This window comes from Gadus chalcogrammus, chromosome 16 (assembly GCF_026213295.1).
Source record: "Gadus chalcogrammus isolate NIFS_2021 chromosome 16, NIFS_Gcha_1.0, whole genome shotgun sequence".
In the NCBI taxonomy this organism is placed as follows: domain Eukaryota; kingdom Metazoa; phylum Chordata; class Actinopteri; order Gadiformes; family Gadidae; genus Gadus; species Gadus chalcogrammus.
This window is the reverse complement of record NC_079427.1, coordinates 4,796,420-5,084,777: the sequence shown is the minus strand read 5'-3', so window position 1 is coordinate 5,084,777 and position 288,358 is coordinate 4,796,420. Positions and strand designations below refer to the sequence as shown.

At 44.9% G+C, this 288,358-nt stretch overlaps 14 protein-coding genes, 1 long non-coding RNA gene and 2 other non-coding genes across 25 annotated transcripts in view; 5 read left to right on the top strand and 12 right to left on the bottom strand.

Moving 5' to 3' along the window:
• The window catches only part of tenm4 (teneurin transmembrane protein 4), a 174,785-nt gene extending 173,907 nt beyond the window's left edge, over positions 1-878 (bottom strand). The window contains exon 1 of the mRNA XM_056610354.1: positions 521-878. The gene's annotated coding sequence lies outside the window, so the exon portion shown is untranslated. The remainder of the gene's footprint in view (positions 1-520) is intronic.
• Positions 879-64,152: 63,274 nt separating this feature from the next.
• Positions 64,153-69,449, bottom strand: LOC130406495 (uncharacterized). Its single transcript, XR_008904450.1, has 3 exons — positions 69,231-69,449; positions 66,061-66,117; positions 64,153-65,549 (listed from the first exon to the last, which is right to left on the bottom strand). It is a non-coding gene; the product is annotated as an uncharacterized LOC130406495 (long non-coding RNA).
• Positions 69,450-83,394: 13,945 nt separating this feature from the next.
• LOC130405290 (protein FAM181B) lies at positions 83,395-88,231 on the bottom strand. Its single transcript, XM_056610334.1, has one exon. It carries the CDS (start codon positions 86,575-86,577, stop codon positions 85,318-85,320), a length of 1,260 nt encoding a protein of 419 aa, XP_056466309.1. The 5' UTR covers positions 86,578-88,231; the 3' UTR covers positions 83,395-85,317.
• Positions 88,232-91,811: 3,580 nt separating this feature from the next.
• Positions 91,812-104,583, bottom strand: prcp (prolylcarboxypeptidase (angiotensinase C)). The gene is made up of 9 exons (XM_056611460.1): positions 104,082-104,583; positions 100,165-100,305; positions 99,780-99,881; positions 99,116-99,297; positions 98,495-98,652; positions 97,896-98,068; positions 94,427-94,594; positions 93,598-93,785; positions 91,812-92,041 (listed from the first exon to the last, which is right to left on the bottom strand). The coding sequence occupies exons 1-9, from the start codon at positions 104,268-104,270 to the stop codon at positions 91,837-91,839; spliced, it is 1,506 nt and encodes a 501-aa protein (XP_056467435.1). The 5' UTR covers positions 104,271-104,583; the 3' UTR covers positions 91,812-91,836.
• Positions 104,584-107,656: 3,073 nt separating this feature from the next.
• rab30 (RAB30, member RAS oncogene family) lies at positions 107,657-114,632 on the bottom strand. The gene is made up of 5 exons (XM_056611924.1): positions 114,472-114,632; positions 112,147-112,273; positions 111,511-111,594; positions 110,024-110,207; positions 107,657-108,758 (listed from the first exon to the last, which is right to left on the bottom strand). The coding sequence occupies exons 2-5, from the start codon at positions 112,237-112,239 to the stop codon at positions 108,508-108,510; spliced, it is 612 nt and encodes a 203-aa protein (XP_056467899.1). The 5' UTR covers positions 112,240-112,273; positions 114,472-114,632; the 3' UTR covers positions 107,657-108,507.
• A 355-nt stretch (positions 114,633-114,987) lies between these two features.
• ndufc2 (NADH:ubiquinone oxidoreductase subunit C2) lies at positions 114,988-116,794 on the top strand. Its single transcript, XM_056610739.1, has 3 exons — positions 114,988-115,240; positions 115,509-115,652; positions 116,611-116,794. Exons 1-3 carry the CDS (start codon positions 115,102-115,104, stop codon positions 116,658-116,660), a joined length of 333 nt encoding a protein of 110 aa, XP_056466714.1. The 5' UTR covers positions 114,988-115,101; the 3' UTR covers positions 116,661-116,794.
• Positions 116,795-117,006: 212 nt separating this feature from the next.
• Positions 117,007-117,719, bottom strand: thrsp (thyroid hormone responsive). Its single transcript, XM_056610738.1, has one exon. The coding sequence runs from the start codon at positions 117,633-117,635 to the stop codon at positions 117,201-117,203; it is 435 nt and encodes a 144-aa protein (XP_056466713.1). The 5' UTR covers positions 117,636-117,719; the 3' UTR covers positions 117,007-117,200.
• A 97-nt stretch (positions 117,720-117,816) lies between these two features.
• Positions 117,817-125,719, bottom strand: guca1c (guanylate cyclase activator 1C). Its single transcript, XM_056610737.1, has 5 exons — positions 125,574-125,719; positions 121,470-121,764; positions 120,925-121,074; positions 119,685-119,772; positions 117,817-119,305 (listed from the first exon to the last, which is right to left on the bottom strand). The coding sequence occupies exons 1-5, from the start codon at positions 125,591-125,593 to the stop codon at positions 119,175-119,177; spliced, it is 684 nt and encodes a 227-aa protein (XP_056466712.1). The 5' UTR covers positions 125,594-125,719; the 3' UTR covers positions 117,817-119,174.
• A 371-nt stretch (positions 125,720-126,090) lies between these two features.
• On the bottom strand, positions 126,091-132,130 carry LOC130405567 (TPA-induced transmembrane protein). The gene is made up of 7 exons (XM_056610736.1): positions 131,575-132,130; positions 130,707-130,754; positions 130,019-130,093; positions 129,597-129,729; positions 128,544-128,701; positions 128,230-128,300; positions 126,091-127,979 (listed from the first exon to the last, which is right to left on the bottom strand). The coding sequence occupies exons 1-7, from the start codon at positions 131,650-131,652 to the stop codon at positions 127,793-127,795; spliced, it is 750 nt and encodes a 249-aa protein (XP_056466711.1). The 5' UTR covers positions 131,653-132,130; the 3' UTR covers positions 126,091-127,792.
• Positions 132,131-132,202: 72 nt separating this feature from the next.
• Positions 132,203-147,557, bottom strand: zgc:153184 (uncharacterized protein LOC751652 homolog). 4 transcript variants are annotated; one of them, XM_056610734.1, is made up of 7 exons: positions 147,297-147,557; positions 137,661-137,744; positions 136,624-136,698; positions 136,457-136,528; positions 134,607-134,843; positions 134,039-134,096; positions 133,222-133,310 (listed from the first exon to the last, which is right to left on the bottom strand). In XM_056610734.1, the coding sequence occupies exons 1-6, from the start codon at positions 147,300-147,302 to the stop codon at positions 134,088-134,090; spliced, it is 483 nt and encodes a 160-aa protein (XP_056466709.1). In that variant the 5' UTR covers positions 147,303-147,557; the 3' UTR covers positions 133,222-133,310; positions 134,039-134,087. The 4 variants fall into 4 exon arrangements, with proteins under 4 accessions (XP_056466707.1, XP_056466706.1, XP_056466708.1 ...); XM_056610731.1 differs by lacking the exon at positions 134,039-134,096 and having other exon boundaries at positions 132,205-133,310; positions 147,297-147,505; XM_056610733.1 differs by having other exon boundaries at positions 133,217-134,096; positions 147,297-147,556.
• A 3,878-nt stretch (positions 147,558-151,435) lies between these two features.
• On the bottom strand, positions 151,436-156,036 carry mlnr (motilin receptor). Its single transcript, XM_056611638.1, has 2 exons — positions 155,265-156,036; positions 151,436-151,787 (listed from the first exon to the last, which is right to left on the bottom strand). Exons 1-2 carry the CDS (start codon positions 156,034-156,036, stop codon positions 151,477-151,479), a joined length of 1,083 nt encoding a protein of 360 aa, XP_056467613.1. The 3' UTR covers positions 151,436-151,476.
• Positions 156,037-160,267: 4,231 nt separating this feature from the next.
• fndc3a (fibronectin type III domain containing 3A) lies at positions 160,268-229,076 on the bottom strand. 3 transcript variants are annotated; one of them, XM_056611355.1, is made up of 26 exons: positions 228,617-229,076; positions 223,589-223,732; positions 203,427-203,502; positions 188,741-188,817; positions 187,727-187,973; positions 186,907-187,221; positions 184,933-184,991; positions 181,141-181,310; positions 180,712-180,771; positions 180,220-180,358; positions 178,205-178,258; positions 177,705-177,829; positions 176,981-177,155; positions 175,802-175,888; positions 170,831-170,969; positions 170,532-170,600; positions 169,462-169,580; positions 167,653-167,758; positions 166,297-166,472; positions 165,580-165,693; positions 164,761-164,910; positions 163,619-164,040; positions 162,849-163,061; positions 162,556-162,722; positions 161,695-161,819; positions 160,268-161,236 (listed from the first exon to the last, which is right to left on the bottom strand). In XM_056611355.1, the coding sequence occupies exons 2-26, from the start codon at positions 223,697-223,699 to the stop codon at positions 160,892-160,894; spliced, it is 3,840 nt and encodes a 1,279-aa protein (XP_056467330.1). In that variant the 5' UTR covers positions 223,700-223,732; positions 228,617-229,076; the 3' UTR covers positions 160,268-160,891. The 3 variants fall into 3 exon arrangements, with proteins under 3 accessions (XP_056467330.1, XP_056467329.1, XP_056467331.1); XM_056611354.1 differs by lacking the exon at positions 228,617-229,076 and adding an exon at positions 227,331-228,610; XM_056611356.1 differs by lacking the exons at positions 223,589-223,732; positions 228,617-229,076 and adding an exon at positions 205,214-205,374.
• On the top strand, positions 228,651-246,030 carry rcbtb2 (regulator of chromosome condensation (RCC1) and BTB (POZ) domain containing protein 2). Of its 4 annotated transcripts, none has more exons than XM_056611357.1 (12): positions 228,659-229,114; positions 234,287-234,421; positions 235,605-235,755; positions 236,344-236,510; positions 237,486-237,644; positions 238,147-238,254; positions 238,511-238,653; positions 239,871-240,061; positions 240,411-240,537; positions 243,002-243,141; positions 243,770-243,900; positions 244,330-246,030. In XM_056611357.1, exons 1-12 carry the CDS (start codon positions 229,064-229,066, stop codon positions 244,468-244,470), a joined length of 1,644 nt encoding a protein of 547 aa, XP_056467332.1. In that variant the 5' UTR covers positions 228,659-229,063; the 3' UTR covers positions 244,471-246,030. The 4 variants fall into 4 exon arrangements, with proteins under 4 accessions (XP_056467336.1, XP_056467332.1, XP_056467334.1 ...); XM_056611359.1 differs by lacking the exon at positions 228,659-229,114 and adding an exon at positions 231,274-232,386 and having other exon boundaries at positions 234,295-234,421; XM_056611358.1 differs by lacking the exon at positions 228,659-229,114 and adding an exon at positions 231,277-232,386.
• A 6,683-nt stretch (positions 246,031-252,713) lies between these two features.
• Positions 252,714-255,970, top strand: lpar6a (lysophosphatidic acid receptor 6a). The gene has a single exon (XM_056612111.1). The coding sequence runs from the start codon at positions 253,044-253,046 to the stop codon at positions 254,169-254,171; it is 1,128 nt and encodes a 375-aa protein (XP_056468086.1). The 5' UTR covers positions 252,714-253,043; the 3' UTR covers positions 254,172-255,970.
• A 22,408-nt stretch (positions 255,971-278,378) lies between these two features.
• trnak-uuu (transfer RNA lysine (anticodon UUU)) lies at positions 278,379-278,451 on the top strand. The gene has a single exon. It is a non-coding gene; the product is annotated as a tRNA-Lys (tRNA).
• A 1,305-nt stretch (positions 278,452-279,756) lies between these two features.
• On the top strand, positions 279,757-279,829 carry trnak-uuu (transfer RNA lysine (anticodon UUU)). Its single transcript has one exon. It is a non-coding gene; the product is annotated as a tRNA-Lys (tRNA).
• Positions 279,830-282,517: 2,688 nt separating this feature from the next.
• Positions 282,518-288,358, bottom strand: part of LOC130405810 (LHFPL tetraspan subfamily member 6 protein) — a 48,985-nt gene continuing 43,144 nt past the window's right edge. Inside the window, exons 2-3 of the mRNA XM_056611050.1 lie at positions 288,202-288,300; positions 282,518-284,633 (exon numbers count right to left, since the gene is read on the bottom strand). Of these exons, the coding sequence (XP_056467025.1) occupies positions 284,515-284,633; positions 288,202-288,300 (218 nt within the window). The 3' untranslated portion in view covers positions 282,518-284,514. The remainder of the gene's footprint in view (positions 284,634-288,201; positions 288,301-288,358) is intronic.

Here is a 288,358-nt window from a genome sequence, read left to right as displayed (position 1 = left end):
GCAATACATAAAGATGCAATACTACGACAAGGTAATGTACACGCAACACTTGTGCCTCACCGTACGCGTCGTATTTTATGTGTTTACCTCCCCCACCTGGGCTCCATGATACTAGTCATTACGAGCACAGAAAAAAAACAAATTCAACAGTCAAGAAGGTGAGCTATATAAACGCACATTGTACGCCGTAGTTAGCAGGCAACGGCGCTGCTGAATATGCGAAAAGCTGACAGGCAAAACCGTTATAACAATAAGATGATGCGGGCGGGTTTGAACTCTCCACGCCGACACCTTGCGTACGGAACACGATAAAAAACGAACACGATATAGCGCTTCTTAACGCAAATGTGTATGAGGAGGCTATACGCACATCACGAAACCCCAGCACGGCTCCCCACCGCCTCTCCCGCGGCGTGTAGGCTACGTTCTGCTGCAGGATGCTCGCGGCGTGCGGGTTTCAAATCTCCATCCCAGCACTACAATCAATTTGTATTATACATTGCGCTGTTTGCGAGCTTACCATTCTGGAAACACGTCCGATGTAGGCCCGTCCCGATGATCAATGATAATATCTCGCCAGTAGAGTGCGGATCCCACAGTGTTTCTCGGTTTTCGTCTAAATAGTACCGGGAGCAAGTATCTCCACCGTGCAAGACACGGGATGGCCAAACATCCAAGGTGCAATCTCACAGAAGCCGAGTGGACGTGACGTGCAGAGATTCCCCAGCAATAACGTTGCAATGTTAACGCAATTGAAATCCTCTACAAAAGTCAGTGAATAGGTTCCTCAATGACAAATTAGAGTGCCTGGAGAAAAGGTGACACACCATCCGAAACGCTTGGCAAGCATGAAGGTGTGCTGCTCTGCTCTGCGTGTGTTTGTGTGTGTATGTGTGCGTGTGCGTGTCTCCTCCGCTCCCTCCCTCCCTCTCCCTTTCGCTCTCTCTCTCTCCCTCTCTCTCGATTCTGAATTAGTTTGTACCGCGGAGCGAGAATGAGTGTGCGTGGTCGCCCCCTTCGGTCTAAACTATAGCTCATCTAAAAACATTTTATTATAATTTTTATTTTTGCATTATATATTTGTTAGATATCAAATTTCGATTTAACTATTTTTTTTATGCTTTTAAAAAAATATATAAAAAGGAAGGGGGGATTTACAATGGGAATGCAAACTGGGATGAGGTTCTATCCATGCACCTTTTCAATGCTTTAAAACAAAAAAATATATCTAATTTCACCAGGACATGGTAAAGTTAACCCTAACCGGCCACCTCTAGGAAACCTCTGACATGGGACACTTGTGGTTGGCAAGGAAAATCACCCTCCGTCTGTTCTCAAACAGACAACAATAGTTTTGTTTGCCCTGAGGTTGGATCTTAAATCCGTTGGAGCTCATTGCACGTTCCAAAGTTTCTTCTCAGGGGTTAAGGAGAACGGTCAAGAGTCCCTTGCCCTGGAAGTGTGTTTGGTCACATACGCAACACAGAGGCCGTGAGGTGCTCAGTGTGGACTTTAATTCACCGTATTGACGCCTCCCCCCCCACCCACCATAAAAAGCTAATCTTGACCAGGCTCAGGGTCTTAGCGCTCACAGCCTGTGAAAGGCTGAGTGAAAAGTTAAATATGCTTTCAGATGTAAAACCAAGGGCCACCGTGGTATTGTGGCATTGTCAGAGTGGGAGGGAGAGTGTTACCGTTGATATAGGCAACGGTCGGAGATTGCGATTCATTTAGAGAGCAGTGCCGTTTAAAGCAGGTGGTAGGACCTATAGGGCCTATTGCGGGCTTTTCCAGCGCATTCTTTGTGGCTCGCAGAGCTCATGTAAACTATTCTAAAGCGATTCGATTATGTAGTCAGTACATGTATGAGTCAGGATGGGATCATTGGGAATAACAAAATGGTCTCGGTTCTCCTCCTTGACCCTGGAAATGTGTGTAATCAATTGACAAAGTGAATACAGACCCTCAGCGTCACGTTGTTACCTAACTTACAGACAAACCTAGAAACTCTAAATCAAAATAACTTGTTAACTAGCTATTTTTTTAAATATCATATCTTAATCTATACTAAGTACGTTTTTTACCTAAATTAACTAAATTGGTGACAAGCTGACAAACAAAAAACTTGATTAGGCAACTAAATGAACTCTCCAACTTAAATAGCTAAATACATTAACTGGCTTGTTAGCTACAAACAAACTTTTTATTGAGCTCACTGAATCAACTCATTAACTTGTTAACTCCCTAAGTAAATGAGATAAGCAATTAAATGTACCCTTTCATTAACTAACTAGGGGTGGGAGTGGATCTATGTGGATCTATTTTTCCCAAGTGTTCTCCAGTTCAGTATTCTCTTAACACACAATAACCTTCCAACTACATTCGGGTACAATTTAACAGTTTTCAGTTAGAAGATGAATGAAGCGTGAAAGTTTGATTCAGAAACATACTACTAGGTACGTTTCCACCTAAGGAAGCATTAAGCTATGATCTTTGGTGATTGCATAACAGTGCTTGGGAACCGAAAAAACCTTAGATGAGTTCCAACAATAGCCCATGTCCTATTAAGCCTAGAGAGACCTGGGGAACATAGGACCCTGGGAACGTAGGACACTGGGAATATAGAGATGGCCCTATAGCGCTGGCATCAAGTAATAATCATGCATCATAGTTATGCTGTGAGAAGCCAAGCTAAACCTTAGCACCCTAGTCACGACCTCAATGTTACTGTTGTCAACTGTGATAGCACAAGCTACAAGCTTAATTTGGCACCTTGCTTGAGTAGGAAAACCACCATGTCCTGTCCTGTACTGGAGAGCATGACAGCCAAGTACTAAATGAACAAGTTTAAAGCTATCTGCTAAATGACTCAGTATATGAACATCTAAAGCGAGTCACAGCGACCCATTCCACTGCTAAAGAAAGATATGGATAATGACGATGTTTGTCATGGGGAAACAACACAATAACATAATTAAAAAAATGCCCAAATCCTTAAGTTCAATGTTTCAGCTTGGTTAACATCAACTGATGTAATATATTTGACATAAATTCAAATAGAGTTGACATTCCGAAAGATTTATAAGGCTGCAGTCATACTTCTTGAGTTTCACAGTTAACTGTAGCCTTCGAGAAGAAACCGTGTTGGACTTAGAGCCAAAGCTCAGCACTGTGACTTAAATGATATGCCCCATAAAACTCCTAATTAGAGTCGGCTTAGCTATCGTATTCCCTCTGTTTTAGTCGCCTTTACAGTATCCCTCTGCAAACGTATTAAAATTAATCATTAAAAAAAAACAGCACACAAGCGAGACAGCTCTTGCCTGATTGTTGTAATGTTGTATGGGCGAACACATAATGAATCACATTTTCTCCAACAAAACGAGCACTGGGTGTTTACAAGATTGTACAATTATATATTCTGCTGAAGTTTGACATTTAGTACTTCAGCCACTGCAAGTGGAAAGCAAATGTGGGGGTGGCTATATTTGTTTTGTCTATCTCTATATCTATCCATCCACCTATCTCTATATCAAGCTGTCTGAATATCAATCTATCCATTCATTACCCATTTTAAGATATAAAGTAGAAATTGCAAGTTTATGACCTTTATAAATAACATAGTAACATAATTGTAAATCATAAGAATTCATACAAAAACAATAGGTTGTCTCGCAACATAGTTGCTTGACACCCATTAACAAATAGCTTACTTTATTGTTTATTTTGGACGGTTTGTATGGACCCAATGAGAACTTTTAATGCTGGAAGGTTTGAGAAAATACCATTATAGGCACTTATAGTTGTAGTAAACCAGCCATCGCTATCTGAATTTATTTCCAAATTGCCTACTTAAGAGCAGCTTTGGTGTAGCAGCCTTTGTAAATTCAATCCCTGTTTGTTTTGACTTCTATTTGTTTGGGTAGCCTCCTTCTGTGATTTCCTAGGAAAACCACAGATTAAGAAAATCATTTATAAAACCCTGCACTGATAACTGACAAATGAACAATGGACTCCATTGGTTTGCCTTCAATTCAAGGAAACCTAGTTTCAGAATTTTGTCCTTCTGAGTGTCCTTCTAACTGTCCAGCCGAACTGAGTTTTCAAATTTTCTGCACAAGGCCAAACTTCCTAGGAAGTTCGGTGGCTTGTCACTTGGACGCTTTTCTTCCTGGAACTGTAATAATGGGATCATGGCTGCGCTCTGGCGGCCCTTGATTGATGAAAGATTAAAACGACTGTTGGAATTGAAGGCCCATTTAGTCCCCCACTGAGGTCCTATTTCCAGTGCCGGTGTCGATGGTGGGACCGCCACCATGCAGATGAGTTCGCGGCAGATCAGGGCGGTAATGCGAAGCGGATGCAAGCAGGTCCCCGAGACGTGACTGCGGGGTCCAAGCAGGCAATCATGTCTAATCGCAGATTTCTCTTCCACTCCTCCTCCTCCCCCCCCCTCGGGAGCCAATGTCGGGAGTGGTCGGCAAGGTGACGGACGAATCGGACTCGGATAAGCGGGATTTTGATTGAGAAAAAAAAAAAACGCAAATCAAATAACCATGTGCCCTAGATAGCCTACTGATGTGAATTAATGCAACAGTAGAGTGGAATAAGCTCTGTACTGCTTCTTAGGATGCATGCTTTAACAGGTTTGCTTCTTACACAGAGGCTAAACGACACAAACCCTAATTATCAACTTTAGCTTCAACCAGCTGTCTCCATCAGGTGCATTTCGCCATCCTCACACTCTGTCCATTAGGAGACCCATGCAGAATGGTGTCAGCCATGTTGTGTACAAGCTGTTTTCAGTTAAAAAACACTCCAGGGCAGTTGTCTACACGCATACTCCTGTAATGAGCTTATTGAAAACATCTCGCCGACAGGTAGCAGGGTGGAAGAGCTTTTCCCGCATCTTGTTATCAATGCTGTTTTTTGGAACCAATTATTATTTATTTCTTTATAAAAAAACAAAAATGTTGGTATTTACCGCCACAGGGCTGTAATTTCTTTCTGACATGCAAAGCGTCTGTTGGTTGTGGGGAACCGCCAGGCAAATTACTGTGTCGAGGAATGGTTATACTGGTGAGGCATATTCATAATTCAGTCATAATAAATTCAGAATAATATAATTAAAGGAGCGCTCCACGAGAGCTGCAGTTTAATTTGGCTGGAGATATCTTTGAATGAATAAAATCTGCATAGCCAGACCCTTTGCCTTTTAACACAAGTTATTGAGGAAAAAAATATAGACATTATGATCGCGCTTTTCACCTAAATTAATTTCAATTTGACCTGTCCTAGTTTGTAGACACTGCCGCAGCATTGTGTCCATGTGATCGGCGCCCAGCTTGGTTTGATAATATGTGCGCAAGATGCTTTGTTCATGCCCAACACTAAGGCATGTTGCGATTTCATCATTAAACCCCCAACCATTGCAGGGATTTTTGCCCCCGTCATTCGAAATGAAGAACACATGACAACCACATGTCTGTTCGCATTGAGGTTGCGACCAAATCCAACCAATGTTCAACCAACCATTGTATTCTTGGCCTTTTAATGGGCGGGTGAATGTACGGACGGACAGACCGTGGACAGCAGGCCGACACGGCAGTGCATTCAAGTGTGCGTCCAACCCAGTTAACCCAGTTCACCAGCTCTGACACGTATTAATATGTGGCCCTGAGCAGAAGCCAACGCTGCTTCATGTCACCAGAGACACCTTCAGAATGCAACCTATTTAGAGGCTGAGGAGAACTCTTTACAGAGAAGAAAAGAGAGAGAGAGAGAGAGAGAGAGAGAGAGAGAGAGAGAGAGAGAGAGAGAGAGAGAGAGAGAGAGAGAGAGAGAGAGAGAGAGAGAGAGAGAGAGAGAGAGAGAGAGAGAGAGAGAGAGGGTTCAGAATCAGAATATCAGAATACGCTGGCAACATCGTTTAAATTATAAATCATACAACGAGAAAAAAAAGCAGCCCATTTCAACGTCTGGGGTTTAAGTGTCGGGTCGGAGGCAGGGGATCTTTTTACCGTCTCTTCCTTTAGTCTTATTTATTCTCGGAAGAAAACATGCATCCGCATCCCTGTCGAGTCATCAGCCATTGATCCAAACAATAGATAGCGGCCCGCCCACGGCTGGGCTGACACGACGCCACAGATGAGGAAGGGGAGCAGAAGGGCTCTTGAAGGCCACTCACAGCGTATGGATCTGAATCTGAATGTAATCACATCAGCTTTTTCCTGTCTCTTGTTTTTTTTTGGAGACCAGACCCCAATCTGTAGGCCACTCACCAAAGCCAGAGCCATTATCAGACTTGGTGGTGTTGGGGGTGGGGGGGGGGGGGGGGGGGGGGAGCAGTGACCTCATCGACCGCTCTTCTCTAGAACCACTACAAGCTGACTGGGTTATGACTGGCTGGCTGGCAAATGACTGAGATGCACGTCCTCGCATCTCGTTAGACACTCGTCGTTAGCTTTTAAAAGGGTTGATTTGCGCCATGGGCCCGGTGTCTAATTACAGGATTTCTCTCCTCGGGAACACGAAGACTATCAGGAGGGTTTGTGGAAGATGAGAGGGGGCGGGAGGGAAAGAAGATAGGACTTAAAGATGGGGGAAACTACGCCGATACTAGAGAAAATCACGAGCAAAGAAATGTAATTGCATGCAATATTCGCATTAATTTCTTATTTTTTGTTTAATTGAAGGATAATCAAAATTTAAGGTCTAAACCTCCGATGTGCCTTGAATGCATCACCTTGCATTATTTTCCAATAACTGGACACCCTGGAGAGGTTTATCCCACGAATACCACGGTCACCAACAAGAATTCGATATTTGTTTCAGCTTATTCGGCTGTATTAAAATATTCCTCTGCGGTACTTTGAGTGTGTTGTTTTTGCATTGGACACATTTTCTGTTTGAACACAATAATTTTATTTTGTGGGCGGGACTTAGGGCGAGGGCAGAAAAATACCTAAACGCATGGCAAACGTTGTCCATTAGGTCTTTCTTTAAACGGTCCAGCAATGACTGTTTGGGTTTATTTGATTATGTGTTTCCTATAACCTCAATGAATCGTAAAAATAAACAGTTACACTTTTTCTAACCCATAAACAATAAATAAAATGCATCTCTTGACCTCAAATGACAGTGGTGGTATTGAGTCGTAACGAAGACCTGCTCTCTGTTTCACCCGTGAAATAATGGCAATGAGATTGCAAGGATTCCAACCATGTTTTCAAAATGATTTAATGTCGCCGGACTCCAATTAGAAAACTAAAACTGTACGATTATTTGAGGCTGAGCTTTGGTTTTTATCTATGATAAATAGAGCAAACGGCACATATTGACAGCCAACTGAACTGGCATCTAATATTTGAAACGTTTTGTTTGTTTTGCATCAACTTAACCTCATGATAGTAGTATTATCTATGGGATTGTCTCTGGTCATAGTATAAATCTCTTGGCTAATTCACTAAGAGAGTTGTAAGATCATTCACCGGTTCCTCCTAGTTCCCCATATTTCTTATTAGGTGGACCAGTCACATATCCATACCTACAACGGAAAATACTATAATTCCTCATACTCAACAACACAGATAGATAACACATAGATGGTTTTGCCTTCTATTCATATTTGCCTCCACTTGTTGCTTTGTTTTGCCACCAGCAAACTCTGTGATCCAACACTGACGTAAACTGAAAAAGGGTCTTCGAATGGATAAAGTATGCCATTTGGTGGACGCTTTTATCGGTCCTACAATAGTGTCCATACATTCTTTGCATAGGTGGGCTCAGAGGGGATCGAACCCAGTAGGCCTATGATAAGGTCTAGTGTTAAGTTACTTGGTGTCGTGTTGATTTGAGGACCGGAAAAGGGACCTCCCTGAATATGAGTGAAAATTACTAATTTCACACTAATCTTTCACAATTAATATTTACGTGTTGCACTTTCTTCTGCCATGAATTTAACCATCATTCATTATTATTTGGGGATATATTTATTTGGACGAACCGATAACTCACCAAAGGGAGAATGGAAATCAGTGTGGGAAAAAATAAAAGTGAGACATTTAAAAGTACAATCAAATTAAATAATCTACCAAACAGCCTCTATCTTCTTCTGTAAGCCACCAGGGCCCTCAATTAAACTAATTAGTGACAGATGCAAAGGCAAAATGGGCGAGGAGCGGAAAAAATAAATAATAGCAACCATTATCATCAAAAGTTTCAAAGACCTAAAAACCCCCGACATCGACTAGGAACTGATGTGCAGAGGGTCTCACAATACTGGCAAAGCTCTGTGATGAACACGCACCCCCTCCTGAACATCCCACCACAATCTCCAACTGTGAGCAGCCATGGCTAATTATCATTCCCGTCAGTTATGACCGTAATTAAGGCTAAAAAGAGCCCCAAAATGCTAAAAAGAACACTTTCGTCTCTGTCGGGTTCTGAGTGATTAATTGCCATTTGCCGAGGTTTGTTTGTCCTCCACGGCTTGCTGTGAATGGTGTCATGCTTTAGAAGGCACTAATGGATGTGATCGAAACAATGCTCAATGATGTTGTATTGTATCGTAGCAATACGGTCACAATGAGGTACGTTTCCACTGGGGCTTGACAATTGATTATAGTAGCTTCACTATTCAATAGACCACAGTAAGGCTGTGGTTTGGACTAAAGAGACAACCCAGTTAAAATGAATACATATATATTCACATATACTTCATAAGGAATGGTCAAATCTATTCAATAGTCTGAAAGGGTTAACAGGTGCCTGCTTTCCGATATCCGACTTACACAGAGTTGAAAGCTTTCTGTGGGCAGTGCACTATATTTCAATTATTACATTTCTCGACCATTTTCAAACACCATAAGAATGTTTGGCACTGACAGATACTGATGAATAATTCTTATTCTCCCAGCGAAGCTGACGGGAGAAACATGCTCATTCTAAACAGCCTGCTTGTTGTTTATGCTGGCATACAAGGAGGAAAAACAACCTAGTGTTGTTTAAACAGCTGGACAATGCAGGGTTGGACGGGTTCGCTTTGATTACGCACAGCATACATACTGTCACATAGGATAAACGTACAGATAAAGTATCAAAAAAATGATTTGCATTGTAATTCAAGGCGACAAAAAGTACATTTGACATTGTCATCAAATTGACACTTAATATAATTTCAGTAATAGCCGTTTCAAATAAAAGTAAAACACGTCTAAACATGACATAAATATGTCTGAATAGGTAGGCCTATTAATAGGCGGTGGTTCTTTATGAAAAGGTATTACTGTTAATTATATTATGAAATTAGTATCATTATATTCGCCATGGTTATATGTATTTGTTCCAGAGTAATATATTAGCGAAGATTTAGTATGAAAGGATGCTCGGCCCGTGATTCTGATCTCTGTTGTTTTATGAACAGTCCAACGGTTCCATCTGCCCCCCCCCACCCCACCCCCACCCCCTTACTCAAACAGCACCTGACCGATCAGCGGCGAGGCAGAAGACCCTCATCCCAGTCCCGCTCTGACCCGCGATGGCGGCATCACAAGTGCCGTGACCCGCTATGTCATGTGACCACAGCCCCGTTTCCCCCCCCCCTCCCCCCCCCCCGTCCCTTCCTTACATCGAGGGCCCGGGTCTCCTGACAAACAAGTCGATGGCGTCAAGTCGCTGGAAGGTCAGAGGGCGGTCAGTAGAGCCACGGTCCACTCTCTTATTGTAATTTGGTGCAGCGCCGTCTCCCTCGAACGCCCGGTAAGCACAGACGAAAGGTCATGTTGTCACGAGGAGAAAATCGATCATTTGGGTTTGGATACTGACTCCTCCTCTACCTCCTCCTCCTGCTGCTCTCTTGCAGCTCAGCGCTACTCGTTGTTCGGGTGGTGGTGGGGGGGGGGGAGGCAAACACAATTTCTTTCAACACAATCATAATACAAATAGAATAAAGCCCAGGCTCAACGTCTGCAGTGTCAAATTAGACGTCTCCTGAAAAAACGACTCCACACATCAAAGTAGTGTCAGGATCTTTCTCCAGAGCATTTCACATCTCACTCGCGATGTGAGATGGAATAACGAGCAAAGAAAATGAGATTTCAAATCCAAAAACACCCATCTGAAGAAACATGTGGTCGTCCAAAAATGTAATCCGCATATATATATATATATATATATATATATATATATATATATATATATATATATATATATATATATATATATGTGTATCCATCCTCATCATCATCCTCAACACAATCACAGCGCCTCATCCATTATCCTATATCACAGCGCCACCTCCTCTCTCCGGGTCTGAACACATCTCTATCTTTATGCATGAGGGCGTGCGCAACGGAGGGGGGGGTCCGACCAGGAAGGAAATGGGAATGACTTCAATCTGTGCACAAGCCCCGGGAATCAGGAAGCCCGTGTATAGACACCGGGAAACAATTGACCCAAACACTGTTTGCGTTCACCCGTGCTCCCAGTCGAAGATGGTCTGGATAAAATGTCATCTTTCAAGCAGTGGGGGTGGCGTGCGGGGGTGAGCCGGGCGCCCGCCCCGGTCGGGGTATTGCGCTAGGCAGGACGGGAGGCGGCTGGTGAAGGCTATGAAAATAACATCCTTTGTGGACCGCTGAGATCTGCATCTCAGAAAAAGCCGTGAAATGTCACTGATCAATCTGATCATGTGATCTCCACGCTTCAATATAAAGGAACACCCCACTGCCATGGAAGTGCCGGCAGAACAGAAAGGGTAATGGAAAGGTCTGAAAGAGAAAATGCAGGAAAAATATTTGGAGGGAATAACATTTGGTGGCAATTTAGCCATGGAAAATTGAAATGAGCATTCCCCCTGGGTTTTACATCTCTAATTATGCAGAGAAAACGTTATTTTTTTGTGTGTGGTTTTCCACCTTTTTCCTCCGTCTGTATAAGGCTGTAATAATAATAAAACCCCAGGTAGGATAGCACCCTGGCTCCCAGCCAGCCGAAAGGTTATGGGTTGAATCCCCAATGTCCCCTGGTCTACGGGCGTTCTTGAGCAAGATGCCTAATCAATTTCTGCTCCTTAATGACCGGTCTGCATTTACTATCAAACCCCTTCCTGCTCCTTATTGATCCATCTCTATATTCACTATCTATCCCTACCTGCTCCTGAATGACATCCATCTCAACTCAATGTAAGTCACTGGATAAAATCATCTGCTTTGGGACAAACAAGGTAATAGCTAATAGAAAAGAAGCATCTAACTATAATGCAACCTGGTTTGAACGAGAAATTATTTAAAGTGAGGGGAAATCTCCCCTACACTACGACACTAGAACGGCACAGAGCAGTTCATCAAAGACATCCTTCAACAGGTTATTGAATGTTGGAAGGGTGACACGCCCTGGGGGCATCAGGGTGCTAAACGGCGTGCCCGGGGCCCGGTCCAGACCCCATTTGGAAGTGAATCTTTGGCAAGGACACCCCCACATTGCTAATTCACGGGAACCGTTCCTGGGCACGCTCGGTGAACCTAATGAGGGTAATTACTGCGAGGCCAAACTTGTGTCTTCTCATCAATTTAGGATTCTGGACAGTGGAGGCAGGTGGAAGAAAGTGGAGGAATGTTGACCCAGGAACTAAGAGGCCCAGTGGAAACCAGGAGGAGTTTTTGGGAGTGTTTACTGGTCTAGGGGGTCTGGTATATGTATCTAGGGGCTCTATGAGGTATTTTCTCTGCCTCCAGGGGGTCTAGTCCTTGAATCTCAGGGGTCTTATGATTATCCCTGGGTGAAGGGGTCCAAGTCCCTGGGTTTAGGGTGTTTATTTCCTGTATCTAGGTGGTTTATTCCCTGGTTCTAGTTGTTTTAAGGATGTAAGACAGTCTGCGCCTCTGGGTAGACCCCACCCCCTCCACCGCCATCCCACCCCCATCGCACCCCCCTGGCCATTAGGGACAACCCCAAGGGCGTTGAACTTCTAGGTGACTCCCCACACCGTGAAGCAAGGAATCATGGGTAGCAGCAGCTCCGATGGTAAGATTACTGGAACAAAGAGCAGGGCTTTGTGTGGTCTTTGTTCATCTGGAGAACAGGAGGCGTGTTCTCTCTAATTAGCCGTGCCGCAGTTCAGTCAGTGTTAATAGGACACGGGTTTCCAGCCCGTGTGGTGGCGTCTGATCGCTGCGTGTGCCTCCAAAGCCTCAGGGGTTGTGAGGCGGGAGAGTCACAGTGAAGGATTCATTGATCGCAAGTTTAATTTTGACTCGGACTTGAAGTGAATTGGGAAATTGTCCTTTTCGATCGGCGAGCTCGATATTGACGAGGAGGACGCAGGATGAGGAGAGGAGAGAAGTGTGATTCAGTCTGAGAGGTTCATTTAGTCTGATCGGGATGTATGGCTGTCCATAGGTGTAGGAGTTATGTTAGTGAGCCATTCATATCAACAATCATACTCAATTTGTGTACATTGGTTATGTGAACCCTGTCTTATCTTATAATGATTTTAGATCAGATACTACTACTACATCTACCACTACTACCAGTATTACGTTTTGTAGAAGTGGTAATAGCCGTAATTATTGAAGATAATATACTTGTATATTCAATAAATCATTACATACTATACCTTTGTTATTTACATCCTAATATCAATATATTTGTTATTATTTTTCGCAATGTTTCTCCTTCCCTTTCCAGTGTAGTTATAAATGTGTTAAGTTATCCGTTCTCTACAAATAGCCCAGCAAGGTCTTGTAGAGGCGATGTGTAGGAGCAGAGGGGAGTGTGTACATGAAGACCACATAGAAGACTGGAGCAAACCCACACACACATCCATCAGAGGAACGCATGATCAATAACTCGCACTGCACCCCTTTCTTCAACACACACACAAATACAGGCGCACAACACTAAACACAGAAGGGCACACAACGTACAAAGGCAGGAGCACACAACACACAAACAGCCATATACACCTGCAGTCACACACACACAAACACTGAGATACCCAAAAACACCTGCAGGTGCCCAACACAACGCACACGCACACACACACACACATACACACATTTGCACACGGAACACGTACACATCAACACCCACACGCAGGCAAACCCACACACTGTATACACACGCACACAGACACAGGCATAGTGGCTGACCTCCCACACGCACACACACACACACACACACGACAGCAGCGGTTGTATGACTTTCTAGTTGTTTTATGGAAGTGGCTGAGAATCCATTTTCACCAAGAGCTTCCAAATAAAAGGTCAATGCAAGCTGTTTGTGTTAGAAGTCTCTGTGCTTGCAGCTCAAAGCTCCAACCTCTCAAGTACAAATTTACATAATACGTTAAAAAGGATATAAATACAACACACACTCCCTTTTATTATACACTTTCCAATTCAAGAGGGGAGGACAACTCTTTGCTCTAACCCCCTCGGAAAACATCTCGAAGGTGTGCAGAGCCGCAAAATGCACACTGAATAATGTACGGGGCTGGTGTGCGCTTGACTCATAGAAACCAGAGGTGATCCGAACCCGCTCAGAACCGTCGCGGTCGGCAGCGATAAACGCATCGGTGTGGCAGCGAGCGTGACATCAACAAACAAGAATGAGCGAATAAAAAGAAGGGGGTGTGGGTGCTGATCGATGACCTGACAAAACACATGAATCTGGCCTGAGATCACATGCATCAATCCCCACCTGTCGGCAGCAAGGCATTCTGGGTAAGGCGCCGGACACTGGTGTGTAGAGTTTTTCCGGGAGGGGTGGCGGGGGGGGGGGGGTCAAAGAGGCTTCGGCGGTGGCGCCGGTCTCAGCCAGGTCCTCGGTGCGTGTGGGAAGATAAGCAGCGACAAAAGAGCTTACGCAGCGAACCGTGCACCAGGGGTGGCTGCCGCGCACGGCGGCTCGTTGCAGAGGGGCCGCGCGGGCTGTTCAAGCACACACACCTGATCAATCAAAAAGGGAGGTGTCATGGCCGTAATCCACTGGCGGCTATTGTACTCTGGAAGAGGGGGGAGGGAGGGAGGGAGAGAGGGGATGGAGGGGGAGGGCATGAGGAAGAGTGGTGAAATATTGGCTGCATACTCCCTGTACTCCATGAGTCAGTGGGGAGAGAAGGAAGGATGGAAAGAGAGAGGCGAGAGAGGCGAGAGAGACGAGAGAGACAGAGAGAGAGAGAGAGAGAGAGAGAGAGAGAGAGAGAGAGAGAGAGAGAGAGAGAGAGAGAATACATAGATGAGAGAGATGAAGAGAGAGGATAAACAGAGGGGATAATCGGTCGATAGAAAGGCTGGAGACATAGTGGAGGGAAGAGAGTGAGATCACAGAGACAAAAGAGACCGAGATAGATCTGGATGGACAGGATAATTAGCGCTATAAGAGTATGTTTTCAATTCACTAGGGGCTTTATAATGAAAAACAAACAACCTATTTTAATAATGTCAGCCTAGAATCCTAATCACCTCAAGGCTTAGGAATACAGTCCAATACAGGCAGGAGCTTGGAGCGAAAGCAGCCCTAACAATGTAGACAGACTCTGCTTATATCAACAGTAATCCGAATTATGGCCTCTATTTGTTCAACTGCAACGGATCAAAACCAGGTGATCACTCAGGTGTTGGGAAGGCGTGATCCAGGTTATGTTGGTTACTTTAATATATTTACCAGAAAGAATCCTTAACAATTAATTTAATATGAATGCTTGTTGTATGTATAATATTGTTATTCAGATAGTTCAAAACTATTAATGCGATGAAACTATTAAGAGCTGACCGCTCTCTCCGATCTCTCATTGCATCCAGTCCCTAGTTATTCACTGTGCTGCCACATATAAAGAGTCAGTGTGTTTGTGTCTCTGTTGAGCGCTCCTCTGGTCCAGTGCATCTTATCTCCCCCTCACAGTTCCTCTTCAGTCTCTGCGCTGCTAAAGACCTCACCAAGCTCAGCCAGCCTGACCTTGTCCTCGTAACCACGGTGATCCTTCTGCTCTAACGGCAGGCGGGTCGGGCCAGCAGGGAAAGTTCCGGAAGGTCCTGGCAGTCATTTTGTATCGTCTGGCGGAGTTATGGGATGCCTCTTCTCTCAAGGTGTCCCGTTGGCAACAGTATTCATCTGCGTCCTGTGAATTGTTTTCTTGGTTTATTTTCTTCTTAATCTTGAGCACTGCTTTCGAGCAATAGGAACACGGTGGGATATCGATCAAGGCATTAAAGGCGAAAATTAAAGGCTCTGCATCTTCTAGTTATACTATAAATTGATGCTCATTAAATGCTCCGAGAGTTTCACATTTTAGTAGTCTACGCACGCTGGAACCAATCAAACACTATTGCCAAAGCAGCGCTTCTGCTTTTCACACCATAATAAAAGGTTCCGTCTATTTTTACCAAAGTGTGATAATCCTCGGAAGTGCTTCTAAGACGTAACAATGGCCAGACATCAGCAGAAGAGAGAGAGAGAGAATGGAGAAATATTTAAACAGAGAGATGGAGGTGTTTCTCGGAACAGTTTAGAGTAACTCCAGGGCTTAATATTTAATCTGATTATTTCAGGGAAAGCTTCGTGGTGCTAAGTCACCGGGATAACCAACAGCCATGCCTCACCACGACTAAGGGCTTGTTGCAGAAGGCCGGAGATGAAACCACAGCATCTGAAACATATTGCTGTCCTTTTTGTACACTCACTGCACATGGGTGTGTGTGTGTGTGTGTGTGTGTGTGTGTGTGTGTGTGTGTGTGTGTGTGTGTGTGTGTGTGTGTGTGTGTGTGTGTGTGTTTACCTGAGTGTGTGTGTGTACCTAAGTTTGTACACTGTGAGTGTACCTGACGGTGTCTATGTTTGTGTACGTGTGTGTGCATGCACCTCTGTGTACGTATCTAACTGTGTGTGTGCGCGCGCGTGTGTGTGTGTATCTGACGGTGTGTGTGTGTGTGTTTGTGTGTGTGTATCTGACGTGTGTGCGTGTGTGTGTGTGCGTGTGCATGTGTGTGTGCATCTGACGGTGTGTGTGTGCATCTGACGGTGTGTGTGTGTGTGCATCTGACGGTGTGTGTGTGTGTGTGTGTGTGTGTGTGTGTGTGTGTGTGTGTGTGTGTGTGTGTGTGTGTGTGTGTGTATCTGATGTGTGTGTGTGTGTGTGTGCGCGCGTGTACAAACACACCACACTATGTGCCCCAGCCTATTCAGCCCCACACAGAGGTCTTCCTCACAGGGGAAGAAGAGAAGGATGGGGGGGGGGGGGGATAAGGAGGAGAACCAGTAGCAGAAAGAGCAGAGTGGAGGGGGAATAGAGGAGGGAGGAGGGCGAGGAGGTGGTGATGGTGGATGAAATGGAGGAGATGGAGTTACAGAACACACACACACACACACACACACACACACACACACACACACACACACACACACACACACACACACACACACACACACACACACACACACACACACACACACACACACGTTTGAATCAGCCTGAGCTCCATGTGCGTGACTCACCCTCCGCACTAACCAGGAGCTACAGCGCTACAGGCTCCTGCTTCTCGTCCGCTGCCTGGGCCAAGGGAGGGGTTGACGGGGCTCGGGGGCGCTGTGGTGGGGGGCGCCTGTGGAGGGGTGCATGTGGGTCTCACAGCAAGCAGCTGACAAAACAAAAACGTGGAGGAAGACAGACAGGCCTCTTAGGCAAAAATACATATACACACACACACACACACACACACACACACACACCCTCTCAATTCACCACAGCTGTAATAACAGAAGTCCCTGATTCAAGGGTTTATAAGCCCCCCCTCCTGTGTAGCGTGGTGTAATCTCTGGTTTCCACCCTGGACCAATGACAGCGCAGCATCGCCAGGGAAATGGTTTAGCGGTTCCAAACCTGGAAACACTAGATGGCAGCTTTGAGGATGAAAGCTTTTGAGTCTGAGATTTCTAAATAAAAAAAACACAGAAAAGACTTAAACTGATATTTGAGCATGAGGTAATTAACCCAGACCGGTATGAAGTTGGATTTGACCAATTTCATGGAGCCTGCCGTTTAATTGACAGACATATTTAGAGCTAGGTTTTTGGCACACACACACACACACACACACACACACACACACACACACACACACACACACACACACACACACACACACACACACACACACACACACACACACACACACACACACACACACACACACAGGTTGAGCGAAGCAGTGAGAGAGTAGAGCACGGTAATGTGTTGCACAGCACAAGTGACATCTAAAGCAGTGCGATGCTGAACACAGTGTTCATTCCATTCATGTCAGCCACTGATGACACGGTACACTCGCTTATTAGCATCGCAGGCTAATCCCTGCATTCAAATGGGAGACGGAGGCGACTGAAGACGTTTTCCGCAAGGACGGCGGCTACTAGGGGGGGGAAAAGTGGAACGTTGATGAAGAGAAACTATCAGCGTAGGCCGGGTGATGAAACGCATTAAGAACACTTCATGTTCATCTTAATCTAGATGTTCCTAGCTGTTCCTCCAAAGCTTTTAGCACACTTCACCGGCCAGAAACACCCCCCCCCCCACACACACACACACACACACACACACTCTCTGAATGGAGTTGTAGGTGTGTGTAGAGTGCACCCTAGTGTTAAAAGGCGTATTAAATTCAGTTTGAGGGTGGTGGTAGAGGGGGGGCTTTTTATTATTCTCCACACCAAACTGATCACAGCGAAAATGTTCAGAGCCCCACGCTCTCCAGGGTTGGTTGAAGAGCGATAGGTATTTTCTTTTTATGATTGAACTGACCAAATACATTCAAATGGAACAAAGTGGGAGGACTGCTTGTTTGAGCGACGTGCCTGAATGTAATTATGTGGGAGAGAAATGAATTCTCCAAACATTGACAGGAACATCTAATATTAGCGTCTGTTCAAGGGCTTTGCTTTCTTTGAGACACACAGGGGCCACTTGTGAAGGGCACAGATACACACACACACACAAGAAATAAACTACCCATGGCGGTACTTGACGCCAATTGGACCCTTAAAATTTGCATTGACGTAAAAAAACGAAATGGAAAAATCACAGAAACTGCTAGGAAACTCTTGAAACAAATTCTGTTGTCTAAGATGCTGTTGCTATGCAATGTTCATGTAACGTTCTACAACTGTCATCTTGGTCTTTCTCGGAAGAGGTCTTTGTTTTCGGCTGAACTTATGTGGTTGCATTAAGGTAGGCAAATATAGAGAGCGTATAGTCCAGCGGTGGCAGAAAAAAACACGGGCCCTGTTTTACAGACACACTCTGTGGAGGACCAGGAGAATCTCAGCTCTCCCAAAGGGCTGAGAAGGGTTAGCGGCAGGCGGCCATGTGGAAGCCTACCCAAAACTTCTAAAGACCACCGTCGAAGGAAAATGGCCTGCGGTGTTTGGGCGGGAATCCTCTCCCAGTACGTCCACAGAGTCCAGAGGCGGCCGACTATCCCGCGCTTAGGGTTCGTCGTCCTGATCCGGGCTCAGAGGCCCCGTACCTGAGAGCGTGACCCCCGACTCAGCCAGCCCGGACCCAGGCGGGCGCCCTGTAACCCACGAGTGGAGGTTGAACGTTGGTTCAACCCGATTCCAGCGTGAGAAAGAGTCAGCATTAGAAAGCAGTCTGTGTGTCTGACGTTTTACCCACTTCTGAGGGAGAGGACACAGTAGGCTGGAGCGTCAGCTTGTCCACATCAATACAGCGCGGCCTTCAGCCTTCGCTTCTCCGTTGGAATCTTCACAAACGGTCCGATCTGCCAAGAATGGACAGTGTTAAACTCATCGATGCCACAGCAGCATTGTATAAATCATGTCCAGACTCGTACCGTGCTTGAGAGTCTGGTTACCCCCCAGCGGGTGAAATGGACAGAGGTAGCAGAGATGGTGTTAGCCACCCTGAGAGAAGCACTCTGCTCGGAACCCGTCATGGCGGACCCCAGGCTTCTACTGCCTGTCCCAGCTGGTGAGAGAGAAGAGCATCCAAGTATGTATTAGGGCTTTGACTTTTGCCCAAAAATCATATTCGAAGTTTGTTTGTTTATTAATATTAATATTCGAATATATTCAAATATTTATTAATAATATTTTGGCCATTAAATGCCTTCAGTGAGACCTGGATTGGGCTTTGCGAGGTTTGATTATTAGGTTTCTAATAAATCGCTGTCTAATCAATACTTCATTCACTGCCTCTTCCGTGGTCATTACAATATTATGAATAGACTGCGTCGGGTTCTCCGACGTCTCTCCCTCTTGGCCTGCCCATAACAGGTTCGAATATTAAGGGCTGCCTAATATTCGTTCAAATTTTGATTTATTTTTTGATATTCGAATTACATTCGAATAACGAAGTTTGGAGTCAAAGCCCTAGTACGTATGATATCCATAAGCTGCAGAGTAGAGAAAGAGAACTTGGCCGTAAAGTGGCCGGTGCACAAGCTACGGTACCATCCGTTGGGCAGATGATTCACATTTGTGACTGATAATGAACCACTGAAATGGATGTGCCTAATCAAAAGCAGGAACCCCAGGTGGATCCAATGGTTCCTCGAACGCCAGGACTTCAACGTTATTGTGTAAGAACTGGTTGGGAAAGGACCACAAGAATGTCATGTCACGCAGGGGTGGGTGTCTGTTGGGGTGGATTTTTTGGAGGACCACGAAAACCTCAGCTCCCCCAAAGGGCTGAGGAGGGACAGCGGTTGAATGCAGTTTGGAAAGGTGATTGACTTGATTGTTATCACTCGAAGCTCCTGCGGTCCTGGGAGTAACAATCGACTCCGGGCCCACTTAAGCTTGCCGGCGGCTATTGTGACGAGAGGTATGGGAGCCAGTAGAACACAAAGTATGGTAAGCGGCCTCTGGCCGAGCTTTTTTATGAATGAAGGACCTTGTGGATTATATGAAGGCGGCTTGGGTGTTTAGGACTCCAAGAAGAGAAGAGGAGCTAAAGATGCTAGCCGCAGCTAACCCCTTTTCCCTGGGATGGCAACCGATCTGGGCACGTCTGCTGCCTCATTTTCTCCCCTCCCCAGGCCGTATCCAAGGAGTGACTCCCTCAGAGAGTAGGTACTCCAGTCCGGGGAGAACCTTTGTTACCTTTTTATCCCCCACCCCCTTTGTTCCTTATGCCGTGGGTTAAATAAAGATGCCCTGAATGGGTTTAAACCACAGCTGGGGTATGGTTCACCGTCTGGGGTTCTCACACACACACACACACACACACACACACACACACACACACACACACACACACACACACACACACACACACACACACACACACACACACACACACACACACACACACACACACACACACACACACACTAAGGATTAGTGTTAGGATCTGATTTGACTTTCTTAGGGGTCCAATTGGACCCGTGGGCTCCTGGGAGCCCTCCTAGACTACCAAACACATTGATCGTGGAACATCAACCATCCACGCCCCATCAGCAACTTGTTCCAAATGCAATGATAGTGCCGAATGGGTTGAAATGAACATTACAATCTATTTCACAGTTTTACGACTTTAGCCACACACACACACACACATATATACATGAAAGATATATTGTATATTAGTGCTGTTGAATTAAATGTTCAAGCCCCTTTGTCGTCACGACAATCAGTCCAAGCACAGCACAATGAATGTCTCCTTTAGCAAGGATGAGTTCGACCAGGGTATAGGCGCCTAACAGGCCACATGCTCCAGCCAGGGTGGTGTTTCGGACAGTGCTCCACGTCATTATGTACTCCATGGGAGTGCTGTGTAGGCGGGCGCGTCCCCTCGCGGTGCAGCCCAGAAACACCCTCCACACCTGAAGGACTTGAACCGCTGCTCAACGGACAGCAGGGAGGTACAGCCAGGGAAACATCAGTGCTTGTCGTTGGGCACTGCTGCTCAACGAGCAGACGCCGCATGACAAAGGGGGAGGACAGATCACGGCGATGGAAATAAAAGAGCGACATAAACAGATGCAAAGTAAGACTGACGGGTCAGAGTTACAGAGAGAGACGGGCGGGAGAGAGACTTGGATAGGACCGACAGATAGAGACGGATAGAGATATATAGATAGATACTCTCAGTGGAGTCATAGAAGGGACAGAGGTGGATAGATAGACAGAGAGACAGATAGATAGACGGATAAATGAGCAAACCACGACATTAATCCGCATCGAGAGGAACAGGCAGAGAAGGGACGGAGGGGGATGATGGAGATATTGACGCGGGTGGTCGGTAATAGATTGGGAGGGGGGGGGGGGGGGGGGGGCACCTGCCCCCAGGTAAACGGGTCCAGGGGCCTCATTCTGCTGCTGAAATTGCCCCCTCGCCCTCCCCCCTCTGCCCCCGACGGGACTGCGGTCCTGATAGAATCACAGCCATATGGTGAGGGAGAGAGATTGGAAAGAGAATGAGGCGGCCGGACGTTAGGCTGGGGCAGGGGGGGAGGAGAGGGACGGAGAGAGAAAGGGACGAGGGTAAGGAGGGAGGAAAGGTGGGAGGGACGGACAGATGGAGAGAGGGAGGGAGGGAGGGAGGGAAGGAGGGAGGGAGTGATGAAGATTTGGAGAGAGGGAGGAAGGGAGGGAGGGAGGGAGGGAAGGAGGGAGGGAGTGATGAAGATATGGAGAGAGGGAGGGAGGGAGAGAGTGATGAAGATATGGAGAGAGGGAGGGAGGGAGGGAGGGAGGGAGTGATGAAGATATGGAGAGAGGGAGGGAGGGAGAGAGTGATGAAGATATGGAGAGAGGGAGGGAGGGAGGGAGAGAGTGATGAAGATATAGAGGGAAGGATGAAGACAGAGGGAGGGAGAGAACGGGGCGTTTGTTTGCCACCATCGGGTGTACAACGTCAACAGGGTTGACTTATCTGGCAGCAGGTTCGGGACCTGAGGGGATGCCATTTAATGAGCTTCCCTTTTTTTTTGGTTTAGATCCACATTGACATGTTATTGTGCTGCTCCGTGTGCGTGCGCTATAGCTGGATGCGTGCGTGTACACATCACATGTAATAATCACAAAGCAACAAATCATCCCATTCACGTCACATCTCCACGTTGTGGAGGTGAGGGAGGGTACGCCCCCCCCCCCCGTCCCCCTGCCACCACCTGGTCGGTAGGCTGCCGGTGCTTCCCCCTGCCAGCAGAGGTCAGGGCGGGTGACCCCCGTGACCCCCACCAACTATCCCCCCAGTCTGTCCACCGCCTCTTGAGTGGACGTGACTATGGACAGCATGGCTGCCGTGACCTCCGGTGACCTCTAGGCATGACGAGGCGCCTCAGGACAGACAGCGACAACACTCGTATTGATCATGTAGCTATAATCTATTGATCCTGTAGCTACAATGTATTGATAATTTAGCTATAATCTATTGATCATGTAGCTACAATGTATTGACCATGTAGCTATAATCTATTGATCATGTAGCTACAATGTACTGATCATGTAAATACAATGTACTGATCATTTAGCTACAACTATTGATCATGTAGCTACAATGTATTGATCATGGAGCTACAATGTATTGATCAAGTAACAAATGTATTGACCATGTAGCTACAATGTATTGATCATGTAGCTACAATGTATTGATCATGTAGATACATTGTATTGATCATGTATCTGTAATCTATTGATCCTGTAGCTACAATGTATTGGTCATGTAGCTACAATGTATTGATCATGTAGAAACAATGTGATCATGTAGCTACAATGTATTGATCATGTAGATAACATGCATTGATCATGTAGATACAATGCATTGATCATGTAGATACAATGCATTGATCATGTACATACAATCTATATATATTTTTAGATACATTGTATAAATCATGTATACAATGCATGAATCATGTAAATATAATCTATAGATAATGAAGATAAAATATACTAATCATGAAGATATTTGTTTTTATCATGTAGATACTAGCTGTAAGAACACAAGTTATACATTGTATATAACAAGTCATAGATATAACGTCGAAATATACAGAGGATGTTGAATGGATACCTGGGAAATTTTTCATTTTATGAAATGAATAGCTTTAAATAAAATGACTAAAGTCTAAATAAAGACTGAAGTCCGAATCAACTGCAATGAGGATAATACTAATAATAATGATGTGGATAATAATTTACAGCCATAATCGTATCATCATATCAATCACAGAGAGAAGGGAAGAGAGAGACAGAGAGAGGGGGATTGACAGACAGACAGAACGACAGGCAGGCAGGCAGACAGACGGACGGAGAGAGGTAGTATTATTACAGGGAGTGTCAGTTTATCGGCTGACCTTGGCCTTATCTACGATGATCTCATGCATGATTTATACACAAAAATGAAATAGAAACTGGCTTCAAGACCCCAGGAGGTCCTCCATCTCGTTTGGATCTGCTGGATCCACGGTTTCTCGGGGAGGAAAGTGCACACAGGGAGGGAGAGTGACACAGAGCCAAAATGGCAGTCGACAGTTCCTCCTCTCTGCACCTCTTAAGAGTATTAAACCCAGCGGTGTGTCGATAAACATTCCCTCTCTCACGTCAATAAACAAACGTGTCAGCGCCGTGTTTTGTGCGTGGAAAAATAAAATCTGCCGGCCCGACGCAAGGGATTTTGTGCGTGTGATATTTCTTCGCCTCGAGCGATATCATTATTTACCAAAACTATGTTTACTGGGGGCCTCATGAATAATTGAAATACGAGGAAAATAAACATTGAGTTTACCCCTGATATCACAGGGCAGTCAGGAGCGGCGGGGCTGCGTTGTATTCTGGCAACACAATACCACAGCCATGACTGGGGGACACAGAGCCACAGGCTAGATGCGGCGATGGCAGACATGACTAGCAGAACGATCGATAAAAGACAGTGGTGCGTCAAGACCCATTGAGTCGGGGGCCAAGGACTGAAACGAGAATGGATAAATTAGCTTCATTGATGTTTATGGTCAATTAAGCAGGGGTGGCAATTTGGATGGCCAATCAAGTTGTACTTTTGGGTATGGCATGCCACCACAGTGAGCACAGTGAACACACCACAGCTTCTGAAGAACATAGCGCAGTCATAATTGTATCCATCCACGCTTCATCTGATTACTAAATGTGATATTACCAAAGCTGGGTCATGTTACAAGCTACATCTTCCCCAAACCCGGACTCTCGCTTTGATTTGTTCATCAATAGCCCTCTGGGGCTAATTCAGCACTCCTTTTGTTCCATGCCTCCATGCTCCTTTCAAAGTTAAAGCATGACACTCGTACAACCGAGTGATTAGAAAACACTGAGGATCTGTGCGTGTGTGGGGGGGGGGGGGGGGGGGGGGTTGGTTGTTAGCGGTGCAGTCACATGACCCAGTGGAGTCAGTAGAGCGAGCCGAGCGTAACATGAAACCAAGGGCGTCGCCCGCCTGGCCCTGAGTGATGATCGCCCGCGTAATTGCATCCACAAACATGGCCGCCGAGCGGCCCCAACCCGGGCACGCCGCAGTCGCTGTCGCTATCGTTTTCCCGTGAACGCGATGCTTCCATGGTTACTCTCAGAGGCCCACGTGCTCCTCTTCCGTGCCTTACCAGCACACGACAAGGATGCCTGCACACATGCTCGCATCCTCACACATGCAAAGGCCAACGCGCAACACACACCCTGTTCACGCCAAAGAACGCCTACACGCGGACGCGACACCTTGTTTGCGTGTCACTTGCTGTTCCTCTCTCACACTCAAACACGCACGCGGGCACAGACGCAGAGGCACACAAACACACACACACACACATGGACTAATTCATCCAAGCGCCACCACAAGCACACACACAAGTCACACCCCACACCGCCATACCAGACTCCCACACCCTCACACCCCCATGCCACCCTGCTGATTTAATTTCCTGGTTTGTTATTTTTATTTCTGCCCTCCTGTCCTCCTCCTCCCTTCTTTCCTCTCTTCCTCCGGCTTTTCCCTCTCTTTTCAGACCTCCATCTCCGAAACACAGACCCTGGTCTGCTGATTTCCGTGCGTGCTCCACGTCCCTCCCTCTCGTCTGTAGGAAGGTGAGTGCGCTGAGGGGTTTCCTCGCCGTCCTTCCTCCAGGGAGCCTGCGCTCCGCTTGTATAAATCACTATTTACCCGGCCGGTGGACGCGAGAGGCTTGTTTACACAGCACAGGAGAAATATTAGCAGCGCTAATATAACTTAACGCAGCTTCGGTCGGCTATCTTTTGAGGATTAGGGTTCAGCCACATCTAAACATCGCCGCCGTGTATACAAGCTCATGATCAAGCAGCGCCTAAACAGCCTTGGGAAATCTGCAATCGCAGGCCTGTATAAAAGGTTCAAACTCCTATACGGCCAATTACATCCTTAAACGTTCCAAGCACTATTAGCAAAGAAGCCTGGTATACCCCTCGCTGAGCTTTTCAAGGCAACTTTAAAGTACACTGTGTTTCATTATTCCTTACATGGGTGTGTTGTATTTTCCTGCCGGAGAGCGTGGGCTTGAATATAAAAGCAGGACGGCGTCAGCAGCAATCAAACTAATTCAATCGCTCCAATTATTCAAATAGAGCCGCCGCCGCGGCCCTCTGGCCAAGACGCCGTGAACAACTTAGGTCCTGCGGCATTGTTGTGAGGGGAGAGTGGGGTCATATGAGCAAATGGTTAAGTTGACCCGCACCATGTATTTAGGCAACTGCTTTGGTTTTTTATATTTTAAACATTGTGGATAATACCAAGAAAGAGAGAAAGGAGATGGAGAGAGCAGTCACTGATGTCAAGGGTGAAAATCCATCAGAGAAGGGGCAAAATAAAGAAACATCGACAGGTTTAACATTGTTTAAGATTACCTCAAGCATATATATATACATAAAAGACTATTTGGAAAAGTAAAATGCATTCAACTTTAAAAAGTAAATTGTTGAATCTAGCGCCAGATGGCCCAACTTAACCCGACGCGGGGGCAAGATCAGCACCACTTATTTTTGAGAAGTCCTATTTTCACAAACCAATGCATTGTTATCATCTGGATTGACAGGGGACATCCTGAAATAAAAGTAGATGTTTTCATTATACCTCTGTCATATTTTTCCTTGCCTAGAGGAAAACATGAGTAAAAGTTGGCTCATTTTACCTCACTCTCCCCCTATATATATATATAGTCTGCAAATTGGAATCCTTGCTCCTCTTCTCCCACAACATTGAATCGACAAAGATGTTTGTTTAGAACAAAAATATGAGCTAATTACACTGCACTGATGATTGTTTTTTTGCATATTGATATGTCAGCAGTGGCAGTGTTTAACGGCCATCCACACTACCCACATAATATCTAAACCAACTTGGTAGAAAATAAGACAATTAGTCACGAGTGAGTGATTGAGTGTATCTATGCATATTTCCTGGCTTTTCCGCATTAATGTGTGTGTGTGTGTGTTTGTGTGTTTGCGTATTTGCATGATTGGACACGTGCGATTGGATGGCTCGATGCAAGGAATTCCATCGAATCGACAGAAATCTCCTGCTGGGACCGACGCAGCCGCTCAGTACCCTGACCCACACCCAGCGCGTAACTACAAGAGTCAAGATCGCTTTAAAAGCACCCAGTGCAACTTTCGAGGCTTAAAAATAAACATTCAATTTCTAGTCTTTTTTACACGTAGTAAGTTTCAATAACTCCATACCATTACATACCGACATTCAAGCAGCAAAGATGAGACGTCGTTGTGTGGTGAGAACTGATAGAAAATCGATAACAACAACAATGCCGCCATTTTCTTTATTTTTTGTAATGGAGTTATTGAAACTTACTACGTGTAAAAAAGACTAGAAATTGAATGTTTATTTTTCATTGAATGTTTACATAAAGTTGCACTGGGTGCCTTTAAGGTTGAATCCCATTATGCAGGTAAAAGGGACTACAACTATTTGTTTTACGCTCTTTGACATTGCAACAGTAAAAAAAAAATATTAAAGGTTGGGTATGGGATTTGCGAAACGCCAGCAGATTTTGAAAATACACAACTCAAATGGTCCTACCCCCCTTCTCCTTCAACGCTGACTCCACCCATTCCAAGTACTTGGACGCGCAATCATGCACGAGCGAACAGATGCGTGAGAGCGAGCCATTAGCTAGTTAGCTAGCTCCAGTAGCTACCGCAGGATAACAACAAACAGAAGCTTGCTCTGGGTCACGAGCTTTGAGTACGTGCACGAAGGGGTCACGCGGGGGAGAGGGAGTGCAGTACGACTGTTTGATTGACGTACTTACTGTCCAATGCCACTCGGTGGGTCTGGAAATCATTGGCTGGAGTTTTTCGAGCCCTGCCCGTTCCACAGATGATTGACTTGTTTAATTTTCATGTCAGTACTTCTAACTCAGTGGCTGTAAGTGGGTTATGATAAGGATTTCAAGTAATTTTGCAAAAATGGCCAAAAAAGAGAATTCCATACCCAACCTTTAACATCCAATCAAATAATCTAAAATATAAAAGATGTGTAGTGTGTGTAAAGTGCAAAAAAAAAAATGCATGATTTAAGTTGATGTATGTTTTTTTGTATGCACAGCTATGACTGCGTGGGGTGCGAGGGTGTGTCACTTGTTCACGAGCTCCGCTTGCCCGGCAGAAAGAGCTGTGCCGGAGCCGGCAGGTCAGGGTTCTCGAGGCTGCCGATTGCTGCCCCGCCAGACGGCGGCGGCTGAACCAGTCCGTGATTGGGGTGGCGTGGGTCTCTGATAATCCTTCAGGCTTTACTGGCACCCGGTCCGATTTATAAATCCTTGGATGGAGGAAGGCTCAGTGGCGTTGTGGCGCGGGGCTGTCTGCACGGCCCTCTGGGCTGCTTTGTGGGGGGGGGGGGGTTCAGAGCAGCTCCCCGACCCTACAGCGATGCATCCAGGCTGCATGCTCAGCGCTGTGCTTCTGCCGAAGGCCTGGAGGATCTCGGGGGGGGCCACGTCCAACTTTTTCAGCCATCTGAGGTGAAGAGGGGGCGCTGTTGTTCCTCTATCACCCCATGGCCGTCGGGTGCATGTCCCAGGTGAGGATGTCTGATGTGTGACCCTTGGTTGATGAAGATGGGGCCGGCCTCTCACATCTCCTGCTGTAGTCTATACTCCAGCGTCTTGGTCTGAGCGATTGCAGAGATGGGTCATCTGTCGTCACTGTGTAGCGCTCTGAGGAGTTTATTCTGGAGGGAGCTATGGCGCCGATGGGGACTATAATCTATGACCAGCCCACCCCTCACATAAGCATTCCTCTTCTCCGGGAAGGTGGGGGTTGTGTGGTTGTTGCTACGGCATCATCTGTGGAGCTGTTGTTTCACAACGGAAACTGGTAAAACATGCAATAGGTTAGCTCTATAACATGCCTCTTAAAGCATTGGATCACTATGGCAGTGAGGGCACTGGGACACCAGTCATTTAAGCATGTTACTGGCTTTTTGCACGCATCGAGGGACGACCAGAGCGAGCGTGGCTGATTCTCCGGGAGGTTGACCTCTAAACGGGCGTAAAAACTATTCTGGAGGGTGTCCAGGAGGCAGCTAGTGACGTCGGCTTCCCCGCTGGGTTTCCCTCTAAGTCTGAATTTTGTGTGTAGCCTCTGCCAACATACTACACAATCATTTCCACTGCTCTATATTCTCTCTGTGTTCCCGTTTTGGGAATTGCTCTGCGGACATCCAAACAAGCTTTTTCTTGTTTCTGGAGGGTGAAAGTGTGTGGTGAGGGAGGTTTCTACGGCCCAGCAGATCTTGAACCCTGTGACTGCCTCTGTGTTCTCGTGGACTACACCAATACATACATGCATCATTAAAGCATGTTCACGTGGTTATGTTTCTGTGTGTTTCATCGATTATTTGATCCTATTTTATCACTCACTCACACACACACACACACACACACACACACACACACACACACACACACACACACACACACACACACACACACACACACACACACACACACACACACACACACACACACACACACACACACACACACACACACACACACACACACACACTCTCTCTCTGAACTATCTCTCAAAACTAAAAAAGCTTTTAAGCCCTTGTTCTACTTCACTTTAGCTGTCTAGTCGTTGAAAAATACATTTAGGATGCCACTCCAATATTGATGAGGTATGCTTTCACAGTTCCCTACGTCACACATCTATACACTTACCAAAGCGTCTGCCAAGCGACTGAGGGTAACTGTAAATGACTGAGGGAATAAAATCTCTGCCCGCCAATTAAAAAGCATTTCTCCTTCCAGGGTCTCATTTTTTTTCTTCGCCGAAAAAACCACACGTCTCAATTATTCGAGAAGCCCCTTCAGTTACACCTCGGTGTCTGTAATCACGGCTCCTTAATGAGGAGGAGGGCAGGAGGAGGTGAAACGTCTCCTCCCCCTCGCACCTCTAAAGGCTATTACCAGTGTGACAGTGAGGGTGGGAGGCGGGCGCTTAGCAACGGCCCGCCGTCAGCCGTGATGGATGGTTCGAAGGCTGCTCTCGGCGCCCGGGCCCGTTGACCTCGCGGACGGCATTGTCAGACGCAGGAGCATCCTCCTGACCTAGCGCCCGGACAGAGGGGAGGGGGGGGGGGGGGGGGGGGGGTCAAACTGATCAACCAGAACCCTGACGTCGCTCAGGCCTTCTCCGGGGGTGAAGGACGCTTAGAGGTCAAGGCACGGCACCAGAGACCGCCCCCTCCTCTTGCAACTCCCACAGCACCCCAAAAACGCCAAAAAGCCTCATACCAATGAGTCATATGACATTTCGAACCTCTTTTGACACTACTGTGGTAACTCCTCTTCCTGAGGACGATTAGAGATATAAATACTTTTTATAACTTTTATTTTATATATAAATATATATATATATAAAATATATATTTGACCCTTGAAATTAACTTCTTATTTCTAATTACCTGTTTTGGTCGTAATAAAGTACAACAATAACAACAACAATAACCATCCTGTCCTTGAAATCAAGGAGAAATACCTAAATAACTATTCGCCACAAGCAGAAGTCCTAAATTTAGAATTCTACATCACTGTGCTGGATTCATACCGCGGTCCGAGTGTCCCAAGTTAAAAGGACCGTACAGTTGGTCAATTTGGATCTAACTGTAACTGTGTGAGGAGATGGATGACCGTGAAGGTAGACACTGGGTGAGGCGTGTCCCATGGAACAGGATACACGCAGTTTGCACCGTAAGGCAAGGGGTACGTATACGTATATAGCACCCTTCAAACCTCAAAGGCCATTCAGAGTGCTCAACATAAGCAGGATTCACATGTGAAAGACAAGGTACGCTCATTTAGTAGAGGTATGAGAGCATCAAGAACAGAGGGGTTTCACCGGCCCTCAATGGAATAACGAGTGCACATTTCCCTTCACTGGGAACCAGAATATAACGAGGAGGCTGATGTTAACGAGGGCGCTGCATTTAATGAGGAACGTATTTAATGGAATTGTACGTCACCGTGCAATTCAAAAAATCGCAGATTTCCCAGAATTGATCACTTCAGTTTTCTGTTCATGGGCTACTTACTCGAGAGATTATTAAAAAAGAGGTTACCGCGGCAACGGTGACCCTGAATTGAAACGTTTTACGCGTGTAATGGTACTCTGTGACTGTAAGCCCCATAATACCTCCAAGTAGGTAGGCTGGTGAATGTAATTTATACGTATAAATGCATAGGTGAAATGAAATAAACTCTTAATAAGGTCTGCCACACGCTATTAACTATGAGGGATGAAGGAACAATATTCTAATCTTTTTATCAATTTATATCAGGAGATTATTCAATGCAGATTTAGTCCAGATTAATTTAAGTAATGCAGACATCTGTAACATTTGTCATTATCTAACTGGTGCATAGCATGCTATACATTTGAATTGTTAGTTATTAGTGTTATACTCGGCTGTGGGACGTGAACTGAGCATAGGACACCATCAGATGCCAGCAAGGGAATATCGGTATATCCCCAAGCACTTTCTCTGCTGGGAACAACATACCTATCTATGTAATAACCTCATTTTTACAAGTATAATTGTGCATACTTTGTTTGCATCATTAAAGGTGACACATTGTACCACCAGGTGTGAGTATGATAAGCCGTTACAAGCCGTTTGGAAAATTGGCCTCTTCTAATAACACTCACACCTGGTGGTATAATATGTCACCTTTCAAAACACCCTCTACATTGCACTTTTCGCTCTCAATCACATTTCGTCATTCTGTGCAATGAAAATAAAATGAAATCAAATCTAAAATCGAATCTCCCATCTACTATACATTAGTTTTTACATGGCTTTTTGGTATGGAAACAACTTTAATACAGCATAAAAATGTGTCCTTCTGCACTGTGTTCTATATTCATAAGGATCCACACTGTTACTTGTTAGCATTATGTATCCAGCGTCTCTAATTTCCCATCTGGGATTCATAAAGTCCATTTTATCTCGTCTCATGGTTTATCGCTGGCCCAGTTTATTGTTAGGCAAGGTGTACGTACCTCCATAAATAAATGGGCCCATAGTAGCAGCCTTCCTGAATGCACAGCGCACTGACAGACGTGAGAGACAGAGCGGTGGAAAGGGCACCAGGCCCGTCCCTGGCGTGACGGTATAAAACATGTAGGTCAATCAGCAGGGCCGGGGGAGCACAATGCAGTGACCTCGTGTCACAGCCAGAATCACATTATTGCCAAGAACAATAAAGAGCTCTATTTGTCCAGGACAGAAGACACAGACACGGCATGCACACTGAGAACACACACACACAGAGACACACAAACACACGGCTGACTGACATTAACACACCCGGAATGCACACAAACATACACACAGAAATCCCCCCCCACACACACACACACACACACACACACACACACACACACACACACACACACACACACACACACACACACACACACACACACACACACACACACACACACACACACACACGGCTGACTGACATTAACACACCCAGAATGCACACAAACATGCACAAGGACAACACACACACAAACATACTCACACACACGGACAATACACACACGGACAATACACACACGGACGGCCGACGAGATGCAGTTCTTTCTATTTTTACTGCATTTGCCTATACCGTTCTTCACACTTTCCATCCGTAAAACCCTTAACTGTGAATTAGCCAGTACTGTGTGCACATTGACAGCTCTTTGAGAGTCTAAGTGGTTTAAATCCAAAAACACAAGACAGCCAGTGTATACATAGAGAGTGTTGATTTGACGAGGCGTACCGCCTGTTACGACACCTGTCACACTGAACGAATCGCTCAACGATCATAAGTTATTAAATTACCGGAAGCAGCCATGCAGCGGGACATGCATCCAGTAATGCATGAGATCAGTGGACCGCGCCAATGGGATGAGGAGTAGAGTGGGGGTGGAGGTGGGTGTGGGTGAGGGTGGAGGGCTGGAGGTGTAGGCCAAAGAGCATGGATAGAGGTCCTACCCAGCGAAGGCAAGGCAAGGCAACTTTATTTATATAGCACTTTTCATACACAAGGCAGACTCAAAAGTGCTTCACATATAAACATTGTCATACAATCAAATACAATAGATAAGTAAAAGAAAACATATGCAAAGAAATGAGTAAAATAGAAAGTTAAAAAGGCATTTTAGTATTAAAATTGAAAATAAAGGCAAAGTTAAAAAAAGCTTTTTAGAAAGTGCAATGTATTTAAGATTTAGCAGAAAGCTAAAGCAAACATAAAAGTCTTCAGTCTTGTTTTAAAGGTGCTCAGAGTTGGGGCAAGTCATAAATCCTCTGGGAGTTTCTTTCAGCTATTTGTTGCATAGTAATTAAATCCTGCTTTCCCATGTTTCCTGTTTACTCTGGGGATAATTAACAGATTGGTCTCAGAGGATCTTAGTGGTCTAGAAGGCTTATGTAGTGGAAGCATATCAGTTAAATTATTTGGGCCTAAACCATGTAGGGATTTATAGGTTAGCAACATGATTTTAAAATCAATTCTCTGACCTAAAGGAAGCCAATGTAACGATTTAAGAATTGGTGTAATATGTTCAATTTTTTTTTGTGAAGCGGAACCTCTGCCTCATTACTAGCCATACATCTTGAAGGGAGGTCATTATGCGATGAATACTGTTTAAAATCCCCCCCAACCCGTGTTGAAACCCACGTCAGTTGAATCAAAGCTTACGGCTTTTATGTTTAATAAAAGCCGAATATGCTTCAACTATCTATATTATATATGTATTTTTAAGAACTTAATAACAAAATGAACACATCAGAACCATTCTAAAATATATATGTATTCTAATTTTATAATCTGCTTCAACTTCCTGTATATTGTATTTGTTATCTTTAACGAATAATTTGAGTTGTTAAGGCATTAAACATTTAACAACAAATTAAAAAACCTGATAACTGCTTTTTTCATTATTATTAATTATTATATTCTTCAACACTCTGCATCATGTTGATTATTATTCATAATACATAAAATAACAAAATTAACAAATTAAAAATCCTGCGGATATAATAATAATCTCTATTGTCCCCTGTTTGAAGAGCGCGTCTATGAATACGCAAGCCACGTGCAAAAAGTGAACAAATGGAGGTGTTTAGAGTTATTTACGTGTGGTGGATCGATAACAAGATTAATACCACTGTTCTCTGCGTGTGTATGTCTCTCTCTCTCAAACCCTGACAAGCCACCATCTGTCTGTTGCTACGTCTTTTCTCCCTACAATCCATCTTTTGAAACTCTTCAGAACCCACCCAGCCACCTATAGTTTATGCTTCTATCCTTGAAAACAACTCGGACAGTTGTGGCATTTAACTAGAACAGAGTTCTGCTACCGTTTGACGGTAATTTCAAATTTGCGGGAAAGTTCTTCCGGATAGTCAGGATAGAAGTTACTCACTGAAACAACTCTCAGTGGGACATCGCTATGATGTGAAGCACTTTTACAAGCTGCCACTTTTAACAAGGCTTCCATTCAGGTCCTGCTCGACTTGCATTCATATTTCATCAGCCTACTCCCCATTGATCCACACTCTTCATCTTCATGCAAAAAGACGATGCACAGACATCCTAGTGCTCTGTGCGCCTTCAAGTCCCTGATGAATACACCTTGCTTACGTCCCCTGATGTACACAAGCTAAACTGCGCTACCGCTAATTTGTTTGTACATCTATGTTGACTGATGAGTTGTTGTCGTCTGTTCCCCCTCCCATCACAGGTGGTGGTTGTCTGGGCTTGTAAGCATCACTCCTCAAGTGGTTAGCGTGCAAGGCTAGCTCTTGGCTCAAAGCTAGCTCCTTGCCCAAGGCCAAAGATTCACAATCAATGCTAGCTACCCTGCTCCCTAACATGCATGGCACAGGTATGAGCTCTTCAACAGAAAGTTAACTAATAACACTGCAGTAAACTACAGTTAGCGATGCAACTTTTGCCAGATGATGAATTTGCTGCCTATTAACAGGCTCTTATTTTGAAATCCTGACACCTCCATGACTAATGCAATCTGCCGTGGCTTCTTCATCATGCTGTCAGACTCATACCACCTTTGTTGGACACATAAAGACAGCATAACACAATATCGATTTGTAAAAGCCTATTTTTTATTCTGTAAAAAGATGATCTTAATTAACAGTTCACGCTCTTCTTGTATTCATCTGGAGCGCTATTAAATTGTCATCGTACCACTATCAACAGTCGCTTGCGACTGGTTGGCATGACAATGCGTGATGTAGCGGGAAGCAGGTTAAAAAGAGCCCTTTTAACGTTTTCGTAGGAATAGAACCATTATTGTACAAACTGTTGTTCTGCGTTTGCACCCGCCTACAGAGTTATGTTTTGAAAGGCTCGAGGTCCAATCTTACAAATACATTCGTTCCTTTTAGAAGAACAAATTCATTTCTGTTTTTTTAAGCCGTCGATCCTGGCCGAACCTCGTCTACAGTCACCGCCTGAACTTTTTTTTTTACACATGCCATCAATAACAAGATTCCTTCCTTCCTACACATTATTTATTTGCAATGATTAACTCCAGTATTGCTTACACCTGACTATGATTGAAAAGTGTGCGTGTGTGCGTGTGTGCGTGTGCGCGCGCGTGTCATCTCTTCGAGCTGACGGCACTGTCAGTTTGTCATGGAGACGGCGCTTGCATGCGCTCTGTCTCTCTCTCCATCTCCAGCTCTCTCAATCTCCGACTCTCACCATCTCTCTCCCTTCCCTCTTTCTCTCCCCCCCCCCAGACTCCCACGTTAAGTCCCTCCCTCTAGCGCTCTAGTTTAAGTACCAACTCTCTCCTGACATATTTATTCATCACCACAGTTAACTAAATCATTTTGTTTAACTGAGAAATTCCCCGCATGAAAGAAAAGCTAGAAAATCTATTCACATTACCACTTGAGGGTTATGTATTGTGCATAATGTATTTTTTTCTTTGTTTACAGGTAAACAGTCAAAGGATTCAGAAAAATCACTACCGTTATGCAATTTACAAGTAAGAAGTAATTGAACACGCTTTTATCCATGGTGCCTTAAGAGTGAATTCAGAGGCATGTCATTAAGGAGCAGGCAGGATTTACGGGGAGTCTTGGAAGAAAATGTCATCTCTCAGTCGGCACAATGTTAAGCACCACGCTTCGATGGGAATCAGCCCAGAATACCAAAGTATACGATTCCCTGCACTGTGCCGCGTTCCCCCGTCTATCCCCGGCGAGATTCATATCCAGCGTGGCTTCTGATCGCCATCGCTCTGTTCTTTGTGCCCCATTATCCTTATCTGGTTCAAAGAGCCGACGCGGTAAAAGCCCTCTCTGAAGGCCCCGCCATGATGACAGCGTCCTGAAGGTGTTCTGCCGTTGAACATCAATTAGAGCCAGGGGCTGTTAATTGAGCGCATAAAATATCCGCCCGATAATATCAGATGTTTATTTTCAGCAAATCAAAACAACCCCTGACCTCTGCAACGCATTAAGTTAACGAATGTAAATTAGCATTCATGGCACAAATCAGCTCTCAGTTCTCAGTGAGGCGTCCATGGCAACAGATATGGCAGCACGCAGCTGAATCAACCAACCAGCCGAAAAACCAAACAAGCCAGACAGAAAAGGATCCAAACATGGCTTTCATTCTCGCTCCCCTAATGGCCATGAACAGAAACAGAGGGGAGGAGAGTAGGGACTATGGTACAAAAGGGGCTATATGGTAGAACTGGGCGATTCATCTATTTTTAATCGTAATTCGAATTTGTTGATTAGGACGATTTTTTAAAAAGAAAATCGATTTTTAAAATCGATTATTTTTTAATAAGTAAAATATCAAAGTGAGTGTGTACATTTTGACTAAAGTCTTTGGAAACCAAAAGCAGAAGGCCAACACATTTACTCCAACATCTTAAACTGAGCCACGCAGCAGAGTCGGAGATGTGTATCATTTATTTTGGTTTTGTTAATCATTGTTATTCTTCTTATATATTTGTCATTATAAAAAAGAAATCGATTAAAATTGATAATTGGGCTTGGTTAGAAAAAATCAGAGATTTTATTTTGAGGCCAAATCGCTCAGCCCTACTCTATGGTGTGAAGTTGATCAGCCATTAGAAAACCATTTCAAAATCGACCCTATTGTGAAATCACATGTGGGAGTGTCCACCCATGTGTGGGATGGACTGACCCGCCTGCCCTTTGGTACAGTCCACTGGGGAGGCCGGTTGGAACAATCCATTATGAATCTGGCTAAAAGATTTGTCCCTGAGACAGAAGGAGACTGTTATTGACTTGCATCGCAAGAGTGTAGTTAAAAACGTAATCGATGGAATTGTATGCTCTTCATATTAAATGGTTTTAGTTCCTCAAAGACGTTGGCAGACTCAGATTATTAGATATGAAATCCTTCATTGTTCCCCTCAAGCTCATCTATCGAGACGAAAGATCAATACAACAGTAATGCCTGTAATGCAAAATAATGAAAACCCTTCTTGTAAACCCACTGTAGTATTCTGCTTCACAACATTGACAGCATGTAAATTGAATGACTGCTTAATGCGCAAGAATGAACCCCAAGAAAGTGACTCATTAGCATCGGGCTAATATAGAATTGAATAAAATCACATCACATTTTCCGCCACGCAATAACATCCGTGGTTGCCATGGCACAAAAGTACCCCTTTAAATTAATTTCTCAAGTTTGAATACTGGATTGTATGCGTGTTATCTGCCATTGCTTCCAAGATATATTCTTTTGGAACTAACCTGGCAGTTGGTTGAAACCAGAACCAGAGTTGACAGTTAGAACAGGAGGGCTGAAAACCAAATGAGGGGGCAGTCGACGTGTCAAACTAAGACCCCCAACCACACTGCCCCCACCACCCCCTCCTTCTCTTTCCCCAGACCTAGAAGGAGACGTGGGGGGAGAGGTCACCCGGGCTCAGACCGGACCAGTCACTCAAACAGGATATGACAAGGTGCGGCGCCTGCCTCCGCCGCCACAATGCGCTTAGCGAGGGGGGAGCAAAAGAAACGCCGCGAGGGCCCGCGCCTCCATTGTCCCCGTCGTCTTTGGACGGCATTCACACGTCTCGCGGCGCTAAATATGTTCACAGGGTCAGCCGACAGCCACTCCGTCTGCGAGATCTGAAATGACAGCTGTTACATCTGGTTCCCCTGACCGCGGGCTGAATTAGACTAGGGTTTTTACACTTAAAGGACACACAAAGACAGTGATTTCTTCCTCAACAATGGGTTTGTATATTTAAAGCGATGAGGGGAAGGGGGCACCTAAGGTCTGATACAGTGCAGAAGCTCCCTCATGACATTGCTCAACATCATGGTTTTGATTGTCATTTTTCTTATTAGGAGTTTAATACGCAGGAAATACGCTTGTTGTTTTTTCTGCCCTTTTTCTGTGCGAAGAATTATTCAAAAAAGGAAAAAGTCGACAATAGCTTTGTCTACAGACCAACCATGAGAGGCTCAGGTGTCCACCGCAATGGTACCGGAGGTCCACATCTACACGTTTCCATTGCGGTTGGAGTCACTTTAGTTCGGCTCTTAAAATAATGAAAGCTAATCATAGAGATTGCGTAGACGTCCTTCATCCTACTCCCCTCAAACATAATTAGCGGATGGGCCCAAGTGAGCCATGTTTCAATTTGTTTTAATTAGTGCTCGGATGCCATTAACAATGCAGTCTCAGAGAAGGCACTTCCATCAACTGCACAGCAAGCGCTGTAGGACACGAATAGAACACGGCATTGCCTTTTTATTAATTCAAATAACGGAATCGAATTGGGTTTCTGTGGGAGCCGAGGGAGCGGATGTAAATAAATATCGGGTAATAAAGGAGCGGGAGAACAGAAGACATTTGCGCTCGGTTGTTGCTGGTCGTGTCGGGGTCTGTCTTATTGTTTCTTCTTGCAGGCGCGCTTTTACTCTGAAAGCATTAGTTTAACGTCTCCTGGCGCTGATAAGATGGCGGTGTCACTCCTGCGATGCACTTTGGGTAAACAGACTCATCCGATTTAATAAAATCAGCCGCGCGCAAAGCCCACTGCTAAGCCACGCACTAATCTAGGCTGCCGGAGGTAATTATTGTGTTTTATAGGAATGCATCTGGGTTTCATATCAAAAGATAGGGGAAACGCAGAGATACAGTCGATGTGGAGCATGAAGATTGCCTGGCACGCTATCATTTATTTACGAGAGTTTTTCTCCAAAGTTCACAGAGAACTTTAGATGCCATTAGATGTCATTAAGGAGCAGGCTGGGATTAGGGTGTCTTGCTCAAGGATGCCCACAGGTAGACTGAGGACATTGAGGTTCAAACCCAGAGTCTATCGGGCTGGGAGTTAAACACTGCAACCACGACTCCACCTTGGTCGAAAGAAGATAAAATAGCACAGCAATGAAAGCTATGCATACACCACAAAACAAAATTTAAATGCAGCACCTATTTATGGCAATTTACTTTGTGGCCACAGTGGATTGTAACCAACTGGGTGGTTTGTTATTGATCTATCATGGAAATCAACAGTCGGTGCGGGGGCAAATTTTCCACGTATTTCAGTTAAAAGGCTGAAAGAGGAAGTATGTCAGCTTCATTTATGAGGACAATATGAACTATCACTGATGAAGGGGTTATATAGGCCAACGCCATTAATTATTTCTGCAGATGTAGGTCATTTCACCACCTTGTGCGGACACGTGCGCGCAGTGGGAATATTGGGTGTATTTTTAAAGAGCAAGCCAAACACAGATGTAAAGCCGCAGCAACAGCACCTTCTGTGGTAAGTGGTGTTATTGCAAGCTTAAATAAAAAAAAGGGGGTTTCAAACTTTTTAAATACATTTTGTATGGTACAATTGAGAGTGATAGTTTACTCTTAATTTGTTAAATGTTTATGTTGATGTGATAGTTTGAACTTTAAAATGTAAATAAAAGCTGGAACTAAGATATACTTTTATTAGGTACCATTTAATTTTCATTATTATACCATGATTATATTTAATACATTTTTAACAAATATGTACAGTGGTTATCTGGTATAATACCTGATTTCAGGATCTGGTCAAGTTTGCATATCAACAGATGGGGACAATCCATTAATACAAATATCGTTTTTTAAGTTTATCTCTGTAAACTTCTCTATCTCTAATCCGTTGAAACACAAAACAACGGTATTAGTATAAGGGTGATGTAAATATGTCTAACACAGATTTATAGGGATTTTACCACCATGAATATTCCCAGTGGGAAACCCAATCTGATTGGGCAAGAATCAGGACGGGATGAAACTTGAAGTGCCAACTGTTGCGACAATCTGCCGTTGTTTGAAGCCCTTTAATTATGCACTTTCAAATCTCAACTGAACCATATTGTGTGAAAACACACACACACAAACACACACCCACACCCACACACACAAAGCCTAACAATATACATATTATAAATTATTCATTTTATTATTTGCTAACTTGAATTAACATTGACGTTACGTTTGTCAATCAAATTAACAAAAACCTATTCATATTAATTATATTATTGTTGGTAAATGGATGCATTTATATGGCGCAAGTGGCCACCCAAAGCGCTTTACAATATTGCCTAACGTTCACCCATTCACACGCCGACGGCGGCGGCAGCCAGCTCGTCGGGAGCAGTTAGGTTGAGGGGCCTTACTCAGGGACACCACAACACTCAACCAAGAGGAGCCGGGGATCGAACTAGCAACCTTGCGGTTACCAGCCAACTGGCTCTAGTAAAACAAACTATATATTCTTATAAGTGGTAGTGAAAAGGTTAGAGATAGAACATTTCTACAAACATCAAACCATGTATTCCTCTCCTGAACCACGGATTTAGCTGCTTCTGTACTGCGTTAACGCATACATGCATACATACATACATACATACATACATACATACATACATACATACATACATACATACACATACATCATTAAAGTTCATCTCTCAGTGTGACTGTCCATTACCTTTTCATAGTAATTAAAGTTGAACTGAACTTCCCCATCACAACCCTCTACCCCCCACATAGTAACACCCGCCACCCACCGCCACCAACATGATGCTTAATCCCTTTCCCAAGACCTCACAGTGAATAGGCCATTGTACGGTACAGTACATCCACAGTAGGAACCTCCATGAGAACTAAAAACATACTCAACTAGACATTTGGCACCGCTCACGTCGCCAAGAGAAGATTTATCAAACCTATACTGCCTTTTTACGACTGTACCCTACAGCGTAACATAATAGTGTGGCATAACACCGTGATTCCTTCCTCCTGTGGGACTCTTGGCGAATGCTTCAATGTGTGTATGGGAAACAACATCCCATACATTTTACACTCATTGAACATGAACGTAGAGAAAAAAACTGAAGATTTCTTGCTCATTTGAAACGTAATGAATGTCACGGTGGTCATCACTTCTAAAGATTTATACAGCAGAATAAGAAGCACTGCATTAGTTAGCGGCTGTCTCAAATGCTGACTAAGTTAAACAATCAGGGCTGCTGCTGGTCGTGGGGTGGGGGCGGAGCCTCTTTTTATAAATTAGGTAAAAACATCTAATTGCCGAAATTGAGTGCAGGTTGTACAATTAAGAAAAAAACAACGGTGGGCCTCTTCATAACTAATTTATATATATTTTTAATTCAATAATGTCTTTTTTTTTTTACAAACCTTAATTTTTGGTGCCCCCAGGTACTTGGTGCCCTACGCACTCTGCGTAATCTGCGTATAGGGAGCGGCGGGCCTATAAACAATTAAACAATTGAATTGATGAAGTTATTTAGTAGATGCTTAGGTCCTTTAAGAACAGGTAGGGGTTAGGTCATCTTGCTCAAACATGCGTACTGATAGACCGCAGATATGGTAACCCAGAACCATCCAACTGAGTGTCGACCACACCCTAACAACTAATCCCGCCCCCACTTTTTTCCACTAACCACTAATGCTGTGACCCCCAACTGAGAAGGAAATCCAAACGACATAGCTTATGTGTCAATGTTTGGCAGTAATAAAAGCGCTATACTTAATGCAAGGAGCGGTCAGGGCAAATTCTTGCTATAAGCGATGGCTTAAGGCCCCCGAGCCACAAGGGGGCCACGTCCCTTTGAATCTAAAGGCCAGATAACAGAATGGTATTCCTCATTCAACCAATCTAAATCTGTAAAATAAATGGATGGCTAGAGCGTAAATTCTGATCTCTTTTATTTTTTTTGTGTGGCCTGGATAGTGAAGACGGACAGGGACAAGAGTATAGGAACGACTGAACGGTGCTGGAGGGCAGAATAGAACCTCTGTCACCATAACGCGGTTTGCATACCAACAGATTGCGGTAGCGAGTGGTCGAACAAGCGGTTGTCGCTTCTACATTTGACTGATATCTCTCTGCAGCGGCTCTGTGTTGTGGTGCAGTACCTGCTGATCGTTAATCAAACCAGCCCACGTCCAATCTCCTCACATTAATCAGCCAATCATAAATTACGCTTACGATAAACTGACCATGAAACTTTAATTAACCAACAGTTGAGAGCTTTGCAATTTACCGGAGCAGTCTACAGGAAAGTGTTGTAACTTGCTCCCACTTCCAAGGGGAATTATGTTTGGTGGAACACTTAGGAAGTAGATTGAATTGTATGTTGTTCCTGGCAAAGCATTCAAACTAGGTCCTCTGACTATTATCAGCCTCACTTGTGAGTGTCTTTGCATAAAAGCATCTGTCCGATGACTGAATGTAAAAGTAATGTGAATTAAATCAACTCCTAACAATATTGTCCTTTTTTTCAATGAGGCCTGGGGCAAAGCCAAAGATACTTTCTGTTGAGCGCATCCATCTGAAGCGATGGAGGCCAGCTGTGTGAAAGGAACATTGTTCTTCGGTTGAGGCTGAACTTGTTGACGTGTTGTTGACAATAGGTCTGACAACAGGTCTGCAGACTGCTCCACTTTCGGTTCGCAAGTGCCTGGTTGGAATGTGGTGATGGATCGTTGTTTGCTTTCCCAGTGAGACGTTTAATTTCCGATCTTTGTGTTACATGACTTTGCCTATCAAAAGGTCTAAAGACTTATTTCACGGTTAGGTATGCATACAGTAGGACCAAAAAACTTCTGAACATTGATTGCTGAGATAAAGAGATGGTTCTGTTTACGCTTTACCTCAACCCTATGTGGAACTTCGCTTAAACGATGAATCCAAAACATAACAAAAATAAGAAGATGCAATTCAATTTATTCAGTTACTTCATGCCATTTAAAAGTATAATCATATTCCAATGACTTGCTTCCATACTCTTACACAACACTGTCTCTACCAAATTGGACTGCTGGTTCACTTGTTGCCGATGGCAACACATGTCGAGGTATTCAAGGTGGTTTCTGGAGGCTCAAAACAAGTAACAGGTGCGCCACGCAACCCGAGTGCGCACCGGAACCACAATGGCAATCCAATATCAGTTTTTTTAAAGTCCGCTGGGTGTCTAGAATAACGATGGGAGAAAATTGTTCTCTTTAAATTAAATCTGACCATGAATGCTTTTTTAACCGTTGGACGAGAACATCTGCCTCGGGTCTGAGGAAGGTTAATGGTTGTAGCAGAGTTTCATCGCGGGAAATCGTGGCCGTGGTACTGCATAATGTATCGCCATTCGATCGATAGCCTAGGAACCATAAAGTACACTTAATGTGCGTTCATGTGTTAAAACACAAAAAAATGACCGTTAAAGCAAATGGGTTTGTGGTCAGGAAACGGAACTCGTACCCGCTATACTGTGACGTTCATCAGAACCACCTTGATGATCCTTGAGAGTTGATTGCTCATGCATGATGGGGCCCTCCTCTCCAATCAGGGCTAAACTGGGACAGGAAGAGAATCTGATTGGGCCCTGATTGGTTGACTGTCAGTTCCCTGTTTTGTACTGATGCTCACTGGAATGAAAACTCTGAACTGAACACGAACATGAAAAATCGATGGGCACACAGTGTGATCATTTAATGATTTTTTTTTTTTTACTCGGGTCAGACATCTGTTGAGAAGTAGAGAGCATGGTGGATAATAGAGAGCATGGTGGATGATATAAAGAGCAAATGGCCACAAAGAGAAATCGATTAGCATTTTGATTTAATTTGGCAATGTGTCAAAAAGCTGGTTGGAGGAAAATTAACAACAGGCATGTGTTTACATGTGGCACACTAATTGCCTTTTTATTCATTTTGCATGAACCAGGGAGACCACTCAGTCCCTTCCTTATCTGTGACGTTTCACAGACACTCGCTTGGAAAGGTTATTCGGGGGAAAGAATTTCTGGAAAGAAATGGCATAAATGGGTGCCCGAGAAACAAATACCTCTTCAACTTCCACTGACAACAACCTTGCACCGTTACGAGTGCCTGCAGCTCTTCAAAGTGACAATCGGGAAAATAGCGGTACTATTGTTCCCGGGCTCCTAAATTGAAGCGTAAGTGACTCACCGTCTGCCTTTCTGTATTGTACTGTTGCTCGTTCGTCACAAAGGCCAAAGTAGGAGTGACACCTCCATTTGAACCCTTCTATTCCTCTCCTTCTACCTCTTCAGACTTGTTGCTGAAAATGTTTTTTTTTTTTACATTCCAGATGGGGTACTATGCAAATACCTCCACTCGCACTCACTGACACACTCTCATATTACCTCATGTTCACACACACACACACACACACACACACACACACACACACACACACACACACACACACACACACACACACACACACACACACACACACACACACACACACACACACACACACACACACACAGTTTTAAATACATAGTTTGACTCATGCACGTTCACTGCAGATGACCTTTTTTGGTGTATGTACGCCATCCATCTGGAGTGCGCTACTTTGACACGCGGCTAGAATGCTAATGCTTTGGGGGCTGTCACGCACAACACTTTGCAATAAAACCCAGCAGCTACCCATGTGCATTGCAGAGGTGGTTCAAGGATCCATGGTGGGAGTTACTTGAAGCGGAGTTCAGCGGCAGGGCCAAGACTATCCTGTCAACGCAAAATACTCCTTTCATCCCCCGCTGCCGCTAACGGCAACTGAAATATTACGCTAGTAAAAACACAGCAGATAAGAAACGACATCATGATATTTTGACAGATTTTACCCACACTTTTACACAAGTTTTCCTCGCTGTTCTTTCTACTCTGGATTCACACTATCATGTTTGAGTCAGTACGAGAGGTATTGCTGCATCTTGATAAATAAAACCCCAAAAAGTCTCAGTAAAAACAGCAATGTTGCATACCGTGAGATGGATGAGATGTTTGTCAGGAAGTGAAAAGTGCGCTGGCCTCTGGACCGTAGAAAGCGGCCGAGCACCGCGTGGGGAGGGGTTAGGGTCGGGGTGACACACGGTGATTGAAGTATTTACGACAGCAGCCCGGCGAGATGGCCCATAGAAAGCGCGTGACAGTGACACATGGCCCAACAGATTACAGCCGTCGCCGCCGAATGGAGGAGAAAGCGGGCGCTTTATTGCAGCGAGGTTAAAAGGCATTCTCTCCCGGGAGGAACATCCTTCCCACCCCTCGCCCTCAGGTTCGGATCTCAGCAAAAGGCGGCTGTCCGGCGAACAAAGGCCGTGTCAGAACACGACTGCCAGAAGACAGTCGGTTAGACACAGCACTGGGAGACAAGCCAGGTAGGTCCAGGCTCCACCTTGCTCACTGCCTCCCTCCCTCTCTCTGTCTGTCTGTCTCTCACAGCGGGCAAAGGCTAGTGGGTGATCTGATGGAACGCGCCGGACAGCTGGAATAGCCCCATAAACTAACAGCAACCGCCTCGAAATTAAGCCTTTGATTACCCTGTTGACTGTGCCAGATAAACAGACTAGCCCACGTTCATGATTGATTTTTAACTCATTACTAATCTACTATTTCCCAACAACTTAATCGTACTTAACCTTTGTTTGCTTGTCTATGCAGCCATTACGTCGGCCCATTTGGCAGCTGCACCCCCAACCATCCCTGAGAGTATGGATCCATTTTCCGTGTTTCTTCTCAAGGTGTATTCCCTCGGGGTTTTGGAGAGTTTTGCCTTGCCCTTTAGTGGGCTAAGGGTTAAGGGGGGGGTGTCGTAAAATGTGGGCCTGCAAAGCCCTTTGAGACTGGAACTGTGATGAACATGCGAGACAAATATAATGTACTTGACTCAGTCATGATAACTTCCACTTACATTCTTATTTCTGACATTGCTAATAAAATTACCAAATACTATCGTAGTTTGTTCTCCTGCTCCCAGTTTTAGCCTGCCAAGACAGACAGAGATACTCTTTTATTGAAACATTACATTGTCCGGCCCAATGCTAAGATAAGGGGCCCAGCCCATCTCTTTATTAGACATAACAATACATGACAAGGGACTAAATGCTGTCTAACGTTACATTAGCTTCATCATTGTAATGACACCATTATTCTGAAGTGGGAGTAGGTCATTACTGCATGACTTACCATGTCACAACCATGACTAATGGAACCGGCACTCATTTTTACATCTCAATGGGCCTTATTCACCTAGCGGCCTTCTTGGTTCTAAATGTTAGCTGGGAGAGGGGAACATGAATGCAATATTCTGCCTTCAATTCCCCTCAACCTGCTAGTGTTAATATATCAAGTGGAACCAAATTGGCCGCTAGGTGAAGAGGCCCATGCTTCTATCATTCAAAGGAATTCTCTCTGCTCTTCATCATCTGACATGCTAAGGGGAAGGGCTGTGAAAATCGGTAGAATATAAGAGTGTGGCATTTTTTTCTTAATAACACAACTGGTGATAGTAGTCAACAGCTGCAGCCGTTGGTGGAGGAAGGCAGAATAGGGTGTTGTACGGAGGGAGAGTGTTCGGCGAGTGATGGTGGTTGTTATCCATATCCGTGTCAGGGACAAAATTCTGCTGTCCGTCTCAGAGTGCAAACAATTACATCCAGTCGCAATCAAATGGTTACTTGAAGATCTGCCATCTTGAGATGAGCCGGGCAACCGCAGTCGAAAATGTCAGCTAGTCCAGGGACATCTTGTTCCTCTCGTCTATACGCCAACTGCGATTTTCAGACGAGGAAAGTAGCCAAGGCCAGAACAGACAAGGCTTCATTGTCAGTCTTGCTGATACCAGTTGAGACCAGACAAATCTAGCAGAAACTTAGAAACTATTGTAACCTAGGAGAGACCAGTGGAAACTATCTGAGACCATTAGATAGTTATTACCACTTTGAGGGGCGAATAGACTCCACAAAGACACGCTATTAATGTCATAGAACACATTAACTTTGAGGCCTGCAAGAATCTTTGGTGTGTAATTTGTTTAATGTAACCTTACGTGGCTGGTATATCTAACAGACTAGCTATTTGTTGGTACCTTAATATCCATCTCTGTCTGTATAAGGGTTGCCAACTATCCCATATAAGCCGGGAGTCCCCTATATTGATTTAAATCCTATATTGGACCTCACTTCCCTCGTATATTGCAAATCGAATCTGCTCACCAGAAATCCCTAGTAGATGTAATGTGCTGATCACGCAAAGGGTGAGATCTCTCTGTGATCCAATCAGAAGCGCATATATTGTACATATTGCGTAAATACAACAAATACTGCAAAAATAATATAACAAATGTATTGGACTGTTCAGTTGGTTTGGTATGCACAAATAGGGATAACCTGCCGATTTAGATACACCTGCAAAAAAAGTATCTGACTATCTGAATATAAACTTTATATTCAGACCATAGCCACACCGCCGTGGCATAGCAAAGCCAACAAAAGGTGGCCGGCCCATAGGACAACACCTTTTGTTCCGCAGTTGGTAGTGAGAAGGCTAGCAACCCTAGTCTGTGATACTGCATGTCTACCCATTTTGTGTCTGTCTGTACAAATCGGCCTGGCCTCCCATCTGTCCCTCCACAAACCTTTCCGTCATCCTTTTTCTGTCCGTCTATCCAGCTTATTGTCCTATCATAATCTTTGTCTGTCTGACCCCTCATATCCATCAATTACAAAGAGATACCAAAAATAACAATAACTTGGCAGCGTTTGTTACCAGCAACAGCGCAGCCTCAGCACGCTGACAAGGAAAAGACAAGACAATAACAAGCTTATGGGAGTTTTTGAAGAATAAAAGGTTTACAAAAGAACAGGCCCCATCATCAGGCGGGTCGTTCACCGAGCTCCGTGTGTCAGCTTAAAGAGGGGAAGCGAAAGCCCGTCTGTCAGGATACCTGCCGCGTCCTCACCAGGCGGCTCTACATCACAGCTCACTGCGTGACAAGCTGACAATGATATTTTGGGCCCAGAGACACATGTTCAGGTAATTGGTTTCTCACCTCTCACCCGTATGGGAGGTGCGAGCTTCTCACTGGCGCAGGTGAGCAGCTGCAGGTCAGCGGCACCTATAGCCTCCTTCTCTCAAGTGTTGAAGACCTGATGGAGGACGCTCGACTGGCGCTCAGAAGGCTACATTACTACGTGACGCTACTTGATGCTTGGTGTCAGAACATAATGGGATCACAGCACAACGCAATGAAGCAATGTGCGATGATAGAAATGCCATGAGGTTTAGGCTACGATGGCAATATGCTAAGAGGTTGATTCTCCAAAAACGAAACACCATCATATCTATATGCTATCAAGATGTTGACGCTACGAAATCAATGCACTATTACACGCAATAATGAGGTTTAGGGTATGATAGATATGAGGTTTATGCTAGGATTTATATATTTTACAATAGTTATAGGCTATGGTCGCTATAGGTTATGCTTACGATATAATAGCTATATGCTATTCATAGACAATTTGCTCTTTGCTGTGCATTTTTGGCCAGCTTGTAGCAAACGGTCTATTTACCCGGTCTGTTTTTATTCAAAGAAACCACTGATGGAAGTTGATACCTCTGGTCATTTTTATTTTAAAAACACGTCTGATGTTCAGGAGGATCGTCACTATCAATAACAACACGTTAGCATGAGTCCAGGTCTCCATATCCATACTGCTGATGTTGATGAAGATGGAGGCAGACAGCCAGGTGATGGAGTATGTATATGCGATATTGAATTACCACGCAAAGTAAGACGAATGAGCCCAGAGCTCAGAGACTCTGTACAATTAGTCTGAGTAACCAGGGTCTGATGAGGGCTACGGCAAAGGAGGATTTCTCGGCTCCTCCGGGTAACTAGATCAAACATCTCTGACAATAGGATTGAGTGAGTGAGGAGCTACAGTTTCAGCATCAGCGACCATGTTTTTGCAGAGGCAGCGAGTACAACGGATGGCAAATATAAAATCGTTTTTCAAATATAAATAATTAAAATCATTTTAAATCTGCGCCTTTGCTTTCGATCACAGAAAATGTAAACTACTACTTCGAGAGCAAAGAGTGGAATGTGTCGAAATCCATGATGTTGTTTTGCCTAGTGACAAGTGTTCATTAAGCCAAGTCAAAGTATCGGTAAGAAAATAACAAGAATTCAGTTCTATGTTTCTTCAGACCTTGGACTCGGAAAAAAGTGAATCGAAGCAGTAATAGGATTTACTTTATGTTGCTTGCAATAATGGTGTTGCGATAAGTATTACACATATTGTGAATTTGGGGAAGGATAGTCTAGCGGTTAGGGTGTTTTTCGCCCTGTCAAAAGGAACTGGATTTGATCCCCCAATGCCTACCTTTAGCAAGGTACCTAAACCCTACCTGCTCATTAGTGACCTGTCTCTGTATTCACTATCGAACCACCTACCTGCTCGTTAGCGACCTGTCTAACCCCTACCTGCTCCTTAGCGACCCGTCTCTGTATTCACTATCGAACCACCTACCTGCTCGTTAGTGACCTGTCTAACCCCTACCTGCTCCTTAGCGACCTGTCTCTGTATTCACTGTCTAACCCCTACCTGCTTCTTATGACCCATCTCTGCAGTCACTATCTAACCACAGGTCTGCTCATTAGTGACCTGCCTCTGTAGTCAATGCCTAACGACCTACCTGCTCCTTAGTGACCCGTCTCTGTATTAGATGTGACAGCTGCTTTCTATAAAAAAACTTTGTGCTGCATAATTCAGTAGTAACTAAATAGTAATTTCAACTCCATTTACACGTGTCTTTTAGTTATTGTAATCGAATTACAGTCAAACAACGGTTGTTTTTTTTGAAAGAGAAAGCTGGTGTAAGAGGAAACAGGAAATGTTCATGGTGAGTTACTTCTAATGAGATCCTCAACACCCTTAAAAGGCAACAGCCATTAAGGAGCCCACTGGAGACAACTGCATTCATTTCTGCATTCATTTCCATCTCCTGGGTTAATCCTCTTCCACTGCTGTCTTCTTACGACACCCATGACCTCAGTATAGCTGTTCCCCACACACACACACAGGTTTCTTATCCGGTTCATTTATTCACCTTCCCTCTAGCAGAGTTTCTCACTCACACACACACACACACACACACACACACACACACACACACACACACACACACACACACACACACACACACACACACACACACACACACACACACACACACACACACACACACACACACAGCACTGGACATTCAATTACACGTTCTACCTTTAAAAGAAAAAACGTAGACACCTTTAACCAAAATGACCTATATTGAATGAATCCAGTTGCATGTATTAAGAGCAGGTAGGGGTTTAGATAGATTCTGCTTATAGAGCTCTGTTGCTTTTGTCCAGAATTGTTCCGCTGTACATTTTTATTTATAAATAACCCTGAATACAAGAATGGCATTAAAGGAGCATAAGAACTATTATTTAAAGCAATAGAGCATATGATTTATCGGTTGCTTTTGCGATTTAAAGAAAATCAACAAATATGACAAAAAAGGCTTTGACAATATATTGCCTCCCCTAGCTTTAATATACTGCTACAACATCTGAAGCATGTGTTGGGGAGTAGTATAGTCAGCGTATCCTTCGCCTATAAGAATTTAAACCAGCTTGTGACGAGCTATGATAATAGATAAAAATAAAGAAGACAAGCACTGGCTGAAGGCATTTTGTCATCGCTACCCTGCTGTCAGGTTTGTTCCAGTGCCCATTTGTCAACAGTGATGTCCAATCGCTCATCGCCAGGCGACAAATCAGCACCTTGTCACTTTCCAAATGACAATTTGAGTCTCAGTCAAGTCTGCCGCCGGCTCGCCTCTGAGTCCGCCACCGGCTCAAAACAGAAGCTGGAGAATAACAACAAGACCGCAATTTTAAATCAGACCCGCATGTCATATATATATATAAAAGCAGCCTCAGTCGATCTGACCAGGTGACTGCAGCATTCAGACGTTCTCTCCCTCATGTACAGACCTGAAAAGTGAAAACTCAAACCACAGAACAAATACAAGGTTACAAGCCTTCAGACAAAGTTCCGCTCGAAACAGGCCGGCCGTTGGAAGAAAATCTCCCAATGCCGCGCTCCATCAAGGCTGATTTCACAGACACTCTGCGGGGTCAGGGCACTGACCCGCGGAAGGAGAGGTCAATCTGACGTGAAATGTGATAACCGAGTTTAATGACAGGAGTCTGCAAAGCATCTGCCTGCTAAATTATACATTAATATCTCAACCACACACACACCTCAAAGGATTCATGGAGGTGGCATCCATTATAAATGTATTACAGAACTCATTATAGTCCGTACATCTGTTTTGCTTTTCCGAACGTGTCACGACTGCAGAAGTTGTAGGCATGCTATGTTATGTGGCGATTCCAGGAAGAACAAACATAAAAATATGCAAGGAAACAAACATTCAAATAAAGACAGCAGCACAAAAAATAAAAGTGGTCCAGCCAGAACTTGGGAGTAGCTTTGGGAAATTAGAGCTTTACTAATCCACAAAGAACATTCCTTTTCAATACTGTATGCAAATAATGAGGTGGTGGTGCCGCAATTACTCTGATCCTCTACAATCATTTTAAATCTAACTGCTAAGCTCGCTGGCTCAGAGAACGAGGTTAGTCTGACTGTTTTATATCCATGATTATTCCACATCAGTGATATTTGGCTTGAAGGGACTAAATCTGATTTTAAACGTGAGCAAAGTCTTGTGCTCGTTTTATTTTCATCCTGGTTGGAAATTGAAATTGATATTCATAGTGCAGCCTCTTCTCCCACATAACCCTCATATTTCATTATGGTGGGTGCTGGAGTGTTTTACAATCAAACGCCCATTAGTCAGTTAAGTTCGTTTTTATTTTGTTAAACAAAGTGGGTTGACGGTGACCCTCTTGACCATAATGACATTTGTTTACTAGTTCTCCTCCTGGCTGAGTCAGAGATGTGTTGATCATAGATTAGTGCAAAGTGTTGCCTCATCACTCAAGGTGAGCAATAGCCGATGGCGGCAGTGCTGTCTCGCGAAGTGTCTCTTCTGAATTAGAAGCTGGAAATAGTTCAAGGTGACCAATCTAACCGAGGCTTCACAAATATCCACTAGCTTCACACATATCCAATAGCTTCAGTCAATCTTATTGACAGTCTAAATCCACACACAGACACGGACTTATCCATTTCCCATTCAAAATACTTTTGAATATAAATGAATACAAATATACGTCTATATAGTGAAGTTAACCAAAAGCCCAGAGTACAAGGCTGTGTCGGGACGAATGCAAAAGCAATGTTTTTGTCCCATAAGAAGTGAATCGAAAGAACACAGCCCTGGTACAATCACGCTGTGTGCTTCCCTCCGAAAAAAATAAATCATGATTCTATTTATCTTGTGGGTCGCGCTACAAATATGAACCGAAATGTGTGCTGCATGGGCTTCTGGATTAATGCTTCCAACCCCATTGTGTCTGATTCACAGCGCTTCCAATCCTCGCCAGTTAACTGTTGAACAACTAAGCTAAATGCACGGCATTCCCACTCAGCACTCAGCCCTGCGTGCTCTCTGCTAAAGTACCCCAACCGCTTTTATTCAACAACAACAAAACCAACCACCGCAGCAAGCCAACAGGGTGAAAGGTGAGCTTTGAATATTTCATCCGAAATTAAATTTATGTAAATTCAAAAAACGTCTGCCACACTGGCGGCAGCGGGGGCTGTTTATTCATCAAGTGAATTGGCTGTTATAGGAAAATGAAAGATGGCATATGTTCTGGCAGACAGAACGGACCCTCCTGGAGGATTCCACATGATTGATAAACTCAATCCCACTCCATTTGATTAGCTCGGGTTCCCGCTTCACCGAGACACAGTCGAGATCCCCGCAAATTACGGCCACGGCGATAGGAAGGGTTGTATTCATTTGTTTAGTACGGAATAGAGCCGCTGGCGTGAGATGAAGTGGTATAATCCATAAAATGACATCACCGTAACCCGATTGACTACCAACCCACCGCTGGTTAGCAAACATTAACTTTGGCAGGATCTCCAAATGGTCCTGAAACTCCAGCCGGCAGAAAGACAGCCTTAACTGAGGCTTGAATTGATACGATACTTTGGATTGAGCTTGAGCTAAAGTAAGTGTGCGTGTGCGTGTGTGATCCAACTTTCCTATGGTCCAGGGCATCCCATAGACAGTGAGGTCCCTGTCCTCCTGTGACCACATATATGAAGGTACCTGCCTGTCAACTTACATTAAAAGAAAAAACGTAGACACCTTTAAACAAAGTGACCCATTTCGAATCAAGTTACATGTGTTCAAGAGCATGTAGGGGTTTAGATAGATGCTGCTTATAGAGTATTGCTGCTTTTGTCCAGAATTGTTCCGCTGTACATTTTTATTTTTAAATAACCCTGAATACAAAAATGGCATTAAAGGAGCATAAGAACTATTATTTAAATCAATAGAGCATATGATTTATCGGTTGCTTTTGCGATGCAAAGAGAATCAACAAATATGACAAAAAAGGCTTTGACAATATATTATGTGTGTTCTTCATGATGTGAAAAATAAAATCAATGTCTCTTTATTTTTTCTATTGAAAAGGAAAAAAGGACCACCTACTGCTGCAATTGCCTGACTATGTTGTTACATTACAGAATTAAACTAGTCTGGAGAAATAGAGTCCAAGTCTAAAAGCCTAAAACTCCTCGCTTCTCTGTGATCACTCAGATGAGAGAGAAAACCCTGAAAAGGATCCAGAGAAGAAACTTTATCAAGCCTTTGGTTTGATAAAGTTGGTTCTCTGGTGATTTCATCATTAGCTGCTGCAATGCAGCGACGTTCACAACTTTTGAAGACAGCTGGCAAAATAATTTTAACAACATGAAAAGACGACGCAAGAATAGCTCCGGCCAAGGGTCGCAGTAGACGCTGTCTCATAGGCAAAAATCAAAGTGAAAGGAGGCATGATGACAGATACAGACTTAAACTACCAACCAGTCACTCAGCCAAGAAAATTGACAAATGCAATAGGACAAAGGAATATCTCCCACGCCGCATGCTCTCTTCTATTGCTCCCTCTCTGCTCCCATCCCTCCCCTTTTCCGTTTTGCCCATACACATCTCCCCCATCTCTCCCAACCATCCACGTTGCCGTCCCTCCCAATTTATTGCCATATCCCTCATTCATTTCTTCCATCTCTCTTTCCATTTCTCTCAGATTACTCCTCTCTCTCTCTCTCTCTCTCTCTCTCTCCATTTCTCATCCCCCTCTCCCCCATCTCTCATCTCTCATCCCCCTCTCCCCCATCTCTCATCCCCCTCTCCCCCATCTCTCATCCCCCTCTCCCCCATCTCTCATCTCTCTCTCCCCCATCTCTCATCTCTCATCCCCCTCTCTCTCTCTCTCTCTCTCTCTCTCTCTCATCCCTTTATATCAAACTAAAGACCCACCAGCCTGGTCCACCTAATCATCCCTGGTGACAGCCCACATGATGCCCTATGTGTGGGCTGTGGTCCTCCATAAACACCCTTCTATTTCACCTTCAGCTGGAGTTCTGAGGATCGATTAACAAGAAATGTTTTTGTTTTGTTAACATCTTTCTCTCAAATGCGTCTCTGGGATTCAGATCCTCAAGTGATTGATTGTCCTTGTTAGACACTTTATATTTGCATAAAAAACGCAATAGACATACCATTTCATTGATTGATATTTAAGAATAGGGAATGAAGGGACCATTTTAACACCTGGAACGACATTTCCATCCATAGTTATCGTCCGAGAAAAGATACAAACATCATTGATGCTTCATACATGTTTGCTAGATCAATATCTTCAAAATATAAGCCTTTCATTTGAGAAAGCGTTGAATGAATACATTTGCATTTTTTCAATCATGCAGATACGAAGACATCCCCCCCCCCCCCCACCCCCCCCACACACACACACACACAAATGCAATGCATATATTTAAATGTGCATGCTGCGCAGCGATAAAGGCATGCACATAACGATGTTTAACTTGCCCACAAGGAATAGCAGTAGGAAATAGGCCTGTCAAGGTGAACGACGTACGAATAATTTAGTCGTGAGCATCTGAAAAGCTCCATAGATTCACCATTAGACAGGTAATGAGCTCACAGCGTCTGTACATTACAAACCTGTCTGTTTTCTCTTGGTTTAAAATAAAGCCGACGTGATAGAGACAGATGAGCCAAGCATCTCACCCCCTGATGAACCCTGATCATCTCACGTGTCTCAAGCACGCACACACAAACACACACTAGTCTCTTTTAGCCTTGGGATTCTATCTTGACCTTGTGATCTTGTTCAATTCAAGGGCTACAATTGAACTCCCAAATCAATGCTGTTGATCAGCCATTACAAGCCATGTCACCCTATAGTGACATCATACATCTGATGGATGATGGATGCTAGGATCAGCCCACCATCCTACACAGTGTACTGTACCGATTGGTAGGCTTATCCGCCCATCAAACATCTGGATGGACCATCCCACATGTGAAATCACTCTGGATTTATGACCAACTCATTACGACTAATAAACACATGCCTGGTGGTAGAAACAGGGCCTTTAGTCCCCGCCCCTTCCATTCGTTTGCAGTACGTCACCGTGCGACTCGTCCTCACCATCGGACACATGGCGGATGATCAGCCGTTCAGCGTCCTCAAGGTTCCCCTGATTGGCTGTGATCATTGTCCCTCAGATAAATGTTTACCTCACTCACATAAATTTGAACGTCACTCTTGTGCCTCACAGGTTTTTTTTTTCTGCTACGCAATTTACAAAGTGGTCGATCACATCAAGTGTGTCCCCACCACAGGTCCTTCGGTCCAGAGGTAATCATTCCTGGTGTACGCTCCATGGTTGGTTGGCTCGCATGTCAATCAAAAAAAAAAAAAACTCTTCCTGACCCTCTTAATCAACGCCGTGTTCTGGAATCCGGCTGGCTCTTTGAGACTAGGGGCCCTTTAATTAAAGCACCGTATGGCTCTTGGGCTGGCAGTGACTCAACAGCGCCACCCAGGGTGCCATTACCTTACAACGCCAGTCCCCTTCTACTCCCCCATCCCCCCCAAGAAAGTGATGATGACTTGATTCGTCCTGAGCCCTCTAATCGTTACCGCGGCGATGAAGGATGCTCGGTGCATACAAGTCAAACGAGTGGTCCGACGCTAATGACAGCGAGAGGTGCCTGTAATGTGCCGGAACCTTATTATGGTCTGGAATACACACGTCCCATAATACTCCCCGGACGCTTGTCCTCTCTGGTCGAGAGAAAAAGAAAGAAAAAAAAAAAAGAGCGAGTGTTCCCCCTCACCAAGCTTTTTAAAAGACGACTATTAAGCATGGAATGACAGTGTTCATAGCCTTTATGACTTCACACACGACGCTGTGTGCTGTGCAAGGGACCGCAGGACTGCTGCGAGCGGTAATGAAGCATCAGCGCAATTTACATTTCTGTAATTTCCATGCTGTGTCAAGCAGTAGGACGGGCTCGCGCGTGTGACCTCTAGTTACCACCGTCAAGGTGGCCAGCGAAGCCCGTGGATCCCGAACAGGAGAATAACCGACTGGGGGAAGGAGTAACGAGGTACCAAGGCAAGCGGTGGACGATTTCTGCTTGTTATTATTGTTTTTGTAACTAAGTAAGTGTCGTCATGACCAATTAATGAGAATAACTAATTGGCTAATAAATCGTTGCAACGCATCACATCATCATAATAATAAAGAAGTTCTTGGCAGATACGTTTTTTTTTGCATGCGAGCATAATAGGATTTGTTTCTGATACGTTGGTCCAAAACAAGAACAGAGATACCAGATACAAAACAAAACCACAGGGTCTGAGTGGGGGGGGGTCAAGGGACCTTGGTTGGGAGGCCATACCGCCGTAGGGGAGATGGCCCTCTTGCAGTGGGTGGGTTCAGCCTGATAAACAAGTTATTATTGAATAAACTTCTGGTGGCTGTACAGATGTACATTTGCAAGAAGGGTGTGGATTGGATATATTTGCTATGAATAAAAGGTTCCTTCCGCTGGGTTTCGTCAAATAGTTCACGTCTCTGCACTCAACGCTGATTGTGAATTTGCCATTAGTGTTGATAAAACACACAGAAAATTAAGACTCCTTGCTGGTGATTTTGTTGATGATTGCAAAAAAGAATTGAAAAACCCTGCATCAAGAACCATCATTGTGAAAACCCTCTTGCCTGCACCTTAAATTCCAGTTTGAAAATCCAATTTGCGGGTTTAATCAAACTTTGCCATGCCTCTATAACCTAGTGAATCACCAGTTAAACGCAAAAAGCAATTATCACTCATTCACACAAGCTGCCGCTCTGAATCAGCCTGCATTGACTACATCGGAGGAATGGAAAATACTTCTCTGCTTGGTTTTTTCCGTGGCTACGAAAATACCAAAAGGTCTTGAACTGTTTTAATGAACTGACAGGAGTACCGGCAACAGGAGAGATTCAGAAGTGAATGATCATCGCCTCATCATGCACCTGAAAGTTACCTTGAGTCTGATGGCTTGTTTGTAGAGTCGATTTAATTCAAGGTGTAAACACAGCATAACACCATACACCTTGACCAGCGAACCATCGTCCCTAGCTTCAGTGGCCGGATCCGACCAGAGCTGGGCACCGTGGTGTCGTGTAACTATGATGGAGTTCACAGGACAGGGGAAGGAAGTCCTTTTAAGGTTACATCACTATCAATATCAGGGTGTCTGGCGTGGAAACAACAGACTCCGCTGAAGGCAGTTTTCTTCCACGACCATCCATCTCTCTTAGAAAGGCATTTCTCATTTCTGCTTTGAACCAGGTGCTTTGTAAACCTGTTGTTTTTATTTATTTTATTTAGGTGACATAACATGAACAACTAACAGGTAATTCAGTTTAAAGTGCAGGGCAGGAATTCAACCAAATAAAACCTGCATAAAAGATCCATCTGAAACAATAAGAAGTAGAAGACATCTTGATAAGCCACCCCATCCCTCCATGTCCACAAGCCAGCTGACCTTGAGTCCGAGTTCAGCCGTTTTTACCATCCCGTTCATAAACAGTGTTATACGGCCCTCGTAAGAACGCCTCCATCTCCCTGCATAATCTGTTTGTGCGAGGGCACATTAAGCACATCATGCGCTATAAAACCTGTCCTTTAATGAACTCTGTGGGGAGACAGGGGGGGCTAAACCACCCCGGGTGCAGCCGAAGGAGGAGGAGGTGGACGATGCGTACAATAAAAGCTAACAGCTAATGGCGCCGGGCCTGGATAATGCAGCCAATCGGGAAAGCCGATGCCACTGTCGCTCAGTCTGATAAAAAAAATAGCAAAAACCGAACCAAGCGACAGCTTTGACCACCTGTTTCGCAGATTCTACCGTTCATTGTGAAGGGTCGAAGGACACCCGCAGTGCCGAGACATAACCGCAGAGCCAGGCAGAGTTGTGGGGAATGCCGTTGCTATGGTAATGCTTCTGGTCCGGCTGCAGCTTCCCTGCAGGGTTTCTTGCTCATGCATTAGATTTGACAAACGGCAACACGGATGCAACAAGCGGTGGGAAACATCCAACTTGTGTCTTGTGTCACTGACAATTGACACCTGACAATTCAGATCCATGTCTTTAAGGACGGGTTGGGGGGTAGGTGTAGATCATCATGCTCAACTAAGCCTAACAGGTACGACCGCCTCAACCGCCTCAAGACGGCCCCTACCTTTGAAAAATGGAACAACAAATAACTCATCTGAAACAAAAGTTTGCTGCCAGCCAGCGCACTGTAGCCTGTAGTTAGCTATCTGGTACCCGGACAGTGATGGATGATGGGGTACCTGGGGGGGTGAGTGGAAGAAGCTGGGGTTGGCGGAGGTGGTGGTGCGGGGTTGGGGGGGGGGGGGGCGCAGTAAAGGACAACAGAAGCCTTCTGGAGCATGGCTGGACGAGGCCGGACCTGTGACCCGCCGCCCACCACCTGGGCAGCGCCCGGTGGTGGTGGAGGGGGGTGGGGGGGGGGGTGCTTCGGCCGCATGCTGCTCGCATCATTACACACCCCAAGGCCACCCCCCCAGCACCAACGCCGTCACAGCTCTGATGGATGAGGCGATTGGGAACCCAGTGGACCAATAGCGCCGTCCGCGGTCAGCCCCCCCGGCTGGTCCATCCATCTCTGAACCCGGGCCATCCTCCCCTCATCCTCCCTAACCCTCATCCCCAACCCTCTTCCTCATCCCTCATCCTCCCCCTCATCCTCTCCATGGCCCGGTCCCCCGGAGCAGCTGAGCCTCCAGAGCTTCCGGGGAGAAAAGGGTTACCACCACACAGCCGGAAGCGATGGTTGTGGGGGTTCTTCTAATACGCGGTCGAAGGGTGAGTACAATTCACACCCCTGCCACGCCGGATGTGATTGTAAATGTGTTGGAGGTGATGCACAGCAGCCTCTTAAAGTAATTTCCCCAGAGAAAGCGGTGTTACCCGGCAGCGTTTTTTATCTGGGATTGATGCCGCGGTGACGCGGTCGCAGCTTCACTTTTTAATCATGTCATTTACGATTTTTTTGGTGAAGTGAAGGCGGTCATATCTGCCATTTCCTCAAGAGGGTGTACTTAAATTAAACATGTTGAACTGAACGGTTCGAGAATGGACCGAACAGTACTTGTGGTAAACTTTTAATGAACGTGAGGGATGTACAATGACCATATCATCATCGACGACACTTAAATCAGTAGCTATTCAGCATCCATGCCTTTCATGCCTTTTAAAATGAATAACAATGCCTTGTGAGAAGCGGTGAAAGTAAAGGTAACTACTTGAATGTGCCTATATTTAATTTGCACGTTGGATCATTTCAAACCAGGCACACCCGGTGTCACCATAGCAACAGTCGTTAACTACAGCGTTCCTTTTGAGAACATGTACTGTTGATGCACTCTACTCCAGTACTTTATCTCAAGTTCTGTCATGCCATTGCTGGGCTTCATTCTAGTCATCCATATCACTTCTAATTTGTAATCTGCCATTATCTTTCACCTAGATACCCAACTTCTTTTATTCATTTCATACAAGCGTCACATTAACTATTCCTCCATTTATGCAGCGTGATCATTTTTCATGTGTAGACGACAAAAGGATTCGGCCCTCTATGAATGGGTTAACAATAAAAAGAGATGGCAAAAAAGTTATATATAGTTTAGTTAATCCTTTAAACTCAGCAGAATGTTTCTGAGGGGAATTCTACTTGACTTAAGAAAGGAGTACTTTTCTCATGCCAGGGCTTGCGTGGGTTGCTTGGCGATATGATCCGACCAGATGAGTGACAGGTGGTTAATAACCAGACCTTCTCCATTACCTCCAACCGTCAAACCACAAGGCAGTTTACCTGCCCCAGGTGTGAAGGATTCTTGGATTCTTTGCACATGTATGAAAGAGGGTAATGTTCACGTTTTTACGATAATCATGCTGCTAATATGAATTTATTTTTCCTGCTTTGCTGTCGCATGCGTGTTGTTATTGTGTTTTAACGGCTTGGAAAGTCGAAAGAGAATACAGATTAATTGGACTGAGCTCAAATAGCTCTCAGCCGGAGTCTACACAGCATCTTAAAGCACTTTCCTGGCTTGCTCAGATTCTATCTTCTTTATTTTTTTTACATTTGAATCCAAATATAAAATGTAATCGAGGTCAAATGATTGGTGACCTCATTGTTATCATTATAAGGCCTATTGTTGTTTCTGCTTAAGGGTGTGGTAGGCTCTATGGTGAGAAAACCAGCTTTGTTCTAAGAGCAAGCTTTTTAGTCATTATTTTTGGATTTAATAAATACCAGCTGTATTATTTATGAGTTTATCATCAAGCAGTCATTATATATTAATCCATATACAAACGCAGCGCACATCTTTCAGCAACGCAGAGGGGGGGAGGGGGGAGTTAAGTCATCCCCATGGCAACCATTCCCCGGTGTGGCTGTGTGACTGACAGGTGGAATATTAACTACAATTCCCAGATGCCCTGGCGTTGCGCGGCAGAGCAACGCGAAGTGACACACGACAAGGATAGCTCATTAATCAGTCGCGAGGTCGTATCTGGTGGGGCAACATTAGTGCCACGGCGCCTCGCCCAATCACGGGGCAGTATGCCGACCTCATAACAAATGAAGGCCTTCCTCCCTCTCTGCCCCCCCCTCGCCCCCACCCCCATCACCCCTTCCAACGGCAGCCAGATGCTGGGACCAGATGCACACAGCTGGCCCCGTTACCATCCTGCTTCAATAACTCTCATTACACTAATTGTTGCTTAATGTTTTCATAATCTGCTGCTTCCAGAAAACTGTTTTCCTTTCCCTAATATCATCACACCCCCCCCCCCCCCCCCCCCCCATGGGTCTCATCGTCAAGCCTTTTTTTTTTTTTCTTGAAAATATTTGTTTGTCTTGCGCCAGTAACGCCTGAGCCACACGTCTCCGTCCCTCTGATTGGACGTTTCATCTCGCCGAGGGGGATGGCCAAGGCCAGGGAGCCGGCGGAGGCCAACACCACACACGCACACAGGTCGTCTTTAATGACACGCTGCATGGCCCATTTTGGCCCCCATCTGCCACTTGTGGTGGCCACTCCATCGCCCCCTCCCACGCAAACCCCCCCAATCCCCCTCTGGTAATGATCCTGGCCCCCCCTCCCCCCCCTACCCCTCACTCCCCGTTCCATTTCATACTGACCACCAGAGGCAGCGCTCCACACTGGAACCGTCCACATTGTTAATGCGCATGGCGCAATCACAATGCCGACCGGTTAACTAGCTGATCATAACGTTGGCTAGCACATCTGATAATTACAGATAGCTAAGAACACTATTATTTGTATTCGCCAAAACTCTAGCATCGTCAGCTCCCCTATTAATAAGCTAAATGTTGCTGACCGACCAGTATAGTGACGCTAGCAAGGTCTGTACCATTAATTTTAACTAGCTGATAGCATCAGTTGGCCCGCCTGATAAAGACAGTTGTCAATGTCCTGGATATTTGGGTGTGGATCATTTGAGTCGTGGCTTGACGGACAGCGGCTGTATGAACTGCTCCTACGTGCCACTGAACCTGAAGGCCTCCACTGGCTCAGATCGGGGCCCCCTGCTTAACTCCCTGGATGGGGAGGGAGCAGTCATGGGCAGGCTTTAACAGACTCAGGCCTCGAGGTTACCGCCTAGGATGAGGACCAGGCAGGATCCACTGGCAGCTAGGCGAGACACCTTGTCAGCTGAGATAACTGCGATTCAAGCACTAATCCTCTCCCTCTGACCAAGGGACGACCCTATCCAAACCTGTGGGGGCAGCCATATCACCCGAGTGTGTGGGGTCCAGGGAGTATACATTCTCCAATGCTGCTTCTGGTAAACGGTTTGGAGACTGTCTGGAATCCGCAAGGCCCGGCCTTGATTCAAACCCAGGCTCTAGCCGCGGCTCATTGGAGGGTTCCGAGACCGATAAAGGAGGGCCTGAATTCAGCCATCTATATGGTGAGTTGGCCTATCCGTACGGTCAGAGTAGGCCATTGCCCAGCCAACATTGAGCAAGGGTCGCTCCATGCAGTCCCATCAGATGCCATCTCATCTCATAGTGTCCATCCTTCTCCCGATTAAATCACAGATCTACAAAAGGCTGAACACACACACACACACGTAAAGTGCTTTGGGTAGCGAGAAGAGCGCTGTATAAATGCCATCCATAATAATGGAGTATTGTTATTAGTCCTGAGCCTGAGGTTCCTTGCCCTGAGCCTGAGCAGTCTCCTCCGCGGCCTGCGGGCGAGGCAGAGCTCAGACAAAGCCTGGCGGGGCAGCGGTGCCTCAGACACGGCCTGCCGATGCAGCCAAGCTTCCAGCGTGGCCCGGAGGAAAGCCAAGAGGCATTCCTTGAACCCTCACGACAATTGTCGTGAGGGTCTTTAATGAGTCATTCTGTTCACATACGTTGCTGATATTCAAGCCAGTTAGTCGGTTCTTGGTTTGTTTACATGAGGTAAAGCACAATTTTACGTCTACCCCTCCGAGTCTGATCTCTCATCGCTTCTGGGTTCAGCCCCCCCCCCCCCCCTCCCTCCCCCCCGCGCAAGATGTGACACCCTTGGCTCCTTCACGATTTACTCCCGATTCGCCACAGCTTCTCAGAATGACAGATTGCCCACAACGTCAGAGAGAGCGAGCGAGAGAGACTAATCGCATCAGTGTTGCACAGAGATAGAACCATGCTACACACCCATCTCTTCCTCCCCCAGCCTGTTCCTGAAAAATAGTCAAGTTTTGTTGTGGGGGAGGCTGGTCTGTACCCCCAGGAGGGGGGGGGGGGGGTACAGATGAGGCAATTAGTGTTATGAACATTAATGCATGGAGGATCGCCTGCTTAGCACACTTTTAACGCAAGCCACTGACAGGAGGAAGAATTGCCGTGAGTAGTGCATCACGGCTCGGATAAATTATTTCCGTACATTTTTACGATCCATCTTCAAACCAATATTGTTCCATATTTACCACTGACTTCATGCGGAGGTAAACTGTACGATGCTAGTCCATATGGGGTTTTTTGTCCCACCATTAGCAGTCAACTGGTGGCTAGGATTCAGCAGGCTGTCTTGTTTGAGCTCATGGGACCTTACTCCTTCAAACGTTGAATAAAAACATGCCGAGCTAGGAATCTTTTGAGACCTCACATACATTTTCGTCTGAATCCAGACGATTATGAAACAAAGCATATCAGGATAACAATATGTTTTAGTATAATTGTTTCATAATAATTTCTCCGTCACTAGTCAGGGAGGTTTGTAGTGTGGGCCGTACTGGCGGTGGTAGTTACAACAATGCATAATAATAAACTACATATTGAAAAGGATAGGCCTATTGTGATTTATTTTATTATGATTCATAATGAATTGCATGCAACAAAAACTGATAACAAGCTTGGATTTCAACAATGCTTTTCTGAGTATAAGGCTCATTATAAACACAAAGGGAAGAGCAAACACAATGACAAATAAAATAAATAAAGCTATACTAAGCCACCCTCCCCTCTCATTAACCTCTCCTGTTGGTTCTCGATTATCCCCAGGAAGTCGGGGCAGGGGGTCCAAGATCAAGCCGCTGCCAGGTGACGACACGCGCTCTTACTTTGGGAAGTCAGCACATTTTCCTCCAAGGTACAAAAATAACAACCACACTGATGAGCATCTTCCCCTCTGTGAGAGACAGTATGTTAGCATGTTAGCCATTAACCCTGGAGTCGATGTGCCTGGAGGGCAAGTCCTGGACTAGCCGCTAGCCTGCTAGCTGCCACGGTTTTGAGCTGAGCTGTAGTTTGTCCGCGTTGTGGGTTAGCTAGCTGATGTGCAAATTGGGGGGGGGGGGGGGGGGGGGGGTGCGACACATAAATGATGGGGAAGTAATTAAAAACATAAGGTAATGGTCCGTCCTTCATACTCACGGTTTATACCTTGATATAATGTTGCTGTCAGGGATAATTAATTGATATAAAAGGAATATTAAAATTGGTCAAAACTGCGTAACACAATTCTGTAATTGAAATGACCAGGTCCCCTGTATGCCCTTGGGAACAAGTGAAGAAAAAAGTATGAATTACGGCTGTTGTTCGAGCACAAAATTGTAACGACTCCTCCACTCATCTACCTACTGCATTCCCTTACTCAGAGATGGGGTAGTCGTTTATGTCCAACCCTACTTTCACGGTCCGCTTTTCATTTTTTACCGTGAAAACAGAGACGAACAGAGAGTTCGACGGTCGTATCGGCATCATGTAATCACGGGGAAGATTATGTGGGGAAGAATCACCTCGGTTGCTTGTTAGTGGATTTAATGGCTGGGCCAGCTAATTAGATGGGTAGGTTGTCTTTGATTTATATAGTCTCTCCTATCGTTCCTTAATCAGCGGAGAGCAATGATCCATGCACCCACATGCAGCCGTTTAATTAGTATTCATAGCATTTGTCGTTACGGAAATCGTGAGCTCGGAGGAAGAGGGGTTTAAAAAAAAAAAAAGCAAGATCGTCACATGTTCCAACGTTGGTAGTTCAAATAATCGTGTTGCAATTACTGGAGGTATGCTGTTTAGGTGATATCAAGGGAGCATGCAGACAAATAATAGTGTTAGTGATCTGAAAGTCTCTTTCTTAAGCAACTCATACGGCTACGGGGGTTCTGACCTCTTATAGGCCAGCAGAATTACCATGATTTTAGAAGGTGTTTGCATGAAGATGCAAAGACTTATTAAGGCACAGCATCCAGTTCTCTATGTTGAAGCGGAACTTGTTTTTTAATTGCCAACAAGTGAATAAGGGAATAAGTTGTTGGTTGGTTTAGAGTGGCAAGAAAAGGTTTTATTTTTTTCAGTAAACAATGCTTCTAATTGGCCAGTGATGGCCCCAACAGCTGTTGACATCTCCGTGCCCCAATTTGAACCAATCAAAAACATGGCCTGAAGAAGCTGCTGTGTGATTGCCGCTGAAATATACAAGAACAGGCCTCCCAAATTGTTGAAAAAAAGAAATATTGTACATTTAGCTTTTTTTCTGTCAGCGCCTCTGTATAGAAATAGGAACAGGAAGGGGTTTCATTTAAATAATACAAATGAGCTGGAAACATCGTGCCACACAAAGTACCACGTACTGCATGCTATAATTTTTAGAATAATAAATAAAAGTTGCAGCCATCGCATTAGACTAATTAGAGTGAAGGATGGTTACAAAGCACCAACATCGTTATCTGCACATCCAAGCATGCAGTGTGAAGCACGTTGAGAGACTGCATGCATTAAACATATGACAGTATAATCTATATTGAAGACATCCACAACTCTTATAGTAAATCGCCTTCAGTGAACGCATAACAGTTGATGAAAATATAAGATTGATATTGCCTTATTTATATTTATGTCATTTATGATACCAGTTCTTGCTGGTTTAGCTTTTTTTTTTTAATATTATTTATTGGTTTGAGTTTCTACTTTTATGCCAGTTTAACAATTTCTTTAGTTTTTCCTTCTCCACATTTCTAAAGGTGCAATATAACAAAGGTTTATTGGAAATGTTTTACCTTCTAAATAGAGGAAGTTCAGGTCATGGAAGGTTTGTGAAGGAGATCACGGAACATCTGGTGAACAAACACAAAACAAATTCAGGTCATGTAACATAAATATGAACTAGTCTTTTAATAACTACTCTTAAAATAACTATTTATTTAACTGATTCAACTGTTATCTTTAGAATCTACATTGATTAATAAAAATCGACAAAAGTCTGTAATTTGTTCAGTTTGGTTTTCAGCACGGATCCAGGCAGGTTGTCGCCATAGCGACTGGCATGGTAGACAAGAGATTACAGAAACACCAGCCTTTTCTCACTCACGTCCTTGAATAGAACATAACTGTTTTTCAAAGAGAAGATGTTCACTTTGGGTTGGAAGCTGCACTGTGAAAAGTATTCAAAATATAAAGTTAAACATATCCAACTTCCAATTTGCTTACCTGGTTATACTGGCACTATGCAAGTGTACCCAATAGCAGGGGAAGGGCAAAAGTGGACCAGAATAATATGAATAATAGAGAACTTCACTGGATGTATTGACTAATTGGCACGTTTTCTTAAGAAATGTTTGCTTCAGATATTTATTTACCGGTAGCAAAAATAATCAGCAGAAGTTTAATAGTGCAGGTTCAAATCAAACAGACAAAATACAACACAGGAAGATGAATGTTGATACAAAACTTTTAAAGTTGATTTTCTTAGTTTCAGAGGACTTGCAGCCATAGCATTTAATTATTAGCACTACAATCTCACCATGCGTAATTTCCACTTCTAAAGCTGTAGCCCTCTTGTGCCGTTAGGATTAACAGATATAATTTAGATAAATAATTCATTAGTTTGTTAATGTATCAAGTCAAAAATACAAAAATGTGCAATTTAAGCTTCAGAAATGCTAATATTGATGTGCTTTCCTCTTTCATTTTGTCAGGCTCCTGTGACTTGAGAATATCCAATTTTACTTACATTATAGACTAAATCAGGCCAAATCTAACTGATGCGGTCCCTTCACTACTGGTGAGGATGTGTTCAGAAATGACACTGACCCAGTCACTACCAGAAAAGTGACTAGACACACACACTCTATTCAGTCTGCCCTTCGTCCCGCAGGGTGTAGATATGGGAATTCCTAGATGTGGCAGTGGTCATCGATTCGATCCCCTCCTCCATCCCTGAGGCTAACCTCAGCCTAACCGTGGAGCTGGAGTGTCTGCGGAGACCGACTGTTCACTACTGATGCTGTTATTCAATGATGGTTTTCTATGCTCATGTGCCTTTATGTTTGTGGTTTCCTCTGCTGCTCGCTGCAATATGATCGGCCCCTGTGGGGATAATAAAGAACTCTGTACTCCACTCAAGTGTACAGGTCTAGTACCCACCCGGCTGGCAGGGGGGCCCCCCCCCCATCTACACACCTCGGGGGTCCTCCCTCCCCATTACCTCCGGCTGTGGGTGAAGGGTCAACATCCCGTGCCATATTTAATAAACTCCAGGGCTTCAAAACAATACGACCATGTAGCGTAGCAACAGTGTGCTGACACAATGAGGACCGCGTAGCAACAGTGTGATGGCGACAGTGTGATGACACCACGACAACCACGTAGCGAACAGGGTGGTCACACCAGGACGACCACGTAGCGTAGCGACAGTGTGATGACACCACGACAACCACGTAGCGAACAGGGTGGTCACACCATGACGAACACGTAGCGTAGAAACAGTGTGATGACACCACGACAACCACGTAGCGAACAGGGTGGTCACACCATGACGACCACGTAGCGTAGCGACAGTGTGATGACACCACGACAACCACGTAGCGAACAGGGTGGTCACACCATGACGACCACGTAGCGTAGCGACAGTGTGATGACACCACGACAACCACGTAGCGAACAGGGTGAGCACACCATGACGACCACGTAGCGTAGCGACAGTGTGATGACAGCCAGGCAGCACCAGGATGCCATATCCGTGCACAACGCCTCTCATGTGCACCTCTCACAGTGGGCAGTCTGTACACAAGAACGCACGGGGAGGAGGTAGCCATACATGTCAGTGTCACTTATAGCTTCCATCTCTACAGAGGGAGCGTGAGGCGTGCATCAGAGGTTCAAAATACATCGGCGGGATACCATGAGATGAGGCCACCAACATTTCCTTAGGTCTTACTTCTCTACAAGACAGAGAGAGAGACAGACAGAGGGGGAGAGACAGACTGAGTGAGTCACAAACCTGGCATACAAGTATCCTTATCTGAACCAACTGAGGAAGTACTACCAGACTAAAAAACACACATAGACACACACAGCATTTTCTTTTTAATTATTTACTTGTGTTTCTATGTCTTGTAAATCCCTTTACAATACTTTTCCCCCCAACCCTCGATTTCAGTCTTTAAATCGAACCAGTCGATCCAGATCCGGTCTTTGAGCGTCTTTTAGTCAATCACGAAAAGCTCAATACAAAATAAGTTATTTTTATTTTTTTCTTGTTATAGTGAATGTGTTCAGCAGAGACCAGCGTTAATAGGGAGCTTGAATGCCAGGCCTGTGGTTTTTCATTAGGAGGAGAGCGTGTTAAACCCCACTGTATCCCTTCCTCTCTTTATCAGAGAAGGAGGCAGGCCTGTCTGCCACTGCAGCCGTGGAATAGCCCTTAATTAAAAATCACCAAAAGACAATTAAGATGGGCTTAAGATGCATGCACGTTAATTCGACAATTAAACAGTGGGTAAGCAATGCCAGTCCCACCAAAATATTAATAATGGTGGAAAACTGAGGTGAACTGGGGTTATTGTTGGCTTGGAAGTGTTAGGTATAATGACACCAAACACATCTCATCACATTTAGACTCTGGGGTAGATTACATATCTGTAGTTTTTTTCAGCAACAATCTATTTCCAAATAATTGTGTGGCGGGGAAAATTAGGCAATGACAAATTGGGTTTAAAACGGCAATTTCAGGAAATTGAAAAATCCTCACGTTTAATTAGTGGTAATGCAGCTTTAATGCGAAGACTAGCTAAGATTCGATGACAAAAATCAATTTAAACGTAACACGGGTACATGTACGGATACAAACGCATACACACATACACAAACACGCACTGATGAGATCAATTTTAGGTCTCCAAGGACACACACATAAAGCAAAGCACATGCACTCTCATGCCTGCTTTACCTGAGTGAAACGTATCCAGGTGCATTCGAGTTTGTAACAATGCTGCCACACTCCACCTAGGTAACTTAAGCTGTGCTCCTCCAGACAAGGACGCAGAGTAGTGGTGTTGGAAGACCGGTTCATTGTGAGGTTGCAGACAACGATATCTGACTATGAGATACATGGAGCTCCGGGTTACAATGCAGGAGATGTGTGGTGACGGCTGGTTTAACATGTTGCACATTGATTGCTCAATGTGCAACAGGTGTGCAGCCTCAGCCAGCCGCACGGTCAGTCCAGGTTAGGCAGCACAAACCAACCTTCATCCACACACACACACACCGTTCTCTCTGTGATTCTATCAGTAGGAGGATTTCACGATAGCACATTCCGAGAAGATGGCCGTTTTGAAGGCCATTTTGGTACTTTCTAACCACTACAATAACAACTGGTTGTTTGGTTATTGTATAATAAGTATTGAGAGGGCGGAATGTTACTTCTTTCCTGGGACTTCAGATCGCATGATCTTCAGCCTATACTGCTAACCAATAAAGCTTCTTCTATGTCTTGTATTGTTTTATTTTTACTTTCTGATAGTTTGTTCATGTGCTGTGGTCTTAAACATACACCCCTGGTAGATGAGAATCTTATCTCTCTAAAAATCCATCGCCTCCCTGATTAAACAGCCGACGGATAATCAAAACCACCAGCGCTTGCATAAATACTTAAGAGGATGAAACAGAAGCACACCACAAGGACATGAAACAGCCTTGCTTCTGAAGGACGGCAGAAGTGCTGGAACTTTATACAAACTTGCTGTTAATTAGCAGCTAGTGTGCCACGTAAAGCCTGCAGTTTCTTCACCACAGTATGAAAGTGGTAAGGTCGCGACCTCTGACCTCTTAACCACACCGCCAAACCCTTTGTTGCCGTGACCCGTCTTGTTTTGAGTTGGGGGGTGGGGGTGTGGGAAGAGAGATAGACTGACCTTCTCGTCGTCACGGTGATTGTAACACGATCCCAAAAGGTCACCGAGGGCTGACTCTTAATGATATTCAATCATTCCGATTGATCCGATGCTTAAGATACAAATACAACAGAACGTGTGTGTGTTTATAGGCCAACATTATTCTATTCTGTACATGCTCTTAACATCAGCAGCTTGCATAAATGCATATTTAAACAAAGTGTGTGTGTGTGCGTGCGTGCGTGCGTGCGTGCGTGCGTGCGTGTGTGTGTGTGTGTGTCTGTGTGTGTGTGCTGTATAAGTTTATATGTATATCCATTGGGATATTGAGGGACATCCTTTAAGACAGGGGTTTGACTGCTCTGGAGGTAGCGGCCGGCGCCGGCAGGGCAGGACAGCGGGCCGGATCCACCGGGCCGCGGGGTACAGCACGTCCTCCGCGGTCCCCATGCATGTCAATGCCGCTCATTAATGCGCCCGCATGGCCGGCAGATGGATTCCAGTGTCTCCGGTTTTATTTGGTTAATCTTCCGACAGGATTGGGATGAGAGTTTATTGATAGGTCAATAATCTCGGGCCGTCTGCGTGTGTCAAAACCGACAAGCTAATCACGGGATCGGATTCACCGCCGCTTAAAATAGCCCCGGTCGTCCGTTTACAGTGCCGGTGACCCTGCCTGGGGGAGGGGGGGGGGTGTTTCACTCTAAAAGTGTGAAACACTTTTTGAGAGGACGTTTTGGTGGAGATATGCTGTTTAAAAAAACGACAAACAAGAGGTGTATTGAACTTGAGTCAGCAAATAGTGTTCGTTCTCTAGCTCAAGGATGCCGACAGTCAAACAGTGGACTTATCAGAGAGCCGAGCACCCTATATTGGTGCGTTTCCACTGAGCGGTGCGGTACGGCAAGGTGCGATGAGGTGCGCTACGGTTTGCGTTTCCAACGCCAAAAGTGGGCGGGGTCCCAAAATATGCAGACTTGGCTGCGATTAGCCGTACCTGTTTTCCGGTACTCCTCTGTTGGGGTACCAAGCGGTCTGAAATGGTGGCAAAGTGTGGGAGCAACACACGCCGTCCTTTGATTGGTCGACAGAAATGTTTCAAGGACTATGTGTGTCAGGTGTACACCTGATTTTATGGTTGAATGTTTTGGAATTAATTCACAACATTTTCTCGAATGTCTGTTTTAATTCACAAAGAAGCTAACTTTATACACTGTTTATGTTTGAAGTAATACGGTGCAAGTACTCATCCAATACTGTTGAAAAATAATTTATGTTTAAAGTAAAAGGCTATTTCAGAATAAAACCATTTGCACGCTTATCCATTACAGTTACCTAGTTTGCCCTTCATTTGTCACACACACACACACACACACACACACACACACACACACACACACACACACACACACACACACACACACACACACACACACACACACACACATGCACACACACACTCACACAAATAACAGCAAATGCCTTTCTCTGGACTATGTTATTTCATGCACCGGTGATCAGCTGGCTGGGTTTAGGGTGTGTGTAGGACATTCCACGGTTGTGCACTCATTTCATCATTGTTGATTTTAAACAGGTTACCGTTGGAAAACGGCTAGGTTACTTATAGGACGTATACGCCATCTGTCACATTTTCATTTAGAATCCATATCCTCAATTAAGGAATAACAACAGAAATCCACGGTGAGTCATGTGTTAGCGTAAAAGTCACCAGGCAGTCAAAGTTTTGTGTTTGGTGCCATTTGGACTATAAAAAGACTTTTTTGACGTCAGCCCTTTCTTATTAAACCCAGGTATACTGTCCAGTGCCAGGCTATGCGACCAGTAACCAGGGGATCATTATCCAGTCCGCTGAAGAAGGCTCGGTGGCTCAATTAGTCGTTGCGTTGTTAATTGGTCGTTGGCTGGTTGTTGGTTGGTTGTTGGTTGGCCAGAGGAAAAGGCCCTGGCGTCCTTTGGGCTCCATAAAGGAGATGAGGGAGGGAACACAGCGGCCATCTTGGAAGATGGAGTCTGATGAGAGGCAAGCAGCTGTTTGTCATTTGTCTTCGAAGTGCCAGTGGAGCAGCAACAGAAGCAGCTGCTCCAGAAGGACCCTCCACGTATTAAACTCACATCTGTTACCCAGTGTGGCTGGGAACGGCCTGCGAAAACTCACTGGGAACAAAAGAAAAATCGGAGTTGTTCCCCAAACTTTCCTGAGGAGATGCCTTGAGTTTCGAGAGAAGGATGGGAATTGTGTGACTCCCTCGAGTACTAAAGTCAATGCGGAGAGAGAATAGCAAGAGAGCTTTTTGCTTTTCAGTTCTCAAACTAAAGTCAGGAGAAGTCAGAAGTTTGTTGCTACACAGGGTTTCATCTCGACGATTGGTCTCTCAATAGTTCACACATCCGTGAGGAAGGAAGGCAGGGCCTCGGAGAGGGGGGAGGAAACCCCCCGAGGGAACAGGGGGGATCGTTAGGGAGACGTTCGTTAGAGCGGAGCAGCTTTCTCAGACCAGAGCTCAGGATGATCCAGTTGGGTAGACAGTGCAGCAGACGCCTTCCAAACAGAGTAAACACGCTCAAACACTGGCAGTCGTCCACAGGTACAGCTAACAACCCGGGGGTCACAAAGAACCTCACAGCCGACAGAGAAGTCAAAGTGGGAGGCACAAGAAAAAGTGGTCTTGTGGTTTAGATATCCATTGTCTGATGATCGTGGGTCATATGCAATCAAATAAAACAAAAAGTATAATAAAATGTGGCCGGGGCTAAGTTAGATTATCACTGAATTCATCCTCGTCCGACCTCTTCATAAAATCCTTAAAAGGTTCAAGTAAATGCTCCAATATTTCAGTCCCGGCAAAGAAAGCAGAGAGATATGGGTTCCATTGCCGTCTAAAAGTTATTGATTCTACAATTACGAGTGGTAATCAAATTAAAATTGATAAGGATCTTTTACTTTCAACCAGTCGAAAAAGCGCTAACAGGACCTTTATCTTAACTTGTACATTTCATTAGCACACCTAAATTAACGCTAGTCAGACCTTCTTAGCATCGATGGAAGCTAACAAGGGGACAATGAGCGATGTGTCTTTGTGTGCACAGAAAACATTTAAGGTTATTGAACGGCAGAGTATATTACTATTTAATACTGCTGTTTTAATTCAAAGCGTTTAACAGTAAAGTCATACACAAGTTATTAAGGAGCAGGCAGGGGGGCTAAGGCATCTTGTTGGAAGAAGCTTCCGGGTAGATTGTGTGTAGACTTTGGGGATCGAACACATTGCCTTTCAGGCTTGAACCCCCTAGTAACGAACCATTTTTCAATTATCTCTCATGTAATTGTTTTGCGGCGGATGTGATGGGATGATGGGATTTTAACGTTCTAATTCAAGACGTTTCTGCAACGCATTCACTTTCCACAAGGTTTGTTGCTCAAGGGCTGCTGTTTTATTGAAGGGAAATATTACTGTAAAAAAAAAACATTTTTGATACTTGCCGATTTGTGGAGCAATAGCCATGCAGGGCACTGGTGTTGTGCAACTCCATTATTGTTTAGTTTGCTGATGGATAAACACACGGCCTAATCCTCTTATAGGAAGTGCTGAGCTCAACGTGCATTGGAACATAGGATGCAGCGATGGTGGGGAGTTGAACAAATAATACCATTACAAGCACCAAACGTTGGTAAATCTTCGAAATTGCACACAATGAATAAACGGCCGACTAACTGCGGAGAGGTCCTGGATTCGATCCCCTACGTCCGCTACGTGTAGACATCCTAACCCTTACCTGCTGCCTAAAGACATGTACCAGTATTCGTCTAACTCCTACCTGCTCCTTAATGACCTGTCTCTGTATTTATTGTCCTACCCCTACCTGCTTCTTAATGGTCTATCTCTGTCTTAACTGTCCAACCCCTACCTGCTCCTTAATTACACGTCTATGTATTCACTGTCCAACCCCTACCTGCTCCTTAATGGCTTGTCTCTGTCTTAACTTTTGTACGTATACCTGCTCCTTAACGACACTTGTATTCACTGTCCAACCCCTACTTGCTCCTTAATGACCTGTCTTTGTATCAACTTTCTACTTTACTTACTTAGGATGAAATGATCTGATAAAGAAAACACCATAACAACAGCATGTCGAACGATTTAAAATAACTGGCGCAGATTGGACCAGAATAATCGACAGGTGCCTGAGGACTTTGAAAAACACTTCAGTTAGAAAACAAGATGATGCACAACCTTCAGCAGTGCCTCCTCACGCACGTGACATTATGCTTGTTCAGCAGAGAGAGAGAGAGAGTCAGAAAACAGGCACTGCACAGTTGCAATACCATGTTTCCTTTTCCAATTATTTTCTTTATGATGCTCCCTCTATTTATGATACCCTATCACACAGTTTCATGGCTCACTGTAAACAAAACGCAGGCCGTCTCCCCTTCTGAATAAATGTTTTTTTTCCCTGCAGAGACGAAAACTCCCAACCAAAATATCATGCGGTGAAGTTTTACTCCGCTCACACAAAAAACCTTCTCTTCTTGTGAATCAAACTCTGCCTCTATTTAGACACAAGGAAAACAATTCATTAGATACGAGGCCTCCATCATTCAAACTCCACACACAGAGACACAGAGACAGAGACAGAGAGAGAGCGTTTGCAGGAAGCACCAGAAACTAAATAAATACTTTTTCATTCACGGTAATGATGCTGGAGACAACTATACCAACACAAACACACAAGAGAGACAAGAACAAGAGAAACTATATTGATAGCAACTACAGTGTGAAAACTATACACACAAAACTACAGATTAAACCATCACGCAATACCACTACTAGACCCAGAACTACACAGTAGTTAAAAAATACAAAGAAACGAAACTACAGAGAAAATAAATGACATGGTAACAACAAGTGAGCTTGACTAAGCAGTAACAAAGAACAGTATTATAGTTTATATGGTATAGTATAGCAGAAATGCTGTCAAGGCAGACCAGAGCTTGCAGTAATCTTGGTCTGTATCTGCGCCCTGGAATCTGAATGAGTCTTTTTTTTTCTGTGGAAATAATGTTCACAACAGTAATATGTCATATTACATAGTACGCCGCGATCGCGGATAGTTACACATTCATAGAAATGTCCAGCCTTGTAAATCGAATTCCCACCTTGTTATTTTCAACTGTAGATCGAAAAATGAAATAATAATAGCAATCCAAAAAGATTCAGGAGCATTTCTCCATCTGCCAACTCGATATAATTACTGGCAGGGAAACAGCAGACATCATGACACATGTTGTAATTGGATAGACGGCGGTGTTGATTGACAGCCCTGGATTTGAATAAGTGAGAAAGTCTAGACAGAACTGATGCATGGGGTGACAGAGTCTCTGCACATAGGTGTTACCAGAACCTGGTCCCATTGCAGACCTCTCCAGACTGTCTGTCCCCAGAGGGGCTTGGGGACCTCAGGAACCTAGACCAGAAACCTAGAGCCTTTATAGAGACCAGAGGTATTGAAGACCCTGTAAGACCAGAAACCTAGACCCTTTAGGGAGACCAGAAACATAGACCCTGTAATCCAGAAACCTAGAGCCTTTATAGAGACCAGAGGTATTGAAGACCCTGTAGGACCAGAAACCTAGACCCTTTAGGGAGACCAGAAACATAGACCCTTTAGAGCAGGGGTGCCCAACCAGTCGATCGCGGTCTACCAGTAGATCGCCGACAGATCCCAAGTCGATCGCGAGGGGTGAAGAAAAAAAAAAGTTTTTTTTTAATATATTTTTTTTTTAATAAAATTAAATTTGCGCGGGACATATACGCGCGGTAGCGCATGTGCTGTTAACAGCAGTTGAAAGCCGTCAACAGTAGTTACACACTCCTAAACGTTGGCATGGCTGAGGGGAAACAAGCTAAGACCTACCATTTTCACCCTGAGTGGGAGGAAGATTATTGATTATCGTTGAGAAGGTGCCGTGCAGACGGAATGAAACCCCCACTGAAGTCCGTAGGTTCACGATACAACCCCCCCCCCCCCCCCCCCCCCCGTCAACAATTGTTCTCTACCCCCCCCCCCCCGCTTGAAGGTAGGTTTGCTGGTAGATCTCGGGAGGTTGGCTATTGAAAAGTAGATCTTGGGTCAAAAAAGGTTGGGCACCCCTGCTTTAGAGAGACCAGAGATATTCAAGACCCTGTAAGACCGGAAACTTAGACCAAGTAGAGACCTTGTAGAGGCTAGAGACATGGAACTTGGAAAGACCAGTGACCCTACTGGGAAAGACCAGAGACCAGGAAGTTATCAGAGTGATAGTCTTGCATCTTACTGAATGCAGAAGGTTGTGGATTTCTGTAACAACTAGTGTTGGTGTCTCCCGCCCCATTACCAGGACTGACTCACAGTGTGTGTGTGTGTGTGTGTGTGTGTGTGTGTGTGTGTGTGTGTGTGTGTGTGTGTGTGTGTGTGTGTGTGTGTGTGTGTGTGTGTGTGTGTGTGTGCGTGCGTGCGTGCGTGCGTGCGTGCGTGCGTGCGTGCGTGCGTGCGTGCGTGCGTGTGTGTGTGTGCGTGCGTGTGTGTGTTTCCCTTCCCATCTCTTTAGCGGTAGATGATGTTGCAATTTCTATCCCTGGCAGACATTTTGCCACACATTTCACCCCCCTCCTTCTCCTTCCTGTCCTCCCCCTCCTCCTCCCCCTCCTCCACCCTCTCCTCCTCCCCTTCCTCCACCCCCTCCTCCTCCCCCTCCTCCACCCCCGCAGCAGCAGCAGCAGCAGCAGCAGCAGCAGCAGCTCGTACAAAAGTCCAGACCTCGTTACAGAAACGACAAGCCCAAAATAGACGACCCTCTTCATGCTTTATCCTCGAGATGGTCTGCAAACAGCCGATACACTGCCCTTCACCCCCTCCTCCAGCGCCTCCGCCCGCCCCCTCCATCAAGACGAAACGCTCCGGCCGTTATGAGTGTGGAGAGCACACCCCGGAATGGGATTTGGGGGGGGGGCTCTCTGGGAGATTATGAAGGGCTCCGGCGGGGATCCGCAGGTAGGATGAGACGACTTGCTCGGCCCCGTCATTCACTCCCCCTGTACATCAGATCCTCGATGAGATACAGAGGCAGATAAAGCCCCCTTCACACCTCAAATTCCTCTCTCTCGCTCTCTCTGCCTCTCTCTCTCTCTCTCTCCCGCTTATCCCCCCCCCCCCCCCCCCCCCCTCCTTCCCCCTCCTGATAGTGGTCAAGGAGATACCTCACCGTATTGTTGACAAGTCGGCGTCGTATTGTCACCGTCGACCAGGGCGCTTAGGAGGAAGTGTGGTATCTCAGGTGAAAACTCCATCCGTCTCCCTATGTGGTTTCTAGGGATAGACAAACAGCACAATGAAAAGTCGACGGATCATGGAAGGTCCATCATAGCCTCACTATGTTGTCTCTCATATGACACCTATAAGAGAATTAAAATTGTTACCACTGCCTCGCTTACAGGTTTCTTAATTAAAAAGTACCAGAGAATGAAATGTACATCATAGCCTCGCTATAAAGCTCCTTCAGTGAATGAATGAGTACTCAAATGAAGTGTACCAAGGAATCAACAGCATGTCAGAATATTAAAAGTCTACCGTATAACGAAAAGTTTGTCATGGCCGTACAATGTGGTTTCTAAGAAGAAAAGTCGATCAGAGAATCAAAAGTCGATCAGAGAATAAAAAGCCTTTCAGAAGCTCACTATATGGTTCCCAAATCAAGGGAAAAGCATATCATATCCACATCGTGCCATGGGTTTCCCAGATGAGAAGTCAATCAAAGCCACGATGGAGTGTATGCTTTCAGCCTCTCACTGTGTGCCTCTGTTTGTTCTGAACCAAGTCAGTACTCTCCATCGCTGGAGTGAGACAATCTCAAAAAGAGTGTGATTATAGATAAATTAGACCCCCCATGTAGACATATGAGTGGGCAGGAAAGCCTAGTGGCTAAGTTTATCGACTCCCAGCCCGAATGTTATGGGTATGAACCCCAAATGCCTGCACTGGACCTGTGGACATCCTTAAGATAAGATGCCCCAACCCCCTCCCTGATCCCTCATGACCTGGATATATATTATCCACTTTAGTCTGGGAATAAATTGCCAGGCCAATACATGAATCGCATGCGGTTGGATCCAGAGAGAAGGATTGCTGTGATATACAGAGTTAAAAGGCATATGAGCAATATGTAGAAACACACGCCACTAACAGCAAACAACTAGACAACAAACGAGGGCCCATATCTCCGCTGACATTTGAAATCGTGAACCTGAATCAAGCGAACAAGGTACAATCCACTTCGAAATTCTTCCATATTTTTTTTGCCAGATAAGAAATAGAAGACAAGAAATGATAGTAAGAAATCGAAGGGGCACAATTATCCTTTGATTTTTTTTTCCGAATATGTAATTTAAGGGTCTTCCAACAGTGGAAGATTCAGCCAATCAGGTCCCTCTGATAAGTCCCCTGTTGGCAGATGATCTCTACTCACGCTACTTTCTGAGCCGGGTTTCAGGGGATACAGCGCAGGCTTTCTGGTAGAGAAGTCATTAGAGTTAAGCTCTGCACCTCCTCATCCTCCTCCTCCTCCTCCTCCTCCTCCTCCTCCTCCTCTTCCGTTCTTCTCCTGTCAATTGCGCTCTCTCCAGGTGTCACTAATTAGTTCTTCTACTCATCTGCACCTGTGCCCGCTTTCTCTTTTCTTTTAAGATCATCCGGAGTAGAGATGTGCATCTCTCTGCCTTACTATATCTCACTCTCTCTCTTTCTTACACTCTCGCCTTCTCTCTGTATCCCTGTCTCGTTCTCGCCCTCTCCCTCCCGCTCAGTATCCGTCGCCACCCTTCCTTTATCTTACTCTCCTTCTCTACATTAGCTGTTCTTATTTATCGTTCTTAACCCTCTGCTTCCCTTCCATTTCCTCTATGTTAAAGGTTGGTTGGGGCTCATGTTTTTGGGCAGTTTGCTGTAGTTCTTCACTCCAATCTCCCATATCATTAGTATAGATTTCAAAACTTTCCTAAACCAGCAAGTCTGGCACTTCACTATCAGGTTCTGTAACAAGTGTTCAAGACAGAGCGGATTCGGCTTGGAGTTTCATAGTGAAACTGATTTCCCTCTGAAATTTGAATCAGATTGCCGATCGCACATTGATCAACCGAGGTCCTCCCACAACGAGTCGTTTGTTTGATCTAACCACTCGACAGTTTAAGTCCAACATATTTGCTTTCCAAATTTATTTGCTTTCCGATTTATTTATTTCTCTCTGGGATGGATGCCTCTGATGTTGGCCTACTATTAATTAACGCTGTGTATTTTTTCTGTGCTCACACCAGCCTTCCAGGCACTAGTCCTGGAGCTGCTTTGCTAACCAACTTAAGCAAATAAACAACGAAACAAAAGGACCGAGCAATAAATAAATATTCCATCATGACTGGTATTTATCGCAGGGAAATAATGGCGTCAGAGAACAGGCAGTGTGAACTGGCTTCAACTGGAAACCTCCATGACACGATCTTTGAGAAATATCTTTGAATGTTAAATTATTCTGCTCACTATTACCCTCTCCACAAATGGGATGGAGAGCATTCTGAGGTCCACCGTCCACAATAATGAAGATCATAAAACGCATATATTTTCTCCTCAGTTTTGGCCTTCTGTCTAAACAAAAACTGGTTTATAAGGATAAAAAGACGCTCTACCAAATTGATGCATAAAAAAAACAGCTGGCCTTGCATTTGCCTTGGCACACTTAAACGTGTTTAAAGTTACTACTTTTAAACTCAATTATCTAGCCTGCTTTAAGATACTTCTTCTTACAAAGTAAATCTGTTAATGAATCAGAAAATGATTGTTGTACCCTGCAACCCATTATACAATTACACCATTACATTAAATGGGTGATTACCCTGCACTTCTCAAGAATAACCAAGCACTAAAATCAAAACCACAGGATCGAACCGGCACACATGCTTGATGTCACAGCCCAGGCCAAAGGTTTATGGCCCGTGACATCACTTACAGTAACCTGTTTACTCCCATAGAGGGTGCTGTCCTTACCGTGTGATTTTAGCATTTGGTCTGACCCTTTAACACACACACACACACACACACACACACACACACACACACACACACACACACACACACACACACACACACACACACACACACACACACACACACACACACACACACACACACACACACACACACCACACAAAGATAAAGTCACAACAGAACCATCAATTACTGAACTCATTCAGATTGACAGGAATGCTTTTTTACATCATTTTTAATGAAGGTATTTGCATGACGGATTATTGTATGTGGTCTGGTTGCATCTGTAGATTAAAACAGCTCAACCTCCAAGGTAGTATTCTGAAAGTCTGGCTGAGACTTGAATGTGCGAGTCACAATTGTTATCTCACAAAAAAAATATCCTAGGGAGAACCAGCCCATCAGAGCGGCAAATAGTGGAACATGAATTGAATTGGAAAAGACTTGATCTTGTTTTGATTTTTTATCTTTTTCAGAAGCAACATATCTCCCATGAATGTAGCGGGTGTTTTGATTATTGCTTTGGCAACAGTGGTTGGAATTATTGATCAGGCAAATTGGTTGTCAGGCAGGTTAAAGAGAAGGCCAACTCTAATAGCTAGACCAAATACGTAGACAAGAGCAAGGACTCGATGGGCACCAGTGGCAGACAGTTGTTACTAAAGTTCTTACGATGAACTGGGATCGAGGTTTGATTCATTTTCACACAGACTACCTTCACGTTTGGTTTAGAGGCACAGCTATTGAACCAAGTTTATAAACTGTCACCAGTCAAAAGTTTAGGTGCACGATTAAGGGGGGTTAAGTTGAAATGGCCACAGCCTAGGCGTGGCAGTATTATGGTATGAGCAGTTTTAGGGATCGAACAGGACGTCACTGCTGTGCAAGCTCCCGTCACGGGCGCTTTGTTCAGCATCCTATATTGTCCCTGACACTCTTTCAAATTAGAAACGTGCGACATATCCTTTTGACAAGCGCAAGGGGCAACAAAGCAGGCTGCCTTATAAAGACATTAACGAAGCAGTTCTGAATGTGTCGGAATCACCAGGAAGGGGACATTGAATATTTTGTTAATTTTATTTAAGCACCATTTGTCACAGGTGTCGCACAGGATGCTAATTAAGGGACTGCTACTTGTATGCATCGGGGCGTGGGTAGTAGACTTATCTGCAATAGTTTGGTCTATTACCTGGGCCCTGGTACAAAGAAGTAGCAGACCAATCATTAGCGTTATGAGAGACACCATTAAGCCAGCCGTTTTTATGTTATGCAAATAGTGTGGGACTAGCGGGGAAAGTTTGGGCTTATGCTTGTGATTGGTCATCTTTAGGCTTAGTGCCATTGGTCAACCAAGTGTGAGGTCACTTCTAATTGTTCTATGTCCCACCTAATTGGAGGTATCCCGATAACGTCCAGCTATGCCCACTGGACCACAAAAACACAAAAAACAAACCTTAATCAGGGAAATTACGGATTTGGGGGTCCAGGGATTTCACCCAAAACATAACCTCACGATTCACAAGGATGACTTATGAAAACTTTGGACATTTCTCTGTATGGTTAGGATTTCAGTTGGCAAACAGGCGATTGTAATGAGACAGAGGTCAATCATTGAATCGATCATTGTGGCCAGAATGTGTAGCAGCATATATTGTCGGGCCTTCCACTTCCCCAGAATGCTGAATATTAATGAAAGACATGAACTGAGAGGCAAACAGGCCATGGAGCTACAACAGCCGAATGTTAAAGATGTGGGCGTTGTTTAAAGTTGTAAGTCGATCAGGAAATCTGCAGCGATCACAGATCAAGGCCATGGCTTAGGACACACACACGCACACACGCACACGCACACACGCACACGCACACACACACACACACACACACACACACACACACACACACACACACACACGATACATTAGATACCATATATTCAGCAATATTTTCTGCACGTCCCTGTAACTCACCCGTATGGGTAGGGTAGCAACACATGAAGACTCCCTGAATACAGAAATGTGTTGCCCCGGGTTTAATACGCCATGTGGGTGTGGTGCGAGTCCAACATCCGCTTGTCAAGGTGCTCTCTCTCTCTCTCTGCGCGGGAGCAATAATCAATGGCCGATGTTAAATGCACACTAAGTGATGTCCTATAGGTGCCCACGTAAGGTTTTGTTGAAACAAAAGCTTTTGCCGGCCTCACATGGAAAAGGCGTCGGATTGATCGGGAAGGCGTTCGCGTTTTGCTAGAGAGTTTACTGAGAGGGGCATACGGGTTGTAACTATCGGATTACCGCCCGCTTCCACTGGGGTGGAGTGAAAAACAATAGTAGGCCTCTACTCCGGGCTCGAGAAGGTCACCGGGAGGACGGCTGGTGCGGATGGAAGCTCTCCGGTGAAGCATAAAAAAAGAAATAACAAATAACTGATGTAAAAGCTGCTTCTCCCTCAAGAGGATTGTTCCCTCTGTCTTGACAAACACGTGTGTGTGTGTGTGTGTGTGTGTGTGTGTGTGTGTGTGTGTGTGTGTGTGTGTGTGTGTGTGTGTGTGTGTGTGTGTGTGTGTGTGTGTGTGTGTGTGTGTGTGTGTGTGTGTGTGTGTGTGTTTGGTTTGAGTTGAGAGACAGGTTGCACTCGGAGACCGACCGGTTGATTATCTGGTTGACTCAGAGGAATCTGCCTTGATTCGTAATTTGCCGCCCTGCCAGGAGGAGAGATCTCGTTAATCGCCTTGATAAACATTACACTTCCAATGTCCAATAAACCAAAGCAGGGCTCCGCCGTGGCAGACAGTTGGGTCTTTATCTGATACAAAATCCGCCAGCAGGCCTAGAGTGGAGAAGGAAATATATACGAGTTCTGTGTTCAGATGTCGTGCTCACATTTTGCTGCATGTTATGTGTGGTGGCCAGATCTTGTTATTGGCCCCTATAACATAGAGGTTATTATTGACCGCCTTGAAGCGAATCAATGCTGTCTGGAGAACAATATCAGCCTGCAATGAAAACGCGAACCAGTGCTTACAGGAACACTGCAAAATAAAACCATGAATAATTTGTTGTCTATATTTGTCGTATAAAAATCACTCATTTCACGAATTCAGCTTTATCATTAATCAAATAATTATTAAATCATTAATAATAATTAATCTTCAAAAATCATTCAAGACAAAATAATTGATATATAATGGCATGGTGACTTTCGTGTGGTGTGAAACTTGCTCAGCGCCAACACAGCGAAAGAGCTAAAGGCGAATTCTAATGGAGCAACACTGTCACCTAGCGGCAGAATGGGTCCCTATTTTCGGTCAGCGGAATATATAAAATCATCATGAACAACTTTCGTTGGTGTGTAGTTGTTTGAATTTATTCCGAGGTTAGTCAAGTGGTTGGTTTATTGGGGATAATACATTAACTCTGGAGCTAGAGGAGCCACTTAGCGGATATATTTGTTGTTGATTTTTCGGTCAAAACAGGAAACACTTCAGTATATCGAATAATAAGAGATCCGAAAATGGCCATCCAAAATTGAAGACAGCTTGTCCCTGAGCATGAATAGAGTGACGGTTTCCACTTTTGGAATGCAAATTGCAATACAACTCAGTAAATATCAATTTAAGAATATGCAATGACCACTTCCTCCACCAGGGGGCGGTAAACTCCCATTACTAAAACCATGTACGTCGCCCTAATTTAATGGCCTTGGTGACTGTACATTAAAAAATCCTACATTGCACTCCTGTTCTTCAGAAAATATCCGGGAACGATATTTCCCTCAACAACACAGTTTCTCTTTGGCAAATCATTCTTATTCGACAGCAAAGGAAAGTCTGAAATGAATAGCCCATATGAATGCATTGGTAATTGGTAGTCTAGCCGAATGAGATGATGATGGGCCAGCCAGGTCTTGGTGATGTTAGGGTGTATAAGCCCCTTTTTATAATCTTATGGTAACCGTTTTCAAATTATTTAAGATATTTTCACAACCAGGATTTAAAATAAAAAATACAAAATAAATAAAAGACGAGTTCCTGTAATCAGAATAAAGACCAGCTTTATTTCTCCATCTTGTTAAAACTAGAAGCACATTCTCTGCTAAACAACTCGCTCGGTTAATACATTCTCGGTCCGTAATCAAGGCTTATCTGTCCAATTAAATCAGTCCGCAATCATCACGGATCTGTAAGTGTGATGTCACTCTCTCTCTCACACACACACACACACACACACACACACACACACACACACACACACACACACACACACACACACACACACACACACACACACACACACACACACACACACACACACACACACACACACACACACGCATTACACTAAAACACAGACGCATTACACACACACACACGCATTAAACACGGACACACACACACAAACACATCCACACACACACAGTTATTAGAAATCCCTGTATTTTATGTTTTGAAAGATATAATATTCGTGAAATAACATTTTAACCCGTTTAAAACAAAAGTTCTAACGATATCTCTAGGCTCTTGAAGTGTACGAAACTTCTTTTTTAGCAAAATACCAAAATACATAACAGTGTTGAAAGAAAAGGATGATATAAAATTCATTAATTTACACCAGATTAAAAACATGTGGCTCACTTTCTGAGACAGGTCAACGTGTCACATGCCACGCCACAAGGTCAAAGTTCATCGACACTGAAACAAACGCACAGCACACGCACACACATACTCAACAACAGTACATACACACACGTGCACGCACCCACACTCAACTCCACGTTTATAGAGATGTCCATAGAGATGTGAAACCAACATACACACACAACCAATACACACTCATGCACACACACACACGTTTAAAGAGATGTCCATATATAGATAGGAAACCATCACACACACAAAACTCCATACGTTAATAGAGATGTGAAACCAACGCACGCACACACACACACACACACACACACACACACACACACACACACACACACACACACACACACACACACACACACACACACACACACACACACACACACACACACACACACACACTCCAGGTCTCATAGAGAGGAGAAGTGGGCTCTTCCGTAGCCCCCTCCCCCGCCCAGGTCGTAGGACAGGGTCGCGCCCGCAGAGTCTGAGAAGAAGTTGGGGAACGCCAAGCCGCACAGGGAGCCCTCCTCCACGTCCCCGCACACGCCGTCCCCCAGACTGTACAGCGGAAGCTGCCCCCCCCCACCCCCTCCATGTCCCCCTCCTCCCTTCCTGAACTCCGCCGCCGTACATCCGCCCCACGGCTCCGGGTACAGCAGCGCCCCCAGCCCGTGGTGCGCGTCGAACGGCGCCCCGGCCTCCGAGCTCAGGGCCATCTCCGCCGGCGGCAGGTTCTGGAACAGCTCCCCGTGCTCCGCCTCCGCCGCCGCCGCCGCCGCCGCCATGTTGCTGTAGTCCGGCCCCAGCAGCTCAAAGAACTCGGCCGCGTCGGGGTCCCCGCGCTCCAGCTCCCCGAGGGTCACGCCCGACGTGGAGCACGCCGGCCCCCCGACGCCGCCGCCGCCGCCGTGCCGGCCGGCCGGCTCGGTGAAGAAGGACGGGGGCAGGTTGCGGTGGCGCAGCGGGGGCTTCCGGTTGGCCTTGCCCTCGCCGCGGGCATCCTGGCCCGGGTTGAAGAGCGCCGCCAGGCTCTTGCTCTGCAGGCTGGCCTGGACGCCGCCGCCGCCGTTGTCCACCCCCCCCCGCTTGGGCAGGGCCTTCCCCTGCACGGGGCAGGGCGGCGGCGGCGGCGGGCTGCCCTGGAGCCCCCCTGCGGAGGCCAGAGGGGGCGTCGGCGGGGAGCAGGTCATCAGCGGGGTCTTCCCCGGCTGCGGGTCTGCGTTGGCGGTGGGGCTGAGGACGCCGGTGCACCTCTTGATCTGCTTCTGGAGGTACTTCCGGTGGTTGACCTTCCGCTTGGACTTGACGGGCTTGTCCAGAGCCAGCTTGATGTTGCTGGAGGCCGAGTCGATGAAGCTCAGCAGGTCCCGGGTGGTCTCGCGGTACCCGCCGCCCTCCTCGTCCTCCTCCTGGTGGGGTTGGTGCTGCTGCTGCTGCTGCTGGTGGTGCTGGTGGTGGTCATGGTGGTGGCGGTCGTGGTGCTGGTGGAGGTCCTGGTGGTGGTGGTGGTGGTGGTGTTGGTGGTGGTGGTTCTGCTGTTGCTGCTGCTGCTGCTCCAGCTCGGCATGGAGAACGCCGTCCAGACCCCCTGGATCCGGGCTGTACTCCCCCGCCCCGCCTCCACCCGGGAAGCAGAAACTCATGAACTGGGGGTTCATGACAGCCATCACGCTGCAGAGCTCACAGGCATCTGCCCAGATTCCACCCCCCCTTCCCGTCGGATCAAAAACACCAACGAGACGGACTCAGACCTCACCCTTCATTGCATCGTCCACCCTTGAAGCAGCTTCCTTAGACCAACTCTTGTCCCTGGTAAACTAAAAAACACACACGCCAAACACTCTCACACAACGGCAGCTCCGGTCGCCGTCATGGAAGTACCCCCGTAAACAGTCCGGAGAGGAACTGTTGCACACAGAGGCAAGCAACAGGAGGAGGGCTGAGCCGAGAGGAGGGACTTGTGACATCACAACATCCAAAAGAAGGGAGGAGGAGGAGGGGTGGAGTGGTGGGGGTTTCGGGGGGGCACACGGCCCAAGGGGATTTAACTCTTTGCTGCCATCCGACCACCTGCAAACCAAGAAGGGATTTCTGTGATGTTCCCTGCGGGGTGAAACACAATGGCCGCGGCAAGGGAGTGTAGAGATGTGATACTAGGGGTTCACGTGTCCTCTGAACCAAAGCATCGAGCTTTAGGGGATATTATTGTAAAACCCTGGCTGGATAAACCCCAACGTTAAAACCCTTCAAAACCAGCTCTTCCTGAACATCCGTGTTATTTTCAACATTATTTGAAAAGCGGTTTGATAAAAAACGTAAAGTGGAGAAAAAAGGAGCTACAAAACGGAGTAAACATGCCGAGACTCCGTTTGATGAATTGGAATAAACTCACAACACTTAAAAAAAAAAGAGCTTATTTTCTCTATTGATTCGCCTCTGCTCAGAAAGCCCTGAAAACGGTCAACCATTAAATCTTCCCATCCAGAAACAACTCGCTCGGCCCGTCAACCAGTGCTCTGGTCTCAACTCATTAATATTCCATTAACACAGCTAAACCCCGGCCCGCGGGGCGAGCGGGCCTGGGATGTACAGTAACAACAAGCGCTTCTTCTTCTTCTTCTTCTTCTTCTGTGTGAAAATCTCTCAGCCCCCAACAGATGCCCCGCCGACGTTACGAAGCAGAACCCAATCCCTGTCTCGTTCTAATCTTCAAGCCAGTCCACCAAGTTTATTTCTGGTGCATTCCCAGGGCTAGTGGGAACTTCTGCCCTGGCCTGATGACTATTATGGTCTGCCTTTGACATAAAGCCCTGCAGCCTCTAAATGGCTCTCCATTCTTGCGGGGTGGTGAAAGGGGCGCTTTGTGCCAGGGATTCATTAAAGTTCACCTCACAGCTCGCAGTAAAATACCTCTCAATAATGAACAGTCCATTTAACCAGAAAGTCCCGGGCCCCGAGCGGTTCAATTAAAAGGCGGAGGAAGTTTGGAGACAATGCCCCAACATGGTTAAAGATATGTTGACCTTAAGGCGAATCAGGCCATTGTTAGACTGTTGATAGATTGTTCTAAACATGATGCTTGGGTTTTGGGTCATCTAGGCGGGTTGTGGCTATATCTTGTCCTGGTTCACGGACCAATGTCTTCATATCCGTTGTTGGATCTAAAACACATAACCACTTGTTGTAATTCCTTTTTCCTATATGAACACAAACACGCATGTTGGTGTGCATTTGATATTATCCCAGATGTGCGTGTGTCTGTTTAGTCACAACTAATTGGGGTTTGGCTTTTCAGTTTACCATCACTGATAATGATTTTATTTTCCATTCCTTTTCTTAGTTTGGCGTAAAGTAAACTTTTGCTGCTTTTATTAAAGAGTGGTGGGGTTTTTCAACTGTTTATTGTCCATCTTTCGAGAGAGAGAGAGAGAGAGAGAGAGAGAGAGAGAGAGAGAGAGAGAGAGAGAGAGAGAGAGAGAGAGAGAGAGAGAGAGAGAGAGAGAGAGAGAGAGAGAGAGAGAGAGAGAGAGAGAGAGAGAGAGAGACTTAACGAGTGGGTCAGTTTTGTGTGTGTGAGGGAGGGAGGGAGTGGGGGTGACCATAAAAGTGTTTTCTTATGCTAATTCCAGAAGGCAACGGGATAGTGCAACAGATAGCATTGATCTAATTAGCGCTAGCTTAACACAAACCCACCCCACCTAACCCCCACCCCACCCCCCCCACACCAGCGCCCAAATCCAGGCGCCCAGAAAGCTACAAAACACAGCCACAACAAACGGCTACAAAACAAGCTACATTTCAGTGTTTCTTAATTTCTATTCAGATAGCCACTCACCTTGTGCTACACAAAAGGTATGACGCACACATTTATGGGAACTTAGGGGGTGAAAACACCTACTAAAGCAACAACATGTTCAGAAAAAATATCAAGAACAAATATCTTTTGAGAACACACCATTGGGCCGACGGCACACAAAAGACACAGATGTAGAAAAAAAACCGAAGCGGAAAAAAACTGAAGCAGAAATGTTGCGGGACGACGGCGGGTTTGTGGAGAGATTAACAGCGGCCATCGCTCAACTCATTAAATCCACTCTCTTTGGTTTCGCTTCAGTTTTGGCAAAGTGACATCATCACAGACATGGCAACCAGACACCCCCACCACGTCCCCGTCCCCCCTTGTCCCCCCCCCCCCCGTCACGGGGGCTTTGGCTTGTGCTCTCGATGGTCATTCACATCGCCGACGCCGGCACTCCGATCCCGGAAACAAGACGCTTTTGTTCCCCCCCGAGGCCGACAGAGACGCCGGAAAAACCCACATAATGAGAGCGGAGGAGAAGCCTGTGAACGGTTAGGAGCGGGGTTTAGCCGTGAGCCATGAGCCATGAGCCATGAACAAATCTGTTTTATTATTCCAAGTATTCCATCAAAAATGACTTCCTTACAACTCACAAAGGAAACCACCTTGCAAAGTTAGGCTACAAATGATAAGATGTCACCTCTTTTATTAGACCGGATTGAAAACTTAGGATTCAGAAATTCAGAAACATGGGAATTCAAATTCGTATTCATATTAGTATTAGTGCGAGCCCCCCAGCCCGCCCGTCGTCAACGACACCGTTCCATATTGTTCCGATATTGTTCGACATTGTTAAACATGTCTGCCACGCCTTCTGGACTGAGGATTCCCTTATTCAGCCCCAAGCCCCCCCCCCCTAAGGCCACTCAGGACCCTCTAGGCTGGCAACACAGTGTTGGCCTCTTCCTACGTACGAGGTGTGTTTGTGTGTGTGCGTAGGCACGCATGTGTGTGTGGTCCGTTTGTGCGTAGCGGTGCGGTGATCAGGGTCACCCGGGTGGTAACAACACATTTGATTGATGGCCGTGTCAGCGTCTCCGAAAAGGCTCGCCGAAATTAATGACCTCCCAGTCCTGAGAAGGGTTTAAAACAGGAGGGACTTTTAGTGTCCCCACGTACCTCCTCCCCCATGTTTAGTGTGTGTCGGCGTTGTGGGGACCGGGGGATGGGGGGGGGCAGAACTCACTCAACCATGTGACTGACAATGTGGGTTCGGAGGAGGGGTGGGGGTGAGAAGTCCGGACTTTGTGTCTCTCGGGGGATCCACATAACTCTGCCGGCGTGGGGGATCCTCCCAAGTGAAGTCATGGCGAGGAATTACGGCCGCATAAACAAGGAAATAAACGGAGCGAGTGGCGCTCCTGCGAAGGGGCAGTGGAGGAGGTGGAGGGAGGTGGAGGAGGAGGTGGAGGAGGAGGTGGTGGAGGGGTTGGTGGTGGTGCTTTGTCATTGTTGCCCCAACGTGTATTTTTTATTTTTTTCAACCAGTCCCCCGGGATCTTTATATGACACGAACCCACGGGCCCTTTCTTTAGAAACCACACCGTTGGCATTCTCCAGCCAATTAAACAGCCCCGACTTCACGGTGAACTACAAGCGACCCCTGCTACCTCCCCCTCCCCCAGCCGGACCCGTTCGCTCACCCAGTTGAATGCTACCCCACACCCCATGCTTCTTTCTCTGTGCCCCCCCCCCCCCCCCCGTGTGTGATATTATTAATAATACCAGCAGGGGGGGTGTGGAGGAAAGGTGGGGGTGGAGGAGGACCCCTCTCGCTGCTGTAAGATTCGGGTGGGGTGCCAGCAGAGTTCTCGAACACTGGAGTACAGGTTCGAGAACCCCCCCACTCCAACACACACACACACACACACACACACACACACACACACACACACACACACACACACACACACACACACACACACACACACACACACACACACACACACACACACACACACACACACACACACACACACACTCCCCCGCTGGGCTCTTTATTGCCTTTCCTCCCATCAGCGTTTTTTTATTAACTCACACGCAGCCAGCGGTTCCACCGAAGCGAACGCTCGCACGAGAGAAAGACATAATGTTCTCCTCAAATCAATAGTTGCCAAACCCCCTCCGTGTTATTAAAAGAGTGGAATCGCCCGCTTTGATCTTGAACGTCAGGAGAAGCAACAAGTGTCTTGATGGATGATATGGAAAATAAATTGAGCGAGATAAAAAAAAGATGGCCGTAATCGCTTTTATTAAGAGGAACGATCTTCACAATAACGCCTGATTCATCTCCGGGCCTCCAAGACAACGTGTTGTAAAGGTTCGATCGGAATGCATGTTTATGAGTAGTACATATCTGTGGGCTTATGTTTGTTTTCAGGCGTGCAATGTTTTTAAGTGTGTTTATGGAATGTGAATCTGTGATGTAGTTTGGTTGTCACTCCACGAACACACGTGGTTTAACTTCTGAGGTTTATACAGCAGAGAGGGTCCCCTCTCTTTGAGGTAATCAAGCCATTAAAGCTCCCTGAACCCTTTAAAAGGCCCATCATCATATGGTTGAACAAATACGCGTTAAAGCCAAGCTTGAAACAGATGGCCCGTCTGTTTTAACCGCTCCTGGTGTTCACACGTTTAAAATCATTATTTTCTGATTGAAAAACACACATTGACTAATATGTATTTATGTAAACACACAAATATAAAGACAATGTGTACTAGCTTACATATTAAAAGGGCCTCGTTTTTCAGTTGCTCATTTGCCACAGGAATCAACCCAAATATAATCGAGTATAAAAAAAAAACGACACATCAAATTTAAGTTCTAACTTAAAAAACAAGATTTGGCATATTTGATATATTCTTAGGTTTCAAGGGCATTAAAAAAGATAGAAAAGAGAAAATACCACCAATACCAAAAGACACGACTGTGAAAAAAATACTGAGAAAGAATTTCACTTTCACTTTGTCATAGGCTGATTAGCACCTCGTCAGCGATGAGGAACGTCCCGTGGGTCTCCTCCCCCCCCCCCCCCCCCCCGCCCCCCCCCCCCAGTGCGACCCCGGTTCAGGGGGCTCTCCGGGCCTGCCGGACCCAGGCTTTGAAGTAGTCTACCTCCAGGGCACGGGCGCCCCGCACCGCGGGGGGGTCGCGCTCGTTGTCGTAGCGCAGGTCCAAGTGGTGCGCGCCCTGCGGGATCACTATGGCAACCACGCTGTCGGAGATGTTGCGCGTCACCCCCCCGCCGGACCAGGGGTCGAGGCCACCGTTGCTAAAATTCAACAGGAGGAGAGAAAGACAGAGATTATGTTCTCGCTCGCCCACTGAACGCAGGTGTTCCTCCAGCTGACACATGAAGTTTATATGGAGGACGGCCGTTCTACTAATCAGTCCCTCCAGAAAAATGCTGCGTTTTTTTGTGATTGTTGCGGCCGAAAATCCTTGATTATGCGGCACGTTTCCTTAAAAAATGCGATGAAATATGCGGCATATTTATGCAATTTTATGCAATGAAATTGCGGGAACTTGCACTAATTGCAGGAACTTGCGAAAAAATGCGGGAACTTACGAAAAATGCAGCTTTTCGATGACGTTCAGGTCGCGTAATTACGTCACTTCAAAACTTTCCCATGGAAACAGGGGGAAATGGCTGCTCTTGTGTGAAGTAAACGCAACATTTTTCAACTTTCTGCTAAGATATATGTGACTTTTTTGAAACGAAAATGCAGGGATTATGAAATCATGCAAGCCCGCGTATTTTGCGCAGAAATCGGCAATTTATGCCGTGAAATTGCGGCATTTTTGGAAAAATGCGGCCCCCGCATGAATATGCAGACTTTGGCTGATTATGCGTTGAATTATGCGATCGCATAATCGTGTTTTTCTGGAGGGACTGACTAAAGTTTCTCTCTCTAGTTAAACGACAATGGTTGTGTATGTCCGGTTCTAAAATTAAAACAACAAAACCCGTTGTTGATATGGTAAGGTTTATATGTCAATGGTTACAAGTATGTTTGCCTCTTGATTCAAATGTTAAACATCTTTGGATTATCCGCAATCAGAAGATCTTTACAACAAAAACCAACCACCGAACCAACAGCACTACCTCTGGGGTGAGGCTAGTATTGCAACCGGGCTTTCCAATTGACCGTAATCAGTTCAACATCAGCTAGCATTAAAGCCAGGGGAGACGATTCATTTTAGAACCCTTTTTTTCTTATATTTGTTGAAATTCTCTTACATCCAAGCAGCATTCAATAATCAAATGCGCCGAGAAAACAAATAACTGTGTCTGATATCTGGAGCTGTTGCAATAACAAAATTGCCTGTAATAAGCCTGTACAATCATTTCATTCAGTTCTAAAGAAATGATTGTGTGGCCTGGTCTGTTGACTCACCTACCCGGGGGCACACATTGACTATGATTGGAGTCTTGCACAAGGCTTGGCAGGCCTATTGCTAAAGCTAGCAAGCTAGTCATGTTTGTTGGGGAACTTGCTTTGGAGAGAGGCTTGGGATTTCTCGGTTGGATAGTTTTAAAATCAAGATTACTTTGACTGGTTTCTTCAAATTGCCTACCCTAGATTAAAGAGTAGCCACAACTAAAAAATCAGAAGTAAATGCAATATCCTCGGTATGCTCCCTGTGGTGATTGATTGAGATCTTGATTGAGATCTTTACTGCCCACTGTTGTGGAAATTCATCTTTGTGCAATCATGTATGCATACTCAAAACCAGCATTCACTTCCATTGCAGTGAGCTACGAAAGGCAGAAGCCAGCGGCGACATGTGCTTGGGAACCTGGAGGGCAGCAGCGCTAGTTTGTACCTGAAGATGATGTTGCTGTGGGCAGAGAGGTCCTTCCCGCCGTACTGGGTCTCAGCCCAGGACGCCCGCGGGCGCACCCCGAACAGGGCCTGGCACTCGTCCGAGAAGGCCTGGAAGTCCCAGGCCTGGGGCTCGAACATGTCCTGGACCCCGTCCGTGCACAGAGGCATCACCATCTCCGTGCACGCCTGGGGGTCAGATTCAGGGGGTTGGAGATGGGACATGGTTCAGACTGGGGAGGCCATGACATGATGAACCCTCCAGGAAGCTCCACTAGACAAGGATTGGTTTTAGTTTAAATGCATTTGCATTTTGTAGATGGTTTAATCTGGAGGCAGGCGACTTATCCTGAATTTTAGACACACACACACACACACACACACACACACACACACACACACACACACACACACACACACACACACACACACACACACACACACACACACACACACACACAAACACACAAACCCCCTTTCCTTCTTTAGGATTTGCATAACAACAGGCATCTCTACCTCTGGCTCTCCCGCCCACACACTCCAACTCAGGATCTCTCTCCCTGCTTCACCTCAACATTGAAAATGAACAGTAAACGCCACCTTTCAATGAAAGGAGCAAAGGTTTACTTGAAGCCAAAGTAACAAACAAAACAAAGGACACACACGCAAACACACTCACACACACACACACACACACACAGTGACACAAACACAGTGACACACACACAGTGACACACACACGATCCCCAAGGATGACCACGGGTCATCTGAGGACATGGAGGGAAGGAACCCAGCTGGCGTTATCACCTGCCAGGCTGCAGGTGACGTACCTGGTAATACCAGCCCAGGAAGCCCAGGCTCCCGGTGGCCGTGGAGGAGGTGTTGAGGCAGGCGGCGGTCCCGGTGTGGTTGTAGTACACCCTGGCGGCCTCGGACACCCCCTGGAGCAGCTGGTAGTCCGACACGGAGGAGTCAAACCCGAGATGCCTGCACACCGCCTGGAGAGGGGACATTAAGGAGCCAGTGTTGGTGTGTTCTGCTGCCCTGGTGCGGTGGGAGTCCTGGCTGCTCTGCATTCGCTCCATTTACTCAACTCTGATTCGTACGGCAAGGCAGGTGTATACGTACACCTGCCCCGCTCAGACGTAAGGCCATTTGTAGGGCTTCACATGGGGCAGGCATCACATTATAAAACCCTTAAAACAATACTCATTAAAAGACAATAGAATACTATCATGGAAAAGATGATTGTAAAAAAAAACCAAGACATTAGTCGTCAGCCTCACTTTTTACAAAAGAGAATTGTAAAAAAAGAAGTATAACATAGTACAATTATTTATATAAAACGAAGATATTAGTCATCCGCAAGACGGTTTCCACCCGTCTTGTGGGTGGACACCGATGTGTGTTCTATTAGATACAGTTTCCATACGATACGGCTCAAAAAACCACAGCAGCAATGTGGTCATGTACAACAACTGCTTCCATTCGTAAAATGACAACGTCTGATATGTATTGATACCCACTAGCCCAGGGAATTACAATAAACCTAACACACATGCATGAATGCATCCACGGGTGCACCCATTTGCACATGGATGTGTGTGCGTCCCATGGAGGCACGTTTGCGTCCAGGCCTGCACACATGTGCGTAAACACACGGGCTGTTGTCCCCACGTACAGAGTCGTAAAGCAGTGTCAGTGCCGGGCTGATTTGCATGTGAAGAATCGCAGGAATGGAGAACTAACCAGAAGTTATGGGCCCTCACTTGGCCGTCAGAAGGCAGCACATTCCTAGGAGTCACCACAAATGATTCACCAGCTCTCTGAACGTGGGAGGTACTCCCTCGGCCTCCCCGACCGGGCCGCGTCCCACCGCCTCGCGGCGTGGTTGGTTTCTGTGTAACACTCAGTATTCCTCCAGTGTGTCCCCCTCCACTACAGCACTTGTTGTTATGGCTGCCGTGGCCCAGGGCCTTGTTCTGCCTCCTTTGTGCAGCTGGAGAAACTGGCGCTGTTTGTTTGTCGTTGGAGGGGAACCGCGCTTACACCCCAGCCTAGGAGGGCTTTTGTCTGCATCCTGGGGTGGCGAGAGAAGAGGAGGAGGAGGAGGTGGTGGTGGTGGTGGTGATAGAGGAGGAGGTGGTGGTGGTGATGGAGGAGGAGGTAGTGGAGGAGGTGATGGTGGGTGGTTGGGTGGATGGATGGGGAGGGCTAGGCCACAGACGTGTCCAAGTAAAAGATTTATACTCTGAAGAAGAAAAAAAAAAAAACTCCAATTGCTCCAAAACATTTTCTCCCTACTTTTGAGAGAGGATTAGGCTTATACATTCATCTCTGCCAACAGATTTCCCCTTCTAAGCCCTCAATAGTCCCATTGTCACACTCACTCACATAATCACATTAGCTTTGTCATAAAAAAAAAAAAAAAAAGCTCCTCTTTGCAGCCTTCGCCTAAACCGCTTACACCACCCATAGGGTCGTATACATTAAGGATCCCGGACCCATAGTCTCCAAAATGGCTGACAATGGTCATCCACCGTGAACCTGTTGCACCACAAGACGCTCTTTACCCAAGGGATGCACTAATACAAGGGAGAGGGTTTGGAGGAAATTGATAAAATGAAACTAACTGGATTATATCGCGTTAGTGAACAGTAGTGAGTATTATGAGGGGTGGGGGAAAGGGGATAGGGGTGGGGGACTGGGAGACAGAGGGTGTGGGTCAATAGTGGCACTTGGTTGGTGCACGTGATGTGCCTGGGAACCTAGTGCCACACACACACACACACACACACACACACACACACACACACACACACACACACACACACACACACACACACACACACACACACACACACACACACACACACACACACACACACACACACACACACACACACACACGTTCCTCTTGGGGATATCAAAAGAGATGTGTAAAGTGAAGAACGGCGACAACGACTACAGAAGAACAGAGTGGTGGAAGGAGAGAAAGTCCTGTCATTTAATGCGCATGCGGTAGGATTAAGTACTATTTACTATTAAGTCATTCAGAAGCCGAGTTTATCCAAAGTAGCGGTTCAGGCGTCTTGCTCAGGGAAGCCTACAGTGAGCCGGGTGTTTGACCCAAGAACCTTTCGGCTGGCAGTGAAGCACCCTACCCACTAGACTTGTTCGCCCCTTAACGGAAACACATTCATACATCGCATAACGATTCTGCTGGGTTGTTCTGCAGAGGTGCTTTTAGGCTTTGCAAATCCGGGCTCTCCATAGTTCCTTTGAGGAGTGAGAGAAGGGGGCTAGCGTCTGGATGTAAATGAGAGGAAGGAGAGCTGAGGGAAGCTTTGTCTCTCGCAGAGCCCTCGTGAGCCGGAGCCCGGCCAAGATGTTGGCGATGAGACGGGCCGCGCCACCGGAACACCTCAGAGATCTGAAGGAGCGTGCGAATGAAAGGACTTCTGGTCCGACAGAAGACCAGCATGGCGTCCCTACTAAAGAAAATCCTTAAAAAAAGGGAACGTAGATCCTGATGAATATTGATGAAGCTAATTTGACAGTCGTCGGCGACTAAAGGTTGGGAGTCCACAACAAACACTTTGAACGGGCAGTCCTCTGAATGAGCAGCTTGTCCTCAAAGAGCAAGGCCGCCGGGACTAAACGCCCGATTAACCAAAGACAAATCCAAAACGTGGAAAACGTGACTTAATGAACAACAAATCGAGTTTGATGTTTACCTACATTTTGATATGTTGAGTTTTGGTTTAATTGAATATGGGCTGCAAGGCTATCTATCTAGATCATATCTTGAGTTTAATAAAAGTTGGATGGGTACTGGGTAGTGGATTGAAAATGTTTTTTATATATACAGGTTTACATCTTATTGATGGATTGATTCTGCTGGTGTGTACCTGTATGGACCAGGGGGCGGGTCTTTATGAGGCTGGTGTGTACCTGTATTGGCCAGGGGGCGGGGCTATATGAGGCTGGTGTGTACCTGAATGGACCAGGGGGCGGGGCTATATGAGGCAGGTGTGTACCTGTATGGACCAGGGGGCGGGGCTATAAGAGGCTGGTGTGTACCTGTATGGACCAGGGGGCGGGGCTACATGAGGCTGGTGTGTACCTGTACGGGCCAGGGGGCGGGGCTACATGAGGCTGGTGCGTACCTGTACGGGCCAGGCGGGCAGGGCTACATGAGGCTGGTGCGTACCTGTACGGGCCAGGGGGCGGGGCTACATGAGGCCGGTGCGTACCTGTACGGGCCAGGGGGCGGGACTACATGATGCCGGTGCGTACCTGTACGGGCCAGGCGGGCAGGGGCTGCAGGAAGCTGGCCTCATAGGGGTAGTCCACCATGGCCAGGTTGACCCAGGTCTCCTGCAGCCACTCCTTGAAGGCCACAGAGTCCGGACGGCTCTTCAGAGGAGCGCACAGACTGAACGTCCCCGACAGCCACGCAAGACCTTCAGCTTGGAATGAACGATACAGGCCACTTTAAAATAATGACAATCATACACTTACAATTACCGGTAATAACACAAAAAATAACGATGTTTAAAATTGTTCATTTCGAATCAGGGTTCACAGTCATTTTTAAAAGGATTATAATAATTCATCCTATGACTATAACAAAATAGTTTTATATGAAAATAAATACCAGTTAGAGAACTATCTTTGACAGCAGTGCACCTTTCAGCATAACAGTAGATATGAAGATAATAATCCATGTCGATCAACGATAATTTCAGCTCAATGCAACAGGAGGCAGACTGTCTGAAACCAAATTCAAGTCCATGTGCTCAGACACACGCACGCACGCACACACACTTAATCCCACTCCCCCATCTGCCGTCAGTCTACCGCCAGGCTGCCCAGAATGCACTTCCCTCTCTCACCAGTAGAGGCGATCTTGTCGATTGCGCCCCAAGAGCGTCTGATGTTCACGTCACAGTTGGGCCCGGAGGAGGCGAAGTCCTGGGACACGATGCGGTGGAAGTCTCCACACGGGACCATGCCAGGGAACTGCCAGATAGGGGCTGAAGCTGCTAGAGCTCTGGAGGGAGGGGGGAAGAGAAAAAAAAAAGAAAGAGAAAGAGAGAAAGAGAGAAAGAGAGAGAGAGAGAGATGAGTCAGAGGTGAGTTGGGTTCCATCCACGGGGACATGTCGCTGAGCCAACCTGCAGGGTTTCAACCTGAGTGAGTGAGTGAGTGAGTGAGTGAGTGAGTGAGTGAGTGAGTGAGTGAGTGAGTGAGTGAGTGAGTGAGTGAGTGAGTGAGTGAGTGAGTGAGTGAGTGAGTGAGTGAGTGAGTGAGTGAGTGAGTGAGTGAGTGAGTGAGTGAGTGAGTGAGTGAGTGAGTGAGTGAGTGAGTGAGTGAGTGAGTGAGTGAGTACTAGACGAGGATACAAGGATACATAAAATTACTTGTGTGTACTGTATATAGGGCATCGTACGCGGCACCTTTCGGTTGAATCGAACACCCTAGCCTCTACAGTATCCATAGTAGTGACCTCTTACCCCACCACCACGCTGGGGTACTTCATGCGCAGCCAGGCCGCCAGCATCCCGCCGTAGGACCCGCCCACGGCGATGACGGCGCTGCTGCGGGCGCCCGGCCACGAGCCCTTCAGCTCCCGGATCAGCACCGCGAAGTCGGCCAGGGCCTGCTCCGAGCTCAGGTAGTTCAGGTGCTTGCTGTCCTGGGGGGGCGTGACGGCGGGACAGAGGGTCAGTTGTGGATCATGTGATGCGTTGTTATTTACTGGTATTTACTACCCAAGAGATTTCGGAGGTGCTTTTATCCAAAGCGACTTGGAGGGGATACACAACAAAAGATTAGGGCGCAGAAAGGATTTCGGCTTTGGATAAAAACGTCCACCATATGGGATATGTTATGTTAGGTACTGGTTAGGGGCACTTGGTCTAAGGAAGGCCAACAGGAGTTCTGCAGTTATCGGGGATGGAACCCACGACCTTCCAGTTGGGAGTCGAAACACCATCACCTTTACCTGATCTTATGTTTAAATATTCACGCACTTCATGATAACGTGGCTGTTAATGTTATACCGTAGGTCGGTATTTTCCAACCTCTAAAATAATCCCCTTGAGGCATCATTTCAGTAGGGATAAGTAACATACAAACCCTTTGATAAATACATCACTTAAACATGTGACCACTTACACTGTAGGAGTCTGGACCGAAGGGCATGGAGTCTCCATAGTAACGGTGCTCTGCGAACACCAACATGGCGCCCAGCTCCTCGGCGACCTGCCACATGAAGCCCTGAAATCAAACCCAATTAAACCAGTCACGGAGAGAGCCAGAATGGAACAGAACTGAGGACCAATGAAAGTAATATAACGCGGCACTGTATTAATACAAGCCAGGAAATGGGGGAATCTCAGCAGAAAAATATTGGAGAGAAGTAGTCATTTAAAAGAGAAACCTTTGAAAAAAACAAAGTATTATAAAATACGATTAAGAGTAAAAATGTATAAGACATAAGTACAGAAGAAATATCTGAATGCCCAATATGAGCAGTAGCATGAGTATGAGTAGTAGTTACAGTATTATTGCAGAACCAGGTGATGTCGCCTTCGTTCCCGGTGTAAAACAGGATGGGCCCCCCTGCCTGATGCCAGTGCTGGTCGGCCACCAGGTAGCGCTGTTTGAAGGTGCCATTCTCAAAAAAGCCAAAATGATCAATCTGGAAAACACACACAGATCGTATTTTTGATTATCTACGTGTGATCACGTAGGGTAGCGTTTTTTTTATCTGATTTTGTCTAACGTATTCACTGATTATTCATTCAACAATTATAACCAAAGTTGGCTTAGAGTGACATGTAGAGACCCACGTCATTAAGGAGCGGGTAAGGTTATCTTTTTCAAGGATTTAGGTAGAGTGCAACCAATCAGATCGTTTCAGCTGGGACATTAGAAAGATACGCTTCAGAGGAAACACCTGCTGTGACCATCTCATCATATGGGAGCATATTACATTTTCAGTGTTTGTCCTTCACTTTAAGATTACCTCGGTCAATGTAAGTACTTATTATAGTAAGTAGCCATTAGCAAAAAATTGTTGGCATAAAATGATTTGATGTATTAGAGGTAATCTCTGATCAAGTAGTCCTACTATGTTATATCAGAACTTTTGGGGGGAGACAGCACAGAGCCTGGGTTGAATATAAAAAAGGACAAGAGGTGATGTTAGGCCTAGGGCCCTATTCAGTTTCTATCAAAAAAATAATAATAATTTGCGTGACCGGATGAAAGTTTTCAGATGGTGGCAACAAATATGAAATAAAAAAGTGAATTTCCCGGTCACCCAGATCTGAGCTTGTATATATTAATGTATGGATGCTAAACTAAAGTCTGATTTGTGAGACTATATTTGAGGAAGTTTGAATTCCAACCTCACAACCAGTGTCGACCCACCCCTCTCGTTTAGCTGTTGAGATCAATGTTTCCCATAAGAAATCCTATTGGAACTCATTGAAACACAAACCAGACTGCAGAACAAATGCCAAAACCAGGCAAATACTTTAATTATCCTGATCAAAAGCATCAAAATCTGCCATGCGAGAGTGTAAAGCGAGTTGCACAGCACGGTCAGAGTTGAGTCGGGTTTCATCCACGGGGACATGTCGCTGAGCCAATCTGCAGTTTTTCAACCCACAACCTAAAAGGAAACGCCACTGCAGTAATTATAGCCTCAATTAGTTTCATCAGAACTCGGGACGGAAGAAGAGGCCCATTAGTTCCGGGATCAGGCAAACTGGGGAATCTTTTCACCGAACCTCAGAGACCCTCACGTCCATTCTCTCTTTTCTCCCCATCAAACGGAAAGAGGTGGAGTTCAGAAGAGCCAGGAAGCCTTCGTTCGGAACCAGCTCCAGCTCTCCAGTCTCACCAAGAGTCGTTTGAAACGGACCCAAAACTTTAATGCTGAAACGCACTGGGTGTTTTGTTTCTGTGCCCCTGTCGTTCCCACTGGCTCCCCTTCTCAACCCGCACAAAAGAGCCGGCGATTTTATGAGCCAATGACAGCTAAAGCGTTCTGGGGCCTGAATGTGCTCTTTCATTTCTCTCTGAGCCTCGGCGCTTGGCAGCACGACAGTTATATTTGTTTTTTTCAGCTGCATAATGCTGTAGTCGTAACAGATAACAAATGATTTTGAATTAGTCAACAGAATACAATTCTAGTTTGGCTAAAGGTTAAAGTAAGCAATATATTTATTGATCAATATATTTTGTTATATTGTGTTTTTTTGTTTGTCTTGTTTTAGTCAAGCCAAAATATATTTCACCTATATAATGTTGATGCAAATGTTTTCTTGTTGAAACAGCTACAACAATAAACAATAATAATAATTTGAAAAAAATATTTAAAAAAGCAATCTCTGAACTGCAATACATAAAGCCTCTCAATCTGCATATTGCTACTGAGATCGTCTTAAAAATAACACGACTATCTGCACCATGCGAGACAGTGCCACCTTGCGGCCACTACAGGCACGACGACAGCAATCGACTTGTTGCACATCTACCTTACAGTATCCACGTTAACTCTAATATGCACAAGAACCGCACAGAGAGCAAGCAGATGCACCCTACAGTTGACAGACTGCCAGAAAGGATCACGAAAGAGATTTACATTCATTGTCTGGGAGACATTTGCAGAGCAGAGGATTTCCTCCTCCCAACAGCTGCAACATAGCTAAGCTCTTGCGACACGCAGAGCAGAACATCTCCAAAGTACACACATATTTATGAGAAACATTTAAGAGAAATCGATGAGTAAAAATTTAATAGATGAAGGCCTAAACCTAACATTGAATATATATCCTATTATAGATATGAGGCGCACACTTAAACACAAATAAATCCTCATTTGTTGATTGGCTGGCTTAGACCAGACTCCAGGAGACAATGTGGGACTATGTAAAAGGAAGCCGTGTTTGAAGCCCACATAATCACTAGCTTGATGAGGCAGGAAGGATGTAGCAGATAGCGGGCCTTAGATAAGAGAGCGGACACTAGATAAGGAAGGGGGGGGGACACTTGTGTCTCAATGTGCCCCTATTTAAATAGCATCAGGTGTGGCTTACATCCCTTTGGCTAGTAGTTGTATCCAATACAGAGAGCCTAAATACGTCAAACCGTATAACCGAAGGCCAGTATACATGTTGAAATGTATTGGTTGTTAGATCAAGGATCGTGTGCACCGTCTTTCAAGTGCATTCACTTCTCAGTTGTATTTTCTTTAACGGCCCTGCCATGAATTAAACTTTGGGGGGGAAGTGAACAGTTATCCAGGATCAGAAGGATGGTTTGTTAATGCACCTTGAGGTAGAGACAGAACAAGGTACATGCGTTAATAAAACAGGGGAAATTCAAATGTAACCACAATCAGTGTTGGGTTTACACTAGTACAGGGCAGCTACGAGTAGGTTGGCCCACTCACATACTGAGGTAATGTTAATTATACTATATTCTAAATGGCCTTTACAGTATGCCTAAAAGCCCTTCACTATAATACAACAATATCAATAACTCAATATATTCTCAAAAGGTCAGACTTAGTAAACTTAAGGCCTAGTCTACGACAGGGAATTAACCAGGAAACTGACTAAGATACAATAAAATATCTAACTATGACATCTAGTGTCAGCTGACTGTTTGTCTTGTGAATGGTGACTGATGCTGCGGCTCACCGTAGCACATGGGGTATGACCTGCTGTTGAAATAGCCATCACAAGAGCCAAACATTAACCACACCAACCGAACCAACCAACACATATGACCTGCTGCTGAAATAGCCATCACAAGAGCCAAACATTAACCAAATTTAATCGACCAACACATAAGACCTGCTGTTGAAAGAGCAATCACATGAGCCATACATTAAGCACCAACCAACCCAACCAACACATAAGACCTGCTGTTGAAATAGCAATCACAAGAGCCAATCATTGAGCACCAACCAACCAACCAAGACAGAAGATATGCTGTTGAAAGAGCAATGATCACAAGAGCCACACTTTGAGCACCAACCAAACACATAACAGCTGCAAGAAAACGCTAACGGTGTAACCCACGATGAGCAATGATGATGAGAGACACCGCCCCAGAACACCCTCTCGGAGCCAGGGACGCTCGGTCAGGTCTCCCTAACGGAAGTCCGGCGGGAAGTACCTATTGTCTAGCAGACAATACGCGAAAAAGTGTGAAAGGGTTTAAGTTACTCTCAAATTACCTTGAAGACAAAAGCCGGCGGTTTTGTTGGCAAGATTTTGCACAGGCTTATTTCGAAATATAAAATGCATATTTATTCTACTAAGAGGGGACTTAACGAAACAATATTGAGGGGGGGGGGGGGGAAGTAAACAAAGCCCATGTTAATATAGTTCATGCAAACAATGTATCCAACAGTTTAAACCTCGAAATAAAAGTGCAAAATATGGACACAAAACTCACCTTCTGGTTCAAATAAAAGGTTTTATAGTCGACCGCCTTTCTGGAGGAGTAATCTAACGCGTCCCCTCGGGTGAAGAGCTGCGATTTGAGGGCGACCACATGTAAACACTGCACCCCGACCAACAACAGCACCACCTTCCAGGCTGACATTCCTCCTCCAGGACTCCCAGCCTTCAGGTTCAGCTCCATGGTGATCCTCTCAGACAATGAGGTAGGTTGTGGATCATGTCTCTGCCGTGGCGTGAAGACGGGACGAGTCTGGCTCAGCGGAGAAGAGGAAGTCAAACCTGCCTGTCAGCAAATCCAAATCCAGACTCGTCACGCGAGGTGTACATTTAGACACAGGGTCACGTGCCTAAAGCAGCTGAATACCTTTCAGTAGTAGTCAATAATTCCGTTTTCTGGACTTTTCTTAAAGTCCGTACAGTTTGCGGGCTGTAAACTTTAACACGTTGAACAGAATGATGACAGATGAAACCAGCTGAGTTGCAAGTGCTGCTGGTACTTTGAGTTCACGAGAGAGAGACAGAGAGAGATTAATATACTGTATCTCGCTCACCCCTCCCTTCACTCTCAATTAAATGGGCTATTAGCAGGACTGTACAATATTTTGCTAAAGCATTCGAATACTGCAATACCTTCATTAGACTAATACACAGCAATACATCTAAATGATTGAAGTCAAATCAGTTAGTTATTGAATCTTATAAATAAAGATCATTAATAATAAACAATTATAATATCTCTCAAGAGTGAAGATATAAACCGAAAAGACATTCACGGAGTCATGTAGTGTAATTATTATTTAATGTTATACAGAGTAGCATTAGGGAATACTTTGCATAAGACAAACGAAATCCTACCTCTCTCTCCCTTGCGATTCCCAAACAAATGCAAGGGATTAGCAATGAACGAATAATTACGATTTAATCTATCGTTGAAGGCAAACAAAGTAACTCACCAGCCAGTTTTTTTTTTTAAAAAAGAGCTTAGAGGAAAGAAAAACACCATTATCAGCAAAGTGCCAATATAAACTACGAGTCAAGTACAAAAAAAAAAAAAATTATAAAGTAAACACTACAGTAAAGTGTGCAGTAAATGGCATTGTGCAATACAGTACGGTACAGGTATGGCAAATATATAAAGGAGAGAGTTAAGAGATTGGCAGAACATGCTGGACAATCAGGATTCCTCACGAAGAACGCGTTTGAAACACAGACACGACCTTCATACAAAACTATATGAATTCACCTATTTTAAAACAACTGAGGATCAAGAATCCATGGCTAGGCAGCGAAGATAAAAGGCAGAGATACACACGGTTCGGCAAGTTAAACCAATGGCAGCTAAAAGTACATGTTAATTGATTAAAAACGGTATTCCATTTCAGTTATAACACTTTGAGGAAAAGCGTTGATCTCGTTCTCATTGTGTATGTATACGCCAACGTCTGCACTACCAACAGGCTCCAGAGGGGGAGCTTGTTTACAACAACGTCACACATGTGTTTTTTTTAAGCATACTGACAGATTAGTTTCAGTCAACGTTATCAAGCATAATAGCCAAACAAATTAATGTCTTATAGCAGCAGGTTAAACCAAAAAAATTAACAACTTCTACTGGGATAACATACATCTTTCACAGTTTGTGATGGCGTGTGGGCGAGGAGTTAACAGCTAACTATCTAAATTAACGTTAGAAAAGTCCACCATACTCAGTGAATCATCATCATACAAATCTTAGTATCCTAAGTAGGAATAGCAATGATTGTGCAATGTATGTAATGCTAAGGTATTCAAAACCGGCTCTTCTGAATATGGAATTTTTCACTGCACCCGTCGCTTTAGTTCAATCATTTGAAGTGATGAAAAGCAATAATAAAATACATCCACCATTAGAACTCACTTGGCGACATTACAAGGTAGAGGTGGTTGGTGTACCCCTTAAGTAAGCCCTCTCCAGCCCTACTGTAACACCACCTCCACCCCTAATGTAACGCCCCCTCCACCCTAATGTAACGCCCTCTCCACCCCTAATGTAACACCCTCTCCACCCTAATGTAACGCCCTCTCCACCCCTAATGTAACGCCCTCTCCAGCCCTACTGTAACACCACCTCCACCCCTAATGTAACACCCCCTCCACCCTAATGTAACACCCCCTCCACCCTAATGTAACACCCTCTCCACCTCTAATGTAACACCCTCTCCACCCTTAATGTAACACCCTCTCCAGCCCTAATGTAACACCCTCTCCACCCTAATGTAACACCACCTCCACCCCTAATGTAACGTCCTCTCCACCCCTAATGTAACCCCCCCTCCAGCCCTAATGTAACACCCCCTCCACCCCTAATGTAACGCCCCCTCCACCCTAATGTAACACCCCCTCCACCCCTAATGTAACGCCCCCTCCACCCTAATGTAACGCCCTCTCCACCCCTAATGTAACCCCCCCTCCAGCCCTAATGTAACGCCCCCTCCACCCTAATGTAACACCCCTCCACCCCTAATGTAACACCCTCTCCACCCTAATGTAACACCCCCTCCACCCTAATGTAACACCCTCTCCACCCTTAATGTAACACCCCCTCCACCCCTAATGTAACACCCTCTCCACCCCTAATGTAACGCCCCCTCCACCCCTAATGTAACACCCTCTCCACCCTTAATGTAACACCCCCTCCACCCCTAATGTAACGCCCCCTCCACCCCTAATGTAACACCCTCTCCACCCCTAATGTTACACCACCTCCACCCCTAATGTAACGCCCCCTCCACCCCTAATGTTACACCACCTCCACCCCTAATGTTACACCACCTCCACCCTAATGTAACGCCCCCTCCACCCTAATGTAACGCCCCCTCCACCCTAATGTAACACCCCCTCCACCCCTAATGTAACGCCCTCCACCCTAATGTAACGCCCTCCACCCTAATGTAACGCCCCCTCCACCCTAATGTAACCTCACCTCCACCCTAATGTAACACCCCCTCCACCCCTAATGTAACGCCCCCTCCACCCTAATGTAACGCCCCCTCCACCCTAATGAAACGCCCTCCACCCTAATGTAACACCCTCTCCACCCTAATGAAACGCCCCCCCCCACCCTAATGTAACGCCCCGTCCACCCTAATGTAACGCCCCCTCCACCCCTAATGTAACACCCTCTCCACCCTAATGTAACGCCCCCTCCACCCCTAATGTAACGCCCCCTCCACCCCTAATGTAACACCCTCTCCACCTCTAATGTAACACCCTCTCCACCCTAATGTAACGCCCCCTCCACCCTAATGTAACGCCCTCTCCACCCCTAATGTAACGCCCCCTCCACCCCTAATGTAACGCCCCCTCCACCCTAATGTAACGCCCCCTCCACCCTAATGTAACACCCCTCCACCCCTAATGTAACGCCCTCCACCCTAATGTAACGCCCTCTCCACCCTAATGTAACGCCCCGTCCACCCTAATGTAACGCCCCCTCCACCCTAATGTAACCCCCTCTCCACCCTAATGTAACCCCCTCTCCACCCCTAATGTAACCCCCTCTCCCCCCCTAATGTTACACCACCTCCACACATTAATTTAGCGAGAAGAAAATCCTTGGTTGGTTTCGTTTTTTCTTTCCGATGCTCATAATCTAAAATAACGTTGAACAAAAGATGTTGGCTACAGTGGAAAAGGTTAAGTAGCGTAGGTTTAACGTTCGCTTTTTGAATCCCAATCTTGCTTGACATGTCACAGCCAAGGACTGGAAGGTCAGAATAAACTGATGGCCGTCCCAGTTTAAAACCATCCCCCATCAAAACACTTCAACCACATGATACTTTCCCCTGCGTTTAGCACTCATAACACTGCTGGTGAACATTGCGATTGGTTCTGAACTACAGTAGAGAGGTGCTGTATTTCAGCCGCAGCACCAGAGAATCGTCCTACACCACACACACACACACACACACACACACACACAAACACATACACACACACTCACAAACACACACACACACACACACATGCACACGCACAGAACGTCTGTAAACCTTGTCCAACCATGAAACCTTCGAAGCATCATGCGGAGAAACCCCAAATTATCCTGAAGTTTTTGCATCCTGTTGCAGTTCAAGACACATTGTTGTTATCCAAAATGGCCGCCACTCAATTTGTTTCCCCAACGAGGAAACCATAACAGATTGGTTCCCGGGCTGGCCAATCGAAGACCACCAGCAATCCCTGGTAGAATTTGGAGGTTCTAGAAAAGGCAGGGTGGGATTTTAATAGCGATAGAATAACACCTAGATGCTTCAAGCCTCATCTCGCCCCCAAGGGGAGGGGGGAGGGGTTGTTTGTTGGTGGGCGTGTTTTGACTGCTCCATGGCAGACCATGTTGTCCTCCAGCCGACCCCCTGAGGAGGGCTGTACTGGGGCTGCTAGTTGATGCTGCAGCAGCTCAGGTAGCTGATGTTCTTGCCTTCGCCCAGCATGGGCGCGGCATCACTGTTGTCCAGCTTGTTCTGCTTGGCCTCCCGGATCAGCTCGCAGGCCAGGTCGAGGAAGAGCTTCTCCACGTTGTCCGACTCCTTGGCCGAGGTCTCCAGGTACACCATGCTCTGGGACTCGGCAAAGTCCTGCGCCCGGTGTCTATGCACCTCCCGCTTCTCAGACAGGTCGATCTTGTTCCCTGTTGGGGGACAGGAAGTGGGTGATTACCCTCTGTAGATCGGTTGGGTCGGTTCTGTAGCAAAAAGGCTGTTGTTTCATCCTTCATCCTGGTCCATATATAATTATCATATATGATTATAATATAAAATGATACATATAATTTGAATGAATCGATTACATTTGGCGTTAAGCACAACATTCAAACATCATTCGTATGAGGCAAAACCTCAAATGAATGTTGTATATGAAACGTACATTGTGCTATCAAGTATTTTGAACATTCGGAGGGAACAAATCCATTCACAGAAATCCCATCGAAATTACAAATAACACCTGAATGCCTTCTTCCAATACATTTTGAGGTGGGTGCATATGGGACTGGAACTTATTTTACCTGGTGAAGTGAACCTAAATCTGCCCATGTTTTCTAGCTGTTTGCTTCAGCGCGCATTAGCTAATGACCACTTGCATTCATCATCATGAGAGCTCAGCTGCTGACGATTGCTACATTTATTTCACCCTAAATCGGTCCCTAAAGTGGGACAGCTACGTATACAGAGGAACAAAACACGGTTGCTTTTCTATTTATGCATGCTAAAAAAATCTTTTTTTAATGTCCTGTAATCTGCAGTACGCATTAAGGATCATACGTTCTTGTGAGCAATGCATTTAATTACATTTAATTAGGTATTTATTTCAGAAGACAGATGCCCGTTGTTCTTCACGTTACATCTTTCTCATGATGACATTTACATTTTGATCACAATGTGACTCACAAGTGAATTTAATTCATGTGATTAAGGAGTATTAAGGGGTTGTAAGGATATCTTACTCAAGGATGCCCACAGCTTTGATTGTGGACAGAAATCACACCCAGTACCTTTCAGCTGGGAGTCAAACACCTTAACGAGAACACTATCCCTACACTACTCTACAATGTAGTTACAGTGATGTAGCATATACTGTCAGTATTAGCTACTTCAACTCTGGATATAATGTACGTACAATTTTGCATCTACACCTTTACTTATCCTATTTTGTGTATGCTCATATTTTCTCTATATTTCTTGTAGTTTTTATGCATCTGTGTTTATGCTGCAACACCGTAATATGTCATGTTTTATAAACTGCATCTTATCTTTGGTTAGGTTGCCAACATTGACCAGGGACCTTTTCATCCGGGAGGTAAACAACCTATCCTGTTCCTGTTCCCCCTGACCTAACACTGAAACTCTGCCTCCAGGAGACCAGAGAGTACCAAAGCGCTGCCGTTGCTTTCCTCACCGACGAGTATGGTCACCACCTGGCTGTTGGCGTACTGCTCGATCTCCTTCAGCCATTCGGGGAGGCAACGGAAGGAGTCCTCGCAGGTGATGTCGTAGGTCAGGATGAGAGCGTTGGCGCTGCGGTAGTAGCTCTGCGTGATGGAGCGAAACCGCTCCTGGCCCGCCGTGTCCCAGATCTGCAGCTGGGAGCCAAGACGTCGAGGAAGAAGAGAGAGATGAAATCAGGGAAATCTGCAGATTTCAGCAAGTCAAATTTAAGACTTTTTAAGACCTTTTTAATACCACCTTGAATGAAATTTAAGACCCAAAACACGCGATGGTGGGGGGGATCCTGCTGTATTATAACCCAAGCATAGCATGTGTGTCACTCAATGAGACTCAGGCCCCGTCCACACGAAGCCGAAACAGGCGAAACCGTTACGGTTTCGATCTATCCGGTTTCGGAGTCAAGCGAAACCGGGTAGATCTGTAGAAACGCTGTAGTACACATTCCAGGCCCATAAGGGGCGCTGCTTCTGCTACAGAAATCTTTGTTGTTGTGAGTTCTGAGACTCCGCGGGCTTAACAGTCATTGGCTAGAGGGTCGAGGGGTGGGGCGATGACGTCATGGTTTACGGTTTCAGTCGGTTTCAGGCGTCCACACGAATCCAAAACGAAACCGGGTAGATTTGAAACCACCTCCGAGGGTGGTTTCAGAAGTTTGCGGTTTCGGTCAGCGGATTCCCCGGCTTCGTGTGGACGGAAGGCCGAACCGTACAAGACCTTTGCGGTTTCGCCATGAAATCGGCTTTGTGTGGACGGGGCCTCATTCACCTACCCATTGTCGCAGACTAGCTAGCAAGCACGCAGATAATCATTTATATATACAGCTAGCAAGAAAGAAGCCTCTCTATATGTCCTTCCTGAAAAGTCCAACGAGAAAAAGAATGCCCCGACAAATTTAAGACCTTGAGTTACAGTATTTAAGACCAGCATATAACATTTGGAACGAATAAGACTTTTCAAGGCCTTAAATTTAGAAACATGAATTTAAGACTTTTTAAGACTTTTTAAGGAGTCGCGGACACCCTGGATGAAATGAGATTTGCGTTTGACATTCAGCCACATTTAGCCACACACGCAGCATTTATCCAAAGCCACCGACAAGTGAGTATGTGGAAAAAAATCAATCACGACCAAAATTGGAGTATTGCTAAACAACCTAGTTTTCTAACTAGACAAGGGTGCACAGTAGAAAACCAGAAAGTCAAGGCTAGTTATAAAATAGATACTTATTATTACCATTCCACAAATTTCTGATAATTATTGTATTACAATTAGATTAACTCTTGTAGTGTATTAAAGCGAAGCATAGCAAAAAAAAAAAAAGTAATTTCCAAAAGCCAAAAAAAACAAAGTGCAAGAGTCAGATGATGAACTACCGAAGGAGCATCACTTGGCGTTACTGGGCATTACTTTGGTCGGAGCAATCGGATATTCTCTTACCTTCACCTTCTGCCCCTTGATCTCGACCGTCTTAATCATGAAGTCCACTCCGATGGTGGCACCTTGGCCCGGAGGGAAGAGACCCTGGAAACCACAGAGAAATGATTGCGTGTGAAGGGTTGGGTCATTCAAGATGGGACTTGGAACATAAAGGGTTCCCTATTTCATCCCTGACATATGATGGGATAGACCAACCAACCACCCCTTCCAGGTGGACTGTACCAACTGGTGAATCCCAACCAATCCATCGCACAATATGGTGACATCATACACTCCCATGTTTTATGTCACCATAGGGTTAAAAAGGCTTGTCATGGATGATCAACATCACAACTTGTGGTAAAACTGCCCTTCAGATCTAGTACAACTTGTGAGTTGCACTTTTAGAGCGAACCGCTGGGATCACCCAAAGCCCGTCATAACTTATGTGGCCACTGGCCATGTAGCACTAGAACTCAGAGAAGACAGTTATAAAAGATGACACCCTTCTCATCGGGGGTCCAATTGCACAGCTAGCTCAAGGACACCTCAGGACTCACAGCTCTAGAATCTAACCGGCAACCTGGTCCAGTCAGCCGGAATGACTGACTTACGTTACCCTCTACATTTTGAGCCCTAGTTGCCACGGATACCGACCTGAGTGAAGCGTCGGACGAGGCATGTCTTTCCGACGCCGGCGTTCCCGATCAGGACGATCTTGAACAGGTAATCATAGTCTTCCATGCTCATCTTGGCTGGGCGGTGGGTGGAAGAGGGATAGGGGCTGTGGGCGGGAAGGAGGGATAGAAACACAGGAAGGACGCTTGGTGAATTAAAGAGCCATTTTAGATCAATGGCCTTGAGGGCCCAGATGTTGAATAGATGGAGCTGGAATGATGCAACGTTATCACAAATTCACTATCAAGATGGATTTGTTGCGTCGATTATCTTCCGTCTTGTTAACTATCGTCATTGAATAACTATGTAAAAGAGGCAAGCACATATGATGTTTGCTCCTAACATAGGTAATGGAAAACCTCTGAATGGAAAGCTGTCACTTCAGTTCAATTTAACACTCAGGCTGCTTGCTCAGGCAGCATGTTAGCACCTCTGGTCCGACTCTAAGACGTTAAGGTATTGATTGGAGAGAGAGAGAGGGAGGGGGGGAGGGAGGGAGAGAGAGAGAGAGAGAGAGAGAGAGAGAGAGAGAGAGAGAGAGAGAGAGAGAGAGAGAGAGAGAGAGAGAGAGAGAGAGAGAGAGAGAGAGAGAGAGAGAGAGAGAGAGAGAGAGAGAGAGAGAGAGAGAGAGAGACAATACAGAGACAGAGACAGGTCATTCGGGAGCAGGTAGGGGTAAGTCAGTGAATACAGACACAGATCATTTATTAGCAGGTAGTAGTTAGGCAAAAATGCATTAACGTCTGAAAGTGCCATTCGAATATGCATGATTAGTGGACAGCATTTCACATTGTATTCCTCACATCTGAGACAGCGCCACACGATCTTAGCTTCTTAGTGTACGAATCCTTTTGCTTGCGTCGAACGAGACGAACAGAGTCAGTGCAGACCAAGGAAACAGCAAGAGCTCTCAGAACTCAAAACAACACAGATCGAAATGACAAAGCCATGTAATATTATCTACCATTATAATAATATGCTCGCAGATGCATTTAGCTAAAAACACTTTACAGTAATGTGAGGGTGAACAATCTCTGTGGGTGGCCGGGTTGGCTATATAGGCCTATTGGACGCACACCATCTGATGAAAAAATACATTTTAATTCTAATTGAAATAATCCAGCCAGTCTAACCCAGTCTAACCAGTCTATATGGTACCCATATCAAATAATGCAAAACAGTGCCTACCGCCTACCTTGTCTTTTTCAGAAACAAGTTCATTAGCTAGTTTATTAACAACATTAGATAGGTGTTAGTCTGTTATTAGCAATATTAGGTTGTGACTTACATTAACAATCACATTGTTATGATATGGTATCAGATATTCTACAGTGATACTAATGCAATACATTTTTGATAATGTTACAATCTGCATTACTTATTCTAGATTTACTGTGCATTATTTAAACTATCGTATTAGTCATCTACAATATATATGTAAGTAGTTCACCAACTGCCGGCCGTTGACATTGTCAGAAATAAGCTTGATGTGAGTATATAATGCCTCCTACCGTTTATTATCCAGCCTTGCTTAAAGCATTTCTTTTTTTCTCCCAACGATAACAATGTGCTCAACAAACTTATGTTCTGACTTTAATGACAAAGCTGTATCGCAAATGCTTTACGAATGTATGAGAGTGCACTATATCTGTGGTTTAGGGCTGCATATGGCACCTGGTGCTTCGAGAGAAAACACCCCAAAATTGCAACATTATAACAACGTTATAAGTCCAATGTAAAGACAAATGCGGGGTCTGATTCAGTGAAAACAAATCCATGTCTGTTATTCTGACACATGATCATGATGACATTATCCATCGAGTCGAATCAATAACCGAACCAGATCACATGACAATAGCGATAGTTAGAATTTTCAACCACAGATAAAACAGCATAAATGAATTTACATTTCCGAAGGGTTATGTTGTTTTACATTAACGTAGATTGAAAAATCGATGCAATCTAACGTATGCCAATAGAAATGTGTGGCTTTCTTAGGATCGCCTTTAAACCCCTTGTTTCCCAATTAAGTGAATTTCATGACGAGGCGTTACTTAGAATCTAAACGAGGATGCACACATTCATGCAGGGAAATATTTGTAGTTATTTCACTCTTTATGTGTAATCTAATCTGTCTAATACAGGGTGGAAGAGCCACGGAGATAGCAATTGGAGCAAGAACTAGAGAGCTACCGTCCCACTGGCCATTTTGGCACTAGGAGAAAATGAAATGCATGAAGAGAAGAAATCATAAAACCTCAACCCTGGGCGGATTCAACAGTAAATCGTTCGTTTTTTACTCACCAAAACAAGGGGGACACTCCCCAATTGTAACGTTACTTGGTATGCATCGGTGAAAACATGAAAGAAGGCTCGGCTACAGCTGGGCTTGGCGTATCCCTCATCATCTGCAGCTTCTCCGAAGTCAGAGAGCGAGGACTGCGTTTCCAATGATGTCATCAGTCCCTGATTTGCCTAGACTGTGCTGATCAGATAGATAATAAAATATGGTCATTTAAAAAAATATATTATTCTATGCTATATTGTCAAATTATGCTCAGATATATTTATTTATTCGCCATATTTTTAGATTATGTTTCTTATTTTTAAAGTTGCTATCCCGAAGCAATTTAATTGAACTAGCCTAAATGTGCAAGTGGCATACTTATGTAACCGTTTTAAAGAAGCTGTAATTAATTGAATTAATTTCATAAATATACACGTTTACACACAGTAGCTAGAGAAGAGAAGAAGATAAATCGCATAAAGTAAAATCCAAACAATAAACGAGCGGAACCCATCAAGCGGCTGCGTGTTTACGCCGGCGAAGTTTCCGCGTTGCACCCTATTGCCCTTGAGTCGAGAGCTTGTAACCGGGAGAGGAGATCATACTCTAATATCAATAACTCGGTACCGGGAGGTTATCGTCTCAACATGGGTCTGGTACCGGACGAGGCCAAGGCCCTGCCGCCCCCCGCCATTGTTAACAGGAACTCGGTGTGGCTGGGGTTTGTCGGCTGGAGTACAGCGATGCTTCATAACGCCTTCTGCCACAGGCCGCCTCTCAAATCAGGTGAGACGACTGTTCGGTTTTCTACAGTGTGCACAATATATATATATCTTCTGGACACTGAAAACAGAAGTCCTCCAGATGTACATATAATGATAATTTACCAAGCAGGCGTGTGAATGGCCTTTGTTATTGGTTTAACTCTAAAGGTTACCGCAGTACTGGGAACATCCGACAACAACACACAAGGATCTGTTTTCAACCTGCGGACATGAACAGCAATGTTTTCATCGCAAAATTGCTCAATTTACATTTTCTTCCTCTTTTAAAGGTGTCCATCGACAGGTCTTATTTTCGACCATTGGTTGGTTCCTTGGCTACCACATCTCCAAATACGAGAACTACATCTATTCTAAACTCGACCGAGACATGTACAAGTACATCAGCCTGCACCCAGACGCCTTTCCAAGAAGTGGTAAACACCTTTATCCTATTGGTTGGGCCTGAGTAGTGCATGTACTATTATAACACATTACTTTTCACTTAAACTGTTTGTCCTGTTAGTGCAAAGGATAATCCATTATTTAATTACTCTAGAAGAAATGAAGTAGCATACCTACCCCTTAAAGTAAATCAATGGTGTTTAAAATGCCATTTAGGTCTCCAGTTACAGCTAGAGCTAAGTGTAGAGAAGCCAAAGATACTTAAGAGAAAAAAGTTAAACGTCTTACAAACATGTTATTATCGAATAGAAGTTATTGAGAACATTTCTTCTCATCACAAAACTATACAGCAGTGGTCTCATTACACACATTACCTTATTTGGGACATTAATCACAACCCTCAAATCAAATTTTAAGGATATTTTTTTAACAGGGCAGGTAGATATTAAGGCTTTGGTTCTCACTTCAACCAATATGTCTCTAACTCTAGTGTAGCGAAATATCCTCTCTGAATGCTTAAGATAATCCATTGCAAGTCTACAATTTTGGAAATGGGAAATCAGGATATATTTAAAAAAAAAAACCTTTACATATTGATTATGTAAGATGGATTCCTCGGTTTATCATGTATGCTGTTGCTATGGTGATTTAGCAATATAAAAAAGTCCCATATATATATATATATATATATATATATATTTTTTTTTTTTTAGAAGGTAGTGTCTTTCTTCAGGTCTTTCTGCACTACAAGTCATAATTCTACGCGGTGACCTCCATACAATTGTGGATAATGGTTTAATGTAGATCTAGCCCCCTGTTCTAGAGTTGGATCACACAGCACTTCATACCTATCGTACCCTCATTCAGTTAAAGGTTGAATAAAATGGTCGTGCTATGGAGTTAAAATGAATAATCAAGGGAGCATTGAGCAGCCTACTGATTTAAATAGTAATCACGCTGTTCATGTGTTTGATTTCTATGACCCATCAGAGAAGAAGACTTTAGCCGAGGTCATGGAGCCCTTCCACCCTGTCCGCTAGACACCGGCGATCGATTGGAAAAGACAAGGCAGAACAGTTGGCTGAAAAACACCTTCCCACCCACCACTCTGTGATGCTAACTTGTTCTATTACTTGTTGTGAAATATCTATGTAAATAAATTAAAAAAATCTGATTTAAAAAGTACTCTTAATTGCTATTTATTATTCCTTTTAAAAGTTAGGAAAAAATAGGCTATGAAAACAAATTAAAAGCATTAAATTGCTTTTAGTTTGGATTAAGTGTGCTCTTGGATTACATCATGAATGATATGGAAAAATCGCAGATGACACAGATATTGCGACATTGAATGCAAAGAGGGAAAAGGTCACAAAAGCCCCACAAAATACAGCAACGCACAACATTTCTGGTCACGTTTTTTATTCAGTTTCCGTATTCCGCCGGCATCAGTTTTACCATTACATGTAAACAGTTTTAACAGTTTCAGAGACATTCTCAGCTATATTCTACATCATATGCAAAATATGAACCCCGCTCTGAGGCTTTTCGACAAGGTGCATCAAAGTCCACATTTCATCGTCTCAATACGCCACTCCAATGATCTCCTTGTACTTTTCCGTGAGGCTCTGGGACTTCTTGGTGAGGTGACCCAGCACAGAGAAAAGACCGCTCAGGTGGAAGTGAAACAGGGCCTCCTGGTCAGCCTCCACCGGGGACCCTGAGGTCAGGCTCGGGCTCGGGGTCGCCGCTCTGCTCTTGGCCGACCGTCGGTCGTCCAGCGGGATCAGTCCACTCTCCACCGTGACCTTGATGGCCTTCAGGGTCAGATAGTTTTGGTACAGGTCCTGGGACGCCTCCTCCTCCTCCACCTCTCCGTCCCAGAGGTCGTCGGAGGGGACGTCCCGCAGTAGGGTGGGCAGGAGGACCGTGTGCTCCATGTGGTTCACGGCCGCACTGTACCTCCTCAGTGCCAGCACCATGCTGTTCTTGTTGAGTCTGTTGTCGGCCGTCTGCATGGTTGCGGTGTGGGTGCGCTTGGCTTGGCTGCTGCTGCTGTGGTGGTGAAGGAGGGCAAAGCTTGCGTGCAGTGCAAAGCATCAAGAGCACAGAGCGCTGCTTTTATAGGATGCAGAAGGTAGCCTGTTCTGGGAGTGGTTCGTGGAGGTCAGATTAGATGTTGGGGTGCATTGTGGACGCTACGTGCGGTCAAGTTCTTATCTATATTTGATTTACTTCATTTGAACTTTCTCCGGGCTTGAAATAGTGTCTGAAAGTCCAGCAACTCACTGTATGTCTTGTTAAATCATTAACTACACAGATGGATCATTTCCATAAATTACCTCCTTTTGTGGGGATTCGTCTAGAGGGGGGCTTGGCTCGGTCTTTACCAAAGGTCATGCCCAGAACATGATGTTTTAAAAATGGCACGTCCTCAGCTCACATGTTTGCATGAAACATGGCACAGATAATTTGTTTGAACTTGGGTAGATTGAACTTCAGCAGCCCTCCGAAATCTAAATACAGAACACATGTTGGGTCTGGGTGATCTCGCTGTTATACTGCAGGGTGAGAAAGAAAACTGGGAATAAATAGGATTTATTTGGATGTGTGTGTGCGCTTGCATGCGTGTATGTTTAACAATATTGCCATCAATTGCAAACTACTAATGGAAACTAACCTTTGCATGGACACTAACCTTTGCAGGCTCACTATAAATGAAATCCTTTCCTCGACTTGTTAGACATTATGTTAAACCATTTAGCAAGCTGTTGATAAGAGGCTTAGGGTTACTAGGATAGGTAGATTCATCTAATGTAACGTCTTGAACACTAAGCACACTTGTTTTTCCCAAAATCTCCTACCTCAATAAATCATATGCTATATTCCATTTCACACAGGACGGCCTACCATCAATGTAGGCCTCACAGCTGCCTCATACTTCAGGAAAGTACATTTGTTGTGGGTCACAGAAAGCCAAATAACATTCTGCGATGGCAAAAATGTATTTCCCTACCATTATAATTTATAAGTGGTAGGGAATACGTTGGTCAATAGCTCCCATCTAACTTTTGAGGAAAGATCACAAGACTGAAGTGAATATGAAATCAAAAACAGATTGTATTGATGAATAAGGCAACATGTTCGTCTATTTGAAATAACACCTCGTCAAAACTACTAAACATCTTGTGCGTCATCATACTAGACATGGGTTACTGGATCTATTCGTACCTTTGAAAGAACTACCGTTTAAAACGGTATCAATGCAACCTGAAACAGAACTGAAGGTGTCCCGGATGCTTTGCATTACACACACACGTGAATCTGTTAAAGAGGACATTACAAACTTTCGAGACAAACAGAGACCTATCTTTCAGACTACTGATCAAAGTCAACTCATCCAAAATCCATCTCCAGAGATAAACAAAAACAAAACTTGGCACTTAAAGCTCTCTGAACACAATGCAGTTTGCCTTTGAAATTCAGCCTTTTCCAGCTCTCCCAAACCCTTCTCTCTTCCATTGTTAATCCCCCGTAATGGGAATTACAAATGTTTGTCAGTTGACAGCTTTCTGCCCCATGACGATTATCTCCAGGACATGGGTGAGGTCCATCATCTTGGAGAGCATATCCATGATGTCGCTATGCAGCCGGGCTCCGCTGATAAACTCCTCCAAGGTCAACTCCCCTTCAGTGAGAAAGATAGCGTTAATAGTCATCTTCGTTTCGTCGTGATGTGACTATTCATTCCTGCGGTCAATGCGTTTGAATGCCTGTTCCTTCGAACAATCTAGATATTGGGGGACTTTCTGTATATATGTGAGCTATACAAGATATGCACGTGTATATACAGTTTCTTCTTTTAGATGAGGCCTTTGTTGCCATACATTTTGTGAGGTTCTGTACTAGCTGGCTTTAAGAAAATTATAGACACTAGACTAATTTTACAGTCTACAGTCCTCCTTGTTATATGTGTTATAAATATGATATACATGTGCCAATAAGAATTGGGCCAACATCAATATGTGTGGCTTGCTCTTGTTCTAAAGCGCATTCATGCGGCTTACCTTCTCCATTTACGTCAATCTTCTCATAAACAAGAGTCACAATGTCCTCAGGTGGGATCTCGTAACTCCTAGTGATGTCTTGAATTGCCTACAGGAGCAACAACACCGTCAGTTAGCGGTAGCATCACTGATGCAAGTAAATCCACTTTTTAGCTGGAGAACAGACATTGCAACATGGTGAGGATTAAAATGAATCACATGGGGGGCAGGATAGTGAAGTCGCTGGTGGCTAGGGTGTTGGACTCAAAACGTTCTGAGTTCGAACCCCATTTCCAGTCTACCTGTAAGCAACTTGGAGCAAGATGCCCTTACACCTTAAAGTCATGTCGCTGAATCCATTGATTGTCACTTATGATACAGGCGCTTAAAAGCAGATCACATACAAAGACTTAAAAGCAGATCACGCCCCATGACGAGGTAACTTAAATGCAAGCTAAAGGCCGTCATCTGCTGCCTTTTTTCCTATCTGTGATTTAGGTGCTCCGCTCACTATCTTCCGAAAAAGACTCAAGACTCACCTGTTCAGAGTCCACCTCGACTCTGCATAGCCACCCTCCCCCTTCTGGACACCATTGTACACTGTATTGTGTTGTGTTGTATTGTATTGTATTATAGTACTGTGTAGCAACTGCAGTAGATGCTATCATTGCTGTAACACGGGGAATTGGTTAGCCTAGCGATTGTTGTACTTGCACTTGGTGCTATGAACATCCTTTCTGTACCGACAGCGATATATTGTTGAACTTCTTATGACAAATGTACTTATTGCAAGTCGCTTTGGATAAAAGCGTCTGCTAAATGCCCTAAATGTAAATGTAGGTGACATGTGAATTTTCAGAGAATTCTGAGATTAAAATCTGAATTCATTCTCAGAATTCTGACTTTAATCTCAGAACTATAAAGAAAATGCATGTGTGCCCTACTCCTCCTCTCTATCTACCGTAGGTCAGCATGTGGTCCCCATCAATAATTGTGACTTTAAACTCAGAATCGGACTACAAAGTTGAATTATTATTCACATCACATGTGTTCCTAGTCGTCTTCCGCAAGAAAGCAATAGAAAGTAAAGATATAAATAACTACAAGAAGACCCAAGATCACAGAGATTACACGTAATAGTCTAGTTCATGTACAGGTTAACTCCCCCGTTTAGTACGTTAAGCTTCACAAGCGAAGGATTACAGACAAAGAACTGCACTTCACACCTGAGGGTCTCTTCACACCGTTGAAAAGGACACACCTTAAATATAGTCTCCATTTCGTCCTTGTCGATTTTTCCATTCCCATCTTGATCGAAGAGCTTGAAGTACCACTTGAGTTTCTGGTTGATTTCCCCTTTGAGCAGTAAACTTACTGCTGCAATGTATTCAACAAAGTCTATGTATCCGTCCTGTAGAGAATGACAAAGCAGGGAATGAAACCATGAAACTTGATGACTGGAAGATAAAAAAGTATTGGTTTTTTTTGCGGTGAAGCCTTGCAATACACTTTATACCTTTAATATACTCTACACTAGACTTGCTTTTGAACTTTTCCAAAAATAGTTTCATAATATATATATATATATATATATATATATATATTAATTTATTTTGGAATAACCTGCAGTATTGGCTATCATCTCCAAGTGAAAAACACACGCCGCTAGCTCATGACATTAGCTGCTCCACGCTCTTCCTTAACCTCCATAGACATCCGATGAGTGTTTCACCATCATGGGGACCTGTGCAGGGCCTTCTACAGAATAGAGTAGCCCCCCAAGCATGTATAACGTGGTCCTCTTACCCCATCCATGTCAAAGGTTAAAAAGATCTGGTCCACATAGCTGCTGGCTTCCTCGGTCATGCCTTTCATCTGCAGCATGCTCTTCAGCTCAAACAGGGTGATGAGACCCGACGGCGACTCTCGCATGAACTTGTTGTACCAGTGGTGCATGTCCTCCTCCAAGATGGCGTCCAGGTTCGAGCCGTGGGCACCCATATCGTCTGCTTCTCGATCGATGAACACCTTTCTTCTGCTGACGGCGGTAGCTGAGGATGTCCCCGGAGAGCAGCGGCGGCAGCAGTACCAGGGTGGGATGCTGGGTGGGGACGGAGGGATAGATGGAGATCACCTGAGAGGGAGGGCTAGGGGACTGACAGAAGCCGGTGGTGGGTCATTGGCATGATCTCTTAGTCTTCTAGCGTCTCAAGGGGGAAATAAACCCCTCTAATGGGATAAGTCTTCCAGGAACGCCTTGGTGTTACCTGGCACGCAGCTTCAGGGGTGGGAACCACTTCCGGAATACGTGGTATTGGAGGAAGGGCACCAGGCCAGGTTGTATGTACCTTTGGCTCCTCCAAACAGTGACAGTTTGCAGAGCCATTTGTATAAACCCATTCACACATGCATTCGTTGTATGTATGTGTGGATGGGTTGCTCAAACTCGATCCATACTATGGAAAGTCTTCAGTGATTTAAGGGTTAAGTTTCTAAATTAGCCCAAAGTTTGTATGTTATATTGTTATGTTTCAAATGTTCTATTGTATTTCTTCAAATATAAAAATATTGGGTATTGACAAATAAAATGTGTCTAAAATAATAACACACATTTCTTTGAACTTTCATGTCTTTATTGGGAACAACCAAAAAAAACTCAGTGATTGTGGAAAAAGTATGTGAACCCTTGAGTTAATGAACTCAGAAAGCTAATTGGAGTAAGGTTTAAGCACAAATGGAGTCTTGTTAAGATAATAAGTTTGGAGGTGTGGACTACAGCTACTTTGACTGATAAAAAACACTAAAACTTTTCGAGTTTGCTCGGCACAAGATCAACGATGAATAATTGTGGATTTACATAAAGCTGGCAAGGGTTACAAAGTTATTTCAAAGACTTTAGAAATTCACCAGTCAACAGTTATGAATAACTGGTTTTCTTCTACACAGTTTCAGCTGAGTTTTCTTTACCTCAGTGATGAGTCTTTGTTGTGCTCTTGGTGTCATTTTGAAGGGGCGCCCACTTCTTGGTAGAGTAGCAACAGTGCCAAACTTTCTCCATTTGTAGATTGTTAGCATAGGGTTCACTTACTTTTTCCACTTCCATTTTGAATGTTGAATGAGTGTGTTCAATAAGGACATGAAAGATAATATATTTTTTGTATTATCTTTAGACACATGTTTGTCAATACCCTTGACGTAGATGAAGATCAGATCAAATTTTTTGACAAATTTATTCAGAAAAAAATGTAATTCCAAAATGTTAACGTACTTTCCTTGACACTGTAATTATAGATATGGATAGCAACAACCACTGTGCCTTAATTAGATCTGAGGGAAACCCTAAGGTATTTAGGGAGTTCCTCTAAAGTGTAATCCCTCCCAAAGCCTCACATCATCTGGGGAGGAGGAGGGGAGGAGGAGGGGATGGGAGGAGCCCCACCATCAACCATCAAGCAACACTATGTGTACGACAGGTGTGTAATCATCATTACAATGTAATTCTACTTACATTAAGTCTTTCTCACCAATCTGACTTTAGATTAACAGCTAAAGTACGTTGGCCGACAAGCTCAAATCGGAGTGAATGGAGCAGCTAATTTTCTCTTGCCTCTAATTTATTTCAAGGAATCATGTTTGTGGAGGCAGGGATCATGTTTGTAGAGGAAGGAGGAGGATATCTGTAGAAACAACCTGACCGGTAGAACCACGACAAACGAGACGTGGTTGACCTTAGATTGGATAGGAATAAGAAAACTGTCAAAAGGTTATGTCTTTCCATCATTCTGTAATGGCCTCACTCTTTCAAATGATAAACATTTAAGGCAATTTAAGAAACTAATAAATACTCGAACGTGAAACCATGTGCCACACGTGCTGCCTCAGCTGATCTTACTGGAGGACTAATTTAAAAAGATGCATCTGAAGCGCACTCACAAACCAATAGGGTCAAATTGGGTTGCCATCTAAATAGGGCAACCAATAGGCATCCCTTTATCTGCATACTCCACCATCGGAGTATGCCCCGCCTAACCCCGCCCTGCTTCTAAATTACCTGTCTCTGTGTTCACTATCTAATCCCCTATACCTGCTCCTTAGTGATGCGTATCTGTGTTCAGGGTGTGGCCCCCACCTGCTCCTTAGTGACCCGTCTCTGTATTCACTATCCAACAACCTACCTGTTCCTTAGTGACCTGTGCTCACTGTCCAACGAACCCTGTCCAACACCTTTCTGCTCCATAATTGAATTTATCAGTCTGCTTCACTGAATGTTCATGTTAGTGGGTCATTTTTGACGATAAGAAAGTCTTACAAACAACTTCAACAATTATAATTTACTGCAGGAGTTAAAACCTAGAATGCTTATTTTACATCCGTTACGAGCCTTGACTCCAGCCACCAGATTCTCAATCAAATATTATAACGCACATTTCATGCAACTGAATGCAAGAAATGGGTTAATTTGAGTTGTCAAAGGAGATAGAGCAGAAAATAGGCAGCCCAAAAAAAAGGCACTCTCTTGCCGCTCTTTGTATACACAGCACGACATTTGAGCAACGTGAACCGTGAACTGTGAAGCAACGGCTTGGCCCGGTGTCTCCCTTTGATTACGATCTGGTTACGTTCTACCTTTTATCCTAACCTCCGTGACCTGATTGTCTGATCCGTGATGCAAGATCACGGCCTGAAAGCCCTGCATGCTTCCCACCGCACACAGCGGACAGCGTTTTAACTCAGCCAGCCCACAAACGATTAGCATGCTCGTTTTAGCAGCGCCAACGACAGAAGATTACCTGGTCTGAAGCCTGCATTAAGGCGGTCTCAGCCAGAGTCACATCACAGCTCAGGTGTTTATTGGGCATTGTGCCCAGTAGGATCTAGTGAATCTGTTATTGATAAGGTATTAATTTGGAGTTGATCAGTTATCGATCATGTCTATCAGGATATATTGTGAATATGTTATGAATTATCTATCAATTATGAGTTGATTGCGAGTAATTATCTTATTATTAATTATTAGTTTATAAGTTCATTATGATCATTTTTGTATGTCTACACAACCATCAAAATTAAGACCAACCATGCAAACAACTGAATGTGTAGAAGCATGGGGCAAAGAGGCCAGAAAAGCTGGAGAGACAGATAGATGTAGACCCTAATATATTTGTAATATTGGCATTGGCTCAACGCCCAATGCCAATGGAGAGTGGCAACGCCCCCTTTATGCGCAATAATTACTGCAGGAAGGCCATGACCAGTGGGAAACAGTGAAACGTTGCTAATGGTCACAATAAATAACACTATAACAAAAAAATAACATACAAAACATCAATGGGGAACATTACAATGGAAACCGCGATAGAATGTACAAACCACAACTATTTTTTTCAATAATAACAATCCATTATACTGCAGTATTTATAATATATGTATTTTGTATTACCTATACCTAATTATTGTACATTTGTATTGTACGTAACATATGTATCAAGAATAAAATCCCACGTATCAACTGCGGTTCCTGTACGTACCACCTGCAGTACCTGGACGCACCACCAGTGGTACTCGCACCACCTTCATTACGTCCTGCACGTACCACCAGTGGTACGGGTCGGGTAGGTACCACAGGTTGCGTCTGGATGAACAAGTGGTTCAAAGTTACCTTTCAACCACCCAAAAAACAGCTGCTCCAAGCTTCCCTACTAACAGTTTTGTTCGTTTATTCATCCTTTTACGTTTTGAAGGAGATAAAGATAAGAAAATATTTGTGAGTACTGAAAATTACATAATCGAATTGGTCTAAAAAATATACAATAAATGTGTTATGTCAGTAGCTTATTTGGCTTGGTGCTAGCTAATGCCCAATAGGTCCATGCTACAGCCTTAATGCCTTCGAGGGTTTCTTGTACTTGCCTACAATTTCCTTCCTGCATCCATTTGGCCTGTCGAAGTTGACGCAGTCTGTCCGGTAGGCTGTGTGGATTAGATACTCATAAATTCAAAGTTTGTTGGGAGTACTAAAAGACCGTGGGCTCTCTGGCATTCACTGTTCGTTGTGCCCACCTGCATGTAATTATTGCCCTGATATACGGCCTTGGTCGCTACCACTGGTTGACACCTGATGGCGCCATTCCTCATTCCTTTAAATTTGCAAATATGCCCACACTGCTGTCTTGTTGAAGGAACTCTAAGCACTGGAAGCCATATTTAGTTTGGCAGGCATTGGTTTCTGTAAGAATGTAAAATGCACAAGAAGAACACGCTTATGTGAGCCCTTTTTAAAAAAACAAAGTATTGGTTCTAAAATGCACGATAATGTGATAGACTAATAAAATGGCTATATTTACAGTAGATACGATATTTTGCATTTCTTTCTCTTCTCTTGTAAGAAAATGTAAACCATTCAACACAACGCTTTCTTGTATAAAACATTTAATAAAAAATATTGAGCCTAATTGCATTTACCCATGTTACATTTACCAATGTACATTTATCAGACACTAGCTGGGTTCGAAATCATTCTCTATTCACTCACTCACTAATCCCTATATAGTGTTTATGATATAGTGAATGAACAAACAAGAATTCGGACACTACGCTAAACATTTCTAAATGTCATTTGCGTCAGTGAATGGCGTTTAGAGAACCGACCACATTGCATTGTGGTATACGGGAGTAACATGTAGGGAACATTGTATGATCACTTAAATTCTGGGTATCTTATTGTCTGCTATATAGTGAATTAAATTAACCACTGAGAATTCGAACACCACTGCAAAATGGCGAGCACCTTATATGTTGCATTATATCCGTGATAGGGAACAATTTCGAACCCAGCTACTTTCATCCAAGGTGACGTCCAGTGTATTCCGATTCTTGTCGTTAAGGTGCAGGTAGAACACCTTGCTCAAGGATGTCTACAGGAGGATTGTGGACATTGGGGATGAAATCCAGAAACTTTGGTTGAGAGTCAAACATAAACATTCAATCTGGTCGGGAACATGGTGCAAAAACACAATTCATCTGCATTGTACTTGACGTCCAATTCATTGACTACAATCACGTGAATGAAATCAAAGGGCTTCTAGGCCCGGCCTTGCCACCATTCGTATGGATGCACATGGCGTAGTGGTTACATCATTTATAGAAGTCGCAATCTAGTGAGGCAGTCGGCCCCGATTAGAGGATATCTGGGATTATAGGACCCTGTAGTGTGTGTGGGGGGGGGGGGGGGTGTTGGGGAGAGAAGAGAGAGAGCGAGAGAGAGAGAGAGAGGCTCCTCTTCCTTAGAGTTGAAGGCACCCACAGTAACATGACGAAGCAGAGTGATGCCATGACCTTCACACTTTCACGAGAGGCTGTTGGCTGCCGATCTGCTAGGAACCGACCGATATTGATTTTTGAGTGCCGATGCCGATGGCGATTATTTTCAGAGAAAAATTACGATTACGATTTAATCGGCCGATTAAAAACAAAACAAAAAAAAGCCTATAAAACATAGTTTTTGATACCTTAAATATACTTTAAACACTTTTGACGAATATGTGAATTGAATGCAGAACCTTTGAGTGTTTTAGAATACATTTACAGTAAAAAATGAGTGTAATGTAAAATGTAAAATAAATAACTAACTCCCAATGTGCTGCGCTGGTGAGCAGTGACTAACACGTGCGTGCTGAGCAGTATGGTCTCACCGTTAGAGTCTACAGTATAACAAATTAACATGGCCTGGGACCTAAAGAAAAACAGGCACAACATGCTCAAACAACGCGTCTTGTGTACATTGGTGAGGTGAGCGCGCAGCTGCCTGAGCGAGCGTGCTTTCATGTTGTACGGTAAAATTCAATCTCCTCTTTTTTACTCCAGCTAAAGTTGTTAGTTAGCAAGGCGAGTAGGAGCGCAATCTGCAGGATACTAAGCGCAATAACATTTGTAAAAAAAAAAAAAAAACGGTTGTAATCTGCGTCTTTTTGGCAGATGTTGATTATTTTCAAAAAGGCTATAATCGGCCGATTAAATCGGCCGGCCGATGAATCGGTCGGGCCCTACGATCTACCAGTCACTTCTGAACCTGACACACACACATACACCCACACAGTCTCGTTGGTGTTCCTGGGGCCCCCTGGAAGACCTCAGTTCATCTGGAGGCTGCTGGGCTCTATGTACAGGGCCCCGGGGGGGTTGGTGTCCTGGTCGTAGAGGGCCTGGCGCAGGACGTTGTAGACGAGCTGGCGGCTCATCGTGAAGCTCCTCAGCCGCTCCTGGTCCGCGCGGGGCAGCAGGAAGCTCAGCCCGAACACGGCCTCCGTTGAGCCGTTCCTATTGGTGGACAGGAAGAGAGGGCGTCATACGCACGCACCTCAGACACACACAAAGACGTAGACGGCGCGCACAACGACACAGACGCACACAAAGACACTGCCACGCAATGACATAGGCCTACAAACAACCACACACACACGAACACACAAACAGAAGAAGACATAGACCTCCACACAAACAGCGCACAGAGACAAACAATTTAAGGCAAGATACGGAATCTGGCTCTGAAGAGCTGTGAGACAATAACCTGATGTCGTAGATTTCAGCGTTGGAGAAGTATCGACCGAGAGCAGGGGAGTCGCTGTAGAGGCCATAGAGCTGTGGCAAACACAAAGACAGCGTTAGGCCGTGAAACCGGTTTAACAGGTGCAATTTCATTTTCCTCACATAATAATATTTACATTACAGCCGGTATAACAATTCAACTGCTTCAAACAAACCGATAGTGTTCTGTTGACCGGTTGAAATCAATCTACACAGATAGAAATCTCTTTATACATCAGTCACACCAAAGTGTGACTGATTTTCATGTTAACTGTTGGTTATACAGTTAGGCCAAACCTTCTTTTGAAGTTGCGAGGCCAGGACTTGACTCTGATTGGAGGAGGTGAGGAGCTCCTCTGCCGACACCTGATTGGTTAGCCGAAAGGTTCCATTGAAGTCTCGAGGAATCTCATAGGATGAACGGTCAAATGTATCGTCCGGATCCTTACGGAAGACTGAGAAGACACAAATCAAGTTTCAAAACCCAAAACCTTCACCCTTGTACAAAATCCATCAGACTTTCTTATTCAAAATACATTAGTTATTTCACATATAGGTCAATGGAGTGTGTGAATATTGAGGATGTATAAACCAGTTTATTACAGAGCTGTGCTAGCGCAGCTTTAGGAGAAGTTGATACCTCCTGTATGTGCATTTATTTCCCAATGCGTTGATTTCCCAATCCAGGTGTGTAGCCTCAATCAGCCCCTGAGTTTCATCAGTATGACTGAGGCATCTTAATAATAATAATAATAATAATAATACATTTAATTTATAGTGCCCTTTTCATCCGAAGATCTCATAGGGCTACAGGTTAATAGTAGTGTTGTTAAAAAAAAAAAATCTATATTTATTCTAAAAATAAAAAGGGGGTTTAAAAACATCTAAGTGTGGGAGCCTAAGGTTTTCTTAAATATAAATGTTTTAAGACCTTTTTTAAAACAATCAGTGGATTGTGGTGCCCTCAAGGTGTCGGGGAGGGCATTCCACAGGCGTGGGGCGGCAGCACTGAAGACCCTATCTCCACCATGGTCCTAAGTTTGGTTCTGGGTATGTGGAGGAGGTTAGAGTGAGTGGAGCGGGGGGAGCGTGTTGCGTTATGTTGGTTGAGAAGTTCTTTGAGGTACGGGGGGGGGGGAGGCATGTCCATGGATACATTGGTGAGTGAGGAGGGAAACCTTGTACTCAATCCGGGTGGAAACCGGAAGGCAGTGGAGTGAGTGGAGGATGGGGGTAAGCCACAGGTATCCTCACAGACATTGGGGTTCGACCCCCAGAACCATGAGGCCGGGAGTCAAACACCCTCTCCTTCTCCCTTGGCTCTATAGAAGTTATCAACTGAGTAACTACCTGAGCACAGGACTATAGAGATGAAGATTACAGCTGCGATGAAGAAGAGGAGGAAGAGGATGGTCATCCACACCCTGCACTTCCAGAAGACCTTTGCGTTGAGCGCTGTCGTCAACCGCTCCACCTCGCGAACCTACGTCACAACACAACATTCAGACGTACTGACCCCCAACCAACCGTTCATTACTACGGCCCTAGAATATAAACAGGGGCTGTCGCATTCAAAGGAAAAAATAAAATTCAGTCTTCATAAAAATAAAAAGACTATTTGTTACACAAATGAAAAAAAAAATGGGGTAATATTAGTTAACTACGATTTTGGGTGACTTCCAAGCCGCCAAACATGCAAAATGCTTGCCCTGATATTAATAGCAGACCGCTTAATACTTGACAAAGAAAAAAAAAAGAAAGTCAGTACGGACCACTTTCTTCTTGCGGCACTCGGGTGAGACATCCGGTGGGACCCGAATGGTAGCGTCTCCATTGCTCTCAGGATACTTCGGAAGAAAAAACAAACGGGTAATTTCCCCGCAATCGCGTCACATGTCTCCGCCCCCACACACCTGACCCTCATTGTTAGGGTTAAAGACAGAGCAACATGGTTTCAGAGGAACTGCGGGCTGAGGTCTGACCTCGCTCCGTGACCCGAGGGAGTGCAGTGTTGCCAAGACCTTGTGATATTGTCTGGGTCACTGACCAGAACATAACAACCTCTCTAAAGATTCTTCCACAGTTGTCTGTAGATTGTCTCCAACACATTAGAAAATAAAGAGTGTGTCCTTTGGTTTCCTCATGAAAAAAACGGATTTCAAGAGAGGGGGTTCAACAAGATAAGAAGTTATAAGAAGTATAACCTTAAGAGAAAGAGTCAACATACTAAAATGTGCTCAGCTCTTCCCTTGGACTCCTACATGTCTTTACTAAGCTTGAAACGAAATGAATGCCTTAAATTCCTCCAGTCTCCTTTAAAGGGAGAAGTGAACATTCCTCATTCAAAACAATAACAACACACAACGTGACAGGGATTGTCCTGCAATAACACCAATGTTTACATTTTTTACAACAATGAGGGGGAATATGTTACACTATTATGACGCATGAGCAGCTCACCGGGGAGAGCAGCGGATTCTGCTCGGCAGGGGTCGATCCATTTTGAACCTACATACGGAAAGAAAAATACGCCATTAAAATTACGTCTCATTCCAACACCATATCCAAACATTGCTTACTTCAAATAAGTTTATGCGTGTGATGCAGACAAGAAAATATGCGCGACATGTTTATTTCACTTCTTTGTGGGAGGTACCGACCCCTTAGTGTGGAGAAATAAACAAGCAAACTTTTACTTTTGGGTAAAGCGCACTCATTTTTTAGAAGCCGTGCATTTGTCCCCTCCAATCAAAAAGTTAAAACGTTACTATGACGTTAGACTCAACAATTTCTCCGACAGTTGCGGGTCTTTTCCTAACCCTTTTTTTAATCCCAAAAACACACATGCACAATTCCCAAAACGAAAGAAACAACGAGGACAGACGAGTAAAATGCCTATAGGTGTGTTGACAGCTTTGCTGCAGATTATTCCATTAGGCTATATTTTGTATTGTAACCTGGTGGCTGAACATTGGCCTTTTCCCTTTACGTATACCTATTAAAGTCATTTCCAGCATTAGAGGAAATTATGAAGCTCAAATATTTGCTTGGGGGGGGGGGGGGGGAGACCAGACCCTCATACGCGCCAGATAAATTACCAGACATTCAATGTTCAAACCAAACCTCTGCCACTGGAATAAATAGAGGGTAAATATAATACAAGGTCTAGTTTGCCAAACTAAACTATGAGTCCATACTGTCTGACCGAGGGTTGAACAGCCTATTCAGCGCAGTGCACCCAAACACGCGTGTGGAGCGGCGCACCGCTCGACCCATGGTTTGAACCCTCTCGATAGCACTTGTAGTAGATGAGGACAATTGCACCCACCTGCTCACTGGCGGACACATGATCTGCTCCATCGCCATTGCTCCTATTCGTCCCTAAGGACTGCAGTTCCATGTTCATGCTTCGGGCGATACGCTGGTTGAAGTGTTACATAAACCCGGAACTCCCCGAGAAAGTAGGCTATTCCTGTTGCCCAAGTCACCGATATAAGTTCCCAGAAGTGTCAGGGCATTGTTACAGCATTGTTAGGTAAATGGCTGTTGCTCTGCTCCTCGCGTCGATCAGATGTTCAGAGTTTCTAATTCCTGCCTCTGACACTGTTTTAGTAGTAAAGTTGTGAAGGTAACAGAGCACTCCTCTCACTCCTCACACACTTCAGGTCCGCCAGGTGAATTCCTTTAAGTTTCGCTGACTACGTCAAAGGCGTTGTCTCTCCAGTGGAGGAGGGGGGAGGTGAGGGGAGGTCAATCGGGGAGGAATAGAAAAGGTGACACTTTGCATCTAAACTAATTTGAGTGTTGTTATGATGACCATATAAACCCTTTATCTATTCAAACTGCCGCTATTTGGACGGTTCAACACAAATAAGCAAAACGCTATGTTCTTATTTGCGTGTGTGTGTGTGTGTCAGGGTGTGTGTGTGTGTGTGTGTGTGTGTGTGTGTGCGCGCGCGCGCGCGCATTCATTTCCCTTGCAAAATAATGTCATCCTCATGTAAAAATACCCTCTTAACGACAGTGCAAGAAATCATTTCAACGAACTTCACCCATTCATTTTACAGGAAAAGCGAGAAGTTGCGACGTTTTTTTAATTTCTGTTTTATATGACTCCTATCACACACATGTATAAATCTTTGATATAGGAAGAAATTGTCAATTTTTATTAAATTACTTTAAATGGTTATAAACTTTTTTTTTTTTTATTGATTCTGGTGTTCAAGACTTATGTAGGTACATTAATGTCTGTTTAAGTTAAGTCTAAATGTGTTGTATACTGTATCATAACTCCTCCTTATTCCGCGCAAAGAACCAATGTTTCTTGGAAATGTTCAATATGACTGACAGGATTCCGTGTCATTTCCCACGATTGTATTTCCCAACAAACTTTTTCCCAACAAGACCGGTAGATGGAGACAAAGGCAATAAGAGTTTAATCTCAGGGCAAATTCATCAAAACCTAAGGCTTTCAAGTGGTTTTACACACTAAAACCAATATTTTAGTTTTTCAACAAATAGTTTTGCCTGATGACACTCGATGCTCTTTGAATATTGTAATCTGTAGTTCTGTCGTCTGTGTACTGATCTTTGAACTATCGAATAACTTATTAACCCTGATGTATTTTCTGTTCCTTTACTGCATGGAAACATTTATGCAGTCTAGGCCGTCTCCCGTTCCTCCTGTTGCAATGCTTTCTTGGCAGTCATTTCCTCCTTCCTGCAAATGCCAGCAGAGGCAGTGGGTCGCCGTTCATCCTCCGAAGCATCCGAACCCCCCAGGGTTGCCAGATCTGCTTCGCAACCTTCAGCGTTTTCAGCCATGTCCTCATCCCCAACTGTCTGTGCATGGTTCTCCTCCCTGCGCTCTGATTGGTTCAGGGGAGCGGTAGGGTCCTGTGACGTGCGTTCCGACGCCTCCTTCCCCGTGTTCTGCTCGGGTCCAGGGCTGGCCGGCTCCGGTTGCCATGGAGTCAGGCCGTTGCCGCGCGCCCCCTCCTCTCCCTGGGACTGGCGGTGGCGTCTGGTGGGCGGGCGCCTCTTGACGGACAGGCGTGCACGTGTCTGTGTGAACCAGGAGGAAGATTATAATTATTATTAGAATTTCATCAAAAATGGTCCCTAACTACATACTGACAACTTTCAAGATCTCCAACGGCTGGTCAGTGAACACTAAGTTTGTAGTTTATAATATATTTGTGTAAATATTCACACGTCTACAAACATAAAATGTTTACGTAACTTGGCAACAAGAGTACTGGATCATTTAAAATTGTATTTGCTACTTAATAAAGGACGTCACGTAAACCTTTCGCATATCTTACGTTGAATTTATAGTCGACGTACATTACTGTGCACGTTACAAAATATATATTTGAATTAGCATCGGTTTCCATTCTTTATATATGTTGTCGCAAACATGCCGAAACAAGGCTGTCAGAATAACATAAGAAACTCATTTAATCTCAACCCTGAGTTGTTCATTTTTCTGGTGGACCACAGGGAACAGTGAGTAATGGTCAGTGTCCAGTGTGACGGTTCTGTGGAGCATAACGAGGCTACCTGCCTGTAGGCTAACAAGGCTAACAGGATTATTGATCGACCTCCCAATACCCATTTTAGCGCCTTTAGCACTCGGTACAGTGGCGGCCTCTTCCTCTGCCAGATTATCTGCAGCTATTCAGAGACGCAGGGCCCCCCCCTGCTGGGCCACATGTGTCCACGGACACGGCAGGGTGTGATGTCAGCGTGATGTCACAGCGAGGAGATGGTGTGACAACTGCTCCACTTACCGAGGGTTATCCTCGCTCACAGCCTGCGTGCCGCCAACAGCAAACACTGCTAGAGAAACTAAAGCAGGTTGATTTTTAGGAAGTGGGGGCAGGATGTTGCAGCAGTTGTTCGGCGGTTTGACGTCCAGCTGAAAGGTACTGGGTTCTGCCCGAATGTCCGCAGTCAACCTAGGTATCTCCTCCCTGCTCCATATTGTCGTATCTGAACTCACTGTGATTCGCTTTTGCGGAAGGACTAAAGAGTAATAGTAAATCCAGGCACAGGATATTGTGGCATTGTATAATGCTATGTCATTGAGCAGATCTATAAAATCATCAAGATGTTCAATTCACTTAGAATACTTTGAAACCATGTCATCCTTGGGTCTTTATATCTTATAAATGGTTTTTTTGGAGACTGTGGTCCAAATGTATCACTCTGAGAAACACCATTTGTTGTTTTTTTCCACAGGTATCTTTAGTCCTTCGAAACTGTGATGAAGGGCTTTACAAACGGAAAGGGAGTCGACTCGGTCTCTCGACCCGTTCCAACCCGTCTGCCAGCCTGGAGGCTCGGCCGAGGTCCTACCTTGTTGAAGCTGGGGAGGGGGTTGCCCTCTGGCGGGGACTCGAAGCAAACCGCCTCCTCCTCCTCGCTGGACTGGCGGATATGTGGCGGCGGCGGTGGTGGGGGGGGGCTGCTGCGGGGGGTGCCGGGGGAACCGGGCACCGGGGTGGGGGACGAGGGGGCACAGGCTGTCCGGTGCTTAACCTCGGGGGTCCGCGGTAAGGGAAACAGAGAGCTGGGGGACAGGGCGAGGTTGGCCTGGATGGAGAAGGAGAGATAGTATAGCTGTCATACAGAGAGGGAGAGAACGGACTGTGAGAATATTCTGGAAACTTGACTTTGATCCGTCGACTTGAGTTGGGACTTAATTTATAACTGATGGGAAACTTGTTCACAGCTCACAGCAGAAAGAATTGGACAGTAATATGAATACGATTTAAGTTTAAATTAAAATGACCAAAACATAGATGTAGGCCTAAAGTTACAATGTTACTTGTTTTTATGTAACTATAAAACCATAAATTAGCCGATAGCTATGCATGTAGGGACGTTTATTTAAATGATAGGCCTTACCATTATTTAACTGACTGATTTTTTCAAATGTGTTTTTGTAAAACCTTTTTGAATAAAGAAAAATATCTAAATCAACACGAGCTGAATCTATTTAAAAAGCTATGCGCATTAAACCGTTTAGTCTGCGTCACAGAGATTATTCCCGCGTCCTGAACGCTGGTTACCCACATACAAGCCCCCTATGGCCCTCACAGCTACTATGCAACACACAGTCCATGTCTCCCGAGCAACACCCTATCAAATTTCCTTCGCAAATCTCATGGCAAAGTTTCATAATCGGCCCCCCTCCTACCTGCACTGGCGAGAAGAAGAAGAGTGAAAAACGGCAGCCTTTCTGTCCCATGGCTGTCCGCTGAACGACTGGTTAAATAAAGCTTGATGAGAGCTACCATCCGTCCAGGGGATCAGCGGGCCCTGATCCCATTAAATCCGTCATTCTGAGCAGGTTGTCCCGCTATCAGGGAACAACCCCGCCCCCTACCATTACAGCGCAGTCCCCAGTGCAATGACACTATTCCACCAGCAGGTGGCAGCAGGGTCGCTAAAGCCGCCTCTCTGTGATTGTTTTGAGGTGTTTTTTTATTAAAGTTTTGTATACTCTGTTTGAATGGTTATGTTGATGTGATTGTAAGACATTATACGATTATAATGATTATAATTGTAATTATAATGGAGGTAGCTTGGTTTTTGTGTTTGAATTAAATGTAGAAATGCACATCTTTGTCAGTAGTTTGAACTTTGAAGAAACATTACCTCATGCTCAGCATCTGAGATATGATAAAAAGAGGATGTGAGTTTTTAAGCGTTTTTCCTACATGTTACTGCAAGGCAAATGTTTTGGAACTAACATTTTCCCACGGTCATTCAATCAACTCTGTTTATCTGAAAGCAGGTACGGTTTGTTCCTGGGGCAAACAGGAAAAAGTTTGCTTTCGGTTTAAATGTTTACTTTAAAGGGTTAGAGACATTTTGGAACACCTTTAGGTTAAGAGACGGTATCTACATGAAGATGTTAATGCCCTGGCCCGGGTACAGCAGTGGGGGGAGTTGACCTGCAGGGTCTGGTTAGCTCAGAGGTAGACTCCGCCGTGTGTGTGTGTGTGTGTGTGTGTGTGTGTATGTGTATGTGTATGTGTGTGTGTGTGTGTGTGTGTGTGTGTGTGTGTGTGTGTGTGTGTGTGTGCGTGCGTGTGCGTGTGTGTGTGTGTGTGTGTGTGTGTGTGGTTGTGTCTGAGATCTAGGGGTTAGGGATCCCAATCACCCTAATCATGCAATCAAACCCTGATTGCTTCGCTTACCTGCAGTTTTTCAATGATTGAGTTGTTTTTTATCTTCACTTTGAAAGGTTTCGGCAACAGAATCACAGGTTTCTGCATAAACACAAGGAACAGATAGTGTTTTGAATTATACCGTGTTTCAATATATCATGGTATAGTTTGGCGTCATGTTATTTAACCCAACATACCTGGGACTCCCCCCCTTTCTCATCTCTCTGGCTGCTAAGCTTCAGAGCGCATGGTACTTTCCTGAGATGAATCCTCTTTAAAACAACAAGGAAATAGTTAAACGCTATAACTCAACGAGGCAGTAGTTAAACGCTATAACACAACAAGGCAGTAGTTAAACACTATAACTCAACAAGGCAGTAGTTAAACGCTATAACACAACAAGGCAGTATTTAAACACTATAACACAACAAGGCAGTAGTTAAACACTATAACTCAACAAGGCAGTAGTTAAACACTATAACACAACAAGGCAGTAGTTAAACGCTATAACACAACAAGGAAATAGTTAAACGCTATAACACAACAAGGCAGTAGTTAAACACTATAACTTAACGAGGCAGTAGTAGTTATCCTCCCTACAACACAACTAGGAAATTGTTACAAATTCTACAACATAACCAGGAAGTAGTTACACACTCTATAACACAACCAGGAAGTAGTTATACACTCTAACACTACAAGGAGGTAGTTACACACTCTATAACACAACCAGGAAGTAGTTATACACTCTAACAATACAAGGAGGTAATTACACACTCTATAACACAACCAGGAAGTAGTTATACACTCTAACACTACAAGGAGGTAGTTACACACTCTAACACAACCAGGAAGTAGATACCACAATCTATAACACAATCAGGAGTTACCATACTCTATATATAACCAGGTGGCACACTCTATAACACAACCAGGAATTAGACCAACAGTTTAACACAACCAGAAATTAGTTAGACACTTTAACACTACCAGGAGATAGTTACCAAAATCTATAGCGCAACCAGAAGATATAGTACTATATATCACAACCAGGAACCAAACTCTAGAACCACACTTTATAACCAAAATCCCAAAACTACCGGAGTAATACTTATTTAGAATGTGCAACAAATTAGAATAATCAACTTGCATCAAGTATTATAGGATATTAGATTCTCTAAATGCTTTGATATAACAGCACATTGGTCATCGGAGGAATAATAGAGGAGCGTACTTCCTCGTTGGCGGTCGGCGATGCGATGGTATGACCTCGGAACCTTCCCGCCAGCTCCGCCACAGACTTGAATGGAGAACCTTCCTGTAAAACAGAAATTAATGTTTCACTAGAATTGAAAAACTCTTGTTTTGTTTTAAAACTCCTACTCCCAATAAAGCCTCTCTTCCATCCTCTATTAACTTCTCTGTTTCCCTACCGTTTTTTATGTTCTAGACTCTCTTCTCTAGTCTCTGTTCCACTATAGTTGCTTCTGTTCTAGTCTCTGTTCCACTATGTTCCACTATGTTCTAGTGTCTGTTCTAGTCTCTGTTCCACTATCGTTTCTTCTGTTCTAGTGTCTGTTCTAGACTCTGTTCTACTATAGTTTCTTCTGGTCTAGACTCTGTTCTAGTCTTGGTTCAACTATAGTGTATTCTGTTCTTAGCTCTGTTCTAGACCCTTTTACTGTAGTCTCTGTTCAACTATAGTCTCCATAGTATCGTTCTACATCTCTGTTCTGTTTGAACCTAAATCCAGCATGCAACAACTACAATTCCCATGAGTCTTCACACTAAAACACAATCCAAGATTTATGCATTTGACGATGTACTGCAATGTTTGAAGAAGTCATCATAAAGTCTAACCCTGGCCTTAACCCTCGTCCTCATTCAACCGCTCTCTAGTATCACCACGTTTTTAAAATACAAAAAAGCGAGAGTCTTTCACATCCTTATCTCGCCTGGAAACGGAGTGTGGGATTGTGAAATATACCCAACATGGTAATGTGGAGAGCACAGACATCTGGGGAACTGTCGCCGGCCCACAGAAAAAACACACAAAGACGATGAAGATATGGTACCGGACGTCCTCCACCCCCAATGCTAACACAGCTGCTAACCGTCACAACCCCCGAGGTGGCCTGTCCCTATCACTGTTATCACCCCCTGACCCCCTCACTCTCCCCTCTTGTTCCCAGGAACACCTCCCTCCTCTCCTCCCTACGACCGCTAACCCTCCTTCTTTGTTTTCCTTTCATTCTACCTCCTCCCAACTTCTCTATCCTGCCTCTCTCCTTTCCTTCCCTGCTCTTCCCTGTCCTACCATCTCCACTCTTCTCCTCTCTCCCCAGCTCTCCTCCTCCTCCCTCTCCTCCTCCCCGCCTCCTCTCTTCCGCCACCCCCTCATCACACCCCTCCTCGCTACAATCCTCGTTCGTCCTGTCGTCTGTCCTCTCCTCCGGTATCTCCTCTCTTCCCTTCTCTCCTCCTCACTCCTCTCCTCTTTTCCCCTTACTCACCTCCTTCCCCTTCCTCTCCTCCTTCCCGTCTCTCCTTTCCTCCCCCCCCTCCCATCTCCTCCCTCCTCCCATCTGTCCTCTCACTACCTTTCTCCTCCATCCTCTCAATCTACCTCTCCTCTCCTCTCCTCTCCTCTCCTCTCCTCTCCTCTCCTCTCCTCTCCTCTCCTCTCCTCCCTCCTCTCCTATGACCATTAGCTCACCATCTCAGCACCAGAGCTGATAGCAAGCCTGTTTCCGAAGGGTCTGGTGTGGTTTGAGACTTTCCCACAGTCTGTGTACACAGACGGACTGTAGAAATGTCTATCGTTTAACCAAGATATACAGTGAGAGGTTAAGAGACAGAGGGAAAGCAAGAGGGAAAGAGAGAGAGAGAGAGAGAGACAACCAAACCAAATGTCTTTATCTTGGATTATGGACATTTAATTTGACGAAAATCAAATCGACTGGTAAGGTTAAGGGTTTAATCAGGGGGAAACTATGCTTTTGAAAAAAGGAATTGGTTTAAAGCCTAGCCAACCAGGGGTCCCTATTTTGATGGCCCTCCAGTCTCTCTCTCTCTCTCTCTCTCTCTCTCTCTCTCTCTCCCTCTCCCTCCCCATCTCCCTCTCTCTCACATCCTACATATCAGGCCTTAGCTGCAAAACCTGCAACGTTAACTTGGTGTGTACGTGCAACAGATATTCCCCTCCCACCCACTCCCCCCTCTCTGCTGCTGCTGCAGGACTTCATCTCCAGAGCATGGGAACCACCGCACTCCACCGATATTACCACCAAACTCAAGGCATTCCACATTTTAATCACAGACCCCCCCCCCCCCCCATATATACCCCAACACTGCCATGATGACCTCAACCCCTCTCTCGCCTCCACCCTAAAGTATGACAACATCCACCAGCTCCAACATTTCTGGAGTTCTGCTCCAAACGCGTTACTTTCAACGCCCTCTTTGCTGCTGGCGGCTGGCTCTCTCTCTCTCTCTCTCTCTCTCTCTCTCTCTCTCTCTCTCTCTCTCTCTCTCTCTCTCTCTCTCCACCACTGAGATCAAATGACGTGTAGCATGTACACAGCCTGCACATAGCAAATACGGTGTATGTGGTTGGAGTATTCCTATGTATATATTAGTTGTATGATTTCAGCGTGTAAAGACGTCTACATAATGTCCTTGTAGACATGGAAAGACGTGAGAACAAACAATGTTTCAGAAGCATATCTCCTCTGATCTGCAATGGTGACCACCCAGACGTTATTTGCTGAGGCGTCTAATTGTTTAACTCTTTCCTGTTCCTTTGAAACCAGGGCATGGTGGCCAGTGGCCAGGGTCCCTGGCCGGGGCTGAGCCTACGGAGGAAGCTCTTCCTGGTCAGGAGCAATCAACTCTCACAAACTGGACGTCAGCGAAAAATATACCTGCTTCCTTTTCTCCCGATGACAAAGGACTGTGTGCCACACACACAAACATACACACACATACACACACACATGTACACAAAAACACACGCACATAAAAACCCTGCTTGCCAATTATTAAGTGTTGCGTAATCCTTATTTGGTTTAAAATTAAAGGTCATGTATATTTGGAGACAGAGTGAGAGGAAGTGTGAGCAACAATGCTTTCGTTCACATAACCTTCGAACTGACTCAAAAGAATGACGGTGAACATAGTGACTACATAGTGAAACAAGAATAGATGGAAGTGGCTCTTTCAATGAAAGCACAACTTGGGCCTTTGGGTATATTTAAGATGGTGCAATCTAGTAACACTGTCAATTATTATAAGATGCGAACAGATGACATAGAATGGAAAAATGTTTGTTTTGTTCTGTTTTAAATCTTAGTGCGGCTCCCTATAACCTAGATAAGATCGAATAAAATAAGATGGATTAAGATGAACGATAAGATGGGATGTGATGTAGATAAAATAAGATTGAATAAGGAGAGATGAGATGAGATGAGACAGGAAAAGTAAACACAACATAAGATAAGAGCATCATACGGGACAACTTTCCCAAAACAGCCACCAGGGCTCGATGCATCTCTCCAGAGTCCCACAGCAGATGTTTCGAGTGAAACCAGGCCTGGGTACCAGTTATGTTCGTGAAAGACTCGACTGGGACCCCAGGGGTGTGTGGGGGGGGGAGTGTGGGGGTGGATTCCAGGGCAGGGAGGGGAGAGGCTGGGCTCTATTTCTGGGGCTACAGGCCTGGGAACCGGCCTGGAGGCAGACAGAGGGACCTCCTGGGTGCTCCTCCACTCAAGCTTTCACCCTGGAGCTATAGAGAGACAATAAGATCCACACACAGCCAACCAGGGACTGACATCCCCCTCGGTGTAGCCTGAGGAACATCTGGGGCAGTCTGCACCAGCGACTGAGAACTAGGAAGATGGCTCCTATGTAAACATGTGATGTATACACAATACAGTACACATGATTTACATGTGTAGTATACACTCATGCATATACATGTACAATATGGGCTGTACATGCACATATTGTAAATGTGTAGTAGATCAAATACAAATGCTACAAATCAAATTGTGGGTATGTAAGTCTAGCCTAAGGCCGAAAAAAAAAAATTGTTTCGTTCCGGTTTCCGACCGACCCTGTCAATTTATGTGCGACCCAAATTATTTTAGGATCTTTAAAAAAAAAAATATATATATATATATATATATATATATATTTTTTTTTATGCAAACTATAATTACGTTTTTGTACAGCACCTCTTCATTCTGTACAAGGATGAGCGAATTTTCTCGTTTTTAAATGAAAACAACCTACCTATCATTCGCTGCCGCTGGAAAAAATTAAATAAATTCCGTACCTACCCATGACCTCAATTGACAACCAACAGGAACCAAACTTTTTTTTTTTTAGGCCTAACCATCCTTGACACAAATGCCTCCTCACTCTTAGTCAGTGAGAAGACACTTTAAAAGTGTGCTAAACAGTAAATGTGAAGTATTGGTGATAAACGTATCAATATTTATCGTATCAAAGTGTAAAATTCTTCCTGGTTATTACAGTGATCATAAAACACAACTCCATCAATTCCAGGAGCCTCTCAGCGACTGGCTGGCTGGCTTGGAATGGCTAGGTCCGCTAACCCGCTTCTATGCTAAGCTTTTAGGCAATAGTTGAGCATCAAGTCACAAGCACCTGATATAATAATTACAAATCCTGCTCTTGTTGTTGGGAGGAGACGTTGTGATTCCAATACCGTGGTTCCAACAGGAGTGATGTTCTTGTTGTTGTCAGCCTCTCTTGGAAGTCACTCAGTCAGCTCAAACGTGTTACATCCAGATGAATGTACATAATTGTTCCTTATGCCTCTGTTAATAGAGGCTGTGTACAGATGTAAACAGATGTCAACAGCTCTTTGGCTAAGTACTTGATCAGTACACAGTGGGTAAACAGTACATGTACTTGGGATTCACAGGGGTATAACATACAGAGAAATACAATCAAACAGTCATTTGTCTTTACCATGAAACAATAAAACTATGGTTAAATATTTCAGAGTGTCTTTGACCCGGCCTCATGCTAACCTATTAGCACATGACACCACTGGGGATCAAGTGAGCAGCTGGAAGAGGAGCACCAGGCTGTGTAATCTATCACAGAGCTGTTGAACGTGACGTTGACCACACGCCCTCCGACACGTCTTTGAGAACTGACCGGTAACCGCCTGTTACAGCTTCACCACGAGCGCTAGCACCGCAGTTGTTCAGTTAAAGGGTTAGTTAGGGTGAGCCAGTGCCACGGTCAGACAGCATGTTGTGTTGGTTAGCGGTGGCTATGTAAGGGATAATGTATAGAACGCCGGTCATTATCGAGAAAATAAGCCCCGACAGGGCAAACAGGACACCTACGCGCAGCGGAGGTGTCTTGCTTCGCCATGAAGGGGCTTATTTTACGATAATGACCGGCAAAGTTCTATACATTATCCCGCTTATTACACGGCTAATTGCCAAAACGAAACAATTTATTTACAATGTATTTGTTACCAGCATTCATAGCGTTGATCAGCAGAGAAATAGTCCGCCCAAGACGTTGACGTCGTCGCTTAGCAACCGACAGCGCTTGGGTTGATACATATCCCGCTTAGTACATTGACGTTACCGGACTTCGTGCGGAGTGTTACCAAAGGCAAAAAGTCATATTGTTTACCTTGACAGCGGTCATTATTCATCCGTTACCAATGAATTATCAAAAAATAATTGACCGCCGGAAGTTGTGAAGTGCCCATGCAAGTGAACGGATCGTTGAAAAGACCCGTGTAATAAGGTCCGATAGTGCATGGTGTTGTGCACTACTGCTAGGGTTAGCTAGTGCTGTTATAGTCAGTGCTGTAACAAGCCCTGCGGTGATCTATGTTTACTTAAAAAAGTAGACATTGTATAGACATTTATACGATCGTATATACGTTTTTTTCAAATGCATATTTTTTTTACACAGCAATACAAATGAAAAATAGGAACAAATGAATGAATAAAATAAAATAAACATAGAATAAGATATTGATAATCTCAGCATATTGCTCTGATTCAATTAGTGGAGCTATCCATAAGAAGTCCAACAAGAGCTCTGGGGATATGGTCCCTAAGCCAGGAGCTCCAGGTGGCTAGGCTACAGGGGGGTCACCTCAGGGTTGGGCCCTGAGGGTAGTAGGCTATGGAGGGAGGCCCTGGGGGTGGATTGCGGGGGTGAGCTACAGGTGCTAGGCTCTATGCCGCACTTGTTAGAAACACTCACACGGCGTCTTCAGGAAACCATGATGTGATCCGAAAAATCAAATTTTCCACTTGCTTCCCTGCCGTTCTGTCTGGAGAGAGCTGAGTGTGTGTGTGTGTGTACGTGAGTGTTTATTTGGTGTGTGTATGAGTGTATGTGTTGGAGCATCTGTGCGTGTGTTTATTTGGTGGGTGGAGTACTCTCTTTAGGATCCAATAAAACAGATCATTTGTGAGTCTCGGCTACGATTCGCTGCGTCATGTTTGGAGTCTTAAAATAATCTAATAAAGAAAATGCTCAACAAACGAAAATATCAAAGACTGGAATGTACTGACCATTCACTGACCACAACTTTTTGCAGGCTTTTAACAACATCATTATCAACACACTACGTAGAAATGTTTTTACTCTTATCTAGGAGGAAGATTATTAAGTAATTAAATGCATTTTAAAAAAAAAAGGGTAGGCAACTTGGAGAAACCAGCGAGAGATGCAGTGGCCTCTATTGCCCCGATCAGGTTTGGGAAAGTAAAATACAATCTTAACATACCCACACCAAAGAATAATCTATTAGAACAATCATGAGAACATTCAAACAGATCATTTGATATAAAGATAATTAAAACAAATATGAAGAGTGAAATATAAAAAAAAATCGCCTACCCTTGCTTTGAAATTGTTGCTTAATTAATTTTAATATGAAAAATATGTCTACCGTGGCGCTTGAAGCACTTGAGGTGTGCATTTCTTAGGCAATACTCTGGCAGTCTCAGCCAGACATTTTGAGTAGATTATTAAAAAAGGTTTAATGGAGAACTAAATATCATTTGACATGCATTTTGAGAGTTTGAGACATGAAAATGTTGGAAAGGTTTTTAGTATTTTGGCAACCTGAAATCATGTTCAACAGTTAGCTTTAGGTTCTGTTTAGTAAAACCTATTACTCATTGATCCACCTATTGATCGGACTGTGAGTTACAGGAGAGCCAGTTTCAGTAAGAATGTGACTTCAGCAGACCTGTTTTAAAGTCACCTTCTAACGTTTAAAGTTCTCCATGTTGACCCCATAACAACAACCTTAGCAGCCAGACAGAATCGTTCACTTCTTCAAGAAAACATGGCATGAGAACATGACGTGAGTTCGTAGCAAACTAGAACATTCACATACTGGTACGCATAAACATAGGATTTTACACTTTAACACTTTAAAATGTGTGTATTCTGTACTCAATGTTTAGGAGCGGTTGTACAAATCGCTCAAAACAGCAGCCGATGCAACACGGTCAGACAACAATGTTGGTCTTAAGATCACAACACCCTATCTCCGTGTCCCACACCCTCTCCCCCTGTCCAGTTCACGCTCTATCTCCCTGTGACACACGCTCTCTATCGGCCTGTACCGGGCACTATCCCTCACAGGAAGCAGCTTTTGACGTGGCACGACTTTCATCGCTGGAAGCAGGACGACGCGGCTGGCAGGCAGGAGATAATCTCCACACGCAGTAGACCAGCCACAGAGGGATCAACCTTACAAACACTATTTACTATTTTGTTGGTTCGAGTAGATGCTTTTACTTTAAAAAACGTACAGTGAAATGGTTTTGATGAATGCTATTTACGAGCAGATAGGGCTTAGGGGGCCTCTTGCTCACTGCGGACATTGTGGTTTGAAAACTGAACCTTTATTGGGACTCAAACAGCCCAAACACAAGAAACTATCCTAGAGAGGTGGGGTCCGGCCTCATGGTTTGTGTGGGCAAGAGACATTAACTTGAAACCATTCAACCCAATTCTAATGAGCCACTTTAGCCTGTATGACGGTACAGGTGGGTCACCTATACATTAAGCCTACAGGAACCTACCTGAAAGGTGCATTTCTTAGTGATTAGTACCTACTGCACCGTTCAGGTAGGTTATAGAACAATTCGGGGAACTCGATCACAATATTTATGTTGCATTTCTGAGGTTGTAATCTGAAATGGTCACTGTACTCTCCCCTCCCTTACTGTAGGCCTACACCACCCTTATATTCCAACACCGATGACAGCAATAGTAACGATGTGTGGCAGGCCGAGAGCAGGAAAACAACAGGTCATTACTACGCAGTGGTGTCAGAGTTTCCTAGCCGTGCATTACATAATCGATCAATCTGTATGCCATATGGCTCAGACTTATGCAACCCTCTGCCTCCACTATGTGGTTTTACAAAGCAGTTTTATTGAAATGTGTGTAACCATGGACACACCCTCTCTCTCTCTCTCTCTGCCCCTCTCTCTCTCTCTCTTGCTCTCTCTCTCTATATATATGTTATGTATATATATATATATATATATATATATATATATATATACATATATAGATACATATATATGTATATATTTCTCGCTCTCTCTTTGCCATGTCTCGCTCTCTCTCTCACACACACACACACACACACACACACACACACACACACACACACACACACACACACACACACACACACACACACACACACACACACACACACACACACACACACACACACACACACACACACACACACACACACACACACACACACACAATAGACAAACCTGTCTACAAGGTGCCCAGGCTGAACCGATTGTCTGCCGGTTCTTGGGTTTCTAAAACACACAGACATAAACACATATGTGCTCAAATCGTTTGGACCCTTCTCTGAAACAGGGATGCATGTGTAATAAGGTCCTCCACTGCTTATGTATAACCTCATATTACGCGCCTTGGCTCACTTCAAAATAAAGTCACGGAAAAATCGACATTCCTCCTCCTTCTCTCCCCACGTGACACACGAGTGGCTTGAGACTCGTTTGAAAGTTACAGGGTGAAGTATGTTCTGCAACTCTAACCTCGAGTCATGCAGAAACACACACATGTCTCGAATCAGCACATTGGTTTTGGCTGTCAAAGATTTACCCTTCACTTAAGTCGATATGAAGTTGATCAACAGTCTCTGACTGTTTACTTCTCTCTTTCTATCTTTCCCTCTTTCTGCCTATTATTTCGTATGCTTTTAAATGTTTAAATGTAACCTCTTATTGATATTTTTTTTCTCTTTTACTCCTGTAATTTGTCTTTTTATATCATGAAGTTTGAGTGGTCACTCGGCGTGGCCTACCTGCGATATGCAAATTAAATAAATTAATATTAATATACCTATTATTATAATTATTATTTTGATTACTGTAAATAAAAAAACATTCTTCAAAGCAAGGCTGCATCCTTTCACCGTCCCTTTTAACGACTATCCACGATGTAAACTAAAGGGTTTGATTGATGGTTTGTGCGGAGCGGTTCGGATGACAGATGGGCCGTCATCTCTATTTCCTCTCACTCGCACTGAAGTGCAACGATGACAGCAGACATAAACCACCCGCTGCCCATCAATTACAATAACAACTCATAGCAGAACCATTCTGTGAGGTGCTCCGCCTTGTGTGACCAGTAGTAACTCCATTGTTTGTTGATGTTGCTAGCAGCCAGCCACTAACATGGTGCATTGTTTCAGCTGTAAATAAACTTAGAAAAGCGCAAAGGAAATACTTAAGAAGTGTTGTGAGACTTTTAAGGAATACAACAACAGGCAGACAAGGCTACATACCTCCATCCTGGGGAGACGAAGTGGTTATGGTGATTCTTTTGGAAGGAGTTCAACTTGGAGTTAAAGTCCCTGCTCTGAGGCAGACGGAGTGGTAGGTTGAGACGGGGGGCTGGTCTGTTTGGATGTTTGGAGCCAAACGGCTCCAAGACTGCTTGGAGGAGTGGAGAACCGCGCCGCCGCGCAGCATGCCGCGGGGACGCGCGCTGGAAGTTTCAACTCGGAGAAAGTCCCACGCGACTCCTCTCAGAGCATCTTCTTTTGACATGACGTTAATTGCGGCTGTAATTGATTAATTAATTAGGACTGTAGTTAATTACATTAATTATTGTTTGCTTTTAAATCATTAGAGTACTATTCATTGAGTAAAGCATCCATTAAAACCAAACCTACATAACCTGTAAAATAAATAGGTATTTTTATTTTGTAACATCATCACAAAGCAAAAGCAGAACTCAAAAAGTTGTTATGTTTTCATTGGATAACAGTGGAAGAGGCATTGAACTCTCTAAAAACCTTTCACAGGGTCACTCAATTTTGAAAAGAAACAATTAAACGTAAAATAGTATGTACGTGTAATGTGGCTTTGGCTCTCCCTTCTGGTGAAAATAAATCCATCACACACTCATTTACCAGCATGCAGAACCTGCAAAATAAATTGTCTCGTCTCACAAGCCCATTTAAAACAAAAATAAATATGATGTTTACTGGTTGTCTTTATCATATCCTACTTCACTCAAGACAGTTGGCCTGTGTAGATTAGGTCTAAATATGACGCCCGAAGCACGACTTGAATGCAAGTTTAAAAAAAAGGGGAACGCAAACTAATGCTGCTGAAGTCCATATTATGTTCAAGATTTTAAAGGCACCCAGTGCAACTTTCGAGGCTTAAAAATAAACATTCAATTTCTAGTCTTTTTTACACGTAGTAAGTTTCAATAACTCCATACCATTACATACCGACATTCAAGCAGCAAAGATGAGGCGTTGTTGTGTGGTGAGAACTGATAGAAAATCGATAACAACAACAATGCCGCCATTTTCTTTATTTTTTGTAACCTACAATAAATAAAGCAGGCTTCCAGTCAATGGAAAAATGGCTTCTCCCCACCGGCGATTGTTGTTGTTTACGATTTTCTATCAGTTCTCACCACACAGCGACGTCTCATCTTTGCTCCTTGAATGTCGATATGTAATGGTATGGAGTTATTGAAACTTACTACGTGTAAAAAAGACTAGAAATTGAATGTTTATTTTTCATTGAATGTTTACATAAAGTTGCACTGGGTGCCTTTAAGGTTAAGATTTATTTAACTGTTTAGTAACTTAATATGTAAATGTATTGTCTGTCACTCCAATTAAAATGAACTATAAATAAACGTAGTCATATACAAATATTACAACTTACCCAATCTATCTATCTTACATGTACACATTCATCTTGCATTGACCATTCTTTTACATAAGGATGGATACAAACACAGATATAAAACATAGCAAGAGGGACTCAACAGGGGTGATGTTTTTGCTGGGGTAGCAGGGCCGTATCTGTAGGGGCTCTGGGGGAAACACCCCGCAAACAAATAATTGGCCACCCTGAGTGACATTAGTTATTTTGCTATGCATACTATACTATACACTCCTAGGCCACCCCATCTTAGTATGTCTGGACTCCTGGGTATGCATGATTTTCCCATTTGAATTAACCGATTGCGGATTTTAAGAAACATACAGAGAATGCACTACATAAATACACACCAATCAACAGTAAAAACAAACCACAACAATTGTGCATACATTTTCCATTAAGAGAAAACCAGTGTAACCTGCATAAAATATCAAATAGCCTGCAAAGCGAGAGAGGTCAGGGAGTCTTTGATATCGGTGACTGATCGGTGAGTTCGGTTTATTGATGGAGTTTGTGCTTAACTAAGAGCCGCAAAAGAAGAGTTTGTACATGTCACTGTGCCGGATGCTGGGAAGCGTCACGAGAGCAGAAGATTTGATGTCAGACTTCATTGCACGGTCTACTAGTTTGTTTATCCAATCCTGGGTTCACAACAGGAGACACAGCGATGTGCAGACGCTAGAGGCAGGGTGAGTCATGCTGTGTCCCATGCAGCCTCCATTCCGACGGTGTAACATATGGGAGGACAACACGCAAGTGACACGATCGGGAGATGAAGGCTCATCTGCGATTCACCCACTTGGATGAAGACAATCAAATATTATGATTGGCACAAGATAGTACAAAAATTGCTTTTTTGCTTATTTAGGGTGCACTCACTAGGCCATCTGGCGGCCACGGCCATGGCCAGATGGCCTAGTGTGGGTGCCCCCTTAAAGATGCTGTAGGTAAGATTTGAGAGTTATAGAGAGAGCAGGAAAAAGCAGAAGAGAGCAATGTTTTGAAACGAAACAACCAAAAATGTATGCCCTCTCCATCCCTACATTTCAATGCCCCTTCATTACACGTCATTGGGAAGTGTTGCATCCACGAAGCTGTGATTGACATGCAAGATGGATCCCCCAAGATAATCATGGAGAGATGCCCTGATTGGTTAGAAATTAGCCGGGAATGTTCTAGAATCGATCTCATACAGAGTGAGGCGAGGTCCACTCGAAACGGGTATTCTCACAGCACATGTCATGGACAGCAGATAGATAACTAGGCCTTTTCGAACACATTATCATCAAATTACTGCTCTTGAATCTTACCTACAGCACCTTTAAACCGGGGAAAACATTAAGAGGGCCTTGTTCAGGTGAGGAGAATGGTCTCTTGTAGCAGAGGATGTAATAACGTCCATGAAGAGCCGACCCGCTTGGCATAGGCAATCTCTCCTGATGTCCCTGAAATGTGCTTAGTGCCACAATTACTTTGAATATATGGTGATGCCGGGACGCGTCCTGTAGGGATCAAGGCAGGTAATGTAATATTAGCGTCCGATTAGATCTGGGGGCAAGCACGTACGCACCCTGACAACCGCAGGGCTCAGGTGGTCCTGCATCAGACCTGCATAGACACAAAGTTTACCTTGTGTTCATTGAAATCTGTTTTGCCTAATGGGAGTTATCTGGAGAGATGGGGGGGACCACACAATAAAACACACATAATATGCACAAATGTGTACACACACACATATAAACTACAATAGCCTCACAAAAAACAAACACGCCCGTGCACACACTAGCCACACACACACACGCACACACACACACGCACACACACACACACACACACACACACACACACACACACACACACACACACACACACACACACACACACACACACACACACACACACAAACCCCAAATTGTAAATCCACAGCAAGAGGGCTCTAGCCGAGGCAACATAAATGTAACAGTTAATATGTTTTCTCTCATATCCCCCAAGACAAATGACAACCAAACACTTCAGCAATACAATTGATAACCACGCCACTAATTGAACCCCAGAATACGATTACAGCTACACAGAAAAAGTAATCAGGCAATTTAAACAAAGCACCTTTCATTTGTGAAAGGGGCCCCCGTTGTTGTAGCTATTAAAGCGTGAAGCAGGGAATATTTGGTACAACAGACACATGGGCAATTATAAATACATTCAAACCTAATCAAACGGATATATTCGCTCTAAATGCACAAAGGGAATTCCTTACTCTCAAGCGATAATAATCAATTGTTAATCTTTAATCTTGAAATAGTCTCACAAAAGGCTTACTGTAGCCAGAATATAAGCTACAAACAAACAGAGGAGTCTTTAGAACTAGACCATAAAGTACCAATAGCAACTGTCCTTATTTTTTACTTTCGAAACAAACCTTTGCCGAGTAGGCCTATGTTATACAAATATTTTTTGCAGTAGGTCTACGTTTTTTGTTTTACGACTTTGCGAGTAGGCTACAAAACGCTAATCAAACTTTTCAAACACGAGTACAATTGATGACGAAGCTGAATCAATCATAGCTACCAGTATCGCTAACTACACTATGCATTAAACAAATAAAACCAATCAACTTTTAACTCTTTTTAGATTATGTAAACCTTTGACGTTTCGGCAAGCGGAACCGCCATGCCCTTATTTGGACAGCAAACGGACACCCCTTTAGACTATTCTGAAACAGATGAGCGCCTTCTCATCAAAAAGCAGCCGTTTCAAATGAACCGCAATCTCTTCTCAGACGCCGGTCAGCGTCTCGTGGAGGGTGGTGATGTCGTCGATGGCGCTGAGCTGCGGCTGGCCACAGAGCTCTCGACGCCGCGGGCGACGGTGGAGGAGGAAGAGTCGATGGGCCGCGGCGCGGTATTTGCGTGACATGAGGTTGTAGAGCACCGGGTTGATGGAGGCACTGAGGTAGCACAGCACCATGGACGCCACGTTGAAGTCCTGACTCAGCTTGGCGGTGTGGTAGTCGTCCACCTGGGCGAACAGGTTCCGGCCGATGTGGTAGGGCAGCCAGCATATGATGAAGGACAGCACCACCACCACTGTAGCGCACAGGAGAGGGAGAAAATAAAACGCCTTTTAGTCGTATAGAAAACTAGGAAAAAAGGACTGTTTTAGGGCCCCTAATGGGAGTTTACTCGATTATTTGGCACTGGCAACTAACAACTAGAAAATGCATTTCCTGCAGAAAATGCGGTGTGCTGTAGTGCAAAGCGAGGTTGAAAATATTTTTAATAAAGCACATATTAAGACATAAAGAAACGTTAAATGTCTTAAATCAAGTGAAGGGATTTGAACAAAAGTTCAAAGTCTAATAGCGTAAACAATGTAAGCATGCACACCATTTAAGAAAAAGTAAATGGTTGGAAACAAATAAAGTGACCGCTGAACGAAAAGCGCAAAGCATAGGCCTAGATAAAAATGCAGAAATTAAAATGAATTGAACTGAAGAATCTGAAACGTCAAATGTATTGCCCTGCACTGTGTGTGTGTGTGTGTGTGTGTGTGTGTGTGTGTGTGTGTGTGTGTGTGTGTGTGTGTGTGTGTGTGTGTGTGTGTGTGTGTGTGTGTGTGTGTGTGTGTGTGTGTGTGTGTGTGTTTAAGACATGGCGAGCCTGTGCGTGGTTAAAAGTAGCTCAATAGAGTGGGAAAAACCGCCCAATCTGGCAACACTGCCTGAACGTCCTCCAATCGCCCAATCTGGCAACACTGCTGAGCGCATCACGCTCAGACGTCAACGTAAATCAATGAGACCGACTGAAAACGAAGCCGGTATTAAACTAAAACTGTGATTCTGAATAAAGTGTAGGCCTATATGATATCGAAATTCCGTTAGGATATTATTGAAGATACAAGTGTGTAGATTTGTTAAATGGTTTGAACGAGGGCAACCGGTTGAAATTTGACCGAGTTACGATCTCTTAAGAAATTTAAGTGTCAGAATGGGCAGACGGCTTCAATGGGACCAACTATAAAATATGACGGTTTGAAGCTAAAACTGATTTTGAAGAAAGAAATTCCGTTTAGATATTATTGAAGATACAAGTGTGTAGATTTTTTTAAATGGTAAAACGGTTGAAAATTGATTTAGGTACGTCTTAAACAGTTGAAGTACCAGAGGACGTCTCTGCCGTCCTCCCATTGACTCCAATGTTAAAAAAAATGATAATATTTTAAAAGTAGAATATCTTAAAGGTTGGGTATGGAATTCGCTTTTTTGGCAATTTTTGCAGAATTACTTGAAATCCTTATCATAACCCACTTACAGCCACTGAGTTAGAAGTACTGACATGAAAATTAAACAAGTCAATCATCTGTGGAACGGGCAGGGCTCGAAAAACTCCAGCCAATGATTTCCAGAGCCACCGAGTTGCATTGGACAGTAAGTACGTCAATCAAACGGTCGTACTGCACTCCCCCTCCCCCGTGCCCCGCGCGCGACCCCTTCGTGCAGTACTTGTGACCCAGAGCTCGTGACCCAGAGCAAGCTCCTGTTTGTTGTTATCCTGCGGTAGCTACTGGAACTAGTTAATCCACATTTGGACCTAGCAGTAGAAGACAATTTCCATGGCAGACAAGACGCCACCATCCCCATGTTGTTTTTTTAATGTTGCCATGTTGTTTAACGAAAATCTTTGCTAGCCTGGCTCGCTCTCGCGCGTCTGTGTTTGCGCTCGTGCATGATTGCGCGTCCAGGTACTTGGAATGGGTGGAGTCAGAGTCAGCGTTGAAGGAGAGGGGGTAGGACCAATTGAGTTGTGTATTTTCAAAATCTGCTGGCGTTTCGCAAATCCCATACCCAACCTTTAAAAAGTAGGCCTATAAAATATTTAAAAAATCTGAAAAGAAGCGCGCGACTCCAAACTATTCAGATTGATTTTACAATTTGAATGGAGTAGGTGAAAATGTGAGGAAGGAGATAGGTCCCAAAGTTTGTAGAGAATAAGAAAGAAAGAAAGAATAAAACGTATGAAGAACGATAGTTGAGCGCTGCATGCAGCACTCACCTTATAATGTAAATGTTGGGGTTATTATGACTCATAACATGGTCCAAATGTGGAAACAGCTATCATAAACAATATATTAAACTAATAACCCTTTTCATCTCGAAAAAACATATGTTCAATGAAAGTCCATTATTACACCCCAGCTCCCGTCCCTGTGGCTTATTTCCCGGGATTCTGGGCTTTGGCAATCTTATTAACACAAGGCAAGAGGAGGGAAGAGGCGTAAAATGTCAACTACAACTCGATGCGAATCGGATGAATAATTAATTAGTTAATAAAAAAAATCCTCACTGACTAGGATTCACAAGGGCTTCCTGGACGACAGAATTGCCATCACAACGTATCACGCTTGTGGGGAAAGCTGGAATTAAAGCCCCCCTCGCAGACGGGTGGCACCACACAGAATAAAAAAAAAAAGCGGCGGTTCCCTAGGGCTATGCACACTTCCATTAGCTCTGATGTATGATGGCTTTCGATGACAATCCAATTAGGGAGCCGACAAACATGAACAAAAAAAGGCAGCGGGGCCCGCGACATGGACTCCGGCGGCCCCCTAATGAACAGGATTAATCGGAGCACGCCGACATGACATATTTGGACTAGACGGATTAGTGTGGTTACGGCCTTTTAAACTGTGGTTTCTGCTCGGGCTGGCGGAGCCATCCAATGATGACAATCTGCTTGTGCTTCTGCGGCCGGGAATGACATCATCCTTCATCAGGAAGGAATCAGAGCCGTCAGACGCGAAGCGGCTTCAAAACAAGCCTGCAGGCGTCGCTCCATCATTTCCGACTACAGAGGAACAGGACTAAACGAGGAAGCATCGTGGAAGTAGCAGTCACATCTGAAACCCTTCACCGCCAACAGCCTCAAGCTGTTTACTGTGTTATAAAGACGGTGGATAAAGTTGTGATGTAGCCTATACTATAATATATATATTATACATATATTTTCACCATGGGATAGTTACACAACATTTCTCTGGTTCCCACATGGGCTTGTTTCTATGGTGATGAACCTTGGTAGGCTATTTAAGTGCGTTTGTTAAGACTTACTGAGACAGTGACGTGTTCAACCAGAAGTATTTATTTACATCTAATGACATTTAAATTAGTTCACTTAATTATCTTAATGGCATTGCATAAATAAGTGAATGAAGAGGTATTAGGAATAGAGATAGGATTGAGGGTTTAATGGTTAAGGTGTTGGTTTATGAGTAGGGTTAGTAGTGTATCATTGTTTAAGGTGATAAGTTGAATTTAATGACGCTGTGTTGTGCGTGGGTAATCCACACCTCAAGCCGTGGCATGTACTGTCACCGTTTTGCAGTAAGGTGGCTGTGGTGGCGCCGACCAGACACTATGTCTGCACAGAGCTGCACCCTTTCAGAGATGCACGTCACATGACGCGGTCGGACACACACGCCGACGATCAATCTGGCTCTGAGGGCAGTTAACCCATACTCGGCAAACCGCGTTCTTCCGTCCTCCGCAACGACCGCTCGCCACTCACCCAGGATCTTGACGGTCTGCCGGTGGACCCTCTCGCGGGCCAGGGCGCAGGGCCCCTGCATCTCCATGCGGCTCTTCCACAGCTTGCAGCCGATGGAGCCGTAGAGGAAGAGCAGGCACAGCATGGGGCAGAAGAAGTAGGTGGTGGACACCCACAGCATGATGTGCAGCTGGCCCGACACGATGGCCCAGTCCGTGTGCTTGCACTGGCCGGTGCTCAGGTCGGGGTGCGAGGCGTTGTCGTACTCCACGCCCACCAGGAGGAGCGTGGGCGCGGCCGACACCAGCGCGAAGCCCCAGAGGGCCAGGATGACGTACTGCGCGCGGCGGCGCGTCACCAGCGCCTTGGAGTGCAGCGGGAAGCTGATGGCGATGTAGCGCTCCACGCTGAGCGCCGTGATGTGCAGGATGGTGGCGTAGGTGCAGCCCTCGTTGATGTAGTGGTACAGCCGGCACACCGTCTCGCCGAACAGCCAGGGCACGTACTTCCAGAGGCGGTAGAGGTCGAAGGGAAGGCAGAGGAAGATGAGCAGGTCGGACACGGCCATGCTGGACAGGTAGAGGTTGGTGGTGGTCTTCATGTCCTTGAAGCGCTGGATGATGAGGATGGTCATGGTGTTGCCCGCCACGCCCACCACGAAGATGAGGATGCAGATGACGGTGACGGGGACCAGGGTGGAGGTGGGGAACAGGGAGCCCTCGTAGTGGTGGTGGTCGGCGGGGTACTGGTCCACGCTCTCGTGGGGCTCCACCTGGGGTCTGGTCCAAGGCATGGTGCCGGAGGACTGAACCATGAGGCAACGCTCAGGTTTCCACGAGGACGCACCCGGAGACCTAGAGGAAGGTCTAGACCTAGGCCTGGAACTAGAAAACACAAAATCCAAATAAACATAAAAACTAAGAAATATAGATAGAGGTAGACGTTGTACACTCACAGACGGCTTCCGACCCGCCCGAAAAAAACATACAAAAAATGTGTAAAACACACAAAGAAATATGGATACATATGAGAACAGAACTTACACATTAACATACGAGAATGAATAGGTACCACAAATGACAAAACCTTTTGGATAAATTGGTAATGATGACTTAAAAAGATTGTTGGACTTGCTATTCTTTTGCCACAGTTTTGCCCAACCTCTTCTTATGGACCAGCACAGCCCTGTCAGTATGTCTCGTGTACCCCTTCACCAACACCAAACCACAGATTAATCCCCTTCAACTAATATTTTACCAATATAATTTAGCATTGTTATTAATATTGTATATTCCATAACCATAACTGACACTAACTTGATCAATCAGCATAATATAGAACAAATATTAATATTTGATGTTACGCAGGTTCTGTTGGTCTAATGAAGCAAAGTCACCCCTGGAACCTGCTACTGTACCCCTTTGCTTACCCAAGTCCCCGGTTAGGAATTACTGATCCAATGGTTCATCCAAACATGACTTTAATGTGTATTCAGAAGTTGTTGAGGAGCAGGTAGGAGCTAGGGTATTTTTCTCAATGGCCTACAGGTAGACTGCCGACATTAGGGCTCAACCCTAAAACCTTTTTGCTTTTCAAACAACCTAACCACTCGACTATCATGCCCCTTATCCTTGCCGTCCCCCACAACATTATTATAACATTATTCATCTTCAACATCTCCATAATCTTCTTTGTTCTCAATCACTTTGGATAAAACCTTCTGTTAAATGATTAGTATAGTATGTGGCCTTTATGTAAAAAAACGTCGTCATAATAAAACTAACTTTACGCAGGGTAGAAAGGGAAGGGGGTTTACCTGTGGAGACAGAAGCTGTGCGTGGTGCTGGCGATGTCCTCTGCGGTGTGTGCGTGTCTGTGGGAGCACGCCGATTAAATGAAGAGGCTGGCAGAGACGGTCCTGTGTGTTGAGTCCACAGTCAAACAATGACGCGACCACCTCCTCCTTCTCCTTCTCCTCTTTCCCTTCCACGACCACCACCTCGTATTCCTCCTCCTCCAAGGCTCTGGGTGTGTGTGTGTGTGTGTGTGTGTGTGTGTGTGTGTGTGTGTGTGTGTGTGTGTGTGTGTGTGTGTGTGTGTGTGTGTGTGTGTGTGTCTGTGTGGGTGTGTGTGTGTGTGTGTGTGTGTGTGTGTGTGTGGGTGTGTGTCTGTGTGTGTGTTTGTGTGTGTGTGTGTGTGTGTGTCTGTGTGTGTGTGTGTGTGTGTGTGTGTGTGTGTGTGTGTGTGTGTGTGTGTGCCTACATGTGGGTGCCATGTAATTTTAAAATAATTACATTTCTAACCAAATGATGGTAGTGATGGATGGCAGGATTAGAACGGGAGCAACTCCCCCTCCAAGATTAGTTGAGGAGAGAGTGCAGACCATCGCTTTCAAGATAGTTAACATTAGGTTTAAATATGCCCAACATAAAAGGCCAAAATATGATTTATTTGAAGCAAAGCTTTAGAACAGTCTAGATGGATGCCAATTATCCTTTATAAACAGCACAAGTGATGTAATGGTTGTCAAGTTTATTAAAACTGGATCTCAATTAAAAGCCATTTGACAATTACAGGCATAGCTTATTTGATTAAACCTCAATTTATCAAGATTTCTCGACTGTCAATGCTAGTGGTTTTAAAACCATTCTGATCATAAACAATAGTGTATATGAGCAGATTGTATGGTGTATGAGATTATTGATTTAACCAACAAATATGAATGGCTTTTATATAATACCAAGCGGATCGTCAGTCACATTGTAGATGTAGCACATATTAACCGTGAAACCAACCTATCTTTTGAACAAACCACCTGAAAACCTTGTTATAATACAACCATGTGAAAAACCCATACACTTTAATTCATACAGTGTGTGTGCATGTTTATCCATGTCAGATTAACAGTGGTTTTGTTTGGCTGTCGTTTGAGGGACGCATCCCCAAAGTGAACGATAGCCAAATGGCTGTCAGTATTCTTGCAACACATCCTTTATAATGGGTCTTTAAACAAGAGTAAAACCTGCCCCCGGTAACTTAACTCCATTTAAAACTTAAATGTCTTGAACTTAAATGTTTCTCAAAAATAAAACCCGCCCATATGGAGTCAATCCATCCCTCTATATTATTTTTTATTATAGTCTGTGTCAGATTAGTGCACTTATTTCGGTGGTGGTTGATATAAAAGTCAAATCCAAAGATAAGAATGGACCTATCTTGAAACAAAGTCTGAACAAAACACAAGCAAAACAGCAGCCCTACGGGGAGTAAAATTACTTTATGGCCTCATCTGGCTACACATTGTGGGGGCCCAATATATATCATTTTTGACACAATGATTTCAAATTTATTAAATCTGAGAAAAATTAAGACACAGCCATACAAACAAAAACAAACAGACGATAAAGAATTATAAATCTTTTATTGTGCATGGATTCTTTGTAGATATCATGGCTATACAGATACATATCTATGATTATACTTTTTTCATCATAACCAACATCTTAAAGTGATATGTCTGGTAGTATGTATAGTATAACAAATTTTCATTTTGGAATGTACGGTGTATGAGGTAACTGCAAACATTAAAATTACATAAAAATGGTCTTTTTTGTGCATATTTTATGATTTTCTTTTGTAGCGTTTTTGCTAATCTCTCCAGTCGAGGGCAGCAGACCCCGGGGTGAAGAGGTGTTAAAATGGCACACGTTGCAATCACTATCAAAAATAGGAATTTGAATTCTTTAAAGGACAAAGAGAAGACATTTGCGAAATGCCTGAAAAGACCAAATCATGTAATTACCCCAAGACGTTTTTGCAAGGTACCTGTATATCATACGGACAGTGGCCTGCCCGCAACCCAACACTAGAACACAAGAACAGACTAGAGGACCGACGCAGCAGCGCTAGAGAACTTGTTTTACGAACACACAAACACGCAGAGAGAAAGAAGGCAAATTTAAATTCACGGGAAGTACATGAGATAACACGTTTTTGAATCTGCCGCCTTTGCGTTTCCACATTCCTGTTGTATTTTTCTCTGGAGAGTATTCACTTATATTACTTCAATATCATAAAAAAATATACTTCACACATATATGACCAGACGGAAGAAATCAAGATAAAAAGAGAAGTAAAACATAGACCTAGGATTGAGAAGAAAATTATCTCATGATTATGAACTAATATCAAATTATGAACAAATTAATTCCTTAAGATAGCTAATCAAAATTAAAGTGGAATAAAACACTCTTTTAGTGTTTTTCTAAAAAAAATAAAATAAATAGGAACTAAGAAAAACAAATAGAAACAGCAGAACACGCTTCTATGCCGTCGTGTTGATGTGATTTATTTATCTTTTTTTTTTCTTTTTTTTTTATCATCCTGATTTTTCTCCCTCCGGAGCCTTTGAAAATGGCTGCCTCTCCAGACTCCGACACACCCTGTGGTACGGCGACTTTAAAAACACCCAAAGCACAAGAAGGGCTCGCACAATCGCACAAGCGTGTTGGATTAAAAACGCGCCACAAGACCAAGTCACAGCCAAGTCAAAGGGTTGTCTTTTTTTCATTTTTTTTTCTTACTAAGGTGCAAAATCAGCTAGCTGGGAAACCCCAAACTGAAAAGGAAAAATAAACCGAAAGTGAAAGCGTCCATTTTGTGTGCAGAACAACATGATTTCATAGTGAAGCAGCCGCATGTCCATAGCAACAAAGCTACAGTTCAACCATAAGACAGTAAAAAATAATCACAAGTAGTTGTGTTAGTTTGGTTTTTCCTATATTTTTTTCTTCCTAATCTTTATAACCAGCATAATCCAGAATTTCCTCTGTCAAACTTTGTGTCTTGCTGTACAAAAATATACTAACATATCTTCCAGTCATTTTTGCATCCTTAGACATTCTGAACATCAAAAAGTTTGGAAAGTGCTAAATGAATGTTCTATAGCGCGCACAACAATTTCATGATTCATCACGTCTGTGTAACCGCGTTTTTCATCGCGGCGGTAGGGAGTGAGGGGGGGGGGGGGGGGGGGGGGGGGTTGGTTGAGTCACCACTCTGAAAGCATCGGATTGCACCGCTTGGCGCAGACACTGGCCATGCTAGGTCCCTCCATAAACACACCGGCTACCAGAACATCTACATTCTCTTCTCCTACTGGAACTACGAAACAAACCCAAAAAACAGAAACGCTTCTATACTGGACACAGAAATGCAAATATAAATAATAATAATAACTTCTATAAATATACGTTTATACAGATACTGTAATCAACAAGAACATGAGTAAGAGTATCTACCCGCTCCCCCCCCCCCCCCCCCGCCCCACTCCCTCCTTCAGCCAATCACGGCTCTCTCATGATCCCCTCTCCCGAGGACGGCCAATCGGAAAGGAGCTGAAACCGTCCCATCCTCTTTCTACTTCTTATGAATAATTAACCATGAGGGTAGGGTGTGTGTGTGTGGGGGGGGGGGGGGGGGGGTGCGCAAAACAACACAGATATCAAACAATCAACAATGAACTAACCGACAAAGAAAGTAAAGCTGTGACCGTCTGTGTGTGTGTGTGTGTGTGTGTGTGTGTGCGTGTATGTATGTGTGTACGTATGTGTGTTTGCGAGCGAGAGGGGTCGGAGAGAGAAAAGTGCTCATTTGATGACAAAGTACTGGATGACGAACGCGATGAGGATGGCGATCACGGCGAACGCCATCAGCAGGAGGAAGGCGCACTGCTCATCGCTGAGGCTGCGCCGCGGCCGCGCCGACTCCGCGCCGCCCGCCCGGAGCCCCGCCCCCGCCGCGCCGAGGCCGCCGCCGCCGGCCCCGCCCCCCTGCGCCTCGCCGCGCGGCGGGGAGAGGGTGACCGTGGGGCTGTAGGGTCCGCTGAGCTCCGGGGCGTCCGCGCACTGCCGGATGGCGCACACCCGGAAGCGGTAGTCGCTGCTGGGCTGCAGGCCGTGCAGCACGTGGCTGGTGGAGGGACCCTTGTAGGCCTGGGGGGGGGGGGGGGGGGAGAGAGGGCAGAGTGTTGGGGAGGGGTGGCGGTCATGGCCAACATAGGGTGGCAGTAGCTCAGGAGGTAGAGCGGGGTGGGCTGGTGACCGCGAGGTTACTAACTCGATCCCCGGCTCCTCCTTGCTCCTAACCCATACTGCCTCCCATACTGACGAGCTGGCTGTCGCCTGGCATGGCTGACACCGCCCTCGGTGTTTGAATGTGTGCATGCTTTGGATAAAAGGCGCTATCTAAATGCAGTCCATTTACATAGAAAACATAAGACGTATAAAAGGAAGGACTTGCATGCGTCCGTTCCCCGAAGCCCTCCTATGGATCAATGATCTTTATACGATGAGTCATTAAGGCCCAGGGTGACTAATACAATGCACGCACACAACCCCCATCCCCCCCTCTCGTGAATAAGATAAGCTACACCGGGAGAAAAGCCTGTCACCTGTTTGAAGTCAGAGTTTCCCAGCATGCTTTGCAGGGTGTAAATGATTGGGTCTCCCTTCATGGGGGGCAGGGCCTCCCAAGAGACCTCACAGGCGTGGTCTTCAAGGTGCTCCACTCGGGGGCCTGAAGGAGAGAGAGAGAGACGGAGACAGGGAGAGAGAGTAGAGAGCGAGAGAGAGAGAAGACAGTATGGGCACTTCTGAGTCGACTAAGCACTTTGATTAAATGACATTGATTGACTGGCTGATTGACTTCAGCTTGAATTACAGCGTGTCTGCATAGATCCACGTCACGAGGAAAAGACTCGACGCAGATCTTTCCCGGAGCTGCCTTCATTTATACTTCCGTGTCACATCAACGTGTACACAAGGGGGCATTAAAGCGTTGCCAAATAGATGGACTGACAAAGGGAATCGCATGGCCGAGTTCTTAGCTGCTGAAGAAAACGCTAGTGAAAGGTGCTTTGGTGGCCGAGAAAGAAAGAAAGAAAGAAAGAAAGAAAGAAAGAAAGAAAGAAAGAAAGAAAGAAAGAAAGAAAGAAAGAAAGAAAGAAAGAAAGAAAGAAAGAAAGAAAGAAAGAAAGAAAGAAAGAAAGAAAGAAAGAAAGAAAGAAAGAGAGAGAGAGAGAGAGAGAGAGAGAGAGAGAGAGAGAGAGAGAGAGAGAGAGAGAGAGAGAGAGAGTGACAGAGAGAGAGAGTGACAGAGAGAGAGAGACAGAGAGAGATTAAACCCTTACCAGTCTAGAGAGAGAGACGGGAGAATGTTTGAAGAGTCAGGCAGGAAGAACTAAATAAAGTGTAAGAGAGCGCGATACACACACCCAGACCAACAGAGCCAGAGACGGAGAGAGAGCCCGTACCTCTGACGGGCGCCGGGGGGGAGCGGGGGGTGGTGAAGGTGTAAACATTGGAGAAGGGGCCCTGGCCCGCCTCGTTGAAGGCCTGGATGCGGAAGGTGTACGAGGTAGACTCGTTAAGCCTCTGGACCTTATGGGTGTGGCACGGCCCCTTGTACAGGGACACCAGCCTGCAGGGGGACAGAGACATGGAGACCATCAGAGACCCAAGCACAAGTAGAGCAGGAAACGCGTTAGAAACAACAGACGCATTCTTTTCGAGGTCAAGACCCCCCCCCCCCCGTGTGTGTACACACCGGCCGCTGCGGTCCTCCATCTGCAGCTGGTACTGGAGGGCGTCCGAGGCGCTGGCCTTGCCGGGCCCCTCGCCCCACTTGAGCCTCAGGGTCTGGTGGCTGAAGGCGGTGCACTCGAGGCGCGGCGGCGGCGGCGGGAGGGGCTTGGTCTTCAGCTTGAAGGGGTGGCTGAAGGGGCCCGCCCCGAGGCTGTTCAGGGCCTGGATCCGGATCCTTGACACACACACACACTCACACACGTTAACACACGTCTGGGGACGATATCACAACACAGACCACTTTTGGGGACGATAACGCAAACGATGGACACACGTTGACATGCGGACGGTACACATTATGCCAGTCCATCGGTTTCAACGATACGCACGCACACGCACACACACACACGCACACGCACACGCACACGCACACACACACACACACACTCACTCACTCATGTTTAATCAGCTCTGGCTGTCCTCTACGAGGACAATATTAGTGGCCATGCATTTCTTGTTTCTATAACTAAAATATTGAGAGACACACGCACTTGAAATGAGCTCGGAGGTCGTCAGGGCCTGTATGCCTGCTGGTACACTTTGGCCTTTGACCCTCCTGACCCTGACCCCCATAAACGGTACGAGTGGATGAAGGGCTGATGGGCAAGCCCTTCCCCCTCTCTGTGTGTGTGTGTGTGTGTGTGTGTGTGTGTCTGTGTGTCTGTGTGTCTGTGTGTCTGTGTGTGTGTGTGTGTGTGTGTGTGTGTGTGTGTGTCAGTGTGTGTGTGGTACCGGTAGCTGGTGTCGGGCTGCAGGTTCTGCAGGACGTGCCGGGTGACGGGGCCCACGGCCAGCGGCTGGCGGTCCCCCAGGTCGATCAGGTAGGACGTGATGGGGGCGCCATGGTCGCACGGGGGCTCCCACCGCACGCCCAGGCACGTGGACGGCGAGTACCGCGTCGCCCGCCGCGACGACACCACCTCCTCCTCGTCGTCATCATCCTCCTCGTCTTCCTCCTCCTCCTCCTCCGGCTCCTCTTCGTCTTCGTCGTCGTCGTCCCCCAGACGGGCTTTGCGTGCGTGCGCCGCCGCCTCGTACGTGCGCATCTCCGACTCCTTGAGGGCGTGCACGTTGGTGACGGCGGCGGGCACCGAGTTGGGCGTCTGGCAGAGGACGGCGTCGCTGAAGGGGCCCACGCCCGCCACGTTCACCGCCTGGACGCACACAGACACACACAGACACACACGCAGCGACGCACAAAGGATTGGAGATCAGAGGTGTTCTCGATGGTCGCCCGCTGTCATGTTGCTGTGTTTGTATGTCGTGCTTCATGCACGTTGTAACTCGATGTGCTGCGGCCTTGCTTGGCCAGCTCTCCACTGACAAAGATAAAACCTGCGTGTAGTGAATAGTACCAACAACAAGGGGGCAGTGTTGATGTTATTCACCATGCAGTGGCACCTTCTGTCCTGAGGGTGGCAGTCTCATTCTCTACCATTCTTTTTTTTTTTGGTAAAAAAAAACCTGGCATTGACTTTTCTGTTTGGCCGCCAGAACAAAATTGCTTAGAGCTTCCAGAACTCTGGAAGAATTTCTACTTGGCCCAAGGTTTGATGAGTCAGCAGCCCCGGATTTCAGAATGAAAATCCACAGGCAAAGCAAAACTGACAACATAGAATTCATCGTTCCTAATAATACAGCTGAAAACTGAAACCACACAGGCACGCACAGGCACGCACACACACCCCCCGTCAGGTGTACACACACACACACACACACACACAGACACGGAGACAGACAGACACACACACACAGACACGGAGACAGACAGACAGACACGGAGACACACACACACACGGAGACAGACAGACACGGAGACACACACACAGACAGACAGACAGACGGACGGACGGACGGACGTTGTTTCCTCTCACCTGAACCCGGCAGAAGTAGTTGGTGGCGGGCAGCAGCCCCTTGACCTCGGTGCTGAGGGCGGGGCCAGAGTAGGACACCGTCATGGTTCCCTCCGCCGCACCCCACTCCACGCGGTACTCCGTCACCGGGGCGCCGTTCCCCAGGGGCACCTGAACAACACCCCCCACGGAGAACACACCCATCAGCCCTCTGTGACTGGACCCTGTACTCTGCGGGTCACCGGGTAATCACACGTATGTCTGCAATACGTTCATTTATAGATTTAGGTTATTTTTGGACTTCTTCTTTTACGAGATTCGTAAAATCTGAGAATGAGGACGGCCGAGGTCATGGTTGGGGGAATGTACGTTCATTTAGGTCATGGTTTGGTTGCTTCGGGTCATGGTCTGGTAGCAGTATGATAAATTAGGTCATGGTTGGTTATCTTGGTGATTCATGCAAATGCCTCCACATTGCTCGTGCTACTGTACAGGCATTGTTTTAAACCCAACCCGTGATAGATAAAGGGTTGTGATCCAGGCCCACCAGTCCAAACGGGATGGGGCCCCCGATACAAGATCAAATAAAACACTCGCACGCAGATTTATCTGGTTGCCAGGATACTACTTATGTGGCTTGTGCCTTTAAAAATGTCAACTTTAGAGCAAAGTGCTCGCAGGGAAAAAAAAGTACATAATTAAGGTCACGGTTTGATAACTGTATGTTAATTTGGCCCCTGGTTCGGTAATGGCATGGTAATTGAAGTCATGGTTTGGTAATTGAAGGTGATTGCTTTGTAAAGGTAATGGAGGCGCGGTCGGGGTCGGTCGGGGTCTCACCTCCCAGCTGACCACCACACAGCTGGGGGACCTGCAGACGGTGCTGGGGGCCTTGCAGGGCTCCGGGGCCCCGGGACCTGTGGTCACCTCACAGCACTCCGATAAGGGGCCGAACTGGAGGGAGAACAACACGCATTAGACACGCACACGCACACGCACACACACACACACACAAACACACACTAAGCATAAGGTAACAGGTAACACGCCGTCAGCCATTCACCTAGTGAAGGTTCTTCAGATTAAGGGGCAGGAAGGGTTAGGGGCCGGGCATCTTGCACACGGACCCCTACAGGTAGACTGTGTATATATTGGGGTTCGAACCCAGAACCTTTTGGCAGGAGTCAAAAAGCAGAACCACCAGGCTAACGCATTAAAACCCTAACCTGGGAATGAGAATGACGAAGTTAAAAGGTTCAGAGCCCTCCGTCCATCGGTAATTATTTACAGGGGAAGACTAATGCACGATCAACAATTTGCTATACGTGACGTCGGTGCGCGGTGATCGCCGCGTGTGATGACCTAACAGCGCGTGGGCGCCTAGTCAGCGGCGATGACTAACTCGGAATCCCAAAGTGTTCAGAACATTACACAAAGAAAGAACAACAACAACAACAACACAAAGCCCAGCTCGTGGAAGAGCTGGGCTGTGTGTGTGTGTATGTGTGTATGTGTGTATGTGTGTGTGTGTGTGTGTGTGTGCGCGTCTGGGCTCACCCCGGCTCTGTTGGCGGCCTTCAGCCGGAGGCTGTAGGTCCGGCCGGGCAGCAGGCAGCCCACGGTGCAGTCCAGCTCCGCCCCTTGGTACGCCTCCCGGCTGTCCTCGGCCAGAGGCCCGCTCACCTCCACGCTGTAGCAGGACACGGGGCAGCCGCCGTCCACCTGGGGAGGGCCTGGAGCGGACACACACACACACACACACACACACACACACACACGTTAGCATAGCTTAGCATCACTGTGTGAATGTCTGGTATAGCGTTGTATCTTGTAGCATAGCGTACTACGGTGTAGCGTAGCATCATGTAGCATAGTGCACTACGTTCTAGCGTAGCATCATGTGGCATAGTGCACTACGTTCTAGCGTAGCATCATGTAGCATAGCGACTACGGTGTAGCGTAGCATCATGTAGCATCGTGCACTATGGTGTAGCGTAGCATCATGTGGCATAATGCACTACGTTCTAGCGTAGCATCATGTAGCATAGCGTACTACGTTCTAGCGTAGCATCATGTAGCATAGCGACTACGGTGTAGCGTAGCATCATGTAGCATCGTGCACTATGGTGTAGCGTAGCATCATGTGGCATAATGCACTACGTTCTAGCGTAGCATCATGTAGCATAGCGTACTACGTTCTAGAGTAGCATCATGTAGCATCGTGCACTATGGTGTAGCATAGCATCATGTGGCATAATGCACTACGGTGTAGCGTAGCATCATGTGGCGTCGTGCACTATGGTGTAGCATCGCATCATGTAGCATGCTCTAATATGGTTTAGCGTAGCATCATGTGCGATGGTGTTATGTGGTGTTGTGTAGCATTATATGTGGAAGAGTGTACTCTGCTGTTGCGTAGCATCATGCGGCATTGTGTAGGTCAGCCTAGCAATAGCCCATCAATTATTCATTATTCAATGTAGGCCAGGAAATATGGACAAAGAGTGCAAACACAGGGGCAGCGAGGATCAAAGTCCATCGCAAATGCTCTCTGATTGGCTGATACGGAATAGCAGTCGCAACAATCTGCTCCACAAAAGATGACGCTGTTGCTTAGGTTTCGGGTTACTTTGGTTGACAGTAGATAGAAACAAACCAAATCAAACGCTAATATGACGCCTGTATAACTGATACTCAATGCCATTAGCCACTTCTCAGTTTTTTCGCACTTTGGATAGCTGAGCTATAAAGTCCTTAGCTCGTTGCGCTGTATTTGCGCAGCACAATCAATGTTAGGATGAAGACCGTCTGCATGCACCAATTCATCTAGATACAGCCATTCCAGTTTGTCCATTTATCCGAACACAAAGGCACGGGGGAGAGAGCCGTGGGGGACCAAGGTTCCTGACTCACCCCAGCGCAGCTGCACCTCTCTGGCCTTGGCCTTGCCCACCAGCCGGGGGGGCGGACAGGGCCCTGGGGGGACAGCGGGCGTCTGGACCTGCAGGGTCTCCGACAGCTGGCAACCACAACAACAACAACAACAACACCACCCCAATTAAAGACATGAGAACACAAACAAACAAACGACATAGCTGCGTGCGTTGTTCTGTTCTCTGTGTTTGTTTGTTTGCGTCTGTGTGTGCGCACGTGTGTTGTTCTGTGTGTCCGCGTGTGTGTTCTGTGTTTGTGCGCGTGCGGCTGCTGTGTTTGCGCCTGTGTGTTTTTTGTGCGTGCGTTTATCTGTGTGTGCGCGTACGTGTGTTCTGTGTGTGCGTGTCTCATTGAGCGTGTCCGTGTGGCGCTCGTGCTCGTGTCCGTCTCCTCCACTCGGTCTCTCCCTCTCCCCCGTCTCTCCCCTCTCTCCCTCCCCCCCTCCCCCCTGTCCATCAAACCCCGAGAGCCCGACCACGATGACGCCGTCGTCCGCCTCTCTCTGGGAAAGCGCAACGGGAACATATGTGACCGGCGAGCCGCTCCGCGGAGATGAATAAATAAAACTAAATGGCAGACTCTCTGCCTGGCAGAGGAATCAGCGAGCATGTGCGCGCTCAGTCACGTTGAGAACACCATGAGTCACCCCCCCCCACTCGCTACCCCACCCTCCCCTCCCCAGCCGTACTCCGCCCTGAATAGGAACGCACCCGCGATACACGCCAGACGCTAATGAGCGACCGCCACAAAAAAATATTCCGCTAATTGGACTAAATTGGCGTCCGCCTCGTGCCGCGCCGAGGGTTAATCGAACAGCACGTTTTGCCTTTTTTGCATCTGGTGTATGCTTATGCGCCAGGAAGTGATGCAAAAAAACAAAAAAAACAACTGCTGCCGTCTCTCAAGAACTCCGGCTGAATGAGAATTTCCGCTTTTTTCAAAGGAAAAAAAAGACAACTATCATCTCTAGGAATATAGCACATATCAGGAATGAAGTCACGTCGAGTTTGTCAGAGTCACCCGGTGGAGAGGGGGGGTGGGGGGGGCTCGAGACAGGCCCTGGGAGGGTGTGAATGCCGCAGGGAGCGCGGCTTTGAGACGTCGTTATCGCTGCTTTTGCCCCACACTCCGGGATGACGCGGCTAGCTCAGCAGCGGCGCGGCGAGCCCCACAGGCTAGCTCAGCAGCGGCGCGGCGAGCCCCCCAGGCTAGCTGGCGAGCCCCCCAGGCTAGCTGGCGGTGGGTGCGGCGGTACGACTGTAAACACGACACGAGTGCGTGGGGAGGATGAGCGGGAGAAAGTCACAGGAAGTCCTCTTGCTGGTCTTTCTTGACTGGGGTTCGATCTGTGCTCACTGATATGACGATGCGAGCACACTTGTAGGAGACGGTGTACATTTGTTTATAAGTGTGTACGAACGTTTGTAATTGCGTATCTGTCTGTCTGCGTGCATGCACACTATGTGCGTCTCTTCCTCTACATCGTGAGTAGGGCGGGCTGTATGCATTCGTCAGCGTAAATTTGCGTATCCAACTGAGTGCTTGCACTCTATTTGCATGTGCTTGTGCGCTCATCTTTGTGTATCCATCTCAGGCACGGCTGAACACACACGGTTGCATGTATACAAGTACGTTTGCACGAGTGTGTGCGCACCCCTGTGTCTGCACCTGTGTGCCTGTGTTTGAATGCCAGCGTGTTCATGTTTCTGCGTACCCCGTGTGTGTACCCGTGTGTGTGCGACTGTGCGTGTCCCTGCGAGCTAGGGTGTGTGTGAGATGATGACTCACCAGGCTCTGGCCCCCCTCGCTCATGCAGTAGATCCTGCTCTGGTACGAACAGCCGGGCTTCAGACCCTCACACACATACTCCAGGGCTGGCCCCGTGTACACCAGCTCCCAGGAGACCCCTGCACGGTGGGGAGGTCAGACGCTTAGTCCAGAGACGGCTAGGGGTTGGACAGTTCATACTGAGCTAGGTCATTAAGGGACGAGTAGGGGTAAGACAGCGAATACAGCGCCAGGTAGGGGTAAGAAAGTTCATACTGAGCTAGGTCATTAAGGGACAAGTAGGGCTAAGACAGAGAATACAGCGCCAGGTAGGGGTTAGACAATACTGAGACAGGGAGGGGGTCGACAGTTAAAACCAACACAGGTAAGGGTTAGTTAAAAAGGGGCAGGTCGAGTTGGACAGTGGATACAGACTCGGTGTATCCACCGAAAATGTACAGACAAACACCAGGTCCAGAACGAGTACTAGAGTAGTAGTTTTGGAGGAGTTTTTGTTAGGTCCCCATGGCAGGTAAACACCGCGAGCCACACCTGGATACTAGCCACACCGGTATATCTGTTGATCCAATATCTGTTGACTTACAACAAAGAACTTTCAAACTGAATAAAATGCTATTGATATATGATTGCTTTTTCTAATCCACCACCCCAGCAGCGCTGTGCTGCTATACATTTCACTTTCACTTTTGATGTCAGGACCTTCCTGGCAACAGCCCTTATTTCCAAAGCTTGTGAAATATATAACCCCACCTAGACTGGCTGGCTGCTAAACGATGGCGAACGAACCTATTGTATACAGCCTCCCAACAACAATGCATGACTGTGCTTTTGAACATGTAATGATATATCCTGCTTCAAAACATTGCCAAAATTACATAAACATATCGTCAGAAAAATGGCAAAAAAAACAACCAATTCTTCTTTCTTTTTTATTTCTAATTAGCTTGATGTTAATACGTTTGCGCCCCTAATAGAGACAGGTAGGGGTTAGACAGTGGATTTAGACACTGGTAGGGGTTGGACAGTGACTAAAGATGGGATATGGGATAGATGTGGTTGTGGATACGTACCGCTCAAACCATCGGACCGCTCAACCACGTATTTAGTGACTTCCGATCCACCGTTGTCTTTGGGAGGTTCTGTTGAAAAAAAAAAAAAAAAAGATAAAATAAAAAAAATAAAATAAAAAAAAATATTTTTTTTCATATTCACACACAGGGTATACAACAGAAATACACTGGGACAACACCCCAACTACCATGTGTCAGTTAGCAGAGGTACTCATTAGAAGCAAGTGTATGCAGCGATCAGAACACAACCATTATGAACTCTGAGGGCAGCTTAGGGCTGGGTCGGGAACCAGGCTCACCCCAGGCCATCTTGAAGCTGTTGGGTAGCACACGGCCTCTGATGAGGGGTCTGCAGGGGCAGCCGGGCCGGTCTGGACTCGTGGTGAACTCAGCCACGTGACTAGGGTTGCTCTTCCCCTCCGTGTTGTATGCTGCCACCTGCAGGCAGAGAGAGGAACAACCAATCCGTCAGAAATATACCACAGGGTCCGAGTGGACTGGAATGGTCGGCCCCTGCTTGCTTCGGCTTGGCGGGCAGGGAGTGTGTGTGTGTAGATGAGGCAAAGAGCGTGTGGGTTTGGGTGTGTGTAATGGAGAAGGTGTGTGTTTGTGTCTGTGTGAATCAGAGGCAGAGAGTCAATTAGTTTCTAGACTACTGTGTGGATGTGTGAAAGTGCGATTGCATGTCTGCTTGTGAGCGTGTTAATGTATGTTTGTGTGATATTTGTAGATGTGTGTTGGTGTGGATGTGTACTTTACATGTGTGTGTGTGTGAGTATACAAATATCAATGTGCATGTCTGTTTATGTGTGTGAAGATCTGTGTATGCATATGTACGGGTAATTCTATGCTTCTGTGGGTGAGTCGGTGTAGATGTGTGTGTGTGTGTGTATGTGGTGGGGGAACGGTGAACATAAAGGTCATAGATAACAAACTCTGACTGAACACCGACATGGAGGGTAATGAAGGGATCCGAGAGACCCTCTCTCCATATAATTACCCATCGCAAATAGACATATCCAATAGAATGCGTCATCCATACGTTGCCCCCGGATACACAGCGACACCAGCCAATAGACGACGGGCACCCTGAATGACATTTGCATCCCAGAGAGCAAGATCTGCTCCTGAATACATATCACTCATTAGGGTTGGGCAGTGTAAGATTTTTCAAACAGGTTTGATAATTAGACAGACGCCAAATCGCACCGTGATATTGATCTTTAGCACAAGATGGCGCGCTTCCAAAAGGCAGTTCAATGAGTTCTGTGTGCCCGTCACACACTAGACTATATCCTGAATTTAGAAAAGAAACTACTAACAAAGGATAGATGACGATCAATGTAACTTTTGGTATTTCAGTGGTTCTTAAGGCGGCGACACAACTGCCCGATTCCCGTCGGTAAATGAAGTCGGGCTATTAATCTGGCCGACTCGATCAATCGAAATGGGAAGTACACACCTACGCGATTACAGCCGACGCCGTACGTTCTGCGCTTGCGCGATATGTAATGTCTCCAAAACAACAGGCAGCGCTAATCTGCATTGTGGTCCAAAAAAGACCGAAAACTGGAAATACCAGGGGGGTATACCACGAACCTCGCTGAACATACCCAGGCTTTCCTGGGAAAACCTGGCTCGACAGAGACGCAACTCGCAATCAGAGTTAAATGGTACCACGACGCTCACTTTAGATTCAATTAGTCGAACCAGGTTCTCCGCTTTAGGTTCAATGCGCGTTCACATAAAAAGGGCGTTTATCGCGTCATTTGACTCACCCTTATGCAAAATGAATTGAGCGAGAGCGGTGTATTTCACCGAAGACGAGCAGTGTATTATTATGAATTCCTACGAGGAATTCAAAGTCCAAATCACAGCCAAGGGGTACACGGTTGCCCATAATATGGCTAGGGTGGCGTGCTGGCAAAAAATAGCCGACCGTGTTAATTCGTAAGTGAAAAGATTCTACATATTGTCTAAAAAATATCATGTATCATCATGCCTTTTACCCCCATAGATGTGGTGCCAGCACATATATTTAATAATATATATTCAATGGTAAGTTGTAGGCTACGCATCCATTTGAATAATTTCAGGTGAATCTAGCCTATGCTTTGCAATGGCCTAGGCTCCAACCTTTAATCTCATGTTGATTACCTGTAGCAAATAAAAATAAACCAAATTAATACGACTGGGAGGGGGACCGCTCCACCGCCCTTCACCACTTCGGAGGAGCTGGCCCTCGCCAATAACGATGGTCGGCCGATGATGGTGGGAGTGGAAGGGGGGGGATGTCCTCTGACCCCACTGCCTCCACATCCAAGGCGTGTGTAATAAGTATGTAGGCCTATTCATGTGTTGGCAATGGGCATACATTATTATCTTGCTAATCAAATGTGAAATTATTGAGTGTATATTAATTGTGTCATTTTTAGTTCAAGGTACAAACATTATTTTGAACATGGCCTGAAAATGGACTATACATATTACAGCGGGAGTTGGGACTCCTCCATTTCACAAATCCATCCACTTTCGCTTTGTTTGCCATGGCGTCTGTTGTGATTACTAGTTAGAACGGGGGTTTGTTGGTCTAGAAATCTAGACACCCCTAGCGGCAGCAAATTTAATTTGCAGCCAATATCTTTCCAATATGGGTCTGGTTTGCCAGGCTAGGGGTTTGTGTCCTTTGTAGGATTTTTGTAAACACATCAGTTCTAGGATATTATTTATTGATAACATTTATGAAATCCCTATCGATAAGCATTGACAACAGATATGTCCAGGTTGTTTTGAGCCAGTTGGATTGTGACATTGAAATGGCGACTTCAGTATACCAGGTCTTGCCGGTACAGCCGGTTTGCAATTTGCATACAGTTAAACCAGTATACGCTCACACACTGGACCTGTAGAACCAGACAATGTCTAACCCTATCAGATGGAAAATACACAACAATACAGTACGTTTACACAACCATGCACAACTCATTCTTACAAATACCCGGTATTACACTACTAATACTGAACCACGAGAGCAAACTGAACCACAAGGCTGACTGAACCACGAGAGCTAACTGAACAACGAGAGCTGACTGAACCACGAGAGCTAACCGAACCACGCGAGCCAACTGAAACACGCGAGCCAACTGAACCACGAGCGCCAACTGAGCCATGAGCGCTAACTGAGCCACGAGCGCTAACTGAGCCACGAGAACTAACTGAACCACGAGAGCTAACTGAGCCTTGAGAGCTAACTGAGCCACAATAGCTAACTGAACCACCAGAGCTAACTGAATCCCCAGAGATAACTGAACCACGAAAGCTAACTGAACCACGAGAGATAACTGAGCCACGAGAGCTAACTGAACCACTGAAACTAAACAAACCACAAGAGTTTATTGAAAGACTAGCGCAAAATGAACAACTAGCCCCAACTGAACGAGAGAACTGAAACCCTAGAGCTTACCGAATCACTAGAGCTTACTGAATCACTGGAGTTTACTGACCACTAGCTCCAAGAGAAGCACTTCAGCTAACAGAACCACTAGAGCTAAGCGAAAACTAAAGCAGTGAAATATTTAGCCGAGGCACAATGCAGTCCTTTAGAAAGTTTAGAGGCTTATGGTTCTTTAGTGAGGTGTTTACTGCTGTGTGAGTGTAGCATGTGTAATGTGACAGCAATGAAGACTGTAGGCCTACTGTGTACTTTAGGGTGTACTCTGAATACAGCTGTGTTTACTTGGCCTCCGAAAAAACTGGCAGAACATTCACTGTATTTACACTGTACGAGTCAAGGTTTAAGTAAATATGCAAAGATGTGTGTTGAAATGGGATCTACAGGGACATATATTTGATTCTAGTTTTACTACTGCAGTAGGCTACTGAAAAAACACTTTATTGTTATATTAATATTTAACAAACGATGACTCCAGAGAACTGCAACAGTAAGGCTATTGTCCCCTTATATCGTGGGAGGGAGAGCAGAATGGGAGAGAAATTTAGAGAAGTGAATTGAGCTGGCAGGAGCACGACAGCAAGAGTCACAATTACACATTCCCATCCGTGATCTGACTGGTTGTGTGATAGTAGTCATAAAGCAAGAATAAATCAGAAACCAAACCACTAGACATATTTCAGACAAGTGAGACATTGCCGTGCTTTTTGATGAGAGTCCACACCGCACTCTGCTGCTTAGTCTCTCGGAGGGAATATACTGGACTCCAACAGGTTCATCCAACTGCAATCCTGTGTCATCATTAGGAAGGATTTATCATATTGTAAAACCTAACAACCTTGACAGTGGTGGGGAGATCGATTGCCATGGAAGCTCCCACACAACCCGACTGTCAGACCTGGTTACCTCTCTCATTTACACACAGCAGATAACAGACCGCAAAGAAACGCAGGGGGACAACCTGATGCCTTTACTCTGAAATGATCGACTGCAACTTAAAATGAATGCTGCAGCAGCAGCAGCCGCAGCGGTCCACGCTCGGTCGCGAAAATAAACGTAATCCACAATGACACATAATGTATAATAGTCATTTAATTAAACTTTATGGAAACCTATTGTTGCTGAAATACAGCCTAGGATATTCAACAGTTGGCAGGCGAGGACAATTGACCGTTTAGTACCACTATGTACGACTATCAAGTCATCTAGCGGACACTTATCTTCAATGCGACTTACGGTGCATTTCAGATGCATGAATGAGCACGGTAAAGGTTATAGTGCGTTTTGTGCCAGGATGCTTACAGAGATTTCAGGCATTTGGGATAGAGGCTGGGAGTCAACCGCTCATTACACATCTCTTCCTGTGCGGTGCGTGTGTCACGGCATTGCTGCCAGGCATCCACATCAAAATACGTGAATCCATTCAGAAAAAACATTCAGACGCAAAGTGCAAATTATGAATAATTCCTCTCTTCCCCTGACTAGGAAGCATAAGAGGCGTGCTGCATTATCTTCCACCCTGGAGCCCCCCCTCCCACCGAACCCCTGCTGCCAACCCAGCCAAGAGGATGAGTCACTGGGTCGCGCCAGCACCCCTCCACCACCCACCCAGAACACAGCCAGGCCAAAGCCTTAATTAAGACTGCAGATTACTTAGCTAGGCACACACACACACACACACACACACACACACACACACACACACACACACACACACACACACACACACACACACACACACACACACACACACACACACACACACACACACACACACACACACACACACTCGCTGGTCACCCCTAGAGGAAGCACTCACCCTGAACTTGTAGTTGGTGCTGCGATGCAGGTTCTTGACGGTGCACGACAGGTCTTCTCCGTCGTAGCTGGGCTGGAAGCCATAGCCCTGGGGAGTCACAACCAGACACCAGACATTTAAAGTCTTATTTGACGGGAGTGTTTCCAATACACTGAAAGATACCACAAGTAGCTGAATGTAGAAAGACATGAAAATGCAGACGGATAGAAACAGCCACACACAGACTGACAGACGCACGGATATGCAACAAGGTGTAAAGAAATGACACTGATGCTAAGCTACATTTTTGGCCAACAGGTGGGAAAAATATACCTGATTTACACTGGAAGACTTTCTTTGGTTTGTTCATGGTTATTCATTAATTATTCTTTCTGATTTTAGTAGCTTGGCAATATCATTGTCACTGTGGAATTTCATGACAATAAAGCAATTATCATTTCTTTGGACGGAGACGGATGGACACAAACACTAGGGCTGGGTAAAAATATCGATTCATCGATGCACTGAATTTATTTGTTCTCGATTCAATTTCGATTCAGAATCTTTTTTAAATCGATTATTTCCATAAAAAAAAGAAAAAGAAAATAGAAGCATACTCAGACATTGTAATCTAGAAGCGAGTATGCCTAAATGTACATGCCCTTTTACATTTGTCCATGTTATGATCATTACTTTTATGCTGCAAGTTTAGCTCAGGAACAACACTATACAATGGTGTATTCCCTTTTTGCTAGTTAAAGCACAATGAAATGGTTAATTAAGCGCTTTGAGCGTGGGAAAAGTGCTCTACAAATTGAATCTATTATTATTATTATTAATTCATTATGAAATGCTTAATTCTAAATAATATTTAGGTATTTTTGTCTTCTGCACGTATTATTGAATCCATATCAAAGCAATCGGATCAATATCGAATCTAAGTCGAATAAAACTTAAAGAATCTAATTGAATTGAAAGGTACCTGGCAATACCCAGCCCTAACAAACACCTTAACCCTTTACCGGACACTCTTACCCAAAAGGTGTATATTTGTATTTTGTTTCCGATACAAGCCATTAATGAGCGGGCAGGGTCAGGGCATCTTGGATGCTCCGCGGCGGTCTCCTTGGATTATCAGGGAAGTAGACCGCCACCCCACCCGCCACGGGGCCCTAGGGGGGGGGGGGGGGGGGGTCTTACCGAGCCCTCCTCCTCCATCTCCAGGACGTAGGAGACGTCGTCCTCCTTGGGCGAGGTGCAGGGCCGCTGCCACTGCAGGCAGAGCCATGTGACCCCCGCCTTCACCAGCTCGGGGGGCAGGGGGGGGCAGGGTACGCTGCAGGAGGTGAACAGGTCCACCACCTCGCTGTACTCACTGGGAGAGGGACGACAGAATGCTGAGTACTTCACATTCATTCATTGTAACGGATGTTAATAAACTTACCAAGGAATGTATGTTATTTTATATTCTACTACTTAGTATTTATTCCAAGGCTGCTTTGGCAATGTTCATCTTTTTATGCCAGTCCAAAAGCACTATTTTGAATTTCAATTGATACAGAAAGAGCGAGAGCGAGAGGAAGAGCGAGAGGGAGGGATAGACTGAGGAGGTGGGTGAGGGAGGGAGGGAGGAAGGGAGAGAAAGAAAAATACAGACAAAGAGAAAGAGAGGTGTGGGTGGCAAAGAGAGAGACCGAGTGCACCAAGGACACAGAGAGAGAGAGAGGATTAGATAATCTGGAGGCAACGAGCATCAGAGATAAAGTAGTAAGAGAATACATCAGGGAGGCAATGAGATCTGAATGCACTGCAAGGACATGAGGTCACTGGTGAGACAGGCAGGGGCCAAAAGGCCTGAGCTGTGATTGGTCGGACAGAGGGTATTGGCTGTAGCCCGGAGCGGTGATGGGTCAGTGTCGCCTACCTGGTGCCCATGTCGTTCTTGGCGGCGAGGCGGAATGAGTATCGAGAGGCAGGAGAGAGCTTGGTGACGCGGTACTGCTTCTGGAGCCCGTAGTAGCACTGCTCGTACACGCCGGTGCCTTTACCCTGAGGAGCAAGCAGCACCACAGCCTCAAAAGCCTGCCTCATTTACATTTGTGTTAACAATAATTCTCTTGGGTGCTTCGACGCCTGAATATTCTTGCAGATAAATAAAAGGGGTCACATAAATCATACCTGATTTCAAGGAAAAGAGGCAATTATGATTATCACAGAACCTGAATCTATATGAATTTATGAATTGATATATGTTGATAAGAATCTGGCACCGAACCAAAACTCTAAAGTCAAATATTTGAACCGTAACAAAAAGGTATGATATGTGTCGATACATGACCCCTTGTTTACATAGGCAAACTGATAGGAAACACATTAAATGTTCAATAATTAAGACTCATTGATTCAAGATGAAATGAACATTACCTCATCCCACTGGAGAATGTAGTTCTGGATTTTGGAACCGTTGTCACATGGCGCCTGTGAATAAACAAACGTGATTGGAAAGTGAACTGGCTGAAAAGTAACATTTAATATTGTGGCCCAAAATGTACCGATTAGTTTGTGTTTCTGATTTTGTCTGTGATAGTTTGCAAATAAAGTTGTTGCGCGTCATTTAGTTTTACTGAATTCAATTGATGGATGTTTTAATTTGTGTAAATCAAAACCAGAATTTACACTAAACGGTATTAGTTTTCTCTGTTGTAATTCTAAATTAAACTGCCAATCAATCACTGCTCGCAGTGACAACAACGAGAGATGGGGACATTATTGGGCCAAGCCTTTACCTGGCAGTTATGCAACTTTGACGAAGTCTCTGGAGGTTAAGTGCCTTGCTGAAGGTCTCTCCCTTATTTTATCCTCAAACAGTCTGGGAACTTCAGCTCAAAACCCTTCAACTAGCCTGCATCTAACCTTGAGCGTTTTGACTTGATAAAATACAAAAACAGGCTTAGATTGCAGAATAGTAATTTCTTTGTCAAGGGCGTCACAATGTTTTTGTAAAGCCAGCTTTGATGCATTTATTACAGGAGTTGTGTTAATCTGAAGCATTCACGCACCAAGTAAGAGTGTGAAGAGAGACATCAATAACATTGGACGAGACGGAAATAGCCACGTCAGACATTGCTTCGCTATGTTCCAGCCAATGACTCAGTTTGTTGTTGCAGCAGAAATAACTCAAGCTAAAATATGCATCAGCCCCTCCCCCATATTGTGACATCATTATTTAGCCTGGCCTGGTTTGTTAATGTAAGGGAAAGGTAGATGTAAACACAGTAGTGATTTATGCCTTTCACACATTTCTCGGCCAAGGATTACTGTAGCATATGTTTACGTGTGACTGGAGAGCCGCCATACAGACAATCGTTATACTTTGTATTCATCTCAATTATGTATTATTACTATTCACAGCTAAAAATAGAAAGACAGATGGATGATCATATGGTATGTAGACAGACAAGAGGAAAGATGACTAGAAAGATGGATGACTTATCTACAGGGATATCTCTATAGACAGACACGTATACGAAGATGGACAGAAGGATGAATGACGTTTATAGAGCTACTGCTATAGACAGACAGCTATATAGACAGAAGGATGACATACAGAGCTACCTATAGACCGACAGAATGAAGACGTTAAGAGCTACCTCTATAGACAGACTATATATATAAAAAAAGATGAGGTATAGAGCTAACTCTAAAGACAGACGATATATAGACAGAAGAATGACATACAGAGCTTCCCCTACATGCAGACCATATATAGATAGAAGGATGACGTACAGAGCTACCTCTATAGACAGAAGGATGATATACAGAGCTACCCCTATAGACAGACCATGTATAGACAGAAGGATGACGTACAGAGCTACCTCTATAGACAGAAGGATGATATACAGAGCTACCCCTATAGACAGACCATGTATAGACAGAAGGATGACGTACAGAGCTACCTCTACAGACAGAAGGATGATATACAGAGCTACCTCTATAGACAGACCATGTATAGACAGAAGGATGATGTACAGAGCTACCTCTATAGACAGAAGGATGATATACAGAGCTACCCCTATAGACAGACCATGTATAGACAGAAGAATGACATACAGAGCTACCTCTATAGACAGACCCCGTATAGACAGAAGGATGACGTACAGAGCTACCTCTATAGACAGAAGGATGATATACAGAGCTACCTCTATAGACAGACCCTGTATAGACAGAAGGATGACGTACAGAGCTGCCTCTATAGACAGAAGGATGATATACAGAGCTACCCCTATAGACAGACCATGTATAGACAGAAGGATGACGTACAGAGCTACCTCTATAGACAGAAGGATGATATAGAGAGCTACCCCTATAGACAGACCCTGTATAGTCAGAAGGATGACGTACAGAGCTACCTCTTTAGACATATAGCATGAAGAGACTACCTTCCACTGAAGGACGAGAGCACTCTTGGTCCCGCTGGCCTTCCTGGGGGCGTTGGGGGGCTCCGGCTCACAGGTGAGCGTGGTGAAGGCGACCGACTCGGAGTGGCCACCGTGGACACACTTACACACCGCCTGGACCCTGGGGGGGGGGGGGAGGAGGGGGAGGAGGGGAGGGAGGTTAGACAGGAGCTCCCCTCTGGAGCTGTTACGTGATTGAGCTGTCACCTTAAAAGGTTAAATTCACACCAAATGCTTCCACACGTGTTGACCACCGTCTTAAGTTGAAATGTCTGTGTGATGCACTGCTTTTTAAAATATATACATCATTTATTCTTTAAACTAAAATCTTCTATGTTTAGGGGTAATTTTAGCAATTTAACAATCGCATACATTAAAGAAGATGATTATATGGAATCCGTTGCAAATACATTTTAGTTCTGCGTTTGTTTTATTGTTAAAATAACAATTAAATCCTGGAGTGAAGACACCTACCTGACATGGTAGTCTGTTGCTGGTCGGAGGTCCTCTAAAGTTGCACTTAGTTCTTCACCACTGAATCCAAAACAAAATTGAGGAGGAGATAAAACACCATTAGATACAGTTCAGAATGTAAATCCATCTCTCTTCCGTTTTGGCTACCCAAGTGAGCTAATATCCTGCACCCCTTAATTGAGCTTAAGATGCCCGATATCTATCCTCTTAAAATCAGTTTGAGATTTAGTAATTTAGTACCAGTCACTTTTATCAAAAGCGCCACACAGTGCAATCGGATACAGGTAAGGAGCGGGTAGGCGTAAGGATACCTACAGGTAGATAAAGGACATAAGGGATCAAACGCAGTACCCAGCCTCTACACTATCCCTTAACTCCCCAGGTTAAAAGTTGAACTCCCATTGACCCCGTGTCTCTGTTCCCACTCACCTGTAGCTAGTGTTGTACTTCCCGTCTTTGCCACTGAACGAAATGGACACCTCGTAGTTGATTGGCTCTGGAAGGCTTGGCACCTCGTCCACACCTCCTTCCTGGCTATCGGGTGTCCCGACAGGGGCGCTCCAGGTCAACACCGCCCCCCTGGCATGGATGTCTGTCACCTGGGGTTAACATTAACAAAAACACTTGGGTCAGCGCCACAGACCAGGGAACTCACGCGTATCCCTATACAACAGTGACTCCCAACCGGGGATGCAACCATACCCTAGGGATATATGAGGAGGGTGTCAGAGGGAAAAATGATAAAAAAATAACAAAAAAACATTTAGCTATTTTATAGAATCACGATAAAATTTCCACTGCTGATGAAATTTATATAAGAAATAGAATCCTACAACAACTACTTTCATTGAAAAACGCAAAGGCCAATTAATTATTTGAATGACGCTTAATGATAATTACATTAATGAAGTTCATCAGTTCAGAGGAAAGTATTTGTGGATTGGTAATGATGAAGGGGTACTTGGGGTACTTGGGGTACTTGGGGCCATGGGGGTACATGTTATTGGTCAGACTGAGAGGGACTGGATGAAGGTAGGGGATGCTGCAAGCATAAGCTGTATTTCATTGCAAAAACTGTTTGGTTAAATGGCTCGAGGTGCCCAAGATGTCAAACAAACGTCTATAAACCACAGGGTGTGCTCTTGCTGACATTTAGATCAGCCAACAGAGTTTTCAATCAATATAATGTATATTCCACTCCATTCTGGTTTTTCCTACGATAAAAGCATTCCTCACGCATTCAGCCTGAAGCATGACATGCGAGGCCCGAATCTTACATCCTCCACTGAAGTCTGGCATCTACCAATACCAGAGCGCTTTAATGAAACTCGGCCCTGTTTAAATTGAGACCTACAAAAAATAAACGAATCAAACTCGCACTAGAACATGGGGCCTGCTCGCCGTGCTCGTGAGGGTAACATTTACCTGACACATAAACGTTGTCAATTACCTGACGCTTTATTCCCAAGACATTCACAAGTGAGGCCACGAACAATCAAGCCATTCAATCAAGACGGAGCGTAGCTTCATAGTCCCGGTGAACGGATCGAGGCGCTCGGCAGCGTGCGCGTGCACGTGCGCGCCCGCCTTATCTGCCCCTCCCACGCCCCCGGCGGAGCGGTCGGTGAGACAGAGCCTCTTCTCAGTGTTTGCCTCTTTGAAGCAGAGTCCCTCTGTGTAATCAGAGCCGCTCCATCGATGCTGCCCATCACCTTTTCCCAGGGCCCGGTTCTCTCTGCCTTTCAGCAGCAGCAGCGGCAGCTCAGAGCTGCGTGACGCATCCCGTCTTTAAGGTGAAGGACATCCTGTGTGTGGTTTATTTCCAAAACCCTGGCGGCCGTCACAGCGATCTCACGGTTGGCGCTTTGCACTCCTGCCAGCACGTTTTGAGCCATACTGTAACTGTATCACACATTGCGAATGACAGGATTATATGTTTGTAATTCCTGATTATCCTGATTGCTCTCGATGTTATACAAGGAGTGGGTTATAGTTGTTCAAGGCTCCAACTAATGGTTATTTTCCATGTTAAGTAATCATATAATCTATTATATTATATTGATTAAGGGGCTAATCAAATGTGGACTGAGAAGCCTGTTGTGGCCGGAACTGTGATTAAGGGTTGTACAAATAAAATGGATTTGAGTCATAAATTCATGTATTAATCATTTGGCAAATGCTCCATCACCACAAGTTACCGAAGTTTCTTGCTTTATAAATCTTTAAAAGCAGCTGGCATAAACCCCCGTTGAGGATCGAATTCTATAGTATGAAACTGAGAAAAGCAACCAAGGATTTGCATTTGTGAAACCCAGAGCAGCAGGTGTCCAGTAAACGCACGGTAATGGATGCTACTTAGTCAGCTATTAAAATTAAATTTCTCATCCGTCAACCCAAATAATGGATCAACCAACACATCTCTTGTTTACAGGAGGAGTTGATCGTTAGAATCCCCCCCCTTCAACCTGACCTTTTTGGGCGATACAGTTCCAATCGATCAATATCGATAAAAAAAATGTCCCCAGGACATCAACAGTGTTGTTTTGCATACAAAACAGCATGGGACAAATGCAGACATTCCATATTTGGACTGATATCAAAACGTGGCGGTGCCTCCCTGGACACGATCCCAGCAGAGCCCGAAGCAGATCAGCGATGAGAACCAGGAATGTCTCGAATTCTCCAGCACCAGGCTCCTAATGCGACATGATCACATGCTGTGGATAGCGTCCGATGGCACACCAGTCGATAGAACCACCGTGGTACGGAGCATGGGGAGGCCCCGCCTGCTGGTTTGATTACACTGAGAAGCAGTCGGCGGGAATTCATCACACACAGTAATGAGATGTTTAATGGCTCCGACAGGGGCGCATCGGGACGCTTTAGGAAAGAAACGACACCGCGATGATCACAACTCATAATGCTGGGGGGTTTTAGAAGACGCTACAAAGGAGCTGAGCTCCAAGGGAGCTAATGGTGCGGTAAGGTTATCACTGTGCGGAGAATGAAGAACTGTCACTATCAATGCATGCTTAAAAACCATCGCTGTTCTCAATACATAACTATTACTACATACATCACATGCACACGAAGAGGGAGGGATGGAATGACAAAGAGAAAGGGGTAAAGGGATAAGGCGAGAGCTCGAGAAAATGAGAGGGAGTTTGAGAGAAGAGTAGAGAAGAAAGAACATCGCAATGGCCTTAAAATGTACACTTTTGATTACTCAGGTTCCCGCATATTGCACATATTGTAAATAATGTTCCTCATGTTGCACATTTCAATTTATTTACTTTCCTTATTTTATATACACCACTTTGTCTTGCCTTACATTTTGCACTATTTAGACTTTATTTATTGTAAATATCACCTTTCTTATTTTACCAAATTTTATTGCACCGTGGGTCGCAGATAAACGCAATTTCGGAAAAAGAATCTCGCCTACCGCTATTCCCCTCTGTTTCAGTCCCGTCAGAATGCCCTGTTTCTGGTGTCTGTAGCTTTAATGCAAATGAGCTGCTGCTCATTGACCAATGAGCTGCTGCTCATTGACCAATGAGCTGTCAGACTGAACCACAGCATGGAGTAGAAGGGATTGTTGGAGTTTACGGACTCAATATAATATAATATTATAATATTATTATATACGGGCATTTATATAATATTATATCTAATATCACAGCCAAAAGCTATGTGCGCCTCGGACGATATTATGAATCATAAAGACTGCGTCTGACGTCTCTGGTACTTCCACAACAGATGAGCTGCTCGTCCGCTGGTCCACAAAATCTTAGCTATGCTCTGATTGGAGGGGAGTGGGGAAGTGGGAGGTAATATTCAACTGTGCCCCCTTCCTACGCAGGAGGGGGCACCTAAACTGACTCGATCGTTTGGTAACTGTAGGCGGGGTACTTTCAGAAATGCATATCTCACTCCAAAAAATCATGTACAGACTTTTTTCAAAGTTGGTCTGCAGAGACCCAAAACAACACCCCAAATCCCAAGAAAAGTGTTGTTTTCATAATATTGTCCTTTAAGAGAAAAAGGATGTGCAGTGCACATGAGAAAGCGAGAGGCCAAAAGCCAGAAAGAGCACTAGTGAGACAGAGAGAATAAAAGAGGTAGAGACAGAGAGAGAGAGCGAGAGCGAGAGCGAGAGCGAGAGCGAGAGCGAGAGCGAGAGAGTAACATTCACACAACCAGAAATAGGACGGTACAAACCACTGGTTTGCTGATGGTGCTCAACAGAGTCTGCAGGGCCTTGACCTCTTGCTCCAGTTCTAAAGGAAACACAAACAGCACTTTTTAGTTTGATATCACAGGGACAGCAACAAGCACAAATCTAAAGTGGGCAAAATACTTCAAAATTATCACATTTCATTCGGTCCGAGACTGAAGAAGTTCTTCGCAAACTTGTCTACACTCAATGCGGTTATGTTTTGGTTACTGAACTCGATTAGTTAAGACCATTGGGGTCTCCTTGGAGACGGAAATAAGCTAAAATTAATGACAGTTTCTTGTTTTTTTTCCACACATTGTTGGCATTGCTGTCATCAGCGGAAATGTTTGCAGGTGCAATAATTACCATAGCGAGAGTTTGGCGAAGATTGCCTTTGTACATTTTTCACTGCAATACCGTCATTTTGTTCTGACCTCCTCATCAAACCTCTTTTCTGCATGAATTATTCAGACTGCATAACCCCCTAACAAGAGAATCCAAGTCATTTTTGTCATCCTTCACTTATTTGCACGACTTAAGATGCCAAAGGTAAGCTTTGAGAACGATTATTTCAGTGTCATTTTTTTAGAAAAGCATTGGTCATCCATCAGCTATTGGTACGTGAAAGGCTTTATGCAAACTGAGATTTAGAGCAGCTTCTGGTTCATTTCTGGCATTAGCATAGCTGCAGGTGTATGAATGCAACACTTCTGAAAAAGGTAAGGAGAATTGGAAGGGAGAGAGGCTGCGTTATTTGTTTCAGAATCTTGCTCTGGCTCCGTGCGGCTCTCCCCTACAGCCACGTTAATAATAGCCGGAGGCAGCCCGGCTCACCCTGATGCGCGTGAGTCACGAAGAGTCTCTGGCGGAAATAGCTCCACATCATCTATAAATGTATGGATGGGACCTATTTAAAAACAACGATGTGCACGTATCCGCGGGTATTATTCTTCACCAGTGAAGTTTTCAGGTGACGTTTTCTATATCCCAGAATAAACATCCTCCACAATGCAGCTGGTTATACCGCAAAGTGATATTCTGGTCGGTCCCCCACTGCGCTGATGCTCACAGAACTAGCTGTAGTTCTCGAGAGGCAAACTACTCAGAGGACCATTTGGCTGGGGATTGAACAGCCAGTCGGTAGACTGGCCCTGCAGAGGAACGGAGGTGACAGCCCGACCACAGCATTGTTCATCTGCTTCTGTGATCACTTTTGTCCCCGAGGTTACTGACTTTAGTGCTTGCCTATTTGGGGAACACAGGACAAACTATCCCTTTCCCCAACACTCGAGCATTGTGCCAGCTCAGTCCGTTGAACTGTCTGGTGTTTGCACTATTGGTACATAAAGCGTACATAAAGCACACAAGCAAACAGATTTTTTTAGCCTTTAAGGACTAAGGCCCAATCCCATTTCTACCCCTCCCCCTTGTTTTGAAGGGGTAAGGGAAAGGGGTAAGGGGTAAGGGGTAGAAAAGGGATTGGGCCCAATCCCATTTGTACCCCTTACCCTTACCCCTTCCCCTTCCCCTAACCCCTTCCCCTTACCCCTTCAAAACAAGGGGGAGGGGTAAGGGTAAGGGGTAAGGGGTAGAAATGGGATTGGGCCTAAGTAGGGTTTAGGGCATCTTGCACAAGGATGCCTACAGGGTAGGCTGTGGACATGGGGTTCAAATTCCGACCTAACCACAAGACGTCAAAACTATTGAATGCATATTATTCCGATATCACTTTACTGGCTACCGATAAAAGTAAATTTTTTACACCGTTGTGGGTTTGTATATAACTTGGTGTACTAAATTACTGAAATTCTGCATTTACTACACATTGTTCGTTGACGGTCAACTGCTCCTGCTTGATGTTAAATTAATAACTGATGGCATTAAATAGAACTTGCCCATGGCCTAAATCACGTAAACGTCCTGTATATCCATCTCCTTATATGGCCATTAAAGCATTAACATTTTTGATTACGTACCTTCTGATTGGTTGCTCATGCCTCGCCCACCCAGACCGTTGGCTCCAGCTCCGGCGCTGGCCAGCCCAGCGTCAAACTCCAGCCCCTTGCCCCCTACTCCGTTATGGACATCAGCCGCGGTGGGGGTGCTGCCGCGGCTCTTCTGCGGCGAGGACGGGGGGCTGTCCTTCAACGGTCCACCACCTCCTCCCCCACCTCCTCCTCCACCCTGTCGCTCCTTCAGCTTCTTCTGCAGGCGCTCGTAGGTTTTGCTCATCCGGTCGTCCCGGTGGACAAACTGTGGACGCCCGTGTTGGGGGTGGGAATCTGTGGAGACTGAGGGAGGAGACGGAGGGGCGGACCATGAGAAGACGCACCCAAACACAAACCAGGTCAGCATACACACGTCACAGATAAGGTCAAGAACTGAGACGCTGGGCCCAGAGCTGCCCAAAACAGGAGCACCTTACATACCCACTGTTTATCCTGCTACTTGTTCAGATACTGCCCTCAACTCACTCCATTTTACATTTTAGGGGACGCTTTCATCCAAAGCGACTTAGTTACAACCATGCGTTCACACATTCACTGACACCGACGGCGGAGTCAACCATGCAGGGCGACAGCCAGCTCGTCAGGAGCAGACAGGGTCAGGCGTCTTACTCAGGGACACCTCGGCACCAGGAGGAGCCGGGGATTGTGTTAGCAACCTTTCCGGGTAGCGGTCGACCCGCTGTACCTCCTGAGCTACCGCCGGCGCACTTCCCTACCTTTCCTTAACGGCCTGTCCGGTAAGGTCGCGAAAACATGGACCACCCCTGCAGTGTTCCCCGGGACTCACCCTGCTCGGAGTAGATGTGTGCGGGGTGATACTGGGAGATGTACTGGGAGCCCATGTCCCCCACTCCTCCGGCCATGCCCGTGTGGAGGTAGGGCGGCGGGGGCATCATGGCGGGGTGGGGGATGAAGGCAGGCAGGTGGGCATGCTGCGGAGGCGGGGGGTGGTGCAGGGGAGAGTGACCCCCGGGGTGGAACTCTGGTTGCTGGGGCAACACCAGAACCCGACGCACCCCGTTCTCCTCGATGATCTGGTGGGGGCGAGAGGGGGAAACAGACGGTAAATGAACAGCCGGTCAACAGTCGGAGCAAAAGTTGGACAACAGTCGGTCAACAGTAAGCCAATAGTAGGCTAACAGTAGCAGTAACAGTCAGACCAAAAGTCAGACAGAAGTCAATCAATAGTCGTCCCAACAGCCAAAATTTAGAAAGCAGTCCATCAACAGCCAGACAAAAGTCAGGAACGCATGTCCCCATGAATATCAGTAAAATCCAAATATGTAAAATAAAATCTTTTTAAGATGTTTAACATCGGTTTACATAATCTGCGGACAAATCTCTACCTCTATGTGAACCTGGCTGCAAACCAATTCCCTTGCCAAGGGAAATTCATTACTTGAACAATATCTGCCTATAAAAATTTTTGTTTGGTTCCGGTTTCCGACCGACCCTGTCCATTTGTGTGCGACCCAAATTATTTTATGAGCTTTAAAAAAAAAAAAAAAAAATTATTTTTTTTATTTTTTTTATGCAAACTATAATTACGTTTTTGTACAGCATCTCTTCATTCTGTACAAGGATGAGCGCATTCTCTCGTTTTTAAATGAAAACAACCTACTTATCATTCGCTGCCGCTGGAAAAAAATAAAATAAAAAAATAAAATAAATTCCCTACCTACCCATGACCTCAACTGACAACCAACAGGAACCAAACTTTTTTTTTTTTTAGGCCTAGGAGCCATGAAAACATGGAGGTATGGTTACTGAAGCCGGTGGCCCATCCATGACTAGGACTTACCTGTGAAACATATCCAGGAGGCACATAGATTGGAGGCACTGAACCATTAGGGGACATCATGGGAACCTGAGCGGGACCTGAGAACAGAAGAGAGTAGAATACACTGTTTCAACTGCCAAACGCCTATGATGCATGATGAATACAAAATATGCACACATACTAGGGCTTTTACTCTGAACTTCGTTATTCGAATATCAAAAAATAAATCAAAATTCGAGCGAATAATAGGCAGCCCTTAATATTCGAACCTGTTATGGGCAGGCCAAGAGGGAGAGACGTTGGAGAACCCGACGCAGTCTATTCATAATATTGTAATGAACACGGAAGAGGCAGTGAATGAAGTATTGATTAGACAGCGATTTATTAGAAACCTAATAAACCGTTTGAACACGCAAGACCGGTAACCATAGCAACGCTGGTAAACAAACCTCGCGAAGCCCAATCCAGGTCTTACTGAAGGCATTTAATGGTCAAAATATTTTTAATAAATATTCAAATATATTTGAATATTAATATTAATAAACAAACAAACTTCAAATATGATTTTTGGGCAAACATCAAAGCTCTAACACATACACAAAAGAATCATGAGCAAACACTGGAGGCAAATCATATTACCTGAACTGCATTGGTCTACATTAGCTTAAGTGTTGGCTAAATGTGCTAATTATTAGTAAGTGCAGCTGGTTGAGTCAAATCACTTGATAGGACTTTTACTTTGTTGACCCTGGAAGTTCCTTGTCTGTTGATTTTCTTTATTAATTCGCTACTTAATACCCTACAACTAACGACTAACCATCCACACCTGTTCAGGGTTCTTCAAATACAACTCTCAAACCGCATTCATGGGGAATGTGAAGGTCTTAAACAGAACTACATGACAAGGATTTTGGCAACATTCAAATCAATCCTGCCAAGTCACACAAGGCCATAGTGCATTTACAACTACAATCCATAACAAACGACATGGGGATTTCAGGTGACTGGGAGCTGTGTTATTTGCAATAGGGAGGAGGAAGAACACAGTCTCCACACTCTACTTCCATTTGGTTGAAGGGTAATGTCACACTCGCCATTTGGAAAAAGTAGGACCGGATTAAAACAAATGGTCAATGGTCCAACTTTTCAGTCCTTTTTTGCGAACACAGAGTGGATGTTGCAGACTCTTGTTTCACAAGAGTACTCTCTTATATTAGAAACCGGCTGTGCGTGACAGTCCTCCTTTAAGTAACGACTGACTGAATCCACGACAGCATTTGCTCTCGTACAGTCTTGGCACGAGCGGAGATAGAGAGTGTGCGCGCAGGATAGAGAGAGAACTAGAGAAAAGTGCTGAGGAACAACAGAGAAAAACCACAACAACAGAGTACTGGTGGCCAATGAGAAGCCAAGGCTCAGAGAGGAGAGGAGCCAGCTCAGCAGAAAGCCTGGGAACCCGAGCCAGAACGAGAGCGAGAGAGTGAGACACGAAGAGGACTGGGAAGGAGACGATAAGACAACCAGAGGGACGGATCGAGGAGAAGAGAGCGGGGGATGAGTGAAGAAAAGGGAGAAAGACAGACGGGGAGAGTGGCGAAAGGATTAGAGAATAATGGGGATGAAGAGACCGCACAAGGGAGGGCAATATAAGAACCGAGTGAGCAGAAGAAGAGATAGAAAGAGAGAGCGTCCGTTGCCAAGACGCTCACAGATTCACACATTCTCCGTCCCTCTGCTCGGCCGAGCCAATGTCCACATGGCACCGTGAAGAGAGCAGCAGTAGCCCTCGACTCACACTAACCTCCCGGTCGTTGCACTGTAAAGGACTGGCTGTTCATGTTGTGGTGGGCAACACAGAGACACAGACGCACGGAGACTGACCCGGTCTGTCCCGTCGAGCCCCCCGGCGGCTTGGCCGTTTGAGACACAAGGGGCTGGCCTGTGGCCCGCGGCCAGTGGCCTGTGGCCCGCGGCCAACACCCAGCCTCCGCCCTGCTCTCCCCACACAATGCTCCACCTCTCAGGCTCCACGTCCGATTCCTAGCCCCTTCCTTTGGGCCGAAAGGGGTCGGCCTTAATAGGTACACATCATACTGGCGACCATGGGAGCCTTGTAGCCCACGTTGACTCAGACTGAAGGTTGATTCGTTTCAGAATGATCCATTCATCTATTTTTACTTTTGGTATCGGATGTGTCTTTATTAATGCACTATAAGTTAAAAGACTCATTGACTAGACCAAGCGTATTGACTAGATAAGCCTTAGATACTGGATGGTATGTCCACAATCAAATGACCATCCACTACGTCAGCGCAACATTGACGTTACAGGCATGTGATGAGTGGGATGAGATGAAGTCGGGATGTAACTCTGAGCTGGGGTTGTGAGCAATCTCGGATCTAATTAAAAAGGTCACGGGCCATGGGTTGGGAACACCTGCTATAGACCAAGGGGTTCATAGGAAAAGCAATCTTCCTAGGGAGAGGACTATAATGGGTGGGAAGTAGGGTCAAGGAAATACATTGTTCTTTTTGTTGTTATTAACAAAGCTGTGTATTGCAGGGTGAGGTTGGTTTGTAAATATTAAAGAGGGGTACTGATTGTTACTTGAACAAACCTATTTATTGAATGTTTTGGCCAAAGAATGTGTTGACGATAGGCTTATTATGATGCTATCCTTTTTCCAATCTCTAAACATATTCATAACACAAGAGCTTGTTCTGTTGATCAGCATATTTGGCTGCATCTGTTTTATTAAATGTGCAACATAAATGAGGTTTGAGTGATTGACAGAGCCATCGCCTCCAGTAAATTTAATTCTGTTGAAAAGCTATTTTGAGGGGCTAGTGTGACTTTATCATCAGACTCCTCTTCATCATCCAGTCCAGCCGTGGCAGGTCCCATGCTCATTCATACTGACGTGAACTGAATATATAGTGTCATCTTGGTGCGAAATGGATAAATAGACTGCAGCCTGGTCAGTGCGACGTGAGTGGTCAAGTGGTCAGGGGGTTTGGCTCCCAGCCAAAAGGTTGCAGGGGAATCTGTGATTTCCAACCGGCAGCACGGCACGCAAGTCAATGTCACGGTACTTTAAAACAATAATAATCGGAAAAGACTGTGCTAAGGGACCAAACTCAGTGAGTATTTCTGTGACCATTAGACCACAGTGACCCGGAGCTTTGAAGAGATCCAAGGCGGTCTGTGTGGTCGTCCTGCTCAGGGCTGGTGAACACGGTGTGACCTCGCCAGGTCAGTCTGCCCAGGACCAGGACTATTGCGTCACAGGCTGAGTCACAGAGCAACGCTCCGCATAACAAGATAGGCCTAGTATACAGGATTCCTTTGCCAAAGGCCATCCAATCGCTCTACCACTGCTACGGTAGTCGCCCTGGTCCCAGCAATGACGCACGTATTTCCATTTCAATCAGAATACATTTCCACTCGTTTTTCAAGATATTTATATTTATTTTCCTTTTAATTTTCATATGTTTTGGTCCCTTTTTCTGTTGGATCATGCATCGTTTCATCTTTGGATTCACTTTGCAATTTGAAAACATCACACCATCTCAAATATATATCATCTTCAATTCAAAATATTTATGTTCCCCAATCTTAACGGCAAGACACTTCTTCTCTAGGAGTCGGGGTACATCTGTTGACCTGAGAACACGGGTCGAGTGAGAACAGGAATCTACATTCAGAAAGCATCAGAGCGTAGGAGAGAGACCATCAAAAGACTAAGAGACCAAGTAGTGACTGAAAGCACAAGGGAATAAAAAAAAGAGGGCGGGGGGAAAGAGACCAAGCAACGGAGAGAGAGCGAGCCAACAGACCGATACGCCAACGTAACCCACCCCCTCCCACCCACCTCACCTCACCTGCCCCCTGTTCATTGATTTCAGATTACACTGACCAGTGAGTGGGAGTTCAAACTGTTTTCTGTTGACTCCTTAGATCAACCGCCAACCGACTCTCTGCTACTCGGGCATCACCAAGATCATTTAACGGGCCGATCTTAAGCAAGCGCCCATCTTTATTCTATCTTGGTGGGTGGGGGGAACTGAAAGCAGAGTACCGTATTCAGTTCCCCCCACCCACCTAGCGTTCAGAACCAAGATATCTGGTAGGTGACTGAACATAGCGACCATCCTTTGTTTCAAATTCTCAGAGTTTGCTTATGCTTTAAGCTTTTAACATTTATATAAGTAGATGACGTAGAAACTGAGCTTACATACAAAGCTGATGTTTTTTATTAAAACATCATTTCCAAAGGCATTAAGGAGTTGGTAGGGGATCAGAATGTCTTGCTCAGGGACACCGACAGGTTAAGGCTGCAGACGGTTTGTCATGTTTCGTAACTGCTCTCAGAGTATCATTTGGATTGGATAGATTGAAGCCTAGCACAGCCGCCTCAGACGCCAATCAGGGTCATCCCATTATTCAACGGAACGCATGTTCAACGCGTGAATCGTACACCAAACACTGCCGGTTTGCCCTGCCTCGCTCTCTCCCTCTCAGATGTGTGGCTCATTAAAAGCGCTAAGCCGGCGTTGGCGTAGGAGCGGTAAATACGTTGTGATTCGACGGCACGCCCGGGCCTACTACGACTGCAGAGAAGGTCACTTTCAGACGCGTATTGCTTTTCAAACACGGTGTTCTCGCCTTGTAAACTGCTAGAGGCGAGACACTACACAAACAGACGACAATAGAGCAGAAGACGCCGTACAACTTGAGACGTGTTTTGTTCGAGAAGGCTGTACGGCGTCCCGGTACTGCTCTCCTTGGTTGATAGGGACGCAGACTGGATGCTTTGTGTTCATTCATATGAAGGGTTCTGGGTGGGGGTGGGGTGCGGGGTAGGAGAAGGACGTTTTAAATAGGAACCAGAATAAAAAAGGGTAGAGTTTAAGAGGTCGAGGTGAGCGAGAGTGAGAGAAACAGACCGACAGACGGAGAGACAGAGGGACAAGGAGAGAAGATAGACGGAAGTTACGAAAGGTCGAGGTGGAGAGCGAGAGGTAGAGAGCGAGGTAGAGAGGTAGGGAGCGAGAGAGAGCGAGAGAGAGAAAGAGGACAAGGTAGAGAGCGAGAGAGAGAGAGAAAGGTTGCAGTAGAGACCGAGAGAGGTAGAGAGCGAGAGAGAAAAGCTAGAGAGCGAGGGAGAAAGAGGAAGAGAGCGAGGGAGAAAGAGGAAGAGAGCGAGTGAGGGGGAAAGGGAGAGAAAGAGGTAGACGGGGTGGAGGAGAGCGGGGACAAGCCCACTCTTTTACATCAGAATGACGCACAAGTGATGACAGAGATCAGATAAAAGAAAAAAAAAACACAGACCCCTCCCCCAGCTCCCCCCACCTCCAACCCCCTCTGTATTCCCATCTCATCCCCGTGTCAAGTGGAGCGTTGGTTACAGTGACGTAGTTACCACGGCGATCCTTCGAGAGGAAGCCGACCCCAGGGGGAAAACAAACATCGGTTGGTCAGTGTGTACGGGTGACCCCTCCCTGACAGGAATAGCCACAAACAACACCACTCTCCTTCTGGGAAGAGTCAACAGAAGGTCCAGAAGGTGGGGGGGGGAGGTGGGTGGATGACTGGGATCTATGGACTTTTAACCATGCAAGCACTTTGCTCTGTATTTTTTAGGACCACAGGCCACTAAAGTCCTGGGAACCAGACCAACCTGCAAGCTAATGTTGTATTGTGCGTCTAGCACCTCTGCCGTTCACTCAGATTTCCTGCAGATCTGACCTGGATCGGCACAATCACAAATAGACCTTTTCTATGCAGCAGTTATAATACGATGACTGAACAGAGCAGCACTTTTCATACACAACCAAGATGGCTGTCGCTGATTAGTCACATGATTTGTTGCTCTGATTGGTTGGAGGTCTATCCAATTGCGTCAAGGGGGATTTGGGTCTGCGCCTGTTGATAATGCCCCTTTGAAATCAATAATGAACTGCAAGGTTGCAGCCTTGTACTCATTTGCGAATTGGTCTGGCGATATCAGCCTACAAAAGTAGGTGCACACCTAAATAAAATACAGTAAAAAGTCAAGTCAAGATTGAGGGCTAAAAAAGGCGATCATTTGACTCTTACAATGACGTTTTTCTATTGGGCTGCTGCCATTTGTATTTAACTGACAAATAAACAATAGATGTTCTTAAACAGATTTTAGACAGAAACTCAAATCGCAACTATATCTGTTTTCCCAGGAGCTTTCCAAGCTTGGAAACAAGCAAAAGTATGTTACAGTACTGTAATGTTGTGAACAAACCGGTTGGTTTGAAGTGCGCACCAGGTTCAGGGTTTAACCCGGACTGACCAGGAGGAACGGGAGAAATGCATGAGCAGCTTCCGCTGATGCTGGGTTCACAAGTATGTTATAAGCTTCATATCCTGTCCTGCAGTCCTGTTTCGATTCTGAACCCATCTGTTGGACATAACCATCTTACAATGCAAGTGAAAAAATAGTTTCTCATCAGTTGCCAAAGAAGCCGACGCTATCATTCATTAGCCACTCTCCGGGTGAAATACAGTTCCTGGAACTTGTGTTTCGATTTCTGGTGAGCCGGTGCATCAACAGCACCCAACTCCTGACATAACTTTATGGCACATGTACTCCAAAAATCGAAATTCAAGGTCGTAAAACGAAATATTTATATATACTCGTATATGTGTACGAGTTAAATAAATTGGGGCCAAGGCTGAACAGGTGGGCAGGCCAAACATATTGATCTCGGCTCTTCGACAATAAATGGTGTGACAACATTTATGTTATTAAGCATTTCTTTGCTTACTGCCGACTCCCTTGGCAAAAAACACAGCAACACCATGTTTTGTTTTTTGCTCTGCAAGTATGCCCTGGCATGGACAGATTGATGCGTCCCCCGGCTGCCACAGATTCCAATCGTGTTCCGTGAGGGTCAGATTAATCGCAGGTATCGATCGCGTGGGCCAGAGCAAACCAGACAGCTCTGTGACTTATTTTAATGTATTTCTTGGAACAGAAACAACAACCCAAGACTAGAAGCAACCTGAAGTTAAAAGTTGATCTCCCCTACACTTAACAGACAAATACCCACTAAGCTAAGGCAGGACCCAATCCGAAAATATACCAGAGCTCGGAGAAGAAAAGAAATGTAAGCCATAAGCACCAATTTAATTCTCCAGGATACCCTCGTGCCGCCGCCCTAAAGAGGCCGCTGTATTGTGTTCAGCTATTGTATTCGCATCAACTTCATTCCATTCGGTTACGTTCAAATTTAAACCCAAACTCCAGCATTAAACCACACAAAAGATTAAAAATAATAAAATCGAAATATTGTATCACCATTTGTACAGAATCACAACATTTACACATATACATATCCTATCGCATGCAAAAAATCATAGTGTTGTATCATGAGTGCCCTGCGTATTCTCTTAGCTAAAAAAAATACATCGCCCTCCTTTTGAAAGGAGAGTCTTTTCCTATGCCAAGCTTGGGCTGCGAAGAAAAACAATGAATGCACTGCCACTATAATTACGCATGATAATTCCACCATTATGAATTCAATAATGCAGGCATGACGACCGAGCGAGTGACGTCACCAGGCGCTTGTGGGACGGGAGACTTAATGGGATCAGAACATGGGATTATCTCATCAGTAATGAGCAGAGGAAACCAGAACAATTTAACCATGGGACCACATCATCCCATTAGATTGAAAAACAGTGCAGCCGACTCCCAGCATCACATCACCATACCATCCATCTGTATCGTCTATATTAGAAAACTATCTATATATATATATATATATATATATATAGCAACACATGCATAACATGTTTACAGCAATCAAGGTATATACATAATCATGTAGCTCATGTAAATAGACTGTTGCATTTATGTTAACATTAATGTAAGAGGATGAGATGAGGCGAGGAATAGCAGAAGGGGTGGAAAGCGTTAGTGAACCAGTCCCATAGAACCATAGCCCCTAAAACGATAGTAAAAAAAATATGTTTCTATAATTATCCAGATATAAAAAAAAACGATGCCTTATCAGCAGGTTTAGGTTTAACGACTTTAGTAACCAAGAAGCAGAGCTTAAGAGGGGTGTAGGGGACGGATGTTTGCAGGGTGGTCTAGCTGTAGAAGGGGGTGGGGGTGGTGCGTGGCTGGCTGCCGGTGGCCAGGTTGGCCCCATTAAACCCTGAGCCAGAGCAGAAGCAGATGCCTGGATTATTAATTAGCGTTGATAAAGTGTCCCCATCCACAAAGGCAGAGAGAAGAGGGGGAGAATAGGCAGGCGGAGGAGCTGACAGAGGTTAATCATTACATCGCGGCCAGGCCAGGATCCTTGGCAATGACCGCCCGGGCAGGTGAACGATCTCTCTCTCTCACACACACACACACACACACACACACACACACACACACACACACACACACACACACACACACACACACACACACACACACACACACACACACACACACACACACACACACACACACACACACACACACACACACACACGAAATTAAAGCAAAACATCCTTATTCAACCAAGCTGTGGTGCTGACAGTTGGCGTGGAGTAGGAAGGGGGTTTGGTTTTTCTTCTTAATGCAGGACGCCAATAGCATGATTCCTTGATCCGTCCTGCGGTGAGGAAAAGCTCGGCCAGCTCTCTGCAGGGTAGTAATTTGCAATGACTAAGGTTTCATTACCAGATTACAGAGGCATGAATGGGTTCCGCTCGCAGTGACGAAAAACGATGGCTCGCATAGGGTTTCGAAAGCAGCAAGACACTGAGTGGGAGGGGGGGTAATAGAACAAATCTTCGGCAGACGAAGAATGGAAGATTCACTAAAAATATACCCCGACTGCGCGGAATTGTTTTGGTGAGCTTTCTGTTCTGCATTTTGTTCAGCATCGTTATAAACAGATCGAAACCAGAAACTACCCAGCCAGAGATGTGTGTTTTTGTGAGTGTGTTTTTAAACATCTTTTTAGGGATGCGTGCGTGTGTGAATTAGCAGAGGCTGACGTAGGACGCTGTTCTGTAAACAACGGTGCAACGAAACAACAGGAGCTGCATGTTACGGGTTGGGAACTAAGTAAACAGTGGACTTTTAATTTTTTCATCAAATCTGCAGGGCTTCCCGGCATGGCTGCTTGGAAAACCCACACACGCATTAGACACGCACATCCACACACGCATTAGACACGCACATACACACACACAAGCATTAGACACCCACAGATGACACACACACACACACAACCACACACACACCCCAAAGAAAAAAAACATGCCGGCGTCATTCTAGAAAGAAGAAGACCATTCTTCCTGTGTGTAGTTTTCAGAATCAAAGAAAACTGAAACTGACGTACGCAAACCAAGGCTGCATCTGCTCAATGAGGACCATGTACACCAGTGTGTGGTTTCCGAAAGCAACGGCTTAACCAGCAGAGGTCTTGCTTTCATCTTCAGCCAGTGCCAGCTTATTGCATAGTGGCAAAGTGATGTGACCCAGAGAGGGCAAAACACACTCATACCGATTTATTAGACGTACATCACTGGCCTGTCCAGCATGTAGTGGTTCATTGAGAAGCTCCCATTATTCAACATCTACATCTCTGTGCATGTGTGCACGTGTTCATGCGTGCATGCAAGATTTAGGGTCCTCAAAAAAAGCTTAAATTAAATAAGTTATTTTTAGAGACTTTGTGTGTCTTAAGTCACAGATACTGAAAGATTAGTATGTTTTTTTTTTTCTAAAGTTCTTTCTGTAAAGAAAGCTGAGAGCAGCTTGTGGTGCTCAACAATATTTAAACCCTCAATATTACTTTTGGTATTTATCAAAAATCCTGCTGCTTTTTATTATGCTTCCATTTTGCCGTCACTTATCTTAGTGAGGTACATTTAAAAAGGGAATATTGGGAAAGGAGGTTGAATCTGGGGCTGTATAACGGAGCAACAATGTTCTCTTCTCTATGGGACAGACAGGCTTACAATAAAAATCACTGTCAAAATCAATCTCTCCGATTCTATCTCAGCCACCATGGCAGAGGGCAGAACGTCTGGCAGGTGCAAGGTTGCCGGTTCAATCCCTCGACTCCTGATTAAAAGGGTTGGTGTGCCTCTGAGCATAGCTCCCGACCCTGGTATGTGCGTGGGTGTATCGGAAGGGGTTTTTGAGTGGCTGTGTCCAGCACAAGCACTATGACGATCACAATGGTCTGCTCACCAGCATTGTATCAACACAAAAGAAAAAGTAGATTATTGCATGATTTAAAATGATTGATTACCATGCTTGAAATAGTTAAAACCTCACACTGTGAGGCGAGGTAAAACTTGGACGATGGAGCTTTTCTTATTGAGAAGTAGCTTTCAACCTTGTGGTCATGTTAGAGACCCCGCCAAATTCTTTAGAGCTATTCAGTTACCTAGTCCCTTTCCGTTTCCATGACGTCCAGGACAAAAGAGAAGGTTTGGTGTGGTCCGAATGCCGGTTCAATAGAGATTTCAATTTTCACACACACAGATTTTCACACACACACACACACACACACACACACACACACACACACACACACACACACACACACACACACACACACACACACACACACACACACACACACACACACACACACACACACACACACCTGGCTCTTCAGGGCCATGTCAGCATGACATGGGGGTCCCGTTATGGCGTCGGCAGAGAGAGGGACCCTATCTCTGGAGGAGCTCCACGGCACACACTGACTACCAAGGGGAGGCAGAATCATCCGGAGTGACGCGGACGAGGGACGGAGCCAGATAAAGGACTGGCTTAAACCAGCTCAACTGTCCTGATGCTGAGCCCGTCCAACACACTCCCTGTACCCATCTCACAGGTCATCACTCACCGTGACCACCCCCCGGGGATTAAAAGTGGAGGACGACAGAAGGCTGCGAGTGGGGGCACGGTGGCCGCGAGCGTTAGGACCTCCCCTCTTTATGCGTGGGCGACATGGAGGGGTGGCGTGCTAAGTGCTTAATGAACACACTAATTGGCCTCCCCCACTTGATGCTCGCCGCCCCTCCCCCCCCAAGCCGGTTATTACCAAGGCTAATGTGTTTTTTTATTCTTCCGCCGATTTCTTTTAAAGAGTGGCTTCCTATTAGGGCAGGATGTCATGCGCTAACACGTAGCAATTACGCACACCAAGATGCTAAAAATACATGACTAAACAGACAAATAGGTCTGGGGTAGGGGAAGCTGGGGTGATGGGGTGATGGGGTGTTGGGGCGGGGTGAGCGAGTTTATCCTGATTGGCCAGCTCCTTCAGCTTGTGTCTCCTTGACACATTCCGGGGTTAAGGGTTAACGTGCACGCACAGCGTCAAGCGCACGCACAGTGAAGCACGCGTAGCAGACACCTAGCCGACCCTCAAAGAGCGCACACACACACACATCCTCTCTTTGCACCACGATGAGTCATCTCTCCATTCACGTCACAGACGGATGAGAGCAGCCTTTGACAGGATAGTTAACAGCCGCGCACGGCAGGCCCTTTGTCTTCCTTCGAGAGGAGGCTGTGCACGCGTTCTCGGGAGGAAGGGACTCATGGTTCAGGGGCGTCACGGCTAGCGCCCGATACCAGTATCACCACAATAATCCCTCTCCCCAGCAGGGGAGTGCCAAAGCAGGGGCTTGGGGTGGCAGAGGCCGCCTCCTCCAATACAACAATCGTAACGTCGTCCATTATTATCGCCCATATATTCTGCATCCAAAGCCTTGTGACGAGGACGCTGCTCGGACGCCTGGGTGGGGATGGCGGTGTTGCCCGGGGCACTGACCTGAGCCTCCTCCATAACCAAAGGCTAATCACAGTGTTGTGTCACAGACCACGCACGCGCTACGTCAAAGCCTCCACCCAGCTAGATCACAGAGACGTAGTGACAAAAGAGACAAAGGTATTAACCTGAGGGCATGAGGATTGGTGAGCGATATACAGCCTTTGCAACATGGACATAAGGAAAAGGGAAAGTAGAAAAAAAAAATGCTACTATTTAGGCTGGTATCTATAACTAGGCTATTATATGCACTGCTAGCTACGCTAGAATGACTACAATCCTTCACAGGCTCCATAAGTATAGAATTGGCAACCTTCTAGGCTGGTAGGCATTTAACAATTGATCATTGGCAAGTGGGATTCTAGCAAGTGCTTCGCTTGAACGCTAACCACAATTGGAACTAGACTAATAACCCTGCTGTTAACCGGCTGCAAAGCACACAGCTAACTAAACTGCTCTCTAGCCATTCAAGCTGGCAGCCAAACAAAGGCTACCTAGACGGCTAACTAGCCTGTTCATCTGCCTGCTTCCTAGCCGGCTTACCTGGCTGCCAACTACGCCAGTCCCAATGGACAGAGCGAACACACCGACGGCAGGCAGACTTTCATATCCTTGACATCCTTACTCAAATCAAATGACCTGCCACTCAGGGTGGAGGGGGGGGAGGAGGAAATAAAAGTGAGAGTGAAAATAAATGAATAAATGAAGTGAAGGAGTGAACTGCAGGGGCTATCGATCCGGATGTCAATGATACAAGTCATAATACTAACAAAGCAAGTTGGGCTGGAGATCGATACCCTTCTGCGGCGACCACAATATATCATAATCATTTACAATTACAGGCCTGCCAGCGATACCTCCTGCTGCTGCTGCTGCTGCTGCTGTGGCTGTCTGGGGCTCACAAAGCCTGGAGAGCTATGGATCCACAAAGCTCATTGTTGGCCATCACAAAGCCAGCGCAATCACCAATTGAGGAACAATCGCGGGGCAGAAAGGGAACGATAGCCATCCGGAAAAATAAGCATGTGTAACACATCTTAGTCAAAAACACGGCCCGTCTGCCGAAACCCCACAATCAACACTGTAATTATGGCAAACAGAGATTCCTCGCGATGATAACATATCGGCAAACACGACTCCTATTCAGTCATCTGTCAAATTAAATAGCGACAGACGCATGCCAAGTCACATTATCGGCAGCGAACGCCGAAGATGGCAGATGAACCGATTTGCGTTGGCTTTTTCTTGCATTTCCGGTGAAGGCTGGATATGTCGCAGGATAGGTGGTGGCTGAATATCAGTGGGAGATGGTATCGGTGCTACAGACCAAACTGATTTATTGGCAGGGGAACCAAAGAAGAACCACAATAGGGTGTGGGTGTGTGTATGTATGTATACTCAGGATTAAGACAATGCTATGGAAGGATAACGGTAAATGGTACGTTCTTATGGGGTTATCAGCCGTTTATTACTGGTCTGTCCAGCAGATGGTGGTTTAATGAACGAAGCTTCCAGTATTTACTTATATTTAGTGGAAACTTTCATCCATAGAAACACGTCCTCAAGGAGCTGGTTGGAGTTAAGCATCTTGCTCCTAAATCCACCCAGAATCCTCCTAGTATTACCCAGTCGCATATTGACTGTATCGGAAATACCGAAATGGCTTCTAGAAAACCCCGGCCAGTGATGGTACATTGTCTGTCTCTATCTAAGGGAAATGACAACATATTGCCAGTATCATATAAAAAAATAAAAAATAAAGTGTAGAAAAGGAAAGAAAGGAAAATGATTTAAATAAATAAATAACCAAGTCTGCTAAGTTTAAATGACATGGTGGCTTCATCATGTCGGCTTATTATTCATATTGTTTGCTGAGCAGAGGGCTGAATGGCACATGAATAGGAGCATGATGTTGCTTTTTGAAAACAAACGTCACGGCTGCCTGGATTCTCTTTTTGTTCACCACATAAAATAATTCTGCAGAGATGCACAGACAAACATACTCGTCACAATGTATTCTAATGAACAATCCCAGTCTTAGACATGGCTATGGACTGCTCACAAAACCCAGAGTGGCCGACTATCGGTCCAATACAGACATTATACAGTATATATTTACATACATTTGTCTTTTTTGCGATCGTCCTACTAATGTACTGTAGGTAATGCTAATGTTATGCAAGGTAATGTTAATCAAGTGCATTTAATCTAACGACTAGATTTTCATTGCAAAGGAGTTACATGGAGGTTAGCGGGCGAACGGACATTCAGCTTATTCGCATCTGTTCAGGCTTCAACGTGTTTCCATAGTGACAACACACATGGTACCTTAATCGCGTTTTTGTTTATTAGTCTGCTTCCCACAGATAACGAGGGTCTAACAACGTTAAGACCCTTTTTAAAAGGTAGACATTCCGTAATTTCCTGCCTGGGATTAATATTTTCTAATATTTTATCTTTATGGGTCGGTAGAGATAGGTAGAGATCAGTTGGAAGAGAAGGGTTAGTAGAGATAATGATTGGTACTAGAGATGAGTTGGAAGAGAAAGGTTAGTAGAGATAGTGATAGGTTGAGATGAGTTGGAAGAGAAGGGTTAGTATAGATAGTGATAGGCAGAGATGAGTTAGAAGAGAAGGGTTAGTAGAGATAGTGATAGGTAGAGATGGGATGTTAGAGAAGGTTTAGTAGAGATATGACTAGGTAGTGATGAGTTGGAACAAAAGGATGCGCACAGATAAATATATCATTAGAGATGAGTTGGAAGAGAGAACAGACAGAGATCAGTACAGATGAGTTGGAAGAGAGGTTAGACTTAGAGATCCGTAGAGATGGGATTGAGAAGGGTCAGTACAGAAAGAAACGGGTAGCTTACCTGTGATACACTGAAACTGACCATCCTCTCGTCTGATAGTGAAGGCTTCCCCTGGGTTGACCTGCACCAGGATTACCTGTGGACACAAAGCAATCAGGTAAGAAACCAATTTCTCAATTTCAAAATCACACACGCGTGTTACATGGAACTGCACTACTGTGTTTACTCATGGCAGCATCTGCTTTTTATTTGCCATGAAAATATAGTAAAAGGGATGGCTAAAACAGATAAGTAGTTGATAAAACCAACCCCCTGGCAAAACTATATGGCCCTATATGGATATGAATTATCAAGGATAATAAAAATAGAAAAAAATATAACATTTTATAACCCAGCCCAGGGATTGTGTTGCACAGGGGTCGGTTATTCTCCATCATTTTATTTCTTTATTTGCCTGCAATAAGGCGAAATGGCTCTTAACTGCTTTCGCTTATTTTTTATAACGGGAAGAGTTGTGATGACAGAGCAATAAGGACAATAAGGACTTTAACACAGGAGGAGCCCAGGGTCCGTCATTAACATACGGTGTGTGTGTGTCTCCACCGTGTCAACAGCGTCATCACCTGCCCTCTCCGGCCACATTTACCGGCTGCTTTTTTAACGTGGCATTTTGGTTTTTCGTGAAAGGTTTTATTTGACCAGATGACAAAAAGCGCAATCATATAACAAAAAAGAAGAAAAGAATACGAGGGTGTGACGACAGCGCTGCAAATGTAAAAAAAAAAAGTAAATGTGTCTTCATATTGATATGTTAACGGTATTTAACAAAATTAATGCAATATGAGAAATATGTAAAATACATACATAATAACAGAGAAATATTTTGGATGCGAAGAATACAAATATGATTCCACACAAATAATAGGCAAGAAGAAAGTGATTATATTGACAAAATTATAGTTGATTTGGATCAAACGTTATTACCGGTATTTGACAATATTGCCGCACATCACGTTACAAATGGGAATGGGAAGGCAGAGAAGGCATTCATTCAGTCTCACTCATCTGAAAGAGCCTTATAACATTCAGAGATCAGATCGCATTACTGAAAAAGCAGCATTTTCAGACGATAAACCTATATTACCATCTTACAATAACCAAGGTCCCAGGGGACTCTTCGTCTCATATCCCAGAATGATTATATTGCCTGGTTCCATCTAAAATAATGGAGGCTCCGTTCGGTTTCTACCAGAGAAAGGCAGCCAGATCTACAAGTGGTTCCCTCTCCCCTCGCCTTACAGAAGGCAAGAGGCAACACAAAAGAACAGATTCACTCAACTATGACATTTCTTTTAAAGTACGCATATAAAAATGACAGCAAGCTTTTTAACATCAGTTGAATAAAACGTCGTACTAGACTCAAATCCCCCCACTAGCGTTAGCTCGGTATGGATTTTAAACGGATAGGGAGGAAAGAAAAAAGAAAAAAGAAAAAAAAGGGAGAAAATCCACAGGTTGTTCCACACTGCAGCCGTCACTACACAGCCTCAAACCAACCAACCGATCCATCCCCAAGCCATTGTCTCTCGGAAGCAGAAAAGAAAACCTTGGTTAAATAGAAACAATAAATAGACCCAGACGACGTGGAAGTGGGAGTGAAGTCAACAGCAGCACAGTGACAATCAAATCCCTATTCTCTCCGTCCGGCGGTAATTGAAGGCAGCCAGAAGGCAGCTTCTCCACTCCGCCCGGGGCTAAATCGTGATGCTTTTATCTGCCCGCATCCGCACAACGCTGAGCACACCCCGGCGCTCCCGACGCGGACTGCCCGCCACCGCGCCCGTTACCTCGCTCTTGTAGAAATCCCCGTCGTAGCACCTGGCCTCCCACGGCGAGGGGCTCAGGCTGCGGCGGTCTCCCAGCACAGCAATCGTCAGCACCTCCATGTCGGACATGGCTCTCTATTCATGAGGCTTGCGGACGGAACGGAAGAGCCCCCTTTTTGACTGCCCCACACACACACACACACACACACACACACACTCGCGCTGACATGCTAGTGCACACCCACGCCACCACCAATGGCAGCACTAGAGCCGGCGTGGCGGAGCAGGGGCTGTGATTTGCGTGACGGCGGTGGGGGGAGAGGAGGGGGAAGTGGTGAGGCGAGGGAGGCGGGAGGAGGGGTGAGGGGAGCAGGGGGAGGGGGAGGGACGAGGCGGGCGGGTGGGTGGCCACGGGAGATCTCATTGAATCAGAGTCAAAGCTCTCCCCGACCGGCTGCTTGTGTTACCCCCACCCTGTTTCTGTGTGAAATAAACACCTCTCTTTTGTTGTGTTGCTTTTATCTTCCCCCCCCCTCCCTCCCTCCCTCCCTCCCCTCTCAGTCCCTCTCTCTGTTCATCTCCCTTCCACACAACCCCCCCCCCCACCCCCAACTCAGAACTCAAATCCAAAAATCAATACCAAGCCATTCTTGTCCCTTAGATAAATAACGATTACAACAGGGATGAAACGAGGAGGGAGGTAGCAGAAGGGAGAGAAGCAACCAGGGACAGAGAGAGACTTCTAAGAGACTAGTACTTACTGTTGCCCGCATCTCCTTCTCTCATCCAGCCGATGCTATTCAAGCGGTCACAAAAAAAAAAAAAAAAACAAGAGACGGCACTCCCGAGTCTATAAGTCCCTCTCCCTCCTCTCCCAAAGCCTCATGGGAAACCACATGACCCTTCTAATGATGCGAGCACATCTGGCGCTGGCTCAAACTGCTGCCGAGCGTGTGCCTGCCCACACTGCTTCCACAAACTAGCTTTTACAGAAGCAAAAAAAAACTAATAAAGCCCAGCGCTAGATGGACCCAGGCAGCCAATGGACCCGTGGCACCCAGGAGGAAGTGGCACCGTTCTGGGGGGGGGGGGGGGGGGGGGGGGGGGAGTTGGGGGTAAGTCTCCCGGCGCTGTGACTTTTGGCCGGAGGGCTCCTGGTCCCCGGGGCTGGAGGTGAGAAGTGGCAGCCCGCGTCCGGCTCCTACGGTCTCCCAGCCTGGCGAGCCTCGACCGCTGCCGACCACGGCTGCCGGCTCCCAGGGAAGATGAATGTGAAAACGTGTCCTTCCTTTTTCCGTTCGCTCGCTCGCTTCGCCACAGCCTCAGCCACCCCGCCAGTCTCCACGGCAACCCCTCAACAAATAAGCCCCTGCGACGACGACGACGACGACGGCAACGACGTCGAGGAGGAGGAAGCTGAAAGCACAGACGCGCGGCTCTCGTCTCCCTCCCTCTCTTTCTCTTCCGTTTAGGAGAGGGGGCGAGAGAAGTCTCGGGGAGATCCCCCCGGTCGGTTTCTGTGGTTCTTGTTTGTTGTGTTCTTGTTGACTGTGTGTCAGTGACCGATAGGTTTGTGCGCACTCCACCGCGCCGCCTACAGAGCCCTGGCAGCGTTGGCCGAGGCGGCGGTGGTGGTGGTGGGGGAGCTAAGTGTGGCTACGCTACAACCCAAAGACCAATAGAAGGTAAACGGGGTGTCATGCTCTACGTGGGCGCAGGAGTAGGAGGGCTGGGATAGGGTGCTCTTTCTGCTTTTTTCTTCCCCAAAGACAACAAAAGATCCCACGCATTGATGATGGCTGACATGGACGATGACTATGCGTTGGCACCCCCCCCACTTCCTCTCCCCTCCACCTCCTCACAAACACAGCTATGGTTTCGGTTAGGTGAGTCTCATTCACAAGACTACACACACCCTCTGGCAATACTGCTCAACCGGCTTTAACTCGATAAATACTCCAATATCCTCTGATGTATACACACTATTAATCCTGTGATACACTTATCACTGCTCCATTAACATCACCTCTATTAATACTCCAATCCACTCCTCTGTTAATACTGTGGTACACCAGTATTAACAGTATGTACTACGCAAATAACAGTATGCATGCATAACAGTATGCATATAACGGGATGTACTACGTCAATACTGGCCAATGCTGGTCTAATAACATTAGTAATGTAAAAAAAACCAATTTATCAATATTCCGATACACATGCATTCTATTAATACTGATCGGTTTACATAAATACTGCATGTTTAATTTTCCAATATACTATTAATACGGCTATAATCCGTAACATTATCTGTAATATAAACACATCAAACACTGATAAATTAATACTATGAAAATCTAATCTAGTATACTATTATACTAATATTCGTATACCATCTTCCAATAGTCAAGATACCCACTTAATACCAGTATGCCCTTTAAATATTTGGATGCCACCTACAAATACTAGAACCATTTATTCTAAAACACATCTGTAAAATGACTACATTTAACACACGTCTACAATATTAGCACAGCCTCTGCGAATATTGGGATACACTATGAATATTTACATAATCTATACTCATACTGATCTTCATCCACTATTACTCCTGATAAAAGATTGAATACGACATTCTTGTAACACTGGGATACTCTACTGCTACAGGGATACCCTATTAATACTGATTTGCCTTGGAAATATTAAACATAACTAATGTAAAATTATGTTCAAATTATATAAACCTTGTTTACAAAAATACTAGACGATTGAACAGGAATTTGTATACTTTCTCCTTGGACCTAGAGATCTCTACCATCTTCGCTAATGTTGAAAAGTATCATGATAGTTTGCATTTGCATTGCCACCGTAGCCACGAAGTTGGATACTGAGGCCATGCCAATCTACTGACTTCTTTGTTGTCGATTCCTTTAACCGTCTTGCAGCCTTACTTGCAGCCTTGCAGACATGTCCACAAATGAACTTGGTTTCTCCCGCTATGGCTGACTTCAGCAATGGCCAATCCTAAACTCTGCGCGATAGTCATTCTCCCTCTCCTTTGTTGTTACTACCCACGATGTGAAAGTTTCCCTATGTATCTGTGCATGATATTTCCCCAAGTATCATGTACACTTTTTGGCTCACTGACTGTATGCTAGCTAAATCGATGCCTGAGGTGTCCTAAAAATAATTTATTCTTCATCAGAGTTCAACAGCACAGTTCAAAAACCATTACAGAAGAGAAAAAGGAAAAAAAAGAGCAGAACATTGCAGGCTTGTCTTCCAGGCTCCCATGACCAGCTGGCGTCCTCAGAAGTCAAGAGGAGGAGTTTCTCCATGAGGGAGTACAGTAAAAGGGCTGAGGTTGCAAGTATTATCTCACTCCCCGACACCAGTCATCTTTCATTCACCCTCAAAGTGCCTCGCTCAAAAAGCTGTCTACCTCTTTGCAGTGTTTAACAACAGAGCACCAGAGTTCACAGAAGGCTCCCCATGGACACGGACTTACACAATACCATTTTTGAAACGCCTTCTGTGTTGGAATCCACTGGAAGATGCATTTAAGAGACAATGACTTTCGGGAGGGTTTCAAGAGTCATGACTATTTGCATTTCCGTATCGAGATGTGGCAGGCTCTCTCCCTTGCTCCCACTCAATGAGAGCCATTTCTCTTTATTTCTACTTATGGCACCACGGCTGCCTAATGCACTACCATGAGTATTCAACAACACCACAGTCTGAATTAATTTTCTCAACATCTATTCCCATAAAATATGATACTTTCTCCAAATGAAATTACTTTAACTAGATCAAAACACAACAGAGCCATAAGAATATCATAAAACCTTAGAAATGTGCACAGCAGACCATTAAATCTGCTGCAGTTTATAGCGTAATTAAGTCATTTACTAAACATTAATCACAGCTTCCTTCGCAACAAAACTAAACGTGAAGCGTTTTGTTTTCATCAACATGATGTTGATCGTAGTGTGATCAACATCACACACCGAAACTTCCTGTGGTCAATGGTTTGTCGCAGATAAACAATACAACCTTTGGAAGTTATTCGAGTCAAATGTCTACCTTGCTACGTTTTCTGAATAAAAGGAAATGAAAGTTGGACATTCCAAGAGACCAGCCATGACAGAGTTCCAAAGAAAACTGCCTGCGTGAGTAAAAGAAAATACCCCTCAACTGCCAATTTTTTTTCTTAAACGTCACGATACGAGACATTAACGAACTGGTGTTTACAAATGAATAACCGCGCACAAAACCAATACCACCAGCAGACTTCATTTGACTTAAACTTATTGAGACTTTGGTTTGAACGGTCGTTCAAACGTATTGGTTTTGTGCCTGGTTATTCATTTGTAAACACCAATACCAGGGAAGAGAGCTTTCAAATGTTTCCCCTCAATGGATTAATAAATAACATCTCCTGGCAACAGCTCATGCCAAAGCCCTCAACATCAAGCAACATACATTTGGTGGCACGGGGAGCCACCAAACGATGGCAGCTCCCGTACTACTACTGTAGAGATAAAAAAAAACTGCCAACGAGGACCTGTTCGGGAACCCTGCAGAGATGGACGTCCACTGGCTGTAGAATTTATTGCATGGCCAAATAAACACCACACTGCATAGAGCATTATACAGTGGGAAAACACCCTTCAACCGTGCTCAGAGAAGGACTGAAGAAAATTTACAGAACCTTCTTTTGGAGCTGAATTAAGATGTTTGATTGAAATTGTGTAATAATGTCAAAGATGGAAGCTAATGCCGAAATGACACACACAAACACATTATCAAATCAACCAAAATATACCTTGAATAACAGACAGTTTCTATGTGTCTTTGAGAAACTCTTGCTAGAATTGCCTTGAACTTGTCGACATGTTGTGATGTTGTCATGCTGACCGGCGATGGAAAGGCCAAGTCTATTAGCAGCGGTGGTGGATATTTTCACACAGAAAAGACTGCGGTTTCAAACAAAAGAATGACAAGGGAACACGCAAAAGCAACAGGACCGGCAGCAACAGATTAACAGCATGAAGCCTTATTTGAGGACTCTAAATCCCCATGGCGACTCAGTAAAGGTTAGATATCACATGGATGGCTGAGCGCGTCTTATGTGCACTGTCTTCCTGGTCACGCACAAAATAAATCAGGGACTCAAAACCGCTAGTGTACCGACCAGGCCTACGTAGGCAACAGACTTTATAGTGACCACGGTTTTGATTAGCACCTGCGGCCCTCTGTTGTACAAATCAATTCCTCCCCGACCACTTTCACGTACGTCGTAACAGTTGTGTACATAAGAAGAAGTTACAAAAGGCCACCAAGTTATTCATTCACTTAATACCACTTTGCACGATCTGGTTGGATGCATCTAAACAATCCGTTTTTAACTGTCCGTCGAACGTTGGATTCAGTGGACGCCTCATGCCAGAGGCGGTGTCCCCTCTTCGGCACCATGACGTCTGTCCTCAATCAAGCAGAGAGAAAGGCTGAGTGAATGCGTTAGAAAAATAAATAAAACAGTGTTCCCGATGGGTTAATGTGCTGCCGGGCCAGGTCCTTGCCCGTGTCGATGCGAGGCGCATGGATGAGTAGCAGGCCACCTCGGAGGCAGGCGGCGGGGGCTCTGCTTTATTGCCCAGGAGGCCAGGCCTGTGATCCGACGCGCCTGGCTTTTTCACCCGGTGACTCAGGGCTCGGGTTCCTCACGATTTGTTCCTCTTTAATTGTTTACCGTGTACCAGCGGGGCCCGGCAGCTGGACTGACAGGAAGCTGGAGCAATTTGAGGGAGGGTGGGGGGGGGGGGGCAAAGGGGGGAATGGAAAGGGGGGGGGGGGGGGGGGGGGGGCAGCGATGGAACCAGCCAGGAGCTAATGCAGTCACTCGGCGGGAGCTGACGACATAAGCGAGTCGCTTGTACCAGTCAAAGAAATGTGATGACCCACACTCCTGGGTCCCTGGGATACTTCAGTGAGAAAGCAGGGCAGAGAGAGCGAGAGAGAGAGAGGGAGGGAGGGAGGGAGGGAGGGAGGGAGGGAGGGAGGGAGGGAGGGAGGGAGGGAGGGAGAGAGAGATGGTTGGAGCCGGGTTTTACTGCTTGTAAATATTGCTGGATCACTTGCACAATGGAAAACCCAAAGCGCAGTCTGGTGTTTTGCCAGTGGAAACACAAACACAGGCGTGTTTTGCTCACTGCATCTGTGGTCCTTGAAAAAAAGAAATAAAAAAGGGGGAACTCTTCTGGCCGAAAGTCGGTGAACGATTACATTGTTCTGTATACGTTGCTGGCATTGTTCTCCAAATGATAACGGTGCAGTACACCTCCACAAGGCAGATCAGTATTTCAGTTAAAAATTCTCATCCTAAAGAATATTGTTGTTAATGGTTGCCAATGCAGCGCAGTGGATTCATCCCCCATTCCTGACTCTGTTTCGAGATAGAACCACGTGTGGTTGGATCAAGAAACAGTTCCAACAGATCACGGAAAAAAATGACCAAGCCAGAAAATTTCTTGTTAAAACAATAACAATCAGAACTGAGGTATCAAGTATACTTTCCTACGAACGAAAAACAAGACATAATGCCGTTACCGGTAGGATTATGATAATAAGCAAGGTAAAGTACCTTCAAACAAAACTAGCATTCTACTTCAGTTTGGATTTCAATACGTACTGATTTTCCAACCCCCAACCACAGCAGAGGAAGAGAGAAAGAGGGAGACGAAGAGAGAGCGACAGAAAGGCAATGACAGATAGACAGAGAGAGAACAAGAAGGAATAGAGACACAGTGGGAGAGAGGGTCTCTATGGAAACCTTGCTTTGTGCATCCAGAAGACACCGCCTAATGCAACACATTAAGACAACTCCGGGAGCACTGAGAAACGAGGCTGTATACTGTACGCCATTTATATATTCAAATGCCTCTCGTGGAGGGGCAGACATTTAAGTTGATAAGCTGGAGTGTCTTATCATGAGCCCCCTGTAGCTTAATGGGCTTCTAATGGCTCTGTGTGGCTACCCCATGACACCGTTCAATTTGTAGGGTTAGCCCTCTATCTGATCATGATCTGCAACGAATCCGTTCGCCTCAAATCGCAGAGTAATTTAGTTTTCATAAACACTCACTCCGAAACACTGCAAGGACCTCGGCTTTGAATGATAAAGATATTTGATAAGCGCGTTTTTACTTTATCCAAGCGTAGAGGAAATCATTCATCTGTGTGTTGTCAAGCCAGCCGAGGAATTTGCTACGAAATATAAATAAATATTTGATTATTTAATAGGTTGCATGTCAAATTTAGTGTAGCCCAAATGTCAACTGCGTTTTATTACTGGATGTTCTTAATCACACCAGTCAGAGTTTCGTTATACTGGCATTGAAATGTTTTAGTGAAATTGTTTATTTTAAGTAGTTTCGTCATTATCAAACAAGGGTGGTATTCCCTCGCCTGATACAACGCTTCCAACTAACCATTAACACTCACACAAACTCCGTCCAATACGTCTCCATCGCACTTGCCAAATATGCAAGCTCGAAAGCCATACGCTAGTGTTTCCAGCTAAATCAAAGGCCTGTATGTTACAACTGTGATGTGGTTTTGGAGTAGTTTGCGTACAATCCACAAACCGGAAACCGCCATCAAGAATCATTCTCCAAGCTGCTGCTCCTCCTCCTGATGTGGTCAAACCGTATTGAAAAGTACTAGTTTGAAACATAAAAGCATTCGAAGGTCATATTCAAATTCATTGTGTGCGCTGTTGGAAGAGTGCTTGATATAAGATCCCTTACGTAATTTTATGCCAGACCAAAAATACAATATGACGACAGCATGAGTTAATTAATTGAATGATTTATAATTGGATGACGTACATTGACCTGCAGCCACATGCCTCTAAATTGTGGACTCATTTTGAATATAGCCATCCATAAAATGTGTTGAAAGTTTGGCTATAAATCAGATGTCAGATTAAAGAGGATTGTGTCAGAAAACACGCTTCTAAACCAGCAGCACTTATAATTTTGTCTCTGATGTGGTCCCTTTGGATACTGGCTTTTGCCGAGAACTAAATGGTAGTAAAAGGAAATCATCTTTACCCCTTCATCTCAACTGACAACATCCTAATAAGGAGATGGGTTGTGATACCACGAGCAACAGACCATCAAAGCAATTTGTATGTGTCATACAAATTGAAAATAGTCCCTTTATTATCTACACCTTCACAAGCCTCATCCACGCCCCATCTGCCAAGGCCCTCAGACTGAAGCCTCCAGACCTGTGATGGATGATTCAGAGTGTGTGAGATTAGACGGAGACCCGAAGAGTAGGCCACGGCTCTGCCACACTCTCAAAACCCCCGAGGGTGAGGCGTGAAGATGATCGCGATGGGGATCGCATGGCCCAGCTCTTAGTCTCCCATGTATGCGGCTGATGACACACAGCCAGTGTTAAGGACGTCAACAGGAGCGCTGTGTCGCCGCTGTGCTGTTCACGCCGACAGTGACTGTAGCCCACGCGACGTACACAGTCACGGGGGGGGGAAACGTATGATTTGCCTATGTTAGGGCTGGCCCGAATGCCATTTTTCAGGCTTCGAATACTCGTTGGTTTTTCCGAGCGAATATTCGAATACTCGTTCCAGAAAAAAACACCATAAAAAACAACATTAATAATCCCTTTAATAGCTTTTGAACGTTAATTAGTAGGCCTAAGTAGGTTGAAGTTCCTTAGTTTTTCCCCGTGAAAGCGAACAGCTGTTGTTCCGTTCCAAATCAGCTATCCTCTGCCATCTCAGCCCTTACGGGAGCTTTTCAATTCATCCTGGAACGTGCATCTTTTCAGGGACTTTGTACAATAAATCCATAACAAATACCGAATATTGATTGTCTTATGTGTCCATATTATATCCATTATATTGACCGGGTATTCCCAAGACGCTCACGCTCTGCAGCAAGCCAATCACAGTTGGCGCGGCGCTGTACAGCGAACGTAAACAAACAACTAAGCTAAGGTTCGCTCAGTATTACTTTTCCTCCCGAGATCCCGCTAATGTTGTGTTATAAAGTAAAGGGAAACAAGATATCTATTCTTCCTCCACCTCTCTCTCTTCTCTGCTTGGTGTCGCTGACGCTTATAGTTTGCCTCCCTCGCTCTGGTAACGTCACGTACGTGAAAAAAAAAAAAAAAAACGAAGCTCAGAATACTGATTTAATCTTCGAATACTAATTTTCCGAACGAGTATTCGAATATTCCAATAATTCGGGCCAGCCCTAGCCTATGTATAGTCTGTCTAGCTGAAAGGCTTACCAAAAAGGGCTTCCTTCTATAACATCAAAGCCAGCATTGAACGGGCAGCAATCTGAAGCAATGTAGAGCTGCTGATGGCTGATGGTGTGTACTAGAGCTGTCAGTTAAACGCGCTATTAACGGCGTTAACGCAAACCAATTTTAACGGCGTTAAAAAAAATATTGCGCGATTAACGCAATTATTTTATTGAAAAAAAAAGTTGTTTTTTTTTTGGCTCAAAACAAAGAAGCAGTAGCCTGACTGCTATGTTCAAATGACATTTGTTCAAAGCAGTCGTTTAATTGCACTATAGGCTCTTTTTTTGTATCGTCCTGTTTTGATCAGTATATGCCAATGTTGTTATCAATAAAAAATCATTTGCACAAGGCAAGCCGATGCACTTCACCATGTTGATAAGATAATTAAAATGAGAAGAATTATGGGACAAAAAAATCAAGGGATATTTAGCATAGAAAAATAATTTGCGATTAATCGTGAGTTAACTATGACATTAATGCGATTAATCACGATTAAATATTTTAATCGCTTGACAGCTCTAGTGTGTACGCTTGGAAACCCATGAAGATTGATGACCTGAACTTTCTCTGAACGCTCCTGAACTGCCTCTAACTGCACACTCTGCTTACTTCACAGGTATAATTCAGAGCAGACATGAGGCTTTGTATTAACCTTGCTCATGTTCCAGTGAGTTACAAAAAGAGGCCATTATTGGGGCTGCCTTGGGTCTAGAGTTTCTCATGTATATGCTTATTGTGGAACATTTGTGCACCATCGTGCGCCCTGACATTTTGTGCCTGTTCCACAGTCTCAGCGGGCAATGGACCATATTTGCTGCATCTAATCTCTCTATGCCCTTACCTTTCTCTGTGCTCCCTCTTGTTTCAGGAGAATGAAAGTATTGACTACAGGTTTGCCTGCATTGGGATTGGATAATTTATGCTCAGGTAGAAAGTTCTACAGTCCTGTACACCAATAATCTAAGATAAGATAATTGAAAACGATAACATAGAAATAATAAACGTCTATAGAAAATACATCTATATACACATTAACGTATTAATCTACATTATTATTATTATACAATTTGTATTATTATACATAATACAAATTGATTAAAACATAATTTTTTATCCTGTCTAGAGCTGCCACTAACGATTCTATTCTTCCCAACGCACACACCCCGTCAATCGACGTAGTATGAGTCCAGATTCTACCATAAACATGTTCTAATCAACACTTATTCATCGAAAAAGATAAGGTAGTTTGCCAACAAATCATATGACTTTAATAATGAGCGTACGCAGCCAGAATGGCTACAGCTCTCACTTCTACTACCAACATCGGTAATTTGTTTTATAAACAGTGTTTCCCCTAGATTTTTTTGTAGCAGTGGTGCTGTGAGTTGGTTACCTATCAACGCTAGGGGGGTCCGGGGGCATGCCCCCCCCAGAAGAAAATTTAGAAAAATAATCCTTTAAATGAAGGGGAAAAATGGTGGGTAAAAGTGTACAGATTGAGCTTCCAAATTAGACAAATTAGACAACCAACAGAGGTAACGTATCTATTGGGGTTGGGCAATCGTCTACAAGCTTCCATCGCCCGATAGCGCCCCCTAGCGATCGCCGATAGTCGATACTATTGGCGATACTAACTTTATAATAATTTTATAATACTAATAATTTATAATAATTTATCACATTATAAAATTGCAGTTATAATTTTCAATTTTTTTCTTAAAAACGATACGGATGGACTTCCCCTTGGACCATCGTGAGCCTCCGCTGATTTAAGTTTCAATACGTTGGTTCTGGCGGCGCTGTCATGATGACACACGGCACAGCGCCTGTTACACAAAATGTAGGCTATCTTAGTTAGTGAGATGACAGCAATTTCGCCCTTATGGAAGTTTTTTGGATTCAAGCCAAATGAGAAAGGTGAACCTAAAGACGTCAACCAGCCGATATGTCGGCTCATTTGAGAGTGCATCATCCGGCAGATCATGAATCTTTAGCTCCACGTGCCACGGCCTCCGCTGTTGCTACAACCTCGCGGCAGCCCTCAATCCTGAGCGCCTTCTCAAGGGGAAACAAATACAAGCAAGACAGCCTTCGATGGAAGCAGTGTACCACAGCTGTGACCCGGTACTTGTGTAAAGAAATGGTGTCCTTCAAGACGGTGGAGAAGACCACCTTCAAAGAAATGCTGGCAACGCTGGACAAGCAATATGAGTAGCCTATGCGCAAATACTTTTCCCAAACTGCCATCCCCAATTTATGCGATGAAAGCGGAGCATCAGATGTCACCGAATTAAAATCGGCCGCCTTCATTGCCCTGACCACAGACATGTGGTCATCCGGAACATGACGCCATACATGTCTCTCACAGCCCATTATATTAGCAAAGACAGCAACTGGAGGCGAAGTGTTTGGCTACGTCCTTTGTCCCAGAAAATCACACGAAAGATGTACTGCCAGACGCCCTCAAAGTGGGCGCTCAAGAGTGGGGCATAGAGGAAGAGAAGATATCCTGCATCACAACTGACAATGGTGCAAACATTATTGCAGCCGTCCGGGAGCTAAAATGGCCCTTGTTGAACTGCTTAGGACATAATGTGAATGTGGCCATAAACAACGCACTTGATGGAGAAAAGGATCTCACTAGTCGTGCGTTTGGGGTCTGCAGGGCAATCAACGGCGCCTTTTCTCATTGTTGGCAACGGAAACGGGAGCTGAGCAAAGCCCAGGTTGAGCTACAACTCCCCAAACAAGCTTTGATTACGGTAGGATTATTAGATTTTATTATTAGGCCTATAGTATGCTAGTGGTGTTAGTATGATTAGGCAAATATTATTATGCAGGCTATTAGGCTAATCATTCTTATTTTAAAAACAGGTCTGTGCAACACGTTGGGGTTCGAAGCAGAAGACGGCAGAGAGGATACTGGAACAGGCCACAGCAATCAAGAGGGTTTTCGCGAACGACAGAAGCCGACGTCCCCTGCCAAACCTGACGTGGCGAAGATGAAGCTGTGCTGGAGGCAGTGAACAAAGCTCTAAAACCTCTTTCCGACCTTACGGACATGCTGTCTGGCGAAAACTATGTGAAAAGTCTCTTCCTTGCTGCCCACAATGCATTTAATGAAAGACAACGTCTTGAAGGAAGATGACGATGACGTCCGGACGACGTCCGTCATTAAAAGCGGGATGCAGCTGGAACGCGCTTAATGCGCTTATCTGCTCTCCTCGACCCCCGCTACAAGGGCGACCATATCGATGCCGTTTCCCTCGACAGCACGAGAGTTCGATTGGAGTCAGAGATGGTATCATTCTGCAGGAGGCAGACCACCGGACAGGTAAGGGTCAGAGTGGAGGATGTGGAGACATATAGGTGCCAGCCAGTGGCACCTATTCCACCACCACCCCCACCTAAGATAAACAAACCTTCCCTGGGTAGCCTTTTGAGAAAGGCGAAGCAACCTGTGACACTCACTGAGGAGCAACGGGCAAAGGCAGAAGTAACAGCCTACCTGCAAGAAGATGCACTAGATGGGGACAGTGACCCACTCGCATGGTGGAAGGCAAACGAGAACCGCTATCCGTTAATGGCCAAGATTGCGAGTAAATATCTTTGTATATGCGCTACTAGTTCACCTTCTTAGCGTGTATTTAGCACTGCAGGCAATGTTGTCACGCCACTGAGGAGCTGGTTGAAGCCAGAAAAGGTGAATATGCTGGTGTACTTGTCCAGAAACCTGTAGGCTATGCACACTTTAAAATGTGTGTTTATTATTAGGCTTTTAGGCATACATTGCATTACTTCGCTCCTTGGAATCCAAATTAGGTTTTCTTTCGACTGCGTTTTGCAGTCTGCAATAGGCCTAGCCAATTTTGTGCTCATTTTTATTTTATTTGCTCTGCCAGAATTTTTTTTCGTTTTAAAAGAGTTTTGTGAAGACTTCGCCATCTGTTATACTTGAGTTATGTTCAATATTCTGTTATGATTGCTCTTTAAAAGCGTTTTGTACGTGGGCCTACATATATAGCCTACTTTGAAACAAATGTCTTATTTTTCTGTTCCAAATAAACCCGACAACCTTTTGACTGGGATGTTTTTATGTGAACTTCAATGGGACTGTCTAATACACACTGACATAATTAGATGAAATTGTCTCTTCTAATATTTCATTAGTTTGATCATATAGCCTGATATCATCAACTCCTAAATCATTTCAAAAATATTCAAAAATATATATATCGCCCCGTAAGCTGTGCGCGCAGCCTTTGCCTTTGCGCTGCAGGGTAGGCTAATATGGTGAAAGAAAACACAGGCTTTGAGTATAGATACACATATCAGTGTTTCCCATACAAATGATGAATTTTGAAATATTTTCCCCTGCTCAAGCAGATTTTTTTCTATTTATTTCTTCTTTTCAAAGTTTTTCAAAGTGACATGTGCAGCGGGGTATGAGGTCATTTCGCCGTGCCAGCAGAGCGGTAGGTTTCGAGCCCCTCCCCTCTCCTCGTAGCAGTGAGTGAATACGGCAGGTCAGCGCTACATATTATGTTTCCACTTGTGCCAGTTAACTCCAATTACAATTTGCGGGGCTTTTTAAGTCGTAAAAATAGCCACCACAGCGCAGTTTTTCAAAACAAATAAAGAAAATAATTATTATAAAATAAATCGCCTTCTTATTGGCAACTTGAGACGATCGACGATGGAATCCATCTATCATCGATAGTCGATAGAATCGACTATCGGCCCATCCCTAGTATCTATCTGCTGAGACCAGATCATTGTGCAAATGTGCCTTGAACATGGTGTTGCAATTTTATTTTTCAGCTGCTGCTGAATGCATACAGGGGAAACACTCTTAACATGAAAACTACACTTGTTATGAGGCCGACCACAGAAAAGTGCGTTGTCTTCCGTTATTCCAAGTTGCAAAATTTAAACTTTAAGCCCAGCGTATCAACACAAGGCGAATCACAAGAGAGCAGCTCAGCAAAGGCGAAATCGTGTTTGAGAAAATTAAAAAAAAATAAGAAAATAAATGTTGAATTAAAATATCAGTTTAGAAGTATTCTCAGTGTGGGAGTCATCTGTGACGTCGATAAATCACGTCATTGTCAAGCTTTAGATGAGACGTGGATGTCATCCAAGGACTCAAAATGAGCAGCAGACAAAATGTATTATGGGTTTTATTTGACAATGAGTGGGCACAGTAGGCCGGCTAACCACACGTCCCATTTCGCTAAGTACCGCTTGAGTCAGAGCTTGAAAATGAAAAACTTGCACGGCCAAAAATGTATCATCCTACAAAGATCCATGACATTGACTATGGAATCAATGCACAATTGGCAGGGAGGGCTAATGGAAAACTTTCAGGAGCTCACGGACACCCAGACAACAGAGGTGGGGAGAATTAAACAGAAATGGAATAAGCAAATGATAGCAAGTCATCTCCAATCCCGAACAGTCTCAAGGTAATAACTTCTCCCTCCCTCCCTCCCTCTGCCGATGACAACTCCCTCTCTGACTCAGACCAATAGATCATACACAACACAACGTCACTAACCAGCAGGGGGGGGGGGGGGGGGGGGGGGGGGGGGGGAGGAAGGGGAAGAAAGGGAAGTAAAGAATCGGATGTCCTTGTCGCTTCCTTCACTGAAAAGGTCAAGGGGTCGGCTAAGGAGAGGGGTCAACCACTACTGCAAATTCTCGTGACACACACACACACACACACACACACACACACACACACACACACACACACACACACACACACACACACACACACACACACACACACACACACACACACACACACACACACACACACACACACACACACCCCCCCCCCCACTCCCTGCCATAAAAGCCCTTTGCTACAATTAGCTCTGCCCAAGACTAAGCCCTGGATAAAGGTCTAGGAATTTCATATGTGATATTGTCTAGGTACCGTGGGACGGAGAATTTTATTTATTTATGGGAGCATCTGGATTCTTTGCTTACAGGTTACTTGTATCGCCGGGTTGACTCAAAACACGTATTTCTTTAAAGAAATGACGACGTAAGTCTGAAGCGTCAGTTTAAACATTAATGGTACCGTCCTACATAGGAGGAAGTGTGTTTGCTTATAGTTGACTAGCTTCTGTCCAGCTGCGTCTGTCTAGCTTGCTAATAGTTGGTTATATTTCTCTATCGTTTCTATCATTATTTTCCATCATTCTGACCCTGCTTGACGTCGAAAGAGGTGATCTTTTGAAAGAAAAGCAAATCTCAAACAAGTAAAAAGAGTCTTTAGTGTGCGGATACGTGAGGCTTGTTCTGGACAGCTGTTGATTTTGATGTTGACGTCCCAGAGAGGGTTGGGCATCTCAGCATAACGCTACGGTGTGGGTGGAAGCATCGGGCTCCGTCGGAGCAGCGGTTTATTCTGCTATCTGCGTGAGAGTTAAGCTCAGTATCATCCCACGGTGTGTGGCTCCTTTCATATACCACATCACTGTTGTATGTTGTCAGCGTCAACTTTTTGGCAGTAAAAAAAAAAAAAGCGAAAGGTCGTTGTAAATTCATATTCAAGACAAGTAACCCAAGTAACAATAACAAAATAGGGTGCTTATTCACTGCGGGGAATAGGATCAACCGTCAGTAGACTTCTTTGAAAATATGTATTTTAACACTTTCGGGGAAACACACACAAAGACACACACAGTCACAAACACGGTAACCCAACCCCTCTCTGACGCCATATCTGCCTTTCAGAGCTCAACAAATCTCTCATTACACTGCTGTCAGGAAGAGGCTTCTTCACAGCCCTGCTTTCCCATGCACAAATAGGCAGTAGCTGAAAGGTTAATGAAACCCACAGCAATGCAAATCCCAGACAGCACCAAAACAACACTGCAATCCACGGTCAAGGAGAGAACAACCGTTCTGCCCGACCTGAAATACGCACCTCAAGCAAACGTGGAGACATCATTTTTAAGGGTTATATGTGTACACGTCGCTTTGGATAAAAGCGTCTGCTAAATGCCCCAAATGTAAATACACTTCTTTTATTTTACCCGCATTTGAGAGCAGACATTTTATTATGCAACAAGTACTTAACGATATCTTATCTCTGTGAAATGCCAGAACACCCGATTTTATCAAGCAGAGATAAAGACCATTTAAATATTATGAACTTGATACCAAAGTGGTCTTTTGTTGCGTTTGTTTTGTAACTGGGTTGTACTTGTAATGCGGTTCTATAACAACTATACGGCACCTGTACAGTTGGAACCCCAATGTACAGCAGTATATCAAACCACAGACGCAGTATTGTGGTCGATATCACATCGCCACATTCTTCCAAACACACAACCTCACAATGGGTAACCAGGTAACCACAGGGGAACGAAGCAAGGTAACCGAATTCCACAGGAATAGCCGCCTCACAGGCCAGCCAACAAAACAAGCCAAATCTGATTTTGTGCGGAACAAAGCCTTCCTCAACCTGGGGTTTTTCCACTGTAAAAAAAAAAAAAAAAACAGGCTAGAAAGGCCAGTTTAATGGGGCCAGAGCTAATATTAGCAGGTCTTATCTTAACAGGTCCACAGGTCCACACGCACACTTAGGCCCGACTCACTGATGACCATCACAGCGACAGACATGTCAGGACTTCTCCGTCTGACATCGGATCATATCCACTTAATCATAGAGAGCATCCAGACTTCCTCAGCATCCAACAACACAGTACCCGGTGCTGGGCGGTCTGGACAAATGCATTAATGTCTTGATGAACCGAGTACTTCTCAGGGGCAAAGGGAACATGCCCACACACCTGGGATTATGAGCTCTCAGGGCCGGCTAAAGGCATAGGCCATACAGGCAGTCGCCTCGGGAGCGCCACCTTCTGGTGGGTATTTGTGCTTTGAAACCATTAAGACCAAATTAATGCATCAGTTTCAGTTTTTTATACTGTACTGTATATTTCACTATTGATGTTTTATTTGGGGATAGTTAGGTAGCAGGTTGCTATCTCTCCAGTTGTGCTTAGTCGTTTTTTTGCCTGGTTCTCTATTGTATAGGCCCAAATGCGTTACATCGTTTAGAATACATCTTAATGCACGGTAGAACGTCAATACGATGCAAAAAAATTATAGATCATCAAGCCAGCAAAAGTGTGTCAACAATTATTATTTGAATCTACCATGGATGGCTTGTTTTGTTTTGGAACCAGCAAGCAGCTAATGGTTTTAGATTTCCCCTGCTGATTAAGCCACTGCCCAGACAATATGTCACACTGGAAGCATTTGGACAGCCACATTACCTGTAAGTACTCCCGAACCAGCGTGTATGCGACGCAAATTAAAATTTCCTTGAAATCATGTACGAACATCGTTGTGAGTCAAATCAAAGTGATACACCGTAGAAGCAAATACAGCTGCTGACTCAATAAAATGGTTCCCCATTATCTTGTCCCAATGGACACTTTCTAAGTCACCACTATTATGGATGCTGCTCAAAAGCACGACACATCCTGAGTCTTTATTGGCCATGTCCACGGTACACCGGATGAATGTATGAGCTATTTATTTTCTCAGAGTTTGGCATTCAGCAAAAACTTCAAACGTCATTTTCCATCACTGAAAACAGTTTCCAACGGTTATTGAAATGGAAAAGGCTGGGTTCATAAATTGTGCAACGCCGCGGTATACACAATCAAATCTTACATCTCTGAAAATGATGACATAATGGTGATTCAGACCAGCCTAGCCAGTTAAAGTGGCATAACGGAAAAACTCTTTGCACAAATATATTGTTTTCACATTTATCCATTGTGGTGTGGACACGGCCTCAAGGATGAATCAAACCTCAGCATAAACGCCTACGGTGCCATTTCCTGAAGGTATGCTTCTGAATCGGTCCCTCTTCCCTTGTTCGGTGACATTTGGTGAACTCAATGAAGTGGAGTTGATGCTAAAGATTATATCATCAACAAACCAGAAAATGAAGCAGAAAAAAGGAAGCGGAACGTCCATCACCCTAACATGACGGTACACTTTTTGGCACGCAAGAGGCCGTACCTGTTGAGGGCCCTCTCCGTTTACCATGGCAGGCGGTGGTGGGGACCCCAGCAGGGGGTGATCAGGGCTGAGAAGCTGGCCGGACTCCAGAGGTGGGGTATGGTCTGCCATGCCTCCCTCATTCACACCACCGAGCAGGAACTCCTGGAACACAGGTACACGGGTTAGCACTAGGAATATAAATGGTGTATTATCTGCCAATAGTCGACTTCCATCCACTTTGTTCTGTTCCATCCGTTCATATAAATAAAAGTACTCCAGACCTGGAGAACACCAAGCTAAAAACTTTAAATCCCATAAAATATGAAATCGCACTGTATTATCGAATATTTGTGTTTAAAGAATCCTATTAGTTATCGTATAAGCTCCGTTTTATAACTTATTGTGAGGTCCCTTCTGATTCCCTTCCCTTTTACAAATTGTAGAAACTACTTGTACAAAGGGGATTAAGTATTAAATACAGAGAGGTGCATGTATTATGTACCTAACAGTCATACAGCATCTACGCCTCTCCTAAATACTACTGTTGTACGTGAAACACATACAATATTAGCAATAATAAGTACATTCACTTATTTCAAGTAATTTTCAGCTTGCAGCTTCTGCCTGAATAAATGCAGATACTGCATTGCAATCCATATAAATTGCACAAATAATTTACAAAAAAATATAAATTGTATCCTGTACATCTGCATGGTGCATGCAGACTTCCCACTTATTTATTGGACAAATTGCAACAACGTATGCATTAGGGATGTGCATTTTTGGCAAAAATTCTATTAGATATTCGCTGAGAAGTATTCGAATAATATTCGAAATACAGTCAATCAAGAACGGCCTACGCACGCGCCTCGTATATACACACACACAATGACACAGGGGGAGGCTTTTATGATTTGTAGGAAATCGATCTGTTTATTTCAACAACTGCGCCATCAACCTTCAACATCAAAATTATTTCAACGTGGGCTTAGGTATATAGGCTACATGCGCTAAAGCCTGTGAAATACGGTGAAATAGACACATCTTTAGCATATGGAAACTATGGTCAAAAAAATAACTTCACATGGTGTGTCTTTTCACAATTTATTTGTTACCAGCATTCGTAGTGTTGATCAGCAGAAAAATAGTCAGCCAAAGAGGTTGACGTCGCTTAGCAACCGAGGACGCCGGGGGTTGATAAGTTACCGGACTACTTGCGGAGTGCTACGACAGAAAAAAAAAGTCAAAAAAGTATTCACCACCGGAAGTTGTGAAGGCCCATGCAAGTAAACGGAGCGTTCAACAGCATTGAGAAGAACCGTGTAATAAATAACGATAGTCACATTCATTAATCAATTTTCTGCGTGACTCCGACTATTCGACGATCGTTGCCCATCCCTATTATGGATGATCGGTGGAACTCATGATGCATTCAAAAAAACTGTTGGGGGAGAATAGGTATTTTAACCTAACAGATATTTGTTTGCAATGGCTGTAATTAGTTTTGCTGATTCTTAGGCCACTGGGAACCCTGATATAACTCTAAGCCGCAGAGAGAATATAACGTTCAATTTAATTACAGACAGAATAATCATAGATCAATGTGGATCTATTGGTATTGGCTAGGACATTAGTCAAGCTAATGGAGGCAAGTACAGTATATAATCTATCTGTAACCATGACCACATCTCTGTGGAGTGCAAAGCTATAGTCAAATATAACAGCCAGTGCAAAATAATGTATTTTTCATTTTGGAATGGAATGTGAATTGTCAAAGGGAAATAATCTCGTCCAATGCGGTTTGCCATGCGTTTTGTTTTCTTGCACATGCTGGCACTTTCTGATTTTGTATGGCATGATGGGAAATTAGGGATATTACATAGTGCATCAATTCCCGGGTACAATCCATTTGGCATTAGTGCTCCTGCTACAGATGTTTTTCCCTGGGCACCATTTTATGAGTTATGCAACTTCTGTCGTAGGGCCATTTAAACCTGCAACCGAGACGGTTTCTGGTGAAGCAGGAAGTAGTAGGCTACACTCTGTGCTATACTCTGTACTGTTTGAAATGTTTTATATTCACTAATTAATGGTCCACCCAGAAAAACATGTGCCAAGCTCCTTTATTATGTGTTGTTAAAGTGAACAATTTGAAAATCGTTAGCATCTAGCTATGCACAACAACATTTGCCGTGCTGTGTAGTGGTTTGGTTTTATTATTAACAGCACCCGTCTACGTTATGGGATCAGGTGGACCCAGTGCACTAAATGCTCCAGTATGACATAGGAACTCATACTGAGTTCAACAGTTCAGTCTATGTTTCTGACTAATCAATCGTCATCCCCAAAGCAATGCATCAACAGACGGAGATGAGCTGATGTTATACCGCCTGAAGAAATGAGGTGTGGGAGAAGACGAATGACCCCGCTCCACAGATGATTGGTTCAGCCATTCATCTCACTTAAAAAGAGAGGCAGAGGGAAATAAAGAGGCTACAGGCGATGTGCTGAAGGCATGGTGTTGATTGTTTTACACTATTGGGAGCGACAGGGCCTGCAGGAGGAGAGGAACGTGGCTGGGTGGAAATGGACTAAACTCAGAATGATTGTCAAGAAAATGTCATCCGGCCCTTTCTCAAGCAGCAGTAGAAGCAGCAGCAGAAGCAGCTCCCCGTGTAGGGCCCAATGACGGGATCGGTGTGTGGGTCTAACGCCACGGCCCAAAGATGGACATTAAACGGCTGGGTGAATACATCAGCCCCCATGACCACAGTCTCTTCAGAGATCTATGATGAGGTTACTTTGAAAACCGAGAGGGAGGGACAGAGAGAGAGAGAGAGAGAGAGAGAGAGAGAGAGAGAGAGAGAGAATGATGTAAGAGAGGAAGAGAGAGACAGAGAGAAAGAACGGAGACAGATTGATCGACACCGGAGAGACCAAGTGCGCGAGAGCGATGGAAGAGAAATACAGAGCAAGAAAGAGGCAGTGACATACAGAGAAGGCGATAGAGGGAGGGCAGTGAGCGAGGGAGAAATGGCACACGTGTCTTTGAGGTAATTAGGAGGTAGCGCATGCGCTCCGGAGTCAGGCTGTGATCTGGCTTATCTGCTAGCTTTAGCCACTCCCCTCTTTGGGCTTAGACAAAGTCAGTTTACAGCACGGTGGTCAATGAACTGGACTGAAGTGCAGTTAGCGAGGGGGAGCACAGTGGGAGATTAGCATGGTGTTTTATGATGCATTTGGAGGAGGCCAGTGGAGCAGAGCTCTTCTCTTGCCATTACCTTAAGGCCCATGGAGACAGCCAGTCACTAAACAGCTCACTTTAATCACAAAACAATACCGCCATTCATCTCGGGCCAAGGGTAGCCACAAGTGGTTTAGGATATGGAAAAGAGTTGCTCGAGAGAAACAGGTGTTAGTTGGGACACACCGTTGTAGAATTAACAACGCAGGTGCTCTTGTTAAGAAAAACAAGTGGGTCTGGTGAGAAACCATGTAATACGGGCCAATTCTTTACAGGATGATATACACATTCGTTTCGGAGATAAACATGCATTCTGAGATACAGCTGAGTTTACTGTAATTCTTTACAACAAAGAGGAGTCTCACGGGTGTTAAGTAACGTATCGGGTTACTGAACACCTTGGAATTTCTACTCAAATTCCCATGATATTATCAAAGCTGTTACCAAAATATCCATCATTAACATTTGGTAAATTCAAAGTCGTTAGTGAACAAATAATATTTTTGGTATACTCACATGTGGCTGAAGGAACAAACTTCCATAAAAATCCTTATTCATTGAAGCTAAATAACTTGAATTGTTTTGCTCTATGTGGAGTATTAAAAGACAGCACCTCTCACTGCACAGCGAATTTGTATGTGACTAAAAGTGCAAATGACAACATGAAACACAGATGTTTTTCGGTTTTGGTGTGAAGGGGAATTACCACAGAGATTTAGAAATGATGATGGTAAGTGACACTTTGTTCTCTTTTTTTACCCAGGTAATAAATATATATTGTCTTTAGTGTCACCAACTATTCTAGTGTTTTAAGTAAAACGTATGTATTTCAACAAGGGCTTATCCATCAAGTGTCCAAAGATGATATTACAATACACTTAGGTTTATATGTATGCATTATTAAAAATGATCATGAAAACAATTTTGTTATTTTGACAGTGATTGTCACTTCAATCTGTCTTCATGGTTATTAGTCTTTCATGTAGTCGCATAAAATAATTACACAAAAGAAGCACGACACAAGAAAATGGCCAGCTCCGACAATGAACTAATTATAATGTCCTCAACCGTCTACCAGTCTTGACAGCCATCTGATATCTTGCGTTTCAAATATTTACTCTGCAGGTGTGTTTAAGCCACCCAGAGTTTGAATCCAGCCAAAATGCAGAGCAAGGTAGAATATGTACTACTAAAATAACCAGGAATAAAGTTTGCAGCAGGCTAGATTACGTATTGTTTATTGTATAGCCTGTCCACGCCAGTCACCATAATTTGATGGAATAAATTATTCTTGAACATACAATTCTTATCAGATTTTATTTAATGACGATACACTGGCCAATACTGCACATTGGGCCTTCTTCTTTAGACAAATCTGCGTTTGTCTTGTAAGAGCAACTTTCTGTCAATTAAGTGAGAAGTTTTCAATCACTTCTTAACACTTTCAACAACGGAATGCTTGACATATATTGACAGATAAGACTCTACCTTTAACCTGTCATGAATAGGGCGCTCACTGGGAGGAATTAAGACAAAAATGTCGCTTACGGTTTGGAATGTAATAGGAATTCAACAAAGATAGTAATAATAATAATAATAATAATAATAATACATAAGATAAATAGATTTAAAAATAGATATACATATAAGAATATATGGATATAAAACACATATAAAACACAACAAACATACGGAAAATATATCCCTATTAAAAACGAAATAGAGTGGTTGATAAAGGTAAACATTATAGACAGCTGGTAGAGCTATGTAGGAGTGTACATAGCAGTGAGCTGTGTACTTACTCAGTCTGCAGCGCTCCTCACTGGCTCTCACAAAGGGTAGGAACCGAGGACACTTTATCCCAGAAAGAGTGATCGGTAGTGGGGTTTAAGGAGTGACTTGTTTAGCACAACCTGAGAGGGATAGCCTAACCTAAACACCACAGAAGGCTAAATGTCACATGCTAAAGCTAACCCGCTAATGCTAAGATGAGCTTCTTCTTCCTCTTCACGACGTCGCACACTCTCATCAGATAGATAGACCGACCCCCCTGAAAAATATATAACAACCTCGACTAAAGCCAGCGAAAGTAATGCCTCTAGTGACCGAGTGGGGATGGTGTCTCAACGGTGACTGTTGTTCCAGTTTTATCGAGTAACTTTCCATCCAAGCCAGCTCCGAGCAGAAAAGGCTGGAATGTCGCCATCGCTTACAAGACTTGCACCTGCGCATGCGCGTCACAACAGATCATGATTACTTCCAAGACTACGAGTGACAGGATTTCCGTCTTCAGTGCGCAAGTAGGTGATCGGGCATAGTAATACATCATGGATGTATTATGGACTATGGACAGCACATGATAGTGGCACGCATCCCATGGTAGGGACATACATCCCATGCAAGGGACATACATCCACGGGACATATCTATGGGCCATCGGTAGGGAGGCCAAGGAGCCAACAGGGAATAGTTCATAGGATGTATTTAGTTATGGATGTTCCCTGATTTTACTTTATTATTTCAGACGTATTTATTGAAAGAGAAATCCATGGAGATGAGTCATTTCGAGGGGATCAAGAAACAGATACACATTATATCCCTATTCTTTAGTTTCTCTGCTGAATGTATATAACATCGAAAATAAAATACATGGGAAAATATGTAAATAAATATATAAAACAGAAATATACATATAATTTAGGCAAATAAAAAATAGAAAAAGTATATGTACGCTTTACTTTCAACATGTAGATATGAATTATGTTTCAGAATGTACAATTTATACAGTGTATGGCCATCCATCTATTGTACCTCCATTTTACCATGATTCAAATGTATGGAAGTAGGCTATATCTGTGCCATCGGATTTTGAAAATAAAAAGGCATTGAATTCTCTCCTTGACCCACTACAACCCTTACGCTGCATGTAGGCCTAAATCCACCCAAGTCACTGCAATCACACACACACACACACACACACACACACACACACACACACACACACACACACACACACACACACACACACACACACACACACACACACTTCACATACAGTTCATTAGTTCATCGTTTTTTTCATACTGCAGTAAAAATAACAAAAAGCAGTGTGCATTATAACAAAACATAAATAAGACATAAGACCCCCCACACACACACACACACACACACACACACACACACACACACACACACACACACACACACACACACACACACACACACACTCACCTTGTTATTAAATGTTCTTAAATACATTTGATTTGATTTGATAGATTAGCATTTTGCAGACCGATTTAATGGTTAGGCCATCAGCAAGGTCCACCACTGTTGCTTCTCTCCCCACAAAAAAAAGCTACAGTCAGTGTTTAATGACGTTGATTTACCTTTGAGCATTTCTTATTATAGGCTATGGTGTAAAATGCTGTTTAGAATTAACGTTTGTACCAAGAAAGAAAGAACCAGCTAGTGACGCTCTTATTCCCCGCTCTCCTTGCTTGACCGCGATCTAGCATCTAGGATCGATTGCTCTTCCTTGGGTCCCCGGATGTTAACACTGAATTTTCATATATTGAATTTTGCAGCTGAATTTTGCATATTGAATTTGGGGACGTTGGAAATATTTAAGTTGAATTTTTTAAATATTCAGTTCTTAGAATTCAATGGCATTTCATTTTCAAAATCCGATGGCACAGATTTTCTTCCATAATAGTGGCCACAGAATCAGAATAACTGAATTAGTTAAATATGTAAAACAAAAAAGAGACCCTTTAAAGTTGTTTTATTCTAATCAACGAGTACGATGAACAAATAGTGGCGTCCGTCAGGTGAGCGTACAGTGGCTATATTATTTTGGCTCCCCCAAGTGGCCACAAGTAATTACTGCATAGTTCTCATTCTATTCACTAGGACCTGCGCACAGATGTAACCGTCACACTCATTCCTGGAATATTTGTTATATTACTAACAATTTCCAATATCTATATCTGTCTGTCTGTCCGTCCGTCCGTCCGTCCGTCTGTCTGTCTGTCTGTCTGTCTGTCTGTCTGTCTGTCTGTCTGTCTGTCTGTCTTCACACTACATACGTCCGTCGACGGATGACCGGGGGCGTGTCTGACATATAGGGGACTAGTTTTTGTAGACGCATACTGCAGCCAATCAAATGACTTCCGCTACAAAGCCAATTTGTGGATAAAAATACAAAAGATGACACAAACAACAGGTGTCTAAAAACAATCCTATCATTCCACATTTCTTGAAAAATATGTGACCGCCTGATTTTCCCTGCTCTTCCTGCTTGTTATTGCAAAATCGATCCAGCAGACACGTGGAGTGTATTTGCAAAAGGTTCCACGATCTGATTGGCTGACGGATCCGCTGTTGCCTGAAAAGTTTAACATTTCTCAACTTTTTGACGCAGGCCACGGCGCCGAATGGAGTCTGTCGGTCCGGACGGACGGAAATTAATACTTCACTAGCTGTGTTCGAAATCGTTCCCTATACACTCGTTCCCTATTCCCTATATAGTGTACATGATATAGTGCACTATATAGGGAATAAGGAACGAGAATTCGGACACTACGCTGAACATTTCTAAACGTCATTTGCGTCAGTAAATGCGCCGGGTATTTGTGTGACGCAGACAGATGCGCCCACATCAAGTAAACAAACCGGGCACTCACGACGAAAGCTGGAGGTTGTATTGATGTTGAATGTTACATTTCCTTGTTTAATTAATTTTGAATGTTAAATATTCTATGTTAAATCCCAAATAAATTGTTGACATTTCTAAACGAAAGCCGGAGACTCCATCATTAAATGTATTCGTTTTCGCGGTTATTCGGCTTCTTCTTCTCCCCTGGAAAAATACAACCGCATTGCATTGTGGTATACGGGAGTAACATGTAGGGAACATCGTATGTACCCTATTTTAAGTCCACTATATAGTGCCTTATATAGTGGACCACTGAGAATTTGAACACCCTAGAAAATGGCGTGCACCCTATTTAGTGCACTACATCCATGATAGGGAACGATTTCGAACACAGCTACTGTCTTTAAAATAATCTGGGTACCATCGCAGCCGAGCATAGCCCACACGCAATTTTCGCCCGGACGATGCGTACGCAAGGACTCGATGGCTATGCTGCTTTCCAGTCATACTATAATAACCCACCTCTGACTGGTTAATAACTTATTTTTGATGTATATTTTCTGCTCGGTGGTGAATAGTGAATAGTGAAGAGCAGGCAAAAATATACGGGTAACTGGTGGTCTCTCCCTCTGAGATACATGTTGTATTCCCAACAAATTACGTCCTGAATTGGAATTTCTAGAGCGGGGAAATTTCCCTGATTACATGAACGCAGCATTAGCTTGAGCTAGCTCTGGGGGGCTAGCTCTAGTCTGCATCAGTCACTCGAGTTAGCTTGACAACACAAATGAAGCTCACACTCAACACGGCTGAGATGATTTAACCACAAACGTTGTTCAACCGGACCATGACAAGATCAAGAACGATAAGGTCAATGTTAAATCACCCTCGATATAATTGAAGATCAGCAACAACAAGGTAAGGATAACGAGTTAGTTACTTACCACAACAAGGTAGTGATAGTTTTTCATGTTGCAGTCTGTTTTGCGCTCGTTAATTGATTGATTGAGTTATCTGGGCCATTACTAAAGGATATTTTGTTTATTTGGCAGCTTTTGGCAAATATGTAGTGTTGAATGATAAATATACCTTAAGTACGTGCAGTTAGATTGTGGGTTGGATTTGTAAGAACCAAGTTTCATTTCCTCTCTGCTATCTATCGACATCATATTATGTTCATCATAGTTATAACATTATATAATATTGTTTCTTTTTAAACGTGTCGTACTGAATTATCCAAACCGGATTTGGGGCGGTTCTTTCCTACCAGACCACTAGGGTGTGGTGGAAGGGAATCTGGATACGAATGAAGTCTAGGGTCCTAGTTCAGCCCCCAACTTTTTCTGTATTTCTACCATGACACGCATAATGAATGAGTAATGCAAGTACAATTTAGGGCTGATACACATCATGTTCACTGTGTCTTGGATGCCAGCAAGCCATTGCCTTTTCCCATTATTTTTATTTGCTGCATGACGAACAGTTCAGCCTACTTAATTGATGTTATGTTGGCTAGTTGATAATAGCTGCTAATAGCTGGTCCTCCCCCTATTAGTGCCTTGAATGTTCGTGCTGATGTATCTAGACTAAACCTTTCATGCAGAGATGGCAATTTATAAATAATGAGACTGTTTAATCTGAATTAGTTGGTGTTTCAAATAAAAAAAGTAATGCATGAAGGATAGAGCTTCCTTCTTGTACTGTTATAAGCGGGTCAAAGAACCTGTCATGGTCTTAAGAATGAGAGAGCGAGAATAAATGCATGACCAGTGGGTTTCACTGCAGTGCCATGGATCGCATTCCATGGCAGGCTGATGAGTGTCCCTCTCGATTCCCTCTCGACAGTCCGTACAAGCAGCAACTCCACTCCCCTGCCTTGGGAGGTAGTGGTGGGGACCATTGAGGAGGAGTTCTAGATCAGTGGCCTTTATGGGGCTAATGCACACAACGATCCAACCAGAAATTCAAGGCACGCTTATTTTAAGCTGTAGGGAATGACAATCTAAAATGTTTATTGCTTGGTTCTATTTTTACGAGCTATTTTGCAGTATTTTACATACAGCACACTGCACAAATCCTACATATACATGCTCATACAGATCAGATGGGCTATTTCATTGTTTGTTTGTCAAAATGATGAATTGAAACTCGAGTGAGCAAGTGGAGTAATAAATCCAGTGGCGGTTTTAGGCACGGGCAAACCAGGCAGCCGCCCGGGGCGCCATATTTGTGGGTGGCGCCAAATCACAGACGGAATTAAACCCCCACTGAAGTCTGTAGGGTCCTGATACAAACCCCTTGGAGGAAGTCTTGCCCGGGGCGTAACTGGACGTAGAACCGCCACTGAATAAATCAATAATATTAGCCTGGCTATTGCTAGACCAAGCTCAATCGTAGATTTCACGTGGGTCTGGGGAAGCTGCTGTCATTTTCTTCAGCACGGGAGGCGTGATCAATGGGCCTAGTTCAAATGACTCAAATGACTACGCAATTAGCTGCTTGCCGTCGCGTCCCTGTCGTCCTTGTGTTAAACCAGCCAATAGCGCGCCAAGGGGAAAAGCCAGCTCCTTCTGCAGGGCGAACTCAAATCGCCGGTAGAATGGGCGAGGCTACCCAGTCTACATTAATATAGCATCATGCCTGCAGATGTATTAAATCCCGCTACATTTCACTGCACAGATGCAGGGAAGGAGTCACTAGAAATGAGTCAGTGCTATGCTCGTGAATGCATGCTGTCATAATGTTGTTTTTGCTCAACCTTTGACCACTGTGTGTGTGTGTGTGTGTGTGTGTGTGTGTGTGTGTGTGTGTGTGTTAGCCGTGTAGCATGCTGGACGTGGGGAAGTGGCCCGTGTTTGCCCTCCTTCCTCCCGAGGAGCTCCGGCTAATCCGGCAGGCATGTGTCTACGGGAGTGCCGCAAATGAAGCTCTCTACGTCACCGTTAACGACGAGGTAACCACCACTGACATCATTATCCACTTTGTCTCTACAAGATGACATCACATGGTGGTTGGGGGGGGGATGGGATGGGGAGACGGGATGGAAAGTAGAAGTTTAATAATTCATCATAATTCATGAATAGGGCAGGTTATTATAGTGGTAAGGATGACTCCCGGCCTAAAGGTTATGGGTTTGAACCCCAACGTTTGAAGTGATCCTTGCTAAGGAATCCCTGAGGGAGATTCCCTAACCCCTACCTGCTCCTTAAAATTCCCTGTAAGTCACTTTGGATCAAGGCCTCTGCCAAAGGACTACAGAGTCATTTGAATGCATAAGACATAACACAGTGCTCCTGTTTAGTGGTGCAGTGTCTGTCACTCCCCCAGGCACACGGCTAAGAAGATATAAGGGATATATTTAGCCATGTAGGCTAATACCTGGGCAGGCCCTGTTCTCATCCGAACGCAACCTGGAGTGTGTGGCTGTTTTCGTCTGGCCAACGTTAACCTCGCCGTAGTGTTGTGTAAACAGGCTTATAACAACTCCTTAAGAATAACAACATTTAATATAACTGATACTTAACTCTCAGATGTTCTATGGAAGACCAAATGTATATATTGACTGCACTACAATATGAATTAAAAAAATCATAACGGAGTTAAATTAATAGTCTTACTCCGGATTTAAAATAATTAATAATTCATCTTTAATTGTGTGTCGGTGATGCGTGTTTGTTTGTGTGCGTGCACCTGTTTTGTAGAGCCTACATAATGTCCTTACCAGCGTACTGATTAACACTGGGAAATATGTATGCAAATTACTTACTTCCATGTCTGATTGTTTTGTAGCTCTGGGGTTTGTAAAGGGAAGGATATCATATAGTCTGTCTCAATAAGAAGCGCATCAGTTCCAGTCATCGTCCTACTGTCCCTCGGGTCAAGCTACTGTTGGGTTTTAAATCATAAGTGAACCACCTGTTTCAACTCTAGGCTTTCAATCCAAAAAAGAAAAAAAGGTGTTTTGGGCGGAGGCCTCTAGGGAGTAGCATGTTATTCCCATGTGACCCACCCACGTCAATGGCGCCCTCTCCCCCACCTCCTCACCTCCGTCCCCCCTACAGCTACTCCCTGAACTGGCCATAACTCCCCCAGTGATGTTAACATGGGTCCTGGCTTGGTTGTCATGTTACCCACAGGTGTTCGCTCTGGGAACCAACTGCAGCGGCTGCTTGGGGCTGGGGGACGTGCAGAGCACCATCGAGCCCCGCAGGATCGATATCCTCTGTGGGAAGAAGATTGTGTCGCTCAGCTACGGCACAGGACCCCATGTGGTGCTCGCCACCTCGGGTATGCGGCCGGTCGGCCCGGCTAGGGTCCTCCTGACTTGAGGTTTAGTGAGCAGGGGTCTAGCGTAGTGTTTTTTCGGACCTGTCCACTGATTGTATGTTATTTATTGCCTTTTAAAAATATATATGTCAATGTTTTTCGGATGTATATATTTTTGATTGTACACTTTTAGGAATCCCCTGTTCCGACCAGAGTTTGATCCGTACTTCAATGTTAGAAAGACACACCACACTATCCTAATCTAAGTGTAATATATAGTGTAACACCAGGGGCGGATCTAGCCATTTTGGGGCCCTAGGCAAAATATAGACATGGGGCCCTCATTTTTGAAACACGTACACAAAACAAATAACCATCCCAATACTCTTAGAATCGCAATAAACCCATAGTGCACTGCCACTCAACTCTCCACAGTAAAATCAGTTTCAGATATATATATTTTTTTTTTCAGTTTTTTTTTTTTGGTTGGGGCCCTAGGCACTTGCCTAGGTTTGCCTAATGGAAGATCCGCCACTGTGTAACACTACACTACGTTAACCACAACCACCTTGCCAACCTGGTGTATCAAGCTCCTCTCCCCCCATACAGATGGGGAGGTGTTTGCCTGGGGTCACAATGGCTACAGCCAGCTGGGCAACGGGACCACCAACCACGGGCTGATACCGGCCCTGGTCTCCACCAACCTCCTCAACAAGAAGGTGATGGAGGTGGCCTGCGGCTCCCACCACACCATCGCCCTCACCACCGACGGAGAGGCATGTCACTCTTTCGCCCCTTATCCATTGCTCCGGGTATATATGAGATATAATGATGGATCGAACCTATTGTGGATTAAGATTAAAAAAAAAGAAACATAACTCAAAGATGCTGAGGACCGGTTCATGCTTTTTTTTATCAGAATACCAATGCTACCTACAATGAATATTTATGAAGAGCGGACTGGTCAATGTATAGTAGCATGTAGTAGTGTGTTGGTGTGTGTTAGGGAGCAGGTAGGGCTTACAGGCCTCAAGAATACTTTTTCATGCAGCTGGGGATGCCGGAGATGGAAACCTTTCTGCTCCGAACTTGTGTATCATGTGACACCCAGGTGTTTGTGTCCCTCTCGCCTGTTTAAACCAGGTGTTTGCGTCCCTCTCTCCTGTTTAAACCAGGTGTTTGAGTCCCTCTCGCCTGTTTAAACCAGGTGTTTGTGTCTCTCTCTCCTGTTTAAACCAGGTGTTTGTGTCTCTCTCTCCTGTTTAAACCAGGTGTTTGTGTCCCCCTCTCCTGTGTAAACCAGGTGTTTGTGTCCCTCTCTCCTGTTTAAACCAGGTGTTTGTGTCCCCCTCTCCTGTTTAAACCAGGTGTTTGTGTCCCCCTCTCCTGTTTAAACCAGGTGTTTGTGTCCCCCTCTCCTGTTTAAACCAGGTGTTTGAGTCCCCCTCTCCTGTTTAAAACAGGTGTTTGTGTCCCCCTCTCCTGTTTAAACCAGGTGTTTGTGTCTCTCTCTCCTGTTTAAACCAGGTGTTTGTGTCTCTCTCTCCTGTTTAAACCAGGTCTTTGTGTCCCTCTCTCCTGTTTAAACCAGGTGTTTGTGTCCCCCTCTCCTGTTTAAACCAGGTGTTTGTGTCCCTCTCTCCTGTTTAAACCAGGTGTTTGTGTCCCCCTCTCCTGTTTAAACCAGGTGTTTGTGTCCCTCTCTCCTATTTAAACCAGGTGTTTGTGTCCCCCTCTCCTGTTTAAACCAGGTGTTTGCGTGGGGCTACAACAACTCGGGCCAGGTGGGCTCGGGGTCCACGGCCAACCAGCCGACGCCGCGGCGGGTGAGCAGCTGTCTGCAGAACAAGGTGGTGGTGAACATTGGCTGCGGACAGCTGTGCTCCATGGCGGTGCTGGACAACGGCGAGGTGACGTTTACCTCCTGTTTGGATTGGGAAGTTTGGAGGACATAAGAACACTGGGTCTCTTCATAAATGAGTAGCGCGGGTTGTTGTTGTTGTTGAAATGACGCACCAGTGTGGGGCTGGACAGCAGCACAATAGGCAAAAGTCCTCCTCGGCTCGTGTTTTCTGATTGGCCAAGTGAAGTCACTTGCTTTTTTTGGACCAATGAGAACTAGCGATTGCACTGCTGTTGGGTGGCATCAAAACACTGGTTGAGTTTAGTGTTAATTGTCTCCCTTTTAAGGGTCAGATTATCTGTGGAAGACAAACACCATCACGTTATATGTAGTAGAACATTAATGTAGTGAACTTTGTTCCCTTTTGTTCTACATTCATTTATTATTAACTCTTTTTTTTTTCCTATACTGTTAAGTCCAAAATTCCTCCACGGGGATGAACAAAATGTCCATCTTTCTGTTACGAGGCAGTTATTCAACCTTTAACCTTTGACCCCTGGGGACTGCAGATCTACGGCTGGGGATACAACTGCAACGGCCAGCTAGGGCTGGGAAACAACGGAAACCAGCAGACTCCCTGTCGCATCGCTGCCCTCCAGGGGGCCAGCATCATCCAGGTAGCTCCGGAAGTCTCCTAGCATCCACAGATGACAGAATAAGTGCTACGGCCCCCCCCCTCTTTCCTACCCCGGTGCGGTGGGTCCGATGTGTGCCCTGTGACGTGAGGCAACGCATGAAAACCTGGTTTTGATCCAGATTGTTGCATAACTCCATACAGTGCTTTATCAATAACCCATCCCAGGGTGGTCCTAGCCTTTGGTCAGGGCTCAGGCGTTCCCTGATTTTGATTTTGTGTGATGACGCGGTGTACAGGTGGCGTGCGGCTACGCCCACACGCTGGCGCTGACGGATGAGGGGATGGTGTACTCGTGGGGGGCCAACTCCTACGGCCAGCTGGGCACGGGCAACAAGAGCAACCAGGCCCTGCCCACTCTCATCAACACGGAGAAAGAGAGGTTGGTAGTACCACCCTCCCCCCCCCCCCCCACACACGGGGTCTAATTAGGGGTCACGAGGGGTCAAACTGGCGGGCACCCGAGGGACCGTTCCTCATTGGTTCACAGAGGGCTGTGAAATGCCGGGTGTACCTTCTCCGTCCCCCAAGAGGAGAATGCTTAACAGCTTCCAGTACCTCGTGTAAAGAAAATGGAGGCGGTCCTGTGTATCAGGTATGCATTGTGTTTTTCCAACACATGGACTGAAATCCACGATTTATCAGAACTTATAACAATCAGGATCAGTTTTATCCTGGGGGGGAAAAAAAGCTGTTCCTGAGTAAGGACGACAGCCAATTACATTTGCCTCCAATGGGGAACTGGTTTGTCCCGTCAGTACAACCCTCAACCCTCTCTGCGCTCTCTCTCTGCTGTTGCAAAAAGTTTTTGAGAGATAAAGAAAAGAGTCTGTGGAGCTAAGCTCTCGTTGTCCACATGGAAGTACACATGCAAATGACTCCAAAATGAACACCTGTCATCAACAAATGGTGGATGGATTGAACCAGTGTGGCTCGTAGGGCTGGGGAAAAATATCGGTTCATCAATGCACTGCAATTTATTTGTTCTTGATTCTATTTAGATTCAGATTTTTTTTATTTTATTGATTATTTCTGTAAAAAAAGAAGCATACTCCGTCATTGTAATCTAGAAGCGAGTATGCCTAAATGTACATGCCCTTTTTACATTTTTAATACAAAGTAAAGTAATAATCATTTAAATTATGATTATTACTTTAATGCTGCAAGTTTAGCTCAGGAACAATACTATACAACGGTGTATTCCCTTTTTGCTAGTTAAAGCACAATGAAATGGTTAACTCATTATGAAATGGTGAATACATTATGAAATGGTTAATTCAAAATAATATTTAGGTATTTTTGTCATCTGCACGTATTATTGAATCGATATTGAAGCAATTGGGTCAATATCGAATCAAATCGAATCGATATCGAATGAAGACCTAAAGAATCTCACTGAATTGAATTGTGAGGTACCTCGCAATACTCAGCCCTAGTGGCTCGTAAAACATTAAAAAAAAACAGCTTGTTTGGGAGATTTCTTCTGGAGGTTTTAAGCCGACGGTCCTAAAGCTTCTCTCGGTGGTCAGACTCTCCGGGCCTTGCGCCCTGCGTGCGCGCGTCACTCAGCGGGCGCCGGTCTGTGTGCCATCCCTGCAGGATGGTGGAGGTGGCGGCGTGCCACACCAGCCACACGTCGGCGGCGCGGACACAGAGCGGCCAGGTGCTGATGTGGGGGCAGTGCCGCAGCCAGGCCGTGGCCAGCCCCCACCTCACCCACTTCAGCTCCACCGACGACGTGTTCGCCTGCTTCGCCACGCCCGCCGTCACCTGGCACCTGCTCACAGTAGGTAAGAGCGGGCCGCGCCCCCACCCTGCCCAACCCTAACCCTAATGTTATCTCGTAGAAATTACGACCTTTGGTGGGTGACCTATGACCTCATACAGCACCCGTCGTGTCCTTGATTGAACAGGCCACGTTCTGCGCATGCATCTGCTGTCTGAAGTCTGTCTTTCCAGTCGTCTTCCTTCCTTTCTGTCTGTCTTTCTTGCCGCTCTGTCTCTGTATTTTATGGAATCCTCCATTATAGTATCTTTGGTCTGCATATTCTGATTCATAATACGCATAAGAACGGTTACCCTTGTTGGTTTTCGGGTCTCGTTGTTGTTGATCTCTTTGTTGTGGTTACCGTACTACAGACGGCGACGACTACCTGACGGTGGCCCAGTCCTTGAAGAGAGAGTTTGACAGTCCCGAGATCTCAGACCTCAAGTTCATGGTGGACGGGAAGTCCATCCACGTTCACAAGGCTCTGCTCAAAATAAGGTACCGGAGCCGCGACCCTCGAGTGGTCTCAGAACCCAATGCACCAGCGCGAGGTCTTTGTCTGGGGATTGAAGCCTAAATGGGGTTTATTGGCCGTGTGGCGAAGCCTCTGTTAACAAGGCTGCTGGGGAGTTTCACCTCCAGTCTGGGAATGTGTTTTGATTCGGCTCATTTGTTCCCTTCTTTCCAAATCACTATAGAGTTGACACTGTATAGTCTACTGTTAAGGGAACGCGTATAGGGGGATTCAGAAACGCGGCCGAAATCTATGAGTGTGATGTTTACCGGTGAAATAAACAAGTTGTCCGTGTTAGACGCCATGTGGTATACACATGGAATGTAAACATCGGACATAAAAAAAGCAATGAAGACATGCAGTTTAAAACACTGTTCCCTGATTCTGACATCGCTGTAGCCTTCAAGTGTGGAAAGGACAAGACGTCATGCATTATTACACAATTTAGAGGGCTTGTTCGTGCTTATGTTGGGCGAAAGTTTACGTCAGCCAGGACAGTAGCTGTAGTCGCAATCAAAGTCACATTAGCTGATATCCATGACGTTCAAACTATTCTTTGACTAATAATGCTGTCACTGCAAATAACTTGTGGCTTCGCAAAGACCTTTTTCTGTTCTAATGCGAAAAAAAATATATACTTTGGAAGTAATTTTAGGACTGTTTTTCCCTTTATATCCGTTGTACTTATTTATCCGTATAGACCTGAAATAAGTCCTGAATAACTTTTATAATAGTCTTAAAAAGGTAAAAAAAATAATAATCTTAAAGTACCTTGTTGAAAGCTGTGATAGTGCACTAGTATATAGGGCAGAAGTGGACCAACTGGAACATGGCACGGGTTTCTGGCACTGGTGTGTATTGTTGAGGGACATCTGTCTGTGAGTCGACCGTCTGTTTCCTGTCCCTGCACAGCACAGACCCAGATATAGCTTCCTCCTCGACATCATTTTATGAACACGCTCAGACCCCTTGTATCCGGACACCCCTCGCCGGCAGGAGGAAGGAGCCAGGCTGGCTGCACACGCTCACGCAAACACGCTTACACACACACACACACGCAAACACGCTTACACACACACACACACGCAAACACGCTTACACACACGCAAACACGCTTACACACGCACGCGCGTGCGCGCTTACACGCTCGCACACATACGCGCTACACGCTCGCACACACAAACTAAGATACATACACACACATTCAGACCCACATTACATGATTACATAAACACACAAACACACACACACTCTAACCACGCACCGACACCTAAACATACATACTCACAGGCTTACTCGCAGAAATGTTCAAACATTATCACACCTCCCCCAATGCCCCCATACACATATCCCCAATTTTCACACATTTGCACACTGACATTACCACAGGTGTGAGGTCAGGCCAGGTTCGTCCATGTGTCACGTTTATCGTTCGTCTTTATAAATCAAGTTTTTTTTTTTTTATTTTTTTTTTTTAAGTAAACGTGTTTTATGGAATAGGTCTTCCATTAATCCACTGTGGTTGAAACCTGAAACGCAAAATGTTTAGCACAAATATTTATACCTCAACCGTTTTCGTCTGATTATTTTTAATTTAATTTTATCACATTTCTATTGACTATGTATCCTTATTCAAACAGAAAATCTCCATTGAAACCAGATCTACTATTTCACCAGAGGCCTGTAAACATATAAACATTTACACAAGTTTAACAAGATAAGCACAACAGTCAATACGTACAGGATATACAGAGTCAAAGAAAAAAGAATAGATAAACAAACAGTTACACACACAGTAGAGAGAATACTGCGCTTAAAGTAATAATAATAAAAAGTCGCCCACCATGTGATGTGTGCATACCTTTTGAATGTTGCTTGTTTTAGACTGGGTTTCCTGTGGCGGGTCCGATTGTGTTCTGAAGGTTCACAGACGTGGCCCATGTGTCCTCTATTGTCTTACATCTCCGTGGGCTTCCTGGTGTTGACCTCTGGGCTCTGTACTTATTTATGGGCCTGCTTGAGACAATGGAGAAGAAGCCGTACAATGAAATTTAAGTAGATAAATCCTCTCTTCCCCTGCAAAACAAAAACACATTGCATCTTGTTCCACGAAATAGTCTATTATAATTATCTACATCGATGACAGTTTAAATGGGATAATGGTATTTTTGTGTAGCTCAATCAAAATAGGATTCTATAAATGTTTCACTGTACTCTGCAGCTCTACTCCTATCCACTATTCACCACTACTTCAAAATCACATTCATGTCTTTAATGGAGGACTGAGTAAAAGCAAGAGTCTAATGTATTGCAAGTTATCTCAGAGGTGGTGTCGCTCAGTCCCCCAAGAACAAGTCCTGTCAGATACACAAAGTCTCCATCGCTCTATCCATCATGGACAGCCCTCCCGTCGTAGGCCCAAACTCTGCCGTCTCGCCCCTCTGCCAGGTGCGAGCATTTCCGTGCTCTGCTGAACGACTCTGATGAGGCGGCCATTGAGATTCACCAGTTCTCCTACCTGGTTTACCGCGCCTTCCTGGAATACCTGTACACAGACGCCATCAACCTGCCCCCCGAAGACGCCATCGGTAAGCGCACACACGCCACACGCCAGACACTAAACCCTAAACATTACCTTTTAAACAGGTATTATACTTTTGAGACTGTTCTGCATCCTTTTTTTATAATTTTTACTATGAAAAGTTTACCCTAAATAAGACTGTCTTGTATATAATAATCACCCATGTTACATATATTTATTTCAGGAGTTCTTATTTTAAAAGCAAAGAACTGATAGCTGGGTGAAATTTTACTCTTTGATGTAATCCTCGACGGAACAGCTCTGATCAAGGTCCCATGATCCGGGTGTACTGATAAACGTCTCACCTAGAGGGCCAGTTAGTTCCAGACCGATGATTCCTGTCTGTCATTATGCAAAGGGTACTGTGGTTGTTACACGTCGCATCCAGGAGATGGCAGCACAAACTCTTAAGTGTGAACCGGCGTGCAGTCGCTCTTCGAAGACATCTGTAGTTTCAGGTTTCTTTATTCTCCATCAGGTCCAACAGGTTATTTCATGACCCACGGACACTTTACATTCAATTACAAAAAATTATCTGTCTACCAAATATGTTCACCAACATATTTTGATATAGATAATTGGGCTTTGAACGCTGGGAGTGAGCCAGCGTCTCTAATGCGTGATGTGCCCGTCAGGATTGCTGGACCTCGCCACGTACTACCGCGAGGCGCGTCTGAAGCGGCTGTGTCAGGAAACCATCAAGAGGGGCATCGCCGAGGACAACGCCGTCAAGCTGCTGTCGGCCGCCGTCAAGTACGAGGCCCGGGTAAGCTCACAGCCTCTTACACACGGGGGTCAGAGGTCAGCGTAGCCATGATGTCACCGCCGCGGCGACCCTCCCCTACTCTTGCCCCTCGCTAGTAGCACTTTAACTATCCAGGCAGCGCACGATGAGGGGCAAAATCTGACACAGAACAGAGACGGACAGCTAGCGATGAAAATGGAGGATTCAAGTTCAAAGACGACAATCAGATTCCGTTCCGAAAACCTTCAGAAAGGTTTTTGAAGTCCGTAAAGGCGGTGAGATGAGACGGTCTTTCTGCAGCTGACCCACGGACGATGGGGCTGTGTAGGGAGAATGGTTCCCGCCCATCTCGGGCGTGGTCGCAGGGAGCACAGTGGGAGAACATCATCTTGTGACCATGATAACCGTGGCGCTCTTGGCACTTACCGGTTGGCGCTCTTGGTTTTGTAGGACTTGGAGGAGTTCTGCTTCAAGTTCTGCGTGAACCACCTGACGGCGGTGACGCAGACGCAGGCCTTCACCGACATGGACCACGAACTCCTCAAGAACTTCATCAGCAAAGCAAGCCGCTACGGGGCCTTTAAAAACTGACCGGCCCTGTGCAGAGACCGCCGTTTGGACCGAGACTCTTCTGAGCAGCACCACGGCGGCACGGACCCCCCCGGGCGGAGCTCAAGAGTTGACCTTTGACCTAAGTCAACATTGAGTCAATCGCTGCTTCAAAGACATGCAGCTGGGGAGGTGAAGGCAGGAAACACGGAGAGGGGGAGTCGGGGGGGTTGCTTCTTTCGGGTGGGTTTGAAGATCAAGTGGCCCGAAGCTAACCCAAACACGGCGCGTTAGGCTAGGGCGGAGGTGTTGGGTTCCGCTCCTCGCACACGGAGTGCAGAAAGCAAACGGGGGAGGCACCTCCGAATAGGCTCCTCTTACGCTGAGTAAATTGTCTTCCTCCCTGGCTGATGAGCTTAGGGTCTGATTTGAATGTGTAAAAGGAGTTTAATCATGTGAGAGTAGTTTACATTTATGGCAATACAGGGCTGTTTGCTGTCGTTGCTGGAACAAACCAATTGGAAACTGGATATATTTTATAATCTATGTGATGAATCATAATAAGTAAAGTTTCTGAAATAATAATGGTAGAAGTGTCACTTAATGTACCTTTTTTGTATGTTACCATGGGTGGTCAGGTACTTATCCACTGACTAAGCATGGATCGCTACTAACTCGTTGATGCTAATGCAGTGATGCTATCTCAGTAGTGCTTACTCTGTGATGCTAACGCAGTGACACTGTCTAACTCAGTGACGCCAATGGGGTAGTTCGAACGCAGTGATTGCTAACGTGGTGACGCCAACACGATAGTGCTAACTCGATGATGCTAACTCGATAATGCTACCTTAGTAGGCTCATTACCAAATTAGCATTGTCCATTTGTTAATGGGAACATATAGGCGATTACAATATTTTCAGCATAATCCAACTGAAATTGTAATTTTCCACAAATTAGAGGTTCGCTATCTTTCCAGTTCAAATTAAGTTTCATTAATTGTTTTCTACACGGTCAGCGGGTTATTCTGCAGAGGTTCACCGGGATATGGAGAGCTCTCTTAAAGACGTCCAGTTTGCCTATTGCTAGATATCACTCCCTGACGACCAACTTTAGTTTTTCCATAGAATCTTCTCTTACTGTTTATCATTCAAGGTGTTTCACCATATTCCAAACTTTTTTCTTTTGTAATTTAATATATTTGCAATTTGGTTTTACAAATTTGTGTATTGTTTTTTTTAGGCGTTAAGATTTTTGCATACAGTTAATGTTAGGGGAATCATTTCCGCTAACATTCTGTTTTGGTGAACCCTTCTGCACCTCAAAACTTCCTTATTAGAACTTCTGCTATTCAAATTATTATGATTATGCAAATGTCTTCCCCTCCCGTGTTCCTGCCAACAGAATTTCCAGTTTGTTGTCCCATGTGTCAAAGAAATCAGTGTGTTCAAACCCAATTCCTCCCTTTAGTCATAGTACAAAGTAGAATGTAAGATAATGATATATTTTAAGCAGCCAATGTTGTGTTTTTGTTGTTTGTTTTTGTCTCTTTTTGATAAAGCTGAAATCATTCCCTGTATGTCCTAGTTTGTTGAGTTTTCTTTATCAGTATATTTAATGATGAGTTCTTCAATGACAGGACATTCCATTGTCTGCTTCTTGCCAATATGTATCACACACACACGCCTCATGTCCATAATAAGGCGTAGGGCCGGGCTAACCTGCAACACTGTTTGATCAAACCCATCCCCAAAACCCCCACACCTCAACCAGATCAACAGGATTTATTACTGGCGGCCTCGTCTGTCTAAACCGTTAAAACCGATAAAGTACCTGTTCAGGTAAATCATTTCCTGTTCAGGTAATTAGTGGGAAAGTTTTGAATGTGTGTTAACCATTGTTTAGGTCTGTTGGAACATTATTTATTCAAAGTTAAGGTAAAGAAAATGCAAGGCTTTGTAAGTAAAATAACACTGTTGAATTTTTACTGTAAGGCTTGATGTTATGAACTTTCCCCTAATGGTCACTATCAATTTTCCCTGGCCATAAATGACCCTCTCAGGCAGCCGTAGACAAGTTTGTTGTGCTGTTGGGGTCTGAGACAAGCCAGAGATCTCCTGTTCCCTTCCCATGGGAATTATCCTGTGCTCTCAAACTAAACAACACGGAAATACCACACTTGGTTACTCTGAAGAGGTCATTATCCAGCAGTTTAACGCAATTACATTGTGTTTCCTCAACCCAATAAACATAAAAACAGCTCTCGCTGAAAGGTATGGTTTGGTTCTCTGAGAAACGATGATGGATCTATATTAACAGGAAACCTCAGTTTAATTTTAAGAAGTGTTTTTTTTACAAAGTTAGAGAGATGTAACTAGTTCCCTTCACTTCCACAAAAGTTCACTTCCACAAAATGTCAGTCAGTAATCCTAAGCAGAATCCTATCACACAGCACAAATCATGTTGGCACCAGCGCCAGCTGTCTAGCCTCCACTAAAGAGAGCCAGTAAAAGGGAACTTGTCGCTGAAGTGTGACTGTTTGTTGAGACCTGTGAGGTCACGATGAGGCCAACTGCCAGGCAAACTGTAGTGCCTACTAACAATAGACAAGCTGTGCAACCACATGTACAGACGGCCTGTACTTTGCTAGCCCACGATGACATACTGTCAGGCTAACTGTAAGCAGGGGCGTGTCCATGGTAGGGCCTGGGTTGGCACATGCCCCCCCCCCCCCCTAATTAATATTTTTCAAACTCCAAAAAATCGGGTAGTCAACACAATTTTATGCATGCACACGCACTTTGACGTCACGACAAAGGTATGCAGGGAGCTCCCCCTGGCCAACGGTGGATGGGCACGTCCGGAAAAAGGGTTAAGCTTCTTGGACACTTTATATGCATTTTATATACAATATCGCTCATAAAGAATAACAGTACAAAGAAAGAAGTATGACAAAGTTGCTGTAGGTCGTAACACTCCCCCCCTGCACCCCCCCCCCCTTCTCACCCTGCGTTCACACCAAAAGATGCATTTGCTGCCCGAACGCGTTGACGCCTGAGTTTTGCGGCGCGTCAAATCAAGTTTTGCGGCGCGTCAAAGTTTTGCGGCGCGTCAAAAGTTGAAATATTTCAACTCGCTGATTTGCGGCGCGGCATTCCCGTGCCCGCTGCGCCGCAAATCAGATTTTGACGCGCAGCAAATCAAGTTTTGCTGCCCGTTTTCTCGGCAGCAAATGCTGCGGCAACAAAGCAGCAACGCGTCTCTACATTCACTTTGAATGGGATCACGACGCGCGTCAACTTTTTGCATCTTTTGGTGTGAACGCAGGGTTAGAACTCTCCAAAATATCTACACATTTTATCTTACAGTAAAGTATTTTTATTCAAGCGGAAACAGTTCACTTCCCCTTTAACTTCTCAATGTTAACCATTTTTTTCATTGTATGCAATATTTGTCATTTGCCTGGTTCATTTTGTCATTTTGTAAATGATTCTATGCACCGATCTTCAATGTTAGCGAAGAGCGTCTTGTTACGTGCCACTCCTCGGCCCCCCTACAACTCTGGACACACCGCTGACTGTCAGCTTAAGCATCATGTTCTCTTCCAGAATGTATCGTTCCATCTTCAGCACACCTTCATCTGAAACGACATTTTTAGCATTCCAAAACTGACCAACGGTGGGGCCAGTGTTTACGTTGGCTTCAAATGGATCATATCTTTATTTAAAAGTGGGAGACAAGAGCATAGCCAGGGGATCATCATACCTCCTCCCCAAAATCCCCCCCCCCCCCCACACACACACACACACACACACACACACACACACACACACACACACACACACAGGGGACATGTAGGCTGCATTGTGGGTAGTGTAAGGGTCATGACCTCTGGGGGTCTTGTGACAGACCCCCTGCTATCAGTCCATCTGAACCCCCCCCCCCCCCAACCACACCACCTACCCCCACCTCCCCTTTACCCTGCGGAGGCCTATCTAAACAATCCATATCAACCATAAAATAAGATCAACATGCACTGCATAAATACCTGCAGAGTGAATACAGAACGAAGGCACATAATGTACCCTCATTCAGTTTTTATACTGGGATTAAAAGTGGATTTGTATACTGTATTTCACAAAATCGAACCAGTTGACGTTGATTCATTGAATGTCAAGTTATACTTCTGCTTTGAAAAGTTGCTGTATGTTCTGGTGTGTTCAACACCTGCACGATTTGTTTTCCCGGCTTGGTTTCCAGTTAATCCACGATACATAGCTTTCAAAGAAATACAGAAACGCTGTAGGTAGTGGGGGTTCAAACCTACTGCCTTTCGGCTGGTCGTACAGAGTAGTAACATAAACCGTACTACTCTGCCCTAACCCCCCCCACCATCCTTCATTTTCAAACTGTCAATATGCTGTTAAAGTATAATCTTACACCATAATTACAAAATTAAACAGCAGCTATCAAAACAGTGGAGCCAAGCCTCCGAAGACAGTCTGTCCTGAGCTGGTTCTACTGGTGTGAGCTGCAGAGATCCTGGGGGTTCTTTGCTTCACTGCCATGTCTGGTGGTGTTCCACCAGCTTTCGACCAATAGGCCGCCAGATTTACCTCGTGGTGCTGGAACACTTCCACCGCTGAAGTGGCCCTCCAATGGACTCTTTCTTTCCCTCTTCCTTCCCTTTCTTTCTGTCTTTTTTTCTGTTATTCTGGGCATTTTTCCTTCAAGTTTTCTTTGCGTGGTTACAGTTGTCAAGGAGAGCAGACTGACTGGCTCTTTTTTGCTGGTGGCTATAGCCTCTTTGGTCGGCTAAATAGTTCCTGGAACCGTCCAGTATTTGTTGTTGTTTTTTCCCTCGGTGATTAATTCTGTTTTCCCCAAGCTGCTCGTCAATTTCTCTATATAGTATAATTTATATTCCCTAAGAACACTGAAAAACATGCTGTTACGCAATAGCAACGGCTTCATCGTGTAACAAAACAAACTGCTGTTGATCATAAACTAAGAAACTATGAGAGTAGTCCTACCTCATGATGGTCCAGTTCTGATTAATCTCATTGTATTCATGTAATAGTTTTTTTATGAATAGAAGTATACACAAAAATACCTTTCATACCTATACTGTATTTCATATTTATACACACAAAACCAGACTTTTGCAATAGTAATAACATATTTCATACAGTATTAACGTATAATCTAACAGATTATTTAAAACCATATGATTCATTTAAAATAAATACCAATGCATAAGCAACATATTTTTGGACTCTTCTTGACAGCAGAAGTAGCTGTTCATTTTGTGATTTAATTTTGGAGCATGATTATTGAAAGATACAGGCAGCAATTTACCAAGCATATATTTAATATGACAAAGGCTGTACATGATTCTACGAGGGAACCTATAAACCAGTTTATAGAATTTGCATATAATTGTATACTATAGTTACAATTAATCAGAAACATTGAGGCTGGTGTAATTGTGTGTCATTAACACTTGAGATCAGGATCTCTTTGCGTCTACCAGCAGTAGTTTACAAGCTGATCCTAATGACCGGCGAGTCGTTATGTCATGCAGCTTGTTGGCCTCGAGGGAAGCTAACTCCTTCCTGGCATTGTAGCGCTTTAACAGTCCTGAGATTCCAGTGGCATGTTTTTGTTTAGCGAACACATACTTGCATGTGAAGCGCTTATGTTTATGTGCTGGATGGAAACGCTGAGAGACAATAGCTCCGTGCTTTCTGCATTTCTTTTTCCCCTCGAGCGCTTTCGTGTTTGTTTCTTTTTGTTGCGCCGGGGCCGACAAAGGCAAGGCCGTGGAGGGTGGCCCTCCCCGCTGTCTCCTTGATGCACCGACCGGGGAAGTCAACATGGATGTGTGGAGGGGTTTCTTTCAAAAGAAAAAGTTACGTTTGAAGTTATGTTTGAGATAGCAGAGGTATGTTTTGAGTTCTGGGACTGAACCCCAAAACATTCAGTCCCAGACCCAATAACGTTGTGGGACTGAGAGTTCAACTAAAACACGGGAATACGTCTACAAATATACAGAAACAAGAATACTGTATACTTATGTGTATGTATCTATGTTTACGTGTGTGTGTTTGTGTATATTTCTCTATGTTAATTAATTGTGTCTGTGTGTGTGCGTGTGTACAGATCCATAAATGCAGGGGCCCTCAATTAAAAAGAGATATGTGATATCTGAACTGGATGGAAACTTAAACAGTTTACAGTTCTCCGCTGCCGAACTGCTGATAAAGATACAGACGGCCCTCTCGGTTCCACCGGTCTATTTATTTATTAAATTCCTGCTTCATTCATCACAAAGAGCCCAATGTCTTAACACACAGAGCAACAGAACCCATTAAAGACAGAATGTGGAGAGAGAGAGAGAGAGAGAGAGAGAGAGAGAGAGAGAGAGAGAGAGAGAGAGAGAGAGAGAGAGAGAGAGAGAGAGAGAGAGAGAGAGAGAGAGAGAGAGAGAGAGAGAGAGAGAGAGAGAGAGAGAGAGAGAGAGAGAGAGAGAGAGAGAGAGAGAGAGAGAGAGAGAGCGCTGACAAAGACAGCCACAGAAACAGTTGGATCAGACAGAGGACACTTTCTCTTTCTGAGTCCTTCTGAGGCTTTTCTCTCACCAGGAAATGCGTTATAAATCATGTGATGCTGTGGGCATCAAAAGGACTCTTTAATAATAAACCGACCGTTGTTGATGATTGTGACAGCTGGGCTTCTGAGTTTGCCTGCTCTGTGCGCTTGGAACCACAACTTGCTACAACAACTTCCGGACGACAGCAATCTCTTGGCATTCTCTGTGATTATTAATGTTAACCATTGTTTTCAAACACAATCAGAGTCTCAGAGCTGTATTCTGCATCAGTGCACAATGTTGTTAGTGACATCATTCAACGTCATGTTTGACCTCATTTAAGGGCCCGGTTTCAAAATGCATTCTAAGGATGTCTGCACCCTTTGACCTATCAAGGATAGAATCTAATCAAATTATAGATCTGAAAATGTTTTCTATTATGTTTATATCAGACTATATCAGACTATTCTATGTTGAGGTGGCACTTTCAGCATCATTGTTGTGCAGTAACCTTTAATTCCGTTTGGTAAAAGTTCTTTTTCGTTTAACCAAAATCAAAGAATGCTTTGATCCATTGACCAGTGGCATTTGTAGGTAGTTGATTTGAATATAATTTTATTTCACATGAAAGTTATTTTGTATTTTATTTTTTTTAGCATTTTTTTTGTTGAAAAGATATCTTACTACATATTTAGATATGATTGAAATACTTAGTATTGCAGTTGATCACAAACTTATGGTGCTGTAGAAATAAACATAGTATCACGTCTATGTCAATCTACTGCATTTAAAGACGCAGTTCATTGGTAAAACCCACACCAGATAATGTCCTAGCATTTGGGTAACTATCCCTTTAACACCTACCCACAAAGGACCAGGGGGAACCAGGAAAGAAAGGGAGGGAGGAGTTATTACACTCTCTCCTCCTACTCCTCCTCAATCTCCTCCTCCTCTCAAACTCTGAAACAAAACAGTTCGTCTTGCCGGTGCGCAGAGCTCCAGCAGTAAGAGGTTATTCAAGAGCTCACTCTAGCAGAAAGCCCTCTGGCTGTCACGGGCAGACAGGGAGAAGTGCGTACCCAACGGGTGTGAGTCAGGGAGATAGAGGGAGAGAGAGAGAGAGAGAGAGAAGGGAGGGGGGGCAGGAAGCAGCAGACCCTGAAAGAGAGGGAGAGACAGACAAAAGTAACAGTCATATTGTGACACGCACAGCAGAAGTTGTGTTGAAGACGCTGGAGAAGCCCAGTGGATGCTGGGACCTCAGTTCTACATGCTGCAAGGTGGACGCTGCTGCTTTCTCTACAACCATACTAAGGAGAATAAAAAACCCATGACGGATTAAGCTGTGGATCAAGGTTTGGACAAAGGAAAGTGTTTTCTTTTTTGGTTTTCTTTCTTTGCAATGAAAGACATTTGTGGATTGGATTCACAGTCTGGACCTGGGGCTGCTGTTTTGGATATAGCCCACGGGTGAACTGGATTGGAGCGACGACAAACAAGCGCACACACAAAGGGAGGTGATTTGTTTGTGCCTTTAGTGAACCAAGTAAGAGCGGCTTCTGCCCCGCGGCTGCTGGGGTGCTGGGTGGGTGGTGTGGAAGGGACAAGGGGGAGGGGAGGAATCCCCAGCCTGGGGCCGAGTCCTAAGGGAAGGCTCTTTAGAGCATAAGCTTCCCCCATCACCCCCCCCCCCCCCCCCCCCCCTCGTCCCCTCTGTCATCAGCCCACCCTGTTATGGCTCGGGGAAACCTCAGCGTGCCGGCCCACCGAGAGTGAGCCTTGTTCCCCCGCGGACCACATGCTCAGAGCGCAGGAGAACCCGTAGCGCTCGAGGAACACTGACTTACTTACGAGTACCGAGTTTTGAAAGGAGAGATTGACGCATCCGGGGGGGCTATTCATGAGAGACCCACAGTGTGGGACAGCTGTCGTTATTGTGTTGCTCTTGCGTAACGGATGCCCATTCTCTGACTCCCCTCTACCTCCCGACCTTTGTCCTCCTTCTCCACCGCCGTGCCACCAAACATGTTCAACACCACTCTGCCTGCGGGGAACATCACCCAGCGTTGGGGCGAGGGCACCCCTCCGTGGGCTGTGAGCAACAGCAGCCTGTTGCCGGACAACGGCACGGCCGACTGTGTGAAGAACGATCAGTTCAAGTACCCGCTGTACAGCGTCGTGTTCAGCATAGTGTTCGTGGTGGGCCTGCTCACCAACGTGGTCGCCATGTACATCTTCACGTGCTCCCTGAAGCTGAGGAACGAGACCACCACCTACATGATGAACCTGGTGGTGTCCGACCTGCTCTTCGTCCTCACCCTCCCGCTGCGGGTGTACTACTTCATCAACAAGAACTGGCCCTTTAAGAGCGTGCTCTGCAAGCTCTCCGTCTCGCTGTTCTACACCAACATGTACGGCAGCATCTTCTTCCTCACCTGCATCAGCGTGGACCGCTTCCTGGCCATCGTGTACCCGCTGCGCTCGCGGTGGCTGAGGACCAAGCGCAACGCCAAGATCGTGTGCGTGGCGGTGTGGGTGCTGGTGCTGGCCGGGAGCCTCCCCACGGGCTTCAAGTTGGAGTCCACGTCCAGGCAGGACAACCACATAGCCTGTTTCGAGAACTTCTCGTCCAAACAGTGGAAGTCACACCTGTCCAAGATGGTGATCTTCATCGAGACGGTGGGCTTCTTGATCCCGCTGCTGCTCAACGTGGTGTGCTCCGTCATGGTCCTGCGGACCCTGCGCCAGCCGCAAGCGCTCAGCCAGGGCAGCAAGCTGAACAAGACGAAGATCCTGCTGATGATCGTCGTGCACCTGTCCATCTTCTGCTTCTGCTTCATCCCGTACAACGTCAACCTGGTGTTCTACGCACTCGTCCGCACCAAGACGCTGCCGGGCTGCCCGGCGGAGTCAGTGGTGCGGACGATATACCCCATCGCCCTGTGCCTGGCCGTGTCCAACTGCTGCTTCGACCCCATCGTCTACTACTTCACCTCGGAGACCATCCAGAACTCCATGAAGAGGAAGTCCCAGGTCGGCCGCTCCTACGACATCAAGTTCTCAGAGGCCCTGCAGTCCGAGTCCAGCTCGGCCCTCCAGTGCAGCCTGCGCAGCCTGAAGGCCAAGGTGTTCCACAACGAGTCTTCCGTTTGAAATATTGCTGTTTTGACGCCATTGCAAAAGGTCAACCTGGGCTCTGCTTAATGTCGGAGCCCCGTCGTAGCCCCTCCTTCCAAAGAAGTATTCGGACATTAACTCTTCCTCTCAGGACGAAAGCACTGACTTTTGATCGGTTCTGCAACGCATGGATCCATGTTTTGACAAGGGACTCCTTAACTTCCACAGTGGATCTGAGTGTAAACGACCACTTGATAACATGAATCCCAGCTTGTTGAATAATATAGAAAGATGGAATAATATGGCGAATGAGAGTGTTATGTCACTCATGCAGTGTCCTGTATGAGTGCAACGTGTATAAATGTGTACATTTGTAAGTGATGAGGCTAACTGAAATAGTATTTCTTAAGTTAACATTAATTAATGTCATGTTACGGTCTGACATTAGTCTGGGTTCATATGCCGAGGCTTGTATGTGGAACCCATTATGGGGCATTTTGTTGTTTATTGGATGTCATATGTTTTTGGCGGATTAATGCACTGACATAAAAATGGAAAATACTGCACTCATGCCACTGGAATGAATTAAATTCATGTTCTGTCTAAACACAAACCAGGTCTATGTAAATCATCCGCTAGTTATGGAAATTACATTTGGTTAGGTATTGACTTGCCATGTCATCGGGATGGACTTAAGTCTCATGCTACCGAACAACAATCAACACCCCTTTATGAGGAAGGAGACCTATTTCCTACTCTTGTGTAATTTAGCACTGGTTTTCATTGTTTACAGTGAATTATGATAGATACATGTCATTAAGGGGCAGCTAGGGGTTTGGGCATCTTGCTCGCGGATGCCTACTAGTAGATAGGAGAGATTGGGGTTTGAGGCCAGAACTTTGTTATTTCTAGTTATCCAAAGTACGGTGTCCCTGCTCAACGATCTTCTTATTCTCCTTCAACTCTTCCAAAGGAAGTCAAAACATGAGTCAGAGAGGAGAGGGATGGGCATGAAGTGAATGTTGTGGTAGAGGGTGAATACAGAAATGGAAGTGAAAGCAGGACCGTCTTTTGCAGAGAGCAGTGTCTGGCTTCCTTTCTGTCTGTTGAGCCAGGCAGGGTTCTTGAACCAGCGGGAGATTGACAAGCGGGAGATGAACTAGCGGTGGATGGCCACGGAAACGCCAAACTGACTGGTTTCCCTGCCCTGGTGGTCCCTTAAATATGTTCTAATATTCCCAAAAACTAGACCTGTAGAGAGCTTACAGAAATATATTTTCACATGTTTAAAAATAACACCCTTAAATACATTGTAGAATGGTGGTGGATGATGGAGATTTTATCAGACAAATTATGAACAGCGTATACGAGAAACGGCATACTTTCCTTACTACTACTTCCCCTACTACTCCGACTACCACCACTAACACTACTTCTACTAGTACAACTACAGCAGCAGACATGATGAGTACCTTAACACCCAAGGCAAGTCTCCAGAATGATGCCCCAGTGACCCCGGGTGACCCCCCTCCCCTGCTGACAAAACAAACAGCACTTGACGGCTTTCTTCTCCACAGAGCCCCGACTTCTAGACGAGGGCAGTCAGTGAAAACCAAAATAAACGACACTAAAGTGCACCTTCGGAGAAGGAAGGGGATCCTTTTTGTGTCGTTGCGCCACAAAAAGGAAAAAAAAAAAACGCTGCCAGGAATCAACGTACAAACACACCAATCTGCTTTTCACCCCAAACCCAAGCATCAGATGTAAACATCAGTTGCCAGTTACAGGCACAGGGAAATTGTGGGCAGCGCTCTTTGCATGTTTGTGGTAAAGATCTGTGTTAAATATAAAAGATTTTTTTTGCATTTCCCTGAAATAGAGCGTTTCAGCTGCTCGGTGCGTTGTTAAGATTTGCTCTGGGCTGTGTGGACGGCTGTCCAAGACTGGATAACATGAAGCACATGTCACTACGCTGCTATTTACACAGACTGGAGGTCAAACCTGTCCCTGTCTACATACTCCAACTCCTTACCTCTGGAGGGGGGCAGAGAGGGGAGGTAGGGGCTACATAAATCCCTCTCCTAGACCATTTTGGAGAAGAGGGAGATAAAGAGGGAGAGAAGAGGGGTGGGGGAGATGGAGAGAGAGACCGTATATATTCTCATTCTCTCCACACCATTTGAGGGAGGGGATGGAAAGAAAGAGGAGAGAGTGAGGAAAAACAAGAGGGAGAATGAGAAAGGAAGAGGGGATTAAGGAGAGGGGGATACTAGAGAGAGAGAGTGGTAGGAAGAGGAGGAGAATAAAAACAAGAGGGAGAATCAGAGAGGAAGAGGGGATTAAGAGAGGGGGGGAGAGAGAGAGAGGGGGGGAGAGAGAGAGACAGAAACCAAAGTACAGAGAGTTGGGCATAGAGAAAGAGAGAGAGAAAGAGGGGGAGGAAATCAAAGAGACAGCGAGGGAGATGGGGTGGGAGATACACAGAGGGTCGGAGAGAGAGGTCGGAGGTCAGGGCCACAGCTGCCGGGTGATCATCGTGGAGGCGTGTTCTTCACGTGTCGTCGTCTGGTTGAGAAACAGCCCCCCCGTCGCGTTCCCCCGACTGCCTGCTCCACCACCGACATGTACTATCAGCAGAGTCATCTGCTTGAGGGCCATCGGTCTGCACACATCTAGACTCCACGCCGCAGCGTCTAACTCCTGTCAAAGCGCTGACCTAAAGGGGATAGGTGCGAGACCCTTGGTTTCTAGAATTAAACACACTTACTTCAAGGTCAATTTCACAATGTCACACACATGTCATGAAAGTGTTTTGACCAAAGAGTGCAAACGATTATCAGACTATGCTTATGCAGAGGCTGCATTACAAACAAGCGTGGTCACGTGAGACGGCAGCTGGCTGGCTGTGCGTTCGGAGCCGGGGAGACGGGTTATCTGGTCCATCACGTGAACATGATGTCCACCCTCCACTAGGGGTCAAAGGTCCAACTGGGAAGGAAAAAGAGAAACAAGAATTCATGGTACGAACGCAAGTAGCGAGTTAACATTAGCCCAGGCAAGCATGAACACATTATTATATCACTAATACATTTTAGTAGTAGCACAGGTTCATGAGGAACATATTGACCACAATGACAACAATAAAAAAGCTGTATTCAGCAGAGGTTAGGCTCACAAAATACGGGAAGGAGGCAGTGAAACCTGTTTGTTGCCATATCTCCTAAAACATGTATGTTGCCATCTCTCCTAAAACCCGGATGATTCCGTCTCTCCTGAAATCTGTATGTTGCCATCAAGAGGTGGTGCCTGCTTCCTCAAATACGGCACTTCCTCTTATGAAACGAGGAACATGCGAGACACGGCCTCATCAATGAAGAACCACACATAATTTTGGCATACAGGTTAGTTAAATTAGATACTGAAGTGAAACCATATAGATGCATTTTAAATGTCAGTACACACAAATTTATGTCAGTGCAGCTGAATACACGTATAAGAGCACTCTATATCAAGCAAGCATAATTGAATCCATGTCATTGTATTTAAATCTCTGTCAGTGCATTAATTATGGCTCGTTCGCCTCACGCGATGTTGTAGTTCTATACTACAGGGGAACACACCGTATCTTTTTACCCAGGGACCCCTGCGTTCCCCAAGGCCCCTCACCTGGGGCCGGCAGACTCCTTGCTGTGTGCACACACAACTCTTATCTAATCAGCGCGACCTTTAAGTTAGCGGCGCTGCGTGAGAAAACACAGGCCGTTCCCCGCAGGACGCCAGCATATGTTCTCATGTTGCGCTGCGAAAACATTTCAGAGTGTAGCAGATGAACCTACGTGTGATGTATGGCAGAACTGGAGATGTGTTCCTTTAACGTTTGTTATCAGTATGCTATTTGAGAGATATGGTGGTAGCCGAGAGCTTTAAATATTATGATTCTTACAAAATATTACATTTATGACACCACCAATGACAGTTAAACAAGTAAGTCCGTTTTATTCAGGTTGTCACAGCCATAAATACAATAATAAGTACCATTTACTGTAATCTGTGTTTGATTTGAAGTACAATAATAAAATATATATATATAAATATACATTAAACTATACAGTATTCAGTACTGTACTATACTGTACTGTAATATACTGTACTGTACTGTTCTGTACTGGATACAGTATACTGTACTGTACTATACCGTACTGTACTATACAGTTCTGTACTGGATACAGTGTACTGTACGATACAGTACTCATGGTCTGTACTGGACTACTGTGCTGTACTGGACCGGACTATACTGTAGTGGACTGGACAGGACTCTCCTAGACTGGACCGGACTGAACTGGACTGGACCTGCTGTTCCCTGTCAGTGCGTGTATCTGATCATCCAACCGTGCTTCTGGAAGGTTCTTTGAAGATCTCACCGACCACAGACCCACCGGCGCGTCCACAAACTCGGGGCCGGATCAATCTCTTCCGGGGCCCTGCATTAGACCCCAACGTGTGTGTGTGTGTGTGTGTGTGTGTGTGTGTGTGTGTGTGTGTGTGTGTGTGTGTGTGTGTGTGTGTGTGTGTGTGTGTGTGTGTGTGTGTGTGTGTGTGTGTGTGTGTGTGTGTGTGTGTGTGTGTGTGTGTGTGTGTGTGCACATGCCTGTGTGTGTGGTTTCCACTTGAAATTGACTTCACAGCTTAAATCACATGACAAGGGAATATACCTTGTATGTCTCCTGTGTGCGGGTGTGTATGTGTACGTGTGTATGTGTGTGTGTGTATGTAGGGTGTGCATGCATGTGTGTTTGCGCACTCGTGTGTGTATGTATGTGTGTGTGTGTGTGTGGGGGGGGGGGGGGGTGTGTGCATTACCGTACCTAACCCACCCATGTTCTCTGCCTCACAGGAAGCTGTTCGGGAGGAAATAGCGTTAATTAGAACGATATGGCCGATCGGAGCCTTTTAACTGTCTGTTCCCACACGTTAGGCCCATAATACTTCCTTCACATTCCACGTCCCTTCTCTTAATCTCCCCCCCCCCCCCCCCCCCCCCCTCAATTGGGAGAGGGCCCAGCGGGCTCCTGAAACATGTCTTATTAGTCTATAAAGGCGTTGAGGGGCCCGGAGAAGCCAGACTGGCTGTGTTCCGACGGCCCCGGGGGTCCGTGGGCACTGCAGGGACAGGGGGAGACCCGCTGGGCGGTGTGGGAGACCCCCTGATCGTCGCCTTTCAACGCTGAGCCGGTCGGGATGCTTTGGAGACACACACGCCTCCCGCTAGCCACAGAAACACAGCTGCAGCTTAGTCGCACACACACACACGCACGCACGCACGCGCGCATGCACGCACACACACGCACGCGCACGCGTACGCACGCACGCACACGCACACACGCGCGCACGCACACACATGCACACACACACGCGCGCACGCACACGCACACACGCACACACACACGAACACACACGCACGCGCACAGCCCCTAGTTCCACAAACACAACTTCTCTGTACACACAAACACAACCCTACTCACACATACACAACAACCACTTAGTCCCGGTAAAACAAAATAACAAACACGTCTCGTTACACAAACACAACCCCCCTAGTCGTAAAACACGACCGCAGGTTCACAACAACCGCTTTATTCGCGCAAATACAACACTAATCGAGCGCACAGCCTCTTGTTATGGAAACACAAGCCCAGCCACGCAAACACAATAACAACCACTGTCATCAAACCCAGACACATAAAACCTAGTCAATGAAACACTGCTACAGTAGTGACACAAATACAACCGCTTAGTCCCACACCATCAAACATAGCAACCCTTATCATACCAACACAACCACACCATCCAGCAAATTATTAATAACCAGTTTTCAGCGGTGAGTTTGTGTCTCAGCGTAAACACCGCTCGCACTAGTGTAAACACTAGCGTCCACGTCGGCGCCCACACCGTTGCTAACACTAGCGCCCGCACTAGTATGGAAGGCCCATAGGGTCAAACCTAGGCCTCATTGTTGATGTAGACGTGTTTTCATTCAAGTCGGCTTTTAAGCTTTCATAACGCCGCATTGTACTGAACTGTATTTCCCGATACCTTCTCAGTGGTTCAGATTGCTGTCTTTACGCTGCTTCTCCACCACTCTACAATGAAATGGCGTACAAAGGCCCTAGCGCCTACTAGAGCCTACTAGAGCCTACTAGGGCCCACGACAGTGCTAGGCACACAGACAGCTCCAGCCACATGCAGCCCTGTCTGATGCTGTCTCTCCTCCACACTGTAAGCAACTCTTACTTTGACCAGCAACTCTCCTCTGTTACATAAAGACTTTGGAATGGTGAAGGGAGTGTGGGGCAGTGTGTTGATAAAGCTCTCTCTGTTTACTGGATAAAGAGGCGAGCATTAATCCTGTTGGCAGCCCTGGGGCACAGCGCACACAAGGTACAGCCGCCGGGTGGGAAGGACAGCGCTGGGTGGTTGGGGTTGGTGGGCTAGTGGGTTTAACGCTTGGTGTGTGTGTGTGTGTGTGTGTGTGTGTGTGTGTGTGTGTGTGTGTGTGTGTGTGTGTGTGTGTGTGTGTGTGTGTGTGTGTGTGTGTGTGTGTGTGTGTGTGTGGATGTTTATGTGTGTGTGTGTGCGGATGTTTATGTGTGTGTCTGTCTGTCTGTCTGTCTGTCTGTCTGTCTGTCTGTCTGTCTGTCTGTCTGTCTGTCTGTCTGTCTGTCTGTCTGTCTGTCTGTCTGTCTGTGTGTGTGTGTCTGTGTCTGTGTCTGTGTCTGTGGTGTGTGTGTGTGGTGTGTGTGGTGTGTGTGTGTGTGTGTGTGTGTGTGTGTGTGTGTGTGTGTGTGTGTGTGTGTGTGTGTGTGTGTGTGGAGGGGGGAGGCGTAGTTCCCTTTTCTTTCGTTTTCAGGCCATAACTTGTGGAAGGTGCACCCTTGTTATAAACCCTGGGGCACACACACACACACACACACACACACACACACACACACACACACACACACACACACACACACACACACACACACACACACACACACATACACACACACACACACACACACACACACACACACACACACATTGCGGTGTGTGGAGTGCCATTGGTTGTGAAATAATGACATGACACAACAAACATCAGAACAATGTGTGCATGTGTGCACACGCTAAGGGTTGCACTGGTTGCAGGAAAACATATTTTATGTTTAACCAGTAGTATCCAAGTCACCTCATTCCTACTCCTGAATCCCATTTGTTCAAGAACATGAATGCCTCCTCAATCTATCAGCCATCTATTGTGATAAGTCATCATTGAAAATTAAATCTAAAGCTCCATACCGTCGGCATGGACTTGATCGGTCCCGTTGCACTACAGGCTTTACGATGTCACAGCGCTAACTAAGTCCGATCCTCTCGTCCCCAGCCCAGCCCACTCCATCCTCCATCATCCACTCGTCTGTATTTACACAGGGGACTGAGGTTTGCCGTAAACCTTTCCCTTTCCCTTACCACACCAAACCTTCACCACAACCATCTCTAGTCTAATTACCAATATCAACCATCCTTTATCTAATACCTAGACCCATTTGCAACCTAGAACCTAAACTAAACCATCTCTTACCGGCTCCCTAAACTTGACCATCTGCAACCTTAAGGGTACCTCACCACTGAGACATTTTCTTAAGACTTTCTTATCTTATATATCTTATCTTACCTATTGTTTTATTGTTGTTTGTTTTTTTTTTTATCTTTGCTTTTTTTTTGTTGGTGTTTTTGTTTTTTAGCACTTTGGTCAACTGTTGTTGTTTTTTAAATGTGCTTTACAAATACATTTACATTTTACAAATATATGTAAGTATAATAACTGTGTTTTTAAGCCCAAACAACTTAATCTCCGTGCTCCCACAACAAACCCTGTGGTGTAGAAATACTGTTCCTTAGGGTGAGCCAGCACAATGCTTGTTATTGAAACAGGACAAAACTATCAAGAAACATATTGGAATAAAGTTTAAGATTGTAAAGTGAGACCAAACCTATGTGTTGATGTCTCATTGCATTGGCATGGCGTGTATCCTTGGTAACGCTGGTACCGGTGCAAAGACAAACAGGAAGGCGATATGCGGGCACACGGCTCGCTGTGCGCTCTGTGTACGGGTGGGTGGGTGCATACATGTGTCTGCGTGTTTTTGTGTGTTAACAAACCTGTTGAATAAAGTGATGGTTTATCAGTTTCGGTTTCAGGCCATAACTTGAGGAGCGGATTGTGCACCCTTACTGTTATACCCGCCCAAGGCCCACTCACACAGACAGCTTCCTGTTTGAGTGTCCCTGGTTGGGCAATAGTGACACAACACCAGATCAGAAGTCACTGCATGTGTGCATACTCCAATCATTTTACGATTAGCCTGCCTGAAGGCATATTTGAGGAATTATGGAAACGTCAGAAAAGGAAACGTGTCAAGACAAATGTACATTCCTTTTCATTTAGGAACTGATTCATTTCACTTCACCCAGAGAGTTCCCGCAAACCATATCACCTTATATGCAATCACTCAAATCCCATTTGTTAAAGAACAGCTGTAAGATTCGCAATTACATTGAAAAGGCATAACTGAATACTGGGGCTGTGGCCCTATGACACGCCAATGGCCTCAAGTTGATTTGCTACGCCACTTTTCTGCGCTCCTTTGACACACAGGCTTTTGTTGTACCAACCAGTTTATCAGGCGCTGGCAAGCAGTTCCAGGTAGAGAAGATGTTCAATGCTGGCATAAGAGCACCTCCACCAGTGTGTGCGGTAATGGAAGATTGTTAAAAATATCAAGGTTTCCAAGTTCCCCAAGTCCTTTTCTTCCAAAAATACCAAGTCAATCACTTTGTTACCGGGGGCGTTTCTAGGTTTCTGAATCATCTGGGGCTTAGCCCGGCATTTCTTTTTTGTATGCTTTATTGCACTTGCAATTTTTTTCATAATGCTTAACCTAAATAAACTTAATACGCAGTTTATTATAGCTTTAAATAGCTACCTGACTGCTGTGCTGCTTATTCCCAATCATCTAAAGTTCCATTCAAGTTATTTCAGAGTAAAATGAATACAAGCGAGACAGACCTTACCTATACATATATTTAACAATTATTCGCCAAAGAGGTGAATAATTGTTTTAGTATATACTACATGTGAACACTCCAAAAATAAACAAGATAACACTTTTTCCGGGATTTATTTGTTTTTATTAGCGGTTTATTTGTTTTTATTAGCGTGACAAGACGTCCGTCACGTGCGCTAAAACAATATCCTGAGTTTGAGATCTCAATCAAAGGATATTGCCCAATATCCTGAGATAACGAACCATTTTAGGAGGTTCACGTGTAGCATATACTATATATATATATATATATATATATATATATGACTGGGGATAGGATAGGTCAATTCACTTGAGGTGGTAAACAGTCTGGTTATGTTTTTAAACCCGTTTATTCTCTTGCCAGAAGGACTATCTAGAAGGACTAGGCTACTTTATTTTGAGATGCCCCTGGAATCCACATGTTTGTTTCTACTGTGTAAAGCACACGGGACATCCAACTAATAACTAACTACCATTAGTGACTAGAATAATTTCCTCACTTCTAGTCTGAATTGAAATACAATACGATACGATACGATGTGTTTTTATTCATATCTTGCAATCATACTTATATAATTTTACATCTCATTTGAAATCAGGATATGAAACAGGAAAAAAAAAAAAGCTGCAAAGAGATTCTTCTCAGCGGGGAAATTAATGCATTCCATGGTTACCAGTAAATATTAATAAATACCAATGGTAAAAAATGTAAACCAATTTTCACAAACTTCCCTTTGCCCAAACACAAAAGTACCTCATTCACAAACAAACATTCACATTCAGCAAAAGTACATTGAGATGTGAGTCACACAGTCATGTATGTATTCTTTACATGTTTTTCTTCATTTGTTTCTTATTAACCTTGTATTGTCTTTCTTTGTTAATTTCTTGTTTGCACTTAACTTTTTACTTTCACTCTGCAATTGCCTTTCTTCATTCCCTGTTGCTATCTGACTGTTTCTTGCTCCATTCTTTAGGCCGTTGTCCTTTGAGCATAAGTGGGCAGGCCTACCTCCTTGGTCTGACTCGGGCGAACCGGTCATACTTCCCCATAATCTAAGAATTGCTGACATATAATAAAGACATAGTGAAATCTAGAGCTTGTGCTCACTACTAACCTGTTGTAAACACTGAGACCGACTGCTGAAGTGTACTGACTCACCCGTGGCTCTGTTGCATGGACCTATCAAAGGAAAGACAGCGGACTAAAACATGGCCGCCCATTCATTCCTATGAAAACTGCTCAGTGGCGCAAAGGAACATCAAGGAGAGATTTGCTTCCGCATCATGGGCGCCTAGCCACTCCCTCGTGCATGGCGTGCCGGATGCAGAAATGTTCTCGTTACCTAGCATTGTTAGCATTGTAGCATCATCCACGAGAGGTCCGAGCGAGCACAGCATTGTTTACCGACCATGGAAGTATAAGTTAATAACCCCCCCGATGATTCTCTATATGTGATCTTTAAATTACACTCCTCCTGCCATCTGGACAACAATTAGTATTTATCATTTTTTTGCCGGGCCGAAACAACATTTGTTTCACTACGACTCCTTTTAGCTGCCCACTCCTCCTTCTCCTGCAAAAAATACATATATAAAATAAAACGCTTGAGGTGACGTTCTGAAAAGAGAAAACTTACATGTTATTAGTACATGGTATAAAGATAATTATGAGCCTTTGATTGATATCCAGAATTTTTTTGCGGAGACACATTCCTGTTCCCCACTTGTATTGGAGTGAATGGGGATATCTACTTCTGGGACTCCATGAATCGAGGGACCCGTCCACAGCCCGCTAAAACAGCTGCACTACCAGGCTTGGCCGCTGAGCACTGGTGGATTGCGGAAGTATGCACTGTTCCTGGGGGCCTGCTCTGTTGTTGTTCGGTAAACGAGGGGCGTTTTTCTTTACAAAAAAATAAGATTCTGGGCTAATTAAACAAAATCCGGGGCTTTAGCCCCGAATTAAACAGTCTTGTGACGCCACTGTTTGTTATGCACTTTATTCGTGGGCTCCCGCAAGATACCCAAAACAACCACCAGAGTCCTTCCATGGCTACCTTACTTCTCCCATTATTCTTCCATTATTCTTGCCGTGTTGAAGGTGTGCACACATGAATAGTTTGATCAACTCCTCAAGTGTAGTGGAGGGAGGAGAAACCAGTGTCTAAAAGGGAGGGGGATTTAATCAGCTAAATATAGAGGGTCAGGGACAGGGATCTGTTGTTGGGCTGTAAGACAAAATAAAGGCCATTTGATACGAATGGCAACCCCCTCAGTTACTTGTTCGATCGAGTCACCGAAGAACAAAAGGGGGTTAGAGGCGGACATCTGGCAGGGAGGAGGATGAGAACAGGATGAAGGTGAAACATATTTATCAACTAAAACTGGGAGTCCGAGAAAGAGATCCGGCAGGGAGCGGCGGTAGAGCGGGGGTATTTATCAACCAACAGTGGGGGTCAGAGACGGGGCTCTGGCAGAGCGGGGGGAAACAGCATGAGGCGAAACCACATCTATCTGTCTAACAATGAATACAATCCTCGACCATTTCCATATGCACAACAGGTGTGCCACCTCACCTATCCCCAGGGTCTAATCAGTCTGACTCTGGCCCCAACGCCTGACAAAGGCTGGGGAGAATGCCCAGGCGCAGCCTAGTGACCCGTGACCCCATCCATAAAACGATATACTTGACTCCCTTGACTCTTAACACGGTAACCTTACCTAAAAACAACAACAACCAGACTCTGAACAGGATTACCATAGCATAAATAATAGGACAGCAACCCTATAACAACGTTGTCCCCTTACCCTCCAAGCTTGACCAAAAAAAATGAAATACCGCTCCAAAGCGTAGACCGGAGGCCTAAGGCAACTTTCGTGGCCGACGGGGGTCTCGCTGTACACGCAGGGCTGTCTGGCCGAGCTCAGATGAGGCTGGACAGCTGTCTCGCAGTGGTAGCGCCCCGAGTGCCTTGGGAGACACACCCCTACCAGGAACCCTAAACAGGAGTTTTAACATCTTATCTCTTGATCTATTCGCTGTGCATGCTGGAAGACATCGAGTGATTGAGAACATGCTGTTTTCTGCTAACCCACTGACAACACTGGCTCTCTGTTTGAACACGATGGGATAGATCCAGGTCAGGAGACAAAACAAATGGTGTTGCAATGTGAAGCTGTTAGGTCGTTAAGCACGGCTTTAAACATGGCTTTTTCCTGCCAGATAATCCTAGTGCGTTTCCTGGGAGGGCGTGGGTGTAACCACTGGCCAACGGATTCCTTCAGGGCGGGAGCCACAACTGCCACTGGGGACTTCCAAAGGAATATTGTGTTCTTTAAATTAAGTGACCACTCCTCAACGTCCTCCACCCCCCCGCCCCCCTTCCACCGAGGCATTAGAGCAAAGGTCATAGGTTGTGGGTAACAGGAGCCCCCTTTTCCGCCCAACTCCTTATTATTCTACTGGGTGATATGAGAACATGTGCATCTGTCGGGTGTGGACCATACAGCTGTTGAGTCCAGCTTTAGAACAAGAAGCAGGGGGCGGGTGCGGGGAGGGGTGATCTAATTGTGTTTTTACGCTGCGTTTCAGCATGACCGACCACCAGTGTCTGAACGGCGACATAAAGGCCATGGTTTCTGACTGCTACTCAATGACCAGTGACATGTCCAGACTTTGATTTGGTCATGGTTACGTAGGAGTGGCGTAGATTAACACGGGACCCGACCACAACACCCAACCCTTTATAGAGCTCTGCAGGGAATGTATACTTATTGAGCTATTCGCCTAGTGTCCATATTGGGGTCTTAACACTAATCAACAGCATTTAGAACCAATATGAGAATATAATATAAGGATATAAGAACCACGGTGGCTGCTAGTTGAATAAGACCCATACCTTTTCTTTGGGGTGGAGGGGGGGATGTACCGGCCCAGGTCCCCAAATCACCACGCCCCTGTTAATGAGTACACCAAACAAAGCACAACGAGAGACGGGACCGGACGGGACGGGACGGGACGGGACGGGGGGCTTCACTACCACACACAGAGAGACCAGGCCCAGGGTTGTGCCGAGGTCATCCTATTCTGCCTCAGGGTTCCTCCCTGAAGATGCCTCCACCCTCCCCTACGTTCCTCAACAGAAAACAATCTGGTCTCTGACTCCGACAACCTGACCCACCCTCAAACCACAAACAACAAAACCAAGACACACACTATTTAAAAAAAGATTTATTTAAAAGGGCTTTTTACAAAAGAGCTGAATGCCCTTTTTCTGAGCTACCTTCACCTTTGGGTCACCAGCCTTGTCAATAAAGCTTATGTTTTGCATCTTAAGGCAGCTAGTGTTTTTGATTCTGTGTTTAGGCCTTCTTTATGGCAATAGTTTCTTGTGTGTGACTGTTTGGTAGGGTCAATAAAAACGTTGTCCTCAGCACCAGAATAATGTCCAGTATCAGCTATCGGGTGCTTTCCGTGAAGATGTGGTTCACCACTTCCCGCCTTTTACTTCATGCTAGCCCAGAGCTCAGCGGTAAGCTATACTGGCCACCACCACATACCACACATCTTCTTGTGGTTCCGTCTGGAATGTGGAGTACTACTGACTAACGTTTACTGACTCATGTATTCTGGACTAACCCCTAGATGTTTTGGAGTTGGATCTGGCTCTTGTTGGGGTTGTAGGGTCATGGTGTGTGGCCCAAGGGTCAGAGGCGGGGTCTAAAGGCCGATACGAGGGCCATCTGACTTGGTAGACTCAGTCGGAAGGGGGGGGGGGGGGGTGGGCTCTGAATGTCGTCTAGTTTAGGGGTCTCAGAACATGGGTTTTCGGCAAGGCAAGACTGAAATCGAGTGTGTAATGCCAAGACTTCAGCCTAGTTGCCTAGTAAGTAGGAGGCGTGAAACATGCTAAGAAGGTAATTGTGATGAAGCGCTGCACTTATAAACATCTCATTTCCCAACTTTGTCAACCGTATCCAAACAGAATGCTTTATGAAGAAGTCCCCCCCTTCCTGAAGGAACTTGTGACATACACACACACACACACACACACATAGAAGCATGCAAACACATGCACGCACCCATTAATCACAGACGGATAACAGGCAGAATGAATAGGGAGTCGTGTAACGGTTAAAGGCGTGTGCTTGTTCCAGGGAATGGGGGGACAGTTCACCATAATTATGTCAGCACCATGCGGGTTTCACAGAAAAAATCTAATCTAACTCCCAAGGATCTGTCCATTTAAAGTCTCAAAAAGACAGACAAACACCAAGCAAACACCAAACAAACAAGAAGCTAATCAGTGACTCACTCCTGACCTGGGATGTACGTCCATCTCACCAGGGCTCACAGTGCTGCGTGTAATCTTGGATTGTCTGCTCAGGTCCGTCTGCTATTGATCTATTATTGACTCCACACAAGGAAGGAAGCAGGGGGAGGCGGGAGGCGGGGCGGTGGGTTATGGGGCGACAGGTCAACGTAGACGGTCCGTGACCTATACTTGTGTCCCGTAAAATGGCGGACACCCCGGGTTGCCTTGGTCAATGGCGCAGAACAACAGGGTCGGAGATCAGAGAACACCGGAGGTGACTCCTCTTCCTAGTCTCTCGTACCGACACCACTTCCTGTCGCGCGTCACCTCGGGGCCCCTGATGTATCGCTCCCCCCCCCCCACGACCGACCCCACACTGGTTTGGGCCCCTGTCTCTATTGTGGGGGCCTCTCAACAATGGATGTTCTTCTCGGCGATGGCTGGCGGCTTTATAGTCATAACACGCTCAGATCCAGTGTTTACAGCAGCCGGGAGAGAGATAAAGAGAGAGAGAGAGAGAGAGAGAGAGAGAGAGAGAGAGAGAGAGAGAGAGAGAGAGAGAGAGAGAGAGAGAGAGAGAGAGAGAGAGAGAGAGAGAGAGAGAGAGAGAGAGAGAGAGAGAGAGAGACTGCAGTGGCCAAGTGCTTTCTTATGAACAGGAAGCACTGCTCCCATGACGCACAAACATTAACTACACTGAGGCCCACTGAGTCAAATCCACGGCTGCCCATGTAGCCGCCGCGTGCCAGCCCTAGCACCCACAAATCTGTCTCTTGACACACATGCCTTTAACTGAAACGCCCTGAGCTTCAACCATGAGTCACGCGAGCTCAACGCGGAGAACAGAGAGCAGAGCGCCGAGGTCTGTGGTGCCACTGTGAGCTCAGCACGGCAGGAGAGAGCGGTGGGTGTTCCCACTCCGGTTTGGACCAGACCCACACGAGCAGACTACAGATAATAGGGGGGGGGGTCAGTCAGCATCTGCACCAGGGGGCTTCCTGAACCGCGAGGATGAGGAGGAGCGAGCCGGGGCAGGGGGCTGTTTAACATGGTGACAGCCAGACACAATGGGGAATTTATAATCTAAAACTGTCACAGATAGCAAGGGCGTACGACTCACACAAACACGCACACACACTCGTGCACATATGCACACACACACACACACACACAGACACATGTGTGCACCAACACACATACACAGAGTGTCTGTGCAGTTTCTGGTAAATCAATTGATGCAGGATAAGAAAGTAGCTGGTTTTGGAGTCTGGAAGTGACACAGGAACTAGACTGGGGTGAAAGTATACTGTGTGAGTACTGCAGGGCTAAAGCAAAAGTAACACCTGCTTGTTGCAACAAGTTCTCAGCCCAGGTAAAAAAAAATAAAAAAAGGGGTTATTACAATCCTCAATAAATGTTAAAGGTATTGGACATTTATGACCATAAACATAACCAATGTCAATATAATATAAAGATCAAATCAAAACTCAAAGGGGATTTCCGCCAATAGAGACATTGGGGAGTGTATATACTAGATGGGGGAAACTAAATGACGCGTGAGGGGAGGAACACAAACAACAATCTATCTAATTTGTAATTATATTAATTATTATAATTGAGTATCATCTATTGTTAAGATTAGTATATTATGCATTTCCTTGGACCCAAGCATGCCTCCCCAGATTAAAGGTTCACTCAAATGAGGATTATGGTATGTAATATGAAACCAAATCTACGTGTGTGTACATGTTGCATGTTAAAATGAATATTGGTTAAAACAACATGTGTGGCTGAAACCCTAGCCTTCATTTGGTAGGAATGCAACTGACAAGACACAGAGAACGACAGATGTTTTGATTGAATCTCCCACATTCAAACCGTGTCAGCGTGCGTCGAAAAATAACAGAATCCAACTGTCGTGGGGGTTTTCTTTCAGGAAGCGACAGCTGTTGGAACAAATGAGGTTAGAACATGGCAATAAAAGATCCTGTCATACTGAATTTTTAGACTGGAAAGACTTTGAACCGTTTGTTTTCACCGTTATTTTCACCCTGCTCCAAGTCTCTGTCTCTGTCACTGTGTCTGGCTTTATTGTCCGGTAAGAACAATGCCTTCCATCACTTATTTGATATACTTTGCAGTAGGCGTACTGCCCCCCCCCCCCCCCCCCCCCCCTCCCCCATCCTTCCTGCAAGAGCAGGAAGTGCTCGTTAATCTACTTATCATCTCCTTCGCATTTCAGCAGAAGGACATTAGAGGCAAATTATATATCCATTAAGTGCTGCTACATTTGCTTCAGGTCCGTTCGCAGGGGAAGTCATCTATCTGTCTTTTAGTGTGTCTGCCCCTCCACCCCTTAATGCTGCCTGCTTCCCTGTGTGTCCCTGATCCTGATCCTTCTTCACAATGCACAATGTCCATTCTCCATTTCTAACTATTTCCTTTGACTTAAAATTATGCTTGTAATACTATATGTGAATGATGGCACCCATTGGACTCCTAACTATTCTCCTAACTCCTTTTTTCCCCCTTAGGTTCTGCTACATTTTGCAGGCTGTGTTGACTTGCCTTAATAGGGTAAGTCAATAAGCGCGCGCAGACATTCATCAAGTATATCAGAACTATATATAGCTATGCCGTTTTGTGTTCATTTTAATGAAGAATAAAATAAAAAATGTGCTTGGCCTAAAATTCCAATCCTCTCCTTCCTGTTCCCAAGGACCAAACTACCAGCACTGACAGCAGAATTGCCAAATTATTGAATTAACTGGCAGTCCTCTATTTACAAGGCTTAATTCAATGACAGGAGCTCCCTGTCTAATCCATAATGAACGGCCACAGAGGACCCATCTATCTCCTGGGACCCAGACCCCCACAAGACCTCCTTATCTACAGCTCCGCTGCCTTTCACGAGGGCCGCATTGCAAGGTACAAGAGGAGCAAACCTATTCTAGGAAGACAACTGAATGCTGTCAGGGGGGGCCAGCTCATTATTAGTCATAGACCCGCGGGGAGACGCTGTGTGTTTCTCCGATAAAGGATTCCAACCGGCCACATGCTTCCTTAATAAAGCGCGCGCTGTGACTTTTAAACACACGTCATCCCCCGAGGGCAGCTCGGCCTCCAGAATAGCTGACCCCGGTTCCAACCGTCGGCATGTCCCCACTATCGCTGTGGCGCCGAGGACTCAACTATGTAATACCCACATCCTGTTTAAGCGGCAGGGTCTTGTGTGAGGTGTAGACACTTTGGGCCCTATCTTGCATCCGGCGCAATTGACTTTCTACACGGACGCATGCGTCTTTGCTAGTTTGTTGTAACTGGCGCAGAGCGTTCTTTTCCCTCCACCGCCACGGGTCGGTAAATTAGGGAATGATCTTGAGCCCCAAGGGGCGGTTCGGCGGAAGGAGGAGGCGTGTTCTGGCGCAAACGTTACGTGGTGTTATTTTGCAGTTTCAGAAAACAATTCCGCCACAAACCATGAAATAGCTGGTTCAAAGTCAGTGGCGCGTTGTTCCGATGCTATTTTAAGGGCGCATGCATAATGTTGCTTGCGCATACACTTTGCTTCTCTCATCTACCTAGCCACACATTCTTGATACATTATTTGGGAAACAACAGCTGATACAGGTAATAATGGTGCGTTCGAGTATTCTCTGCGAACCGACTCGGATCTCGGATCTGATGCCACGCCCACGCGTTTTATTATTTCGCTCGGTCGTTGGAGGAAAACATGGACGCCACCCGGAAAGCTGTTGTCGCGGTAGCATTGGCAGAGGACCAGGCGATCCAATATAAGTAGGCTATAGGGCCAGGCCATAGTCAAGTCAAGTCAAGTTTATTTATATAGCACATTTAAAACAACAGTAGTTGACCAAAGTGCTGTACACAAATAAAATATATTTGTGTACATAGGCAGAGATACGGACGCAGTAAGGTATTGCAGTAATACGAGTGATTGAAATTACCATTTAAACCACCAAAGTGGTCCAAGCACAATGAAAACAGTTCATACTTCAAGTCACAATGGGCGCAGCCATCTTGAATTCTGTCTCGGAATTTCGCTCGGTCACCACTGGGTTCAACCGAGATGGCGAGATCGCCGTCCGAGGAAAAGGGGCGTGTTTGCGCGTGTCGCTAGGCAACGTCCTCGGACCTCCGAGAGGGATGGATATTAAAACGCACCACTAGTTGTACTTTTAAATCAATGCATCTGCAAACACCGTACAGCAAGCACATATTTTCTTGACACAGACATCGTGTACAAGTCCATAACTTTTAGGATTGACGAGTATTTGATCGTGAAAAAACATTGTTTTACCGCGAGTGAGTGTTAAAAAGAATGAATGAATGAGGGCGCACGTGTGTGTATGTGTGAAAGAATTAATGAATGCGGGCGCGCGTGTGTGCATCCATCTGTTTAAACACACGCAAACTAAACACGTAACGCATAATACAGTCCATGGCAATGTATATTAACGGGGGGACACATGCATATTAGGAACACAAGACGATAACGATAATGCATACAATACTGGTAAGAAACTTTGTTTGTTAATGTATTGCGTACATCCTTAAATAGAACCACAGTTACCGCATATCATATGTGTGTTAAGTTCTCTTTGCCGAAATGTATTATTTCTGAAGTTGAAATTCATGTGGTCATGCATCTGTCTCATCGGAGACTGCAGACGCGCTGTCAAACTATCAACTCGTCAGATTCAAATGCGCTCATGGCTCTTAAAGGGGATAGGAGATGGCACTCTCATTGGTTTATTGCACATTACGCCCAAACCACACCTACGGGTAATTAGGCTACTTCAGACCAACCCTTTTTCAGATTTGCGCCGGGCGCAAATCTAGAACCGCCCACAAAGCTACTTGCGTTTGGTGCTTCTCACTTGCGTTTCAGACCGTTAAAATAGGGCCCTGTGTGTGTTATGCACTTAGAAGGTCTGTCATTAGGCCAGGTTTGAGCAAAACAAATGATTTTGCATTTTTTTAACACCTTTAACTTATCCCTTCAAAGAAGAACAAGCACCAAAAAACCGTCTATATTTTATGTGTTATATTTATAATGTCATTTTAAGCCTTTCGTTAATGATGAACTAATCATCATACTTTCATTTATGAGCTGTTAGTTAATGATTAACTCATAATCAACCTAACATGAATATTTTGTAGATGATTAATAAGTGCTATGTTAAAGGATCCCCCATTTCACCACCAGGTGCGGTTACAAGCAAACCATTTCAACCCTCTAGTGATGTGACAACTGGGAGTGTCCACCCAGATGTATGCGTATGAAAATATCAGCCTACCAGTTGGTACAATCCACAGGATCTCTTTACCCTTTTGAAAAACACGTTTTCAAGTGAAGGACTACTGCTACTGCAGAACGTCCTGCTTTTAACCTGCTTTGAGTACAGAGTCTTTCTCTTGTTATTTCTGCTTGACTTGTTATAGTTAGGTGTTTATTTCACCATTTAAAAAAAAGAAAATGTTTTCTTCTGCTTTTCATTCTGAATTTGGGTCACCCAGCCAAGAGAAAACAAGCTAAACACCTAAGTGTGCACTTGTGGGTGATTGCGTGCCCGTGTGTGGGTAGGGTGTCTCTTTGGAGATGCACGTTTTAATACTTTATTTCGAGCACGCAACCACACAACCTCATAAAGACCTTTACAATACCACACGGCCCTCTGATGTCAGTGTGAAAACGGAAAGCGGCCCAGGAGTGCTGTTGCCATGGTGACTACCAACGCAAAATATGTCACGACCCCCTTTATACAGATGATACTTGAATACTGGCAACATGAAACATTGATCGCTCAAATTCGTTTGAAATCAATATGGTGTAAAATTAGGTGTTTTAATTAAATGTTAATATCAATAGGAGTATCATTGGTACAGAGAAGGCTTGATCCATAATCACTTCACCCTTTATTCCTCCAGGGAAATGTGTCTACCCTAAGCCTGTTTTTCTTTCGCAGTACGCAGGGCCTACGCTGGCATTAGAAATAGACACAGGTAGAGAGATAGTCAGGTAAACGTCTCGAAAGAGGGAGGCCTTTTAAAAACAGTTTAACGACACAAAATTGAATAACTCAGATTTTATACTTTTATTTGTATTTTTTATAAATACTGATAATGACCCTTCCCTCATCTGAATGAGGTTCAGTAAGCAACATATTTTCGGCCTTCACAACTTGCTGAAAGGTTAGATAAAACGGGTCTGTAGTGCCTCTGTATGAGCTTATTTGATTTTAGTCCGCTCCCAGCTCATTTCTGATCAACCACGACATCTTGTCTGTGATTGGTTCGGGGAATCCCTCTTGTCTTTCAATAACAAGTGCATGAAAATGCAGCACTCCTCAATGGTGGAGAGAACTGGGAGGGAGGGATCAGAGATCGACCGTTTTTGTTGTTTAGCTTAAAATGTTGTTATCTTCTGCCCTAGTCGTCTCTCTCTCTTTGCAACTCTCAAATCTCACTACTGCACCTTTAACGTGGACCTTTAATGTGTTTATGTTTCAGCATATTGGAGATACACAATATATACTGTATGTATATATTAAAAAAATAATAACAATCCGCATCAATGTGCACCTGCGATAAGTTGAGTTGTGACCTAAAAATATTTTTGGTGGCACTTGCTTACATCGTGTTAGAAAGCTACTCATGGCTGTATGATAAGGAGGATCAGTTGCGTCTTACCAACAATGGTTGCATAGTAACTTAGCAGTTTCCTATTCAATGCATAAGGGTTTGCATTGCACCCAGAGGCCTGCACAGGCTTAAGAATCACACCTTGATGGTCTTTTCTAAGAATCTCCAACCACCAAATCTTTAAGAATCAAAGCACATTGCAGCTCAATCTGACTGCAGATACGTGACTCTGTGAAGGTGTGAGGTACATTTATTAGTCAGATAAAGGGTACACTGATTCACGTCACAATTTGAGAGAGGTAGGTAGTTATTAAATAGTGATTATATTGTGTTCTTACCATCCACTGAATCAATGACCTTGATAATTCATAATGAACTGACTTGTTTAATAATGTCATACAATTATTACACTATTAAGGCAAACATCTTTGAATTGACATATAATGTCATAACTTTTGTGAAATGTATTACTGTATTACCTTATGCGCCAAAAGCTAATAAGTTATACTCTCAACAGTTGTATGAAATTATTTACCACTGTAAAATTATCAGTTTTCATGATTTTTTTTCATTGCACACAATTTTTGCATTTCACCTCGTAAGTTCCTTAATAACTTATGACAGGCGTCCATATTCTTTCCACGAAGTACAACAGAATATTAGCTCGGGTCTCAGTAGTATAGTACGGAGTAATGTTGTGATGTGCTACATGTGTGAAACACATAAACACCAAGAAAACAAACAAAGATCCCAGCATTGTGCACATAACTTTGTGCGTGATGACCCGATACCCGATGCAAAGACAGAGATGTTTGGCTACTATTTAAAATGATCAGGAGGTAGGATAGTGTATTAGGGTAATGGTGTTCCATTCCCAGGTACTGTGTTCAATTCCCCTATCTCCACTGCCAACCTATGGGCCTCCTTGTTCTAAGATGCCACATACCTGCTCATTAATACAGTTTATCTAGAATTCACTGTAAACTGCTTTGGACAAAAATTTCTAAGGAAAATGAATAGTAAATGACCTGTCACCTGGCATCAATTTGAGGATATCAGGACATTGCAAAGCCAGAGGGTTTTGGCTGCTGCTTAGAATATAAGGTTCTTTAGGAACTAAGTTAAACAGACAACCATGCCAGATGTGAGCCTATGAGAACCACAGAGGGCGGGGTGGGGGGATGAAGCAGAGATAGCAGCTGATGTTTCTATAGGACAGCTTCAAAATTGTTACATGAGAAGATCAGAAAATATACAAGAGTGTACTAGAATGAATGGTAAATGTGTGCTTGAGTGTGGAAGGAATTTGTGTGTGTGTGTGGTTGGGAGGAGTGTGTGTGTGTGCGCGCACACACACACACACACACACACACACACACACACACACACACACACACACACACACACACACACACACACACACACACACACACACACACACACACACACACACTGCCTTCTCACCCATTAAAACAACCACACACAAAACGAGACATTAGTAATGTCTTGGGCGTACATTAAACACAGATAAGAAATTCACTACTCCTTGTAGATAGGAGATAGGAATTCTCAAATTGGTTAGGGTTAAAACAACACGTTTTGTAAGGAAAAGATTAGAATCAGAATTTAGAGTGGAAGTCGCATTAACATCAACGTTAAATAATGCTATACTTTTAACACTTCATCGTCGAATATTTACTGCGTATTTTGTAGTTAATAAGACACAAAGCTTAAACATTTGCTGCCTGAGCAGTTTTCCTCCATTATCTGACGTGAGTTAAGTAAATAATCGTGCGCTGCACTGTGCAAAGTGGCCGCTAGATGGCAGTCTAACCCTGGTAAAGGCCCCACTTAATATTCTACAAAATACATCATAAAGGCCTGTAGTATATTCTACCCAACCAATTTCAGTTAAGCCTGAGAATGCTTTTTTTCTCCACGGACCTTATTAATTAAGAGTGAAAAACGGAGAGGGTTGATAACTTGTGTCCCCATTAGAATTTGACAAAAAAACTGAACAGTAAGCATTTTCCCCTGTCTCGGAACCCTCTGCCATATTCTCCCATATTTCTGATGGTAATCATGTTTAGCCCATTTTTTCCGCCTCATCAACCTTTCCGCCGATGTTCTACCAATTTATGCTACCTATGAAATTGTGCTACCTATGGGTTCTGCGCATGCGCACCGTGAATAACGATCCCGCGTCCACAACCGTCAATTAGTGCTACTTTTTTGGCCGATGGTGAGTATTTTCTTTAAAACATGTTTTTAACTGTGCAATAATCCTACAAATATGTTTTACATTGCACCTCTTGTCTTTACAGATCATTTTGACATGTAAATATGTGCATGTACACGCTGACGTTGCTGCTGACTGTCGAAATGAGATGATGTGTAACTTATATGTGTTATATTTACGGGACTTGGAGCGGAGAAAGGTGGTGGGGGAGGGTTGCGACGACATCTTGTCATGTTGTAACAAGATTTGTATCGTGTGATATATCAATTCGAAATACTTGTGTGTTATCCCTTGTTTGTAAAGCTATGGAGAAACGAATTATTTGACCTCCTTATTCCGGGAACATTCCCGGCTGGGTAGGATATCTCCTAGAAATTAAACCTGAGTAAGTAGATTTCAAAATTCACGTTAAAGGGTGAGTTTCCAAAATACATCAAAATGTTTAGTGTCTTACCAAACCGGTCCTGACGTCACAGTGTCTTATGCATCTTGAGGTCGGAGCGTTGTACAACGTTCACATGCAACAAGTTCGAGGAGACTGGCAAAAAAACAAGGATTGACCTCTGCTTTCTCTAATTGACGGTCTTATTTTTTTTTAACAGTTTCAAAACTCAGATGAAGATCATAAAATACATTCCACTAGACTAGAGCGTCGACACGAGGCCTCCCGCGCTGTGGTCATCTCATTCGACCACCAGATGTCACCAGTCAACCATAGACTGTAAAGGCATTCAACGCAACACCGAGCTGATGCTTCACAGATAAGTAAATGCGAGGGGGGGGGGGGGGACGCAACAAAAAAGCGTGTTGATGATTGTTTTAAACACATCTGGACAACGTCTTAGTTTTCTTGGGTCTCTGATTTTATTGAACGTCGTTTAGAATTTCTTCTAGAGCCCGGATAGCTCAGTCGGTAGAGCATCAGACTTTTAATCTGAGGGTCCAGGGTTCAAGTCCCTGTTCGGGCGAATAAGTTTTATAATGGATAAATGTTTAACTCCTCTGACGGAAATATTTGATTGCTTTAAAAAGGGTTAAGCCAAACCTTTCATGGGTTATGGTCTTGTAGCCAAATCAGCCGAATTTATAAACTATCAAAATGAAAAGGTAAACTACTTGGTTTGGTATTACAACACTGGGCACCTGTTTAGGCAGGTAAGAGGTTAATAATATACTATATAAACACACACATATATAGCAGTATATGTATTAAGATGTGATGTGATAAATATGGATATGCATAAAGACATACGCTGAACTAAAACTGGCCACTAAAACTATATATATATATAGCCTACTTCTGAATGAACTAAGTTCATGTTTATAAAGAACAATAAGTAAGGGATAATGCCCCTTGAGGTGTCCATTATCAGGAATTAATAGAAGACGCGGAGGCCTGAAAATAAATTAAGACTATTCATTTATATTATCATGCGTTTTACAATCCAAATATAAAGTTTTTTACGAGCCATAACTTTGTTTCCCTGGTAACGCCTGAGGGTTTGACTAATACCTGGAACAATCATTACCCACCCTTAGCTAAGACTCGGCAATGGGAGGTATTCTAGTCCGCTCAGCTATGAGCCAGAGTGCTAACGTTATGCTTTGTAAATATTTATAATTCGAAATTCGTCCCAGCCTTTATACCACAGATACTCTACGGTCTATAACATATAACCGCGTTGTCTGATTACAGTTTAATAATTTTTTCACAATTTACCAGCTCTTGTTTTGAAGGCCGAATCACCGCGCCATTAGTTTCAATGGGAATCGCGACGGTCTATACTTTCAACATAAAGTGTACATATTTATAACTTGAAATTTGTCCAAGCCTTTATACCACAGATACTATAGGGTCTATAACATATAACCGCGTTTTCTGATTACAGTTTCATGCATTTTTCAAAATTTACCAGCTCTCGTTTTGAACAGACAATTTGACTGGAACTACTAACCAGGTGTCCGTATATCATGGGTTAATACAGATCCTGCAGCTACTCAGAATTGAGTATTCCCCCTGACCATGGTATAATGTAACATAATAAGTGGTTTTATTTTATACAGTCTGGTTTTGAAGCTCCCCACCTCTTACAAACCCCAATTAGCCCTAACTCTGACCCCAACCCCGGCTATAAACACGATAAATTATGTTAATCGTTACTGTGCCTTGTTGCATGTGCTGGAAGCCCCGTGTAAATATGACTCAGCAGATACTGTTTGTTTTCTCCAGAAGTGAATTGAGAACTAAAAACCTGTTCTTTGGGTCAAAAGGAGCCCGGATAGCTCAGTCGGTAGAGCATCAGACTTTTAATCTGAGGGTCCAGGGTTCAAGTCCCTGTTCGGGCGGACAGCTTTTAGAACACAAAAGTACTTCACTATGCAGAAGACTCAGTGTACATCCAGCCCTTCCTGTACAGTACATATTCATACATTGTCCTTTATTCGCTTCTAAACAAGCACTGTGAAATTAGGATCGGTCTGGGACATCTAAATGTAGAAGGTTGGGGTTGACAATTTCCTGATGAGCGATAGCTCAATACTTTATTAATTTCCAATGGGAAATGGAGTTGTAACAGCAATAGATGATAACAATAACAGACAAAAAAACATCAGAAAACACGGGTATTAAGAATTTAAAACACAAACTGATAGTCAATTCGAACGATATTGTCATTGACTTTTTCGGCTATTCTTACTCGCATTGACTTCTCTCACTGACTCACTTTTAAAGTCAGACAGTATTTATTTCTTCATACACTTTAGTGGTTTGGTAGTGAACGTAAGCTGCTCTTTCACCAAGGCACGTGTTGTTAAGCTATGTGGTGTGGTTGTTATAGTTAAGCTATGTGGTGTGGTTATAGTTAAGCTATGATTAAGACTGTGTGCTTTGGAACGATGATGTCATCAAGAGTTGGGTCTATTGTTTTGGTTCAGTTCAGCATGTATATGAACAGCTGGTCTAAGCCTCAATAAGAATACTACTATACAACATTAGTACTATAACATAGTATAATAATAAATTTGTTGAATGCACTTTGCAACTTTATTACACTCACAGCTGAATATGGCAATTGACTCTTTGAAAATTGAAAAAATACAAACCTAATTGTTGTAAACCAGAAATTGTATTTAGGCCGACGCAGAGAGTATTGTGCACAAATTATCCCCACCATGTGTGCATTTCATACAATATGTCAGCCTACCAGTGGGTTCAGTCCACTTGGTAGGCTGGTAGGGTGATCTATAAATCATCCATCTGAGTGGACCCTCCCACTTGTGATGTCACTAAACGAATGTGTTCTTGTGTGTGTGTGTGTGTGCGTGCATAGGTGCGTGCATGCGTGCGTGCGTACGTGCGTGCGCGCGCCTGTGTGTGTGTGTGCGTGTGTGTGATATTGGGGTACTGCTTCTGTGGGCAAAACCGACCCCTTCCGCCTGACCTGAATACATCAGTGTTGGCTGATTAAACATCTGGTAGACATCTGGGTAACAACTGCTGCAGGTGACATAAACATGCACCTCACAGATCACACGCCGCCATGAATACTGAGCAGCCTCGCTGACTTATTAACATAACCGGTGCATCGAGGAGGGGGAGGAGAGGAGGGAGGTAGAGAAGGAAAAGATGAGGAAGAGGAGATAAGGCAGTGAGGCGAGGAGGGAGGGGCGAGGGGGAGAAAGACAGAAACTACGGGAGGGGAGGGTGAATAGGTGGCGGAGCAAAAGATGTGGAGCTGGAAACGAGAAGAAGATGAGGCATGACAGGAGAATTAACAGGGAGAGATGGTGTGAAAGAGGGGGGAGAGGTAGAGTGGGAGAGACTGGACAGTCAAGGGGAGAGGAGGAGAAGGAGTGGGCGAGACAGAGGAGTGAGGAGGTTTGAGAGAAAGACGAGGCCGAGGGAGACGGGAGAGAGATGGGGGACAGTGAAGGAAAGAACAAGGGAGAGGGCGGAAGAGAACGAGCGGAAGGCAGATGAATGGGAGGGAGAGAGAGAAGGTAGAGAGGAAGAGGGAAAACAAGGTCAAGGGAAGATTCAGCGAGTGGGAGGGAGCGAGGGGATATAGATGAGAGGGAGAGAAAGGGAGCTGGAGAGAAAGATGGGGGAAGCAAAAAGAAGAGGGAGAGAAGATGGCATACGAAAATATTTAGGGAAGAGGGAAGAGAGCAAGAGTGAAAGAGGATAACAAGAGTGACAAGGAAGAGGGGGGTGAAGGCAGGGAGGAGTGCTTGAGGAGAGGGGGATGAAGAAAGGAAGGAGAGAGACAGCGAGGGAGAAAAAGAGGAAGCTTTTTAGTTCACAGCGTGGGTGGGGTGCTATTAAGGACCCCCTGTATTGAGGGAACCTGAGCCTCCGCTAACGAATGGCATCGGCTGTCCCGGAGAACAGCTGCATCTATGATCGTCTTTGAACTCTTCTGCGTCTTGAGTGACTGCAGAGCGTCGTGAGCTCATCAAAGGAGAGTGAGTGATATGAGAGATATGACTTACACCACAAATAGAAAATGCAGTTGTGTGTACACTGCGTGCCTTGATGCACAACACTATCGATGCGCACATGTGTGGCACACATGATGAGCTTTCAGCGTCGATGTTGCCACTGTGTTCCCATACCTACTTGCCCCACCAGGTGTGATCTTGAGACAATGACCCCCCATTTCAAAATCCATCCTTTAGTGACATCACATGTGGGAGTGTCCACCCGGATGTGTGATGGCCAGATCAACGGTCGTTTGGTACATTCCACTGGGAGGGCCGATGGGTCGATCTGTCGTCGTCGATCTGTCGTCGTACATCTGGGTGGAGAGGACGTGCCCACCTTCGGGAGGTCACTATAGGTTCATCAACACCACACATGGAAGCAAGGCCCTTTATAAAGCTTATCTAAAGAACTGTGCTTTCAAGATTATGATCAAACAAGGTAGAACAAAGTGCTCAAAGAAAGGGAAAAGGCAGATGAAAAACCCCACCCCATCTTTACCCTCTTGATCTAGAAGATCACAGGTAAACACACCACAGAATACTAGAACAACGCCTTTAGGGCGGGGAACTTCAGTCACTACTCTTGTGAATTTTTTCTTTCATTGTTGATACTACAGTTGAACTTATCCCCATGACAATAATGAAAATGTATTAAGTTCAATCTCACTGTAATATAGTATGATCTGTGTTTAACAATCTTTTATTTTAAGTCATGCCAGCGCCTGGATAGTTCAGATGGTAGAGCATCAGACTCTTCATCTGATGTTCTGTTGATGAGTGCTGGTCAGTCAAGTGGTTTCCATGAATCACTGGTAAGCAGTAGAACCAATAGTGGTGGATACTTTCACCCATTACATGCAGTTCTTTAATTAATAAATCATGTGTATGTGTGCTTCATTTCCTGCACCTTTTGGCAGTTAACCATAATCATTTACTGAAAATAAGCTTTTTCATTAGATAGGACCGAAGCCTCTGGATACAGAATATATAAAGTATTCATCCATCCGTCGGTCTCTCTATATCTGTCAACGGTCAGTTCTCTAATTTTCTAATTATATTTTGAACGCATATTGGCTACAATTGAACCCAGTTGCAGCATGTATTGCCTGACAGTGGAATTAGTACATTTTAAAAGACAGCTTTCATCTCTCATTCGAAAACTGTGACAATTATAAAACGTGGTTTTATAATGATCAAGGTGTGCATGGGGTACTGAGAGTACTAGGAAGGAGGGATATGCTATCCCCTATGACAAAATGTGTAGCCTAAACTGATATCAAACCCACATAAATCAATATGTAATGGTTCCATAATGCGTAGTGACAATGTAACACACATATCAACGTGACCATAGGCATTGAGAAGATATTGGAGGAGAAGGAGGAGCTCCTGCATGTACACACCACCCCACCCTGGGGTCAAGAGGTCACGGGAACGATCCCTTCGAAGGAATGTCGGTCCCAGAGCTCCTTTGCATTCCCACTGAAAGAACAACTCTGCAAGACAGTATTCCCATAAACATTTATTTACAAAAACAAAAAAACAATGTCAAAGTATAGTGTGTGAATACAAAACATGTGCTAATAGGATAAAATACAATATCAGACACAACTCACATCTTGAGAGTAAACGTAAAGTTAAATAAAACTATAATCAGTTTTTTTGTATATAATCCCAAATGGCTTTGTTTAAGATGCAGGCTGTGTGCTGGGTGGATTATCAGTGAGATTTATTGCGTTTTTCAGTCTGTAGTTAAGGCAAAGCTGAGCCGATGGGGAGAATGCAGAAACACATAGACTCTGAAGCCACGCAGGCACTCGCTTTGTCACAGGGCGGGTACAACATCACGACATCCACAACAGCTCCGACACTAAAAGATCATTCCCTCTTCGAAAAAACAGAAAGAGTTACATAGCCATTATACAAAGAGGATTGGTCCGTCTATTTTATTCTGTTTTTCTTTAGAAAAAGAAACCTCAGGAGTCGTACCTGTTTTGTAAAGCTAGTGTATTTACGCTACACTATGAAACGGTACCATGGGGTTGTCACGGGAACGGTGTCAGGGTACAGCCAGGGAAAAGATGTGGATTGTGTATTTATGATACGCTGTTAAACAGTCCCTGGGGTTGCCAGGGATACGTTATCAAGGGGTGGTCCCAGTAGTTGCCAGGGTAACTGAGTGTATTTACAGTACACTGCACCGTGACACAGTCCCGCTGTTCCCCCAGAAACGGTGATAAGGGGTTGTCCAAGTGGTTTTCAGGGATGCAGAGTATTACCGTTAACTTGGGCTACACTGTGAAAGAGTTCCAGGGTTGTCAAGGGAACCGTATCCAGGGGTTGTCCCGGCTGTTGCCAGGGGTAACGGTGTTGCCATGGCGCCTGGGGTTCCGGTGGGTTCTGTGCTGCGGGGGGGGGGGCCTCGCTGTGCTATACGGTTCTGTTACGGGGTCCTAGGAAGCCGAGATCTCTCTCGCTCTCTCTCTCTCTCTCTCTCTCTCCAATCTGGAAGCGTTTGGGTCCGTCGTTCTGGACCCGGGACCGCCTCTCTAGTACGGGTACTGCTTCTGCTTCTTCCCGGCGAAGCAGGCCAGCCAGGTGCAGAGCAGCATGGCCACGGCCGCCCCAGCCCCGGTGCAGTAGTACGCCCAGCCGATCTGACACGACCCTGCGCAGGCAGAGGGAGGGAGGGCAGAGGGAGAAGGGGTCAGATTAAAGCAACCTCATCAGCTAAAAGAGTACGACGTGTGTATGAACTAGTGGGTTTTGTTGTCGCAGTCCTGTGATATATATATATATATATGTGTCAATTAATGCAAGCATAAATTTGGTTTCACTTGTTTATAATTGCATATTTTTTATTTTAGCCCATTTCCTCCTTTCCACTTCAGGTTACTTTATTCGTACCCATAGGTAAACTTGTGTTGCAGTTTAAAACTTGATGTTGATAATACTATAATATTAATTTAACTAAGTCTGAAGGCTTCGGTTGCTGCTGTAAACCTATACATTTAGCTTAGAAACTATAAGCATTTGCACTTTAGACCTATACGTTTAGCTTAGAAGCCTATCGCAGTAAGCACTTAGCATAGGCATGCTAGGAATGTGTTCCAAGATCTTGCAAGCTGCTTAGCATTTCCCTTCCGAGCCTCAACATTTTATTTCCTTGTGTGAAAAAGGGCAAGCCTAGGTGGGGAAAGCATGCGCCAGGCATCGCTGAACAGCCTTCTAAAACCTTCTAGTCATTGGACATTACTGGCCAATACACACATCGGTGAAGAAAATACCCTCTCATGTCAGAAGATGTCACTACCCGACTATAAACCAACCTAAATTATGTTTCACAACTGTTCCAGAAGTTTCAGAAACAATATAATAGATGGACTCCATTTTGTAAGCATCCAGGTTTATACCGAGTTTGATCTCATTTGGGTGTCATATGACATTGTATAGGCCTCGTGTTTATTGAAGTGGTTCACAACCTTTTTTGACCTTCTTTCTTTTGGATCGGAAATCCAATTAGACCCCAACATGCATCTGATGCAAACACAAACACAAACACACACACACACACACACACACACACACACACACACACACACACACACACACACACACACACACACACACACACACACACCATCCATAATTTGTTGAACATTTCATACTTTTGCTGCACATGTCCACAAACCAGGATTAGTAAAGTACTGTCGTTTCTGAAATACAGAATGCTGATTTGCGGATTTTTATTATATTTTATTTTTCAACAATTTGGTGAAGAGTGTGACCCGGTCATATTGATAGACGGTGTAAACAGAAGTGAGAAATGAAAGGAGGCTGGGTATTCAATCGTCTGTTCGAACTGTGGGAGATATGAGGTTTAAATCATGCAGACATTGCAATGGATACCACCCTGGCCTAAAGACTCCTATCAGAGCTTAAAGAGGCTTGATGACTGCTATTTCAGTCACATCTCCAGCCTTGGATTTCTGATGGCTTCCTGAGCTTCATGCTTCACATACATTTTTTTAAAAAGTGGAGCTTCTTCTCCAAACTGAAAGCTTATTTGGCACCGGGGTCATCCACATACACCGGCTGTGATAAGGTATCTTGTTTATCTCTACTTAGCAAAAATAATCTTTTCAGACTATTTTTACTTTGACATTTATCAAATTCGGAACGGTTTGTGCAAATACTGGGAGTTCTAAACGGATGATAATAATGATTCAAAACACTTCTGTTGCTTCTGATATTGCAGATATTGCATAACAGTGTAGCATAATAATATCAGGCAAACATTTAACAGCCAAGAGAATTGCAGCCATGTGAAGATTATGAAGCAAAAATCAAGTAAATCTCCTACATGGTTACTCTTTGAAAGAATACTCTGGAGCAATCCAGCACATTCTACAGTGAAAACAGACTTGACTTTTTCCAAAATTCCCTCAAAATGCCAAACTGATGATGTCATCCCGTTGGCAGCCAGCTTGCAAAGTGCTGTTCTCTGTTTCACATGAGTGAAATGTTAGGAGGTCAAAGGCATGTTAAAATGAGAGAGAAATAAACACACTATGTTTCCACATTCACACGGATATCCCTCTGTTCTTCGGAGTGAGGACTTTTGTGTTCAACAGAAATAAGACCTTCCATGAGCCGAGGTGAAAACCTGGTGTGTATGCTATGCAAGGTTAAATCTCTTGCCATGTCACCTTGAGCAAGGCATCACTGCAGCCCCAATTACACCAAGAGACAGGTGGCGTTCAGGGATCAATAAAAGGATGAATAAAGAATAACTAACGAGGAAGCCAGAGCACCTCCGTGGAGGTATAAACTGACAGATATTGACAAAATCATTTATCATGCGTCCTATCTATCATTGGTATTGATCAGTGGATGTTTTTATTGACCATGTCTCTGCTTTCAAGCGTTTAAGAATTCACCTCATGCAAATTCAATGCCTGGGTAACAATTATTGGTAATGTGGAAATGATGACCGGAGTAGCTTGAGGCGTGTATTGATTATCTCACCCCGACATTAGCGCTGAATTAATATTCCGAATCCATCTGTTCCCTGAAAGCCATTAAGTAAAACCGTTGTAAAGGTTAGTACACTAGCCATTATTCCATTTAAAGTAAAACACAAGCCTCCCAAATATCTCTTAAGGAAAATGTCAAATGGATAAAGGCCTAGATCCCAAAGTCAGCTAATAAACTTAGTCTTGGAGAGGGGAGAGCATACGGTGGCCACTTAGGGACTGACTCTTAGACCCAATCCCATTTATACCCCTTACCCCTTCCCCTTGTTTTGAAGGGGTAAGGGGAAGGGGTAAGCCTTACCCCTTCCCACTTCCCCTTCAAAACAAGGGGGAGGGGTAAGGGGTAGAAATGGGATTGGGCCTTAGGATTTTAGGGGCGTGGTCTTTACTCCCCCTCCTCGCTGTTTTGTGTGGTATACTTCCTCAAATTCCTAATCAAAAGACAATCGGCACCGATCCCATAATGTGAGTGGCCTGGCCTGGTCACATTAGTTCATGATAATTGGTCGACCGCTTGGCTTTGTTTTTGCCATGAGGGAAATAGTCTCCACCCATTAAATCGAGTTGAAGGCATAGAAGGAAATCGATAGGCTGAAATTCCGCGTGATTGCAATGGATTTCACCCGACACAATTTTCCGATGCTTCCTTCACACCTTGATAACTCCTAATAACATAGTTAGAAGTCAATTATGGATTACTGTTCATCCCTTTAATGTCACACCCCGGAGGACGCAGGGATGCGGCACTTGTAGCCGGGTCTGTTTTTTTCCCCCCCCTCGGGGGGTCGAGACCCCCAACCCCGGGTCACGGGAGAGGGCTGACTCATAAGCCGTGGATATTTGATGATCCATAATTGAACCGGTTTAAAAGGTCTCGTGAAGGTCATGTAGATACCAGCAGCGAGCGGGTTCACAGTGGGCCACCATGCACACACTTTCATTGCAATGTTGATATATGGGGCGGGTGTTGATGGGGTTAAAACGATGTGTTGTTGGTAACAGGAAAAAACAAGGTTTGGGTCTCAGAAAGTTCAGACCTTAAATGGGGGTACTAGGCCCAAAACGGGCTAGGGACCACCAAGGTATGTTAATGGAGGGGGTCAATAGAAGTCAGACGTTTAAGGGAAGCTTGTTCTTGTGTTGTGTTGCAGGGTAGACAAGAGTTCAGATAAGCGTTTGGGGATTTGATGGTAAACTCACCCAGTTGGAACTGGTCCGAGCTGTTGTTGCAGGTCTGTCGAACCTCCTCACTGTCCCAGCCCAGGGGGTAGAGGGCACAACCCGAGCCGATCAGCAGCCCTGGAGAGAAAGAACAAGAGACACACACACACGCACGTCAGCATGCAGGCGGAGGATT

Bases quoted from the DNA above. Each gene is read 5' to 3' on its own strand.
- zgc:153184 (XM_056610731.1), bottom strand. The intron at 136,529-136,623 runs GTATGTTGGGTT...GTGTTTATGCAG, and splicing joins AGAAAGGGGGGGAGTCCCAG to AAACCTGTGATTCTGTTGCC. The intron at 134,844-136,456 runs GTAAGCGAAGCA...TTCTCCATCCAG, and splicing joins CAATCATTGAAAAACTGCAG to GCCAACCTCGCCCTGTCCCC.
- rcbtb2 (XM_056611357.1), top strand. From the start codon at position 229,064: ATGATTACTTCCAAGACTACGAGTGACAGGATTTCCGTCTTCAGTGCG. The intron at 234,422-235,604 runs GTAACCACCACT...TGTTACCCACAG, and splicing joins ACGTCACCGTTAACGACGAG to GTGTTCGCTCTGGGAACCAA. The intron at 240,062-240,410 runs GTAAGAGCGGGC...ACCGTACTACAG, and splicing joins CTGGCACCTGCTCACAGTAG to ACGGCGACGACTACCTGACG.
- LOC130405290 (XM_056610334.1), bottom strand. From the start codon at position 86,577: ATGGCTGTCATGAACCCCCAGTTCATGAGTTTCTGCTTCCCGGGTGGA.
- fndc3a (XM_056611354.1), bottom strand. From the start codon at position 227,372: ATGAATAAGGATTTTTATGGAAGTTTGTTCCTTCAGCCACAT. The intron at 203,503-223,588 runs GTACGGCCTCTT...TTGTGTCCACAG, and splicing joins ACGGAGAGGGCCCTCAACAG to GTAATCCTGGTGCAGGTCAA. The intron at 170,970-175,801 runs GTGAGTGCTTCC...CTCTGCCTGCAG, and splicing joins GCACCAACTACAAGTTCAGG to GTGGCAGCATACAACACGGA.
- thrsp (XM_056610738.1), bottom strand. From the start codon at position 117,635: ATGCAGACGGCCGACAACAGACTCAACAAGAACAGCATGGTGCTGGCA.
- mlnr (XM_056611638.1), bottom strand. From the start codon at position 156,036: ATGCCTTGGACCAGACCCCAGGTGGAGCCCCACGAGAGCGTGGACCAG. The intron at 151,788-155,264 runs GTGAGTGGCGAG...TGTGCGCTACAG, and splicing joins GCAGACCGTCAAGATCCTGG to TGGTGGTGGTGCTGTCCTTC.
- lpar6a (XM_056612111.1), top strand. From the start codon at position 253,044: ATGTTCAACACCACTCTGCCTGCGGGGAACATCACCCAGCGTTGGGGC.
- rab30 (XM_056611924.1), bottom strand. From the start codon at position 112,239: ATGAGCATGGAAGACTATGATTACCTGTTCAAGATCGTCCTGATCGGG. The intron at 111,595-112,146 runs GTCGGTATCCGT...TGTGGTTTCCAG, and splicing joins TCGTCCGACGCTTCACTCAG to GGTCTCTTCCCTCCGGGCCA. The intron at 110,208-111,510 runs GTAAGAGAATAT...CTTGGCTCCCAG, and splicing joins TCAAGGGGCAGAAGGTGAAG to CTGCAGATCTGGGACACGGC.
- prcp (XM_056611460.1), bottom strand. From the start codon at position 104,270: ATGGAGCTGAACCTGAAGGCTGGGAGTCCTGGAGGAGGAATGTCAGCC. The intron at 100,306-104,081 runs GTGAGTTTTGTG...TGTGTTTTCCAG, and splicing joins CCTTTTATTTGAACCAGAAG to ATTGATCATTTTGGCTTTTT. The intron at 99,882-100,164 runs GTAACTACTACT...GTTTGATTTCAG, and splicing joins CCTGGTTCTGCAATAATACT to GGCTTCATGTGGCAGGTCGC.
- ndufc2 (XM_056610739.1), top strand. From the start codon at position 115,102: ATGGGTCTGGTACCGGACGAGGCCAAGGCCCTGCCGCCCCCCGCCATT. The intron at 115,241-115,508 runs GTGAGACGACTG...CCTCTTTTAAAG, and splicing joins CAGGCCGCCTCTCAAATCAG to GTGTCCATCGACAGGTCTTA. The intron at 115,653-116,610 runs GTAAACACCTTT...ATGACCCATCAG, and splicing joins AGACGCCTTTCCAAGAAGTG to AGAAGAAGACTTTAGCCGAG.
- LOC130405567 (XM_056610736.1), bottom strand. From the start codon at position 131,652: ATGAACATGGAACTGCAGTCCTTAGGGACGAATAGGAGCAATGGCGAT. The intron at 128,301-128,543 runs GTTTGGCCTAAC...TGTTTGCCACAG, and splicing joins CCTCGCAACTTCAAAAGAAG to CTCTATGGCCTCTACAGCGA. The intron at 127,980-128,229 runs GTTATTGTCTCA...GTCCACCAATAG, and splicing joins GCTGAAATCTACGACATCAG to GAACGGCTCAACGGAGGCCG.
- guca1c (XM_056610737.1), bottom strand. From the start codon at position 125,593: ATGCAGGAAGGAAATTGTAG. The intron at 121,075-121,469 runs GTAAGAGGACCA...CATTCTCTACAG, and splicing joins TAACCTTTGACATGGATGGG to GACGGATACATAGACTTTGT. The intron at 119,773-120,924 runs GTGTGTCCTTTT...TTGCTCCTGTAG, and splicing joins AAATGGAGACTATATTTAAG to GCAATTCAAGACATCACTAG.